Genomic DNA, 288,358 nt, shown 5'->3' with positions numbered 1-288,358 from the left:
AAAATGTCATAAACTGCTGCTTGATTCCCATGATTTGTATATTTGTATCCTGGCCACCAGCAGTTCTTCCTTATTGCCTTTCCATACGTTTCTCTAACTTGTCTATTAAGGTGCTCATCTTTATCGTACGTATTACTATATGCCTTAATGTTGGAGACAGGATGTAAGCTGACAAGGTCCTTGCATTCGAAGGGGCTAGCAAGGCTGGCCCCCTACCCACACAGTTTTCCCAGACTTGTTTGGATGGCTATCATCAGTAGAATGAGAGCAACCTTTCATGGCTTGCCAAGAAGTCTATAACTATTTACTAAGATTTACTGTACTAAGAATTTGTCCTTCTGCTCTGTCTCTCCCTTAAAGATTAAGAGGAACAAAGAATTCATACCTCTTGACAGACCTCCTATTCAGTGTTTTGTGTATAAAAAGCATTGCGCAGTTAATAAACTTGCTACAGTCGGTCAATGGCTACCCGTAGTCCTCCCAACCCCACTTTCCTGTCTCTCTTTCTTTTCTCAATTCCCACCTCCCTACCTCAGCCCTGTTCAACTGTCAGGCTGGCCCTGGCACCTTAAGATATTTCTTAGTTTGACATTTAAGGTTGGAATACAACTCATAGTTGAGATTACTGCCAGTTACCAACTTTGAAACTAGCTGGTCTGGATTAAAATCCCAGCTCTGCCCCTGAAGCTGTGTAACCTTGGACAATTAACTTATCTGTGTTTCAGTGCTCCTCGGTAAAATTAGAGCAAGGATTCCCTTATATGATGGTTGTTATGGGTACTTAATGAGTTAAAATAATGCCTAGCCATGCTAGCCCTTTTTACAATTAAGGAAGTCTATTTTAAATTTACAAATCTACAATTTTATGAGGGCATGCTTTAATTTAACATCTAAATTTACTCTTAAAAATACCCGATGTAGTCCTGGCCATTGTGGCTCAGATGGGTGGAGCGTTGTCCTGTGCACCAAAAGGTCACAGGTTTGATTCCCAGTCAAAGCACATATGGGAGGCAACCGATTAATGTTTCTCTCTCACATTAATATTTCTCTCATTCATTCTTCCTTTCACTCTCTCTAAAATCAAGAAAAAATGGGTGAGGATTAAAAAACAACAAAAAGAATGTATCTAATCATTTTTTAAAAAATCTGATGTGTTTTTAAGCACAAATAAACAAATTAAAAATATATACACAGGCTAATTCCACAGATAGACAAACAGACAGATAGATAATAGGAAAGAAACATTAAGGATGCATTAATTCAACATATGTCTACTGACTACCCACCGTGGGACAGGCACTGGAGACACAATGAAGGACAGAACAGAAATCCTTTATACTCATCCTGGGTGATGCCAACAAGAAAACTGATGCTTGCAATGCAGTGAGCCAACCTCTACATTTAGAAGTATTCTGGGCAGTTTTCATTGCACATGGAAAGGCATTTGACCTCCACCAAATGAGGGAAGGTTACATTTCTGTAAGAAATTATCAAGCTGAGATGGAGTGATTACTGAAGTACCAAGTACAAGAGAGGGAAGGGAATGTCCACAGAGGACAGCATGGTGCAAAGGCTTAGAGGCAGGTACACTGTGTGATACAAAGAGAAGATGTAAAAGATAATCACACAGATAAAGAGTTATGAGAGATGAGACTAGATCTGCAAACGGGGGTCAGATCATGGTTCAAACTCCTCTATGGGATTGATAAGGATCTTGTGCTGGGAGCCATTAGGAGCCACTGAAGAGGTTAAGGCAGAGGAGCAACCTTAGGTGTGCTCTTCAGAATGACTACAGGTACACTTAGATATGAGTCAGAGGGGAACGAGACAATGTGCACAGAAGGTTAGAACTGAAATTCATGCATAAGACCATATTCCTCAGCCCTGGAACTTGGGATTTATGTTGGGAGAGGGAAGTGGGTGTTGAAGTCAAGTGACCAGTGACTTGTCTGGGGTCTCACAGGTCTTCAGAATTGGAAAACTGGCAGGACATCTGAATTCTCTGAGCTTCCTCTCCTGGGATCATATTGATGACGTTCTATACAGACTGGTGGTATTTCACCATTTTCTAAGTGATTTCAAGAGCTTCTCTTGAAGTACGCCTCAGCCTCTCTAATGAACGGAATGGATGACTCCACAAATGGCAGCTTTTATGCTAAATAAAAAAAATTTCCAGGGCAGAAAATTCCTTGATGGTCAGAAACTACTCAACTACTTATGTAGTTAAATCGTAGAAGTGGGAAAGTTTTGATCAGTTGGTGCAGAATTGTATCCTGGACAAGGATAACATTTGCTGTATTCTTCTTTCAATCATCTGATTTCATGAAGGAAGAAGTCTCATTATATTTCAGCTTATCTACTGTCTGTCTAACATTTCATAATCTCCTGTTTATCAAAAGCAGAATAAAATTCAAGCTCACAGATTTACTCAAGCAAGGGTATTTAGGACTTCACATATCTCTGTGTGGAAATTTCCTATACTTCTATGACAAGTGACAGTCGTTATTCCATTTATGAAAGTGATATTATTCATTTTTCAATTAAACTTAAATCAATAGTTTAAACATAAATACAAATGCCAAAAGTCATGAAGATAAAACTGAATGACAAATTTGGCTAACAGTCAAATTATTCCACCATAACCATATGAGAAGAGTCTAAAGAAGTTGACTGCCTAAATTCACTGATTCAACTAGTAGACAGTGACATCAGACACCAAGAATTTAGATCTTATAAAGAGCAAGCCAATCCATATCACATGATATCAGCATAATTCACTGCCTAGTAAAAGTAAAATAATTAAATTTAGACAAGTGCATTGATAAAAGAAATTTTATGATAATCTTTCTGGCTAGGACACATTCTTTCATATAAAATGATTTACAGTGAAAATAGATCAAAATGTTTTAAATATGTACATCCTGTGACATTCAAGGTAGTGGAAAGAGCTTTTATATCATGAATTAAATGTATTTTTTATCATAACAAAACACTTTTTTAATTTACATTCTTTATTGCTTAAAGTACTGATTACAAAATACTTGTTGGACAATTTCAATTTTGAAACCATGATCCTTCCCATCTTCCTTGGCCAGTTTTCTCAGTGGTTAGAGCACTGCCTGCACACCAGAGTCAACGGGTCAATTCTTGGTCTGGGAAAGAGAAGGAAGCAACTAATCAATGTGTGTCTCTCCTTCATCTCCAACCTTTCCTTCCATTCTCTCTAAAAATCAATGTAAAAAATATCCTCAGGTGAGGATTAAAATTAATAATAAAATTAAAATAAATTTAGAAAAGAGATGGATGATGAGCACTATAAGGATCTCTACAAATAATTGGTACTGGATTCAAGGTGAAGGTAATGACCAAAAAAATGTGGAAAATCTAAAGATTCTGGATTTGTGAGATTTGAAGGGACACAGATACCCAGAGAGTAGTGGAAGAATTGAACAGGAAAGAGCTTAATGGAAAACAATTTTATGTTTCTTAAACTTAATTAAAAAGTATAGCAGAAGGCAGAACTCAAGTGCAAGGTTTAACACAAGAAACAGAATAGAATCTCTGGATAACAGGACATTAACTCTCATGAGTAAAATCTTGAGGAGATGTTTGATGAGGAATATCTCCAGAAAGCACGCCCTTCAATCAGTCTAGAAGCATGATGGAGGCGAGTTACAGCAAAGGGTTAAGGCCTGTAGGTCCCTCTTGCTTAGAAGTAGTCTAATGAGTAATATAAATATGGCCAGCAAGCCACTGTACACAGCATTTACTCAACATGAAGAAGCACATTGGAATCACTTCAGTGAGCAGTAAATGTGAAGAATGAGAAGGGTGAAAGCTGCACCCACCCTGAACTCAGTTCCCACAGGACACCTCCCCCTCAGGTTATTTCATTACTCACACGCAGAACCATGTCTGACTGTTCTCTCCCCAGCCACGCTGCCCAACTGGCTCCAAGGCCTTACAGGACATCTCAGGTGCCAGAACTCATCCTTCCCAGAGTGTCAGACACTGTCCACCAGCTGCACTTACAACCCCATTCAGGGCTTTGGATCCATCCATCATGTCAAAGAGCACAGAGCTAACCTATGACAGACAAACTCCAGTGTGCTGCGTGCATCTGCAAGCCTCAAAAACAACTTCATCAACAACTTCAGATTCCCAAGGAGCTGGCTGATGTGCTAGATAAGGGCATGCCATTGTGTCTGTGTTGGCACTGCCCTTCCACAAGCACAGGAACAGATGCAGGGTGAAGTGGAGCCACTCTGCTCTCACTGGTAAAAATCACCGAGACTCATAATTCAAAGCCTCTTCATGGTTCCACAGTCTCTACATTCCAAGGTTAATGAGGCCATCATTGTACTACCAAGCTAAGAGGCTGCTCAGAAAGCAAACAACTTCACTGTCTAAAATTGATCAGGAACAAAATAGCAGCAAAAAAAACAACATGGTTCACCAGAGAAAAATACCTAAGTATAAAAAATTACAGGGAAGAAGCCTGTAAAATATAAAATGTATTTTTAAAAAAATGGAACATGACCCTTATGTATTTAGAAAAGACTGACTCAACAAAGTAGACTTACAATGTATACTTATGATGGATTATGAGCACATACATAAACTCATAAGCATATGTAACTTAATGTGTTATAGTCACAGGGAGAGCAAAGACTCCTCACCTCTTACCAACACCTACATTGTTGGTACACTGCTAGACTACAATTCCCAGCCTCCTCCCTTCCTCTGTCGCACTTACATCTATTACAGTTGGGTCATCTTACGAGTTCCAGCCAACTGAACACAAACAAAAGTGATTGTTCCAGTTATTGGTTTTCTGTTGTTGCATAACCAATTACCATCAATGTAGCAGTGTGAAACGATAACCATCGATTAGCTCCCAGTTCTGCAGGTCAGAAGCCTGGGCCAGCTTGACTGGGTTATTTGTTTAGCATCTCACGAGGCAAAAATCAAGGTATGAGCTGGACTGGGCTTCTGTATGAAGGCTCCAGGGAAGAATTCCTTCCCATCAGGTTGCTGTCAGAATCCATTTCTTTAAGGCTGTGGGCCTTGTATCTCTGCTTCCCAGCTGGCTGTCATCCAAGAGCTATTCTCTGCTCCCAGAGGCTGAGTGCATTCCTTCCCACATGGCCCCCTCCACCTTGAAACAGCAGCGGTATGTCCAGTCTTTCTCATACTCCCAATCTCTTGGAAGTGCCCTTCTGGTACCAGCCAGAGGAGAATACTCTGCTTTTTAAGCACTCATGTGATTAGAGCAAGGCCAACAATAAAATTCTCCCTTTTGCCATAAAAGGTAACAATCTTGGGAGTGACATCCTTTCATAGGGACAGGCTGACCCACACTCAGAGGGGAGTGGATTACATAGGAGGGAGGGTCATAGAGGGCCTTAGCATTCTGCCCAGCACACGCCTCTTCCAGGCCTGGCCCATGAAAATCTCCCATTCTTGTTCCAGTATGCTCATTTGGCAACCTTAAATTCCTATGTTAAAGATAGTGGAACCCTAATCATCCTGGATCCATGAAGCAGATAGGAAATATATATAAAACAAGCATTGAGCAACAAAGACCCATTAAAATTTCTCGGTTAAACTAAAGCATTAGGTCCTCTTGCAAAGGTAATATTTACACAACCAAATCAACTGGTTGAAAATTAGATTGAAAGAAGAACTTCCATTGTAGTAACTGGCAAATGGAACTGACTAGAAGAAAACAGATCAAAGGTGTTTTAAGGTTTTGAAATAATTTTATTGCCCACATCATCCATATTCTAGAACACTTATCCTAAATTTAAAGTTGTACTAAATGTAAAATCTTCATAAATAGTAGTTATTCCTGAAGCATTAGGCTTAGATGATGTTAGTAGTATTTGAACATATTTGTTGGTAGTCTGCAAAACCATGTGACAGGTGTCAGAGCCATGATGTTTCAATAGGTAGAGTTATAGCACTCTTTTGAGTCTTTGTTACCCACTAGAGTAGGGGTGTCGAACTCAATCAGAGAAGGGGCCAAAATCTAAAATCCAGCCTAAATCGCGGGCCGAATGGTTTACTGAACAGTCATAAACTGACAATGTCATAAACTGACAGCGGAGTGCAGTGATGACAGCGCGGTGCGGGCCACATTGCAAGGCCTGGCGGGCTGGATTTGGCCCGCGGGCCTTGTGTTTGACACATGTGCACTAGAGGCTTGGTGCACAAAATTCATGTACTGTGGGGGGAGGGTCCCTCAGCCCAGCCTGTGCCCTCTTGTAGTCCAGGACCCCTCAGGAGGTATCCTGTGAGGAGTGGGCCTAAGCAGGCAGTCAGACATCCCCCTCATAGTCTGGGACACCTAGCTCCTTATTGCCCGCCTACTCCTTGCTCCTTACTGCTTGGCTCACTGCTCCTTGGTGCTGCTATGGAGGTGGGAAAGGCTCCTGCCACCACTGTCACTGTACTCGCCAGCCATGAGCCCAGCTTCTAGCTGAGCAGTGCTCCCCCTGTGGGAGTGCACTGACCTGCTTTGAGCGTCTGCCCCCTGGTGGAGAGTGTGCATCACAGTGACCACTTGTTCTGGCTGTTCCACCATTAGGGTCGCTTAGGCTTTATTATACCACTAGAAGCTCAAAGCATGAAGATTTGTGCTAGAATGGGCCTTCCTTTCTCTAGCTGCCAGCATGACCTTTCCACTCTGGCCCATCCCCAGAGGCCCCTCTTTCTGCTCTGACCCTGCCTTCCCACACTGCCCAAAGGTCCTGAGAGACTAGGGATGGGGTGGGACATCATGGCTACGATGCAGGCGCCCCACCCCCAGTCACTCTGCACCTGTGTAGGCAAATTAACCACCATTTTTGGTGGTTAATATGCATGCAAAATCTGATTGGCTGGTGAACATAGCAGAGTTACAGTCAATTTACATGTTTGTCTATTATTAGGTAAGATAAATTACAGACCTTATAAAGCCTCAAGCATTTGGGCTTCAAAATGATTAGGGAAATAAAGAAAATATAAACCCCCAAACTGAGAAAGGTTGTACTGTAATTCTTTTTTTAAATACAGTTTTATTGATTTCAAAAAAGAAGGCAGAGGGAGGGAGGGAGGGAGGGAGGGAGGGAGGGAGGGAGGAACATTATTGATGACAATCATTAATCAGCTGTCTCCAGGCTCCCTACTGGGGATTGAGCCTGCAACCAGGACATGTGCCCTGACCTGGAATCAAACTGTGACCTCCTGGTTCATAGGTCAGTGCTCAATCACTGAGTCATGCTGGCTGGGCTAATGTAAAAGTTTATATTTTGCCGACTGCTGCTTTAACATGCCCTACACAAGCTGTTAGCACCTACCCAGGTGAACAAGTACACCGTGTGATAGGTGACCCATCCCCTTTCTTGCTGCCCCTGACCATGACCTAATAACATTCAAATGAGCCAAAGAAATCCCCCTCTAGCCAGGCTTCTCTTGTGTACTCCAATCTGAACTCCAATACAGGCACTTGTCTGGGGTCCCCATGCTCTCCTGGCTCCTCACCTGCTTGGTTGAGCCTGCTCCCTTGTTCCTCTCCCCATTGGCCCTCTCTTGGTGTTCAGTGTCTCCCTCTCCCCTTTCCCTTTGGAAAAAACCACTTATGTGTGGAATCTAATGAACATAACGAACTTTTGAATCTAATGAACTTTTAGGAAAGACCCACTTTAGCACCTGTTTTCACTAACCACAAGAAATCCAAAGAGGATTTTCACTTTTATGAAAATAGGCAAAAAGTGAAATTTAGCGTTTGGTGAGCCCTGACAGAGGCAGCAGTGCCCCAGCAGCAACATGGCCCACCCAGCACCGTCCCTGGGGGGGCCCTCAGCACCTCGGCATCAAGCCGCCAGCGCTTGCCCTGCGTCTGTGAGCACCTGCACGTTATCTCGATTTATTCTGTGCTTCCATTAGCAAGAGGTGTCCCAGATTATCAGAAGAACCTAAGAGAGCTCTAAGGGTGCTAGGCTTATCATGAAATGACTCAATTAAGCCTTGGGTTGTGGTGAATGAAATGAAAAGCATGCACGCCTTGAATTGTGGGTGTGGAAACCCTCAAGCATGATTCCATATAAATCAATGGCAATGGCTTCATTGCTTTACACCATTTCTGCTTAGGAAAGTCTTCATAGGAACACTCTACTTTCAGGAAATATAGTGGGGAAACCTGTATTCACCTATCAATGGGTCTTTTTTAAAAGTATTGTTCACTGTATTACAGGTGTCCCCCGATTTCCCCCCTAAGCTCCCTCCTCCCAGCCTCTGCCCCACACTAATGTCTGTGTCAATGAATTATGCATAGATACATATAAGTTATTTGGTTAATCTTCCGATCGCCCCCTCACCCCTACCTCTGAAATCTGTCAGTCTGCTCCATGCCGCTGACCCTGTTTTGTTAATCCGTTTTATTACGTTCATTAGATTCCACATATAAGTGAGAACATGTGGTATCTGTCTATCTTTGACTGGCTTATTTCACTCAGCATAATATTCTCCAGGTCCCTCCATGCTGTTGGAAAGGGTAAGAAATTCTTTTTTTAGCTCCACAGTATTCCAGTATATAAATGTACCACAGCTTTTTTATCCACACATCTACTGATGGGCACTTGGGCTACTTCCAGGTCTTCGTCGAGGTGCATATAGTCTTTCAGATTTCTTAGGATATATTCCTAGAAGTGGGGTCACCGGGTCAAACGGCAGTTCCATATTTAATTGTTTGAGGAAACCCCATACCATTTCCCACAGTGGCTGCACCAGTCCGCATTCCCACCAGCAGGGTACCAGGATCTTGCCCTTCTCTGTCATTTTCTCAAGCTCCTCCTACCCTAAAGAAAGCCCTGGGGTTGCCTGATGCCCTGGGAATCTGTATGCAGCACAAGAGGCTTGACAGAATGGAATCTGCTCTGCAAACATAAGCTCCCTCCCTCCCCCACGCTCCCAATGACATTTCTCCGAAAAATAGAAAATTTCACCAACCAGGTCTTGCCATTTTCAATAATATTTCTAATTAATTTGGGGGATACTTTAAAATGTTACAAGTAAATTGAAACTAAAATTCATATAAACTCAATTTAAAACATTAAAGAATCACTGTGGGGGGAAGGAGGAGAAATATATAACTATGTCAACAAAAACCTTGATCAAAAAGAAGCTGTCTCAAAGGAAATTATTTCCTGTTGCAACTTTCATTTTAAACCAGGTACATGTCCACTAGCCATGTGTATGAGCAAGCTTGAGCTCATTAACAAAAATAATGGTTCAAGTTGTCCTGATGCAAGGATGGCACTCCCACAAACATTATCTAAGTCGATCCTGACACCTCTGGAAGGATTTTTAAATATTTGATCACCCCTCAGAGGTGGCTGCATTTTGAAAACACAAAATTTTAAATATGATAAAGGATGAAGAAATTATTTAAAGCAGAAAGGCACGGAATACCTGTGTAATTAAATGTTTCCCATTGAAGAAGCTGAGCAGGACAATAATCACATACCAGACTACCTCCTAATACTCAGCCCAACCAAAGGAGTTTCATCACTAAAACAAAACCAGGAGACAAAGTCTACAATTGGTACAAATCCCAACCAAACTCACTGAAAGAAGAAAGCATATTATTTACAGACTGAATTATCCTTTTAAATGTTGAATCAAATGCAATAGTTAAAGCACTTGTGAATCCTTTTATGCAAATAATGAGTGTTATAGGTTGAACTATTGCCCCCCCACCACCAAAAAAATAATAATAATAATAATTCCATGCTGAGTTTTATCCCCTGGTACCTCAGAATGTAACCTTATTTGGAAATAGTCATTGCAGATCTAATTACTTAAGATGAAGTCATGCTGAAGTAGGGCCCCCATCCAACATGACTGGTGTCCATAGAAAAAGGGGAAATCAGGACACAAAGAGACAGAGGAGAGTGCTGTGTGAACACAAAGGCAGAGATCTGGGTGAGGTGTCCATGGGCATACCTTGGTGCTACTGTGGGCTCGGTTCCAGACCACCACAAAAAGCCACCATCACAATAAAGTGAGCAGTTATGTTTTTGCATGGAGAATCTTTCCTTCAATTTATAAAAAACACAACATCTGTGAGGCTCACAAAAATAAAGCACAATGAAACGAGGAATGCCCATGCCAGCCAAGAAACACCAAATACTGCCAACCAACCATCAGAAGCCAGAAGGGAGGCCTGGAACGTATGCTTGTCCAGTGCCTTCAGAGGAAGCTTGGCCCTATCGACACCTTGACCTCAGCCTTCAAGTCTGCAGAAGTACAAGACAATACATTTCTATTGTTAAGTTTGTGGTACTTTGTTTTGTAGCTCTAGCAAACTGATATAATGACCTAATAAACTCTACTCAGTCATGTTACTATAAAGCAAGTTACATCCACATCAATGCCTGATAAAGTGAAAAAAATTATAGAGATTTTGTAAGAACAGTATGTTACTAATCTGCTACCAGTGTAAAACAAGTGAACAACAATATTGCCATTATTCTTGCTAAAATGAAATCTCAATATGAATAAAACACTAAAAGTAGAATAATACATGCTTATTTTCCTTACTAGAGACCTCATGCATGAAATTCATTGGGGGGGCGGGGTAGTCCCCCTCAGCCCAGCACCCTCTCCAATCCGGGGATGTCCTACTGCCAGTTTGGGCCCAATCCCAGGAATCATGCCTAAACTGACATTCGGACATCCCTCTCACAATCCTGGACTGCTGGCTCCTAATCTCTCACCTGCCTGCCTGTCTGGTCACCTCTAATTGCCCTCCCGCCCCCCCCCCCCCCCCCGCCAGCCCCTCACTGCCTCTGCATGCTGGCCTAACTGCCCCTAACTGCTCCCCCCCCCCCCCCGCCAGTCTGGTCACCCCAACTACCCCCCTGCTGGCCTGGTTGTTCCCAACTATCACCCTGCCAGCCTGGCTGCCCCCCTCCCCCACACATCCTGCCGGACTGGTCACACAGCCTACTTGTTCAGTCATTTGGTCATCCCTCACTAACCCCCCTATCGGCCTGGTTATAGGCAGCCATCTTGTGAGGGTGTGGTGGTCAATCTGCATATCACCTCTTTATTATATAGGATTTTACAGGAATAAATAGAGAAAGCCTTATTTATTTTAACTTCATGGTAAATTACATCTTTATAAGCAGTAAGGTAATAAAGGTTATTAAAGTAAAAAGATGATCAATTTTTGCTATTTTAACATGTTCTTCCACTCTAGTAAAATTTATTTGGCAAAAGCAGTTTTTCACCCACCTCCAAATAGCTGAGATATTGAAAAGAATTGCCAGCAACAAGGTAGAAATAGTTCTCAACCAAGAAAATAGTTATGACACATCTATTCAGGTATTTCCAACCAGTGGACAAACATCAAACATATACTGTTTTTTCATACAAATATCATCCCTCCCTCACATAAACAAATACACACACCCACACAGGAGAAACATTAGCCTCAAGAGGGATCTCCCACTTAAGAAACACAGACTATCTAATACAGCAAATCTGTTCTAAAAAGGAAATAGTTCTCGGTCCAAAGCTTCCCTTGTAGATAAGATCAGGTTTGTGAGCTGGATAGGGAACATGGAGAATGTGGCTATTTCCCCTAGCATCTTGGTCACAGGCAAACACTGGTACCGGCTTCACACACCCTTAAAAATACACATGCATGCCCGGGAAGGATAACCTTTGCCTTGGGCTCTCCAAGATTGTGCTACATTAAGCAACGGATAAGCCTCTGTGTTGCTCCACCTTTAAAATAAAAGGCTTTTCAGAAAAAAAAAAAAAAAAAGAAGCAAATGATGTGGTGATTCTGCATCTGGATTCAGTGTGATAAACACCAATTTTACCACAGGCAGACATCCTCAGAGAACCGAAGCAGCTCTTTCACATCACAATTTCAATTCTGTATTCAGAGCATTCCAAGCTACATATAACTTCAGGATTTGGCTGAAATGGAGCCTTCTGATTATTTCTGATAAAAGAAGCAAAACTAAAAAAAAAAATCTAGCTTCTATAATTTCCTCATGCTCATTCTTGCCAATAGAAGGGACAGTATTTTAACCTAATAAAATGATCCTTCATATTAACAGCATTTAGTGAACACTTTGGGTGTGTGTTCTACAAACTCACTTATGTCCACATCAATTCTAAGAAATTGATAGTGTCCTCATTTTAGCAAGGACAGATTCGGAAGTTAAAGAATTTGCCCAAGGTCATAGACAGCAGCAGAGGGGTCAAGACAGTCTTTTCCACCCTAAAGCCAAGGCTCCTAATTGCCTTTTAGGGCACCAAGATTTGCAAAAGGAAGTCCTCAGAATCAGCGTGTGGGAGAAAAGGATGTGGGGTTGGTAAGCCAGGTGCTGAGGTCTGCCCTAGAGAAGTGACAAGTACCTGAGATAAAACAGGTCAGTGACATCAAAGACGTCCAGTCTGCAACCTTACAACCCTATGAGGGGCGCCTATGCTGGGTCTGTAAATCTGAGGGTGTTTGAAGCATAAAGTTAAGAGAGGCCTTCCAAATTACACCAGCAAAACACTTATATTCACAGACATGTCTGGCAGAGGTCGCAGACAGCTCCAATGTGAAGAGCAAAAATGATGGCATTTTTACTAAAATGGTCTCTGTTTCTTTGACTTCCCAAATTGACCAAAATAACTCGCTCTATAAAGGCAAGGCAAGTCTGTGGTGACAGAGATGGCACGTGGGTGCACACCAGGGGAATTTTGTGCTGCATTTGTCAACCTAACTTATCCAAGATTCTACACAACACAACCCTCACCCTCCCTGGATGTGGTTCCTAGCAGGACTGCTACTGTAGTCGCCTGGGGAAAACCTCACTACTTTCTGTGGAATTACCAGAAAGCTCAGCATTCATTAAAGCTACTCTATAAAAACAAGGTTTAAGGCTACATTATGAGGAATATTTAATTACATCAACAAAGCCCTCAGAACAAGATCTCGTAAACTAGAACTGTTTCTGGATTGTAAAAAAAAAAAAAATAGTACTCATACTCATTATGTAAGATATAGGTCACACTATAAGCATTCTCGTATTTTCCCCTACATAAAACCCTTCTACCAAGCCCACTGAGATGTAAATCATTCGAATCTGAGCTAATGTCTTACAATAATCACAGCTTATTGAACCCACAGAGAAAGATAGCCACATCCGTCATGTAAAAGGCTCACTAAATATACATTAAATATATGATGAGCTGGTTAAGGCTGCAACCTCCTTGGGGTTTTTTAAAGACATGTTGACTGCTGGTCAAGTCTTTAGCTTGAAAGGAGTTGAACCACCAAGTTCCCCGAGGAAAAGTTGATGCATGAGCTTCCAGAAGGCAGCCTGGTCCTGGCATTCCTCTGAGCCTGAGGACACCCGTGGGAGGAGTGACTCAGAGACCAGGGAGGAGCACCGACCGCCCGCGGACATCCCCGCAGCCACGCTTGGCGCGGGCTACGGCTCGTGCCAGCACATCCCAGGACGATCGGGGGGCACCGGCACCGCAAGGTCACCGGGCACCCAGGCGCCTTTACATAACCTCCCGCCGCGAGGCACCTGCGCGCCGGGCGATGGTGCAGCCGGGTCTCCTCCCGGGCGTCCCCGCGCTGGGCTGGGCGGTGCGGAGGCGGGACGCCGGACACTCACCAGCGCCCGCAGCTCCGCACTGAGCCGGGGGCGGGGATGGAGGGCGGGCTCCCGGTCCCAGATGCGGCGGCCGGCGGGGCGGGCGATGCGGGTGCAGCCGGGGACAGTGGGGTCCCAGCTCCCGGCCCCTGGCCAGCGCCCAGCTCCGCCTGGGACCGCCCCGCCGCGCACCTGCCCGCGCCTTACCTGCGTGGCTTTATGGAACTGCTTCTTCAGCCCGGCCACCGACATGGTGCTGGGGGCGCGGGAAGCTGCCGTGGATGCAGGTGCGGGTGCCGGTGCAGGAAGGAGGGAGCGGCGGAGCGGAGCAGCAGGGCCGAGCGGGGCAGCGCGCTCCCGGCCGCCGCTCGTCGTGCAGCCGCGGGGCCGTGGGCGCGGAGCCGCGGGACGCGGGCTGGTGCGGAGAGACACACTGACGTCAGGGCGGGTGATGCGGCCTCTTAAAGGGGACGCGGGAAGCCCCGCCCCGCGCGCGGGGCAGGCGGACAGGTGCTGCTCGCCCAGCCACCTGGGCGCGGGCGCCCCACGCGCGGACCCGGTTCCGTCCGCGGGCCTGCTGCCGGGTCAGAGGGCTGGGCGTGCGGACGGTGCGTGGTCACTTTGGTGCCCAGGCACCCGCAGGACTCAGGTGTCTCGCTGGCTCCCAGGTGGTCGCTGCAGTACAGTATGCTGCCTGCTGACCTTTGAGCCTGGCCTCTGCAGCCTGGGAGGGAAGGAGTGGCGTCCTGTGGGGATAATGAATAAGTCATCGCTCCTCCTCCTCTTCCTCCTCTTCTTTCTCCTCCTCCTCCTCCTCCTCCTCCTCCTCCTCCTCCTCCTCCTCCTCCTCTTTCTCCTCCTCCTCCTCCTCCTCCTCCTCCTCTTCCTCCACCACCACCACCACCTGGCCCCTGCGTGGCTGGCTGTAGGAAACATTGGTCAGCATCCCTTAAAACCTACACACCTTGGGGAAAAAAAACACCTGCCCTTCTTTAGTATGTATTTTGGTTTGATACAACTTAACGACTTAAAAAGAACAAAATTCTTAAAAATCCTTACAGTTGGGTAAATTAAAATCGAAGTGGGCTATTACTACAGTAATAGCACTTAAACCTCTGTTTATAGCGATGAAAAGGCCCAAATGTGAACTTGGATTTCCCTTGGATAGTGGGTTTCAGTGAACTTGGATAGTGGGTTTCACATTGCCCATCTAAAACACGCACTATCTAAGGTGATCACGCGTGGTACTAAGTTGTACACATACGGCATGCATCACAAAGTATAGATGGCTGGGCTCAAGCGAAACTCTGATGAAATTCGATGGATTGGTAGTGGAACAGCCCTAGGTGGGTTCTAATTTCTGGGCATTAGCCACTCCGCCCTGGTTTTTCTAGGACCGAGGAGCACATAGGAATGAACTTGAATGCTGTCCCCACAGAGGGGTGAAAGTTACAAGGAGAGGACAGAGCGACAGAAGGCAAGGTGAGAGACATTGCCAAGGAAGAACAGGAGCGGCATGTGAGAACTAGGAATCTCTTTCATCCCTCCACCACCCCTGCTGCTTGGGCACAGGGCGAACATCTGATAGAAAGGGATCCTGTCTGCAGGCTGGGGTGCCAATCATGTCCTGGTGATGTAAACTAAAACACGTAAAAGCAGAGGCAAGCTGATAGTGATTGATAAGGAACCAGTAAGAAGAGCACGTGGGCTTGAATCAGACAAAATGAGTAAAGCTCCAATGTCCCTTCCAGGTACATACGTAGTAGAAGTGCTCTTTCCACACACCTTATGGTTAAGTGGGGACACAGGGACACGTTTTTTTCTAGTGGGTTAGGAAGGACAGTGATGGCCACTTCTTGCAGAGAATGTGACTGTTGATATGAGATGCCATAAAGCTTTCGCGTCCCTCTGCAACAGTCTCCTAAACAGCTGTGCTCCATCAACCAGAATCCAGAGTGAGGACCCAGCCGGGCAAAGTCACCAGCTGATGTGTTAACAGACGTCTAGCCTGAGTGAGAAATAAACCCTGAGTGAGGAATTTTAATGTATGGAGTCTGGAGTTGTTAACTGCGGCCACACTAGTCTACCCTGACATACGTGCCCGTTTTCCAGACGAGGAAGGGACATTCTCCAGGGCCCACAGGTATTTTTGTTTTTGTCATTAGATGAAGTTGCCTGTTTTATTCTTGCAAAAGCCTGACTGGCATTGGGGGAGACTCCACCCCAGGCAGGAAGGTCCAAGGGAATGGTGGCTCCCTGCACAGATTGTACCCTGAGCTTCTACCCTGCATTTGCCTTACCAGCTGGAGAGGGTGAAGAGTGAGCTCTGGTGATCCATTCTAAAGGAATGTGGTTCCGAGAAACATCAGCCAGGGAAAGATGCGAGTCCTGCCAATAGGTAGGTGGGTCTACTGAGCCACCAGAATCTAGAACAAACCATTAACGTCATTGTCCAAGGCCCCAGGAGGCGGTCCGCCCAAAGCTCCTCACCTGTAAGGCCCACCACGGTGAGTCCCCGATTCCTGACCTTAGAGAACTCTGCAAGCCTCAGGACTTACTGCACGGATGGGTGGGGCTCTAGGCTGGAGAAATTCAGGCTTATCACAATGACTGCCTTTGTACTCTGACAGCTTGGTGATGCCTGTGTACACACACACACACACACACACACACGCTGTAAAATGCTGATAAAGGTTGTGCAGCTGGAGCAGTTCTTAAATTCCAGTACATCCGGATCCCTGGAGGACCTGTTGAAGCACAAACTGCTGTTTCTGATGCACTGGGTCTGGGTGGGGACCGAGAATGTGCATCTCAGACAAGCCCCCAGGCGATGCTGACTCTATCCACGGCCGCACTTTGAAAACCACTGGGCTAGTGTGGAACTATTTGGAGGGAACGTTTTTCCCGATTCTCCAAATTTTTAAGATGTTTTCCCATGTCTTGCTTAATAGAAAGTTATAATAAAATTTTTCTGCCTGATTCCTGACCTGAACAATGGGACATTTTTCATAGAAGAACGGGCTTTGTTTAAAACAACTAGGAGATAGAGCGACTAATTCATGAGCTCTGGTCTCTCACTGATGGTTGTGAAATGGAGACCTGCGGAGTCTCCTCCAATCTGTGAATGCTTAGCTGAACCCTGAATTAAACACAAACAACTCTCTATCTACCCCTGGTTCTTCACTCACCAACTCAGAAGCCTTATCCTGCTATCCTTCCAAGGGAAAAAAAACCACTTAGTGACTTCAAATCCTTTGAAACCATGGCTAATTCTCCAACTGTCCCCTGGATCTCATGTAAATCCAGTCCTTCTAAGGAAGCATCATTTATACCTGTAAAGACCTTTGAGTGTTACCTTTGAAAGAGACGTGTTGATCTGGGCGACAAGGGAGACCTCAATCTGATACTGGAATACAGGTTTTTGTCACAGAACAAGAAGGAAATCCAGAGCGTGACAGAAAAATTTAGCAAAGCACAGTGAATTTATTAAAGTGACAGGATGCAAAGCACCTGAGAAGTGAGAGCGGGTGACCTCGGAGAACTAGATGCTCCCGATGGGGTCTGTGTGGAAGGTTTTTATTAAATGTGGGTCAGAGAGGGGAGTCCTAGGCTTCTGAGGCTGGTGGGGACTGCTGGAAGGCTTGTCCTTGTCTCTCCTCTCCAGATAGCAATTGCTTCTGTCCTCCCATACCTGTCACAGGGATTTGGGGGCCAGCAAAGTAATCCCAAAACCATAAGGCAATTTTATTATAAAGATATGAGAGATCCTGTGCATGAAATTTGTGCATGGGGGTGGTGGTGGTGGCATCTCCTCAGCCCAGTCTGCACTGGATGTCTGACTGCTGGTTTAGGCCGATCCCTAAAGTTGGACATTTCTTTCACAATCTGGGACAGCTGGCTCCTAACTGCTCATCTGCTTGCCTGCCTGATCATCCCTAACTGCCCCCCTCTGCCATACTGATCAGCCCTAACCACCTCTGCCTGCCAGCCTGATTGCCCCCAACTGCCCCCATGCCAGCATGGTCACCCCCAACTGCCCCCTTCTGTCCCCCTCTGCCAGTCTGGTCACCCCCAACTGCCTTTCTGCTGGCCTAGTAGCCCCCAACTGCCCCCCTCTGCCAGTCTGGTTGCCCCCAACTGCCCCTCCTGCCAACCTGGTCGCCCCACACAGCCTGCCATTCAGTTGTTTGGTCGTCCCTCACTAACACCCCTGCTGGCCTGGTCACCCACACAGCCTGTGTTCAGTCATCAGTCCGGTTGTTTCAGTTGTCACAGCCCCTGGCTTTTTATATATTAGGATTATAGTATGGCCCTGGCCAGCATTGCCCAGTGGTTAGAGGGTAGGTCTGCACACTGGAGGGTCTCGGGTTTGAATCCTGGTCAAGGGAATGTATCTGGGTTGTGGGTTTGATCCCTGCCCCCAGTTGGTGTGCCTGTGGGAAGCAACCACTTAGTATGTTTTTCTCACATCAATGTCTCTCTCTCTCTCTCTCTCTCTCTCTCTCTCTCTCTCTCTCTCTCGTTCTTCCCACCCACTCTACAAATCAATGGAAAAATAATCCTCACTCCTTGGGTGAGGATTAAAAAAATAAGTGATATTATAATATGTCTGTCGAATCTGGCTGATACTGGTTTTTTGTTCTCAACTACAGGAAATTGGGGAGGGGGAGGGAGAACAAGTGGTCAATGAAGGCCACAGCTTCCATGTTCCAGCCAAGATGGAGAAGGGGGTAGGCCTGAGGCCTCTGCCCCCCCTGTCCTGGTCACTCTTACTAGCAGGCATCACGGCAGGGGGTAAGGTGAGACATTAAGACAAGGTGGACAGGGCCTTGAGCCCCAGGTCATTTCTAGACCAGTCATCTGGAAAACACTCCTCAGAGACAGCAACTGTGACTAAAATGCAGAGGGCAGATGCCCCAGACCCTGGAAAATCACCCTCAAACTTGAGTGCCCTCCTTGGCTTCACAGAAGCTGTGAGTGAGGCTCTGTGGAGAGACCCAGAAGCACAGTGCGGGGAACCGTCAATGAGGAAGAATCTAGTTTAACCAGAGGGGGATGTCATTCAACATGCTGCCCTCTCCTCTCCTGAGACCAAGTCCATGTGAATGGTCAGTAAACCTGGATCTGCTTTAAAAAGTTCCAGTGCAGTGAAACCCCCACCCAGCACCGCCTCGCTGACTGGGCAGGGAATTTGCCATCAGGGATCATCCCATCACACCGTTCGCGCAGTTTCTCCTTGCATTTTGCCAAAGCTTCTGACAAAGCCTCTAGTTTGCAGGGTGCGTCCCTGGCGCCTTTCAGGGGCCTTGTTCCCGGGGAGCAGGGGACAAGCCGCAGCTCTCATCTTTCTGTGCTGCTGCCCCCAGCACCTCTCCCCTGGCCCACACAGTGGCCGCTCCCGACTTCATGTGTGAGCTCATGTAGCACAGCAAAACACAGCATAGCAAAGGCCTAAAACCCCAACTTCCTGTGTTACAGACAACAAGACAGAAGCAATGAAAAGAGGGGACTTACTTATTGTTCTCTTTTCGACTCCTCCTGTAGCCTCAATTCAGGGCAGAGCTTCCAGCCAATGCTAATAAGTACAGATGGGAAAGAAGAGTGGAAGATTGAGCACTTTATCACTGTCCCTGGTGCCGTGTTCTTGCCACATTGGGCCTCATATTCCACAGCCTTCACCCGAGAGCCATGGACTGGGCAGGACTCAGTTGTTCTGGTGTGACTGGGCCTTACCATGAGATTTTGTGCCTCTGGGGGCTGCCAGGAGCCTTGGGCCCACGTCCAGCATGGACAGGGCTCACAAACCCTTTTCTAAACAGAGATGGGGATCAAGGGAAAGACCATCCTCATTTCCTTGTGTCCAGGTTTGTCACCCTACGACAGATACACAGAGAAACCCTTTTTTTTGTCTCAGAGGTAGAATGTGGGGGTCTTTCTCTCTGTCTCCCCTTCTCCCCCCACCCCCTTCCACCCCTACCACCTTTCCTTCTTTCCTACACAGCCCTCCGGCCTCCAAAGGGCAGGGCCTCTTCCTGCAGAAACCACCCTTCATTTAGCTAAGCCTTATAAACCCAATCACAGGAGAGGGCCGGGGGGGGGGGGGGGGGGACACACACACTCAGGTGGGTGACTCTCATTAGGCTCTTACATCTGGGCCCCTTTCCTTATTTACATTCCAGTTTGAAAGGCTGACAACTTCCCTGGCAAAAGCCGCCATGGCCAATGCCCATCTCTAGGGCCTTTCCCTTGAAGTCTTTCTCCAACCTCCTAACCTCGTGTCCTCTCTTCCGAGGAGGAATCCCAGAGCCCCCATTGTGCCCCTGCAGTGAAGTTAGCCCAGCAGGCACTGTAGATATGGATTGATATATAGTATCAGATTCTTCTCTTTATGTGGAGGGCCTTGCGTTTACTTTTACTACCCTTAGCAGATAATATAAACACCACTAGATGTAGACTAATGGAAAGTTTAAAAGCCTGGTAATATATTTTTTTATATTTTATTGATTTTTTTTTTATAGAGAGGGAGAGAGGGATAGAGAGTTAGAAACATTGATGAGAGAGAATCATTGATCAGCTGCCTCTTGCACAACCCCTACTGGAAATGTGCCTGCAACCAAGGTACGTGCCCTTGATGGGAATCGAACCCAGAACCCTTCAGTCCGCAGGCTGATGCTCTATCCACTGAGCCAAACCAGTTTTGGCAAGCCTGGGAATATTTTAAAAGCTAGATCCAGAAGGGGTCCAGGAAGCCTGGAACCAGCCAAACCTTTCTCCATCGAGCAGAGCAGACCGTTCAGTGGTCCTTGTTGCTGCTCCCTCACTGTGTCCCTAGGCCTCCAGGACAATTCTGAGAGTTACCAACCACCATCCCATAAATTCCCCTTTGTTCGTTCAGTTAGAAATGCTTTCTGTTCCTCTCTAAATGATCTATCTTCTCCATTCCCAACCCCTGCCATAATATCCTAATCTCAGTTCCATTTCTTGTTCAGATCTAGCAACTTAAATATAGCAATTTGAGCCAGGCTAGTGTTGCTTAGTGGTTGAGAGTTGTCCTATGAACCAAGAGGTCATGGTTCAATTCCTGGTTAGGACATGTTCCAGGTTGTGGGCTCATTCCTCAGTAGGGGGCATGCAGGAGGCAGCCAATCAATGATTCTCATCACTAATTTCTCTCTCTCTCTCTCTCTCTCTCTCTCTCTCTCTCTCTCTCTCTCTCTCTCTGAAATCAATAAAAAATATTTTAAAAATATAGCAATTTCGGAAACTACAATTCCTGCTAAGCACTGCATTAGGCCCCCTTCTCAGACAAGAGTGGACAGCTTGAGTGACAAGGAATATAGTCCTTAAGCAAATGTCCATTCTCCCTGTAAGACATTGACATTCTGATTTACAAATCAGACCTTTCGTGTATGTGGTGAATATATGTCAGGCTGCTAGGCCCCAACCTTCTAATTGGCAGCAGCTGAACAAATAAAGGTCAGGCAGCTGGACTCTGAGAAAGCAGTGCCCACTCCTGGAATGAGAGCAACCTAATTAACTGTAACTGGGAGGGCATCTTCGCCATCGGTTTCCTTCTGCTATTCCTGGTGGGTATTATCATTAGAGATTCTGAAGGCATGTTGTTAACCCTGAACATGGGATCTGGCTAGTCGGCCTGTGAAAGCATGTACTAAAGAGGCCAAGTTCTATTTTAGTAGCTAGCCATGCAGAGGAAAGCTTTTCCCTGTTAAAGAATGTTAATACTGTGTCATACCAAGGGTGCATTCTATTAATTACAGGAAAGTCTAGGTGAAAAAGGAATAAATTAGTTCATAAAAAAAAAAAAAAAAACACTAAAAGTACAATCTTCCAATATTTTGTCAGTATTATAGGAAAAAAAATGTATTCTACTTTGCTAGTTTGTAATAAGACAAAGTACACTTTAAAAGAGATAAGGAAATCTATAATAATAAAAGGATACTATGCTAACTAGACCATACACCATGGACATGCTGGGGGAAGGAAGGCTTGCTCTTGCATGAATTTCATGCATGGGGCCTCTAGTGTGTGTGTGTGTGTGTGTGTGTGTGTGTATGAGATATATATATATATATATATATATATATATATATATATGTGTGTGTGTGTGTGTGAGAGATATATATATATATGTGTGTGTGTGTGTGTGTGAGATATATATATGTGTGTGTGTGTATGAGATATATATATATATGTGTGTGTGTGTGTGTGTGAGATATATATATATGTGTGTATGTGTGTGTGAGATATATATATATATATATATATATGTGTGTGTGTGTGAGAGAGATATATATATGTGTGTGTGTGTGTGTTATATATATATATATATATATACATATATATATATATGTATGTATTTCTAGAGCTGTTGTAATACATATATATACTTCTCTCTGATTGTTTGGGGCCTTTTATTCTTTGCTTTTTAAGAAATTATCGGTGGTTTTATTAAATGTGCACAACTTTTATTTTCCCTGACCCACCTATAAAAAGCTGACTTCAATGATGAGTTAAGTATAAAGCATTATTCTCAAACAGCATTCCAAACATTTAAATTAACATGAGAACACCACCTTCTCGAGGCTACAGGTTTTCTCTCAAGGCCTAGTCGCAGGAAGGTTGTCATGCAGGGAAATCCATCCTTTCAGAGCTCCCTCCATGCTGATTTTTTTACTTTCCCCACAAACCTTCCCCAAGTGACTACCAGCCCCCGGTGATGGTGCTCAAACTGTGGTCCCCAGTCCAGCGGCATCAGCACCATCTGGGAACTTGTTAAATTAGCAAATTGTAGAGGCCCCACCCCTGGCCTACTGGATGCCACCTGTGATTTAAGCCCTCCAGGCGGTTCTGGTGCATGTTTGAGTTCCAGAGCTGTTGGTTTCCAAGTTGCAGTGGCAGTGCTGGGGCCAGAGGGGGTGGAAGCCATGGAACTACCCCTCAGGCCAGAAGGCTCAGGCAGCCAATCACAAAATTTTCCTTTAAAGAAGCCCATTGGATCATTACAATGAGCTGGTATTTATTTTTTTTTTCTTACTCTACAAGAGAAGACATTGAGACAAAATTATTAAGCCATTTGAGACCTGTATCTGTTTTCTAGGGCTTCTGTAACACATTACTGTACTGTGATCTGGGTGTCTAAAGACAACAGAAGTTCATTCCCTCCCAGTTCTGGAATTCTGGGTGTCAGCAGGGTCGGCTCCTCTGAGGGCTGCGAGGGAGAAGCTGTCTGTGTCCCTACCAGGCTTCCGGGGGCAGCCCTGGGTGTTCCTTGGCTTCTGGCTGCTGCAGCCCAATCCCTGCCTCTGTCACGCCCTGGTGATCTTCAGAGTGTGCATCTGGGTCTGAACTTTCCTTTTTAAGGACACCCGTCATATCGGATTAAGGGCCCACTCTGGTCCAGTGAGACCTAAGTCATCTAAATTTAGCTAATTATATCTACAATGAACTTATTCCCAAATAAAGTCACGTTCTGAGGTACTGGGAGGTTAGGACTCCCAAAGATCTTTTGGTGGGAACAAAACTCAACCCATAACAGGGCCCTGTCTCAGGGCTCCTGTTGAAAGCAATTCTTCCGCCTCAGCATTCTTAACCCCCCTCCCTGACACCAGGGACTGAGGAATATTCACAGCTTCCCCACTGACTGCCACTCGCAGAGGAAAAGCTCCGCAGAGGGATCCGGTACTGACTCCTTTCACACAGTACGTGGCCCCAAATCAATGATGTTTATATGCAAGAACTTGGGTTCTTTTCTGGGACCCTTCTTCCCCATTCCTTCTCTGGCATATTGACACATAGTAAGTAGCTTCCTCCTATTTCTTGGATCTGTAGGTAGCTATTTAAAGACCGAGTTTAAAATGTAATGTCTGTCACCCACCCCACATGACTCTGTGCTCCCTCTGGCTATGGCCATATAGGGTAAGCCTAGAACAAGAGAACTTAAGTTCAGATATGGCTATAGATTCAGACCTACTCTCTAGTGTTGGCTAAGCCCTTTGGGGCTCACAGATCTTCCTAAAGAAAAATTGGAGAAGTTTGTCATCCACTCATGTGACTAAGTATCCTCCAGCTCACTGCTCACACCCGCCTTGAGGAACCGTTACCTGACTTTTGTTTAAGGATTTTGCTAGCCACGTAGTGATAAGAGCATGCAGACCTAGGTTTTATTATGAAATACTTTTAAATACAAGTAAATACCGAGAGGTCTCCACTGGGCAATGTATTTTTAAAAATGAAAGTTCCAGTTATTGCCATGAACGTAATTATAGGGCTTAAGAAGTTAAATGAAAGGATCAACCCCCAAATAATTACCACTTCTAATTTCCTCCATTTCATTGAACATAAACTAGCATCAAATTTTCAATTAGATTCATTGAAGCATTGAGGTCTCATGTCATCCAAGTGTCCTCTCCCATTTAGTTTCCATTTGTGTGACACTGTGAATTATGTAAAGAGCCAAATACAAGCTTTTAAATTTTCCAAATGTCTCTTAGTTCTTTGGAATTGGTTATTCTGCTTGGTTGTTCTTCAAGGGCCTTGAAATATTAATTTTTCTCAAAGTAGTTTGTAGTACTAAATTACTGGAAAACTTTCCTTTTCTATCACAGTCTATTCAAGATGAACGTTAACTATTTTAATAATTTCCAAAGCAAAGCCTAGACTCAATAGGAAAATGTACAAAGCATACAACCTCACTGAAGTTATATAAATAATTATGTAATGTTGAAAAACTTTAGTATCCCTACAAATGGGATTAAAATAAATAATTCCAACTTAACTAAAATGGCAAAGATTTTAAATGTAATATTTATTTTGATGAAAGTGTTATGAAACAAGAATTCTCTTTACTTCCAGACGGAGTAAAATTGGTATAACTAATGAAAAGCAGTTTGGCACTACACATGAACTTTAAAAATGGAGTAATTTTATATCCAAAAAGTACCGTAATTAAATAGAAGTTCAGTAATTTTATACCCAAAAAGTACCATAATTAAATAGAAATTCAGGCAATTAGCCATCAGGGACGTGTAAACCAAAGTGATAATGAGGTAACACTTCAGACCCTCTAGGATGGCTATAATTATTAAAGAAACCAGATAATACATTTTGGTGAGAATGTGGAGAACTTGAAAACTCCCTCATTGCTGGTGGGAATGTGAACTGGGACAGTCTCTTTGGAAGACAGTCTGGCAGTTCCTAAAATGGTAAAACATCGTTACCATATGACCCAGCATCCCCACTCCTGCTTACATGCCCTAGAGAAATGAAAACATATGAGCACACTAACTTACATGAATGTTCATACCAGGATTACTAAAAATATCTAAAAGTGGAAACAATCCAATGTCCATCAGCTGATAAATGGGTATAGACAAGTGGTGGCACAGTGTAATATTATTTGGCAATAAAAGACATGAAGTACACATACATGCTACAATATGGATGAACCTTGAAAATATTATGCTAAATAAAATAAGCTTATCACAAAGGACTACCTATTGTTTAATTCCACTTATGTAAAATGTCTAAAATAGGCCAATCTATAGAGATAGAAAGCAGATTAGTGGTTCCTTGGGCTGGGGGCTGGGGGACAGGGGTTAGGATAGAGGGATTGGGGCAGATGACTGAGGAGAGTGGGGTTTCACAGGGGGATACTGGAACCGTTGTAAATGGACTGTGGTGAGGGATGCACAGCTGGCTCTAACCCCCGGATTTGCCATTCTGTGGTTCTCTGGTTACCTCTGCACGTAGGGAAATGTTCTCCGAGACTATCACCAGTTGCTTCCCCAAACTCCTTTCCTTCTCTCAATCTCAACACTGAGTAACACCTTATTGACTCCAGCCTGCTGTTCTCTTCCTTCTGCCTCTATTCTGTTGTCTTCCCCAGAATGCGGTTTGTGTTCTTATGCACATTATCTGATTCTGCGGAGCAGACACCTAGGCACTGAGCCAGCACAGGCAGAAGTCACCTTTAAGAGGATGGAAAAATTCCCTCTGGCTCATCAGGACAGGGAGGCTATAGACACGCACGCGACAGTAATTCCTGTCCCGCCATCACAGGCCAGTGTTCAAAATGATCCAGAGACTCCTCTCGTTCTCCTTCCTGCATCTCCTTCTGCCCTTTTTTCCCCCTCCCTTCTTCCAGCCTGCATTTGGGAGACACCAATGCTTTCCCTCGTCAGCTCAGAGGGAAATGAGGCCAATTTCATTAGTCCAGCAAGTCTTGGTCTGAAACACTTAAGTAATTCTTGGGTTCTAAGTGTCGCCAGTGAGGAAAGAAGACAAGCTCTGAGTCAAGGTCAAAACATACATTCTAAAACAGAAGCTCGTTAAGAATCCATCATGTGAAGTACTAATAGCTTTTTTTGAGCATCATTCTGTGATCACATTTTGTAGACGTTACCTCGTTTAATTTTCTTACGCTTTGTGGATTCGTATCCCCATGTATGACGAAGACACCGACATTTGTATAAACCAAGTACTTTTGTCCAGAGCTGCAATTTGGTAAAAAGGGGAGCAGGAGTTCAAGCCCAGCTCTGTGTGTCTCTACAGACGCCTGTCCCACCAGCTCTGCTTTTTCTGTCCTACCAAGCCCTGTGCCAGGAGAAAGGCTGGTCTTTCTGAAGAGAGAAGAACACTAACTGCAACTTGGAAAAGGAATTCGTTGAAGAGCTAAACTCGTGAAGTCCAAGAATGGAACTTCCTGCCCAAGCTGTTTTGGCTCAGTGGCTAGTGAGTCAGCCTGTGGATCAAAGGGTTCTGGGTTCGATTCCGGTCAAGGGAAAAATATCCTCTGGTGAGGATTAAAATAAAAATAAAGAATGGAACTTTCTGGTGGTCCTGCATGACAAAGGTTAGAATTTGAGGTAGGTCAACTTGACAACAACCCTATGTCCTTTTGGGGACTTGCACTAGATGACAGCTCTTCAAAATAGGCTTCTGTGTGCATTTCTCCTCATCCAAGCTTATCTACACAGGAGGATGAACCACTTTCAGACTTGTTCTTCTGCCAGCCCAAGTTCCCCAGACCCTGTTATTATAGAGGGTTCTCCTGTAGGAATCTGTTTTTCTTTTCTCCTATTGGTGAATATTTGGGCTGGTTTTATTCATGGGCTATTATGAATAATGCTGCTGAGACCATCTTGAAAGCATCGCTCATGGCACACACATGCAAGCATACTTGTTGAGTTTTTACCCAGGAGTAGGATTGTTCAGTCACAGAGAGTGTGTTCAATGGTACCATATATTGCCAAGTACGTTTATAAATGGTTGCACCGATGTACGCTTTCACCAGCAATGTTTGTTACGTATCCCCACTAGAACTGGGTACTGCCAGTCTTTTTGACACCACATTCCCTAAGGATAACTAAGAATTTCACTTGTATTCCCCTAATCATTAATAAAGCAGTGAGCAACTCTTCATATTTTCATTGGCCATTTGAACACTATCTTTCATGAAATACTCATTTAAATCTATTGCTCACTAGGGATTGTCTTTTTCTTATTGATTTGTGGACAATCTCAATATATTCTAGAATCAATCTCTTTGCCAGTTCTATCTGGCACAGGTCATTTTTCTCTATTCCATTAGTCTATTTGTCTTCGTTCAAGAATGAGACTGGCCTGCTATTTCCCTTTTTCATCCTGTCTTTTTCAGGTTGAGGTATGAAGGTGATGCTGTTTTTATAAATTGTGTTGGTTATATTCCCTTTTCTCTTACTCTCTGAAAGAGTTTATGTAATATTTTATTTCTTCCTTAAGTGATTGGTAAAGTTCACTACTGAGGCCAGGGGACCCAAACCTTTGGGAAGTTTTCAATTACAGATTTAATATTTGTCAAACTGTCTGTTTCTGTATCAGATTTATTCTGTTTTTTAAGGAATTTATTGAGATCACATAAAAATTTTAGATACATTAGCATTAAGTTGTTTATTATACCCTTTTATACATTTAATGTCTGTCAGTTATGTAATGATGTTGCTTTCTTCATTCCTAACATTGGTTACTTTTGCCTTCTTTTTTGGTTTCTTTCTCTGTCTCAGGATTTATGAGTTTTATTAGTTCCTCCAAAGAAGCAATTTTGGGTTTATTTATTTTCTAAGTTTTATATTTGCTTTCTATTTAATTTCCCCTTTCTTCCTTTCCTTTAATTTGATTCCTTTTCTAACTTCCTGAAATGAATGGTGAGCTCACTGATTTTCCCTCATAGCATATACAGTTACAAGTGTCCTACAGTTGTAGTTGTAGCCCATGGATTTTAACATGCAATAATTTAATATTCAACATATTTTCTCATTCCTATTATATCTTTACCCTGACCTATGAGCTATTTAGTATTAGACTGTTTAATTTTCAAATATATGAAAATTGTATAAATATCTCTTTATCATTGATTTTTAACTTAATTCCACAGTGCATATAGAACATTATCTGTTGGATTTGAGTATTTTGAAATGTGTTGAGATTTTTGAGTATTTTGAAATGTGCTGAGATTTGCCACAGGTCCCAGAAAATGGTCAGTTTTTGTGAACATGCTGCATGTTTCTGAAAATAATGCACATTTTGCCATTGCTGAGAACAGGACTCTATGTATGCTGACAGTTGTTTGATAATTATGTTGTGAAATCTTCTATGCTATTATTGATTTTTGTCTATATATTTTGTCAATAATTAAAAATGTTGTGTTAAAATTACCCACTATGAATAGAGATTCTATTTCTTCTTGTATTTCTGATAAGTTTTGCTTTATTTACTTTAAAGTTATATTATTAGTTATATACAATTTAGATTCATTACATATTTCTGATGAGTAAAACCCTTCATTTTATTAAACATGTCCTTTACTTCAGTTGCTTTTATCAAAAAACATTTTATCTGACATTAATATCAATAAAAGATGGCTATTATACATTAGCATTCTTTTGGTTATTCTTTGTATTTCAATAATTCTGTATCCTCATGTTTTAGGTGTATCTTAAAAATCACTTAATTCATTTTATTTATTTATTTATTTATTATTGATTATATTGGGGTGACATTGTTTAAAAATTATATAGTTTTCAGATATACAATTCTATAATATATCATTTGTATATTGTACTAGGTGTATCTTTTATAAACCTTCTAAATATTTTTAATCTGAAATTTTTTCTTTTAATTTGTTAATTTCTTTTTATTTACATTTAATATAATTTCTGACATATTTGGTTTAAAACTATAATCTTACTCCATATTCTTTATTTGATCTAGCTGCTTTATCTTCCTCATTCCTAATTTTCTAAACTTTTTTGGATTGGTTCAGTATTTATTATTTAATTTTTTGGTACTATTAGCTTCAAAGCTATAAACACTTTTAAAAAATATATATTTTATTGATTTTTTACAGAGAGAAAGGGAGAGGGATAGAGAGTTAGAAACATTGATGAGAGAGAATCACCGATCAGCTGCCTCCTGCACAGCCCCCACAGGGGATGTGCCCGCAACCAAGGTACATGCCCTTGACCGGAATCGAACCTGGGACCTTTCAGTCCTCAGACCGACACTCTACCACTGAGCCAAACCGGTTTCGGCAATATAAACACTTTTTAATGGTTGTATGTGAGATTACTATATACAGGTTTTTAAATTTACCTTCTTTATTGTTGAAAGTATATATGTCTCCTTTTTCCCCCATTGTGTTCTCCCCAGTTGCTCCCACCCAAAGCACATGCCCTTACCCCACCCCCTATTGTGTGTGTCCATTGGTTATGCTCATATGCATGCATACAAATCCTTTGGCTGATGTCTTACCGCCCCCCCACCCCCACCCCTTTCCACTGTCCCCTGCCCTCCCTCTGAGGATTGATGGTCTGCACAATGTTCCTGTGTCTCTGGATCTATTTTTATTCATCAGTTTACAATGTTCATTATACAATACTCCACAAAATGTGTGATACTTATCCTTCTTTGATTGACATACCACATGCAGTCTTAACTTACTAGAACATAATGTTGGTCACTACTCTTGTCCTTCTCTTGGTCAATGTAAGGATTCTAGAATACTTCACCTCCACTTGCCTGCTTACGGACTTAAGTCTATAAGACAATTCTCATACAGCCAATATTCATTCCTGTTTATTAATAAACATTCCTTTCTCTTCTTTCTTCCTGCTTCTCCCACCTTCCACCGGGGAGCGTTTTTAAAAATATATATTTTATTGTTTTGTTTTTTTTTACAGAGATGAAGGGAGAGGGATAGAGATTCAGAAACATTGGTCAGCTGCCCACCAGGGATATGCCCACAATCAAGGCACATGCCCTTGACCAAAATTGAACCCACGATCCTTCAGTTCCCAGGCCAACGCTCTAATCACTGAGCCAAACCGGTTTGGGAGTGAGAGCATTTTTATTCTGCCTGAAAAACAGCACACTGTATTTCCTTAAGAATAGGTGTGCTGGTGGTGAATCCTTTAAGTTTTAGTTCTTCTGAAAATGTTTTAATTTCATTTGCATTCCTTAAAGGTGAAAATAAAAGTTCAGATTGGCAGTTATTTTCTTCCAGGACCTCATGTATGTGTTTTTTCATTTTCTCCTGGTTCCCTTATTTCTCATGCAAAGTCAGTCCTCCAATTTTTGTAACAGGAAGGTAATGTGTCTTCATGCCTCCTCACCCCTGGCTGCCTTTAAGATTTTCTGTTTGTCATTTGTTTTCAGCTGTTTACCTGTGATGTGCACAGGTGTTGATTTCTTTTAATTTATCCTACGTAGTCTGTAGAACTTCTTAATTTGGACATTGACGTTTTTCACCAGTTTTGTAAACTTCTTAGCCATTATATCTTCAATGACCTTCTTCTTTATACTTTTGCCCTTTTGTCTTTCAAGGCTTCATTTTTACTTATCTCTTGTTAGCTATCTTCCTAAATATGTTCCAAGTGTAATTCTTTAGTTGTTTGAGTTACTATGCAAATGTAGAATTGATTTTTTTTGTGCAATGAGTTTTTATAATGACCTTGAGAAATTCCTTTACTAATTATAATAGTTTATTTAAAGACACATTTGGATTTTTCTATGAATGCAAATATGTGATGTGTGGATGGCTTTACTTGTCCCTTTCCAAAGTTTAATCATTTCCCTTGACTTAGCTGTACTGACCAGGACCGACCAAGAGTGAATTGATGATCAGCAGTGGTAATAGAAGCATCTTTTCTTTTTCCTGATCTCATTCATTCCTTTTTGTAGGCACTTTCTATTCCATTTTAAAAATTCCTTGCTAATTACTAATGTGATAAGTTTATTATGAACATGGTTAAATTCTACCAAGTATTTTCACTGCATCTATAAATAATCATGTTTCCTTTATTTTGTGGTGAATTACATTGATTTTCAAATATCTGAATAACCTTGCATTCCTGGAAAACATTGATCTATAGTACTTTTGTATATTGGTGGAAATTAATTTGCTAATATTTGGGGAGGGGAGAGTTTGCATCTCCAGATTTCCATCTTCTCATAAGAGTACTTGACCTTTCCTTTCCTATAATATCCTTCTCGGGAGTTTTCTTCAATTCTTTCAGACATCTGAAGACACCAACCTTCTAAAAACATCTTAACACAACTTCAGGCCCAGAGAAGGTTCTAAGCTGACTGTGGTTCTTGAGGGCACTACACTGCTCCCCGTCTGCCCCTTTCCCTATGTGGACACCTTCTGCATGTCAACCCCACGCATGGATTTACACATCCCCATTGCTTTGACAGGCCTTAGACTTCAATTTTTGTCTGCCTCAACTCTGGAAACTTTAAAAAGTGTCAGTACTCAGCCTGTCAGCTGTCTTTTCTAGAATTTGCAAATCTCCCCAAGGAAAAGCAACTCCCAAAAACCATGTTCACTTCTCCAGATTCCCATCTTTTCCCAACCCCCTAGCAGGAGGATGCCCCAATTTCTTTGTTCGCCGTCACTGGTATCAGGTGTTCTGGGCTGCTTCTTACGTAGTTCAGTGATTGCGTAAAATAAGGTCCTTGAGCCACCAAAACCTCCGCTTCACAAAGCTGCCTCTCCCCAGTGTGATGCAAGAGGTAGTAGACTCAACACCAAGTTTGAAAAAAAATACAAGATGCCATGGATTCTATGGGTGAATAAAAATAGAGGTCGATTGGATAATTTTATTTAGGATGAAATGAGACTTTAACAAATCAGTTTCTTTTTCACTGAAGAGGAATCAGCAAGCATGTTTTTAGTGCTTAGCAACAGAATTGAAGAGTTAGAATTTTTTTCAATAGGAAAAAATGATAGATTGACATCAATGTAGGCAAAATACAGTTAAATATGGGAACTATTGCATAATTATGCCAGCACTATTAATAATATCATGAACATAATCAACTCCTTAACTAATTCCACAGTTATGACTCACAAATGTCCACATTTGCCTGGTGGCTATTGGCTCTCAACCCATTATTTCATAGGGAAAAAAAATAGTTAAGAGCTCAGATTCAGAGTAATAAGTCACCCCCAAGACAGGAAAAATTAGAGCAGATATGACAAATGCTCCTGATCAACCAAAAGCCCTTTTGCTTATGTTGTCTTAGTTTTACATCTTTAAACAGGTGTTTTCTTTTAAGAAGATGTTATTTTTAAAGAAAAAAAAAAGGCTTAAGAGTCCATGCAAAGGGAAGTGTTAAAATAAGCTTCAGATCAGCAGCCCGCGAAGACCTCCCATGAATGAGCTCTCGGGCACAGGGCTTCTCCCCCACCCTGAGGAGGGGCAGACAGGCTCTCGCTGAGCAATAAATCTGTCCGCAGATAACATGCCCGAACCCTTCACAACCCCAAGAGTGAAAAATGAGGCTTTAAACAACTTTATGAACAGCATAAGACATATTGAAGTAGAGCAAATAGGATCTTGGAAGGGGGAAATTCATTGACCAAATTCCTAAGACAGCAGCAAAAATATGAATTTCCACAGAGCTCTAACGCCATAGAATCAAAGGGCCTGTTCTGAGCAGCGGCCGATATAGGAAAATCGTCTTCGAAGGTAATTGGAGGGCCTAGGCCTTAATCTATTCTATACCTGCCTTGCCATTAGTGTTGGCGGATGTGGATGGAGCTCTCAGAGCGGTTAGCCATGCCTGCGAACACTTGCTGTAAAAAGCCCAGAGAAGGAACAGTTATTTTCCCTTAAGAAACTTCATTCAAAATGAGAGAGACCTACAGCTCATTCTCCTTCTGTGGGCAGATCTCATTTTCATTTTTCTTTCTGCCATGTGGGAGTCTTAGCATCTACCTTCCAAATGAAGATTAAATTGAGGGAATTTTCAATGTGTCTTTGAAGAAATGAAGAGGAAAGCAAGCTTGATGACTGTGTACATTTTTGTTCCAATTGTAGGGAGTTTAGGGAATTCTGAATTGTTGAATGAGGACTAGATGCAGCCAGGGATTATGAAATCAAGCGCCAGGGTGCAGGCCAGAGCATGCATGAAAACACAGGCTCCAATCACATGACCTCACTCATTTATGGATAATAAAGAACATTATAAACTGATGAACCAAAAGATAGATATAGAGACAGTAAAGCAACAAGCAGACTGGCAAATTACAGCGGGGAGGGTAGGGAGATCTGGGAGAGATAAGAGATCAACCCAAGGACTTATATACATGCATATAAGCATAACCAATGGACACAAAACTCTGGGGAGGGAGGGCATGTATGGGAGGGGGAGGCAATGGTAAGATATTCACACAGATAATAATTTAATAAAAAAAGAAAAGAAGAAAAAAAAAAAAAAGAAAACACAGGCTCCCTCTCCTTCTGCCTGAAGTACCAGGTTCTCTCAGTTTGTCTTTTGTCTCTATAGACCTAGAAGTTCAGAGGAATGTTTCTCTACCTTAAGAAGAACTAATGGCAAGTCTGATGATAAAACAAGGCATGAGCGATACAGGTTTCATAGAGTCTAGGAATTATACAATTGTGGAGGCCTCTTTTAAAAAGAAAAGATATATTTACGGATATCAGAGAGGAAGGGAGAGGGAGCGAGAGAGAAACATCAATGATGAAAGAGAGTCATTGTCTGGCACGCCCCACACTAGGGATCAAGCCCTGACCAGGAATCGATCTTGACCACGAAGCCATGCTAGCCGGGCTGTGGAGGCCTCTTTATGACTCAGATACAGACTCACAAATACAACATTAGGTCAGGGGCCTGGGAGCAGCAGAGTGCTCATGCTTGAGCTTCTTGCCTTTACAACATAAGACCTCCGCTCTAGTTAACAATACCCTTAGGGCCATGGACTGCAAGGTGGCAGCTCATTAGCCACATGCCGCTCTTTGGCCCCTTGAGTGTGGCTCTTCCACAAAATACCACGACCTGAGTGAGTCTATTTTGAAGAAGTGGCGTTAGAAGAAATTTAAGTTTAAAAAGTTTGGCTCTCAAAAGAAATTTCAATCGTTGTACTGCAGATATTTGGCTCTGTTGACTAATGAGTTTGCCGACCACTGCCTTAGGGAAACTGATAAGGGTGGGCAGATCTTCTGATATGTTAAGAGAGCCAGGAATTTGGATATTTTTAGGAGAAATTTCTTTTTAAAATCCACTTTTAAATGTTGACAAGCATTTTAAGTTTTAAAAACAACACTTTGTAAGGCTCAGCCTTTGGGCATCACTTTGGCACCAGTGGCAAATTAAGTTGTTCAGTAATTGAGGTCAAAGGAAGACTGTTGTCCAAATTCCTCAATGTGCCTCTCAATGGTTTGGGGTGAGGCTCTTGAGAAGATGATAAAAAACATAAAGAAAATGTTAGAACAGGGTGGCAGATGGAGATGACAGATTGAATGTAGGAGGAGAAAGAAAAACTACTTCCAGACCCCTTTCTTCGGAAATAGATTGGATTATGGCCCCCCGCACAGTGACTTGACAGCTGGGGCGCATGGAAGATTGAAGACAGCGCTTCTGAAAACGTGGTCCGCAGACGGCCCAATCCTGGAGTACGTGGTGTGATTGCAAGAATGCAGATAGCTGGGCCTGACCCCAGAGTGCTGTGTAAGTCTCTGTGAATGGGGTTCCGCAGTGTTCACTTAATACACACCATGCAGTTCTTAGACAAAATGGCATTCGAGAAACAGTTGAGAATTTTTTTTTTTTAATCCAGCAAACAGCTGTCTATGAGAATGGATACACGTGGAAGTTCCCAGACTTCCAGTTACCAGATTGGTACTTCTGGACGGTATTAGTGAGTTGGTCCTCAACCAATTACTGCCTTCTTCACTGTATGCTAGTACGCGCCTTTAGTTCTAAACCTGAAGGGCCTCCGAGCTGCCACCAGGATGAGCCACTGGCACTTTAAGGACAGCATGTCAATGAAAACAAGCCACGTCCCTGAAGCCTGGACCCTCTGACTTCCACCTTGACATTCTTGCTGACACCACACCAGCTCAGCTGTATTTTGTTGATACTTAGCAGATGAAGTGTCTGGAAAACCCGAGGTGTGCTTTATGTGAATCCCAAAACGCTTACCAAGGACAATGTCAGTACCAGAGCCTTCTAATTAACACATTTTCGATTAGACTGTCTGTTTTCAAGTCTTCCACAAAATAATAATAATAATAATAATAATTAATTAATTAATTAAAAGTCTCAGATGTTTGTGCCACAGGAAGAGGGTATGTCAAAAGGCACACTTCCAGTAAAACCCCATTCTCCACAGTGTCCCTGCCCTACCCTGTGTGGCCTGAACCTAGAGCCTTTGGTCTGCACTTCCCTCCTTTGCATGAATAGTTTAACATTTGTGTATACACGTTATTTTCCCATCAGACCTGTAACTCTTTAGGCATAGAGACCACAAGTTATTTAATAAAAAGTCAATATCAACCAATTGGGGGAAAGGTAAGCTATGAGTAAGGACTTGGAGGAGGAGAAATCGTGTGAGATTCCGGGGACCTGAAAAGCCAAGTTACACCCTGACAAAGGCCGACACTGGGAGCAGACTGTCCGTCTCATCAGGGCAGAGCCCACAGACAAAGGTAATCTAGTGGCTCACCCTCTGTTTGGTACCAGTCCTTGATGCAACCGGAGGTGGTCATTCTGCAGGGGACCAATGTGGGGACTCCTGTCCCTCAGATGCCATCCAGTTGCTTTATTTGGGTCACTGTTATGGCTGAGTTGTGCCCCCTGCTAATTCATAGGTTGAATCCTTACTCCCATTGCCCTGAATGTGACTGTACTTGGAGAAAGAACGTTTAAAGAAATACTTAAGGTAACATGGGACCATTCGGGTGGCCCTCATCCAACATGACTTGTGTCTTTATGAGAAGAGGACATTTAGACACAGAGTGACAACCAGATGAAGAGGCAGCAAGAGGGCAGCCATCTGCCAGCCAAGGAGCTAGGCCTCAGAGGGAAGCAACCTGCTGACACCTGGTCTTGGGCTTCCAGCCTCCGGAACCACGAGAAATTCGGTTTCTGTTTAAGTGCCCCAGTCTGCTATGGCAGCCCTAGCATACCAGTAGTCATGCTCGTGAGCTCTTCAAATATGGCGGGCTACAGTCCCAGTGGCTCCGGCCACTTATTTCATTGTGCTCTAAGTTTGTGATCTAATAGCAGCTCAACCAAAGGCTGACAGAGGAGGCAGTGGGCTTGAAACAGCGTAAGGGGAAGCCCGGGCCTGCTGTTGGCTGCAGTACTGCCTGGCCTCCCAGGCCCTGGGAGGGAATCAGGAACTATGATGACCAGTGAACAGTTGGTAGAGTTTTTCTCAGGCTTAGCTGCACATTAGAATCCACTGGACAGATTTAAAAACTGCCTGGGATGCCTCTACTCACCACCACACTTACCACATAAATGGAATTGGAATCTCTGAGGCTGAGGCCCAGGTGTCTGTATCTTTTTTTCTTTTTCTTTTTTTTAATTTATTATTTATTATTATTTTTTTTTTATTATTCTCCTGGTCTAGGAAGCACAGAGTTAAGGGATAAATGTCATTATCTTTTGCTGAGAATCTCTCTGACACTGAGAACCAGGGGCATTTCGCAGGTTACAAAGGCCCAATTGCTAGGCCATGGGACTTGAAAGAACATACCATTCCAGACATTTTAAAATGGCAAAAGCCAAGTGTGCCTATATGTGCATGTACATGTCTGTGCACACATGCATGTGTGTGTGTGTGTGTGTGGCCACATGCACACACAGACATAGCTTGCAAATATTACAGGTTCATTCCAGATCATTATGATAAAATGAATATCACAATAAAGTCGTAGTTTTTTTTTTTTTGCTGATGGAGACTTTGCCATTTTGTAAAAAAAAAAAAAAAAATCAACATCTGTGAAGCACAATAAAATGAAGGAAAAATTGGATGTATGCCTGTATTTATAATTAATTATCCAGTTTATGGTGTCACACAGTGATCATGGATACTTACTAGAGAGTCTTATTGACGTTGTACCCATTTCACAGATGAGGAAAGTAAACCTCTTTGACAGTGAATGGGATCATTCTCTATGGATGTGTGGATTGGGCCCTTCCTGATAACCCAGCAAAGGCACAGGGGCTGAGATAGAGCCTAGGCACTGCTTTCAAGCCCTGGCACCCCATGTACCCCACCCTGAAAATGTGTTTTAAATTCACACAAGACATTGTCTGTGCCAGTAGCAGGGGCTGGGTAAGAGAGCCTGAACTTCCTCCCCTCCTCCCTGCACTGTATCTTCTATCATTGAGCCCCTGCAGGGGCCAGCGTGGGCCGGCGTGGTGCTCAGCACTGGAGGACGGGCTCATACACCCCTCTGGCCAGCAGGCTCTCCCTCGCTGCCCCCCTCAGGCAGGGTGCAGGGGCTAGAGCATCCTGAGGCAGTGTGACTTGGTGGGGAGCCCTGGCATGTTTCTGGGCTTCAGTTTCCCCAGCTGTCCCCTCTAACATTCTATAGGTTTTAAGGTATTATTATTATTGGCTTTCTAAACCTGTGCCCATTGAATCCCCACTCCATGGGAGAAACAGTCAGGGAGACACTGTCAACAGACCTCCAGGAGACATTCAGTGTGCTGGAGAAACACATCGTCTCCTCTGCTGAAGTAAGAAATTAATCTTATTTCAGCAATCCCAGATGTGAGATACATGCTCTAAAAGGTTAAGTTCAAACTGATAGTGACAGTGCTGTCTTTTTTTCTTTTCTTCCCATTTAAAAAAAAATTGTGAAAGTAAGCCAACGTAATCAAACTCAGAGTACGGCATTTATAGCGTATGCATTATGTTATGAATTGTGTAGTGTATGTATAGAGTTAGTTATGGATCATGCCACTTAAAATCTCAAAGTTATAAAAATGAATTGTTCTTTTCCTTCCACCTTAACCACTCATGTCCACGAACCCTTCAGTTCAGAAAATATAAACTCTCACATTGTGCTTGGTCGTAAACATCAGATCCACACAGGGAGATGGGGCTGCCTGAGGACACTCAGAGCAAGATCCTGACTAAACCCTCCAGGAACAGAAACAAGGTGACTCAGCCCTCTCCCCTCCCCCAACCAAACCCCCAGTACGTTCTGAAAGAAAATCACCTTCTCAGAACCAGGAGCCACTCTTTGCACAGCTGGTGGAGGCTGAGGGTTACCTCATGCCCGAGTCCACAGAAGTAGAGCACAAGACTTTCAAAAGAGAGGGTGTGGAGAGTGAAAGACACACGTAAACCTGGCATTGCTCAGTCGGCTGGAGGAGGGAGAGTTAGCAGGAGTAGAAGTGCCCACTGTTCTGTGAGGAAGATGCAGGCTCCCACACCTTGCAGGAAGATGGGTTTGGAATGCTTTGGGACACCCAGGCAGTGACTCCAACAGTCCAACAGTCAGACATGCGAAAGTGAAGGCCGAGCTAAAGGCCAGAATTCAATTGTTGTAGGAGTGTTCTTCATCCACTTTTCTACTCATTCAGATATCCCTCTCTCTCCTGCCCCCTCGCTTTAGCCACTCTTTGGACGAATGTTTATGAGTTCCCACTGAGAGCAGTGCTGGGCTAGTTCTGGGGAGACAGAGACAAGGACAATCTCTGTCCTCTGGGATCCTACAGCCTCATGGTCCAGGACAGCCAAGTAGTCCTTGGGTCCAGGGCCCCTTTGCACCTAGTAAGAGTGATAGATTCTTATTTTATATATTAAGGTGCATGAAATTTGTGCATGGGGTGGGGGGTGTCCCTCAGCCCAGCCTGCACCCTCTCCAATCTGGTACCCCTCAAGGAATGTCTGACTGCCCGTTTAGGCCTGATCCGCCAATCTGGTACCCCTCAAGGAATGTCCAATTGCCTGTTTAGGCCTAAACGGGCAATTGGACATCCCTCTCACAATCCAAGACTGCTGGTTCCCAACTGCTCACCTGCCCGCCTTCCTGATTGCCCCTAACCACTTCTGCCTGCCAGCCTGATTACCCCCTAACCACTTCCCTGCCAGCCTGATTGATGCCTAACTGCTCCCCTGCCTCTAACTGCCATTCCCTGCAAGCCTGGTCACCCCTAACTGCCCTCCCCTGCAGGCTTGATCACCCACAACCACCCTCCCCTGCTGGCCATCTTGTGGTGGCCATCTTGTGTCCACATGAAGGCAGGATCTTTGACCACATAGGGGCAGCCAGCTTGTGTGTTGGAGTGATGGTCAATTCGCATATTACACTCTTATTAGTGAATAGGATAGTGGCTTGAAAGACTTCAGAAGTGCTTACTTTACATTCTGCAATCTGATAAATAGGCAAGAAAATTATCTCCTCTCTGTACAGATGGAAAAATAAAGGCATAAGGGACTGAGTCCGGATCTCTCAGTGGGGTAACTCTGGCTTCTTGTGTGATGTTATTTCTATGGCCACGTGAACATCAATCACCAAAGAGCAGAAACCCAGACCCCACAGCCCTACAGCACTGCGCACAGATGAGGAACCGGTTAAGAAGCACAGGAAAGGTGGTGGCAGCATCTACCAGCTTGTCCTCCTTGTGACCCCCAGGCAAGACTGTCCTGGCAGGAGCAAGGGCAAGCAGGTAGCCCAGATGCACCTGACAGCTCCACTGTTCTGACTCAGCACATTCCCCTGGAGATGAGCAGGGAGCTCCTTGGTTATTTGACTCCCACGAATTCCAGAGACAGCTGGACAGGAATCTGCTATCAAATAACACAACACTGGTCACTGGCTTGTCCAACCCGTTAAGGTCCTCTTGGTTGTGGGGTTTCCAAAGAACGCTGGGATTTGGGGGTATAAGTGCTTACCTACTTTCTCTTCCCTCCTCCCTTCTTGAATCTTGCAACTTGAGGAAAAGATCAGAACATTCATCAGCATTACTGTCCCTGATATCACTGAGCCACTGGACCAATGCTGGCAGCCACGTGCCTTCTCATGGCCTGTCCAGTCTTGTTTTAAACCACCCAAGGCAAACTCTGATATGGCAAAAATGCATTCTTGATTAACATAATGTGTGGTGTTTGGCACCAGACACATCCAATTCCTGACTAGTTAGAAAGGAAATTACCTGATTTCCTTAACCCTCAGTTTTCTCAACTGTAAAATGGGAATAATAAAACAGCTTCTTAGGGTTTCTAGAAGGCTAAAATAAGGTGATTATGAAGGTGCCTAGAATATTGCCTGGCACATAGCATTAGCTCCTTCCCCTTACGAATCCTGAATTTGTTAGTTTGATATTTGCATTACTGCTTCCTTTTCTTTTAGATTCATTCATCTAACCTGCCAAGAAACTGTCAATGATTTTCTAAAATACATTAATAATTAAGGGATATTTTAGCCTATAAAATTTTCTGTATTTCAGGAAATTTATAAAATGTGTTTTCCTGTTATGACATATAGTACAAGTACTTCTGAGGGAGTTACCTCTCTCCCATTATGAACATTCATTGAAGCCAGGTAGTATTGAATAATACAAAGCAGCTAATGAGCGTTTCTTGGACACCATCTCTTGGTTTAGGTCCCTTGCTAAATATTCCAAATGCTAAAAAGATAATAAAAGAGGCGTGATTCTTCTCTGGAGATGTTGGATTTCTATTAGAGCTATATAAAAGCTTTTTTTTTTTTTTTAAAGCTGCTGTAAGCAGGGAGTGGATTGAAAACAATTGAAATCCCATTATGAATTTTCAAATGAGAATTAAGTAGTTCATGATAAAACAGCATTACTGTTCCTGTAAGTTATAATATATGCATTCAAATGATTTCTTATAAAGACTGAAAATAAGAGTTTTCTTTCATTCCAGAGGAAAACTGCATTTTTCATTTTAAGGGTATTATGTAACATAAGGCTAAGAGTATAGCCTCTGGCACCAGCCTACCTGCGTTCAAATTCCAGCTCTGGCAGCTAAGAGCTGATATGTGTTTGGCTGAGTTATATAACGCTTCTGTGCCCGGGTCTCCATCTACACAATGTGGTGAGTTACGGCACTTTACCCCATAGGGCCATTATAACGATGAAAGGCGTTTCGAACAGTGCCTGGCTCCTGTAACCACTACACCCAGTCAACTAAACAAGAACTATTTTCCAGAATAAAACGAGTTTGTACTGATTTCCAAAACAGTATTTTAGCTCCTTGAAGACGCCTTTGTCTTCTGCACTCTGTTCAAGTACAGACAGTAGTTTTCCTTTCTCCTATTCCTGGTTGGTTTTTGGTGGCCTTCCCTGCCCCGTCCCTAAAACCTAAAGAACGAAGCCAGGAGCAGTTGGCTGAGAAAGGAAGGTGGCCGTGGCATTTGAGAGAACCCAAAAACAACCCAGGGACCAGACAGTGACAGGAAAGCCAGAGCATGGACGCAGCTGCCTGTCCTGCTGAAGCCGCCCTCGGAGCTCAGTGGCCTTCCACCTGTCCAGGAAGGTGAGCTCTGGCTCTCCATGTCTCCGCAAACCACAGGCGGCTGCAGGCCTCTCTCCCTTCCTCCCACGGTGCCCTGGTCCTCCCTGAGTCAAGGTGACTGAGCACAGCTGTGACAGCCGTCAAGCAGAAGCCCCTCCACGCCCTCCTCAGTCCCGCCTGTCACCACACCTGTGGGGGAAACAGTTTGAACACCTCCCACCCCCTGGTCCAGTCTGTGACTCCTCTTCTCACACCAGGAAAGTCTGATTCAGAACACAGACATAAGCAAAGGCAGTTTTTGGTGTTCCTACCACAATATGGGACAAAATAGTGAAAACAAATTATTTTTTTAAAGTCTGTGCTAATTTGGAGTCTGAAAAGGCAAACAATTAATTTGCAAAGCCGATCAATCATCAAGGTAACCAATTTCACAAACGGAATCAGGTCATCTGATGGACTCCAGGTCAAAATGAACAACGTTTTGGGCCACAAGTCACTGTATAATATCTCCTGAACAACAGGAACTACTGGGAAATTCATTTTCAAGGTGGAGACTTAGAAAAACCAACATTTAATTTGATTTACTGAAGAAGAAAGTTGCATATTCTGTGAGGTACTGCCCCCTGGTGTCCACAGACACTATCGACACTTGTAGTTGACTTGGAAAGAACACTCATGGTGGCTTCCCGACTTTACTTTTGATAGAAATGGTTTGGTTTGTTCGATGATCAATGAATTCTCACTGTCTTCTTAGCAATCATAATAGTGAGCCTACAAATTAAGAGAGAAAAAAACCAAAACAGAACAAAACGAACAGTGAGGATTGGGTAACTCAGAAATTGATAATATTTGAAAAAGAGGAAGTGCCCCTACTTCCCAGTGAAAACTACTCAGGCAACTTTCTGCAACAAATGACTACTTGTCCTCCCCTGGCTCTACGGCTCTTGACTATTTCTTAGCATTTTTGCCTTGAAAGTTGACAGAGTTTCACCAGTTCGCATCTCTGGTGAGCTGTCTGGTAGGGGTAAAAGGTAATGTATGTTGCATTCACCAGCTGCTCAAATAAAAATAACGGCCCTGGCTTATTTTCTCAGTGGTTAGAGCATTGGCCCATGAACTGAAGGGTTCAGGGTTCGATTCTAGGTCAAGGGCACATACCTGGGTTGCAGGCTTGATTCTCGGCCCTGGATGCAGGAGGCAACCAATCAATGTGTCTCTCTCACGTTGATGTTTCTCTCTCACATTGATGTTTCTCTCTCTTTCTCTCTCACCCTCCTCCTTCCCTTCTATTCTGTCTAAAAATCAATGGGGAAAGATCCTTGGGTGATGATTTTTTTAAAAAATTAAAAGATGGATCTAAATGAGATCTGGGTGTTATTTTCTTAGACTCCTATGAATTTTATATCAACTTTTGTCACCAGTTGCTGCTCAAAGGTCAAGGTTAGGTTTAGAAGGTGCACACGCCCCCATCAGCTATGCTGATTCACCAAGTATTCCAAACAAGCCAATGTCCTTAACTCCTTAAAAAGGAGCCCACAAGGCTGCAGAAATAAATCTGTGTGCATGGGTGATTGGGAACTTGTGATCATTAGAAATTATATGTGTCCTGCATTAAATTTAATTTTTTTCAGAGCCCCTATTCTGTTAGGCTGGTGTGGATTTCAGTCAAGCTTATTACCTGGTTTTCCTATAACCCCACCCCCATCCTCACTGCAGATTCCTTTGAGGGTCTGAGGAGCCTTATACAGGACAGAATGTTCCAGAAATGCCTGCTGACCTTTGATCCACATCTGTGGTCTCACATATGTTGTGGGACTTGGGGAGGAAACTGAGTCATAATTTGCTTCCAATTTCACAGCAACTCTTGAGGAGAATCATGGCTAAAAGCTGAGTCTTCTGAGCACTCATGGAAACTCTCATACTTTTTAGAAAATCACTATATTTTTATTCATCTTGTTGGAGTTGTAACTCACAATTCATAGTATGTTTTGTGACATTACTCACTTCACCCTTATCTCCTTCCCTCAAAATAATAATAAATAGTAATAATGCCTGTCACTTATTGAGTTGTGCTAAGTGCTTTCTATTTATGATTTGATTTGACCCTTACGTCAATACTGTGAGTGATATTATTGTCCTACTTTACAAATGAGGTTCAGAGAGATTAAGCAATATGCCCAGAGTCACATAGCCGGTAAAAGGCAGAATTAGATCTAAACTAGATTAGAACTCAATTAGGTCTTGAGTTTGTCTGGACCTCAAACCTATGTACTTAACTGCCATGCTATGTTGCCTTTCCTAGTAAATTTAGGAGAAGGGATGAAATCATATGTTTTTAAAAGACTAAATTGAATCAAAACATCGTGGGTGTTTTTTGTTTTTTCTCTTAGGAGAATCTTAGGCATTATTTTGTAAAGCCACTGGTTGGTGTTCCTAAGCTAGGCTTTTTATTTTCCGTGGCTAGCACAATGGATAAATTCATCTGCAAAGTGCCAGTGTGACATTGTTGTACATGCATGACAGTGACTTAGAACTACTATTCTAAGTATTCTTGCAATGAAAATATTACCAGCAATAATTTAGCATTTTTATAGGGCAGTGTGAGATACGTGCCTTAGACCCCATCCTCTGACGAATGACTGCAAAACCTCTTTTTCCCTGGATCTCCATGTTAGTGCTTCCAGATTCTCACAACTGACTGAATCACCTGACACTCGAGTAAAAGCTCACAGCCCTTGAAGAAACATTGAAGAAACTAAAGAAAGAAGAAACCCCGGTACAATTTAAAAAACAACAACACAGTTCAGAGTGGAAAAAGAATGTAATTTCACCTTCTAAGAGAACTTTTGAGAAGCTCAGAAGGTAAAGATGGAAATATCTTTTATGCAACCCTGCCATCTTGAGGTCAGTTAGAGAAATACTTCGGCTTTGGGGGGATCCATATCGTATAAAAAAGTGTAGTTGTTTGGAATGAGATTGATTTTTTTTTTTTAACTGTCAGAATAAGTAAAAAACATGAACTACTCTGAACACATGAATCCCAAGCTTGCCATGCTATCAGTCGATATTGCTTGTTTGATCATGGTTTTGCCAGTGCCCCCCAGCAGGGGCTGCCCCGAAACAGGTGGAGTCGGACGAGGTGGTTCTCACTTTGGCAGTGAGGGAGGGCACAGGTGACAGGACACTCAGGGTCAGAAAGGACGTGGGGTGGAATGTGAGGGTTAGGAAAACCGGCTTTGCTGTGGGTTGGATGTTCCCATCTGAGTGCACTTGTAAATAAAGCAGCACTGGTGGATTTTTATTATGTCCACATGTTCACACTTCCTTCGTTTTTACCTGTTTCCAACATCCCATCCAGGATCCCATTACACTTGGTAGTCATGTCTCCTCAGGCTGCTCTGGGTGGGACAGTTTCTCAGACTGCCCTGGTTTTCTATGACCTTGACGGTTTTGAGTACTGGCCAAGTGTTTTATAAGGTGCCATTGGCATTTGTCTAATGTTGAACTCATGACTAAACTAGGGTGATGAGTTTGGGGAAGGAAAGCCACTTTCATCACATTATATCAAGGGTTCATCATGATTGCTATTGACCTTGGTCCCTGGGTGGTGTTTCTCAGGCTTCTCTGCTGTACAATCACTCTCCCCACCCCACTCTCACGTGGTCCTCTTTGGAAAGAAGTCACTAGGCGTGACCCACACACAGGGTCAGGGATTGGCCCTCTCCCTCATTCCACCTCCCCCATTCCCTGGCAGATCATCTACATAAAGTATTTAGACTTCTCTGCACATGAGATTTGTCAATCCTCCATTTACTTATTTGATTACTTATTTGTGTCAGTCTTGACTCACAGACATTTACTTTATAAGTTATTACTTATTTGTTTCAGTCTTGACTCACAGACATTTAGTCCAATACTACTCTATTTATTTTGTTGATTAAATTACTCTAGCTTTGGCCTTTGGAAATTCTTCCATTTGGCTCCCGAGTCTCTTTGACAAACCCATTTATGTAGGGATTTTTTGTTTGTTTTGTTTTGTTTTTCTCTAAGCACTTTCTGCTTGCTGGCAGAAGAAGATGCTCCAGACTCATCTTGTGAATTTCCTGCCCCAGGTCTAGGATCAGCCATTTCTCCTTGGAGCCCAGGTCTTTTTTATTAGAAACCGAGATTTGGGTGCTGGGTGTGCTTATTGATACCCGGATGACATGGTATCTAGGCTCTCTCAGCTAACACCAAGGAAATATGCACTGAGTGGCCAGATTATTATGCATTCAGAAATCATAATAATCTGGCCACTCAGTATATACAGTGTGTGTGTGTGTGTGTGTGTGTGTGTGTGTGTGTGTGTATCTTAGAGGCCTGGTGCATGAATTCGTGTATGGGTGGGGTCCAGCCAGTGTGGCCAGTGGGAGAGAACTCTTGGTCGAGTTGACAATTTGAATATTAGCTTTTTATTATATAGGATATACACTGAGTGGCCAGATTATTATGCTTTCAGAGATCATAATAATCTGGCCACTCAGTGTATATGTGTGCATACTAGCCACATATACTGTATATGTATCTGTAAGTATTTCTATATGTAGTCATCTGTGTCTATATCAAGTTGAACATACTTCATATTGATGTCTCCAACTCTGATTCATTTCCACATGGATCATCCTAACCTCCTCCCACTGGTTACCTGTAAATTTCCATTCCAACAGGCTTCCACCATCAGCTATCCATGTGCTTAATTCTTCAGTTCCAGTATACATACACAGCAGTATCAGAATTGTTAACCTGTACTCCTACAGGAAACAACTTTATCAAGTAGAGTACAATAGAGCTTCTATTTTTAAGGATAAATTTAAGTCTTTGATAGCATAGCCTGCTTGAAAAAATGTTAGCTTTTCTTTTTAAATATGAACCGTCAACGAACAATTCAATCCAGGTTCTCCAAGGGGGTGTAGGCGTGGGAAGAAGTGCCACTTTAGATGGAGAAGGTTTCATGAGAACTAAGTGGGTTGGTCTGTAAAGATGATGCTTGTGTAGCTGTGTCCCTGGAACCAAGCCAAAGGCCAGCATTTACTGCTCAGGACTTAACCAAGCCTCCTGATAACAGGCAGATAAAGTAAACAAAGCCCTTCTCAAGAACACAAGATCTACAAAGAAGCCCTTGCTAGGCTTTGATTTGGTGACTCAGGGCAAAGTTTGTCCATAAAATATACAGGTCTCAGGGGTCCCTTCTGAACTCCTCAGCTCCCAGGATTGGCTTGAGGAGAGAGTTGAGAAATCAGAGACCTCTGTTCATCCTGTACTTAGACTTCCTCTTGTAGACAACACTCTCTAGATGGACACTCAAGACATGCCGACAGGTCATAGGGCCATGTGTTACAAAGTTGGAAAATAATTGCATTAAGGAACAATAAAAATTCAATCACGACCACAAAAAATATCCCAGGGAACTTTATTCCTAGGAATATAAAAAAGCAGCCCAATGCTGAAAGGCTTAAATGAAGTATCAGAGCTTCATTCAGTGTGGATTTCTCTCTCAGCAAAGGGCAGATAGAGACAAGGTAGAGAAGAGAGGTCACAATGTGCTCACTAGGACTGCGTTGAGGGTCCTGGTGCAAACCAGGGCCGGCTTCAGGTGAATCTCAGCAATTGTTTGTCAATGCCTTTCAATTAAGGACCAGCAGGTGTAAATCTGCAGTTAAATAACTTGTATTACTACTCATTGCAAGGAGGGAGAATGCACAGGCCAGGAACCCCAGGGCAAATGAATAAGAAGCATCAGAAAGAACTTAAAAATTTGGGGAAGTTTAAGTAGTAGGGCTTTACTTTGCATTGAACACTGTCAGGAAATGGGAGTAATTCTATAGCTGAATATCTTATCAAATCTTATATAGAAAACTAGAGGCCCGGTGCATGAACATTCATGCACTTTGGGGGGAGGATCAGCCTGGCCTGCAGTGCCCTTGGGGGATGTCCATCTGCTGGTTTAGGCCCACTCGCCGAGGGATCAGGCCTATGCTGGCAATCAGTCATCCCTCTGGCAGCCTGGGAGCCTCAGGGGGGACAACCTTAACACTGCTGAGGAGGTGGGAGAGGCTCCTGCCATCACCGCTGAGTTCATAGCCACCAGCCAAGCTTATGGTTGAGCAGAGCTCCTTTTAAGGGAGCGCACTGACCACCAGGGGGCAGATCCTGCATTGAGCATCTGCCACTTGGTGGTCAGTGCAAATCATAGCGACTGGTTGTTCCCAGTAGTTCTGCTGTTAGGGTCAATTTGCATATTACCCTTTTATTATATAGGATGGGAAGACTAGCGTGAGACTTAATCTATATTGGTAAGGGAAGTGTCAGTCACTCATATTAACCAAGATGGGAGACATTTTGGTCATGTTTATGGTTTAGACTATATTCATGGTTTTGTCTATGTTCAAACATAATTAGAGAGTGGTTTTGTTTGATTTTGATATTCTGTGAACTTATGTCCAACAGGAAAATATCTAGGCCGGCTCAGTTCCTAGCAACAAGGCCTAGAGGAGAGGATCAAGCTGGCTCTCAGATGTCCAGAGCTGCTTTTCTCTCTCTCTTAAATGTCTAGGACTGGAACTTTGAAAACACACACACACATACATACACACACACACACACACAGGGACATGCATACACACATGTGTACACACCAACGTATTATTCTTAAAAACACGCCAAGAGTGTTTTGATAGAGCTATTGAGTCATAATCAACAAAGAGCAAGGTTTGAAAATGTATAACAAATAGCTATGCTCTTAAACACCTCACTGGAAACTAAGGGTGGAAGTTTAATCTGATTAAAATCAGCAATAGGTTGTTGGGATGTTAAATTTAGTCAACCTGACTGGGCCACAGGTGCCCAGATATCTGGTCCCACCTTATTCTGGGTGAGTCTGCGAGGATGTTTCTGGGTGAGATTAACATCTGAACCAGTCAACTGAGTGAAGCAGATTGCTTTCCCTCACGTGGGTGGGCCTCGCCCAATCAGTGAAGACCTGAATAGAACAAATCCTGAGTCAGAAGAAACGGCTTTTACCCGGTTGCCCAGACCTGGAACATCAGTCTGCTCCTGCCTTTAGACTCGTCAGCTTTCCTGGGTCTCTGGCTTGCTGGCTGCAGACCTTGGGACTTCTCATCCTCCATAATCATGTGAACCAGTTACTTACAGTACATCACATAAATATTTATGTGTGATTATGTGTAAATATACATATATGTATATGTGTGCATATATAGCCATACACACAAAGCCTTATTAGTTTTGTTTCTCTGGAGAATATTGACCAACACAAATATAGAGTTGATATTAGCTGGTTAGAGTCATATACAGTCTATTTACAAATAACCACTTTTTGAACCTTCTCTATTTTAAAAAACATTTCACATACTTTAAATAAGAGTAAATGGGAAAAGCAAAGGATTTGTTAGTGAAAATTGTTCTTACTGTTCTTTAACCAAAGAAGTTTTTACAGATCCACAGGGTCACTTTAGTAGGGGAAATGTGCTCAATTGATGAGCGCTCCTTTAATTCACATTTTAACTGATTTTTCTGTCATGGACCCAGGCTTCTTTATGGGATCCCTCTTACGAGATAAAAGTGACATTAGATATTCCATTTCCTGAGACCTAAGTGTAACAGTTCGGGAAGTCTCAGAGGCACTAAGCAATTGCCAAAACATAAGTAAAAAAAGATTGTAAGAGGCCAACGATTCAGACAGCAACTCTATGCTGAATAAAGAAAACAAAGCAAACAAACAATACACAACATAGTCTTCAAACTCTTTTTCCCATTGTTAAAAATCAGGACAGAATTACACTCAGATTTATTTTAACATACTACGATTCTTTAAAGAAATGCATGTACATGTATATAAGTCCCTCAAAAGTCACCAAAAACCCCTATTCAAGTTTTAGGAACAATCTCATGGTTGTCAAGTCTATTAGAGGAAGCAGGCTCTAACTAAGGGAGTTTCTAAATGAGGCACGAGGGTATTCTTGGGGTGATTGCCTTGGAGCCTTGTAAGAGATTCTAGACATCTGCATCCTAAAATTGCCAACTCATCTACACAGCCAGTGGGGTGTTAGTACCTTCCATTCAATGATTTTGGAAATTGAGCTACCAAAATCTAGCCAGCAATTTAGAAATAGGTAAGGCCTGTTGGAAAGAGAAAAGACCTGGAAGATGGGGCCAGAATTTACTTGGACTTAGAGGAATGGACAGGAATCAAGAGGATCCGCCAGCAGGCCATACGGATGAAAGGAAAACAAGGTGGACCAGAGCAAGTTAACGGTGGTTTGTGCACCAAGTCTTAGAATAAGAGAATTACCAATATCTCTCTTTGTATTTGTTTATCCTCACGTGTGTCGTATAGAAGGCCGGATGGCCTCAGTCCCTGTGCCTGGGAGAAGGACAGGCTTGCTTCAGTGTGTGCCAGCCACGGCTGCCTTTTCTCAGTCTGTCTGAGTCTGTAGTTTAAACACTAAGTGTGGCAGAACCACAAGAATTCTTCTCCTGTAGGACTCAAAATCTGCAGGAGTGATGACGACAGGATTTCATATTTGGATTGAAGAATGAGAATCAAGATGACCTACTGGTAAAAGGTTGAAGATTCAGCTCACCCACATGAGATCTTGATCTTGGGAACATTGGTTACCTGAGCCTCATCTTCCTCACAGAATTGTTTCAGAGATAGTATCAGCTGTCACCGTGCCCAGTCCACAGCTCAACAAACGGCCAGTCCATGCCTATTGCTATCACCCGAACTAAATGTATGGAGGGAAACCAATTGGCGTGTAAATGGCATCTCCAGGGGGCAGGCAGCGTACTAGTCATTTTCATGCTTTACTTCCTCCAATCTTCACAAAGTCCCCGGAGATACTCTTCTGTGTCCCAGGAGACTGAAACTGAGACTGCATCACAGCAGCGGCAGCAGAAAATGCACTGAGCAGGGGAGGGTGCCTCAGTAGAGGGTCCCTAATTCCTCCTTCAGCTCCCAGGTCATGAGTCCAAGGCCCAATACGATGGAGTTGTTATGTATGGAGTTATGGTCAGGATTCACAGTACTGACAGGAATTTTAAAGGGGGAAAAAAATACCTTTGAGAAGCTGTCGTTGCAATGAATTAACGTGTGTAATTTTTTAGAGCAACATTTGGAAGCAACTGTCCGTAATGATTGTTTAAGAACTTGTCTAAGCAGCCCAAAATCTACTGTCCTGGAGGCTGAGGCTAATAATGTCAGAGACAGTTAAGTTGACAGCGCTCCTGGGGTCTGGAGAGTGCCTTCTCCCTTCCTGCACCTGCAGCCTGGCGAGCTGCCACCTGGTGATAGCAGAGTTCCATGCATCTGAGAGGAAAAGCCTCTCCTAGCTGTGAAATAAGCCACAAACATTTTTTTTTTTGAGGGAGGAATAGCTTTCTCTATTTAAGAAAATATCTAAAAGTAAGGTTATTAATTAAACCAGTGTTATTCACCCAGACAGACCGGAGTGAATTTGGGGAGAAATTATGCAGTGGAGCAAGTCTCCTGCTAGTCCCCATTGCTAGAATCAGCTAAACCATATTCCTGTTCTGCTCTATTCCAGACCCTGGCAGAGGGTTGCTCTCCTGGCTCCCTTATGGCTTAGCTGGTTCCAGCAGCACCCTTGCAGCCTCCCCCCACCTCTCCTATCGTTCCTCATGTCCATTTTCCTCCCTTTATCCACGCCCCCCTCTTCTGTGGCTTTTCTAAAAGGGACCTCTTTTCTGTCTTCTGGGAACAAATCCCAAATAAGTGCAGAATCTTTCATCAAAGCTTACAATTTTTATTCTTTTTAAAAAACGTATTTTGACAATTATCTCATGCTCTCTCTAGCTAGATTATTTGGAGATAAACCATTTGAAAGCTCATGTATTCCTTTTATAAATTTTCATACAAGCCAGTATTCAGTTCTAGTGCAAATAACCAAGTCCATGGAATATTTCATGCTTCAGGCTTGAGTTATATTTTAAAATAAGAAGAAGAGGGCCACTTTAATTTATTTATTACACAAGAGATCACTTGAAAGATTGCTATTATCTGACTTCCATCACCAAAGCATTAAGGCCAGGAGGCTGCCCAGCCATTAAAAGTAGGGCTTTTCTTTGTTACAAACAGATGACTAACATCTAATGGAAATAACTACAGGAAACATTTAAAATACAACAGCTTATATTTGCTCTTAACAAAAGAAAAATGTACTAAATTCAATTCCTGATTTTATCCTCCCACTAGCCTTTACCCCACTTATCAGTTAAAATACAATGCTCTGGCGGGTGTTGCTCAGTGGTTAGAGTGTTGGCTGGCACACCAAAGGGTCATTTCTGGTCAAGGGCAAGTATTGTGATCTCCAGTCACGGTCAGGACATAGATGTTTTTCTCTATATATCTTATATCTTCCCTCTCTCCCTCCCTTCTACTTTCTCTGAAAATCAATAAAAAAAATATCCTCCGGTGAGGATTAATAACAACAAAAATACACCAACCCTGTTTTCAATAAAGACGTCCTCTTTTAACTGCTTGGGATTATCAGGACATACAGGCAGGATCTCCTCTCACTTCCAAAGCAAACACTGTGTTTCCCAGGAAGCCCCTTCTGTGTGGCTCGAGGTTTGTGTTCTGCATTCAGAGGGACACGCATAGCTCAGCCATCCTTCTGGGCAGGCCGCTGTGGTTAGGGCGATGACTGCTTAGCTTCTTGCTAACTCCAGCTTTCCTCCAGGGTCCAGCTGAAACCTCCAGGGACTGTTTCTCTGGTCTTCTCCCTGTGTTCCGAGCCTCTTTCCATCATCCTACACAGCTCAATCATGTGTAAGCCCTATGTCCTGTACTACACCCCTTTGGTCCTGTCATACATGCTGTGGCTCTGTTTTCTGGATTGGACCCATTTCCATCATTAAAAGTTATACTAGTGGTTATTACAGGAGACCGAAGAAAACATTTCCCAATGTCCTGCAAAAGTTTGTCTAGTGAAAAAGGCAAACAATACTAATTAATGGAGCAAATGGGGGGAAATAATTTCTTATTTTTACAGATGGCTGAACTCACACAAGAAAAAAAAATATTTGAATGCAAGTGAGGATCCTGTGTTGGGTGCCTTTCCTGATAAAAATCACAGACTTTCACTCTGGAAAACATTGCTTTCCACTGCTTGCTCTCCTGCCATCTCTGAGAAGGACGCTGCACAGCCCAATTCCCAGGGCTTGTTTAGCAGGTTCCCAGCATGCCTTCTGCCTCACCTCAGCTATACCATAGGAACTCTACTGACACTTAATGCATTCCACTGACACTGGCTAGCAGACTTGTAATTGTCTGACCTTCTCATCCTCTCTGCATGTTAAAACTACTTAAGGAATGGATGTGCTAAAACTTCGATGCCCTGCGATTGTTGGAGGAAAAGGTCACAGAAATCCAATAAACACATACTTTTATTTTCCTCTGGTGATGAAGCCCATGATCCAGCACCATACGCCTTGCAAAGAAAGTGTGGAAAAGCCTCGGTCCTCAGAGAGTGCTGACAGCTCTCCCTAGATCCCATACATTCCCCCTCATATCAATCTATGTTTGAATTAAATTTCCCACTTAGAGCTCTGGAGCAGTGAATCTTTGTTTTATGGATGATTCAAATTTTGATGTGTCATAACAGCAGGAAGAAGTTAATCATTAAACAAGCTCAGAAAGTTATAATTCTGTTTTAAATCCTAACTGAAGTTTTTCCTTATGATGACTAGGTTAAATTAAAATCAAAATGAGAAGAGTTAATTTTATGCATCTGACTTTTTTCTTCATGCAATACTGTATTAGTCAGGACGAGATAAGTTTTTCCATAGTAACAAATAACCCCCAAACCTCAGGGACTTTTCATCGCAAAAGTTTATTGCTCACCCACAACGTGGCACACTGTGAGCTATGAGGGATCCTCTGCCTATCATACTCACGCAGGCATCCAGGTTACTGGACACTCAACCACACCTTCTATTTCCAGAAGTGCAAGGAGCAGGAAGAAAGAGGTGAATACTCATGTACTTGTTTTAAAATATATATATATATATATTTTATTTATTTCAAAGAGGAAGGGAGAGGGAGAGAGAGAAGCATCAATGATGAGAGAGAATCATTGCTTGGCCACCTCCTGCATGCCCCCTACTGGTGACTGAGCCCAAAACCCAGGCACATGCCCTGACCAGGAATCCAACCATTACCTCCTGGTTCATAGGTCAATGCTCAACCACTGAGAAACACCTGCCAGGCTCATGTGCTTGCTCTTAAAGCTTCTACTTGGAGGTGACACATGGAACTTCCATCAGCGCCCAAAGAAAGTCATATGGCCTTGATTAACTTCAGAGTGGGTGGATAATTATAATCCTACCATAGGGCAGAGGGAGAACTGAGATAAGTATTCATGAGCCAAAACTAAAGTTCTTTTTCAGATTCCAGATACATAAGTATTTCATTTACTGGCATTATAAGATTACATTACAGACCAGTGAGTGTCTGCCTTATCAATGGGAGTGTTCTCCTTGAGAGATGAAACTGGTTCTTGGGAGGAGGGGCATAACGGAGATTTACAATGGTTTGTGACTGATCAAAGGGCCAATTATATAAACAGATATACTTTTTATTAAAAGTTTATTGGGGGGTGATTGGGAAAAATGTCTAAAAAGGCTCCTTACGAGGTAATGTTGAAAATAAAATTGAGAAGCACTGGTGTAGGAAAAAGCACACTGAACTGGAGAATTGGGAAGTCTGAGTTCTAATTCTGGCATTTAAGTAGATTAATTAATTGATCACTCAATTAACTTGGACTTTGGTAACAAATTGCACAAAGGAGGCAATGTAAAAGGACAGAAATTCATTCTCACAGCTCCAGGGCTAGAGGTCCAACATCAAGGAGTCCCTGAGCTGAGCTCTGAAGGCCCCGAGGAACAGCCATCCCATGCAGCTGTCCTTGTCACTCCTTGGGCGCTGGTGGAGTACCTGCAGTCTCTGCCTCTGTCACCACATGGTCTGCTTCTCTCGGGGTGTCTGTGCATTTCCAACTCCCTCTGCTTTTAAGAACACTCACTGTTGACTGAAATGTAGCCGGCTCTAATCCAGTATGATCTCACCAGAACTGGATTACATCTGCAAAGACCCTGTTTCCAAATATGGCCACATTCACAGATACTGGCGGTTAGGACATCAGCCTATCCTTTTTGGGGACACAATTAGACTATCAATACTTGACTCATAGCTCTATGTATGTGAGTTTCTTTGTATTATTATTATTATTATTATTATTATTATTATTATTTGGTGCCCACTACATTGAGGCTCTGTGTTTGAGAGAGAAAAGAGTCCTTTACTCAAAGCATATTTCTTTAGTCCCTACTGTGTGCCAGGCATTATCCTAGGCACTAGGGTTGTAGGCATATGATAAAACAAATAAAAAACAGATGAACAATTGAATGAATTGAGATCCATACCATGGAATATTATTTGCCAATAAAAACAATAAATTGGCATACCTGGTATATTAGTTGGATACACTTATGGGGAATTATGCTGCATGAAAAAAGTTATAAATTCCAACGCCAAAGGTTACATACTATGATTCCTCTTATCAAACACTTTTGAAACGATAAATTTGAGAGCAGAGGACAGTTAAGAGTTGCCAGGAAGGTCAAAGGGAAGGTAGTGTTGCTATACAAAGGCAGCATGAGGGGTCCTTGTCATGATGGAGGGATCCACTAGCTTGAGTGTGATTGAGGATATGTGAATCTAAGCATGTGCTCAAATAGAGCATGAAACTCATAGACACACAGAATGCATACAAGTAAAACTGGGGAAACTGAATAAGATTGATGGGATTGATTCACTCTCAATATCCTGGCTTCAATATTATACACATTATACTGTTGCAATGCTATTTGGGAGAAACTGGGTAATGTGCACATGAGTTCTTCTCTATGTTGATTCTTACAACTGGGAGTGAATCTACAATTATCTCAATAAAAATCTTAATTAAAATTTTATCTGGAAAAGGAACTGTACAGTAAGAGGCTTCCAAAAATAAAAGACACACAAACGAAACACCGCTGAAGGAGATATATCTAACTAGATATCAAGAAATAATAGAAAGCCACAATAATTAAATAGAGTGCTATTAGTACAGGGAGTCAATTGCATATAATAGAGAATCCACAAACAGAACCGTGTATACTTGAGGATGTATGTTATGAAGATAATACTTTATGTAATTGGGAAAAGGAAAGATTAAGTAATGGAAAAGTTTATTATTGATTTGGAGAAAATAGATCCTTATGTCATACTACAAATATTGAATAAAATAAATTCAAGATGGATTAAAATTAATTTATAAAGAACCAAGCTATACAGCTGGTCCTCAATGGAATATAGGAGGATTTTTAAAATATATAATTTTAAGGTAGGCAAGAACTTTTGGAGAAAGGCAAAAGAAATTAACAGAAAGTGGACAAACTATTTTTAAGGAGTTAATTTAATGAATACTTTGTGATAGGACCACAATTTGAAAACTCCATTGGGAGTTGATTTGCTGTTTCGTGACACCTGGAAAACAATCACCTTGCCCAGGTAAACTAATGACTGCGCCTTCATAGGCAGATGACTCTGTCTGAGACATGATGCAACCCTAGCATGGGACTCGTGGGTCGGCAGCCCCCAGCTCATGATGGGCAGCTGTGCCCGGTCACATGGTCTCATGCTACCACAAGGTCAGGCACTCAGGAGCCAGTCTGGAGCTGCATTTTGCTGACAGTACGTTCTTTCTCCAGAAACAGAGGCTGCTCTGTGACTTTCCTGTCAGGGTTCGTCAGAAAACCCTCACAGTCCCCATGGAGCTCCTATGAGGCTAGCACCTGCTCACTAGGGAATTACTACTGTTCTAGTGAAGGGAATGGCCTCTGGGCTCACCTGGGCAGCAAAGTCAGCTGGTGAGATGGACCATTTTTATAATCAATCTAACCTAGCACAACCACTCTGGACCATTTGACCTCTTCATCAAAACATTGCTGGTATAATTATGGCACCTCTACTCAGTTTGCTATAGGCCAGTGGTTGGCAAACTCATTCATCGCAGAGCCAAATATCAACAGTACAACGATTGAAATTTCTTTTGAGAACCGAAAACCGACTTCTGCGCATGGGCCACAAAGTTTCAATCGCACTGTACATGTGCACCCGCATGTGGTATTTTGTGGAAGAGCCACACACAAGGGGCCAAAGAGCTGCATGTGGCTAGCGAGCCGCAGTTTGCCCACCAGGGGTATAGGCTATCACTTTTTTTTTCCAAGTTTCAAGGAGTCGTTTTAGCAGCCTATGAAGACCAGTCTCAGGTATTTTTGGCAAGATGTTAAATTATGACTCACAGGAGAGTGTCCCGTATCAACAAATTCTTCCATGTCCAGATTTATATTCTGTTCGGGACCCTCAAGATCTATTTCAGATACATTCTCCTGGTTCTTGCTGCTATTATTTTAGCTAGATTCCGTAGCTCTTCTGTGAAATATATCTTTACTTTTCAAGCTTGGGCACCACTTCCTCAGTTGAGCCACGCTACAACTGGACAGTAATTATTGATCTCAAAGCATTGGGGGGAGGAGTGGACGACCTTGAGGAAGGTGAGCACCAGTTTGAGAGGCATTTGTCTCAAGTGCAGTCTTTGCCTGGTCTCTAGGCAGTGGAGGGCTGCTCTCCTCCAGCAGAGGAGCGGGCCTCTCTTGTCAAGCCAGAGGGTTCAGAGGAATCGAAGGGCTCAAAATTCTCACCTGCATTTTCTCTGACATCTCCTGCCTAGTTCTCAGCACCCCACCCTTCCCTTTCACCATGTGCCGAGGACTGTGGGTGGGTGGGAGCCTTGCTGGGGACATTAGACTAAATGCAATGAGTTGCCTGGGCTATTAATTCCTGCACACATATACTTCTCTTCTTTGGCACTTACTATTATTACAGACAGATCCTTTACCTACTAGTCAGCCCCACTCTGCTGTTGTTGCAGAAGGCGAAGTCTCTTTAAATGCTGTCAAATATATTATTTTGGCTTGTTGTTAGTTGACTGACCTGAGACTGGCATTTCCATCCTTTAGTGCATCAGTAGCACTTAATAGCAGCCACCCAATTTTGGTTTCCTTTTTGTTATTGTTCCCCCAGATCTTTCAAATATTAGACACATCACAGAAGTGCATCTTTTACCATTCATATCCCCTCCCAACTCAGTGCAGTGTTAGTAATTGCAATGCTATAGCAGGTGGGCTTATCCTCCAAAATCACCACCAAAATGGGGTCTTTGCTGTCATCTGGTGTGCTGTTCCAGCATGGCCAAGAGTGAACCTCAGTGGGGGAGGTGAAGGAGTTAGAAAAGACAGACGAGAGGAGAAAACTGGGTCTGGGTGGGAAGCTGCCCTTTCTGATGGAGAGAGACAGTGCCACAGTCTGTAAGTTGTCTCTTTATTTTATAGCCAGATTCCATGAGGCAAAGTTAAGGGCGTGGTTACAACGTTCTTGTGGGTTTGGAAGCTACTCAATTACACTCATCTGAACTCTATCAAGCCCACATCACTCAGGCACGTGGGACCACGTGTTCGGACCATAGGTTCAAGCTGACAACTATAGCTGTTGGCTATAATTTGCCCTCCAAGCTGGGACTTGCACGTGACTGTCATGAGAGGACTGTGCCCTCTCATTAGGCTAAGGCTTGAAGCTGTCCAAACACTGTGACCGTTCTCCACAATCTGGTCAGTGAATGATACAATTCCAGAACTTAGTCCTGAAAATCTGCTTCCTAGGACTATTTCTGATATGTCTTCTTGGTTGGGTTCTTGCAGAAGCAGACCTCAAGACAAAGATTTGCATGCAAGGAGTTTACTGGAGAAATGACCTCAGGTAACAGCAGTAGGGAAAAGGTAGGAAAAGTCAAAGGGAGCAATAAAGTGTGCCTTACCATAGAACAGGGTTCTCAACCTTTCTAATGCCACAACCTTTTAATACCGTTCATGTTGTGGTGACCCCCAACCATAAAATTATTTTTGTTGCTACTTCATAACTGTAATTTTGCTACTGTTAACAAATCGTAATGTAAATATCTGCTCTACAGCAGCGGTTCTCAACCGCTAGCAGGGTCTCCTAAGACCATCGGAAAACACACATATTTACATTACAATTCATAACAGTAGCAAAATTACAGTTATGAAGTAGCAACAAATATAATTTTATGGTTGGGGGGATCACCACAACATGAACTGTATTAAAGGGTCGTGGCATTAGAAAGGTTGAGGACCACTGCCATAGAAGGTAGCACTGTGAAAAACTCAAGTTTAATCCTGAAGGGGAAATTATGTAAATGTGTGCCTTAGACTTTGTCACAGAAGGGGCAAAGGAAGGGACTATTTATATACCAACTTCTGCCAGGGTTAGATGAGGGTTGCTCCTGTTAGTTTTCTAGCATTTTGACTGTTAATGACCACAGGGTTTCTTTAGGGTGTGATGAAATATTCTGGAAGTGGATGATGGTGGTGATCGTTGTGTGAATATACCAAAACCTACTGAATTCTATACTTTAAAAGGGTTTTCTTATAGGTGAACTAGATTTCATATAATACTAGAGGCCAGGCACACGAATTCACGCAGAGGTGGGGTCTGGCCGGCCTGCCCAGATTGGGCCTGATCAGGGCTGGGATGGCCTGGGGAAGGAGCCATGGGCTGTTGTCGGGCCAGCCCCACCCCCCAGATCAAACTCCCAAACTCCTGATTAAGGGGGAAATTTGCATATTAAACCTTTATTATATAGGATATGCAAATGGTCACTCCACCAGATGGACCATTTGATGCATTCTATTTAAATAGTTAGCCATAGATATGATTGTTCCACAACTTATTCAACCATTTACTGATGGACAGTGAAATTGTTTATTGCCTTTTGTCTCTACAAAGTATTAATATTTGTTTATATTTATTCCTATTTGTTTATGCTTTTACTCTATAGAGCAGACTCCCAAAAGTGCCATTCCTATTCAATTTTTAGCAGACACATTAAATACCTTGCAAACATTTTAATAACTCACAACTCACCAGCAATAAACGAGATAGCTGATTTACATATTACTTTCATCAGCACTGATATTTTTTTCACTCGAGGGGTAAAAATTATTTTTATCTCTGAGATTCAGTATCTTTTTATGTCTATTGGCCTTTTTCAGTTTCTCCTTTTCTTGTCATTTGTCTGTACAATTTACAAAAGCTTTTAAATTTTACCATATGCCACAAATATGTTTCCCCTTTATTCTGTTGGCATAGTGAATTATTTTGATATATTCCTTATTCATTGTATTTGGATTGAAATCTATTTGGCCAGATAGGCTCTTATTTGAATAACTAAAATTTCTAGTTTTACTTAGAATCTTTCTATTTCTACTAGTGAGTAATATTGATCTATGGTTCTCTTTTTAGTTATATTTATCTGATTTTGTCATTTAGCCTATCTTTGCTTCATAAATATGACTTATGGGATCTCCTCATCTTTTTTCTGTGAATAAATAACAGGAATCATCTGTTCTTTGAGGATGGACAGGTTTCAATAATAAACATCAGCTTTTGGAGCCTTTAAAAAGGCAGGTTTTAGCCGTGCTCCTAATTTCTAATACAAATAACTGTCTATTGGAGTTTCCATCACTTCCTTAGTGAACCTGGCTTATTTACATTTTTCCAGAAAATCATGTATTTCCCCAAGACTGACATAGAGTATATATCCTTTTATAATTTAAAAAATGTCTCCATAGATTTTACAGTTCCTAACGTTGCATGTTTTTATCTTCCTCTCTTGTATCCTTAGATTTTCCAGGGTCAAGTAAATTATAAGTATCAGATTTGTTTTTATGTCTTCTAATTGTTTTCCTTTTTAAATTAATTTAACTTTCATGAATTCCTTCCTCCTATTTTTAGGTTTATTTTTTCCTATTTGTTAAGTTGCATGTTCAGCTTATTTTAAGTCCATTTTTTTAAATGAACAGTTTTTGAGTCATTTTCTTATAAATACAGCTGTGTCCCACAGGTTTTTTTGATTTAAAGAAAGTTTTCATATTCATTACTTTTAAGATAATTTTCCATTTGCATGTTCTTTATCTTCACTTCAGAGATGATTTAAGAGTTTATAAAAACTGTCTTTAAAGTGTAAGAGAAATACATGTCCATGGGAACATACTGGAACAGTATAAAAAGATGTACTCTAACAAGCAAGATAGTCTCCAACACAGACCTCCCAGTCCTCTCCAGAGAAAACTAATCTTGATCAGATTCTGGTGTTTCTCCAGTAATATGAATACACTGTACAAATATGTTGTGAAAGGCATTCCTTAACTTCGATGTTATTTTGTTAGAAGGCTGCCCAAGGTCATTGGTATGGTATGGTAGATGTGAGGAGCCAAAGACTCGTTCTACTCTGGTCTTGAGTCTCTAACCCTTCTAACAGTTCAAATTTGAGAAAGGGTCACAGAATGAACTCAGATGGTCTACATTTGTAGATTTCTGATATTGGTTTTATTTTGTTTGCTGTGAAAGTCCAGAGATGAGAATTTATGACCTTATTTTTTTTAATGTCTTTATTGATTTCAAGAGGGTAAGGGAGGGTAAGGAAGGGAAGGAGGGAGGGAAAGAGGGGGAGAGAGGGACAGAGAGAGGGAGAGAAAGAGAGAGAAACATCAGTGATGAGAATCATTGATTGCCTACTCCTGCAAGCCCCATACTAGAAGAAATCAAGCCCACAATCTGGGCATGTGCCCTGACCAGGAATCAAACTCTGATCTCCTGGTTTAGTTAGGCATGATCTCCTTAATCTGTAGAGAATTTTAAAGGGATGGACTCCATTTTTGGTAGGGAAGGTTCCATTTGTTTAAATCAGTGTTTCTCAAACTTCTCTCATGATGAGAATCACCTGGTGGAGTTGTTAAAACACAGATTCCTGAATCCCAACTAAGAAGTGCTAAACTAGAATTTTTGGGAACATATAGGTAAAATTGTATACTTAACTAGTGCTCTAAGACAGATTTTATATACAGAGCACTAAGTTAGGTATGCAATTTTACCTATATGTTCTCAAAAATTCTAGTTTAGCACTTCTTAGTTGGGATTCAGGAATCTGTGTTTTAACAAGTCCACCAGGTGATTCTCATCATGAGAGAAGTTTGGGAAACACTGGTTTAAATCCTATGATGATAATGCCAAGAGGTGTTTGCAACTTGGCAACCCATGAACTCTGTCTTTCTTCCCCAAACAACACAAATAAATAACCATTCTGAGTAAAATCGATGCTTACCTTGTAAAGATGGATTCAAGGAAGATTCTCCAGCAGCTCCGCTTCGTCTCAATCACTTGCCACTCCTGAAATGGTTCCTAATGGTCTCCACCCTGTTTTTCACATTCTTGTGCAATCTCCTCCATGTGTGTTAGATGAAGCAGGTTGCCATACTGAAGCTAAGGGTAGTTTCTAGCCAATAGCTAGCAAGGAACTGCAGCCCGTAGTTCAACAGCCCATGAGGCCTGAGTCCCAGCAATTATCAGAGGGAGCTAGAATGTGGGTCCCTTTGAGCTAAGCCTGGATATGATTGCAGTCTTCTGAGAGGCCCAGTGTCAGAGAATCTATTTCTTTCCTGTCCCAAAGAAACTGCTCTGAATGTTTTAAGCCACTAAGTTTTAGGATAATTTATTACCGAGTAATAGGTAATGAGTAGGCCTGTGTTTGAGAAGTTCCTTGTAAAACCTGTGATTATTGGAGTTTTTTTTTTTTGTTTTTTTTTTTCCAGATAATTGGTCTGGGGAAGAGTTATGTGCGTCAGCCAACTCCAATCACCTGTTCTCATTGGCCCATATAAATGCAGGTTTTGAAGATAGAAAAGCGAAAAATGACAAATGTGACCAAGGAGAGAACAAAACTTAAAAATAAAACATTACCATTATATGCCTATTAGAATGGCTAAATTAAAAAGTGCCAATACCAAGTCCAGAAAATGAAGATCAACTTGGCCTCTCAGACTTTGCTAGTGGGACTGTAAAATGGATAGCCATTCTAGAAAATAGTTTTGCAGTTTCTTACCAAATTGAAAACACGCTATATGACCAGCAGTCACATTCATGGGCATTTATTCTAGAAAAAGGAAAACTTCTGTTCATAAAAAAATCTATACACAAATACTCAGAGTAATTTTATAAGTGATAGCCAAAGTCTGGTATATTAGCTAGGTTCTTCAGAGAAATAACCAATAGAGTGTGTGCCTGTGTGTGTATGTGTATGTATTCATTGTGTTGATGGCAAAACTCTGTGATGATTATATTAGCTACACATATGATAAAATTTCCCAAAAACTACCCCCCCCCCTAAAAAAAAGTAAATGTAAAAACTTGTGGATATCATATATGGTCTATGTCAATTTCCTGATTTTAATAATGTAGTATGGTTATGTAATGTTTACATGCATTGAGTTCTTTTTAATATAGGTATTGTGGCACTGTATCATAAATACAATGCTTTGCCATCTAGCTCAAAAGCAAAATAATCCACACTCCACTGTGACTTAAAAGTGTGACATCTGGTCTGGCCAGTGTTGCTCAGTGGTTGAGCATCAACCTATGGACCAGGAGGTCATGGTTCATAGGGCACATGCCCAGGTTGTGGGCTCAATCCCCAGTGTGGGGCATGCAGGAGGCAGCCAATCGATGATTCTCTCATCTTTGATGTTTCTATTCCTCTCTTCCTCTCCATCCTCTCTTAAATTAATAAAAACATATTTTTAAAAAGTGTGACATCTGACATTTTTCTCTTTCTTGTTTTGACATGATGGATATACACTGGCATTAAAATAGTCACAGAACTGTGGTATTTGTGGCTCTTGAAGTGTTGTCAAGTTCTGTGCCACTGTGATCTTCGGTGTGCCAAGCAGTAGTACAAGGTGATGAGTGCACCGTACACAGTCTCTGCCATGATTCACTTTCACTACTGCAGTGTGAAAGTAGCCATAAACAATGTGTAAACAAATGAGCATCAGTGTGTTCCAATAAAACTTTATTGATGGACACTAAAATATGAATTTCATATAACTTTCACATGCTACAAAACATTATTTTCCTTAAAAAAAACAACATTTAATAATGTAAAAATCATTTTAGCTGGTAGGCCACACAAAAACAGGTGGCAAACCAGATTTGCCAATCGCGGCCTAACCTCATGGGATCTATTCTAAAGGTGGGGAGAAACAATAAGAAAATAAGTGAGCACGTAAAGTAGACAATTTTGTGTTTATAAATTAAAGTGTAAGGGACTGTGTCTCTGAAGAAATACATAAGATGAGCCTGCATCTGAAGGATGAGAAGGAGCCAGTCATGAAAAGAGCTGAGTACAGAGTATTCTAGAAAGAGAGAATAGCAAGGGTGGAAACTGGAGGCAGGCACAAGTTTGGTGGATTAAAGGAACCAAACATGGATGGCACCATTGTTAAGAATTTAACTCTAGTTAACTCCAGTAGGATCTAGCCTAATTTTATACACTGGGTTTGTGGTCCCTTGCTAATTTACATGACCAAACAAAGAATATGATTTAAAAAGAGGGAGAGAGAAGGATAAAATATTTTTATTTTTGCCAAATAGTTCTAAGAAAATACAGATGATCCAGAATATTGAGAACAAATATAGTTGGACCACACAAGTTATTTCACTAAATGCTCATCCTTGAGTTATGCTGCTTCATTTTATATTTGCTTACAATACAAATGTTGTGCTCACTAGATGATTTAAGGCCATTTATAGCAGTTTTATGTAAAAAGTCTAGTTTCTTTATAAATCTTAAAATATTAAACCCTCTTTTTACATCTTTTTGTTTTTATGTTCAGCCCAATGTGAGCATGCTAAGCTTGTTCTGATTTCTTCTAACACACTGAAGGGAAAATCATTTTTAAGTTTGCATTGATTTGTGGCAATATTTGTATTCAACAATCAAATGCTACACCATTTCCTTTTAAATGGCTATGCACTTAATTAGTTTTACTCGTGTGTTCAGCAATTAATTAGTTTTGGAGACTTCTATTTTGGTATTGAACCTGAATATTGACAGTCAGAGTAGATACTGTATCAGGATTGCAATGCATGTTTTCCAATCACACCACATAAAAAGTTTTCACATTTGAAAAAAAAAAGTTTTTCATTGTAATATCATCTAATATCTTTCATAATTGTGAAATACACTTCAACCAGTTTCTTTTTTTCATTTATTTTCTCCAATATTGCTTCTAGTAAATATGAGGCAAAAGGAAGCTGTAAGAGAAACACAGGAAAAAAATGGTTATCAAAACTCTATATTTTCTTCAGTTCAAAAATATACTAAATATCATTAAACCATTAGAACTTGGCTGTCTGCAACTGTGCACTCATATGATACTCTACTGGGTCTCTTTTCAACTGATCTTACTGGTTAGTGTGGGTAATTTTGTCTTTTACAATAAAAATGATAAAGGAGCTGAAGTAAAATGAAAAAAGATAAACGCCTTATTGAACAATTCATGGTTTACTGACCATGTTAATGATGTAATCTGCAATACAAGCAGCTAAGCCATTTATCTTCAATCAGCTGATCAATAGCAGGTTACAGTCATCTCTAGGGCCCAGAGCCCACAGAAGTGGTACTGTATGTTCATCACTCATAAAAGAATGAGAGAGAACTATCAATACACTTGTCTGTGTTAAGAGTTGAACATCTTAAGTTGTAGGGTAAAATTTCAGAGGAAAAAAATGGCAAAAGTATACCCATTGATTAAGTTGTTATAAAAAAGTTTGTTTGGCATATCAAAGTGTAATACACATGTTGCAAACTGCTGAGTTTCTGAAATGTAGAGTATATTTTTAAATTTCATAATTTGTAGAACTTTTCTAGTAAAGTTTTATTGTTCCCTCTGCTTCACTGGGTTGCCTGTAGAACTCCAACTCATACAATTTAAAACGCTCCCCAAGTACCTCCCTTAAATCCCTATCCACTTCCTTTTTTTCTTCTTCCCTCTAGTGTCACATAAAAGATTTATAATAATAAGTTAATTAAGTAATTTCTTGGGAGTTGTCCTTTTGATGAAGCAGTGAAAGGTACATGTTTTTCCCCCTGAATATATTGATGAGAATGCTTGTCATGCTGGATCCCTTCCCTACAGAGTTGTAACAGGCCCTTCTTTGTGCTAGGATGACCATGGACAATATCACTGTCAACACTGAGCAAAGATGCCCTCTGTATGAGCTGCTTAGCTGTGCTCAGCTTAGCTCTGTTCAGCTAAGGTGATTACAATTAGCTAAACCAACCAGGATGGCTCTTGTACAAATTTGAACTGGATAAAAAGAAAAGATTGGCCAGCAGCAGTGAAAATAGTCCAGAAAAAAGGATACACACAGGTGCCTGCATGCGCATGCTTGCATGCACACACACACACACACACACACACACACACACACACACACGTGTGCACAAAACCCACATTACATAGGTCCTGAAGGAGAACTAGAGACTGAAGCTGCTCCACAGAACTGCGTCAGATCTTAAATAACTTTCTAGTTTAACTTCCTTCTTATCTTTATAACAAACTGCCTTATCCTTAAGAAAGTCTGTGTCTCTATCAGGAACGACTAAATCTATAGTTTATATCAGAGCTTTACACATTGATTTTACTGGACACTTACCATTACAGAAAGCTTAAGATACCAAAATGTCATGTATATTCAGTTCTAAGATATCACTGAACATAAAAGGCACACATTGATTTTTAAGAAACAGCCTTTCCTGTGAAAAACTCTACCACTTGAATATACCCACACTGCATATGCATTCCAATTTCAGATACATAAAAATGTGGGGAAATGACATCTTAGAATCAATGAAAAAGAATAGAAATTGGGTACATTAACAACTGAAACTATACATAAAATATGACATGCCTTGAATAGTCCTTAAAAATTCACATGGTCTGTTTGTCATATTTTTTTAAAGTGCGAAATGTTATAAAAACAAAAGATCTGAACATTCTACTACTTTGGAGTTTAGTTCATACAGTCAGTCTAGAGTAAGGTGACCAGACATCCCGCTTTTGGAGGGATAGTTCCGATTTTTAACAATTTGTCCCATGTCCCTCGGCGTTTTAAAAAAGTCCAAAAGATTTAAAAGAATCTTTCAAAAAATAGGGACTTTTTAAAAATGCTGCAGGACACAGGGCCAATTGTTAAAAATCAGAACTGTCCTGCCAAAAGCGGGACATCTGGTCACCTTAGTCTAGAGTCGACTAAAGTTTCTCCCTGACTCTGGAGGGGCTAAGGCTCCTCAGAACCCCCTCAAATACAGAAAGCACAACCGATCTTGCACTGGTGGGATGTTGGAGTTGGATTGAAGTGGTAGCATGATGGGACAACAGCAAAATTTTTCTCTCACTTGCCCTATCACCTATATATATTATATCTTTATTGTTAAAAGTATTAGAGATGTCTTTCTCCCCCTCCCCCTAATTGGTTCTTGGTTAATCTCTCCACCCCTCCTTCCCTCTAACATTCCATTCCTAACAATTATGCTGCCTCAAGTTCCATTCCGATGGCATGCGCCAGGGAGTACAAAGCCCAGAAAGCCTGCCTGACTTCTTTCCTTTGCATCAAAAAGGAGAAGCAATACTGGTAATGACAATGCAGAGTTACAGAAGCTTGAACTCCTCAGCATCAGAAGAAAAATGGAAAGGTAAAGAGTTGATACTATGTGAGATTTCTTAGTTTGAAAATTCAGCTAAGGACATGTGATAGTTTTACTTGTCTACACTATAGTCTTACAGTGAATCTTTCTAGTTGGTCTGCCTGTCCCTTTTGTAAAAGGTGATTTCTATTACTGGAAGGATTTCTCCTGGCTTCACACAGATATTCAGTTTCTCTTACATGGAAACACCTGCAGATGTTTGCCTTTAGCAACTGCTAAGCCACTGATAATCTCAAATTTATCACTTACACTTACAAATAGTGGCTTCATTTTGAGGTATTTCTGTATAAAAGTAAGATATGAATGATGGTTGCAGATTTTGAGAGCCACGTGGGAAATATAACAAAGCCTAAAGACCATGATTGGAATATAGTCCTATAACTTAGAGCATCAGCACTGATTGGAATTAGTCCTTAATAATGTAAAATTAAAAATTTTTGTGCTGAAACAAAATAAAGGTAACAAAACTCTAAGGGACAAGATTAACATTTTCACTATTTTCTTTTTCTTTTTTTTTAATCAAGGAAACATGTTTATTTTTATATGAGTTTCTAGAATCCCACCTTTTATCTTTTTTGACAGAAACAGACGGAAAATGCAGAATGGGAAGAATTAATGTCCAAGGAGGAACCAAGCAATAATAAGCCCACACTGCTGAGTGACATGGCCACTCAGAACAGCTCTTTGTTCTAGTTGATCCTTGGGCAGAATGGGGTATCTTGAAGGTCTTGGGAGAAGTAAATAGATAACAATTTTAGCAACATGGTTCTAAATGTTTACACAGACAGTAGATTGTCCCAGTGCATCGGGACCAGAGTGCCCATTGTGGTATCATCAGTCAACAGCAGAGTCCTTTGAGAGACAGCACATCATCCTGGAAGGGAGGGCCATTGGGAAGCAAGGGAGCATGCGCAGGGTGCTGCTTTGGTGGAGTGTTGGCCCAGAGTGGTGCTGGTCTGGGACCCGGTGGCTCTGACTGATGGGGAAGCTGAAAAGCTGGGAACATTAGTGTTGTTGTTTTTCCTGAGCCAGAGCACGCAAGCAGCCAAGAAACCACACTTCTCTCGTCTTTTTAGCCAAACCACGCTTTGGTTCATTTGGTCACTCCCATCTCCCAACTAGACACCCAGAATCCCTCTACCACCTGCCACTCTGCAGGACATGCCCAGCTGCCTGGTTGTGGGAGAGGGAGAGTGCACACTGAGCTCTCCCAGCCTGGAAGAAGGTGGGAAAGCAGCTGAACCCCCTAAAGGGGAGCAGAATTAACAGGGATCTCTGCCTCCATCAGAGAGGTGGAGGGCTGATAAAGGGTCATCATCCGTCATTACTGTTGAGGTCATTCATTTGGGGAACTCTTAATAAAAGCTGCAGAAACTTCAGATGTGGAAGTGGGCTGAAAATTCCTACCTGTGTTGGTTTAAAGATTGAATGAGAAAATGAGGGAAGTTAGACTAATAGTACCTGGTATTTAATAAATGCTTGTTACCATTTCACCATTTTCATTCTTGTTTTTTGTTTGAAAACTATTATCGTAAAGATATTGCTTAAAAGTATGAATTGAGCCAAAACTGGTTTGGCTCAGTGGGCAGAGTGTTAGCCTGCGGACTGAAAGGTCCCAGGTTCAATTCCAGTCAAGGGCATGTACATTGGTTGTGGGCACATCCCCAGTGGGGAGTGTGCAGGAGGCAGCTAATCAATGTTTCTCTCTCATTGGTATCCAGGTCACACAGGATGCCCAAAAATAATATATATTTTTATTGATTCCAGAGAGAAAGGGAGGAGAGAGAGATAGAAACATCAATGATGAGAGAGACTCATTGATCGGCTGCCTCCTGCATGCCCCACATAACACAAGGGATCAAGTCTGCAACCCAGGCATGTGCCCTGGCTTGGAATTGAATAGTGATAGTTCATAGATTGATGCTCAACTACTGATCCCCGCCATAAATAATAAGTTTTAAAAAGCATATTAATGTAAAAAAAAGAAATTAAGACAAGAAAACATGTTCAAAAATTATAAGGCAGTTGTGTCATAAAAAAATAAAAGTAGATATTAGAAATATTTTTTCAGTGAGATTCTTATTAGAAATCTGTGGGGATCGAGGGTCGGTGCTGATAAAGATCAAATATCTAACGGTACCAACTGCATCAGAAGCACTTGAAGTAAAGAGGACATATATTTGCATTCTGTATTAAATGTAGGTATGTTAAGGTTTTAGACCTTTTAATTCTCATGCACTTTTGGCTAACAGTAGCAATAAGTATTATTATTATGTAGTCCCATATTGCCACATGGCAGAACAGCTTTTTATTTTGTGGTTAATATTTTATCAATATAAATTTTCAACAAAGGAATGCAGAGAAGTTTCTTTAACAGGAAACAATTCTGTGGCTTAACCCATACACAAAAGAGAAAACCACAAGGCCAGATCAGCTCCTATGATCTCAGAATTCTATTACACAATGCAGCAATTTTCAACCTTTTTCATCTCATGGGACACATGAACTAATTACTAAAATTCTGGGACACACCAAAAAATATATTTTTTGCCAATCAGACCAAAGGCCAAAAATAGATATAATTTTGATTGATTTACCAAAAAAAAAAAAAAAAAAAAAAGAAAGAAAGAAAAGAAAAGTGAGTATCCTTTTTGCTCTAAAATGACTTTAAAAAAAAAATCATGTGCCTATACTTTTATATAAGGATTTCTGGTACCAAAAATTAACCAATCTGATGCAACCTTATTATGTGACATGACCAATAAGATGCAACTCTATTATATGAGATATATTTATGGTTCAAAACAGGGCATTCACACCAAAGGGTTATTGTGTTGGCTGTGATCATTTTTCCATTTCAGAATCTAAGGGAAAAGAGCTCAGTGCCCCTGAATAAATAGTCAGGTATTGCATGTTTTATAAAATCTTGCAGCAAACCTGTTGAAAATTGCTGATATAAAGCGATAAAGTGCCCAACCTAGAGGAAGGTCATAAAAGGAAATGTTTTCTATAATTTTATTTTCAAACTATTTTAATAATAAAATAACAAAACTGAATTATTTAGTATTTATTTTAGGGAATGTACACAATTATCCTACAGCTTAAAGATCATGTAACCTCAGATACGCGAAGCCGTATGTCATAAACAAAATAAATTGTATGAATGAACATATCTACATTTTGCCCATACAATCCCATTAGTATCACTGAGACTCTAAAACACTGGTGAATAAAGAAAACCTTTTCTAAAACTCAGGACAAATGTAATTGCTGGAATTGAGAGAGAAGAAAAGTAGGCTAGAAAAAAAAAAGAGATGTTTTCCATTTTATAGATTTTTCTCTTGGGCATAATTAGAATAAAGTGACATTCGAGTGCAACCAATGAAGTTTCTATTTTTTTTCTCACAAAATTCAAAGACATCAGCAAAACCACCTATGTCAGTAATAAAAATAAAAAGCCTTTGACTTTTTAAATGTTATCATGCTGTCACAGTGGAATAAAATTAGCTTGAAAAATGATCTAAAGGCACACGCTGCAGTTCATTACATGTAGCAGCAACAGCAGCGGTTTCCCAGTGTTCATAAAGGCTGCTCAATTAAATTTACCTCAGTCAATAATGAGGATCCACAAATAAACCTGGGCAATTAAATCAATACTGCCAGGCAATTACATTCCAGAGTGGCACAAAAAGGCGCTCTATCAAACTACAGTATTAAGCAGTCTAACGCCATTTTCAACGGGATTTTTTTTACACTAACTGGCCAGAATAAGCATATACCCAGATCACGTAGAATGTGTGTGTGTGTGAGTGTGTACATCTCCATGTGTGAGTCAAAAAACCCAGGCCTGGTGTCAATATAGCTTTTGTAAAATGTAATAAAGATTTATACATATGGATTTTTTATTTTTATGTTCATAAATGATGATAAAAATTTCCATATTGAAGGGTCATTTTTACAAGTTGAGCATTAAAAATCATTAAAACGTTTATTTTTATTATTTTCAGCTGGGAAAAAAACCAGCAGGCCATAAGAATCATTACTAAACTCCTTTGATCTGCCAGGCACTGGGCTGGGTGCTGGTGCCGGGCATGTGATATGATTAACAAATCATATCTCTTCTCAATAGCAAGTGACACAGTAGAAAGCTATGTTTAGTGCCTGCATGCCTGTACTTAAATAACTTTAAGAAAAGATTGCCAATCACCTCCTATTACTATTGAGTATGGTTTCAAAATATATAAAACTGATACTAAAAATATAAATAGTTCATATATCCTTTACTTACTCTTGGCTTTTTCTAAAGCATGGACAACTCCCTTTGTTAATATAAATGTAAAATAAGTTTTATTTAATAGCCTTTATTTTTAATCTTCATACAGAAACATTTACGACTTTCCAAAACTCACAGGACAATAATTTTTTTTTCTATTTTGAGAAATGTGTCTTAGCTGTTTTTTATTCCAGATCGTTTTTAAAATAAACAATTAGGTTGAATAACAACAAAAAAACTGTAATGAAAAAGTTTTAGAATACATGACATGCTGTCAGTGATGTGGAAACAAAAGCTGGCTCTGACTAGAAAAGCAAGGCTCTCACCTGCCAATAAACTGCCCTTGATCACTTACAAGAGGGGCACCTCCCAGCAGACTCTATGTGTATTAAAAAATACTTGAAAGGCAAGAAAAAGTATCACACAGGTCACAGCAGCAGTCTCAATAGACCCCTCCGGGACTTCCACTCGCCTTGGCCTTGTCATCGTCTATGCAGCTTTCCACTCGGCCCAGAAAATGTCGATAGGAAAATGTTTGAGGGGCCTCTGGTGGAAATTTTTTCATTCTTTCTGCATTGACAGGATGCCAAATCAATATTTACTTCCCACTAACAAGCTGCTCGAGGTCTCAGTAGAAAATATTGTAGGGAATGCAGGAAGACACAGTAATAAACAGCTGTCTGGCTGTGAGGAAAACATGAATTGACTGGAAGCAGGTCCATAGTAAAAGGTCACTGAAACCCATGAACTCCTCGGGTGTCCATATCAACTACTAACTTTAAAGACACATAATAAAAAATCTCTTTTCCTAAGAGGGCTGAGAGAATGGATCCTTTTCAGTCTATCAAGCATGGAGGTTGACTCAATAATTTAATTAATGCATTTGCTAAGACCCACGTTGGCTGTTTCCCAAGGCATCTACTTCATTTGTTAAGTCCAGGAGTACAAATAGAGTTAACTTTTGGTCTACCTATTGGAATACTTCAATACCTAACAGAAGCAAATAATGCATAAGCAAAAAGTTAGGCCCTTGGTAAATATATAAGGCTTGAATTTCTTATCTAGTTTTCATATATGAAGTAGAAAATGAAATACCTGTCCTTCAAGAAGTTTCTGGATATACAACAGCCACTCCCTGTCATTTTCAGCATCTATCGTTGTCCTTTTGAGTTCCTAAAGGAGGAAAGTAAAAACACTGGTGTTAACTGTATGTAAATGAAGTTGCTCAAACTATTAAATATTGAATAAATCTAGAAAGATATCAGTAAAACTGGATTCACTTGCAAAAGTGGAGAATATTCAAATCCATTCTCTTTAATATTTCATTTCTAAATATTTACATACATATGGAAGATAAAGCTGTAATTCTATATTCACCATATAATTCAGGGATATTATTTTTTTCTGTTTTCATAGTGGAGCTCAAGGTAGGAACAGAGGTAGAGGTGAAAGCAATTAAAATAAGATGAAAAATAAGATGCAGCTATATAAAAGAATCAATTATTTACAAGTGACCCTCATAAGATAACATAAAAAAAATCTGACTTGTCAATAGATAACTAAACAGTAATTGCTATAGTTACAATCAAAATATGGTATGGCTCTGATGTATGCTTGTTTATTTAAAATATCCAATAATAGCCGAAACCCGTTTGGCTCAGTGGTAGAACGTCAGTCTGTGGACTGAAAGGTCCCAGGTTCCATTCCGGTCAAGGGCTGTACTTTGGTTGCAGACACATCCCCAGTACGGGTTGTGCAAGAGGCAGCTGGTCGATGTTTCTCTCTCATCGACGTTTCTGGCTCTCTATCTCTCTCCATTTCTCTCTGTAAAAAATCAATAAAATATATTTTAAATATATATATATATAATATCCAATAATAACTGATAGGCAAGGAACAGACACTCCAACTTTGTATTGCAAGTCACTAAGTATTTTAATCCATTAATTATCAAGTTAAATATTCCAAAAAGTAAAATATATTCACATGTGCAGCTGATTATTTCCTAAACTCATAATTTGTTTTTAAAAAATGGACTTTTCACAAAGGGAAGGGATTTGGAAGCTAGCATTTGTTGAAATTTATTGTATGCCAGGTATCAGGCTAGACACTTCACAATTTTTTACATGAATTTACTAGGGTTTGATGGATAGCTTAAGGAATATGTTAGGTGGTTTGAACTCTGCTTGGTTAGATAAGTCAGTCAATCCTTCTGACCTCTGAAAGATGCAGGGATCAGTCTAAACCAGCTTTGATCTATAGTTATATCTAGTAAATACATTGGGATGTGCACATCCTTCTCAGAACAGTGTGTTTTCACTAGAGTCCTCTTGCTTCCTGTAGGACTTCCACCCAAGCTGTGTGAGATGCACACTGCAGTGCTGTGTCCTCTGGCTCCAGACTGCATGTGCCCAGAGGCAGAGGAGCCACAGGAGGGTATCATTGATTCTTTGGGACTATAGTCTGATCCTTTTTTATTTGTCCAACCAGAAGGGATGCTTTTTTCTAATTTGTAAGCCCAGAGATGGCATTTTTTTTTTTTTTGAGATGAGACCACACAAAGGTAGAGGACAGAAGGGGGTTGAGGGATCCCATCTTCCAAAATATATAACTGTGTTCACACATGCACACAGAAACACACTAGGGATTTTGCTAAATCGGCTTGTTTCAAAACTCTTAGGCAAGAGTGGAGGCCTTAAACTTAATTTTCGTTAGGTTTCTCATTATGAATAAACAAATTTTTTATTAAGTCTATAATAAGATATATTTCACACCCTTGCTAGAGATAGTATTATTTCCTGGATGTCTTACATTTGATATTATCTCTTATAATGCTCTATACTTCAAAATTCAATATTCTGTAGAAAGGTATGGAGAGTGTGGATTAGATGATGAAAAGAGGAAAGTGATAATTCACTCTCTTACCCACAGGATGAAAATAATCTCTGTAGGATTCTTTGGACTTCTTTTCTAAGAATTATTGGCAGACGAATTTCAGAGGGAAAGGGGCAAGGGCGGGAGGAGAGTAACCAAAAAACTTACATGCATTTATGCATAACCTATGGAAAGATAATGGTTTGGGAGGGGGCAGGAGCTGGGCGGAGGGAGTCAATGGGGGGTGAAAGTGGGACATCTCTATTACCTTCAACAATAAAGATAAATTTTAAAAAGATAATATGTAAAGCAAATTAACAAATAAAATAACTGGCCAGCAAAAAAAAAAAAAAAAATTAGCAGAATACTTGGCATAGATAGCTATTCACTAAATATTAGCTGAACTAAACTGAGGAGCCATTTCCTCTATTATAATGGGTGGAATGCCACAGAAATGTGTTTGTGTTTTATTTAAATTATCTCAAACTTTAAACAAACCTTTTTGAATATTTAGTAAGAAAAACAAAAACAAAACACCAAACAAACAAAAAACCCTTTGCAAGTTGCAGCTCTTCTCTACTCCAGAAGTCCTTTGAGAAGCTGATGGAGGATTAGAGGATGTTCTCACATAAACATCTTAGTCTAACTTTTTCTTTATTCACGGAGCAAATATTTATTGGGAGACTGCTGGGGTTATCATCTCTTTAATCTTTCCAAACAACGAAAAAAGTGAATATTAATGTATTAAATTTCAGAGACTTAACAGTGAAATGGAGTTGAGAATCCTCCAAGGTTTCACAGATCATATACAGCAGGGTGGGAACCTTTTCCCTGCAAGGGCCATGTGAATATTTATAGCATCATTAGTGGGCCATACAAAATTATCAAGTTAAAAATTAGCCTGCTATATTTAGTCCAATTTAATGAACTCATCCCTAATGCCTTGGCAGTGCCAGACCAAAGGATTTCTCAGGCCTTATAGGGCCCAGGGGCCAGAAGCTCCCCACCTTTGGTGTACAGGATAGGATTCTGCTGCTTATGAGGTAACAACTATGTCAAAAGTGCAGTGCCTTTCCCAGGAGGTACTGAAGACCTATACTTATATGCACATAAATTCACCTGGACAGAAATACATAATTTAAAGGAGTAAATACATTTTTATCTTCATCAACAAAAAGTTATCTAAGAAATCTACTAGGTTTATTACTTTTTCAAATCTCACACAGGTGAGCCCTAGCTGGTTTGGTTCAATAGATAGAGCATCAACCTGCAGACTGAAAGGGCCTAGGTTCGATTCTGGCCAAGCACACATGCCTGGGTTGTGGGCACATCCCCAGAAGGGGGCGTGAAGGAGGCAGCTAATCAATTATTCTCTCTCATTATTGATGTTTCTATCTCTCTCTCCCTCTCCCTTCCTCTCTAAAATCAATATATATAAATCTCACGCAGGAGGAAGGAATCCCCAAATCTATGGTGACCCAGCTACACTAAATCCATTCAAATTGGCTTACCAGTAACTAAAAATATTAGCTTACAAAATATATGATTAATTAAGTTAAAGAAAACAGATAGGAAAGGATAATTGACTTAAATAACAAACAAGCAATTCTAGAGGTTATATGTATTTGCTTTTTCCCATATTACAATTAAATTTTTCTAAAGGTTTTTGAGTTGGTCAATACTGTAGGATTAATGTATCTTTCATCATGTATCTTGATGTATCTTCATTGGTGCATTAATAATCATACCTTATAATTATTATCTTAAAGATAAATTCTAAGAATTTGGAAATAAAACTATGTACTTAAATTCAATGTGCAAAGTCCCTTTGTTAATAAACTAGAGGCCTGATGTACAAAATTTGTGTGAGGGGCTCAGCCCTCGCAGCCCCGGCTTCGTCTGGAAGGTCATTCGGCCGTCCAGTCTAATTAACATATTACTCTTTTATTATTATAGATGTTTAAATGATCTTACCACTTCATCTTCTGTGTCCAATATTTCCTCTAGATCTGATCGTGAAATGTTGAGGATAGAAGCTGCCAAGGTCTGGGCTTTATGAGTTGAGGTTTTATGAGCATCCTTCTTTCTCTGCATTCTTTTAAGCTCTCTGATTTGTCGCCTTATTGTATGGACATCAACTTGTAACTCTTTGACCAAAGCCTGAAACATATTGGAAAGAATGCAGGCTCATATGGAAGTAATAAAATGCAGATAGAGCTCTCATAACATAAAAATGTGAAGATACTAGCAAACCTTTTTTTTTATTAGGATCACTCTGATTTTATTTATTTTGGAACATAATGGATAGTTATTTGTCAGTATGCAGTAAAAGCTCTCTTAAATGACTATTTAACCAACTTGCTGGGTTAACCCAAGCTCCCCAACCCCTCTTTCAGATTCACCAACTGCTCTCCTGGCTGGTGAACATTCGCAGCAGACAGACCCACTCTCCCTGATGCCAGAGCATCACTGCTCCCACAGGAACCTTATTTCTGAACATGGGTATACTAGTGGTAACAGTTTAGTTACATAATTCATTTCATTATTACATAAACTGATGAATCATGACTGCAGAAAGAGAGTTGTTTCTATTTTATTAAAACTGGGTTAGAAATGCTTTGGAAGAACGTGATAAAGACAAGTTGGGTAAAAGTGCAATTAAATTATGTATGGGCAAAACAATACAGGATTTAAAAAGTCATAAAAATCTTAGGATTGCTTCACAAGAGTCTTTAAGTCCTCCTTTTGAGAAATAAATGCTAGCTCATGCCATGCCTATGTGTGCATAAGGAAAAGGCAGCCTAGCTTTGTGAGCTGAGAGCAGACTAGCTAAAAGTTTGGGATGTTTTCAATTTTTTTGCAAGTTCAAGCAATACTGCAATAAATAATGGTGCTCATATATACTTTTTTTTAGTGATTTATAAAAATCTCTTTCTATATTAGGGATATTATACATATTTTATATATATCTGTTGTATATCTCTACATTTTTTATACTTTGTATTTTTCTTTTGACAGTAATTATAATGTCTTATGCCAAAGGAAAAAAATATATATTTTTACTGATTTCCAAGAGAAAGGAAGAGGGAAAGAGAAATATCAATGATGAGAGAGAATCATTAATCAGCTATCTCCTGCACTCCCCACATTGGGGATCGATCTTGCAACCTGAGCATGTGCCCTGACTGGGAATCCCACCATGATATTCTGGTTCTTAGATCAAGGTTCAATCACTGAGCTACGCTGGCCAGGCAAAGAAAAAAATATTTTTTATTTTTTTATGTGCTCAACGAACCTTATTCCTTTCCTATCTTTTAAATTAGTGATATACTTTAAAAAGCATTATCCATGAGATATAAACACATTTTCTAGCCATGCTTTTCTCTGCTACCTTTAAGATTTTATTTTTCAGTTTTAATATTTTTATCTATTAATAATCATTTACAAAATCCTACCTGAAAAAGTAACATGCAAATTAACCATCACTCCGCTACACCCACCAGCCACTCCCACCAGCCAATCAGAGCAAGTATGCAAAGAAACCCAATCAAGATGGCTACAGCCACAGAGAGCAGGATGGAGGCTTGGGTTTCCCAGGCAATGAAAGAAGCCAAGCTTTCTGCCTGCCCTAGCTGGCCTAAGCCTCCACTAAAGGCTACAAAATTTCAATTATAGAAGGAAAACAAATTCCAACAGAAATGGCGGTAGCCACGGAGCAAGCAGAAGGCTTGGCTCTGCTCCAGACTACAAAGTTTAAATTGTAGAAAGTAAATAAATTCCAGATATCAGGGCCTCCTTTGGGTTGCCAGTGGGTGTGGCTGGCCTGCAAACCACCACAGGTCCCTCACTCAGGCTGCCCCATGCCCCAAAGGAACCCCTACCCTGATCTGGGACACCCTTCAGGGCAAACCAGCTGATCCCCACCCATGCACCAGGCCTCTATCCTATCTAATAAAAGAGTAATATGCAGATTGACCATCATTCCAACACACAAGATCAAGATAGCTGCCCCCATGTAGTCAAAGATCCTGATCCCAGGTGGACACAAGATGGCCACCACAAGATGGCCAGCAGGGGAGGGTAGTTGGGAGGAACCAGGCCTGCAAGGGAGGGTAGTTGGATGCGATCAACCATGCAGGGGAGGGCAGTTAGGAATGGCCAGGCTGGCAGAGGACGGAAGTTGGGGGCAAACAGGCTGGCAGGGTTCAATTAGACATCAATCAGTTGGCATAGGAGTGGTTAGAGGCAATCAGAAAGGCAGGCAGGCAAGCAGTTGGGAGTCAGCAGTCCTGGATTAGAGAGGGATGTTTGACTGCCCACTGGGATCGGGCCTAGATGGGCAGTTGGACATTCCTCGAGGGGCTCCAGATTGGAGAGGGTGCAGGCTGGGCTGAGGGACACACACCCCCATCCCCATGCACAAATTTCTTGCACTGGGCCTCTAGTTATTATATAAACTCAAACTCAGTAATCCCACCACCAGCTAGTAAAAGGTTCATCCTTCCCTAACTGATCTCACGTATGTCTAGGCCAGTTTCTGGACTTCTGATTCCATTCTATCTCTCCTTTTATTAGTGAAGCTTTATAATATATTTTTACTAGTGAGGTTTTATAATTAACCAGAGGCTGGGTGCAATAAATTTGTGCACTATGGGGGGGGGTGGGGCTGTCCCTCAGCCCAACTTGCACCCTTCCAATCTGGGCCCCCTCAGGGGATGTCCGACTGCCAGTTTAGACCCAATCCCAGGATTAGACTTAAACTGGCAGTAGTTCATCCTTCTCACAATCCAGGACTGCTGGCTCCCAACCGCTTACCTGCCTGCCTGCCTGCCTAACTGCCCCTAACCACTTCTGTCTGCTAGTTTGATCATCCCCTAACCACTCCCCTGCCAGCCTAATTAACGCTTAACTGCTCCCCTGCCGGCCCAATTGCCCCCAACTGCCATCCTCTGCTGGCCCGATCGCTCCCAAGTGTCCTCCCCTGCCAGCCTGGTTGCCCCCAACTTCCCCCCCTGCTGGCCCAGTGGCCCTAACTGTCCCCCCCTGCCAGCCCGGTCATCCTGAAATTCCCTCCCCTGCTGGCCTGGTTGCCCTCCAATTGCCCTTCCTTGACAGCCCAGTCACCCCCAACTTCGGCCCCACCCCCCGCCCAGTCCCCCCCATTGCCCTCCCCTGTCGACCTGGATACTGCTAACTGCCCTCTCCTGCTGGCCTGGTCGCCCCCAACTGCCCTCCCCTACAGGCCCAGTAGCCCCCAACTTCCCTCCCCTGGTGGCCTGATCGCCCACGACTGCCCTGCTGGCTATCTTGTGACCACATGGGGGTGGCCATCTTGTGTGAGGATGTGACAATTTGCATATTACCTCTTTATTATATAGTATATTAACATCTGGTGGGGCTATCAACCTCATATTACCCTCCTTTTAAAGATTATTTTCTTGGTAAGTTTTGCATGTTTGGTTTTCCACATGAAATTTGGTTCAGCTTGTCTATGTTATATCCTCCTAAAAATTATTATTGGTAATGTTACTTGAATCATGTTAAATTTTATTTGGATCATGTTAACATATTAGGATATTCATTCTTCTAATGAAAGACCATGGTATTCTCTTCCAGTTGTTTATATTTTTGTTTCTGAGGATAATTTTTAGTTTTTCTCTTTCTAGTTCTAATTTATTCCTAGGAGTTTTACTTTTTGGGGAGGTGCTACTAATCATGTTTATTGTTGTAGATATAAAGACTGTTAATATATATTTGGCTTACTGAATATAAATTTCTGGAAGCTGAGCAATATCAGCAAAAATTGATAATATTCCCTCATATCCAAAGTTTATACCTTGTATTCCTTACTTTTCTTATTGTATCACTTAAGTTCTTCCCGAATAATATTAAATAGTAATATTATTGGTCATATTTTACTTATTTCTTACTTTTATTAAATCTGTCTACTTTCTAGGAAATGCTTTTTAGATGAGAGCCTTATTTTAATATATGAAGAAATGTATTTTAATATATTAATATATATACAATATAGCTTAATATAGTTACCTACTCATTTTACTTTTATTTCTTATAAAAATTGAATATCAAGTTGTCTTAAATCCATTTTAACATCCATATAAACATGAGTTTTTCATCATAAATATATTAACATGATTACTAGTAATTATCTTAGTATTGAATTATCCTTGCATTTCTGGAATAAACTCTACTTGCTGTAATAGATTATCTTTTATTGTGCTGAATTCTATTTGCTAATATTTTATCTATGGTAGTATTTCTACACTAACATGAGATTTATTGGTTTTAATTTTGTGTAATCTTCAAAAAATTTGGAAGGCTCTTTCTCTTTCCATGCTCTGTAGTAGTTTTAATGAGACTGAATTTATCTGCTCTTTATTGATGGGGTAGCAATTATCTGAATTTGGCTCAGTATCTATCACACATTTAAGTATTTAGTTTTACAAGCTTTGACAGTTGTCTACATCTATGTAGCCACCACCCTAGGCAAGATACAGAACATCTTCACACTCTAGAAATTTCCCTGGTACCCTTTCCCAGGCAGTTCCTCCCACACACTGACATCAACTGTTCTGATTTATATCATCTTATTTTAATTGTGCTTGTTCTAGATGACATATAAATGGAATTATATTCTAATACTCTTTTATGTCTGACTGCTTTTTTTTCCTGATGTTTTAGAGATTCATTCATATTGTTTTCTGGATCTGTAATTTGTTTTTCTTTTAATTAAATACAATAATTTCAACATATTTATATACATACTAGAGGCCCAGCTGATGAAATTCATGCTCAGGGAGGATCCCTAGGCCTGACCTGCATCCAGGCCAATCATTCCCAGCTGCAGGCAACCCACCCAGCCCCCTGCTGCACCACCATCTGTCTACAGGGGCTATCGGGGCCCCAGCACCGCCCATGTCTGCTGCCACCCACCCCCAGTTCCTGGTTCCCCATTGGGTGATTGGAGCCTGCTGGCCAGGGGGAGGAACCAAGAGGTTAGCCATTCCTGCCCACTCATTGGCCTTACCCTCTGCTGCTACAGGTTGCATGTGTGTGTGTGGGGTGACTGGCGGGGAGATCAGGGCCCTGGCACTGCCTGTGTCTGCTGCCACCCACCTCCTGTTCCCCATTCCCCAATGGGTGATTGGGGCCTGCAGGTTGGGGGCAGCTCCTGCTTTGAGCATGTGCCCCCAATTGGTCAGTGTATGTCAATTTGTATATTAGCCTTTTATTATCCTATCTAATAAAATAATAATATGCAAATTAACCATTACCCACCATCCACGCCCATCAGCCAATCAGAGCGGGTATGCAAATTAGCCCTAACCAAGATGGCTGTGGCCACAGAGAGCAGGAGGGAGGCTTGGGTTTCCCTGGCAATGGAGGAAGCCAATCTTTCCACACACCCTGTCAGGCCCAAGCCTCACCCAAGGCTACAAAGTTTCAATTATAGAAGGTAAATAAATTCCAACTAAAATGATGGCAGCCACTGAGCTGAAAGAGCAGGAGGATAGGGTTGCCCCTGGCGGTGAAGGAAGCCAAGCTTCTGCACCCTGGCCAGCTCAGGCCTTCACTCCAGGCCACAAAGTTTCAATTAGAGAAGATATACAAATTCCAACAGAAATGGCTGTCGCCATGAAGTGAGCAGGAGGCTTGGCTCTGCTCAAGGCTACAAAGTTTCAGTTGTAGAAGATAAATAAACCCCAGATACCAGGGCCTCTGCTTGGGTCACTGGGGGGCGTGGCTGGCCTGCAAACCACTACAGGACCTTCGCCCAGGCCCCTCCACACCCCATGGGAATCCCCACCCTGATCCGGGACATCCTTCAGGGCAAACCAGCTGGCCCCTACCCTTGCACCAGGCCTCTATCCTATCTAATAAAAGAGTAATATGAAGACTGACCATCACTCCAACACACAAGATGGCTGCCCCAAGGGGTCAAAGATCCTGCCCCCATGTGGGCATAAGATGGCCACCACAAGGTGGCCATCAGGGAAGGGTAGTTGGGAGTGATCAACCCTGCAGGGGAGGACTTTAAGGGGTGACCAGGCCGGCAGAGGAGGGAAATTGGGGGCAAACAGGCTGGCAGGGGAGCAGTTAGACATCAATCAGGTTGGCATGGGAGTGGTTAGTGGGTGATCAGGCTGGCAGGAAGAAGCAGTTGGGAGCAATCAGGAAGGCAGGCAGGCAAGTAGTTGGGAGCTAGAAGTCCTGGATTGTGAGAGGGATGTCCCACTGCCCTGTGGAATCAGGTCTAAACAGGCAGTCAGACAGACCTCGAGGGGTCCCAGGTTGGAGAGGGTACAGGCTGGGCTGAGGGACCCCCCCACTCCCCCTGGCACAAATTTCATGCAGCAAGCCTCTAGTATAGGATAATGTGTTATTATGGGCAAGGCCTCTAATTCAATTTTTTTTAGGTAAAGGGAGGGGCAGAATTTTCACTTGATCTGAAGCTAAAATTGCCCTTAGCTCAAAAATCTGCATACCACTAAGACACATCTTGATGAGGCTCATTCTGAAAGCCCACAGTGTTTCTTCAATTAGGTGTTTAAGTATTGGGAACCTCTTATCTCTTTAGTAAAAGGAACCTTTTGTTATGTTATAATGACTAACTTTATCTCATGAGTTGTGTTTTGGCTTCAAGCCTGTATCCAGTATTCATGCAGCAACTTCAGCTCTTCTGTTCAATATTTACCTAGCATATCTTTTATTTTATTTTCTCTAAATATTTCTAGATTTTTATGTATTAGATAGGAATAGCTGGACACAGAAAATAGTCTGGTGAAGGCCTAAAAGGGGTGGGTATAGGGTGGAGGAGATCAATGAGGGGGAGGAGGGGAGACACTTAAAACAAAGGAACATCTGTAATACTTTCAACAATAAAGATATATTTTAAATAAAGAAAAATATCTTAGTTGAAAAGAGTTTTATGGGAAATAATATAATTGTTCTACACTGTACTTTATATTCTCAACTCTTCTCAAAGAGATATTAATTGATCCTATGTTCACTTAATGTTAATTGACTGCAGGACTGAATTCTGCCATGCAGGCCTAGCACTGACTGCTACACGGGCTGCAATCAGACCCTGCTTTTCTCTCCTGGCCTCTGTCCAGGCCTGATCACAGCCCCCTCAGCAGTCTGCTAGGTTGCCTCAGCTGAGGCGCCTGCAACCCAGCAGCCAGTTCTTGGTCGCCACGGCAACCCAGGGCTAACTGCAGAACTGACTTCCAGTTGGTCAAGCCTCTGGTCATTGTGGATGTGATGGACCCAGGGTTTTTATATGTTAGGATATATATAGAAGATATAAGAAACCAGCAATATACATATTTTTTTCTGAGATAGTTTTATTTTCTCTTATTTCTTTCTTTGTCTGCTAATTGCTTACATCTGTTCCTATGTCTCACCATCTTTAACCTAAATTCTACATTTATTTCCACCTTAAACATGTACTTTTAAGAGGAAATTATTTCATTTATATTTTTAATTCATACTAAGTATGAATATGCTTTATGGCAACTTATCAGTGGTGAAATTTCTTTTCCTGCCATTCACTTTCCTGTTTATTTACTCTATTCATACTCTAATATCTTTTTATAGAAATTGTGTAGCTCCATTTAGCAGGTCTCAGTTTTGAAGAAGAAAAGGTCATCTATCTGAAAAAAAGTTATGTGGCATAGGGGTCTGTGCTATGTTCCAGGCAGATGAAATTTTACACCTGAATTTAATTGTTTTCTGATAAATTCTATTAAAGAGGTCATTTTTTAATGGTTTGTTGGTATGTTTGTTTGTTTGTTTTACAATGTAAGGACTGTCTTTTCTTGGCTGCTATGAAAAAAGCGTCCTCCTATGTATTTGCCTTGTCTGTGTAATTATTCCTTAAACCCTGCCTTTTCTTCTCCTTGAAAACAAACCACTTTTAGGAAACTCCTAGTAAGAACCATAGCAGATCATTCTACTGTTGCAAGCACAGGATTTAAAGTCTGTACCTCATGTGAGCATCTTTGAAGACTACATTTTTTGCTTGGTCTTTCAAAGGTCTGCAGCACCTAAGTTGACCTAGGTTTGCTATAAAAAGGAGTTGAATTTTTGTTTCTAATTCTCCTTATCTGTTGTATGATTCCAAGGGAGAGAAAGGGAGAGATGATCTTACCTCTCTATAATCAAGTCAAAATTCTCCAAAGTACATTTTCCTTGAATCATTGTGAAAATTTTCAAACATGCAGAAAAGTTTAAAGAAATGCATAGCTCCCCCAAACACATTATTAATTAAAGATCAATCTTTATATATAATTATCTTTACTACTTCTTGAGAAAATAATTATATGCAGTGAGATGCATAAGTCTTATTGTATAGTTTTATGAGCTTCTGACAAATGAAAACACTGTGTTCTCATACCCAGATCAAAGTACATTTCCATCACTACAGAAAGTTCACCATGTCCCTTTCTAGTCAACCTCAAAACCTAGCCTCAAGAGGCAACCACTCTGGGGTATTTTTTTCTCCATATAGTTTAGTTTGGCCTGTTCTATAATTCATATAAGCATAATCACACAGTATATATTATTTTGTGTTTAATTCTTTTATTTACAATATTTTTGAGATTCATCCATATTATTATATGTATAAGTAGTTCATTTCTTTTTGTTGCCAAGTTATATTTCATTATGTAATTACTATTGGCCCAGTGCATGAAGTTCGTGCATGGGGCAGGTGTCCCTCAGCCCAGCCTGCACCCTCTCCAATCTTAGACCCCGCAGGGGTGTCTGCCTGCCAGTTGAGGCCACAGGGATCGGGCCTAAATGGGCAGTTGGACATCCCTTGAGGGGTCCCAGATTGGAGAGGGTGCAGACTGGGCTGAGGAACCCCCGGCCCCATGCACGAATTTTGTACACCAGGCCTCTAGTATTTCAATAAAACTGGGGGGAAAATAACAGAAAAAATTGTAAGAGACTAGATCAGTGCACCAAAGTATTAATTAACTGTATGTGTAAAAATAAAATTATAACGTTCCACAAATGTTCTCACTAAAGAAGCAGTAAATATATATGCCCAAAACATCTTAATAAATCTGACTAAAGAAAGTACATATTGATAATTAAATGATTTAAACTTCAGGCTAAATGTTGTTCTTTGGCTGATATTTCACAGCTAACACAAACGATTGAGAAGATGGAATTTGGCATATGACTCTCACATACAAGCCCATTAACAAGCCTATATCAGGGCTCAATCAAACTGAGCAAATACTTCTAGAAATTTCCCTTGTGTGTTTTATTCAGTTATTAGGAGAATTCAAAGCCTCAACTCTGCCACATATATTCAGCCCAGATGCTCAAAGCACTTGATTTTACCCCAGGGCAAAATTCCATATTCAAGACTAGATCTAGAGCAGATGGCCACTCCACCTCTATAATCTTGCTATGCCCTATGAATAAATGAAAGGACTAAGGGAAACACATATTCCACAACAGGGCCAGAATAAACATTATTACCATTAATACTACTAATAATATTTATTAAGTACTTTTGTGTACATGTTATCCTAATAGCTCTGCACAGAATGAGTCCTGGTGATGACAGTGTTCCATGTAGAAGCTATGTGCATTCTTTATGCTCATTAAAGAATGAAGCTTTGGCCTTCACAGAGTTTTCCATCTCAGCAGGGATTAAGTGTCTAGTACCATTCCTAAAGCAGATATAAAATCAATTCCTCAAGAAATTAGTGAACCCTATTATAGGTCAGTTTTGGGGGGATAATGAATGATAACACCCTCTTCTCACTTTGGCTATAACCTACTTGACGCAAGAAGAAAAATAGAAGAGTTCACAGTTACATGTTAATTTATGTGGTACATACAATAAATATTTAGGAGATAAATGAGCGTACTACTATTACTACTAGCTGGCACTTAGATAGCATTTCTGGTATATTGGGCAAGGCTTTATCTGTGTTAACTTATTTAAATGCTCATCTCAGGTATATTTCATTATTACACTCATTCCATAAGTGGGGACATTGAGGTGCAAAGGATTAAGTCACTTGCCTGTAATAACTGACAGAGTAGGGCTCTTACTTCTTAACCACAAAATTAAAGAAAGGACTCATGAAAGAGGGAGGCATTGAACTAAATATGTAGAATTTAGCAAAGAGGAAAAGGTATGTCAAGAGAGAGGCAGACTTGAGCAAAGGCAGCAATGAGCACAATATGAGTGGAAGATGGAGTGCAGTGGGAAGGAAGATTCAATTCTGAGCAGGATAGGGTCAAATTATAAAAAGTCTTAAATTAAAAAAAAAAAAAGTTTAAACTTAGATGTAATGCAGTAGAATTTAGAAAGCCATTGATGGTATGTTGCTTCAGATGGTTACTCCTTAGCATGTCTATGGTCCTAGGGGTATATGTGCAAGGAAGAGAAGAATGATGTAATCTCATTCCTCCAAACCAATGATCCAGCCTTTGCCAATGTTTCTAGTTTTGACATGAATTTTCTGGTGGCTCTTTATTATAAAAACTTTAGGCCCAGGAGGAGAAACCAGGATGGCGGCATAGGTAAACACCTAAACTGCTGCCTCGCACAACAATTTCAAAACTACAACTAAAAGACAAAACAACATCATCCAGAACCACAAGAAGGCTGGCTGAGTGGAAATTCTACAACTAGAAGGAAAGAGAAAAGCACACTGAGACTCAGAGGAGCTGCAGAAAGCAGAGTTATGGAGACATGCGCATGGAGAAGGCTGGCAACTGAGTATGTACGTGGCTGGCTTTATCAACCAGGAAGGAGACAAAGGCTCCCAACTACTCTGAACTCCAGTTCTGGGTGAAATTCTGGGGACCCAGACTCATTTGGGAAGAAACTACTGTCAGGAAAGAGAAAAGCATACTGAGACTCGAAGAAGCTGCAGAAGGCAGAAATATGGAGACTCGTGTGCAGAGATAGTTGGTAACTGAGTATGGGCTGGCTTTCTCAATCAGGAGGGAGACAGAAACTTCCTACTGCTCTGAACTCCAGTTCCGGGTGAGACTCTGGGGATCCATACTTAGCTGGGGAGAAACTGGACTGTCAGGAAGTGGGATAAACTTAAGGGCGGCTTTCTCTCTGAGGTGCTTGCAGCAATTACCATGGGACACTGAGACCTCAGGGGCCTCTTAAGGCAGGGCTGATGGGAAACCATGCTGTCTGCTCAGCCCTGAGACTCTGCCCCATTAAAGGGCACGGTTTAACTTCATTTTATAAAGATTACATAAATTAAGTATTTTATATATTTAAGTAAATTTCTACTGATATGATATGCTAGTTTTTAATACTGTAAGCCATCAGAAGAAAAAAAGTGGTATGAGAAACTTAATCTTTTCCAAGATTGCTTAAAAAAAGAACACTGTAATTTCAGAAGAAAAGAGTTTCTCTCCCACTATAGTCAAACTTATTTTTAAATGCCAAAAGATAATTATTACATTTTCACATTCCTAATGGAAATTTAATTTCATTAGCTAGTGATCATTATTGCATGCGATTCTGGAAGGTGCTATGTTAAACTTTGTGGAAGCAGAGATTAGTAAAATGTGTCCTTCACTTTAAGAAACTGAATCTATCTAGTGGTAATATATCCGTTTGCAAAATATAAGTTAGAATAAATGATACTAAATGGGGGTGTAAACAATTTGCAGTGAGATTAAAAGGGGCAGAGCAATCACAGATCCCTGGCTCTCAGTACCTTGTTTCTCTGAACACAGAGCTGCTCCTGCTTGGTTTTTCCAGAGGGGATAAGGGAGGAAGACTTCCTGACTATATGGGCTATAAGCACAGACCAGAGGTCTGAAAGCTCCTTATAAACACTTTCAGACAAACCACCTGTTTAGCTCTGTATCTGCCCTTCCTGCATCGCCCTCTGCTCTGGTGGTTCCTTGTAGAGTCAACTCTTGAGCGTTTCTTCAGCTTCAGATAACTTTCGGACTGGCACCCTTTGCAGGCACATGGGCTTGTCCTCCTTTCGTTCTGCTTAAGTCATTTGCCAATCCTCTATGGATTACATGTGGAACTGGGGTTCAGGTGTCGTTTTGCTTGGATGATTTTTCAAAAAGGCAGTACAATGGAAATTAGTTAATTATTTCATCTTACTACCAACCTTGATTATGAGATTTCTGCAATTTCACAGCTAAACTGGCATTAAGAAAAGAGTACTAATAATAGAAGGGAAATTTTAAACTCAAGCTATCAAAGTAACTCTTTTATAAAGAAAATTTTCAACAATGTGGCAAGTAAGCCGAAACCGGTTTGGCTCAGCAGTAGAGCGTCGGTCTGCGGACTGAAAGGTCCCAGGTTCGATTCCGGTCAAGGGCATGTACCTTGGTTGCGGGCACATCCCCAGTAGGGGGTGTGCAAGAGGCAGCTGGTCGATGTTTCTCTCTCATCGACGTTTCTAGCTCTCTATCTCTCCCCTCCTCTCTGTAAGAAAAATCAATAAAATATATTTTTAAAAAAACAAAAAACAAAAAAACAAACAAACAAAAAAAAACAATGTGGCAAGTAAGGTAGGAGAGGATGCTCTGTGGGTTAGGAAAGCTGAAAGAAACTTCAAAATATTGCCCACATTATCTGAGGCAGGCCACTGCCCACTCTGTCAGAAGAAAGGTACTAGTTAGTAATGCACAAATAATCCAAACCTTCACAAATAAGATGAACTCTTCCACTTTCTCACTGGCTATCTGCAGTTTCTTCTGTGCACCTTCCAGGGCCTGCTCACTTTGCAATGCCAATCCTTGAAGCTGCTTAGAAGCTGCTATTTCAATTTCTGCCATTGCAGATTCAGTCTCGTTTATTTTTGATAGTAGGAGAGAAAGCTTGAGATCCTGCAAAATACAGTAGTCATAGGATAAAGATATTTCATAAACAGATTTGGAAGAGATAGTTACCCATGTCAGATAAAGGATTTCATGCCTCTCTATATGTGTATTTGTTTTATTTGGGTAAAACTGATGGTTATATTTATTTATTTTCAACAAAATAGCCTGACCACACAATCTTTTACGTTGTTAATCCTCACCCGAGATTATTTTTCCATTGATTTTTAGGGAGAGTGGAAATGAGAGGAAAAGACAGAGAAACATTGATGCGAGAAAAATACATCGATTGGTTGCCTCATGTAAGCACCCCAACTAGGGCCTGGGCCAGGGAGGAGCCTGCAACCAATGTGCCCTTGACCATAATTGAACCCAGAACCCTTTGGTCCACAGGCTAACAATCCACCCACTGAGATAAAATGGCTAGAATGTGAGTATATATCCTTATATATTCACCATCAAAATTAACTTATGCTTTCTAAAATCATAAATCTCACATAGCAAATGGAAATACTAAATTAGTTTGTAAGTTTAGGTGGACTTAATTTATATCTACTTGTTATTAACAATAGTTATTAACAATAGTTTTCACTTATGAGGAATTATCAATCTGTTTCTCTAATATAGCAGTACCTTTAATGTTAAACAGATTCTTAGTGTTTCATGTGGAGATAAAAGTGTTCTTTACATTTATCTGAAACATTTAGTAGCTCATAATAGTTTGAGGGAGAAAAAGTGACAATTTAAAAAATTAAAAAGGCATTGTTATATTCCATTTCTAAGCTAAAATATCCTAAAAGCATACCTTTTTTTCTAATTCCTCTTTAGTTTTCTGATACATCTCTTCATACTGTGACTTCTCTTTAACGGCGACACTAAGTCTTTGCTTTAGTGAATCAATTGATACCTTCTTGTTGGAACACTCTTCAGTCAATGTCTTTACCTAGGAATAAAAGCATCAAGGCAATTATTATTGGTAAAGGCATCCTAATAGTACACTTTTTGTTTCAACAGAAACCAAATGAACACATGAATAAGTCTAATTTCATTTGGTTTCTCATAAGCAATATCTATTTCAAGTATAAGATTTGTAGAACTAATATTATTGATGAGAATAATAGTCTTTAAATCAATAGCAAAACTAAACATTGCACCAAAGAAGTATAAATGCTGGCATGTAGTCTTCCACCTAATAATACAATGTTAGTTTGAACTATATTTCCTTTAATTACTAATCTAAACCTCCTTAAACAGGAATGGTTGTTTTTGCTTCTTAAATAAGCTAAGTTATGGATAATTAATCATTAGAGAATTCTAATATGACATGTACTTTAAAGAATAAAAGTAAATAAGTGATGTAGCATATTTATTACACATATGAAAGAATAGAGGACATAATTTTTCCTTTTCCACTGAATGCCATTAAAGATATATCATTACTACATTTAAAATAATTATTAAAATTAAAAAATAAGGAGATTTAAAGGATAACATTGAAAAACTATAAGGAAGTAATTATAATTTATGTGGTGTGTGGAAGAAAAAGAAAGAAATCCATATACACTTTGTCTTGCTGGTATGAAATTTTCTTCCTTAAATCCATTTGAGCTAATAGATGCTTATATTTTTATCTCCAACAAGTAAAAGTAAGGGAGATGCTTTCTCTGGAGTTGATAACACTGAATGAGTGCCAAAGCATAAGCTCATTTATGAGTTATGCAAATAGCACCTTTAATACACACACACACACACACACACACACACACACACCTCTTAGTTTGAAAACTGTTGATTTCTACTTTGGGGTTAGATATTATATAACTATTTTAAATACAACTCTCTTCCTAAGTACACTTAAAGTGTATACAAGGAAAAGTATACTTTAAAAAATAATCTTTATCTGAGGACATGCTTAGAGAGAGGAGGTAAATGTGTGTGTGTGTGTGTGTGTGTGTGTATTTAAAAATATATTGTATATTTTTACTGATTTCAGAGAGGAAGGGAGAGGGAAAGAGATAGAAACATCAATGAGAATCACTGACTGGCTGCCTCCTGCACACCCCACACTGGGGGTCAAGCCTGCAACCTGGGCATGTGCCCTGACTGGGAATCGAACCATGATCTCCTGGTTCATAGGTCAATACTCAATCACTGAGACAGGCAGAAAAGTATATTTTTAAAAATTGTGGTAATATACTTTTAAAAACTTTTGATATTCTTTGGTTACTACTTTTTTCATTTAAAGATATATGCTTAGTTTTATCCTTAAAATTAGCTTAAATAAAACAAAATGCTGGAAAAAAAATGTAATTATGTATCCCAGAAATATTCAAACCTTTATAAATTAAACTTGATTATATTCCCATATAAAAATATCATGCTATATCATATATGAGGTTTTATATGTAAGCACCCCAACTAGGGCCTGGGCCAGTTGGGGTGCTTACATATGAATTTTAAAACAAATAGTGTACTTACAGAGCAAATAATGTAATTATGTACTATGGATATGTTCTATGGATATTTCCTATAAATTTCATTAAGGTGAATATTTGAGTTAAGCAGATAAATACAAAGGAGAATAATTTTTTTGTGTTGGGAAACATATAAAGATTCATACCTTTTTTTCAAGATTTTCTACCATTTCATTAATGCTCTCATTACTTTCCAAATTTACTTTCTGTCGAAATTTCAAGTCCTCTATTAAATGTCTTTTCATGGTTATATCCCTTTCCATTCGAGACAGCCTTAAAAAGAAAAAAAAAGGGCATTTTATCAAAAGTGATATAAAATACTTTAAACAGTGATAATATCTTATCCAATGTTACACATACTGTTAATTGTTAAATACTGTTTGATATTGGTGAAACTGCAAATTAATAAAATAATTTGCAAGTAATAAATATTGCTCTACTGATAAGCAAAATCTATAATCCAATTGTCACTTGTTAATGATAATATTACACATACATTAAAACAAAAAAGTGACTGAAAAAGATAACTAAAATTTATGAAAAGTAAAAATTATTATAATTAAATTAACTGTTGCTCGGGCAAAAATGTCAGTGATATTCAGAAATCATCAAAAAGCATAACACTGGTAAGAAATAATTCAATACTAAAATAAATATTAAATTTTATAAGCAAAACTGTTTTATAAATTTCAAGATAGTCTGTTTAAAAATTAATCAACTTTTTGTGTCTAATAGTTTTATCTACTGATATCACTTTTAAGTGATCTTCGCATATAATGTAGATTATACATGTATGTGTGTAAAATATATGTATTAAATTACTAATGACAGATTGGAATTATATCTAAACAGGTTTTCACGTCTAAGCTCTAGTATATCTATAAAAGATATAGAAATAAAAACACTGTGAGACAGAACATTTCAAACCTTTGTTAATAAACATCTAAATTATAAACTTTCATAATCTTCCAGTGATTTTAAATACAAACAAAGCTGTACCTTTTTTTTCCAAATTAGTTTTGTAAGTTTAGGCATTATATCCAATATGAGAATCAATCTACACCTATATCTTTGGTTGAATAATTAGCACATGCTAAAGTTTTTTTGTTCATAATCTCTTTTCATTGATATTTATTCAAAAGTAAATGTTTACTCTAAGAAGGAAAATCTAACTTTAGATATTCTTACTCAAATTAAAAAATAGCAAATATATTGCCATCAACCATGCTATATGTAATATTACTTACATTTTCATTTTAAGTATGCTTAAAATGAACTAAGAAAGGAAAACAATTTTTGACATGTTGCTATTGTTTCTTGGAGTGCATTTCATAGAGTTAACTGCCACTAGGTGGCACCAAATACAATAGATACAAATATGAAAAACATACTTTTCATGCATTTCCTTTATGTGTTCTTCTTTTGCTAGGAGTTCAAATTTCAGAGACTTCATGCTTGATGACTGCTTAGTGAGTTCATTAGTTGCATTCTAGATTTAAAATACACATAAATTTAAATAGTCCTTTCAATCTTGTTCTAAAGTAGCATAAAAATAAATGTCATTCTCATGAAGAGAAATTTTCAATTATAGTTATAAATTATATATTTTAAGTGTTTATTTTATATTTTATATTAATAATACTACAATATACTAAACATTTTAGATGACATGCCCAAACCATAGAGATACACATCATAAAACAACTGCAAAGAGTACATTCCCAAAATACATTTATGGGAGATGATGGATTATTTTTGTGTGATTAAGTATTTTAATGGTTTAATGAGATAACTTAAAACTAATGCTGGATTTTACTAGTAACTTGTAATAGACTCAATATGGTCACAAATGCTTTGCTGCTCTTCCCATTGAGAGGTGGAATCTGTCTCCCAACCTTTTGAATCTGGACTGGCCGGTCATTTGCTTTGACCAAAAGAATGAGGCAGAAATAAAACTGTAGAAGTATCAGTCCTGGGCCTAAATTCCTGTAGGATGCACCTGTGCCCTCTTTGAAATGCTGCCCTGTCATTTCCTTCCAAAGAATACAGAGGAGCCGAAACTGGTTTGGCTCAGTGGATAGAGCATCAGCCTGCAGACTGAAGGGTCCCGGGTTCGATTCAGATCAAGGGCATGTACCTTGGTTGCGGACACATCCCCAGTAGGGGGCATGAAAGAGGCAGCTGATCAATGACTCTCTTTCATCAATATTTCTAACTCTCTCTCTCTACCTCCCTCTCTGTAAAAAATAAAATATGTATTTTTAAAAAGAACACAGAGGAAATACCATTTTTAAAAATTGATTAAATTTTATTATTATTATTATCATTTTAGTAAATTTATTGAGGTGACATTGGTCAACATGAACATAAAGGTTTGGGTATGGGTTTCTATGTTACAAGTCTGTATATTGTACCCTGTGCCCACCACCCAAAGTTAAATCTGTCACCATATATTAGAACCCACTTCTTCCCTCTGGCAGCCACTACACTGCTGTTTTGTATTCACACATTTCAGTTTTACATCCCACATGAGTAAGTCATATAGATTTGATTTCACCATTTGGAGAAGTACTCAGTTACCCAGCTTAAAACCAACCAACCAATTGCCAGGCCCTTAAGTGAGGAACTTCCAAGCCTGGTAGTTCCACTTATTTAGAAAGAATGCAGGCATATTAGGGAACCCAAAAGATTATAAGAAATAATAAATTGCTGTTGTTTAAGCTTTGACATGTTAGGATTACTTGTTAGATAGTAATAGGTAATTGATAAAGAATCTTATGAATACTGAATACTTCTTTACTTGAACATATTAATAATACAACTTATTATTAATGCATTTATACATAGTTACTAGTTTTTCAATGTAGAACAGTTTTGGGATAATTATTGTCTGCATAGCCTAGGAGCCAGAGATAGCAACTAGAGTGTTAGGAGCCCTAACTTTAAATTCTGACTCAAATTCCAAGTAAGCATGTAATCTGAGACATCTTTAATATTTTGTTTTTTCCACTTACAAAACAATATTAACATACAGTAAGTAATTTCCTAAATTTAGAAGTATTAAACTAATATAAATATGAGAGCTTTAAAAATATTTGTAGTAAGTTTGCTAATCTTTTTAGTAACTACAATCAATTTTTTCTATTAGAACTATTACCAGATTTGACTGACTCATGCTAAAAAACATGTAAATGTGACAAGATGAAACCATTAATCACATAATGTAAATATAAGTCAAATTCATTAGACAGACTTTAAAATTCTTACTGGTATACTATATGTAAATAAAAAACTTGAAATAATTTTCCAGCCAACCTCCTGGATCACAAGAAATAATAAACTGCTGTTGTATTAATTTTTATATTATATATATTAATTTTCTTTAAAAAACCAGGGCTACCTCAACAAGGCAACTGTCCTGAATATTAGAAGTTTTAATTAAATATTTGTGTAATGCAACATAAATATCCATATTTCAGATGTTTACTGTCTTATTTCTAGCACTGATAGATGTTCTACACTAGTAATTTACCAGATAATTGAAGCTTTTGCTTTAATTATTAATCTTAAATTCTCTTTGGAATGACTGCTTATTCATTTAGAAATATGTGCATCTATGATTACATTAAACTAATGACAATACTTTATTATAGTAATATATTATAAATATCATTATATGAATTATGTCATATTATTATATCTATTATATTGTCACTAAATCATTATGTAGTGTTGCCTTTAAAAGCTATTATGATGACATAAAGGGCTACTTACCCTTACTCTAAATGGTCCCAGACTGCTGCTTTTTAAATTTTATATTTTTACCTTAATTTATTTATATTTCCTTTTTCTCTGTGTCATAATCTCTTGCTTCTGTCAATATTCCTGACTAAAAACAATCATTCAGCCCTTTTATATGCATACCTCTAGACTGCTTCTTCTGAGGTATTTTTTTTTTCCTGAAAAATTGGACAAATGAATGTGCTAGAGCTGCATTCAAAATAAAAGGCAACCAGCAGTAAATGAAGCCTGACAATATCTTCAGTGGAATAAATTAAGTGGATTTTAAGATAGTTTTTTTATTCTTTTCTCTTTTTAGACTTAAGGCTGCTATTTAGGTGGCTCACATGCTGTACCTCTGACTTCTGGAAAATTGAGGGATTACTGAATTATAACAAATGAAAGAATGCCAGCTTGATATGTACTTTTACCAAGATTTTTAAATCACACAGGTACTCTATTTGATCCTCAAGAGTCCTTATTAAGCATATAGAAAGGTATCCTGGCTTTAAACCTCTGGAGGAGTGAAATAATTTCCTCAGTCAGGTCCTACAAGAAGTTAATGGACAAAGAGTGATCAACCCAGGTCCCCTGACCCTTTCCCAGTTCTTACTATATTATACTTATCTGCAGCATGACTTAAAATCTGGAGTGAAATACATACTTCAAAAATGTCACAGAAGAGAGAATCCGTCCTGGTTAGAGTTTTCCTATTTAAGTTTATTAAATATGTATTTTTATATTTTCATAGTGAAAGAGTAAGAAAAAGCATAGACTCTGGAGCCAGATAGCTTGAGTCTGAATCTCAGCCCTATCACTTAGAAGCTGTATGCCTTGGACAAGTGAGTTATTCTCTCTGTGTCTCAGTTTTTTTGAATTGTAAAATAGAAATATTAAAACTTTTCACATAGGGTTCAAATGACAATTAAATGAGTTGATATTTGTAGAGGACTTAGAACTAGCCTGGAAATAAATCATATATAATGGAGTAATAGTTGAAAAAACTATTCTTCATTATTAACATACTGGGAAACTGGAAGATAGCATAGCATGTACAAAAAGGAATGTTTTCAACAATTATAAAGTCAAAGAATCACAAGTATAAAGTGGAGTACTATTTAACCCAGACTGCATAAAGAAGTTCAAAATAAACTAAATATAACTACTATAACCAGAAGGAATTTATAGGTCTCTAAATACTTTATTACCTCAATATGAAGTTGGGTATCTTGGAGAAACATGTCTAATATGGGTAAACCAAAATGCACATGAGCACTCCAATTACTGAATGAACCACATATATCTAAGAAGTACACCTAAGAATTTGCATAGAAAAGCCTAAAATTAATAAAATTTTTAAAAGATGTATATACTAGTAGACCTTTAAGATATTCAAATCCAACCAGTTTTTCTTAATTAAGCATTAAACTATCGGCTAGAAAATAAGTTATTTCTTGGAAAATTTTGTTAGCAATTTGATACCTAGTATGAGCTGAACAAAGTTCATATGTTGAAGTCCTAACACCTACTGCCTGAGAATGTGACTGTACTTGGATAGGATCTTTAAAGAGGTAATTAAGGCCGAGACCGGTTTGGCTCAGTGGATAGAGCATAGGCTTGGGGACTGAAGGGTCCCGGGTTCGATTATGATCAAGGGCATGTGCCTTGGTTGTGGGCATATCCCCAGTAGGGGGTGTGCAGGAGGCAGCTGATCGATGACTCTCTCTCATCGATGTTTCTAACTCTCTATCTCTCTCCATTCCTCTCTGTACAAAATCAATAAAATATATTTAAAAAAAAAAAAAAAGAGGTAATTAAGGTAAAATGAGCTCATATGGGTGGGCCTTAATCCAATATGTCTGATGACCTTATAAGAAGAGATTGGGACACAGACCACACACACTGAGATACAACCACGTGAGGACACAACAAAAAAATCGCCATACAAGCAAAGAATAAAGGCCTCAGAAGAAACCAGTTTATACCTTGATCTTGAGCTTCTATAGTCTAGAATCTAGACTATGAGAAAATAAATTTATATTATGTAAGCCACCTCATCTGTGGTATTTTGTTATGGCGGCCATAGCAAATTGAATACCATATTGAAACAAAAAGTTGTAGTAGCAGGAAATATTATGTATTGTATTTAGAGGAAACTGATATTGTAGAGTATTTCCAGATTGAAACATAAAACAAGACCAAAGCAAAGATTTATCTGTTTTGTCCCTATGCAGCCTGATTAGTGTTCTAGGACTCCAGGGTAGATATAGACAATGTCACTTCAAACTTACATCAAGCATGATCTATTGCTTTAGGCATTCTCATTAGTGCCACCTTTGTGACTCACATATTCCTCCAAAGTGAGAGATAATTTGTAGGTGGGTAAAAACTTACACCATGAGAGACTTAATGTAAATAACATAGATTTTCATATGGACCTATTATTACCAAAACTAGGTTAGACCAGCGGTCGGCAAACCGAGGCTCTCGAGCCACAAAGACCCTTGGATAGGATGAACAGTTAATATTGTTCATCAGGTTTTTTAATTTCCTTGGGTTCTTTTTTTAATTAATAAATTTTTATATTTTTAAGAATAAATTTTAAAATCTAATAATTTTAAACCTTGTTTTTTCTGCCCTGGGAACTGAGAAGCAAACTTGTTTACATGTAAACTTGCCCTTAGGCTATCAAAAGGCATAGCCATTCAAATGTAAATGAACACATTGTTTAAAGATAGCTGCTGGCTGGAATTGTATTACCTGTTCTGGGTGGGAAGGGCTTGTCCTCCCCTTTCTCCATTAAAATTAAGGTGTTAGCTTTAAAACCTCTTTTTGGCAAGAGACCTTAAACTTTCAGAACTTTAAATTTTTCAGGTAGCAAATCAAATACTTAGCATTTTCTCAAATCAATAATACCTCCACATTCCCAAGGATACACTTCAAACAAAAGACACATTCAAAATAGATCAACCAACCTCATCCAGACCCCACACAAGGCACTCACAGATCAACACCCCAGCACTACAACAACTCAACACATCCAGATCTAAGCCTTCATGACTTGATTCAGCAGACCCTCAAGTTCCCCCAAAAGTTTCCAGCCATGTTTGAGAGGCAGCCCTGGGGCATGGGCAGGAGAGGAGCAAGCTGTTCCAGGCCCAGCTGCTGCCATTCCGGGCCTGGATGCTGCTGCTCCTGGCCTGGCTGCTCCCGACCCGGCTGCTCTGGGCCCGGCAACTCTGGGCCTGGCCGCTCCCGATCCGGCTGCTCCAGGCCTGGCTACCAACGCTCCGCGCCCAGCTGCTCCAGGGCTGGCCACTGCTGCTCCGAGCCCCAGAAATACATTTTAGAAAAGACACATGCACCAAAGCCTAAAACTATTTTTCTCACATTTCTATTATGTAAGATATTTAAACTTATAAAATGTAGTGGTTGAGGCAAGTTCTGTACATAAATACTGTCTAAGGAATATTGTATTTAACAAGCATCTAAAATAACTCATGTGTATATCTGATTATTTAAAAAGCAAAATATTTTCAAGCAATGATATATTCATTTACTTTAAACTCAATCATATTTTATCTTATTAGTAATTGCTCATTTGAAGATATTATTGAAGAGAACACACATATTTTAATTGACAATGACTGAGATATTTGACAATTCAGTATTTAATAACCTCTTAATAGTCATAGTTATTTCCAATCAGAATTTTCTTTCCATCACTTCTCATTATAGTAATGGTACCATATACATTGCCCCTTTAGCTTCCAGCTAGCAATCTCCACTGAAGAAAATATTTGATAAATAAATGAGTATTATTAAACAGCAAGGTAATTCTTATTAAATTAAGGTCAGCCTTACTTTTAAGTTGTTGACAGTTTCACCTGGACTTAACTCCTATTTTTTAAAAGTATATTTTATTAATTTTTTACAGAAAGGAAGGGAGAGGGATAGAGTTAGAAATAGTGATAAGAGGGAAACATCAATCAGGTGCCTCCTGCACACCCCCTACTAAGGATGTGCCCGAAACCAAGGTACATGCCCTTGATCGGGATCAGTCCTCAGACCAACACTCTCTCTATCCACTGAGCCAAACCAGTTAGAGCAACTACTATTTGTTATAAACAGAAGGAACACTGCTTTTTATTCTTATTCTCAGGTTTAACTTTCTGAAATCTATTAAACCCACCCACCTCTGCTCTGTACTTCTCCCTCCCCTCACTTGCCTCCAGCTCCCTCACCTGCAACCAACAACAACCAAAGAAAAATAATAGCAAGTGTGTAAAGGGAAGCATTCTACTTATGTTGCTAATTACATATCTGAAAGGAATTCTGTTCAGTGTAGGGAGGAATGGGGTGGGGGGCAGAGAGAAGTTGAGCAATAGAATAGAATGATAATGTTCAGTTTTCATTATCTCTCAAGTTAGGATGATATCATGGCGTGTTGCCTTTTTTTTTTTTTCCAGAGAATAGAATTATGAATTACTAGATAAGAATCTACCTGGCTAAAATAGGAAGATGAGATCAAACAGTTTTAATAATTTTTTGATTATTTGTACCATAATTTACCTTTGTTACTAGAAATAAATTAGAATACAAGTGTCTTTAAAATTCAGTAAATGATTATGTTTTCATCTTTAATAAAAATTATAGTCACCTTTAGTTTGCACTGTAATTGCTTCATTTCCAAATCCATGCTCCTTGAAGGACCAAGTGATGTAACTTGTATCCGTGGAATTGTTACCTGGGAAACTTCTGCCGAACTTGTGATTTCAGATGAGGACTCCAATTTCTTTAATAAGTCTTCTTTTTCTTTCCGAAGATCAGCCAAATCCAAATTTAGCTTCTTTAAAAAAAAAAAATGAAAGTAAGTTACATTTGGTCTAACACTTATCAGCATAATTCTACAAGCAGAAAAATGCTAAGGAAAAGAAATAAAATGAATTATAAAATAGCTATTATAAAATTTATAAGCTCTATGAGTTTTTTTTCTTAAGGTTGTAGGGCTTGTAAAGGTTAAAACAAAAATGGACCAGCTGTACTCAATAGCTTTTGGCTGGCTGGCCTTCACTCATGATGTGCTATTTCTATGGCTTCACATATATATGGATGAGCCAGAGATTCACATATGTGATAACCTTGACTTCAGGGCTGATGTACTTAACTGGTAAAAGCCAAGCTGGAGCAGGACGAGATAACAGATGTTAGTTGTTTATTCCACAGGGTAGGTCTTACCATTCTATATAGCAGCCAAAATGCTTCTCATTTAGCAGCATAAATGTTAAGTCCAATTAGCAGAAGAGGCTTATTAGAGATTTAGATCAAATAAATAGCATATAAACAAATTTGCTCACTCTTATGAACTTGATTGATAGTTGACAAGTCCTCTTTGTAATGTTGAGGTAGACTGCACTAAACTCCTTACATCTGAATTTTTAATAGCAAGCATTTTACTAAATGACTTACTGGCGATGTTTTTATGAAACCATGTAGAAGAAACTGTTTTAATGTTATCCCTGCTCACACCAATCTGTAGTCAGCAGAATGCCACCAAGCTTAATGGCATAGCAACCCAGAGCTCCTGAAGAGGATAACTGCACTATTTTATTATTCCAAAGAAACTTATAATATGGCAGTTTAGCATAAGGAACAATTAGACAAAATGGTACTGAAATCTCTCAGAGGGGGGAAATCTGTCTTTGTTAAGAATTCTAATTTAGAAACAGCAAAAGATATAGCTAATGTGCAGAGTAATATAAGACATAATAATTTAAGTATGAACACTATATTTAAAAACTTCTAGAAACTATACAAATAAATCTGTAATTGCATACTTATCTATGTATGCATGTGTATACTGTTAAATATGAGTATTTCAGATCATTGATTTAAAACTAGGGCTTGATATAGTTGATATTATACTAGGTTTTCATGAAATAAAAAGTATGCTTGCTAAAAAAAAATTTCTTTGGTTATATTTTAACTTATGATCTAAAAGTATGTTTCTATGGAATCTCAAGAAGAATTCATTCATGAGTCTTCCCAAAGGTACATAATAATTAATATCTAAAAGCAAACTCATAATATCCCTAAAACTGGAAATCTTACTGGTTACCATCCAAGCTTGTATCTATCTCCCTCCCTACTTATTGATTTTCTATGTCCAATCAATTGTTAGGTTCTACAAGTTATGTAATGTTACTTATATTCATTCCCCACTGCCACTTTTTAATGGAGACTCTCAATCGAGGACTGCTGGCTCCCAACTTCTTGTCTGCCTTCCTTCCGGATAGCCCCTAACCACTTCTGCCAGCCAGTCTGATCACCCCCTAACTACTCCCATGCCAGCCTAATTGATGTCTAACTGCTCCCCTGCCAGCCTGTTTGCTCCCAACTTCCCTCCTCTGCTGGCCTGGTCACCCCTAACTACCCTCCCCTACAGGGTTGATTGCCTCCAACTGCCCTCCCATGCTGGCTTGATTGCCCCCAACTGCCCTCCCTTGCAGGCCTGGTCCCTCCCAACTGCCTTCCCCTGCTGGCCATCTTGAGGTGGCCACCTTCTGTCCACATAAGGGCAAAATCTTTGACCAGATGGGGGCAGCTATCTTGATCCTGTGTATTGGAGTGATGGTCAATCTGCATATTACTTTTTTGTTAGATAGGATAGAGGCCCGATGCATGGGTGGGGGCCAGCTGGTTTGCCTTGAAGGGTGTCCCAGATCAGGGTGGGGGTTCCCTTGAGGTGTGGGACGGCCTGAGCAAGGATCATGTGCTGGTTTGCAGGCCAGCCATGCCCCCTGGCGACCCAAGCTGAGGCCCTGGTATCTGAGATATATTTATCTTCTACAACTGAAACTTTGTAGCCTGGAGCAAAGCCAAGACTTCTGCTCGCTCTATGGCAGCAGCCATTTCTGTTGAAATTTATGTATCTTCTATAATTGAAACTTTGTAGCCGTAAGCAGAGGCCTGGGCTGGCCAGCACAAGTGGAAAACCTGGCTTCCTCTGTCACCAGGGGCAACCCTAGCCTGCTCTCTCCAGCTCCTGTGGCTGCTGCCATTTTTCATGGGATTTGTCTTCTATAATTGAAACTTTATATCTTTGAGTGGAGGCCTGGGCCAGCCAGAGTGTGTGGAAAACTTGGCTTCCTCCATTGCTGGGGAACCCCCAGTCTCCTGCTTGCTCTGTGGCTGTAGTCATCTTGGTTGAGTTAATTTGCATCCTTGCTCCTGATTCGCTGCTGGGCGTGGCTTGTGGGTGTAGTAGGGGTATGGTCAATTTGCATATTACTCTTTTATTAGATAGGAGGATATAGATTGTTGACAGTATTAGAGACATTTCCTATTTCTCCCCCCTATCTCTCTCTTCAACTAGCCTTATCCTTCACTCTTTTTATACTTACGATGTAGTAGGAAAGGTACTAACTCTGTTTTCAATGATAAAAACTAAACCTATTCTTGCCTTTAGGTAGTTATCAGTCTATAACCTAGAAATATATAAAGAAATAAAACAGAGACTAAGGGAACTGCTGCTGCCTTTAACATTTGTCTGGTAAGTGCTTGTTATAGCCAGTTTCCTTCCATTTATCTCTCTTATTTCTTTTGTCAAATGTCTCCTCGATGCTAGATAGAACATTAAAGACCACAGCTACAAAAACCACTCCTATGCTTTCCAAAGGGGAAGGATCACCAATAAACTGAGGGCAGTCCTGAGAATATCAAGGGTCTCTCCTCCAGGCTTGGTAAACATTTTATTTATTTATATTTTTTATTTTTTATTTTTATTATTTTTTTAATTTTATTTTTTTATTAAATTATTATCTGTGTACATATTTTAACATGTACACAGATAATTTAATAATGTTCAAGAATAAATTATCAGAAAAAAATCAAACAATGCCTACAAAAAACATTTTATTCTACAGTGCAAGTGAAAAGAAGTAAAAGAAATGGAAGGCTTTTGTGAAAAGTAAAGGACTTAAAAATTAAAAATTGTTCCATTTTAGATACTCTCAGATCTTCATGCCTCCAAAGAAGAAAATACTCAATATTTGCCTATTCAAGAACATGCTACTAGTTGTGACACATGTAATTAAAATGCTTTTGAGTATTCAACTAGTTTAGGAGCAGTGTTCCAAGGGAAAGAAATAGGATGTGGTATAGCTCTTTACTTCTAATAAGAGGCAGATTCTGACCTAACATTTTTTTTGAACAGTGGCCACACTATAGCACTGAAAGACACTGTTCAGTTCTCCCCATATGTTTTTTACCACTGGATTAGAAACAATGAAATGAGCCATTTAAAAAATTTGGAAAGCATTTTTAGTTTGGATAGTGTGGACTTAAAAGCAGACACCTGGAAATTCTAAAAAAATCCATCTAAGTGTGAGGTTGAATGTCAGGGTCATAGGAGCTGCATTTCTGGGAAGTCTACAGAGGAAATCGTTAGTGGCAGAAGGATTCCTTCTAGTCCATGCTGGGGCAAAAATTAGATGTCAAATGTTGGAAAAGATCAATAAGTAACCAGAATTAAAAATGAGGGTCAGTTCTCATCTATGATATAAGAATGTTGGCATCTGTTATTATCTTTCGCCTTTTGAAACCCAAATACCTTGACATTCAAAGTAGGAAAAGCAATCATTAAGTGGAAATAATCTGTTTCCAATTTTTTACCAAAATCTTTAATCTTGAATTCTGCATACGACTGAGAACATTAAATGAAGGTATTTCATGTTAAATACATAAATAAATTCATTTAAATCTCACAATAAGATTATTCTGATACATACTTGAGTAGAAGCAGTAATTTTAATTAATTATTTATTTTTTATTTCATAGAGGAAGGGAGAGGAAGAGAGATAGAAACATCAATGATGTCAGAGAATCATTGATTGGCTGCCTCCTCCTGCACATCCCCTACTGGGGATCAAACCTGGACCCTTTAGTCCACAGATCAATGCTCTATTTATTCAATCAAACCAGCTACAGATAGAGCAGCAATTTTAAAATCTTATTATTGTGATTTTTAAAATTTATAAGATCATAATTTTGTTACCAGAATCAAAATAAAAGAGACTGAGAAAACAATATCTATGTAAATCCTATGGGCAAGAATCTCCTAGAAAGTAGTCATAATATTAATGATCTTTCTCCTTCTGTGAATAGAATCAATATTCTTTCATTGGGAATATTATTCTTTTTAAAGCAGGGGTCCTCAAACTTTTTAAAGTGGGGGCCAGATCACGGTCCCTCAGAGAGCTGGAGGGCCGGACTATATGAACTACTAATTCCTACTGTAACACCTCGGCTGCGCTCACTGCCCAAAAAACCTGGCGGGCCGGATCAGACTCCTCTGCGGGCCGCATGTGGCCCGCGGGCCGTAGTTTGAAGACCCCTGTTTTAAAGGAACAAAACTAAAAAAAAAAAAAAAAAAAAGTAAAGTCACTTAATTAAAGCATTATATGAGATACAAAGAAAATTACATGGGTTTTGAGGTCGCTAGGAGAATATTTTCCATACAAGTACTTATCTACAAAAATAAATGGCTCAGATTAATAACTCTTTCAAATTAGTAACAAGTGTTTTATACTTAAAACATGAATTTTCCTTTGTTATGATACTTGAGATCTTTCAGAAAAGGAATTAAAATTTTAAACCACCAACCAAAAAGAGGAAAAAGAACAAAAATCTTAGGCAGATATGAGATTATTTATTTAAAAATTTCTTATAAAAAATATACTGAATTACTACATCACCCATTTATAAACCATTTTCTGACAAATGCAGTTATTAAAAGCCTACAAGATGTTTCACAAAATGTCAAGCAAATGAAGGTAAGCTAGAGGACTTTTTACCAATGCTTTTGCTAGTAGTTAGACTTCAGTAGCCTTTAGAGACCATTAAGTACCCTTTGGCTAATTGGCCAATGGTAGATTAATCCTCTTTTTATTCTAGCAGCACTATTTAACACCCTTTACACTGTCAGAATAGTGTTTGAATGACAAAATAATATTGTGCATGAATAATAAGCAGAAAAGATAAATTAACATTTCATGTTTCATATGCCATACCTATGTGTCAGAAGAACTTTCTTTATAAGTCACTGACATTCAACTTTTTAAAACAATCTCATGTTGACATCTTATTGAGGTGAATCTTCCTAATTACTGCTAATTTCCTATCAAGAAAAAAACTCTATTCATGAAGTGCAGTTGTCTAGTACAGATGAACCCAGCTCCAGTGTGCACATTAAAGACAAAGCTTGACACTTATGGTGCTACTTTGTTATAAGGTCATACTAAATATGGTTAGCAATTAACAAACCAGTTTTTTATGGTACTGAAAATGCCAATCTGTCTTGATGTGTTCAAATTAGATTCTGTCAGAGAAATATGGATATCTGCATATGGATAAGAGAGAGAAGTGTACTCTCAGTAACATTTACAAAAAGTAAATTAATTCAATGCTCCTATACTTTGTCATGTAAGTTCCAGGTAATGCCCAATTAAATAATTATTTTGTCAATATGTTTGAGTATGATTTCTCAAAGTGAAAATCACTATTATCTCAAGGGTTAAATTATTTTTAAAAGTTTACTAATACTTTAAATTCTCAAAACAACCCTCGATACTGAAAACATTTAAGATGTATTTTTAATAGTCTTGACATTATAGGCATTTATAATAAATATTATTCTGTGATACTAGCAATATAGTATGCTTCAAAACAATTTGAATAACTAAATTAATGAGCCGAAACCGGTTTGGCTCAGTGGATAGAGCGTTGGCCTACAGACTGAAAGGTCCCAGGTTCCATTCCAGTCAAGGGCATGTACCTTGGTTGTTGGCACATACCCAGTAAGGGATGTGCAAGAGGTAGCTGATAAATGTTTCTCTATCATCAATGTTTCTAACTCCCTATCTCTCTCTCTTTCTCTCTGTAAAAAATCAATAAAATATTTTTTAAAAATAACCAAATTAATGAATATTAACTGAACTGAAGTTAAACCACATCACTGAAACTTCTATCCATACAACTATGGAAAAATTATCAGTAAAAATATATTTAAAAATATATTTAAAAATTAACTAATACAACTGTCTTTCAAGTATTCATAAAAAATCATGATATATTTATAACAACAAGAGCTGAGTTGCAGGTTGGTTATTTCAATTCTCTATTTTAGTTAACAAAAATAAAAGTCTCTGTGAAATTTAGATACCAAATGTAAATACAGATACAGACATTCAGAATGGAAAGTATATTCAGAATAATTCATCATCATTACTAGCATAAGAATTTCTCAATGTTCTATAGTAATAGTACCAGTTTAGTTTTAGCCCTCTTAGCCATTTGATCTACACATGGTATCCTTCATAATGACTATCAAGTTGCAATGTTTTCCCATTCTGAGTCCCTTCATCAATAGGATGAGAGAGAATAGCAGTGGCATCCAATGTCTCAAAGGATAAACTGAGCAATTCTTTCTAAAGCCCTCTTTTTCACTCTCTTTCCCCTACTTTATATAAATTCAGCAAGTCATATAGAAATATCTACTATTCATATGTATTGTATACACATATCCTTTTTGATTCTATTCTCCCTGATCCCTTTGTCAATATTTTTCTCAGTAATTTTAGTTTTGTGGGAGCAAGAAGAAAAAATCCACCCCAATTAAAATACTCAAACAATGAAAATATACCGTATTTTCCGGCGTATAAGACGACTTTTGAAACGAAAAAAAGCCTGTTCAGATTGGCCAGAGTCAGAGAGGCTGTATATTAAAAAAAGAACTGGTGTTGCCTCGGAAGTGGGGGGTAGTCTTATACAGCGAATATAGGCCTAAACCTATGTTTTAACTGTAAAATTAGGGGGGTCGTCTTATACACCGGAAAAATGGATAAATAAATAAATAAGTAAATTTGCTAAATCATCAAAAAAAATATTACTTGGTGCTTCAGTGTGATATTAATTCTGTATCTAAGTAAAAAAACAGTCATAATATTTCAAGTGAAGTTATAGAGAATGATTGAGTTATCAGGAACAAAGACTATCAAATTACAGAATATCTGCAGAAGTCTCAGGAAGTCTGTCTCATCCTCCTCTAATTTAACTTGGTTTTCCTAAGTAACAGATTTTAATACTTTTATTTGACTGTTTTACCATCCTCTTATGATGATACGCTTCTTATTGTACTGTATTTTATTGTACAAAAAGGTCGTTATGGACTGGCCTGAGGAAACTAATGCTCACATACAGTATTGTTACTCAGTGGAAGTGAGAGTCTACACAAAAATTGGTCATAATGCTTGATGCATATATAGATTTCAAAAGATATTGATATTCCTTAAAAGAATTTTTGAAGACACAGGTTAGCTGAGTGGATAAGAAATCATGACCCATATATCTGTTGTCTATAGGAAACCCAAGTCAGAAAAATGGTCTCACACATACTGAGAGTGAAAGGATGGAAAAGGTTTATCAGGTGAATGAAAATGAAAAAAAAAAAGCCAGTGTAGCAATACTTACATCTGGCAAATTAGATCTCAAAGTGAATGACATAACAAGAGATAAGGAAAGCTACTTCATAATATTACAGGGAGCAATCCAACAAGAACATATATCAACCAATATAGGAGCACCCAAATACACTAAAAAAAAAAAAAACTTCTGGAGGATGTTAAGGGAGAGATTGACAGCAATATATAATAGTCATAATAGGTAACTTTAATAACCCACTAACATCACTGGACAAATCTTCTTAAACAAAAAATCAGCAAAGAAACAGCAATCCTAAGTGACTTGATAGATTAGATGGAATTAATTGATATCTACAAACCCCCAAAGCCACAGAATATACATTTTTGTCAAGTGCACATGGGCCATTTTCAAAGACATACCATATATTGGGTCATGGGCAAAGTCTCTTCAAATTCAAGAGTATAGAAATCATATCAAGCAACTTCTCAGATCACAATGGCATAAAACTAGAAATCAAATACAATAAAAATAATAAAAAAATCAAACACATAGAGACTAAACAACATACTATTAAACAATGACTGGGTTACCACAGAGATCAAAAAAGAAATAAAAAGCATCATGGAAACAAACTACAACGAAAACACAATAATCAAAATCTATGGGACACAGTGAAAGCAGTCTTGTGAGGGAAGTTCATAGCTCTACAATCCTACTGCAAAAATAAGAAACAATGGTAATAAATTATCTAACTCTACAACTCAAAGAGTTAGAAAGAGAGCAACAAGAAAAGCTCGGTGTAAGCAGAAGGAAAGGGAATAATAAAGATCAGAGCAGAGCAGAGATAATTGAAATATTTGAGAAAGGAGACAAAAGCTTACAATGGAGTCAAAACAGTCTCATTAATAAATGGTGCTGGGAAATTTGGTCAGATAGATGCAAAAAATGAAACTAACCCACCAACTTAACACCATACACAAAAACAAATTCAAAATGGCTAAAGGACTTGAATGTTTGTCAGGAAACCATAAAAATCCTACAAGACTCCATAGGTAGCAAAATTGCAGACATATGTTCTAGCGATATCTTTACAGACACAGCTCCTAGGGCAAGAGAGAATAAGGAGAAAATAAACAAATGGGACTACATAAAATAAAAAGCTTCTGCAAAGCAAAAGAAACCATCAACAAAACATCAAGAAAGCCCACTGCATGGAGAATATATTTACCTATGTTATCTCCGATAAGGGTTTAATATCCAACATTTACAGGGGATTTCTACAACTTAATAAAAGGAAGATAAACAGACCAATCAAAAAATGAGCAAAGAATCTAAATAGACACTTTTCAAAATAGGATTCAGAAATCCAAGAGACACATGAAAACATGCTCAAAGTCACTAATGTTCCGAGAAATGCAAATCAAAGCAATAATGAGGCACCACCTCTCACCTGTCAGAATGGCTATCATTAACAAATCAACAAACAGGTGCTGGAGAGGATTCAGAGAAAAAGGAACCCTCCTTAACTGTTGGTGGAAATATAGACTGGTGCAGCCATTGTGGAAAACACTATGGCATTTCCTCAAAAATTTAAAAATGGAACTGCCATTTGACCCAGTAATACCACTTCTAGGAATATATATCCCAAGAAAACAGAAACACCAATCAGAAAGAATATATGCACCCCTATGTTCATAGCAGCACAATTTACAATAACTAAGATTTAGAAACAGCCTAAATGCCCATCAGCAGATGAATGGATCATAAAACTATGGTATATCTATACAATGGAATACTACACTGCTATAAAAAAAAGAAGGAATTCTTACCATTTGCAGTAGCATGGGTGGAACTGGAGAGCATCATGCTAAGTGAAATAAGCCAGGCAATGAAAGAAAAATGCCACATGACCTCACTCATTTATGGATAATAAATAACATTATAACTTGATGAACAAAAAGATAGATACAGAGAAGCATTGAACAGACTGTCAAATTACAGTGGGAAGGCTGGGGAGGTATAGGGGGTGGAGAGGTAAGAGATCAACTTAAGACTTGTATGCATGCATATAAGCATAACCAATGGAAACAAGACACTGGGGGGAAGGTGTATGTGTCAGGGGGTAGGAGAAGCCGGGGGAAGGTCAATGGGGTGAGGGGAAAGAGGCATATGTACTACTATTTGTAATACTTTAAACAATAAAATAAAAGAATTTTTGACTTGTAAAAATGTATGTGAGACTATGATATATTTCTATAATTCATATTTTATAAGATAAAGCATTTTCAATAAATATGCCTCTAAAGAGCATGTATATATGAACATTAAATTTATTTAAATTATTCTGGAATCAATTCATAAGGATAATATCATGCTAATATAAAATATTCAACTTTTGGAATAATAAACCCAAAGGCTTAGGATTGTAATTTCTAGCTCCAACTTTATATATTAAAACTAGTATAATAATATACATTGATAAGTATGCCCTAAATATAAATAGCATGTTACTATTTAGAAATTGAAATATTTTACTGATAGGGTCAATAGTTAACTATCTTTCCTCAGATGTAATACATCTAAGCTTTGCAAACAAATTACTTGGATGAAACCCAGTTGGGAAATTTTAAAACTCCTACAACTCATTACAAGTTTAACAGCGGCATTACTAAGTCTTCATATGATTTTGATTAAATTTATAAATATACCCTACTAAAATTCTCAAGGAAGCAACTCAATGTTTGTCTCTATTTCCTGTGTTCATTTCAAGAAAGTAAAAAAATGAAAATTTCTTTAAAAGAATATGTTTTGCAGTGTTTGAATCTGATAAAAAAAAAAAGTTTTTGATATCACCTTAAAAATGAGATTCTTGTCATTAAAAACTAATACGTATGAAAATTACTAAAAAAATTACCTTCTGTGGTATAGAGTAAAAAATTATTTTAAAAAAAGTAAATAAGAGATTTATAAGATATTTGTCATGTTTCATATTTAAAAGTTCCTTATATAACACAAAAATTTCACATAGGAACTTCTTCCATTATCCGTCACTTCATTTTCTATTTCAAATTACTATCTTCTGTTTATCACTTTCTTTCAAGTAGTAAGGTTTGACATAACAGAATAGCCACTCAATAAACTATCTGAATCTCAGTCCGTTGTACTATGTGATTCATATAGAACTTTAGGAAGAAAGTAGTCTGGAGTTCTTTTTATTTTTATTAATGGAGCTTGTTTCTCTGTGTTTTCCTGTATCAGAGATTCTCAAAGAATACATACTGCATAGATATGTATTTTGGAAATAAGTGGGAGCACTTCTGAATACCACAATGATTGACACTGAAATGGATGAGAGCCAGGAACATTAGAAGTACTGCTGTGTAGTACAGAAATTGTCCTTATCCCACATGACTTCTAAATTTCCTCGTTACACATTTAGATGAAAAAAATAAAAATAAAAACAAACAAACAAACAAACAAACAAACAAAAATATATATATATATATATATATATATATATATATATATATATATATATATATATATATATATATAAAGGGAAGACTAAAATGAGAAAAAGAAATCCCTTTTGGGCTATAAGGATATTAGCACATGGCCAGTATCCATAACCATGGAGAAAGCTAGTCTGAGAGGAGGATATGTGAGATAAAGAGAAACATCAAAGATATTAGAATGTCTGGTTCTGGTTATCACTACTCTTCCCAAGTCTATTCTCTTCAGTTCATCATTTGACTTTTGTAAGCTTTCTTTTCTTATATTAGTTTGAGTTCAATTTCTATTACTTGCTATCAAGAGAAGTCTGCTAATAAAGCATTCTGAGAGAAGTCCCACAATCTTTTCTCAGTCACTTTATTTTCGATTCCTCTATGGCCTCTGACACTGTTGACCAATTATTCTCTTTTTCTTGTTAAAAAATTTCCCTCTTGTTCTGATTATAGCACTCTCCTACCTTCTCCTTCTCTAACTCCTCTTCTGTCCATATATCAGATACTCCCCACCCAAAATTTAACTTGCTGCAAAGATTTGCTCCAACTCCAGCATTCTTTCTCTGAAATAATGACATCAATAGATTTCTTTCTTAATTTTTTTAAATATTTCAAATATGTAATAGATAAATAAAGGAAAATATAATGAATGCCCTAAATCAGTGGTTTGCCATTGTGTTGACTAATGAGTTTGCCAGTCACTGCCCTACATAAACCACTCAGCAAAGGCACTGAATTACCAATACATTTAAAGGCCATTAATCTTCCGAAACCGGTTTGGCTCAATGGATGGAGCGTTGGCCTGCAGACTGAAAGGTCCCAGGTTCGATTCTGGTCAAGGGCATGTACCTTGGTTGCGGGCACATCCCCAGTAGGAGGTGTGCAGGAGGTAGCTGTTCGATGTTCCTCTCTCATCGATGTTTCTGGCTCTCTATCCCTCTCCCTTCCTCTCTGTAAGAAATCAATAAAATATATATTTTTTTAAAGAGTTAAAGTCCATTAGCCTTTCTCATCTGACTCACCAGAAATAATCACTACCATGAATATTTTTTATATTTATAATTCCTTTACATTTCTATACACAATATATGTGTGTGTGTGTGTATGTATTTTTTTTTTTGCAAAAATCTTATAGCAATTTAAAGACATTCCTTTTTCTACATTGTCACACCTCTAAATTTTACACTCAAATATTCACTTGATAGCTTCACTTCAGTGACAAATTGCACCTGTAATGATAAGTTTTCATTTATTTCAGCCCCTAGTTATTTATATTTTTTTGGCAAGTTCTAATGTTCATTTATAAGGATATTTGCTATATTTTATCCAATTTTCTTGGTATGCTTTCATATGAGTATTTTCACAAATATACTATATCATCAACTTTCCAGTTGCTTTAATTAGAATCCTGACAGGAATCTTAAATATTTCACTTTTTTTTTTAAACTTCCCATGTATAATTGGTCAACAAACTCTGTTATACTACTGTGAAATATCTTTTTTTCTAAATCTTTCTATTTCTATTACTATTGTTTAGATATTTATCTTTTGCTTTGATAGTTAAACAGTTCCTTGCCTGTTTACATTTAATCTCTATTCTCTCAAACTTGAGTCTCCATTCTAACTGGACATCAGAACCACCTTAGAGCTTTTAAAAACTAGCAAAGTTCAGAGGCTATCTCCCCCCCCCCCCCCCCAAGATGTTGATTTCCTTGGTCTAGGGTAGGACCTTGGCATAAATTTTTTTAAAGCTACCCAAGTGAGGTAGCATGCAGTTAGGGTAGAGAACCACAACTCTACCAGATTAATGGCTATTCTCAACAAACTGCATCTTAACTTACTGCCTTTTAAAGCTTCCCATCTTCTCTAATGGCTTTGTTCCACACATGTAACTTTTAAAATCAACCAAATTTTAAGTGTAATAGTAAAGCCAAATGATATTTTTACTAAATAATGACAGCAGTAAATGACTGTATATTCCATCTACTACATGTACACACATTTTATGTGTAGATGCATGCACACACACACACACACACACACACACTCACACACGCAACCATGCTAAATATATCACAATTTATATTATGATACTCCCCTTAGTACCTTTTATAGGACAAGGACCATATTTAATTTGTGGTTATACATCCCATTATTACAGTGCTTTACCTATGTTAGATGCATTAAACTGAATTGTAGCAAACATAAACACATATATCTATCTATGTGCAAACCAAACTCTACAATATATGCATATTTAAGTATAATAATCCCCCAGTGAGAAAAATTTGTCATTTATAGGCATGTTGCTTTTTAATGAGATGTACTTACCTGAAAGTATATTGATGCAAAGAATGAAAACACTACACTACTAAGAATATATTACATAGGAATACAGAAAAATGCTACTGTGCATTATATTATAACACTGTTCATTATAAACAGTTTTTCAGGTTACATTTTCTTAATATTCTCTGTGATAAGATTGCAAGTGCATCTGAAAATAGAGTATAAGTATGATTTTATAGCACAGAGTATAATAAATAATATTTCCTTACAAAGACTAATATAGGACACAGATATTCTGTTAATAAATATCAGTTGGTTCATCTACAAGATAAGATGTAGGAATAAGATAGTCATGTCCAATTCCACCTGGATTCTCAGCTCAGATCCTGGTTTTTGCACAGTTTACCTTGCGAACATGATCCGAGTGACATTTCACAAATTCCTGGATAAATGTTGCTATACTCTGCTAGGAGAGGGACAGGCTATGCCATGTACAGATCAATAATAGCACAGTGTTTCATCAGCCTCAAAATCAAAAGTGCTTCATCTGGCAAAAGCCATGGCGCTGGAGAATCTGATATATATAAACTGAATACTCTACAAGAAATGTATGCAATACAAGCTATCTGGGTAAAATAAAAGAAAACTCTTGAAAGAGTTCTCTAGGCCATATTTTATAATCCCTTCTCTAACTTTTAGAAATACTGTCATATATCTTTTTGTTACACAAAACAATGGGAGTTATATAGAGAGGAAGAAATAGCCTGGGGGGGGATAAAAGAGTATCCTCTTCTTTTAGAAAACATATAGGACCAATCAGGATTCAGAAAATTAAATACCTATAGTAACTAGAAAGGTAATGTAACGTAAGTTATATAGGCCTATCTGAAAATAAAGTATAATAAATGACTGTATATTCCATCTACTACATGTAATATACATGTATACAATAAAATAATTTAATAAATATGTATACAATTTAACATATATACAATAAAAAATTAGGATTTGCCACAAACAGATAGTACACCCCATTCTCACGAAAAGCACCATACCACTACATTACTAACTTTCATATTAAATCATACCTTCCAGCACTTTCATGACACTATTAATCTATTAGCTGGTTTGTCCACTTTTTAAAAAAATATATATTTTATTGATTTTCCACAGAGAGGAAGGAAGAGGGATAGAAAGCTAGAAACGTCGATGAGAGAGAAACATCAACCAGCTGCCTCCTGCACACCCCTGCCGGGGATGTGCCGGCAACCAATGTACATGCCCTTGACCAGAATCGAACCCGGGACCTTTCAGTCCGCAGCTCTATCCACTGAGCCAAACCGGTTTCGGCGGGTTTGTCCACTTTTTAGTCAGCTCCTTCAATATTGTCAATGCCTTCACTTCCTTAATGGATATTCATTCTTGATCTATGCATATCTGGCTCTTCCACTCCTAACTTTCAGATTCATTCTCCAGTTCCTAATAACAAAAGCCTATAGTATACTACATTTACATGTCAAATTATTACATCAGACTTATTAGATTACAACAGATTCTTGCTTTATTTTATGCTAAACTTAAAAAAAGAAAAACTCTGGGAAATGTTACATTTAGGAAATGATACATGAGCCAGGCTTTGAGTGATGAGCTGGATTTAGAATGATGTAAAGAAAAGAGGAAGGTTCTTGAAGCAGAAAATAATTTTTTTTAATTCTTGATAAAAATATATGCATTATAATATAAGTGACTTGATAAAAACTCCATTCTTTTATTGAGAATATACTATGCTCTGCAAAAGACAATATTGAGAGAAAGAGAAGACTCATTCTGCCACAGACTGGGAGAAAATATTTGCAAAAGACATATCTGATAAAGGACTATTATCCAAACTATACAAAGAACACTTAAAACTCAGCAGTAAGAAAACAAGCAATCCAATTAAAAAATGGGTGCGAAGCCCAAGCAAATACCTTACCGAAGAAGATAAACAGATGACAAATCAACATAAAAATGATGTGCTATATCATATGTCATCAGAGACATGTAAAGTAAAACAACAATAGGATATCACTACACACCTATTAGTATGGCAAAAATCCAGAATACTGACCACACCAAGTGCTGGTGAGAATGTAAAGCAATAGGATTCTCACTCATTGCAGGTAAGAATTCAAAATGGTACAGACTTTGAAAGACAGTTGGTGGTTTCTTACAAAACTAAACAGATCTTACAATATGATCCAGCAATTACATTCCTTAGTATTTGTCCAAAAGCACTGAAAACTTATGTGCACACAAAAACCTGCAGATAGATGTTTATAGCACTTTATTCTTAATTTCCAAAGCATGGAAATAGGAGAATAAATAAACTATGAATATCCAAGCAATGTACTATTATTCAGCATTAAAAAAAAAAAAATTTAACTACTGTCCAGCTGGTGTGGCTCAGTAGTCAACCACTGACCCATGAACTGGGAGGTCACAGTTTGATTCCTGGTCACGGCACATGCCCAGGCTGGAGTCTCGATCCCCAGTAAGGGGTATGCAGGAGGCAGCTGATCAATTATTCTCTCTCATCATTGATGTTTCTACCTCTCCCTTCCTCTCTCTGATATCAATAAAAAAATTTTATAAGAAATAAATTATTGAGCTATGAAAAAGACATGGAGGAGCCTTAAGTGCTTATTACTAAGAGAAGGAAACCAATCTGAAAAGCATCCATACTGTATGATTCCAACTATAGCAGTATCTCATTTTATTGCACTTTGCTTTATTGTGCTTCACAGATATTGAATTTTTTACAAATTAAGGAAGACCCTTCACCAGCAAGAAAAGTATGATTTTCTTTATTGTATTATTTGTTTTCGCATGGTGGTCTGGAACCCAACCCCAATATTTGTAAGGTATGCCTGCATATAACATTCCTGAAAAGGCAAAACTATGGTTATAGTTGCCAAGAATTGGAGAGGGGGGTAAACAAGCAAAGAACAGAGGATTTTTAGGGCAGTGAAATGAATACATGTCATTATACATTTGTTCAAATCCAAAGAATATACAGCAGCAAAAGTGTGCCTTAAAGTAAGGTAGACTATGGATTTTATGTGATGATGATGTATTAATGTAGATTTGTCAATTATATAATAATAAACTAGTGGCCCAGTGCATGAAATTTGTGCACGGGGGCAGGAGGTTCCTCAGCCCAGCCTGCACTCTCTTCAATCGGGACATCCCTCTCACAATCTGGGACCGCTGGCTTTTAACTGCTCACCTGACTGCTTGCCTGATCACCCCTAACTTCCTCTGCCTTCCTGTTGGATTGCCCCTCACTGCCTTTGCCTGCCTGCCTGATCGGGCCTAACTGCCCTCCCCTGCCCCTAATCTTGTCCCCAACTGCCTCCCCTGAAGCCTGGTTGCCCCCAACTGCCCTCCCCTGCCAGCCTGATCTTACCCAGTCTCTGTCTCTCTTTTTCTCAGCATTCCTCCAGGCCTCCCTGCATCCCTCTTCCTCTTTTCCAGCTGGGAGGAGACAAGGCCAGTGGAGGCCGCTCCACCCACTAACACCCTCCCATCCTTCCAGGCCTTTTCAGTCCCAGTCTGTTTTGTTTCCTTATTCTGAGAGAGGCTCTGAGAGCAAGCTGGACAGGAGGGAAAGAAAGGGAGAAAAGGCTGTGAGCTGGTGGGCGCTGTGTGTGTCTGTGCGTGTGTGTGGTTGTGAGTGAGAGTGAGTGCAGCCCCCCTGCATTCCCCGTCCCCATCTCTGCTGCCACAAGTCCCTACCCACCATAGCACACTGTGCGTGCAATCTGGGCATTAGGTCGAGTCTCAGGTCATTGCAGATGTGATGGACTCAGGGTTTTCATATATTAGGATGTACCTTTCTGGGAGGAATATTCATGATCGAGGAATTTATGCATGTATAGGGACTGGAGATATATGGGAAACCCTGGTAGCTTCCCCTCAATATTTCTGTAAACCTAGAGCAGCTCCAAAAGATTATGGTCTTAATAAAAATATACAAATTCATTGCTTACAAGTTCTACCTTCTGAAAAACACTAGAACACAGTTTGGGCAAGAAAAGAATTCCCTTTCTTCTATTCTTTTAATAATATGTCCCTCATTTCCATCTGATACCTCTCCGGAATGCCCTTAATGTTCAAATCTCCAGTATGCAATTCAAACTCTTCCAGAAGCTACCCATTATCCAAGGTTGCTTCCAAAATTTAGGTATGTTAAAATGCCACTCAATTCCCAGTACTAAAATCGGTCTTAATCTATCCAGGTTGCTATAATCTATACTAATAAAAGAGTACTATGCTAATTAGACCAGATGTCTTCTGGGCAAAGCCAAGGTGGCAGGGGCCAAGGCAGAGGCAGTTAGGGGCTATTAGGCCAGCAGGGGAGGGCAGATAGGGGCAATCAGACTGGCAGAGGAGAGCAGTTAGGGATAATCAGGCAAACATTTGTAACTTCGAGTCATCAATTAATTGCCTTAACTATTACATTAACACTTAGAAGATTAGATTCTGTACCTAATGTTCTGAAAATATTGATTCTATTTTTGCCTGTTTTTATTGCTTTTATGGAAGAGTAAATTTTCAAATTCCTACATTCTATAACATGGAAAACTTAGAAAATATAATGCTAAATGAATGAAGCCAGACAAAAAACTCATATAGTGCATGACTCCATGTATATGAAATGTCTAAAATAGGTAAAACCACATAGACAGAATATAGATTAGTGGTTGCTCAGGGCTAGGAGAGATGATGGAATAAAAAAATGATAGATAATGAGTACGGGGTCTATATTTGAAGTTATAAAAATGTTCAAAATTGATTTTGGTGATTGTCACACAAATTTTTCAATATTGTAATAACCACTGAATACTGTTTTCTGACTGATGAACCCCTTCTGACATGTAAATTATGTCTCACTAAAGTTATTACAAGAAATAAAGTTATTACAAGAAAAAAGTAGTGATTTCACTACTTTTAACAATAGATTATATAAAAGCAGCAAGGATATGAATGAGTTGAACATCATTATTGACTAACATAGATCAAGTTAGGGTATAAGGCTACTTTGAAATAAAGCCAAAACACCTATTATTGGTATAACAAGTATAATATTAAGTCCTTTATAATAAAAAACATTTCTGAGTATTGCTTGAATTAAAGCATTAGATATTAGAAGTAGAGAATCTAAGTATAATTTAAACATCTTGTGATTGTGATTTAAAAATTATTTTCTAAAATGTATAAAAGAATTCTTCTGTCTAAAACAACAAATTTCCAAAATTCATTCCTTATACAAACAAATACCTTTAGGAATGGAGACTTAAGAAAATTTTCTTCTTCATTTGCTCTAAAATTAAATTATGATAACCAACAATAATGTATAATACATCTAAAAATTGTTACAGAAAACTCAATTAACCTGAATAAAAGAATCACAAATAAGTTATAAGAACATATTAATATAGATATTTATATTAAAACCATCAGATCTTAAACTAGTTTTTGAAAATAGGAACTGAGGCAATTGTCAGTTAACAATGTAATTTATAATGATAAATTCAAACTTTTAGACATGGGCAAATGGGCAAGCTATATGAATTTATGTAGCCTGCATTTAAAATATAAGGTATAATGCAAAAAAAAAAAAAAAATATATATATATATATATATATATATATATATATATATATATATATATATATCTTTTTTTAATTTGGAGTTGTCTTCCTAATAAAGGTGGTTCCTTAATATGAACTTATTAAAGAAATCTAGGTATTAAACTAATTATATTAGTTAGTAGTGCCTGGAAAAAACTTTTAACTCATAGATATGTCTAACACAAATATGAACCAAACAAAACATGTAAAAGAAAATATATACTTTTATAATATAGTCTATTATAATTTATTTCCTTTTACCTTTATTGTCTGTCTGCTTGTCTGAAATCGTTGATCAGATAGTTGCTGCTGATGAAGGAGCTTTTCATTGACTTCTTTATATTCTTTAATAGACAATTCTGCTGTTTTTTTGGCATTCTGAAGTACACTGTTTTGTTGCTGCAAGGATATAATTCTTTCTCGTAATAAAATAACATTGCTACTTGATTTCTGAGCAGATACATATTTTAATTTTTCTCTGTTAACTGAGAAAATATAACTGTTACATAAATAATGCTGTTCATAATATTTTTAAAATCACATTAAATCACAAAGACACTATTAATTACATAAGAATTCTTACCTCTGTTAGGACCTGTTGTATATGAACTCTTTTGAATATTACCATTCTTCTTTTGAAAAGTTGGCTTTCTGGCATTCTTGTAATGAAAATAATCCTAAATTTGAAGGTTTCATAAAAATTAGATTGTTACTCAAAAACGTCAAGTGAGCTAACATGATAAATAATATTTATTTACTTGAAATATATTTGATTATGCAGTTAAAAGCCTAGAAAATAAAATTCTATAATTGATACCAGAACTCATAAATGAACATAATGTGTACACTAAGCCTGACCTAGAGGGCAGAAGATACAAATACAAGAGTCAACCACAAAGTAGTACTAATAATTTAACCTATGGACCATTTTATAAACCTAGGGGGAAATATAGTAAAAGCAACAAAAATAAAATATTTAATAATAAAATATTTAATAACTTATTCTCTGGGAATCTAGGTTCCTTTTCTCATATACTGTTTTCTGACTGATGAACCCCTTCTGGCAAAGGATGCTAAAATAATGTTGATGATCATAAAGCAAGTTTTCTTGAAGCTGCATGTTTTCCTCATGACATTTCAATACACTAAAGGTATATATAAAATAAAGCAATGTTGACTTTTGTTCCAAAATATTTCATCAGTTTAAAAAAGCTTCCCCAAAGCAAAAATTTAAATAGACTATTTCAAATATTATAAATCCTAATAATAAAATATGTGGTCTTGTTTAAGACTTTATTGGCTTATTGGCTATGTGAAACAATATTGCTCTAGACTAATCTAAACTACTTTAATTTTTTTTTTTTTCAAAGATCCCAACTCAGGAACAAATACATAAAAATTAAAGGAAAAAGTAAATTTGGCCCAATGTTACTTTGACAATGAGCCCTATATTTTATGTTGATGGATTCATAAATTATATACAAATCATGGTTCTAAAGTAATAAAACTGATTTGTTAACACAAATACCAGAAACCCCTATCTAAGGGTTACTTTTTTTGAAGTAATTATTTTCCTTTAAACTATATGTCATCTCTCAAAATATTTTTGAAATGTCTTATTTGAACTTGTCCTCATAAACAGTATATAAGATGTATTTTTAAAATATATTTTATTGATTTTTCACAGAGAGGAAGGGAGAGGGATAGCTAGCTAGAAACATCGATGAGAGAATCATCGACCAGCTGCCTCCTGCACACCCCCCACCGGGGATGTGCCTGCAACCAATGTACATGCCCTTGACTGGAATCGAACCTGGGACCTTTCAGTCCACAGACCGACGCTCTATCCACTGAGCCAAACCAGTTTCGGCAAGATGTATTTTTTAAAAGTTTCATTGCTTTACTAAGATTCAATTAGTATTTAAGTGCTATTACTGAGCACTGTAAAAAGATCCAAAACATTATTAACAAATTTAACTATTAGTCACTAGACTTAGCATCAAGTTAACTAGAACTAAAATAAAAAAAGGACTTTAGAAAAAAATTCATACTTTGAAACAAACACAGTTAAAGTATCTTTGTAACATGGTAAATAATTAGGGAAATTCTAAGGCCAAAAATGAAGTAAAGCAGGAATCAAGAAACAACAAAATATAGAACTGATAATCCCTTTTGACCTTGAAATTCTATTTAAATATCAACACAGACAGGTAAAAAAGCCTAGGTCCAAACTCAAACTGATAAATTTGAGGCAACAAAGCTAAGACATTGTGTCAACAATTTGTACTTTTTAGTGCTGAGCAGCATTCTATGGTATGGATGTATCACAGTTTAACAATTCAGCTAATGAAGAAAGTTTTAGTTGTTGCCAGTTTTGGGCTTTTACAAATAAAACTGTTATGATCATTCATGTATAGGTTTTTGTTTTTTTTTTGTAAACATAAACTTTCATTTTTGTGGAATAAATGGTCCAAGTGTGAGATGGCTGGTTTGTATAATATAAGTGTATGATTACTTTTTTTGAAGAAACTGCCCACTATTTCTCAGAATGATGTACCACTGTATATCACACAGAAATGTATGAGAGGTCCAGTTTCACTACATCCTTGCCAGTATTTGGTATATTCACTATTCTTTATTTTAGCTATTCTAGTAGATGTGTATCCTCACCTGCGAACATGCTTTATTGATCATATTTTTTAAAATTTTTACTGTTGAAAGTATTACGGATGTCACCCCTTTTTTCCCCATGGAACCCTTCTAGCTCATACCCACTTAGCAAAATACTCTCCAGGTCCCTCCATGCTGTCTCAAAGGGTAAGAGAACCTTCTTTTTTACTGCTGCATAGTATTCTATGGTGTAAATGCACCACAGATTTTTTATCACTCATGTACACATGGGTACTTTTTTTACTGGCTTTAGAGGGAGGGAGGGAGGGAGGGAGGGAGGGAGGGAGGGAGGGAGGGAGGGAGGAAGGGAGGGAGGGGAGAGGGGAGGGAAACATTTAGACTGGTTTCCTCTTGTACCAGCCATGTCCTAAGAGCCAACCTTTAACCTAGGTATATGACCTGACCAGGAATCAAACCCACAACTTTTGGTGTATGGGACAATGCTCCAACCAACTGAGCCATACAGCAAGGATTCATCAGGGTTTTAGTCTGCATTTCCCTAATTGCTAATAATGTTGAACATCTTTATATATATGCACATACATATACACACACACACACACATATATGTATACATACGTCCTATCTAATAAAAGGGTAATATGCAAATTAACCATCACTCAATCACAAAGATGGCAGCGCCCAGTCCCCTCGGCCTCGCTGGAGTCCGCCAGTCCTGAGAGCAGGCAGTGTGAGCCGCCTGGCGGAATGCTTGCTTCCTTGCTGGAGGGCCTCTGGGCAGCAGGTGTGGAGCAGCTGGGGCGGGATGCTTGCTTTGTCACCACAGCAAGGTCCTGCAGAGGGCTTCTAGGGGTTGGGGGGTGGGGGGAGGGGTGCAGCCCCGCAGCCTCCACTGCGGCCCAGCACAGGCCCAGAAGCAGTGCAACTCCCACCTGCGCCCTGAGATTCCCGCAAACTCTCATGGAAGTGACAGGCGGCCTACTGAGCACAATATTGTGCAATGGGCTACTAATATATGTATAAAATTCAAAAACAGGTTAAATTAACCATAATTTTAATGATAAAATAAAGGAGTTGGGGATTGATGGTTATCTTTGGGGTTATAGAGAAGATCTATTGGGTCGGCAGCTAAGTAATTGCGGGTTTCACACATATATGGCTTCAGTTGAATTTTTAGGTTTGCAGACGTAGTACAAATGTAAAACACATTTTGTTATTTGATAGTTGGCTATTCAGCTGTTAATCAGTAAAAAAAGTTTTTTGATCTGTTTTGTAGTTTTCGTTTGGCGTTCGTTGAAAAATGGAAAATCAAAAGGAACATTTTCGTCATATTTTGCTTTTTTATTTCTGCAAAGGGAAAAACGCATCGCAAGCTCATAAAAAGTTATGTGCTGTTTATGGTGACGAAGCCTTAAAAGAACGGCAGTGTCAAAATTGGTTTGCCAAATTTCGTTCTGGTGATTTTTCACTCAAAGATGAAAAACGCTCTGGTCGTCCAGTTGAAGTTGATGACGCCCTAATCAAAGCAATAATCAATTCGGACTGTCACAGTACAACACGTGAGATTGCAGAGAAGCTTCATGTATTACATACATGCATTGAAAATCACTTAAAACAACTTGGCTATGTTCAAAAACTCGATACATGGGTTCCTCACGAACTGAAAGAATCACAGTTAACGCAACGCATTAGCAGCTGCGATTTGCTAAAGAAACGTAATGAAAATGATCCATTTTTAAAACGACTGATAACTGGCGATGAAAAATGCGTTGTTTACAACAATATCAAGTGGAAAAGATCGTGGAGCAGGCCAGGTGAACCAACTCAAACAACATCAAAAGCTGATATTCATCAAAAGAAGGTTTTGTTATCAGTTTGGTGGGATTACAAAGGAATTGTCTACTTTGAACTCTCACCACCCAACCGAACGATCAATTCTGATGTCTACATTGAACAACTAACGAAATTAAACAATGCAGTTGAAGAAAAGTGGCCCGAATTGACAAATCGAAAAGGTGTTGTATTCCATCATGACAATGCAAGGCCACACACATCTTTGGTCACTCGGCAAAAATTAATGGAGCTTGGTTGGGATGTTTTGCCACATCCACCATATAGTCCTGACCTTGCACCATCTGATTACTTTTTTTTTCGATCTTTACAAAACTCCTTGAATGGTAAAAATTTCAATAATGATGATGATGTCAAATCGTACCTGATTCAGTTTTTTGCTAATAAAAACCAGAAGTTTTTTGAACGTGGGATTATGATGCTGCCTGAAAGATGGCAAAAGGTCATTGATCAAAATGGGCAATACATTACAGAATAAAGTTATTTAGTTCCATGAAAAAACTGTCTTTGATTTTTTAAAAATCCGCAATTACTTAGTTGCCGACCCAATAATATTCTCAAAACACAATTGCTACGATTTGGTTAACATTTGTTTTCTGACTACAAACAATGTGTATAATATTATTCAAAATAGTTCATACAATATTATTATTATATGAATGGATTATGAGTTACTTTTATTTACAAATGCATTGTGCTATACATACATGACTGCAACTAAACAAAATTCCCACTCAAATAATATGTGGCAAAATAGATTTTATAGAGATTTCTATAAAATTTATCTATTTACCAGTCAATCAATGAATCAGCAGACACTTAGCATATAATGCTTCATCTGAACTTTATTCTCATGGTAACTAAAAGAAACTTTTGTCATCCTTGAACTTTTTCTTCCAAAGTTCTTATAAGACCTCAAAAAATAAACACTTTTGGATCTGATTTTAAAAGAACCCTATAGGTTAAAAGATTATTTTTTTACAGCAAAATTATTTTTCCTGTTTTTTTCACTGATTTATGCTGAACACATAAACCTTTTGGTGGCATGTTGTATCCATAGTAACAACTAATAAGTTGTTTGAAATACTAATTTTTTGGAAGATTAAGATTTTAAGATTTAAAACACTTTGGGAAATTAGGTAAATTCTAAAAATTTATATATTTAGTTAAACTAAGTAACTTTATCCTCACAAAGGCTAATAAAATACATAATTTTTCCACATGTGGAAAGTGATAATAAGCTCATTATTATTTTCAAGTATGCTTGAAAATAATAATGAGCTTATTATCACTTTTAATTTTGGGCTAAGATATAAATACCTTAAGATTTACATTTAGAAGGATACTACTTATTTCTATTTTATCTACACAAAAACATAGTAACAAACTGGAGTTGAAAATATTTTTTATTTTTTATTTTATTTATTTATTTTTTTTGGAGTTGAAAATATTAAGAAGTGTTTATCTACACTGAGTATTTCCAAGATAAGTTAATTTTTAAGAATTCACCTTAAATCACTGGCAACAAAATTTGATTTAAATAATGACATAAAGTAAAATTAAAAACATAGCTTATAATTAAGAAAAATGTGTATATACCTTTGTGGTCTTGCCATTTGTTTTTGAATATGTTTGTACTATTCTTTTTCCTTGCATGTGACTGTCTTCTATTTGATCGCTTTCTTTCTGGTCTCTTCCATCTTCTATAGGACTTATTTTCTGGGATGTTTCTACAATAATTGTTCCCAAATTTTGAGAGCTCTGTGTTTCAGAATCACTGCTTTTGGAGAATAAAAGGGAAACATAAAATCCAAGATGAATTGTTAAACGTACCTCTTTTAAGTTCAAGACCAAACAATATTATAGCACAAACTGCATTTAAACTGGAAGTTTAATTTGAGCACTTACTGGTTTTCAGTGGTAAGAAAGAAAATTAGTCTAAATATATTTTAGAAAATTATAAAATCTCATCAAGAAATTAGATTATCTAGGATCAAATACAAACTTTCAAGAAATTAGATTATCTAGGATCAAATACAAACTAGCATCACTTCTATAGTATTTCTACTAAGTGTTTCTCAGGCAGCAGCAGTTTGATCACTTCCAGGATTGGAGTAATCACTGCTTACTTGAGCCAGAGCAGAAAGCTTTAACATTTCTACCAATGTTTCCCCTAACTCTAGAACAAAATGTGAACCCCTGAAGCTTTCTCCCATTTCTCCGTTTCATCTCTTAGGGCCATTCATCATTCAGTAAAATACTTATTAGGTATCAACTATGTGCCAGGTACTTTTCTGGGCATTAGTAAGTGAATAAAGTAGACAAATATCCTACTCTCATCCTAGTGGGACGAGGGAGGTGGATGGGAGACAGGTAACAAATAAAAATAAGTAAAATATATAGTATGTTAATAGAGTATGTTAAAGAGAAAACATAAAGCAAGGAAGATTTAGAAGTGCTGAGGTTGAGCAGAACATAGTAGTAAGTCCAATCTCTTTTCCACATGGATGATCTTATAACTTTTTAAATAGTTATATGATGTTCTAGCTTTTTCATATTTTTCCAATATGAATGCTTCTGAGATTCTTTCTCACCCTGGTCACTCTTGAATGTACTCCAACTTATTTTGATGCAGCTTTATGTGCAGAATTAATTTCATAATCAAAGTGTACTATGAGAAATACTTAGAAAACTCCTGGTAAGTGCACACTAAAATTGTGTAAGCTTCTCTGGCATGAATATTGTACTGAAGACTCATATAGGATTTAACAAAGCCTCATAAAATATTTTTATGTACACTGTTGCCAATACCCATATTTTCCCCATTGTATAGTTGAGCAAATAGCATTTTATAGTTCAATGCCTATAGTCTTGTGCATAATTGTATTTTCCTAGATGATTGAGATATTGGAGATTTTTATTCTGTTTTATAAAACAGTCTCCAACCCTTTCAATGTCATATTATCCACAAATTAGATTAATATACTTGCTGAACTAGTTTTTCTTATTTAAGGTATTAACAACTCCTGATTATCACCCATTATTGAATGGATATTGATAAAGGAAATTAGTATATTGGGACCCACAAAATGCAGGATGCCCCAGTGGCAGGGCCCATGTCAGAAATCTAAACCTAAGTCAGCCACACTTATGGGCAATGCCTCCTAGGGAAACGGAGTTTTTCATCCCAAAATATGCCTTTTGGAATACTGATTATTTTAAACTGGTCATTTTCAAAGAAAAAAAAATCAGGAAAAACCTTACTGCCTAAAAGAATTTACACAGAGAACCTCCTCCAGTAAGAAAGATATGATCATAGATAACTATAGTTTAATATGAATTAGTGTGTGATACATAGGGAACAACCTAGGAAGGTCTGTTTGATCAAAGCCCTCACTGTGTCCTGTTGTTAAAGATGGCCCAGCAAGCATTTATTTACCAACATTTGCTTTTCAATCTCCATGTGAACTACCTTTCCCCCCTTTGAAGTCCCAAACTTCAACACCCAAATTCATATGGAACCCCAGTATATACGTATGTAACATATTTAGACATTTTCTCTTGGTAATTTGTCTCCTGTCAATCTGATTACTACTCCAGCTGGAAGAATTTCAAATGGTAGAAGGAAAATTAATTTTTCCACCCCACACTTCACTGTCAAGGAAATCTAACCTACCCCAATCACAATCCTCCAACTCAGCTTTAATTAACTTAACTTACCCTGGAAAATAAGATGTGCTAGCCATATTAGGAAATACTCAGCCTCCTAGCCAAGCATTCCCTGTTCCTTTCTTGCCTCTTCTAATGCTCTATAAAACTCTCTCTTATCAAAATTCCCTCAAGAATAGTGTTCCACTGCTTGTTAGGCTCTGTAATCCACTAATCCATGGGTGTTGTCGCCTGAATAAAGGACTTTAAACTCATTAGTAAATTGTATTATTTTTGTCATTTGACAGAATACTCTTATAATACTAAGCAGCTACAGGAAATAAATACTAATAAGGTGCTAATTATATATATTTATATATAAAGGATAAAGTTCTATTTTTCTAAGTATCCAAGAATTTTTTATATTCCAGATTATGAAAAGCTAAAATAAACAGAATGTTCTGAAGTCCTTAGGCTCCACTGTGGGATTTCTAATTGTTGAAGAATTCTTTGCAGCTCAATTATTCCTAAGGATTTTCTGTCAGGCAAGAAATGGAACACTAATCCTCACCGTATAAAATTGAGTTTCACTGTTCAATAACTTAAATGACAACCCTATATTTTAAGAGACAGTGTGTGATATATCTCCCCAAATGTGACTTCTGCACATGCATTAATATGATAAAATTAGAATTGAGTGTATTATGTAACTTTCATATACTTATTCATACACACACATACTCACACATGAGTAAAGTGGATCACAATATTATAAAGAGTGTGGTAGTACCAACTGGATGAGATATAATTAGTAGCTGAAACTAGAATTTCCTTGAAGACATAAATAAATGCTTAGTGGGTTTTAAGCTAAATGGTATTTTATTTCTAACTGCTTTTGAGAACAGGGTGGGGGGAAATCTTAGAAGAGGTCACAAAGAATAGAAATGCAAATTTGGTCCTTCTTCCCTATCTTCATAACGTGCCTGTTGACAAGTGGCTTGACGATCATTTAAAAAAGTGGTTTCAAAACTTCTCTACATATTAGAATTGGCTGGAGAGTTTTAAAAATACTGAAGTTTGTATCCCACTCCAAAAGTTAAGAATGAATTGTCCTGGGGTGTGACATGAGCTTTTGGAATTTTTATAAGATCCCCACGTGATTCTAATATGCACACAAGTTTGAAAACTACATTTTAAGGTAAGTTTCAGTTCTAGAGACATCCTGAGGGGACCAAATTTTTGTCTTCCCAAAATGTGACTTTTATGGTATTGATTTTAAGCCAGTTGTTAAGAAACAAGACTCAGAAAGAACCTGTGATCCTCCACCGTTATGCTTTTAGGAATTCAGATAGAAAAACCTTCTTCAGGAAGAGAACCTTAGCATATTCACCTTAGCACATATGTGACAGACAGAAAGAAATCTAGCAGAGTCTGTTTCCTTCTGTGTCCCACTATTTCTGGATAGCCCAGCAAGAATTTTCTGACCATATGTTTGTTTTTTCTCCTACCTGTTAATCACCTATTTCCTTTGGAATCACAGACCCCTCCCCCACTTCTTTGCCCAAAATGGCACATAAGCTTCACTTGTTCAATGCCTTTTAGGTCTCATATCCTCCGATATGCCCAGCATGTACAACCATAGTAATAAATCTTGAATGTGTACTCCTTTTAACCTGTCTATATTAATTTGATTGTTAGCCCAGATAGAAGAACTTAAAAGGTAGAAATAAAGTTATATTTTTTGTACCCCTCTGTTCCCCCAATCCTAAATCTAAAACATACCACTATTAAAGATTTAAAAAAAAAATACTACTTAGGAAAATTAAAGGAAATATATGCCATTATAAAACAAGACAGAATTGATGCCATTGTAATTAGCCAGTTATTAATAACAAGAAAGGAGCAAAGGGAAGGCCAGATATTATAAGCATGTCATTCAGACAGTTTCATCAGAAAGCTCCAAGTTTACATTCCACAGGGGTCCAACAAAGGGATGATTGACACATGCCTAGTAAAGCTGGGATGACTAGGAAAGGTACCTGCTGTAAGTCACACTTGGGACTTGTATGGCTTTGGGCTTATGGGGCTCTTTTGTTCCTGCTTCCCTCCATTCACCCATGGCCATATGGATCAATGGACTGCAACTAGTCTGATGCTAAACTGGAAAGGAAACTCTGGGTGCTGGCTTTGATTTTAGCTTTCCTGAAACCCCAGGTATACTTCTTCTATGACTGGACAAAGAAAGGAAAATGGGACTCTAGAAGCCCATGGAATTAGTTAATTAAAAATCACTCGTTCTCCCATGTGAGTTTCAGAAAATTCTTTTTCTCTGGATATCATAAGAACTTCACCCCCAGCAACACCCAGTGGGGAAGAGGACCCCACTTTACCTGGAATCAGAATTATGGAAAATTGTTTAATTTGTCTGTTAACAATTTTGACAATCTTAACTTCTATGTAAGTCTCAAAGAGGTGTCTATTATCCATTTGTCTTTGTGGTCACTGATGTGCTTCAAGTGCACATATGAATATATAGCCAAAGATGAGGGGAACATTTTATAGATTTTTAGTATTCTCCTGTTGCTACTCAGTAGGAGTTGTATAATTTAAGACTAGGAATCTGCAGAGCTATAACTTTAAAGAACTAAATTTTAACCATCATTCAATTAAAGTTAGTACAATGACTTTGCATAATACATACATGAAATAATTAGTGAAGATGGTTCTTAATTTAAAGGATGTTAAACAGCTTGTAGACATCTGGTAACAAGCTGAAATGGGTCATTCAAAATTTATCTAACTAAATTAAGGGGGAAAATGTTTCTCCTCCCAGGTTGGCATGTCACAAGATAACTAAACCGACTTAGTAGGCTTGCCTGGGATTCCTTAGCTGTCAGTGTGAATATGCAAAGGGCCAGCAAATTAAATCAACCTGCCAAACTGTCAATTTCAAGCCTCATGACTGCATGAAAATAGCATCACTGGAAGAAATCAAGCATTGCCTTTTGGGTTTCCTGGCACCTATTCAAATACTCATGCAGTTGTGGCTAATTTTGCATGCAAATTTCAGTCAATAAGCTCAGAACAAGACCTCCCAAGATATTTCAAAGGATCTGACAGTATTTTTTCTGAATACCAAATCGACAGTAGTTTAAATTCAATCTCCATTTGCTGGTGCTTTACATATGCAGTGTCCCCACCACAGAGCTAAGTTAATGAGAGTCTTACCTGCTTTCACTCACATCCTCCCAGTCCTTGTCCTTGCTGAGGTTCTCAAACACATTGCTCATAACCTTGATGGAGTGATTGAGAACAGTGTGGTAACGACCCACAGGGCACTTTTTCTTGGCGGCTTTAAATTTAACCTTGGTAGTGGTTGTTTTACAATCAGATTGCCCAGATCTTACTTCTGTGGTGGCCATCTCAGAATTAGCTTTATCTACTGAGTGCTGAAATTTCTCCACTGAATTCATCAGCTCTTCGTTTTTCAAACCATTAGTTTCTGCCACTTGTCTCCTTAGGAAAGTGACATCTCTCTCGAGCTCACTGATTTTTACTTGAAGTTCAGCTTTGTTTTTTACTACATCTTTACTCTCTTTTTGTAGTTGTTCTAACTCTTTTTCTCTGTTCTTTGCCTCTTCTTGGTGCCGTTTTAAGAGGGATTTCAGGAAATCATTTTCTTTTATTAACTTTTTATTCGTTTCTTTTAATTTTCTCGACCTTTTCTCAAAAGATTTTAGCCGATTTTCCAATTCAATGACCTAAACAGAAGAATTTCATTTATTCTTTTAAAAGTCCAAAAACATAATCCATTGTATTTTATTACCATATCTTAGGTAAGTAAATAAAATTACATTAAACACAAGGACAATATAAATCTAAATTACTTAATTTCTCAGGTACATTCTAAAATGTAACATAGTCTAAAATGTAATAATACATCTGTGGAATAAAGGACAGTTGGTAAAAAGAAGTTACAATTCTATACAAAGTGACACAAAAATAAGTGTGCTAATAAACTTAGCAGAGTTTTCTGATATCCTAATTTCTTTGCCAATATACAGTGGTGCCTCACACAACGAACTTAATTCGTTCCAGGAGCAAGCTTGTTATGCGGAAAGTTCGTTATGTGAAACGCGTTTTCCCATAACAATACATGTTAAAAAAAATAATTCGTTCTGTAGCATAAAATATGCTAAGATGACATAAAAAAAAATATGCTAAGATGACATATTTTTATTTAGATACATCTAAAAACATAATTTTTTTTAAAAAAAACACACATTTTTTTAATTTTAAGACAGACTAAGTAGAGTCTACCGAATCTTGCACATCTTCATCCATTTTCTGCTTTTTGGCCGATGGTTTCATGAAAAACCTGTCCAAAGTTCGTTGTGCGAGGCGTTCGTTATGCGAGGTACCACTGTAATCTGCTCATTGTGAATGTTTTGTTTTGTTTTTTCAGAGAAAAACAATTTATACAAAACAGGTACATAGAGAAATTTTATTAATAAAATAACATATTCTTCAATATTTAACAATCATATGAATAACTGATGGCCTATTTATGAAATTATTATGAAGGATGTTTATTGCTAAATTATAAAAATATAATTTTCATAATCATAAGGTCCTTAGTTTACACAATAAAAGAACATTTTACAAAAAATAAAAATAAAAAGCCTGACAACTTTAAAGTATAATTATTTAAAGGTTGCATATGAATCAAATTTTTTCATGTTTCAATAGACAATGTTCATTGAACGACACAAAAATGACAACATCCTGACATTCTGGCCGAAGCTTTAGGCCTGGGCAGGGGCCCTCCGGCTCCCTCATATCACCGGCTCCACCCCTGCCCAGGCCTGCCCAGGCCAGCCCAGGGCATAGGCAAGCCTCAGATGTTGGCTTCCCAGCCACCGAGGGCTGCCTGAGGATCAGGTAACCAGGGCCGGCCAAGGCTTGTGCTGCCGGCAGTGGCAGCAGCAGTGTAATGGGGATGTTGCCTTCCCCTGATTTCCGGGTTGCCTCCGGCCCTGGAGGGCTCCTGAACTATGAGAAGGGGCAGGACAGGTTGAGGGACCCCCCCCTCCAGTGCATGAATTTTCATGCACTGGACTCTCTAGTAATTAGTAATCTTACCTAATAATAGACAAACATGTAAATTGACTGTACCTTCACTATGCCCATAGCCAATCAGAGTGACTATGCAAATTAACCAAAACAAAATGGCAGATAATTTGCATACATAGGCACCCAGCGCCTGTGTCCCAGGAACATCCTGGCACCCAGGTCATCGTGAGGTAAGAGTGGGTTTATAAGTATCCTATATAATAAAATTCTAATATGCTAAGTGTCCAGTTGTCCAGTCATCCGTTCAACCAATCAAAGTGTAGTATGCTAATGATATGCTAAGGACACTCAACCACTCACTATGACATTCACTGTCCACCAGGGGGCAAACAGTTGACCAGTTGACCAGTTATAATGATGTGCACTGACCACCAGGGTGGCAGATTCTCTGACAAGTAGGTTAGCTTGCTACTGGGGTCCAGTGATCAGGACTGAGTGAGGTGGGCTGCACATGCCCTGTAGCCCTCCTGTGGTTCCTCCCCGGTTGGCCAATGCCCCCGCATCCCTCCCAGCCCCAATTGTGCACCAGTAGCGTCCCTTGGCCTGGCCTGCACCCTCTCGCAATCTGGGACCCCTTGGGGGACGTTGGAGAGCCAGTTTCTGCCTGATCCCTCAGGCTAACACAAGGGACCCCTCTGGTGTACAAATGTGTGCATAATTATTGTATGACCATATACCACAATTTTTGGCAGACAGTAAATTTTATAGTTTATCACATCATCATCATCATCGTTATCTCAATTATTCATTCTTATAGTTATTTTAGAAAATTACTTGAGTTGAAATAAAATTACTTCTATTGAATATTGCTGAATTAGCCATTAAATCAATTTTATACTTTTGATTAAAATATAATGTAACAAATAACCATCTTTATTTTGAGATTGCAATTCTGAAGATTAGCATAATTTTTTTTCTTTTAACTAAAATCCATTTAAGTGGGAGTACAACTCATAAAAATTTTATATACTGATGGTAAAATGTCTGTCAAAGTCTATTATGTATAAAGTGTGTTAACTATTTCCAAAGACTTTGAAAGGGAAAGTCCATAGCATGCTTATGTTATTCAAGGTATACTCTCAAAAATTGTTCTACAACTTATATTAAAACCTGCAAAAATGGAAAAGAAAAATTTCAATATATTTTTGAGAATGGAAGTCTGAGGAATTTTTAAAGGCATTTGGTTTGTGTGCTATAAATCAACTCAACTCCATACTTTTTCTCCTATTCCGAAAAATTTTTAAAATTTACCATAATGATGGCCCGGTTTAAAACAACAACAACAAAAAAACACATCACTTTTTAATGTGTATGTATTATATACTTGCTAGGAGTGCCATGACAAAGTACTACAGACTCGATAGCTTAAACCCTAATAACCTTCTTTTGACTTAACTCATTGAAGACCCCCACTCCAAATTCAGTCATTTTCTGAGATACTGGGAATTAGGACTTTTACATACAGATGTGGGGTTTAGGGAGGGTGGAGACACAATTCATTCCATAACAGTATGTAATGTTAATATATTATTTTAACATAATCTACTTAGTGTTTCATTTCTATTGTGCACAAATATTGTTTTCATGTTGTTACAATTTTTTTTAAATCAATTTTGAATAAGTTTCACATAGATTGTGAGGGCATTAAAAAATAATTTCCCTCCCACTTCCTAAGTGCTTCTAGCTGGGCTAATAATCAAATTAACAGACATATATTAACAGAAGAAAATAAAATTTTAATACGTGTGCATGTGAAATTCACATAAATGTAAAAATTATAAAGATTGTGGCAAAATGAACTATATGTGTCATTTTGGATAAAGGAGAAAGGGGAGGAGCTTGAGATTTCAAAGGAGAAATAGGCAAACTCACAGGTAGCTGAGATAGTGACAAAAAATTATTGATAGGCAACTCAGAAAAAATGGGACAGAGGGAAATTTAATGAACAGATATTTGCATGGTTCCCTCCTGACCATCATAATTCATATGTGCTAAAGTGAATATGCTCAGGTGACTGATTATGCTAAGGTTCCCTACCTGAGGAAGCTTTTTCTATCTGAATCTCCAAGAAGAAAAGAGGGAGATAAAAGAAAAACAAAACAAAACAAAACAAAACAACAAAAACACTCTTTGTAAGCTTGTTGGGCTTTAATTGATTTCAGTTTGAAACAATTTGAGACCACCCACAAAGAACATCCTTTTAAAATAAGGTAATTCAACTAAAAGGGGTTAAATCATGACTTAGACAATTACATTAGTTTAATATAGAAAAAAAGTGACAAATTAGTATGTGAATTTGACATATGGTCCAATGAAAATAATTCCTGTTGGCATTTTAGTACTTAAATGGATTTCTACGTCCACAACATTAGTAGTCATTTATAATAGTTGAAATGAAATTATGGATTTCTTTAGGGTTTCTACCCCAAAGCAGTAAGAAGTAGCATAATATTATATATCCATATAGATAAAAATTATACAAAGCCTGGCAAACAAAAATATTATTTTGAAAGAAAGAAGGTAAGCTAGGATAAAGTGTAAGCTAGCATTCTAACTGATAGTATATACATTATTTCAATTACTCATTTTACCTTAAAGTAAATGAATGTGAGCACTTCCTGTTCTTTATTATTATGTTAACCTGGTAATGATCATTCAGTAAAAATGAAATGACCGCCTTTGTTACCTGATCATATGGCAAGTATTAGAAGTACAATATAATAAATCCATCATCTGCTGTAAATCACTAGGTTTCCTACAAGTTAATTCACAGTAAGAAATGTAAGTAGCCACATTAATATTTCTGTTGATAGGTTAGTTTTATCTAAGTATTATGTAGCCAAGTGACAATCAGTTATAACAATAAACCTATTTAAATTACATTTTCTTTGTAACAATAAAACTGCAACCGCAACCGACCCCACTTAATTTAACTTGATAAAAAATGTATTTATACACAAACATATAAATTAAATGAAAAACTATAAAGATAAATGTTAAGATGTTTAAGTAACATTTTATTATTAATGATAGGTACTATGTAAAGTAACTATAGGGTTTATTTACACGGATGGTTCTATTAAAATAGGAATAACTATACTAAATGATATGGGTATAAATTTTCATCTAAAATGAGCTGAGTCATTATATTTCCAAGTTTATAATTATAAATATATTATCTTTTTACTGTGCTGAAGCTAACTGTCTCATATTTTTAGTACAAATATTATAAATTTCTATGCTTGCTGGAGTGAATAACATAGAGTCTCATAGTCCCATTTTAAAGTAAAATTCTTAGTTATAACTAATAAACACATAATGAAAAATTTTATAATTTCTATGGTTGTAATTCTCTTCATTTCACCTTCACAAATATTTTTAATCTATGTCAACAGAAGCACAAGTGTTTCCACATTTATTTCACTAACATTGATTTTTTTTACCCCATTTTGGCAAGTCAATAATTTTGCATTATGAATTTAAATTAAGGATTCACACAAGGTTTGAGTTCATGCACCCTCGTTTTAAAATATAATCCTTTATGTTAAAATTCAGATTTAACGTGCTCAGTTCAATATCTTAAAGATTAGACTACCTTCTGTAATGTCTGCTCCGACATTTCTTTCCCATTCTTCTCTGGAGGACTCTTCTTGACCCCATCATCTTCTCCATGTCTAAAGAGTTGTTCTGGTAGACAATAAATAATATATTATAGCACCTTATTCACTACTAAAACACTGTCCTGTAATTTTAAGGAAAAGAGTTCTACAGTTTTTCAATTAGGAACAGTCTAGTTTATTGTCAACTATATGGCCAATAAATAAATGCTGACCTTAAGATTTTCAGTCACATAATTATGGATCTTTCTAGTGTCAAAAAAAAAATTTTTTTTGCAGTGTAAGATTTTCAAAGGTACAACAGATCTGCAGGTTAACAATGCTGTACTTTTATTCCGATTTTCATTCTTTTGTAGACTATTCCCCCTTTGCCTTAAAAGCGGAATTCATGGCCTTTTTATCTACACAAGTCACTACTGTTTTGTTCTCTGGATCTTGTTCCCTGCCAGGAGGATCAGAGTGATTGCTGAACAAAGCAAACAGTAACAGAATTAGGGTGGACTCAAACTGTAACATGACCTACCACCCCTTTTTTCCCAAATAAAAGATCATACATTTGGCAGAGTAAATTATAAATACACATTTACAGAAAACCTATAACTTTATAACAAATAAAAATCCAGGTAATAGATTAAGTTATTTCTATAAATCATTCCTATACTTGCCATGCATTTGACTGTGAAACGTTTTCAATCAGCAAAAATATATAAGCAACATGGTAACTTTAATAAAAATCATAAAACTTCAGTTGATAATATTAAGATTAAATGCATTAAAACCTATAAATACATTTTTTGTTATCAGATAAATTACTATAACACATTTAACTAACATCTACTTACTGAACTATTTTTGGGATAAAATATTTCTCAAAGAATAAAAACGGGGACAGAAAAAGAATACATAAACCTAAAAGAAAATACGTATCTGTGTTAGATGGAAATGATTTTGCTTTAAAGTCTGCATGGCTGCTACAGGTCAGTGTAAAACTTTGATTTATCAACAAAGGAAAAAGAAAACAATATCATTCTCTATAGAGTAGAAATCCTCTTGGTATAAACAGTGACTAACAAGTTTGTTAGAGTGAATTAGGCATTTCTTTTGTCTTTGAAACATGACATATCCAATTAAAACTTCTGTACTTATGAAATAAATAGAACACTATCCTAAGGAAAATAAAAGCTAGAATAGGTAGAATTTGCCATCTGGGGAATATGTACCTTTACCTTGATAATAATCTATTGGTTCCCAAGTTTCTTTTTCTAGTCCCTTAGCACCATGTTGCTGAATTTATTTGCAACACTCTTTCAGGAATATAAAAATAATATGCAAATATTATTCATCTGTTATAGTCATTTAAATATCTGCTAGAGTTCTAAGTGTGACATTTACTGTCAAGAATATCAAGAAAATAGTCCTATACTAAAAGAACATAGAGTGCTAACAATGATTAAATAACTCCATTAAAATAAAGGCTGAAGATTGACTTAGAAATAAATTTGGTTGCTCCTATGTGCTCCTGGGTATGAGCAAGCCCACTGGGGGTCTGGCTGACCATGTTCACTTATTGTTGTTTGCTAAAAAGTTTCTCGCATTCATGGGTTTTATAGAGAATATTCGAGTAGCTAAGCCCAGGCATGGAGAAATGCAAGAAACCAACACCGTGCTCCTTGATTCTTTTGCCTGTCAAGGATCTCATGATTTGGAAAATGAACAAAGAGGAGTAGTTAGAAATATATACTTCAATTTTTTCTCCTAAAGTGGAAATCACCTTACTGGAGACTTATTTTTTTAAAAAATATATATTTTATTGAGTTTTTATAGAGAGGAAGAGAGAGGGATAGAGAGCCAAAAACATTAATGAGAGAGAAACATCAATCAGCTGCCTCCTGCATACCCCCTACTGGGGATGTGCCCTCAACCAAGGTACATGCCCTTGACTGGAATCGAACCTGGGACCTTTCAGTCCACAAGCCGCCAATCTATCCACTGAGCCAAACTGTTTCAGTTGGAGACTTATATTTCAAATTTTATTCTATATGTTTTCCTTTTATTATTACTACTATAAAAATACGTTCTACCACTGAGCCAAACCGGCTTCTGATTTATATTATTTTTTAAGGCTATCCATCTTGCTCCACTTTCTTTATTTTTAACTTTTAGATTTGCTTATTCATAGTTGTTTACAATTATTTTATTCTAGCTTGTATGTTTTTGCTTTTCTCTTAATTCTTTTGGATTACATTAAAAATTAATCTAAATTGATCTGGTCAAGATGGTAGTAAATGTGTTACATCCTCCCACAACCACATCAAAATTACAACTCAACTATAGACCAACCATCATTCAGAACTGCCTCAAGTCTAGCTAAACAGAATTTCTAAACTAAATATATAAAGAAGTTACATCGAGATTCATAGGAGGGGCTCAGAAGATTCTGAATAGGCTGGTCCCACACCATGTGTGGTGATTAAAAATGAGGAGGGATATCACAGCTGCAGACGTTCTACTGAGAAGTAAGGGGTCAGAGCCCTGCACCAAACCCCCAACCCAGGGATCCAGTGCCAGAAGAGAAGTCCCCATAACCTCTGACTGTGAAAATCAGTGGGGATTGTGGCTGAGAATGAGGAAGAGCTGCTCAAGTCCCAGCAATTGCTCTTAAAAGGCCCATGAACAGACGTACTGGGACTCAATTGCTCTGAGCTCCAGTGCTGGGGCAGCAGCTCAAAAGGTGCAAGGGATATACTGGGAGGAACTGAATTGTCTGGCTTTGGGGCAACAGTTGAAGGGGCAGCTTTCTCCCAGACAGAAGTGCTGGCAGAGGCAATTGTTCCTCTCTAAGCCCTCCCCACACAGAGCTGGCTAAAGAGCACTATATCAGTTTCCAACAACCAGGTGAACACTGTTCGCTCTGCCCTGGTGATTTCCTAAAATACCTGTCTCCTCCCCAACCTTCATGCCAGGCCCACCCAGTCTGTTTCTAGTAGCTTTTCCATATAAATGGCCTGTCTTGGCTCATGCTGCAGCTGTCCTAAAATTTCTGAAAGGTTCACAAAGCCCCAAACAAGCAACATCTGGCTTTGACATGCTCCATACTTCTTGCTAAGTGGTACTAGGAGCAGTATTAGTGGCAGCAATCCTTGATTTACAGGTTGGCTTTGAAAGCTTAGCCCAAGTAGAAACCCTCTGCAGACAGCTCTGTAGCACATGCTGGCTGGTCCTGGGCAGGGCACAGAGAGTAGCTGACCTTTACCTGCACCTCCTCAAAGTGCACCCAGCGATTAGTTTCAGACCACATCAAGGTACCACCCAACTATTTCCACAAGCGACACACTCAAGGGGCAAACTCATCAGACACCGGAGCCCCATTGACTCTATGGGTTGACCCCTGCAGAGCAGCTCCTCCACTGTAGTCAAGCCTGTCCTCATAGCCCATCAGACTGGGATATATCCCTCCCACTGGTGTGTCAACAGCAATCAAGGCTCAACTACAACAGGAAGATGTACACAGCCCTCACAAGAGGCACATCTGAAACACCCAGCTCAGGTTACCAAGGAGGCCCTTCAAAACACCTACTACATAAGGCCACTCGACCAAGGCTGAGAGACATAACAGTTTTACTCTCTACATAGCAATAAATACAGGGAAGCAGACAAAGTGAGGAGACAAAGAAGCATGTCCCAAATAAAGAACAGAATAAAATTCCAGAAAAAGAACTAATAAGATAGAGACAGGCAATCTCCCAGATGCAGAGTTCAAATCACTGGTTACAAAGATGCTTAATAAACTTATGGGAAATGTAGAGAAACTAGGTAAGAACTTCAACAAAAAAGATAGAAAATATAAAATTAACATAGAAAACATAAAAAAGAATCAGTCAGAAATCAAGAATACAATAAATAAAATGAAGAATACATTACAGGAAATCAATAGTAGATGAAGCAGAAAATCAAATCTGTAATATGGAAGTAAGGAAGCAAAAAGACCAGCAAAAGAAAAGAATCCAAAAAATAAGGATAGTACCTCCTGGGACAACTTCAAGTGAACTAACATTCACATCTTGGGGTACCAGAAGAGAAAAGAGAGACCAAGGGATTGAAAACCTATTTAAAAAAATAATGATGGAAAACTTCTCTAGCCTGGTGAATGAAATAGACATATAACTTCAGGAAGGTCAAAGAGTCCTATAAAAGATGAAGCCACACAAAGACACATTATAATTAAAATGTCAAAGGTTAAAGACAAAGACAGAATCTTAAAAACAGCAAGAGAAAAAATATTAGTTACCTACAAGGGAACTCCCATAAGACTGTCAGATGACTTCTCAGTAGAAACTTTGCAGGCAAGAAGAAATTGGCATGAAATATTCAAAATGATAAAAAGCAAGCACCTAAAACCAAGACTACTCTATCCAGCAAGAATACAATTTTCAATTGAAGATTAAAGAGTTTCCCAGACAAAAAATAGCTAAAGGATTTTATCACTACCAAACTGGTATTACAAGAAATGTTAAAGGGTCTTTTTTAAGAAAAAGAAGAAAAACAAAAAATCAAAATTATGAATAAAAAATGGTAATGAATACATATTGATCAATAATTACTTTAAATGAAAATGGATTACATGTTCCAATCAAAAACACACAGGGGCTGAATGGATAATATAACAAGACCTTCATATGCTGTATGCAAGAGACTCATTTCAGATCAAAAGACACACACAGATTGATAGGAATTGGAAAAATATATTTCATGAGTCTCTGTTAATTCTGGGAAGAACAGAATAGAATTGAACTAAAATGTAGGATATTGAGTTGGTGTTCAGAAAATCAGAGAAATGGTTGTTCAGTAGAAGAAAACATTCACACATTCTCTATCAGAAGAGTTGTAAATAAAAACTCATAGTACTGTTTTGATAAATAAATTGGGATATATATGCATATATATAAAATAAAATAGCAATATGCAAATTAACCATCACTCCGGCTACACCCTCGTGCCACACCCACCAGCCAATCAAAAGCAAGCATGCACATTAACCTACCCAAGATGGCTGTGGCCACGGAGTGAGCAGGAGGCTTGGGTTTCCCCAGCAATGGAGGAAGCCAGCTCTCCACATACCCTGGCCAGCCCAGGCCTCCACTCAAGGCAACAAAGCTTCAATTATAAAAGATAAATAAATCCCAATAAAAATGGCTGTGGCCAAGGAGCAAGCAGGAGGCTTGGCTTCTCTCAAGGCTACAAAGTTTCAATTATAAAAGGTAAATAAATCCCAGGTATCAGGGCCTCTGCTTGGGTCACTGGGGGGCGTGGCTGGCCTGCAAACCACACCAGTCCCCTTGCTCAGGCCACCCTATACCCCAATGTAACCCCCACCCTGATTGGGGACACCCTTCAGGGCAAACCAGCTGGCCCCCACCTGTATATCAGGCCTCTATTCTATCTAATAAAAGAGTAATATGCAAATTGATTGTCACTCCAACACACAAGATGGCTGCCCCCATGTGGTCAAAGATCCTGCCTCCATGTGGACACAAGATGGCCACTACAAGATGGCCAACTAGGGAGGGCAGTGTGGATGATCAGGCCAGCAGGGGAGGGCAATTGGGAGGATCCAGGCCTGCAAGGGAGGGCAGCTGGGGGCTTTCAAGCCTACAGGAGAGGGCAGTTAGGGGTGAGCAGGCTGGCAGAGGAGAGAAGTTGTTGGCAACTGGGCCTGCAGGGAAGGGCAATTGGGGACCCAGGCCTGCAGGAGAGAGCAGTTGGGGAGAACCAGGCCTTCAGGGGAGGGCAGTTAGGGGCAAACAGGCTGGCAGAGGAGCAGTAGGCATCTATCAGGCTGGCAGGGGAGTGGTTAGAGGGTGATTGGGCTGGCAGGCAGAAGCGATTAGGGACAATCAGGAATGCAGGAAGGCGATCAGTTGGGAGTGAGCAGACCTGGATTGTGAGAGGAATTTCTGACTGCCTGTTTAGGCCCAATCCTACCGGGCCTAAATGGGCTGAGGGACACACACCTCTGTGCACAAATTTTGTGCACTGGGCCTCTAGTATCTATACTAATAAAAGAAGAAAATGCTAAGTGATCTTACCTTCACTGCGCCCACAGCCAATCAGAGTATGCAAATTAACACAACAAAGATGGTGGTTAATTTGCATACACTGAGGGAGGGAGGAGTGAAGACTGAAGATAGTATAGAAGGAAGAGGGAGGGAAAGCAGAAAGCAAGGCAGTTATGGGAGGGAAAGTGCGGGTGGTGAAGGTGTGTGGCGGCAGGTGGCAGAAAAGTGTGGGGCAGCAGTGTAAGGAAAAGCATAGGGCAGTGGTGATGGGATGAAAAGCACAGGGTGGGGATGCGGCTGCAGGAGGGAAAGTGTGGGGCGGGGGCAGAGATGGTGGGAGGGAAGGGAATGCACCAGGCGGCAGCGGGAGGGAAAGTGCAGGGCAGTGGTGGTGGTGGGAGTGAAAACGAGGGCGGCTGCAGGAGGAAAGCATAGGGTGGGGGGTGGGGGTGGGAGGTAGAGGCAGCAGGGAAAGCACGAGGGGGGTGGGGGTAGAGGTGGCAGTGGCAGGCGGGAAGTCCGCCGGAAGCCCTTGTAGGAATCTTCCTGCAATGGGCCTCTAGTATATATATAAAATATTCAGCAAGATCTGCCATGAAAAATTTTTTTTAATTAAACATTATTTCCTAAGCAAGATAAACGTAGATCAGACCAATATTTAGAACCCATAATCTCTGAGCAGTAACCCTAAGCTAATGAAAAAAAACGTCCAATTACTAATGGAGAAGTTGGAAGAGCAAGAAATAACTCCTGTTACTGATGGACAGGAGAGAATCTCATTCATTAGATGACTGTGGTACTTGGCATATCTTTCTTGAGTACAAATCCACCCTCTTTTACTTTATCTGGACAGGAGCCTTGGAGGGAATCAATGTAATCAGTTAACTTTGAAAAAGAAGTAGGCCATTATTGCTACAAGCCATAACTATTCTGCAAGGACAATGAAAGCATAGATGATTCATCAATTACAATAATGGTTTCACTTGATTTTTCAGCTTTTGATTTGCTGAAGCCACATGCATTCAGCAGAAATTGGACTTCAAATTTTTAATTTTGATCTTTTCCTGGGCTAGTGATATGCAGTATGATATTCTCTTCTGATTCTAGAATAATAAGAGTAAGCAGTTGCCCCCAGGAAGGCACACATTCATAAGGGTAAACAACTGGTACTCTGTACTGCATTGTGTTGCTAATGTTTTTTGAATATTGTGTTCTAAGAACATTTTAGGCAGATTAGGCCAAGCCATGATGTCTGCTAGGTTAGGTGCATTTTCAACTTAATTTTCAACATGTCTTAATACTTTCAACTTCTTTTTCTAAAAAGAGAGCTAAGAGAATAGGAGAATCGGTAGCAGTTTTGTGTGTAGGAGTTGTTGATCTTTTGTTTTGCTTTTTCTTCACTGTAAACTACATCCGATAAAGAAGCTTCTTTGCCTTAAAAATAAAATGTATTTAATCAAGGCTCCTCAATTCTATTTATTTAGGGGGGTGGGTTAGGAAGATTTGAATATACTACTCTAATTCCTCTTATTACTTTTATGCTACTCCTTCAACTCATCATTTTTAAATATTTTAAATAATGTATTTTCCATACTCAAGTGTTTTATTACATCTTAATTATTATTTTACATTTAAATTAATTAGCTTAAGAAGTTTAAGATTTTTCAAATGTTTATCTAAAGTTCAACAATTCCTTTACTTTTGCATGTTTGTTTTTATTTGATTGATTCAAAGTAAAATATATGCAAATATATTTTCCTAAAAAGAGCATATATTATTCATTTTATTTAATTTCTCTAACTAGACTTATCTCTATATTAGTATGAAGAGATTTTCTGATTTGATTATATATATAAAACCCAGAGACCAGAAGAGCAGAATGACCAGAAGGACTGCAATGACCAGTGGCTATCACGTGCACTGCAGCAGCCAACCAGACTGATCTGGGCCCCAATTACCCATTGCCCTCTGGCCTAGCCACCCATCGGCCCTCAATAGCCTGATTGGGGGAGGGGTCAGCTGCCAACCACCCGCCAGTCCAGCCCAATGGGCCCCGATCAGGGTGGACAGCCGAACCCCACCCAGGCACAAATTTGTGCACTGGGCCCTAGTTATTTAATACTGGAATTCTAATTTTTAAGTGTTTGTAAATTAGTTTCTTTCTTTGTTATTTTTTTTCCTTTTTATACTTTCTCATTGTTTGCTTTTAAATATGTATAATTAAAAAATATGTCTAATTTTTCCAAAAACTACAGAGGTATTATTTTTAGGAAGTAAAACAAGGTTAAAGTATTAGAGCACGCCAATAGTTAAGGGGAAAAAAATAGGAATAAGTTCTAGTAGAAGACTGAAAAGGTACAGGAAAGAAAAGTAGAAGGTAAAACAGGGGGAAAAAACAATGTTTCAGAAATCAATTAAAGAGTAAGCTTGAAATATGATATAAATCAATGGTGTAAAATAAAGGGGTTAAAATATTGAGCTTGCCAAGTCACTGGTGAGAGCAATTGGAACAACAATAATTGGTGCAATAGGCAGAGAAATGGCATATGAAAATTTAATTATTAAGTATAAATTAGTAAGTATACACTGTCAATCCTAAAACATATACTGGTAACAATTAAGTTGTAGCAAGGTTAAATAAAAAGAAATCCTGTAAAATCAACTTATTTACTTTTTTTCTAACAAGGTACTAAAGCATGGATTGAAGTCTTTAGTAAATATAGTTGTCTTGATTTTAACAAAGGAACAAATTTGCATTGGAAAGAATACATTCCTTCTTACAAAATATATTTAGGCTATTCGGCAGGCTGGTTGCAAAATTGCAGATACCCCAGTTTCATTTTAACCCTAAAATTTTGATTCTAGACAATTTCCAAAAAAAAAGTATGTCAAACAAAAATAATGATATTGAGTAGAGTAACTCTACATTATCTATAGAACTTTAAACAAAAGATAACTAATAAAATTTTATCAATGACTAATAAAAACAAATTGTGTTTTCTCCTTATAAAAGTCTTACTTGAACTTTTAATAAGTTAAAAGCTTACTGACTTTTAGATGTTCTATTTCATTTTCTCACGAGAAGTGATGTTAATGAGATGCCAACCAGTAAAGCCATGGGAAAGGGGGGAAATGTAAGATTCTTAGACGAAATTGAAAATAGAACATCACAAACTAGAAATTTTAAAATGCCTACTTATTTATTCTCACAAAAATTTTACCTTCTTTTTTCTCTGCTATCCATGTATTCAATTCTTGTATTGTTGCTTTGTCAATAGATATATGCACTTTAAGTTTATCCAATTCTTCCTGAAGATTCATCCTATGAAAATTAACAAAAGTAATTATTTAAATGAATAATGTAACAAACAAATAAAGGCAGCAGGTTATTTAAAAAATATATGAACTAAACAATACTAAAATAAAAGCAAAAATATATTAGCATTAACAAATCCTAACAATTATAATAGTATTTTAATGAGGACCTGAACATTTAAAAATTGTAAGTTATTTTTAACTTAACCTAAATCAATATATTAAATACGTTAAAAATAGACTATCTGGTTTTTAAAAATCATATATTGAGTTGTCTGACCACTTCCTAACACTCGATATGCTATGTATAACATAATAAAAATGTTAGTTTATACCACTGAAAGCAAAGATAGTAAATCTCTAGATGCCAAGACAAAGAACTCTTACTAGTAAAATGGAATTGACATTCCCTCATGAGAGAGCTGGATCAAATACTGCCCACGGAGACCTCACACCTTGAGACCTGAGTGGGGATAGAAGCTTATGCACAAGGCCCTTCATGACTGATAGATTAGTCTGGGCTAACTGTAGAAAGCTGGGAGACATAATATTGCTGAATAAAAACCTGAATACCAGAACTTGTCTGGTTAGAATTCTATAAAAAAGAGACTTCCTGTTCCAGTCTGAGGGTAGGACAGAGTGAATTATGTGAGATCAGAATGCTAAGTCTCAAATTTGGGCCATATATATTTGCAGAGACCTGACAAATTAATAATAGTGTAAAAATGGGTTTATGGACAGTGTATACTGGAAAGTTCACACTCATCTAATAAGACAAGCTTCCATAATTGAAAGAAAGGATAGGAGAAACACCACCACAAAAAATAATTGTCAAAGAAGTAAGTTTGCAGATAAGAATAAACATATAAATAACTTCAAAGCCATGAATGACAGTCTTCATGAATGACTGTTAAAATCGGTGAAGACACAACAAGAAAATATATAATAGAACAATTAAAACTAATTTTTTATTTAAATTAGAGTTTTTAAAATGTTGAAAAAAAGAAAAAGAGGTGACAAACATATTAAAAAGATCAGGGATTTATGGAACAAAAGAAGACAAATAAAAATAATTATATAAACCTTTATATATAGAAATGCTAAATAAATTAAATTTATTAATAATAATAACATAATTGAAATTTAAAACTTAGTGGGTGAATTAAATATAGACAAAGCTAATGAAAATTGGTAAAATCAAAAACCACACAAAGAAACAAAGAAAAGAAAAACAGTAACCATATAAAGTATGTTGGAATGAGATGTCCAGAAAACACCTAATAAAAATTATTCTAAGAAATATCTGAGAAGATTTGAGGGTGGGGAAACAATATTCCAAAATATGACCACTAAAAATTGAGAAGTGAGGAAAAGTATGAATAGATAGATTAAGAAAAGATAAAAAGAATGCAAACAGGATAAATAAAACTAATCACACTTAGAAACAGTGAAACTGAAAAAGATAATTTTAAAACCCACCAAATTGTAAACAAAAATCAATTAACAACTAAAGAATTTTGGAACGAAAACAGACTTCTCATAAACAAAAAAAAAGCTAAAAGAAAAATAAGTAATATTTTCCACATTCCAAGGTTTACTATTCATGCATCATAGATGAAAGAGCTATTAACAATATAATTTAAGAAAAGAACTCGAAACCATGGAAAGAAACAAAATAGGCAATGATGATGAAATACATTAGTAAATGTATACATGTAACTAAACAGCATTATTATTCAAAGCAATCATAACAGTGAAGTGAAGGTAGATATAAAATAAGTTAGAACTGAAGTTCTGAACAACAAAATGATATAAGAACATGGAAAGGATCCGAGTTAAAACATTTAAAAAATCTTTGCATTCATTGTTGTACCAGGATAGAGGTAGTTATGAACTTCAGACTTTGTCAAGTAAATGGTGTATGCTATAATTTCAAGAAAAAGCATTTCAAGAATGAAAAACAAATATAAAATTTTCAAATGAGAAGAGGTAAAAAAGAGAAATACAGAAAATGTAATCAAACTGAGTTTGGATTAGGTTCCTACTTTGTTTAGCTAACGACATGGAACAAACTGAAGCAAGATGGCCACACAAAGAAAAAGCAGATGTAGCTCATCTCAATTTAGTTTTCCTTGGCTCTCAAATCACTAACCCAGCAGAACAAAGGGCTATAGTTGCTGGTAATGTTATTTCTTGCTTCTTTATTTTATACTTATAGCTTATTCTTTTTTTCACAAATAACTCACACAATCCCTACTTCTAATAAGAAGTATTTATAAACATCAGGGGCCACTTACTCTTAAGTCAAACTAAGTTTCAAGAAACCACATCTTACTGGGTGTTTGGAGGAGGGGCTGACAGAGTCAGTGCCCAGGCATTCCTGAGCCAGATGAATATTGCCCATCTACAAACAACCCACTTAATCTGAGGTTTCAATTTTATATTCTGTTGAGTCTGAGGACCACAATTCAGAGTCTACTACTTACTGAACAAATTATATAAAATGACTATATTTAAATGCTGGACAATAAGCAGCAGAGAACTATGATCTCTGAAAGTTACAAAATCAACAAAGAGTGAAACTGAGGGTCCTTATAACTGATTAAATTTTAAATCCTAGCTCTAGAAATTATCCCCCATCCACTCAGTCTTTTGCCCAGATAATCAGCAACTCTGAGGCAGCAGGAGAGAGTAAACCCAGACATGACTAAGGGTCACATGGTCCAGACCTCTAGGAGGCTAGAATGAACATCTTGACTTAAATTATGTTTCAGTTCCTGAGCCCTAAGGTGGAATGACCCCCTGTTTACTTCCCATAAGACTGTTAGCATAGGTAGCAAGCTAGGTATCAACAAAAAAGAATGGAGCTAGACATCTAATTAAATGGGATTCACTAGGAAGAGACAGCTTCACAGACACCCCAGGGGACAACCACATCCTAAGCCAAAGGGACTAAAGTCCCTGAGTATGCAGAAGCAGGCAGGAGTGAACAGCTTTCCAATCTCCCCAGGAAACAACCAATCTGGTCCTGCAAACCAGGAGGCTGGAGTGGAACCAGCCCAGGGGGGAAATTCCTTTGCTGGGCACATGCACAGTAGAAGCCATGATGGGCAGGGGGAGGTCCTTCCACTAAGCTTATGTGCAGTACAAGTCAGATGACAAAACAGAACTGTGAGGCATGCACATTAGAAGCCAAAATTGGGATCAAAAAGGGGAGAAGGTTAGCCTGAAAAAAAAAAAAAAAAAATCAAATAGGATAATGGCATGGAACCCCAGAAGATCCAGAAAAGAGACTGGGTAGGGGGAGGGGCCAGCACAAGCCTGGGAAGAAAAAGGACAGAGATAGTTTGAAAGAAAACCAACTCTCCCCTAAGGCCAATGTAATATAATCAAAGCTTAACAAAGGCTTTAGGGACTCTTCATAGCAGCCACAGGGGCCTGGTTGTGGCAAGCAAGTAGGAGGAGGATGCGCAGCACCAAAAGCTGGACAGATGGGAACAGAGACTGTGCTGAACTACTAGAGTAGGGGTGTCGAACTCAATCAGAGAAGGGGCCAAAATCTAAAATCCAGCCTAAATCGCGGGCCGAATGGTTTACTGAACAGTCATAAACTGACCGTGTCATAAACTGACAGCGGAGTGCAGTGATGACGGCGCGGTGCGGGCCGCATTGCAAGGCCTGGCGGGCTGGATTTGGCCCGCGGGCCTTGTGTTTGACACATGTGCACTAGAGCCTTGGATGTGAGGCTAATGGCAAGGCAGCTCTGGCTTCTGGTCTCTTCCTGGTTTTGTTGCAGCCCCAGAGGCTGGACTTCTTCTGCAGCAAGACTGAGCTGAGCCACCTGGCCATGGATGAAACATCAGGAACCTGGGGGCAGTCCTCTGTTTCTGCTCCCATAAATCTTGTCACTACATCTCATCCTCCTCTGCATGTATCTTCGAAATGCATTTGCCCCAGTAACAGCTAGGCAGAGGGATGTTGGCAAAGACATGAAGAAATGATTTATTGTATACATCCAACCCAGTGTCTCGAGATATTTGCCCTATATAACCTATAATTTACATGCCTTTGGGGAGGAGGAAGCTACAAGGAAAAAGAGCTAAGGAAATCTACATAAGAATTCTTCTGATGATTATTTGTGGTGTCAAACTAAAGCCCTGCGAAGCCTACCTGGAGCTATGTGTTTTGCTCAATATTTTAGTTCCAGGTCCCAGCATATTTAGAATTAGTGAATGAAAGCACAAACAATACAAAGGGTCATACAGATTTGGTTATATGTAACTAATTTGATAAATCTCCATAGTTTAAAGGCCTATTTATCGATAACATATTGTTTACTTAGCTAAAATTATTTACTTGCTTCCAGGCCCCAATATCTTGAGTGAATTCTAAAAGCCTATCTATAAGTCTTAATTTGCACCATATTCTGAAGCCTTCTACAGATAGATAAAAGGATTATAAAGGACTCTAGCTCAGCAACGAATTAGGTTTTGTGGTAATCTTGTTCTAAAACTCCCTACACTCTTAGTTAAAAATACTTTACAGATGAATTTAGTTTTGAAGACTTCAATCTCACTGGACGAATTTCTTGTCCCTATTTCTGAATCATAAAGTAACAGAGTCAAAGCCTGTTGCCACATAGCCTTGAAATCTATTGTCTGTTAACGAACCCTGATAACTTGTACAACCCTTGATAACTCAGAAATTCTTTGCATTTGGCTTATGATAACCTGTGATGTTACATGGCAGACTGATTTCTCAAGGACAGACATATTTAAATTTTCAACTTATTAGTTCATTTCATTAACTCTTATCTGTGATATTATAGACTGTTTGCCAAAGCCATAAAAATAGTACCTGGGACAACTGGATATTCACAAGCAGAAGAATAAAGTTGGGCCCCTACTTCACACCAAATTTAAAAAAAATAACTAAAAAATAAACTGAAGATATAAATATGAGTTAAATCTACAAAACAAAAAAACATGGGTAAAAATTTTCATAATCTTTGATTTGGTGATGGCTATATAGATATAATGCCCAAACCTTAAGCATAAAAAGAAAGAATAAACTGGACTTCATCCAAATTAAAAACTTTTGTGCATAAAAGGACTATATTAAGAAAGAAAAAAAAAAACTACTGAATGGAAAATAATATTCACAAATGTCTAAGAAAAAGAATATGCAAATAACACTACAAAAAGATATCATTTCATACTCAATAAGATGGCTGTAATTTAAGAGAAAGAAAAAGAAAATAACAAGTATTAACAAAGATGTGGAGAAAGTGGAGTCTTCCCTTAATAGACTGCTGGTGGAAATGTAACACAATATAGCTACTATGAAAACAGTTTGGCAGTTCCTCAAAAAGTAATTATTTGCACATATTTTGGATACTCACACTTATTTTCAGGTAAGAACCAAAAGTGAAGTAGGAAAGAGAGAAAAATAATAAATTATGTTTGAAAATTAAAGCAAAAATTGTAAAATCTAAATAGTTTTCCAATGTATTTAGAGAAAATATTTGAGACAAGTATATAATAAAGGGTGGAGCACACAGGGACAAATATAAAATTAAGGTTTCTACATTCCACCTAAAATCGTAAAATGTTGATACCAGCAGACTGTAATGTTATGTATATATTACACTTTGAGCAAACATTGAAAAACTAACTTAAAGGGATATATTCAAAAACTCTATAGATAAATACAATAAAAAGGAAGAAAAAGAGAAACAGAGGAAACAAAATAACAACATGGCAAAGTTAGTTCTAATATATTAACAATTACATATAATAAAAGGCTAATATGCAAATTGTACCCTAGACTAGGGGTTTGGGCCGGCCCATCAACCACCCGTGGCCCCTCCCCCTCACTGGTCCCACCTTATTGGCCCCTATGGGGGTGAGCTAGCTAGACTTGATCTGTGCATGAATTCATGCACCAGGTCTCTAGTATAGGTATATCAGCATGCAAAAATGTAAGCTACTCTATATACTAGCAAATAATACCATTTAGAATAGCTCCAAAATGAAAATACTGTTTTTTCTACTTTAAAAAAAATTATTAAATTTATTGGGGTGACATTAATTAATAAAATTATATAGGTTTCAAGTATGCAATTCTATAATGCATCATTTCTATATTGTACTGTGTTGTGTTCACCACCCAAAGTCAAGTCTCCTTCTGTCACCCTTTATCCCTCTCTTCCTTTTTCTACCTACCCCAATCCCCTTTCCCTCATAATCACCATACTGCTGTCTGTGTCTATGAATTGTGTTGTTTTTATTTTGTTTAATCCCTTCACCATTTTTAACAAATATCTAACAAAAGTATTAAACATATAGAATCTACATGATAAAACTATAAAACATTGATAAAAGAAATTATAGTAAATTAAGAAATATGCCATATTCATGAAATAGAAGACTCAACATAGTTAATACATCAATTCTCTACAAGCTGGTCAATAGATTTAGCACAATTTAAACTAAGATTCCAACATTATTTTGGTAGCCACAGCTATTTTCCTTACCTATTTTTGTAGTTAAAACTTATATGGGAAAGGAAAGAAAAGCCATAATAATTTTGAAAAAGAATGAAACTACTTGACTCACACTAAGTTTATGACTCCTCAGAAAGCTACAGTAATCAAGACAATGTGGTGTTCACTAAAGTTTAGTGATTAAGATTAATGGAAATAAATAAAATCTGCAGTAGGCTGACAAAAAATATATTCAGTTAATATTTGACAGTTACAAAGGCAATTCATTAGAGAAAAAGCAGTCTTTTCAAAAGTGATGTTCATATTACTGGACAAAAATTTGCAAAAAATATAAAATAAACTTCAACCTATAATTTAACACCTATACAAATATTAACTCAAAATGGAACACAGAGGTAAATATAAAACTTTCAAAGAAAACGTGGGAGAAAAATACTTATTACCTCAAGTCAGAAAAATAGTTAGAGATAACATCAAAACTATGATCCATAAAAGAAAAAAAATTATTAAGTTGAGCATTAAAATGAAAACTTTTGTCATGTAAAAGACACTGTTAAGAGAATGAAAAGGTAATCTAAAGAGTGGGAGAAAATATTTACAAATCACATATTTGATTAAGGACTTATATTAAGACTATATAAAAAAACAAAGATTATTTAATTGATTTAATAATTATCAGCTCTTAATGGGCAAACATTTTGAATAGAAACTCAAATATATATATATATATATATATATATATATATATATATATATATATATATATAGACAGCACATAAGCATGTGAAAAATTATCAATACCATTAGCCATTCAGGAAATGCAAATTAATATCACAATGAGATACCAACGCATTAAAAAAAAAATAATGACAACACTAAATGCTGATGAGAATTAGAGCAACTTGATCCATATGCATCCTGGTGGGAATGAAAAATGGTATAGCCACTCTGGAAAACAATTTGGAAATTTTTTATCCTATGTAATAAAAGAGTAATATGACAATCACTCCAAAACACAAGATGGCTGCGCTCATGTGGTCAAAGATGGCTGCCCCCATGTGGACATAAGATGGCCGCCACAAGATGGCTTGCAGGGGAGGGCAGTTGTGGGCAGTTAGGAGTGACCAGGCCAGGAGAGGAGAGTAGTTGGGGGTGACCAGGATGGCAGAGGAGGGCAGTTGAGGGAGACTAGGCCAGCAAGGGAAGGGAGTTGGGGGCAACCCAGGCCTGTAAGGGAGGGCAGTTGGGAGAAACCACGTCAGCGGGGAAGGGCCGTTGGGGGTGGGGGAGGACCAGGACTACAGGGTAGGATAGTTGGGGGGGACCCAGACCTGCAGAGGAGGAAAGTTGTGGGACAACAGGCCTGCAGTGGAGGAAAGTTGTGGGGGACCCAGGCTGCAGGGGAGGGCAATTGTGGGTGATCAGCCAGCAGAGAGGGCAATTATGGGTGACTGGGCCAGCAGAAAAGGGAAGTTGGGGGAAAGCAGGCCAGCAGGGTAGGGCAGTTTGGGGGGACCAGGCCAGCAGGGGACGGCAGTTTGGGGGGACCAGGCTTTCAGGGGAGGACAGTTGGGGGGATAAGACCTGAAGGGAAGGGCAGTTAGGGGTGACCAGGCTATCAGGGGAGGGCAGTTAGGATTGACTGGACCAACAGGGGAAGGTAGTTGGGGTTGACCAGGCCTGCAGGGGAGGGCAGTATGGGGCAATCGGGCTGACTGGGGAGCAATTAGCCATTGATTAGGCTGGCAGGTAGAATCGGTTAGAGGCAATCAGGCAGAGGCAGGAGAGCAGTTGGGAGCCAACAGTCCTGGATTATGAGCAGGGTGTCCAACAGACCATTTAGGCCCGATCCCTAAACAGGCGGTCAGACATCCCTCAAGGGGTTCCAGATTGGATAGGGTGCTGGTTGGGCTGAGGGATACTCCACTCCCATGCACAAATTTCATGCACCAGACCTCCAGTAGTTATATATGCACTTACCATATATCAGTAATGCAACTAAGAGTATTTCCCTTAAAAAGTCAAAAAGTTATTCTCATGCAAAAACCCATATATAGCACTATTCATAATTAAAATACAAAACAAAACAAAACAAAACAAAACAAAGCAAAACAAAACAAAAAAAACACAGGAAAATATCCAAATGTTCTCCACGATAGAAATAAATTCACTTTGAAACATCCATACAATAGCAATAAAAAGGAACAAGCTGGATGAACCAATATGAATGAATCTCAAAAGCATTTTGCTAAGTGAAAGAAGCCAGTCTCAAAAAGGTGAAGCTTATATAATCCATGCATATGGCATTCTGAAAAAAAGCAAAGCCATTGTGAGGAAGAATAATTCAGTGGTTGCCAGGAGTTAGGGATTTGACTATGACTACAAAAAGGCAGAAAAAAGAAATTTTTTTGAAGTAAAGGAACTAGTTCATATCCTAATAGTGGTTTTACTCAAATCTATTGTATAAATATAAATATAGACATAAATATAAACATAAATATAAATTTATACACTATTTGTTATAACTCATAACACTATATGCTAAAAAAATTCACCTATTATATATAAAATTTTAAAAAGCAAATAAATTATTTCCTCATTATAAACAAAATTTAATGAATAAAATATTTACATTTGTAAGACTTGTTCCACTATAATACTTTTAGTTTTATTTTAACACTAGAGGCCCGGTGCATGAAATTCATGCATGAGGACAGGGGTAGGTCCCTCAGCCTGACCTGGGCCCTCCAATCTGGGAGCCCTCAGGGGATGTCCTACTGACGGCTTAAGCCCTTTCCCCAGAGTTCTCTGCTCTCTGCAGACTTGCCTGCTTGATGCCACTGCAGGCTCTAGTGTAGGGGTGTCGAACTCAATCAGAGAAGGGGCCAAAATCTAAAATCCAGCCTAAATCGTGGGCCAAATGGTTTACTGAACAGTCATAAACTGACAATGTCATAAACTGACAGCGGAGTACAGTGATGACAGCGCGGTGCGGGCCACATTGCAAAGCCTGGCGGGCTGGATTTGGCCCGCGGGCCTTGTGTTTGACACATGTGCTCTAGTGTCTGCTCTCTGCGGGGGCCTGCTTGCCTCTGGCTGCCACAGCCAGGGACAAGCAGGGCCCTGCTGTCTGCTCACTGTGGGGGCCCTTGTGTCTGCTCTTGACGGGGACTTGCTTGCTCCTGGCTGCTACAGCCAGGGGCAAACAGGGCCCTGCTGTCTGCTGTCAGAGAGGGGCCGATTTGTCCCTCACTGCAGGGAGGACTAAAAAGACTGGGGGACTCCAGCAGGGCTGAGAGGACTGGGAACCACCATCTCATGGCTATGGGCATCTCCATATTTGTGACTGAGTGACGGTCAACATGCATATCCATCTTTGTTAGATAGGGTCATATTTCATTTGAACATTTAATACTGAACTTGATTCCAAGGACATTCCTTGAGATTACAAAAGTGTCTAATACTCTTATTTTATTCACCTAGCAGAATACCTGTCACAGAGCAGTAGCTCAAATATACTCATTAACTAAAATAAATGTTTCACAAAATAACTCAACCCTCCCCCCACAAAGCACTACTATATGATTTAAAGTTTATATCAGCTATTTATCATTCTTTAAAGTTTATTAACCCAAGTTTCACTACATTTAACTAAGTTAATACTTACATTTACAAATGGCTATCACAAATGAATTTAAACAGATTTCAGGAAACAAAAATTCCACACTTTTTGTAATGACTCTTAACATTTAATTCAAAGAGCTACCTGTAACATACACACATTGCTGAATGAATAGAATGTTCTAACAGTTCTCTAGCTTTCTTAAACAGGCCTCATTATTTTTTCTTTAGTTCTATTTCATTGATGAATAAACCCCAAATAATAATCCCCACTTATAACTAAACTCTGTCTGGAGTCTTCTTGAATAGACTAGATTTTGCAACTAAGTAAATCAGTTTTCTCACCTAATTCACTTCGTCCAAAATTAACTTTCATTTATGTAGACAAAAATAACACTGAAGATTACCAGAGAATGAATTGGTATGTACTACAATATGGATAAACATTAGGAAAACATTACGCGGAGTGAAAAGAGGTTAGTCACAAAGGAACAAAAGTTATGTAATTTCATTCATATGAAATGTCCAACATAGGAAAATCTATAGACAAAGAAAGTAGATTAGTGGTTACTATTGCTGGTAGGCGGAGGGAATGGTGAGTGGAAGAATTGGGGAGATCACAACTAAATGATGTTGAGATTTTAGGGGGGTGCTTAATGAAAATTTTCTAAAATTTATTGTGATGCACAACTGTTCAAATATACTAAAAGCTATTGAACTATTCACGTTATATAGTGAATTATATGCCTTATGAATTATAACTCAATAGAGCCATTGAAATTATCAGAGAATGTTTCTGGGACAAATTTATAAAATTATTTTCAAGATAAGAGACTACTATTAGCATTGAGAAATTAGCACTAATAGAGTGTAGTACACTTTAAGAGGTAATTGGAAGTATACATTTAAATCCAATATGATCATTTGCTCAAATGTTTACAATTACACAGAAAAAATAGTAATCTAAAGTTAAATGTGGTATTATATAGTATATAAGATTTTTTACTTATAGCTAAGAAAATTCAATATTTAATTATATTATGCCACACATAATGCTATATTCTAGTAATCTAAAAAATATCCAGGCTTTCCCCAAAACTGCATGCTCTGGATATCAAAAATTAACTCTAAATGAGAAAATAGTTAAGTAGCAAAAGAACTAATTATGTTTTTCTATCTCCTTTTTGTTTAAAAAAAAGTACTCTTTTTTTTTCTAAGCTGAATATAATAGCCTGTGAATTATAAGATCAATGAATAAAACTGTATGTTTTCTAAAATATGAGAATCCTTCATCAAGTTTTATACTTACAGCAGCTAAAAGACCTGTGTGAGGGATCAGCATTAAGCCCTAAGGACAGGCAGTGCACAACAAGAAAGAAAGCAATTCCCTAGTGTCTTTTGCAGGTCACTACCAAGGACCATGTTAGCAGATACATACCAGACCCTTAACAGGCAGTTCTGCTGCTACCAGTAATTAGCTTGGACAGCTCTGGCTCCAAGAGTAGCAGCAAGGCTACACCATAATGAGCTCAACTGGGATTAGCAGGACAGGGCAGGGAACCAAGAGAGCTCAGGCATTCTGCACTGCGTATGTATCTAGGAGATCAAACAAGGATGGCTGGCTAGGTTATCCCCTCTCCACCTCATTCCAAAAATGAAGCACGGCAGTGTCTAAAATACAGGCTAATGAAGAGCGACACCTCCAACAGATGAGAGCCACTTTAATTAACACAATCCCTAGATCATATTATATAGTTGCAGCTAGAGCTAGCTAATGTGCAACATGTTATTGCATTATACATATATATTTTACAAACTAGTCCTTTTTAACATTTTTACTGGCCTGAAAAAACATGATTTTATTTCCAAATTTTCTAAGCATTTCTCTCAGGGCCTTTAATTCAAAAAAACTTTCTCCCAAATGTTTATTCTAAGCCCATATTGTAGAAGAAAAAAAAAAGAAGAAGAAGAAAAGAAACTTACTTTTGAATCTTTAGTTCCTGGTTTTCCCTTTTGAAATAGGCCAGTTCATTCCATACAGCATCAGAATCTTCTTGTCGAAGTTGTTGGGGATCTGCTCTCTTTATTTTAAAAATAGGACTGAAATCAGAAAAATAAAGTTGCTTTCTTCCTTAACATATTCAAAATGCAATAAAAATCCATATAAATATTCCCTAAATTTTAAAAATATCTCTTGACCAAACATCTAATTCAAGCTCACTATTTATGGAATGAATTCCCTAAAACCTAAGTACATAGAAATTAAAATCCTGTATCATAATTTCCTAAAACGTTAAACTGTTATTGTGGAAAGCAAACTTTCAAGCAGACACATGATATTACATTTTTCTCATTCATTCTACTAGTAATAAAACATACATTGTAAGATTGTCACAGTTTCTAAAAAAGGCTATAGTCAATCAAGCTATTATCAGTGAATATAAGTAGAAAGTAGTTTTCATACTTCTAGTGACTACTAAAAAGTTAGGTGAGCATCTAAATTATTATATCACTGCTTTACTGACAAGCAATATGAAACATTTTCCATTCTTCAAAAAAAGAAAATTAGATGTGACAATTAGATCTACAAAGCATGCCAAATGCCCTTTATGTTTTCATTTTCTGTACATAAACTCTTCATTTTTATTTTGTAAAAGTGCTGTACTGGCCAATTTAGAAATAGTATTTCTCTATAGAATAGACCAATGTGTACCATCAACACTGCCCTAAAGGAACCTTCTCAAAAAATGAGAGGGAAGTAGATTTTCTGTACTCATTCAGTTCTTTGCCCTTTGTTGATACTGTTAACAGGGGAGTCACTTATGACTAACCAACATCTGAACACCTGTTCAAGAGCAATTGAACTGAGACCTCCAATTCATTCAGCTAAGCTACAGAACAAACTAATGGATAGTAAAGATTTTCAAATTACATACTAAGTTTAATTAGTTTTAAGGTAGTTAACTATATATGTGTGAACTTCACATTTCTCTGTCTTTCAATGAAAACTTACTTTTTGAGTCATAAACATGTAACACCAATATTTTATTTATTTAAAATAGTTTTCAATCAGATAAATATGAACAATGAACAATTTTTGCCTTTATAGCATTTATTAAGCTACACGAATGAAGTAAAAAAATATATATAAGAATTCGTAATTACTTATGCTAATAATTTCTGCAAATGGTAGAAAAACCTGTAATTGCTAGCAAATTTCTGTTTCCATTTATTGTATTCTCTATTTAAAAATTCACAATAAAGATTTAACTAACAAATAATTTCTTTAAAATCAAACAAAAGCCATTAAAACACTTATATGATGCTACTCCATTCCATTTAATATTTAGGGAAATGCCTTTACGAGCTATGTAACTCACATGCCACTGCCTTCTTCCCACTGTTTTAATTGCTCTTTTACTGCCCTGTAGTTGGTCTGTAACATCTGTAGCCTTTCCTTGCGTTTTTCATGGGCATCTCTTAGCTCATCATTTTCTTGGCTCTATAGAACACAAAAAAAACAAGCACACAAGTCTGAAGTAAGTATTAGCATAATGTTACATGTAAAAGGTTTCCTATCAAAATATGAAATTTAGAATAATTTATAAATATGAATGAATTTATACTACTTATGTAATTTAAGAAAAAAGAGTATTCCTAAAGTCACAGGATTGCTTGATAAATTTGACTTTCATTGATTTTTTTTTAAAGCTGATTAAGTAATTTCAAATATTTATTATCAAATTAGTTTTCTCTCCCTGTTGTTAATACATACAAATGTTTATTAAGCCCATATTATAGATGTTTTATTTTTATTTTTCACAAAAGGATTTGTCTATATATTAACCTGATTAGTTTGTTAATTATAAGTGCACATATAAATTATGTAAGTGGCTTTAATATTCTTCAGCCCATGTATTCATGATTAGTCTGTTGCAAGACACAATAATTACACATGAGGAAGAAAATCAGTTTGACCCTATGCTAGGAGTTAGCCTTTTGGGTTGTACCATGAAGAACTAAAATGGAAAAGTTGGATGTACTACTCTTGAAGAGGTCATGAAATGGACAAACAAGCATTACTCAGTTAAACAGTTGTCTTAAATAAAGCACATACGATAAATCTTTATTTTTAGATATAACCACAAAATGAACTTATAAAGGCCAAATTTTCAATTCAGAGGATATATTTATAATACTTATGAACTACGTTTCTCAAAGTAAAGTAAGTAAATTCTTGAGTTTTTTTTACCCTTGAGAATTTCAAATTTGTTTTTTAAGTTCTCATATTTCTGTATGAAGGAACTTATATACTTATTTAGTGAGGTCAAGAGGTACTGTCTAATAGCATAGTGAGGTTAGATAGTAGGCACATGGCAGTCAGAAAGATCTGAATTCCATTCCTGAAGCTTCCTCCTGTTAGCTGCATGCATAATCTTAAGAACAGTATATAAATTAATTCCATTTCTTTTTCTGTAAAATATACAAGGACAGAGATTTAAACTATGATGACTAAATTAAATGAGCACTGTGATTGCTCTACAGGGGCACAAAGCATAACTCAGCTTCCTTATGGCTCTTATCATTTGGAAGCCAAATTCACTGTTTTCCTTGACTATCTATTTCTCTTATCAATAGTAAGATAATATCTAGTTTGCATTATTTTATTGCAATTCTACCTTTTTCATTCTACTCTAAATAAATGTCTAGGAGGATAACTTCAGTAATTCTATTAAATAGTTATTAGAAGTATTTGAATCATTTGTGTACCAAGTGCTAAAAAGTAACATGGTTCATATCATAGTTAAAAATCCCAGCTTCTGAATTCATTTTTGTTCATTTCAACCTAAGACCAATATTTTAAGAGCCTAAATACAGGGTGTTAAGTGCTGATAGGAGTTGAAGTCCTTTAGCCTCCCATCACTCTGCCTGTCCCCTTTGGGGCTTCACCACATTATTCTCTTTGTCCAGTTACTATGGATATATGAATATACCATACATTCTTTGGTTGCTCTCTTCTAGTCCTTCCCAAACTCCTTCCCTCTGAGATCTGTCAGTCTGTACCATTTATCCATGACTCTAGTCCTATTTTGTTTGTCAGTTTATTTTGTTCTTTAGATTCCACATATAAGTGAGATCATGTGATAGCTGTCTTTCTCTGACTAGCTTATTTTGCTTAGCATAATAATCTCCAGGTCTACTCAGGCTGTCGAGACCAATAAAAACTTCTTTTTTATAGCCAAGTAGTATTCCATTATGTAAATGTACCACAGCTTTTTTATCCTAGAATGTTTATATAATTCTTATAAAATTATTAAAATCTAAACTATTTAAAATGAAATCAAGTTAGAGATCTGATCAATTAATTTCATGGACATAATATATAATAATTATTTTAACTAAAGGTTCATCCATTAATTTGTGCTTTGATAATGCTAATATTCAACTGTAATACATGGGTTAAATTAATCCTACAGACTATTGTTCCTTTATCCTACTTCAAAACAGACAGTAAAGTCCTGGCCAGGTAGTTCAGTCGGTTGGAGCATCATCCGGTACAGCAAAAGGTTGCAGGTTCAATTCCCAGTCAGGGCACATACCTAGGTTGCAGGTTCAATCCCGGGTCAGGGAGCATATGGGAAGCAACCAATCAATGTTTCTTTCACACACTGATTGTTTTTTTCTTGCTTTCTCTCTCAAAAATCAATAAACACATCCTCAGGTAAGGATTAAAAAATGTTATATAAATATAGCCTAGTTAGCTAGATAGATTATATAGAGTTCAAATAAAAGTTTTTCTTATTTTGCTGTAAGAACAGATATATATCAGTCAAAAGTTTTATATATCTCAAAATAAATGTTTATAAAGAATCATCAAAAATTTTTATAATATTCTAAAAATATAAGTTAAGTGTAGTTTGAATTATGATTATTTAGGTCCCATTTTTACTTATAATAGCTTACGTCAAAACAACTGCAGTTCAGTTGGGAATTATTACCCCCAAAGTTTTTTGTTTTGTTTTTTTAACAAAATCAAGTATAAGGAATAAAAAATGTATGTAACATCACTAATTACTACATTTTCCTAAGAGAACACACAAAAACATGAAATGGACAGTCAATGAATTAGATCCACTTATTAGATCATTCAATAAAACATTTGCTGAGTACCTTTTATGTATTTTGCAATTAAACTAGCTAAACTAGAGGCTCCAACTTCTATTTTTAACTTCTATGTACAAACAAGTCTAAACAACATTCAAAAATAGGAAAGTTGTATCAACTGACTTTCTTCAATGATATATGCAATTCTACTTTGAGTTCATAAGAACAGGATTCTTAATCTAATCTTCCAGTTGAAGAAAGGCTCCTTGACAGGCATAAGACAAACTGGGAGTATAAACACTGTTAATGAAACATTGGCTCAATCTTCAGGGAAAGAGAGTAAGATTTATAAAATGCAAGTACTCCATGGATTTTTAATTTCAGCAGAATATATAAAGTTATAAATATGAAAGCATTAAAAGAATAAAACATAAACTATAATCAGAAGACATATTGATGTTATTAAATGGCATAAAAAAGTACTAAAGGAATCAAGTTGCCAAATGCATGAAAGTTAGTAGAGCAGAGATTCATGGCGTTAGTGATCTCAAGGATAGTATGAATTTCATACAGCTCTAATGCATTGCTTTCCAAATTATAGTTTGTAAGTTGTCAGTTCACTACATTCATGAAGTCAGGATTTGAAACTGGATGGGGTTTTTGTAATAGGTTTCATTGCTTCTATTACTGTTGGCTTTTTTATGATATTACATCACTGGTTACCTATCTTGAAAACTTGTACAACTAGCCACAAAAGAAAACTGAGCAAGAGAGTGTGTTAATATTTTTACAAAACTCAAAATTAGTATTAAAATAATATTCATGATTTAGGGCTGATCTAATAAAGACAATCATTTCAATGTATCAAAGTGTATATACGTAAATTAAAAAGCACCCTGGGCCCAATCATTCTCCTTAGAATTGCTTTACAATATAGGTTTTGTTTACCCACTTCTTTTGTTATATGCACTTGAATTACAGAACCCATTTTTTGCAACTCCTTTACTTCTTTAAAATAAGAAATTTTTCCCTACTAAATGATGACATGCAAAAAAAAATTATTGCTCCCATTTTTGCCTTATCTTGCTAATGTGTGACAGAAAACATACATTTAAAATTCATGATTATCATAAACTTGAAAAAGGAATATAGAAAAAGTATAGATGAAAAATAAATGGTCTGAAAATCAATGTTACTTTGAAAAATAAACTTGAGACTTCATGCAAGAGACCTGTTATTAGATAAAAGAAATGAGGAAATAAATTAGTAGAATGCTACTGAGACTTTCTGAAATAAGAAATTAAAGAGGTAGAGGAAGATAGCTTTAAAAATATCCCAAAGGCAAGGGTTACAGAATACTGGGGGCAAATGAGTGGATATCTGCTACAACTAAAGGGGATATTTTATGGTTCATTTTATATGGCAACTTCATTGCCTAGATATTTAGTTAGTTAATAATTATTTTGGGGTGTATCTGTGAGGATGTTTATGCATGAAATTAAAATTTAAACTAGCAAAGTAAAAAAGCAGATTGCTCTGCCCGGCCGATATTGCCTAATGGTTGAGCATCAACCTATGAACCAAGAGATCACGGTTCCATTCCGGCTCAGGGCACATGCCTGGGTTGTGGGCTTGATCCCCAGTGTGGGGCATGCAGGAGGCAGCCAATCAATGATTCTCTCTCATCATTTATGTTTCTGTCTCTGTGTGTCTCTCTGAAATCAATTAATATATATATATATATATATATATATATATATATATATATATATATATATGTATTTTTTTTTTTTTAATTGCCCTTTGTAATGTGATGGGCTTCATCCAATCCATAGAATAAGATGCTGAGTAAGAAAGATTTCTTTCTCTCTGGGTGGGGACTGGAACTTATACCATCATCTCTCCTGATTCTTAGGACTTTGGATAAGACCAGACCCCATTGGCTTTCCTGGATCTCCAGCTTAATGACTGTAGATCTTGGACTTCTCAGACTTCAGAATAACATGAGCCAACTCTTTATAGTAAATCAATGTCTCTCTCTTCATACATAACATCTCTATCTTTTAGAATAATGATGTCTCATTCAAGAAGATTAAAGGGTTATAACCTATTGGTTTTGTTTCTCTGAAGAATCCAGAATAATATAGGATAGAAGCCGTGGTATGTGAATTTCAAGAACTATGCAAGAGGAAAATGATAAACTGACTTCCTAAACATGCCCATATGCTGGAAACCAATCACTGTTAAACTAATAGAGAGATGTGGACAGGAAGCCCTGAAGGCTGGTCAACAACCTTAATTGCTTTAACCACTCACTGTTGAGCAGAGCAGCCTCTACCTGTTTGTCTTATGTAAATTTCTATTATTTCCTGCCTAAGGACTATGGGTGTTTCCCATAGTTTCAATTAAAGGGATAGCAAGGCCAGAGCAGAGAGTAGTCCTCCCACTAGAGGTGGGCTCCCTCCTGGCTCCCAATATCGCCAAATTAATACTTTTCTAGTCTCTTTTCATTTGTGTGTGGCCTTCTCCAGAACCTGATTCAGAACCCGAACCCTGAACCGCACATGATGTGAAAGGGGTTCCTACACCCATATATCCTCTAATACCCAAATGTCGACACTAAAACAGTAGATTTATCTAATCATTCAGCATGTTCTTATCTAGAGAAAGGATCTTAGTGATTGAAAGTCATCTTTTCTCCTATTGTACAAGTGACTAGCACTTTGCTTGGCTAACTGTATTTTTTATTAAGTTCTGGAGTAAACAGATAAATAGGCAAATAACTCCAGGCAAACAAAATTAAGTAGGCTAACTGCTAACAAACTGAGGTCATAATCATATTATTTTATTTTGGGCAGAAAAAAATAGATAATAATTTTCCTTTATTTGAGAATAGTTTAACTCTGAATAAATAGAAATTAATACAATGTTTAGTGAAAAGGTAAAAAAATTACTAATTGTACCTCTAAACCACATTTTGTTCTAGGCCAGTGGTAGCAAACCGTGGCTCGTGAGCCACATGCGGCTCTTTGAGTGTGGCTCTTCCAAAAATACCACGTGCGGGCACACACATACAGTGTGATTGAAACTTCATGGGCCATGCACAGAAGTCGGCTTTCGGCTCTCAAAAAGAAATTTCAATTGTTGTACTGTTGATATTTGGCTCTGTTGACTAATGAGTTTGTCAACCATTGTTCTAGATTATACATAATGTAAATCAAACTTTTTTCTCCCTAAGAGTAATCTATATTATATGCAAAGTATCTAAGCTTTAAATGTGTTAGACTAATCATGTGTAAATTGGGCTCGTCACAGAATATCATAAAACTATTTGAGAATCAATTAAGTGGCAAAATCTCAAATAGAGCAGGCCTTCAGGTAGTTGTAAATGAAAATGACAAGATTAGCCATATTAAAATCTCAGAAAAATAAAAGTCCTCAATTAACATTGGTTCAATATGCACAACCAACTTCTCTGAGAAATAGAATTCAGAGTATAACTTAGAAAATACAAACTTGCAAAGATAAACTGAAAGGTATATACTTCTTAAACATTGGTAGAATGCCAATTCTAATGTCAAATATTCTAAAACAAATTCAATTGAAATGGAAAAATAGTGTATATTTATTTACCATTTTGACTATGTAATGTTTCTATAAAAGATACTAAGTGGCCTGAGCTAGGTTGTATAGTTTCTAACTCACTTGTCTTTTTGTTTATCTTATATAAAAAAGCACAAGAAATTGATTTTTAGTTGCTATAGTTCTATTTTTTCCTCTGAGAAACTATAATAAATGTATTTCCAATATTAAGCCAAAATATTCCCAAATAATTTTAAAGTGATAGTTTTCAAATAGCATTTTTTATTACTTTATGATCCTCAGAAATCTTAAAACAAGACCAACTGATCACACATTTTTATACATATATTTAAATTCAGGGAAGATAAATGATAAGCAGTAATTTGTGAAATGAATGTTTACTTTCTATATCTTTACCTTTGTAAGGTTATTACTAAAGGAATGATTTAATGTTCACCTTTAGTTGTAGTGCCTTCTCTAAGTTTTCAATCTTTCTTTCAGCTTTTCTCAGTTTCCTTAGCTCCTCTGAGTCTGTGAAAGATCTCTTTGGGGACAAAGACCTTGAACGTTTCACAGGTGGTTCCTGGAGAATAAAACAAGGACATGGTTGAACTAGTTGGAACACTGGATTATGAAAGACATGCAAAATTCAAGAACATGTAATTTTGAATACTAATAATGAATTATAAAAAAAAAAAATCCTGCATGGAATACCGGAGAAATAACAAGCAGAATTACCACAGTGCTACTGCTAAAGGTTTCTCTGTGACTCGTTAATGAGAATATTCATTTACATTTACATTGTTTCTTTCAGAATAATGATGTCCCATTAGGGAAGACTAAAGGGTTATAGACTCAGAAATGCAAGAAACCTCATTACAAAGGAGGGGATAGAGGCTGGTCTAATTGCTCTACAAGGGTCCAAGGTTACACTTGATAGGACAACCAGAAACAAGAGGGAAAAGATTTTTTTCCCCTTTGAAATAGTTTAACACACTGTGAAGTTGAAGGAACAATATGCTTGAGGAATATAAATACAACAGACAGTAGATCTTATACCGTAATGACCATATGGTCATTAACTATAATGTGGCTAACTAGAGACATGAATGTGTGTTTATATTATGTACAGCTTCATATACCAATCTGGAGAAGGAATGTGTAAAAGCAACTATTAAGCTGAGCAACATATTGTTCAAACTTACTGAATATCCTTATGAAAGAAAAAAAATTTGTTAAAAATATGCCTCTTATTTTCTTGACTTTTGTTAAAAGCAATGAAACAGCAAGTCAATGCATTTTTAAACTTCAGCAATAAAGCAAGTAACCAAATTAGGTCCTATAATGTTTTCTTTCAATTTTAGGAATATCTCATTTCACTTAAATAATGCTCACTGCCATGAAAGCACTCGAAATTGCAAGAAACATAAAATACAGTTATGCTTAAATAAAAAAAGTACATAATCATACATATATACATAAAGTTCATTTTTTCTAAAAATTACTAACATTAGAGGGAATAAATAAAAGTACCACAAAAACCTGGATCTAATTTTAAATGCTTTCTTTATTCAGATAATTTGTTCTACTCAGGAAAAACTGAAAAGAACAAAAAACAATTATCTTAAAATCATGGCTTACTACTTAATAAAAACATTATTTTCTATTGCTGAACTAACAAGTATGAGAGAGATATGTCTAAAACTTATTTTTAGGGAAATGTTATTTCAATTTTGTCTAGAAGTAACATATTTACAATGTGATATTATGAAGTTTTAATATTAGTCAATGTTCAAAGAATTTTTTGCAGCATAACAGGAATATATAATGAATATTACAAAAAGGGAAACCTGAGACATTAATAGAGAACAAATATGCAACAAAATTGTTTATTTTTCACTATTACTATGCCTTTAAATCTCAGTATTTATAACTGTACATATTAATGTTAAATTCCATTTAATATTTTATATTCCACATGAGCAGTATTTAAATATCATTGAGTGAAAAAATTAAGATATCTATTTCTTATAATTAAAATTAGAATATTGAATTAGTGACTATACCACTTTAAAATTATTATGTAGATTAATGTTTCCAATTAATGCATTTATCTAATCTATAGATAAATTAATATATGAACATTACTGCAAAACAGGTATAGTAACACTAACATATTTCATTAATTAAAGTAGGAATATATATTCAGTCTCTAAAAAGGGAAAACATTCTTCTCCCAGTTATTTTAATGAATGTTTGGCACACAGCATTTTTTAAAAGTGGAGAAGTAAATGTGGCTGTTTGTTTTTTAAGTTTATTGCTTGCACTGCCAGCTTCGTTCTGACAAATTCACAAAAATTATAAAAATGTCCCTACCTTTTGTTTCCCTTCAACACTTGTCCAGATGTTCTTTTCTGAGGAACCCTGGCTGATCAATCTGTTCTCTGACAGTTTTTCATTTGCTTTTTTCAGTCTCTCCTGTAAATACTCAATTTCAGATTTCTGTGACACCATTAAGGTTTCTAAACTCGATAAAGATGGCCGTTGAGATACCTATTTTAAAAAGCATATTTGCAAATACAATTACAGCTTATATTATTCACATATATGCAAATATTTAAATATAACCTGTCATAATTACTCAGAGAATGAAAATTTCATTTCAATAATAAACTGTAAGTCAGCACTAGCTTAACTTCTATCATTCTACAAAGCAACCAAAAGTCTGTATAAACATATTCATAAATAATATTGTCATACAGACTTGCAAGAGAACAAGTTTAAAGCGTGATTAATAATTGAATAATACACACCACTGACTTAAAAATTATTTCAAATTTATGATTATACGCATATGTATTTCCTCATGAAATACTCAATCCATCATCTGATCATCAAGAGTTATGCAATACCATGGGATCTAAAACTGAAAAAGGAAACTAACAGTACTATAGGCCTAATTAGCTTTTAATGCATTATAATTTAATAATAACAATTCAAAGAACTCTGAATTGTTAATATAATTTACAGTATTCTCTTTTGAAATTTATTCTTATGTCTGTCAGACAAACTGCTAATGGTAAGCACCACATTTAAAAATATATATATTTTATTGATTTTTCACAGAGAGGAAGAGAGAGGGACAGAGAGTTAGAAACATCGATGAGAGAGAATCATCAATCAGCTACCTCTTGCACACCCCCTACTGGGGATGTGCCCACAATCAAGGCACATGCCCTTGACCAGAATCGAACCCTTCAGTCTGCAGGCCAATGCCCTATCCACTGAGCCAAACTGATTTGGGGAAGCACCACATTTTAACAACAGAAATCACAGAAACTTTAAGCTTGAAGAAACCTGTTCATAAAAACTAGCATTCTGCAAAATTCTATTGCCATCCTAACTGAATATGCTTGAAACATTAAAATCTATGTATATTTGCTATTTAAAATTAACAACTTCATTTACAAAAATAAAATATACTAAACTCTTAGTTAAAACAGTTTTTGTTGATTTCAAGCAAAATCAAATCTTATGATTCTAATATTAATATGGATCAAGTAGCCCTGAAAATAATTAAAAATATATATATATATATATATATATATATTAATATTAAAAAAATATATATATATATATATATATATATATATATATATATATATATATATATATATATATAGAGGGAGAGAGAGAGAGAGAGAGAGAGAGAGAGAGAGAGAGCGCTCCATATTTCCTAAACGATATTCTTTTCTTTTTGTAAATATATTTTATTGATTTTTACAGAGTGTAAGGGAGAAGGCTAGAGAGTTAGAAACATCTATGAGAGAGAAACATCAATCAGCTGCCTCCCTCACACTGCCTACTGGGGATGTGCCCACAACCAAGGTACATGCCCTTGACTGGAATCGAACCTGGGACCCTTCAGTCCGCAGGCCAACACTCTATCCACTGAACCAAACCAGTCAGGGCTTAAACAATATTCTTAAAGACTATGATAAAAATTTGTCTAACTTTTCTGAACTAAGAATGCGAAATAGTATCCTTTTCTGATTTTTGACTACTTTTTTCTTTTTTTATGGGATTGGCAACATTTTCCTAATTCTGAACTGTAATTTTTATAATTAGTGAGAGCACCTATCTGTGATTTATACTATTATATTTCCTTCATATATAAATTACCTGATTTGTTTCCTAAACTTTATTCTATCATACTATTAAGCTTTTCCTCAGTGTTGTTCATATATTGTACCATTACCACACTTAAAGTATAATAAAAACTTACTCTATTACCTTGCTTTGAACATCAAAATAAAATACTTTAAGGTTTTCCTTCCAAATTCTAAAGGACTTTGCCCAATTTTTTCATGGCCCTTTTAATAAGTGTATAACTTTGACTTCTTTTATTATTCTTCCTATTATGTAACCCAATATATAATGTCTATAAACTATATCATTTTTAGATTATTTTAAATGTTTTCCTTTATTTAAAATTATTGGGATGACACAGGTTAACAAAATTATAAAGGCTTCAGGTGCACATTTCCACAACACATCATCAGTACAATGTATGTTCACCACTCCAAGTCAAATCTCTTTCCATCACCATTTGTCCCCCCTATAGCCTCCTCTACCTCCCAACCCCGTTTCCTCCCCCCCCCCCCCCCCCCCAGTAATCATATCCTTTTCTTGGGATGCCAATCTAAACAATATTCAAAGACTGCCAACTCTTGTCCAGATTTCATTTTTTTAAAAACTATGAAAAATATATGAAATATTCCATCATTTCCAAATAAATTTTAATGGTTCAAGATCAAATAAAAATTTAGAATAAAGGAGGAAAATATAACTTAATTTATTGGTATATCCAATACACAGTCCTGTGTTGTTTAATAAATGAGTTTTGTAAGTCATCATTAAATTAAAATGCAATTGATAAAAATGCAAAAACATAAATATTGTTAGGAAGCTGCAATAATAAATAATTCAAATATTCATGAAGACATTAAAAATGGTCCACCAGTAGATATTGTCACTATAACAGTAAAAAATTTCATACTTAGGAAGGATTCCTTCAAAAGACCTCAATAATCAATAACATAACTTTAAAATTAAAAATAATAATTTTATATATATATATAATTTACTCCTATAAGGACACACACATCCCAGTGTATTTTTTAATGTGATCTTCTCTCCTCTCTCTAGCAGCACACCTTTTATCACTTTCCTAGATATATATACACAAGAAGTATTTCAGATTTCTCTTAACACAACCGTTTTTTAAAGCATAAGAGAAATGTCAGATGACACTCAGCCTTATTTTGAGAGAAGGCAATTTGTGTCAGTAGTTATTCTGCTCTGGCTAACTTTGCATAGAGGAATGTGAACTATTACTCCCAGGTCTACTAATTTTCCAAAAGAAGTGAGGAATTTGGATTTCTAAGTGAAATGTCATAATTTTAAAATATTTGCCAGATTTAATTTATGATTACTGTATTTGAAGAACATGGTGGTGAGAGTATAAACTGCTAACAAATTTCAAGGGAAATTTTAAAATATGTATCAACACAAATGAAAATGTATCAAGTATTTAGTTTAGCATTCTAATCATGCTGAGGACTGATACAGAAAAATATAAATGATAAATAGTTAAGTGAAATAAGCAAATCACCAAAGATTATATATAGTGTATAGAAATAGATTTCTGCAAATATGCATTGGAAAAAATGTTATAGTGTTATTTCTGAGAGAAGGGATTATATGTGAATTATTTGTTTCATATTTATCTGAATTTCCTTAAATTCTTTACAGTGAACATGTCACTAAATGTTTTTAAAATGTATATTTTTCTTTAAATAAAAGGAATTAAAGTTCCATATTAAAAAAATAAATATATGACCTGACTGGTGTGACTCAATTGGTTGAGGGCTTTCCCATACACCAAAAGGTTGCCGGTTCGATTTCCAGTCAGGTTGTGGATTCAATCCCCAGTTGGTATATGTATAAGAGGCAATTAATTGTTTCTCTCTCACATGGATGTTTCTCTCTTTCTCTCTCCCTTCCTATCTCTCCAAAATCAATAAAATATTTAAAAATAAAGAATAAGTAAAGATAGGAAAAATATAAATGAAAGTTGCTCCATAATCTCTTCATCTCTCAGAGTACACTAATGATAAATTTGGGATTGTTACTTAGACTTAAAAAAAAAAAAAGAACAACCATTGTACTTATGCTTTTAACATGCTTTTTAAAAAATATATAATTTATTTTTTAAATATATTTTATAATTTATTTTTAGATTAATTTTTATAATTACAGAAAAACTTAGTTCTCCTAAACCTCCCACTCTCACACAACTAGTTTCCCCTATTATGCACCACTAAAATTAATATGGTACATTAATAAACCAATATTCATACATTATTTTTAACTTAAGTCAAGAGTTTATTATTTTTCTAATTTACTTTTCTGTTCCAGGATCTGATCCATACCATAATACATTTAGTGTCAAGTCAGCACCTCTTGGCTGTGATAATACTTATTTTTACATCAGTGACAGTATTGAGTATTATTATTCAGGCATAATTTAAGATGCCCCAGCTATTACAATTTGTGTATATATTTCTCATGATTAGAATGAGCTTATAAGTTTGAGGTAGGAAGATCACAGAAGTAAAGTGCCATTTTCATCATATCATATAAAAGGTGCATACTATTAACATTTGGCTGTTGATACTGACTTTGATCACCTGGTTAAAGTAATGTCTGTCAGGTTACTCCATTGTTTAAGTAACTCTTTCTTCCTTTATCCATAGAATACTCTATAAACCTGTTTTTTTAAACTTAATAATTATATGTATAATTATATAAGTATAATAATATATTTAAGTACCCTGTTTTCCCGAAAATAAGACAGTGTCTTATATTAATTTTTTCTCCCAAAATTGCGCTAGGTCTTATTTTCAGGGGATGTCTTATCTTTCCATGTGCTAGGTCTTACTTTCGGAGGATGTCTTATTTTCAGGGAAACACGGTATATATATATATATATATATATATATATATATATATATATATATATATATATATGTGTGTGTGTGTGTGTGTGTGTGTGTGTGTGTGTGTGTATGCATGTATGTATACCGCCATATATCCTTACTTATCCTTATCTTTTTTAAGTGCTATTTTTACAGGCTTAGTAAAATCAAGACAACCAATCCCCTCTGTCTGTGGAACTTTATTCTATCTGTTGCCCTTAAAATCTTATCAAGACAACCAATCCCCCTGACTATGGAAGTTTATTGTTATCTGTTGCCCTTAAAATCATAGACTCTTTGAAAAGTTAACTCTTCTTGCTAAGAATTATTAGTATTTTATAAGTTATTTTTCTCTATTATCAAAAATCCTGTGCACTTTTCAGTTACAGTATTGAAAAATAATGGTGTGGTGCTAGCCCATACTTAATCAGATGAGAAATGATCAGTGAAGGAGGTATTAAAATACCTCAAATTGGAACTAGTCTCTTTAAACTGACCATTATTAAGGCATAAGTACTTTTTCACATTGATCCACATAAGTTTGATCAAAAAGTCCTGTAGAAGATACAGAGTAGAAGGAGAGGAAACAAAAGACTTGAAGGGGTATGCCAATTACTATATATAAAAATTAAATATCCAGTCATGTTGCATTAAGTTCAAACAACATTGTATGGCATTAATACACTAGAGGCTGAGGAAATACTGCTTAATAGAAAAAAATCAAAGCTATAACAGTTGCAAATAATTGTAAATTCAATTGTTTTGTCTTACTAGTAATTTTTAATTAACTATATTAATTTATTCCCTACAATAGTAAAATAATAACTAACATTTAGCAAAAATGTATTGAGTTCCTAGCAGTAGGTAAGCATTTTACATATATCATCTCACTTATTTAGGAAATGTATAGATTTCAAACCTGTCAAGACATTATATATTCATTTCAAAACAAAAATATTTTAAAAAAACATGCTACCTCAAAAAACAAGTTTCTCCCAAAATAATATCTCACTGAAAATTCAGAGGTTAAACATATGTGTATGTTTAAAATATCTAATGTGTGTATACATAAAATATCTAACTTATACACTTTATAGCCACACTTTAATTACATCAGATTTATTGACATCTTAAATGTTCTCTGAAAAATCAACTGAAATCCTCTTGGAAGAAGACAGAATATTAAATATGTTAAAATATACATATATTTTATTAAAGAGTTTATAAATATAAAATTTTCTTCCCATATAGTGTCTGAATTTCTGTAAAAACTTGAAATTTTATTTTAAATTGATTTTAGAAATAAAGAAATATATTGCCAATTTATAAAACAAACATTATCAGCTGAATTATCCATAACCTGAAAATGGTTGACTTTAAAAATAATCATATATTCTTTCTTTAAAAAGAAATGAAATAATATAGAATCAACATGATGTTATATATCAAAATAGTCTTATCACAGAAGTTCATAAATGGAATTATACATACTAACATCTCACTAATAGAAAGAGTAATAAATGTCTAATTGAGTAATAAATGTCTAATGTCAACCAAGTCAGCTCACATTCTTTAAAAAATATATTTGCATTTCTTCTATACAATTACTTTTAATCCAAATATCCTCAGATTGCATTTAGAGATGACAAAATATACGGAAATTATTTACTAAATTTATAAAATTTAAACTATCATCATCTCCTCTAGTCCTAATGTCACATTATAGCAAAATTCAGTACTATAGTCAGTCAAACTAAACTTTCCTTTACTATAAAGACTTGTGTAGTACAGCCAAATTACTAAATAGCAAAATTGAAGGCAAAAAATTTATTTCCTAAATTTAATTACTTCCATACACCATATAAAGCTTAATAGTGAATGAGTTATAAATGGATATTTTATTGGCTTACAGTAACATCTAGATGACAACAGTATATTTGTTACAACCACAAGCTAATTTTTTCTTCTATGACATAAATATCAAACTGCTTTGAAAAAAAAAAATCATGACATATACATGTCACAGAAGAGTGTTTAGAGTATTAACTCTGAAACATTCATACTGACTGTTGATTCTAATCCCAAGACTATACTAATCCTGGACTGACTAAAAAATTAGGACGAAAAGACTAACTATTTTTCTTTAGATTTCGGTATGTGTTTTTTTTGCCTTACATAGTAATACTGAACACAATTCGTTTTTACCAAAATATGTTATATGCCTTATACTCTTCCAGAATTCTGAATATTTAAAAAATGTCTGTTAAAATATCCTAAAACAAATTACTAAATTAAAAAAATTAAATGTCCTATTCAATATATCTCTAAATATGTAACTTTTAGGTACAATCCATTACTTATCATAATGTACAATCTCAGTTTTATAAATATTTGACACTTATGTCACCAGTAAAAAAAAAAATAATCAAAATGTGTGCACTAATGGTATAAGCAAGGGACTATGCTTGTTATGCATTATCATCTCTATACATTAAAACCTCAATCATACTCAAACAAATTCACTAAAGTGTGGTTTTCAATCTGCTAACTATGCATTCCATAATAGCCTGTAATTATTAAAAACTGACAAGAAAGCTACGCCACCTGTGTTTATGTGAAGCCAGGTAATGAAAAAAACAACAACGCTGTCATCACCTCTCAATTCCTGATTGCATTATCAAAACTGTAGCCGAGTTTGGCATCTGGGTGTGACCTTGTTAACTGCTAGGGTAATTAAATTTATTCTATTGGGAAAAAGGATGATAAATTATTAGCAAGAAGATTTTGTTCACATTTTATTAAATTGGCCTGTCAAAGGGTTGGCCAAATTATCAAGGGCCTCATTTATTGGAGGCCAGCCATATTGCCACATCTGTTACAATTATTTATAATTTCAGCAGTTGAAAACCAACTGAGTTAGGCATCCGCCATGTAAAGTAATTTACAAATTATCTGATGAGGGAGTGTTTTAGCTTCTCCCTCATTTCTAGCCAGCAGAAAGCCGCGCTGTAATTACAGAACACGATTAGGTTCTTTGGGGAACTTATCTTGCACTCATAGCCATAGTAAGATGCAGCAAGAACATATGGAGGAGCTTGTGCTTCTACTCCCTGAAGCTCGTGACCCGCCTGCCGCTGAGCCCTTGAGTTGAATTTGAATGAGAGTGCCATGGCTAATGTTCTACACATGCACCATTTATGCCACAAAACAAATCGGATCACTGTTAATTATGAAGCAGCTATAATCAGGCCTTCACATCTGTGTAATGTGAAGCGCAGTAGGCTGTATTCCAATAATGTATGACTACCTTTGGGTCGCAAATTGCGAGCCATATTGCCTCAGTAGTAGTTACTGAATTCAAAGTAACTCCTTTGATAAAAGCCCATCACATGGATATTTTTATCCAGCTTTATAAAAAAAAAAAAAAAAAAAAAAAAGTTAAGAAAAAGAAAACCACAAGCTTCTCTTTATCAGCTATTGACCAGAACAGTTAAAGCATATGGCACAAGTTCATTAATGAACAACACAGAGCTCTCTAATTTAATGAAACCACTTGAGCCATAAAAATCAGATTTAGTTAATTCCCTCTTCATTTTTTTTCACATCTAGCCTAAACCTAGGAACTGCTTAATATTACAAACTATCAAGACACAAAATATATCTTTTACAAATTTATAAAAAATATTTAAAAAGCTTGTGTTTTACTACTATGACCTTTAAAAAGAAAGGCTCTAGGGCTTTACATTTTACAAGTTGAGTTTCATCACATGTCTCATGTAAGAAAGCATAAACTATTTGTTTTTTAGAAAGTAAGCATAGCAGCTGTATTCTAACAAAAAAATAGACTTTATTCCAGAAGAAATCTTTCCATGGGAAGGCAGCTAAACAAGCTGCACCCAGATGGCAAACCAGCTACAGTTTAATTAATCCGCTAAAAGCCATTCAGATTTCAGTAAGGGTAATGTAATTTTGAATAATAGTAGGGAAAAAAATCACTAAAACATTCTTGAGTTTTATTACAGCAGCAAGAGGAGTGCCACTATAGAGTAGTTAAAGTTGAGTTTCATTTTCCATTATGTATGCTAACTTTCTAGGTTTTTAATCTTTGGCTGTTTCATTCTGCTTGAACTTTTAAAGCAGGCTTAAAATATCAAAATGTTTATTAGTTTATTTTCATGCATGGTAGTAAAGTCACATGACTCTAATGAGTTCAAATTTTGTAAATATAATGCTTCAGAAAAGTTTATAGTTAACACTTACATAAAGACTTCAAATTTTTCATTTATATAAAAAAGTTCTTCATCAAGTTTAAAAATCCTGTCATAACATTATTTTATCATTAAATTGCTTTCTCCTGATATTTGACTAAACATGAAACTGTCAAGAGATAACTTTCCATATAATTCTATGGCCATGTCTATCTATACAATGAATTAAAAATATAAACTAGTTGAATATAATTAAATCAAGCAATAAATTACAGAGCAGTTTTCACTTAAAATAATGCTGCCAAATAAATCAACTTTTCAAAATGAATTTTTATATATAAATTAAAATTTAGTTGTGTGAAATATGATGGTGATATGCATAATTTAAAAGTATATATGACAGCTTGTCTTAATTAAAAAATTATTTTGATGCTGTAATAATAAAATATCTAGCAAAAGTATAAGATTGATATCTTCCATGTTGATATGCAAAGAAAGTATAATTAAAATGATAATAAAGTAGCCGGGACCGGTTTGGCTCAGTGGATAGAGCATCGGCCTGCGGACTGAAGGGTCCCGGGTTCGATTCCGGGCAAGGGCATGTACCTGGTTGCGGGCACATCCCCAGTAGGGGGTGTGCAAGAGGCAGCTGATGGATGATTCTCTCTCATCAATGTTTCTAACTCTCTATCTGTCTCTCTTCCTCTCTGTGAATAAATCAATAAAATATATATTTTTTAAAAATGATAATAAAGTAAAATGATAATAAAAGCAAACCAATGATGAACTATGACATAATTATTTCCCAAGTATAGTATGACAAGTTTAACAGCATTCTGAGCTTAAGTTGAGGTACTATAATCTGATCTCCCTATCAACTGATAAAATACTGTCATTTATGCCAAATAACCACTATCAATACTAAACTCTCTGAGTGGCCAGAAAACAAAGCTAACTAATACTAAACATTTTTTTTCTCCCTTATTTTCTTAGAAAATTGTACAAAATCAATTCAGCACTGCTAAAGAAAAGACAACAGAATTTTTTTAGTCCACATCACAACTAGATAATCCCTTGTAAAAGTTGACTCATTACAACTCTACCTTACTGGAATTGTTGTGGCAAAGAAAAATTAATCATTGTGGGGTTGGCTAAATGGGTATTAAACCAGGGTATACATATTTTCATGTGTTTATTCAATGAACATTCATTGAAATTAAAATCTCAATCACTAAAAAAACAAAACAAAACAAAAAACAGTGTGGGTAAAAAACATCCTTACCTTCACTAAGCATCCTTACCTTTAAGGAGCTCACAGTCTAGAAAGGAGTCAGACAAGAAAAACAGTGCCGAAACTGGCTTGGCTCAATGGATAGAGCATCGGCCTGCGGACTGAAGGGTCCAAGGTTTGATTCCAGCCGGGGGGCATGTGCCTTGGTTGTGGGCACATTTCCAGTGGGGAGTGTGCAGGAGGCAGCTGATTGATATTTCTCTTTCTCTCATCAATGTTTCTAACTATCCCTCTCTCTTCCTCTCTGTAAAAAAATCAGTAAGATATATATATATATATATATATATATTTTTTTTTTAAGTAAAGTTTAATACCGGGTAATACACAAAAGAGGTACACATTTCAATCTCAAGAAAAAACTTTCAGGAAAAAGTTCTCAACAATTATCTTAGAACTGAGTCTAGAAAGTTTAGATAGTATCAACAAGGAAGACAAACAATAAACTGTAAAAATACCTGTGATAAATATTATACAGAGCTCATTTCCTTAATATATATTTAAGAGGTCATGTATATCAATAAACAAAACAAAGGAAAAACAAAATACAAATGGATAGAACATATACAAAAGAAAACCAAGTGGAAAGTAAAAATGAAAAAAAAAAATCACTAGTTCCCAGAGTTGAAAAACAAAAAGATTAAATTAGCAAAGCTGTTTTTAAATGCTAAGAAGTTTCCAAGTTTATTAAAAGTGGGCACTCTCATATACAATGGGGAAATAATTTGGTTTAATCTTTCTGAAATGTAGTTTGGCATGGTATATGCAAAAGCCTTAGGCTCATAATCTTCAACGTAGGAATTTTACTTTTAAGAATTCATCTGACAGGAATATCCAGAGATGAGAATAAAGATATAGAAATGAAAATATTAATTATAGCATCAAAATAAGAGGAAATAAAATATATGTTTAGAATAAGTTAAATGTCCTAGAGTAAGTAAGAAAGTATTGAGGTAAAAATGATACATTTCTATGTTAAACCATTAGCAGTCAAAAATGTTTTCAAATGCTTAATTATATCATAATGAAATAGTACTTATATAAGCAGGCTATAAATTCATATACTATATGACTCCAATTATCTAGAATATATATTTGCTCTTTATTTTGTATACTCATTATGCACACAGAGCCACATTCAGGGCTCAAGAGTGAAAGCACACTCAGGGTCTATGCCCATGCCGTCTCGGAGGAAGGAGAGGCCAACCACTGGGCGAAGACCTACTTACCTTATCTTCTTCACTTCAGTTTACAGAAATCAAGAAGGAACTGGGCATAGTTCTCTTTATCCCCAAGTACATTACCTGACACCATGAATTCTATCTGCCTTGAATTCACTAGAACTAATCTCATTATGCCTTTAGTCATGATTTATATGAGATAGAAACCTAAATGAAGCTTGAAGATTTAAAGTGAACCTGACCAGATTTGAAAAAGAATTATAGTATAGCTTAAAATTAAAAAAATAATAATGATAGCAAAGAAACAGCAATCTTAAATGACTCACTAGATCAGATGAACATAATTGACATTTTCAGAATATTTCACCCCAAAATTACAGAATATACATTCTTCTCAAGTGCACATGGGACATTTCAAAGATAGACCACATACTGGGTCATAGGCAAAGTCTCTCAAATTCACAGACCACAATGGTATAATACTAGAAATCAACTATAATAAAAACAATAAAAAATAAAACAATTGGAGGCTGAATAGCATGCTATTAAACAATGACTGGGTTACCAAAAAGATCAAAGAAGAAATTAAAAACATCCAGGAAATGAATGACAATAAAAACACAACAACCCAAAACCTATGGGACACAGTGAAAGTAGTCCTAAGAGGAAAATTCATAGCATTACAGGCCTACCTCAAAAAAACAAAAAACAAAAATGGTAATAAATTATCTAACTCTCCAACTTAAAGAATTAGAAAGGGAGCAACAAGAAAAGCCCACAGTGAGCAGAAGGAAAAAATAATAAAGATCAGAGCAGGAATAAATGAAATAGTGATCAAAATAATAATACAAAAGATCAATGAAACCAAGAGCTGGTTGTTTTAAAGGATAAACAAGATTGATGAACCTCTAGCCAGGCTCACCAAGAAGCAAAGAGAGAGAACCCAAATAAACAAAATCAGAAATGAAAGAGGCGAACTAAGAATAGACCCCACAGAAATACAAAAGATTGTAAAAAATAAAAATAAAAAAATACTATGAATAACTCTACTCCAATAAACTAAATAACCTCAAGGAAATGGATATATTTTTAGAAAAATACAACCTTTCAAAACTTAATCAAGAAGAATAAAAATACTCAATAGGCTTATAATGCAGGAGGAAATTGAACCAGTCATCAAAAAGCTTCTAGCAAACAAAAGCCCTGGGCCAGATGGCTTCACAGGAGAGTTTTACCAAACATTCAAAGAAGAACTAAAATCTATCCTTCTTAGACTATTCCAAAAATTCAAGAGGTATGCACATTTCTAAGCTCTTTCTATGAAGCTAGCATTATGCAAATCCCAGATACAAATCACTACAAAGAAAGAGAATTACAGGTCAATATCCTTGATGAACATAGATGCTAATATCTCCAACAAAATTCTAGCAAATCATATCCAGCATTATACTGAAAGATCATACACCATGATCAAGTGAGATTTATTCCGGGATGCAAGGTTGGTACAATATCCACAAATCAATAAACGTGATACATCACATAAATAAATTGAAAGACACAAATCACATAACCATAACAATTGATGCAGAAATGGCATTTGACAAAATCCAACATGATAAAAACTCTCAGCAAAGTGAGAATAGAGTGATCATACTTCAATATAATAAAAGCATTATGTTACAAATCTAATGCCTATATCATACTCAATGGACAAAAACTAAAACCATTTACCCTAAGAACAGGAACAAGATAGGGATGCCCACTGTCACCACTCCTGTTCAACATAGTATTGGAAGTACTGCCATAGTCATCATACAAAAATAATAAATAACAGGCATCAAAATTGCAAAAGAACCACTAAAATTGTCATTATTCGCAGATGACATGATATTGTACATAGAAAACCCTAAAGACTCCATCAAAAAGCTACTAGAACTAATAAATGAATTCTGCAATGTAGCAGGATACAAAATTAACACCCAGAAATCTATGGCTCTTTTATGCACCAATAATGAACTAACAGAAAAAGAAACTGAAAAAACAATCCCATTTAACATTTCAAAAAACTAACATATCTAGGAATAAATGTAATCAATGAGGTAAAAGACCTGTACTCAAAAAATTACAGGACACTGAAAAAAGAGATAGAGGAAGACATAAAGAAACGGAAGAATATACCAAGTTCATGGATTGATAGAATTCACATCACTAAAATGCCCATACTACTCAAAGCAATCAATAGAATCAATGCAATTCCCATTAAAATACCCATGGCATATTTCACAGACCTAGAACAAACTCTCCAAAAATTCATCTGGAATAAAATAAAAATAAAAATACCCTGAATAGCTGCAACAATCCTGAGAAAGAAGAACAAAGTTGGAGGGATCACAATACCAGATCAAGTTATAATACATAGCCAATGTTCTCAAAAGTGCCTTGTACTGGCACAAGGACAAACATATACTAGTAGATCAAGGGAACAAAACAGAGAACCCAGAAATTCACCAAAGCAACTATGCTCAACTAATATTTAACAAACGAGGCAAGAACATGCAATGGAGTCAAGACAGACTCTTCAATAAATGGTATTGGGGAAATTGGAAAGATACATGCAAAAAAAAAAAAAAAATGAAACTACACCATAAAATTACACCATACACTAAAATAAACTCAAAATGGATAATGACTTAAATGTAAGATGGGAAACCATAAAAATCCTACAAGATGCCATAAGTAGCAAAATAGCAGACATTTGTTGTAGCAATATCTTTACTGATACAGCTCCTAGGGCAATGAAAATAAGGAGAAAATAAATGAGACTACATCAAAATAAAAAGCTTCTGCACAATGAGCTCCTCCACCGCTGCCGCCTCCTTCTTCTGCCGCTCCTGGTGCCGCCTGTGTGCTCGTTTGGTGCGGACCTGGTGCCTCTTTTGTGAAGCGGCAGCTGCGGAGACCCCGGCGCTCGCCATGGCCGACGAAAAGCCCAAGGAAGGAGTCAAGACTGAGAACAACGATCATATTAATTTGAAGGTGGCGGGGCAGGATGGTTCTGTGGTGCAGTTTAAGATTAAGAGGCATACACCACTTAGTAAACTAATGAAAGCCTATTGTGAACGACAGGGTTTGTCAATGAGGCAGATCAGATTCCGATTTGACAGGCAGCCAATCAATGAAACAGACACACCTGCACAGTTGGAAATGGAGGATGAAGATACAATTGATGTGTTCCAGCAGCAGACAGGAGGTGTCTACTAAAAAGGGAACCTGCTACTTTACTCCAGAACTCTGTTCCTCCAGACCAAGAAGACATTCTCAATTAGAAAACTGCAATTTGGTTTCAACACATCTGACTACTACAGTATAGTTTTCTCTATTCTTTCATTTCCCCTTCCCTATTCCTTTATTGTACATAAAGTAACTGGTGTATGTGCACAAGCATTTGCATTTTTTTTTTAACTAAATGGCCAATGGTGTGTTTTGATCTACATCAAATGGAGATGGGACGGGGAAAATACTGGTTCTGTGAAAACACCCCCTTTCTCCATTAGTGGCATGCTCATTCAGCTCTATCTTTATATTCCAGTAAGTTACTTTGCTCTCACTGTTTAACAAAAAAAGAACAACATAAAAATTCTTGCATACCTTGTTTGATTGGAGAATTTTAATGTTTTTCATTTATCATTGTAAAACCAAGGACAATTTTATAACTTTTTTGTACGTAGCTGTTACATGTAGGGCAATCTGTCTTTAAGTAGGGATAAATTACTCTAAAAAATGAATCCTAGATAGTTTTCCCTTCAAGTCAAGTGTCTTGTTGTTTAAATAAACTTCTTGTTTAAAATGAAAAAAAAAAAAAAAAAAAGCTTCTGCACAATGAAAGAAAACAACAAAGCAACAAGAAAGCCCACTGCATGGGAGAACATATTTGCCAATGTTATCTCTGATAAGGGTTTACTCTCCAAACTTTATAGGCAACTCATACAACTTAACAAAATAAAAATAAAAAAATAAAAATGGGCAAAGGATACTTTTTGAAAGAGGAAATACAGAAGGCAAAGAGACATATGAAAACATGCTCAAAGTATTAATCATTTGAGATATACCAATCAAAATGATAATGCGGTACCATCTCACACCTGTCAGAATGACTATCATCAACAAATCATTAATGACAAGTGTGGAGAGAATGAGGAGAAAAAGGAACCCTCTTGCACTGCTGGTGGGAATGCAGACTGGTGCAGCCACTGTGGAAAACAGTATGGAGTTTCCTCAAAAAACTGAAAATGGAACTCCCATTTGACCCAGTAATTCTACTTCCAGGAATATATCCCAAGAAAACAGAATCACCAATCAGAAAGGATATATGCACTCCTATGTTCATAGTAGCATAATTTACAACAGCTAAGATTTAGAAACAGCCTAAGTGCCCATCAACAGATGAGTGGATTAGAAAACTGGAATATCTACACAATGGAATATTACACTGCTGTCAAAAAAGAAGGAACTTTTACCATTTGCAACAGCATGGATGGAACTGATGAGCATTATACTAAGCAAAATAAGCCAATCAGAGAAACATATCACATAATCTCACTCATTTGTGGAATATAATGAACAACATAAACTGATGAACAAAAATAGAACCAGAGTCATAGAAGCACTGTCCAACCTATGAGGGAAGGCAGGAGGATGGGGGGATTAAGAGATAACCAAAGGTCTTGTATACACTGTCAAAAGTTAATAGCAATAAGAGGATGTTAAAAGCAGCAGGAGAAAACTTGTTACATACAAGGGAAAAACCATTAGACCATCATCAGATTTTTCAGCAGAAACTTTACAGGTCAGACTGGAGTGGCATGATTTTTGAAAGTGCTGAAAGAAAAAAACTTCATTTTTTTTATGAGCTTAACCAATGGAGGACACAGACGGGGGAGGGTGGGAGCATGTGCTGGGGATTGGGGGCAGTCGGGAGAGGTCAATGGAAAATAAAGGAAACATAATATGTTACACAATAAAGAACTTAAAAAACAAACAAACAAACAAAACAAAAAAAAACAAGCACCTGCTCAATTTCTATTTAGTCACCTAAGCTCTCTTCTTGGGTGTACGTAAGTGTCACAGTACAAAAAAAAAAAAAAAAAGTATATTTGAATTATCCTGTTAGGATTTTTCTCATGACCGTATTATAAATACTATGTTTGATTTCTGTAAAATTGGCCCTTCAAATTCAAGGCCAGCATTTTTAAATGTTCTGGGTTATTTTTTTAACTTAGAATGACTACATTTACACATACACATTTAAGAAGTAGAAAAATGTTGCACAAACTTCCAGTTATAAGATATAGTTCTGAGATGCTATATACACAGCATGGTAACTATATTTAAAAATATCATATTGCATGTTTGAAAGTTGCTAAGAGAGATCTTAAAAGTTCTCATCAAAAGAAAAATGCTGTAACTATGTAATAGGAATTAACTGAACTTTGTGTGGTAATGATTTTTTTTGAAATATACATATATGAAATCATTATCTTTCTCTATAATAGAAGTATCAGAAATGAAAGAAAATTAATAAAATGTATATGAAAATTTCCCTCCTGCCAGAGTCTGGGGTGCACCGTAGGTCAAGTCCCCACCCACCCACCAGTGTGCAACTCGAAATTGCACAAGACCCAGACCCACCTGACTCCACTCCCATCAACCACCACAGGGTGGCGGGGGGGGGGGCAGCCTCAGGTCCCCAGTCAAGCCCTGCCAAGCAGGGGGCATGGCTTCAGGTCCCCCAGCCCCAACTTGAGGGTGCAAGGGCATGAGGGCATGACGACCATTTACATATTAGCTCTTTATTATGTAGGATATACACCTAACCAAAAATCTAAAATATGTGAAGCAAAAATATACAGAATCAAAAAGAGAATTTAACAGTAATAACTAATAGAACAATTAGAAAGAAGATCTACAAGGACATAAAAAAAAACCCTTAAGAATCACTACAAGACAATTAGGCCTAACAGATAATTAGAACACACCACCCAAATAAAGTAGAATACATACTATAATCAAGAATATAGTATATTAGCACATCATCAGACTACCTACAACAGAATGGAGAATGAGTGAACTGAAGAAAGCATTAAGGTTGAAGCAAAGAGAGAAAAACTTTGAAAATATAAATCAAAGTACAAACATGGAACATATGGAACATAGTACAAACATCTAACGTGTATAAGTGAAATATCACAAGGGCAAAAGAGAAAAAAAATGTGCAGAAGTCATCCTTGAAGAAATTTTTAACAAGAATTTCGCAAGGATGAAGAAAACCAAAGTTATAGCTAGGAAAAAAAGAAAAAACCTTTATAAACTCAACAGTACAAAAATCATATACTAACTGCTGAAAACAAAAAATAAAAATATAAAAAGAAATCAGAGAAAGGTAAATTATCTTCGAAGAAATAAGAAAAATAGATGATTTCTCAACTCAAAATATAAAAGTCAGCCTTAGATGGTTTGGTTCAGTAGATAGACCATCAGCCTGCAGACTGAAGAGTCCCAGGTTTGATTCCAGTCAAGGCCACATGCCCAGGTTGTGGGCTCGATCCCCAGTAGGGGGTGTGCAGAAAGCAGCCAATCAGTGGTTCTCTCTCATCACTGATGTTTCTAACTCTCTCTTTCCCTTCATCTCTAAAATTAAATATATGCACAATGTATATCATCTTTAAAAGAAGAAAGAAAAAATTACCAATCTGTAATTCTAACCTATTGGAAAATTCCATTCAGAAATGAAGGCAGAAAGACACTTTTCAACAGATATAAAATGAGGAATTTCATTGTGAACAGATGTTCACTAACAAAAATACTATACTAAAACGAGTAATTAATGCAAACGGCAAACGATCCTAGAGGGAAACAAAGAAATTTAGAAAAGAATAAAGAGCACTCAAAAGGATAAAATTTTTCAATGAATAAGGACTTTTTAAATAACATTAACAATAATATCTTACAGGATAAAAACATATGTAGGATTAACATGTAAACAATGATAGCAAAACAGTTGGGGTAGATATAGGAGTTAGAGTCTTATGAAATTCCTTACATTGTATATTAGCGATTGAAAAAAAAAAAAATAAGTTAGACTGGCCGGACATGACTCAGTGGTTGAGCTTAGACCTATGAACCAGGAAATCTAGGTTCAATTCCTGGTCTGGGCATATGTCTAGATTGCAGACTTGGTCCCCGCTGTGGGGCATGCAGGAGGCAGCAGATCAAATGATTCTCTCTCATCAATGATCTTTCTCTCTCTCTCTCTCTCCCTATTCCTTCCTCTCTGAAATCAACAAAAAATACATTTGAAAAAGAAAAGTAAGTCAAATTACACTCTAAAAAGTCAAAGATTGGGTAGTTCTACTTAAATAATGGCTAAGTAGATCCTATTAGATTAAGTATGTTTCTTGCATTTCACTATTTAAACTCTTAGTAAAATATGAAATCATTTACTGGAAGGTAACACAGAATGACCAAGCACAGGAAGAATCTGATCTTTGAGACAACACTGAAAAGTCTTGGGAACCTCAGAAGGAGAAGAAAAGAAACAAGACAAATATTGAGGCAATAATGTCAAAATGTTCTCCAATTTAATAAATAAATAAATAAATAAATAAATAAATAAATAAGGATTTACAGAAACAAGAAGCTCCTCAAATGGCAAGAAGATGACTATAGGGAAAATCATACTTGGAAACATCATACTTAAAATGCTTAAACCAAAGGTAAAATATTGGGGAGAAAAGGTAAGAGAAAATTGACACCTTGTACATAAATTAACAATAAAAGCAAATTCCCCCTGACTTATCAACAGAAACAGTGAAATCCAAAGACAGAAAAGTGAAGCTTTAAAATTGCTTTTAAAAATATATATGAAGTTAATTAATCCAAAAGGAGGAAGGAAAAAAAGGGACAGAAGAATAAAAACAGGACATACAGAAAACAAATGGTAAGATGATACACCTAAACCAAACAGTATAAATAATTATATGAGATGTAAATGGATTAATACTTCAATGAAAAGGAAGAAATTGTCAGAATGAATAAAAATAGAACCAACTTATGTACACCTTAAATAAAAAGACACAAATAGGTGATAATTAAAAGAATTGGTGAAGATATGCCACGGGGAATGTAACTATTAGAGAGACTGATTAGCTATATTAATTATTATTATCAGAAAACTGGATTCAAGTATTTTAGTTCCTTTTTAATGACTTTATTGGGGTGACACTGGTTAACAAAATTCTACAACACATCACCTGTACACTGTATTGTGTTCATCACATAACAGTCAATCTCTGTCCATTACCATTTATTCCCTCCTCTACCATGCAATCACCACAATGTTGTCCATGTCGCTGAGTTTTTTCTGTTCAATCCTTCCACCCATACACCATCCCAGAATATTATTAAAATTAATAGGGGCATTTTATAATGAAAAAGATTTTGATTAATCAAAATAACATAAAAATCCTAAGTATGCATGCCCATAATAAGCCAGATGTATTGTATATGAAGCAAAAATTGAAAAAACTAAAGAGAGAAACAGAAAGATATCCAATCAAACTGGAATATTTTAACACCTCTCCTTAGCAACTGATAGAAAAATTAATTAAAATAACTAAACACAAAAATCATGAAAAACAGAAGATCTCAATACCATCAACAACAATGATAATCAATGTTGATATTTAAGGAACACTCAACCCAATAGCTGCAGAATACAAATTATTTTCAGGTACACATAGTACATTCACCAAAACCATATGCTGGGTCATATAAGTCTCATTAAATTTTAAAGTACAGTAATCTACGCACTACCATCTCTGACCACAACAGAAGTACTAGTATATTAGTACTAGTGAATAAAAATAAGATACATGCCGAGACCGGTTTGGCTCAATGGATAGAGCGTCGGCTTGGGGACTGAAGGGACCCGGGTTCGATTCCGGTCAAGGGCATGTACCTTGGTTGTGGGCATATCCCCAGTAGGGGGTGTGCAAGAGGCAGCTGATCGATGACTCTCTCTCATCGATGTTTCTAACTATCTCTCTCCCTTCCTCTCTGTACAAAATCAATAAAATATATTTTAAAAATATATATATATATTTTTTGATCAATAAAATATATTTAAAAAATAAATCAATAAAATATATTTAAAATATATATATATTGATCAATAAAATATATTTTAAAAATAAATCAATAAAATATATTTTAAAAAATATATATATATTTTTTTTTGATTTTGTACAGAGAGGAAGGGAGAGAGATAGAGAGTTAGAAACATCGATGAGAGAGAGTCATCGATCAGCTGCCTCTTGCACACCCCCTACTGGGGATATGCCCGCAACCAAGGTACATGCCCTTGACCGGAATCGAACCCGGGTCCCTTCAGTCCCCAAGCCGACGCTCTATCCATTGAGCCAAACCGGTTTCGGCTAAATATATTTTTTTTAAAAATAAGATACACAAGAAGAAAATAACCAAATATTTCCAAAGTAAACAATACATTTCCAAATAACTAAAGGGACAAAATAAAAATCACAAAGGAAATTATTATAGAAAGATTTCTAGCTAAATGCTTATTTGTAAAATTAACAACCTGATACTAAAATTTCTATGAAAATAAAACAATGAAGCAAGAATATACAAAGCATTGTTGAAAAATGAGTGACTTACACTACTGTCATTTCAAAAGTTACTATAAAGTGACATATATGAGTGAATAATTTTCTGGACCTCATCAGTCCTAATTATTTTGTTAGTCGTTATGCCAAAACTACACTACCTTGATTTTTTAGGTTTGACAAATGTCTCAAAATGAGGTAAGTCCTCCAACACTTTTTTTTTTTTTAATGAAACTTGATTTTGCTTTTTTAGATCCCTTGTATTTTCCTATGCATTTTTGAATTGGATTGTAAAAACAAAACAGACTCCTGGAATTTTAATTGGGAATACATGATAGATCAATTTTGGGAGACTTGACATGTTAAGAATATTGCATTATCTGATTCATGAATTTGGCAAGGCTGTCTATTTTTGTATGCTTTTGAATTTTACTCTGCTATGTTTTGTTTTTGTTAGTATATAGCTGTGGTGTATATTTTGTCAAATTCATCCTTGATGATGACATGGGTTTTGATGTTATTATAAATTGTATTCTTCATTTAATTTCTTGTTATTTGTTACTAGTATTTGGAAACACAACTGACTTGTAAATTGATGTTGTATCTTGTAACATTGCTAAATTTCATACTATTTCTAGGGGCTTTATTATAGAATTAGTCTTTTTCTTTAAGTTGGGTTTCTATACACATGATTACGTTGTCTGTGAACAAAAAAGTCTTACTTCTTTATTTCTAATTGTTATGCTTTTGTTTCTTTTTCCCATTGATTTGTGTTTTTTTTAGAGAGATTAGAAGAGAGAAAGGGGAAGGAGACAGGTGAAAGAGAGAGAGGGAGAAAGAGAAGGGAGAGAGAGAGAAAAAAATAGAGAGAAATGAAGAGAGAGAAAGAAGGATTGATATTTGTGTGTTTAATTATTTTAATCAGTTGTCAAGGAGATGTGTTATAATATTAGGTATGTACCCTTGATCGAATCCTCAACCACACATTCTGCAGGCCAACATTTTAACCATTAAACCACACCCACCAGGGCTGTTTCTTGCCTTATTGTACTAGTTAGAATCACCATACAATATTGAGTAGAACTGACCTGTTCCTTATCTTAGAAGGAAAGCACTCAGTGTTTATTATCAAACAAAAATTATGTTTTAGACTCTTTATTGAAGTAAAAGAGAATACTTTGCAATTCATGTTAGGACTCCAGCATCACCTTGACATCAAAATCTAACAAGCAACAGTCCAGAAAGAAAAGGCATAACCCATTATTCCTCATCAATATAGATGCAAAAATCCTATGCAAAATATTAGTAAATTGCTTGGCAATATCTCTCTGTATATATAAGCCTAAGCGACCATTACAACAGAATGACAGGAATGACCAGTCAACCAGTCGCTATGATGCAAACTCAATGCAGGAGCTGCCCCTGGTGTTCAGTGCACTCCCATAGGGGGAGCGCCGCTCAGCCGGAAGCTGGACTCAAGGCTGGCAAGTGTAGCTGTGGGCGGTGAGAGCCCCTTGCTACTCTGCAGCAGCACTACCCAGTGGGGAGCTGCAACAGCAGGTATAGTGGGCCAAGATGAGCATGAGTGGCAGGGCACCTGGCCCCGGTTCGGGCTCCTCCCTGGCCGCCTGCCACTTGGTGCACTGCTACATCCCCCGAGGGGTCCTAGATTGAGAGTGACTGTGCCATAGCTTATAAACTGCTACATCCCACACACAGTTCAATAAGGAAGTTGGCTTCTGTAGAATTTGAAAAAGAGATCCATGGCTACTTAATCCTAATTCATCAGAACAATCTCCAAACTGTCCACATCCTGTTTATTCTACATGGGGATGAACATGCATTCCTAAATATTATATTAGGAATAGTCTCTGAGATTTAAAAATTTAAAAATTGGCAAGACTACTTTAACGCTGAAAAAAAAAAACAGGATGATTCAGCGATAACATGCATGGACTCTGGCTTGCACATTTTGTGGTCAGCCCTGATTCTGACACTTACAACTGGGTGACAAAGCCAATTGTAAGTCTCCTTAACGTCTCCTCTGCTTCAGTTTTTCCACCAATAAGTTGGGGAAAATGTACTATTGCCTCAGAAGAATCATGCTCTGTACTACTTTTTATAATCAGGGCAAAAAAAATATAGCTGCCCATACAACAGCAAGATGCCATCCATCTGTATGAAAAGTATGGTCATTGGTGCATACAGTGCCCCGGATTGCGAGAGGGATGTCCAACTGCTGGCTTAGGCCCAATCCCCATGGGTTTAAACCATCAGTCAGACATCTCCCGGAGTGGCCCTGGATTGCAAGGTGTTGTAAGCAAGGCTTACAGACACCCACCCTCCCAGTGCACAAATTTCATGCACCAGGCCTCTAGTATAAAAATAAAAAAATAAAAATAAATTAAAAAAACATCACAATGAAGTTAGGTTTATTTGAGAAACACAAAATTTAATAATTGAAAATCAACCAATGTAATTCACCATGTTAACAGAATAAATAAGAAAAGCTTAAATATTACCTTAAAAGATGCATTGAATATACCCAATACCTCTCCATGAAAAAGCTTTTATCAAACTTTGAATAGCCCTAGCTGATTTGACTAGTGAATAGAGCATCAGCCTGCAGACTGAAAGGTCCTGGGTTCCATTATGTTCAAGGGCATGTATCTCAGTTGCAGGCTCCTCGTGGCCCAGGTCCTTTGTCGGGGCATGTGCAGGAGGCAACCAATCGATATGTTTCTCTCACATAGATATTTCTCTTGTCTTTCCCTCTCTCTTCCACTCTCTTTAAAAAAAAATCAATGGAAAAATATTCTTAGGTGAAGATTAAAAACAAACACACAAAAAACTTGGAATAGATAAGGAACTTTCTGAATGTAATAAAGGGTATATATTTTTAAAATCATACAACAAACACAGTGTTTAAAGATGTAATAGTGTAAGGTTCAAAAATAAGCAAAAAATTTAATAAGAGGAATCAAAATAGTGCTTATATTTGTGGGGGTAGCTAATAATTAGGAACATCAGGAAAGTTTATTAGACCCTGGTAATATTCTATATCTTGATCTGAGTGGTATTTATATGGATGTGTGCACTTTGTCAAATGTCACAGAGTTATGCATTTTAAGATGTGTACAGTTTATTTGTACACTACACTTCAGTAAAATGATTTATAAAATTTTTCATCAGTTCTTTTTCATGAAACCTTATAAATACCCTAAAAGTTATATTTAAGTGCTAAGTCCCAACATAGCCAAAACACTTTAGAGAAAAAAAGTAGGCGTAGACTACCAAATATAAAGACTTATTATGAAGCTATACTAATTAAGACACTATAACATTGCATATGAATACAGAGAATATAGAACCTAGAAATAAATTGACAAATATGCTCAATTTGGATAAATGAGAGAGACAGCCTAACACTAAACAAGAAAAAATGAGAATCATTCAATAAATTGAACTGGAAAAACGGGTTACTGTTTAGAGAAACATAAATAAAAATGGGTCCTTACCTTACACTATAGACAAAAGACAATCCCAACTTAATTATGAATGCAAATGACATAAGCAAAGCTTTAAAACTCTGAGCAAAATAGAAGTGCAACAATTTCTGTCTTTGGGGTTGAGAAGGATTTTTAAATGAGATACCAGAGCAGAAACTATAAAATATTAATTTGTCTAAATTAAAATTAAGAATTTCTGTTCATCAAATGACACTTTAATGAAAATGAAAAGATACGAACTGAGATATCTACTGCACATTTATCATACTACAAATTGATTTCAATAACATATAATAACTTTCAAATTCCATTTTAAAAATCCAACAAAAGAAGGTTTAAAAGACATAGACATCTTGCATAGGAGGGCACACACTTGGCTACTAATCATCTAAAGTTATGCTTTATCAGTGATATGAATATGAAGATAAAAATAAAATAACTTTATACTAATCACTTGTCAACAAACTAAGAAATCTGATAGTACCAAGTGTTGAGGAGGATGAGAATCAATCTTATCTTGTAAATGTTGTTTGGAGTAAGACTGAGAAAAATCACTTTGAAAAATAAGTTATCAGTATTTTCTGAAAGTAACTTTTCACACCCTAGCTCTAGAATTTTCATTTCTAGATATGATCTATGTCTTTATATTATCAGTACTACAGAATCATAAAAATGCATGTACATGTATACCAAGTGCTGGAAACCAAATCAGTTTCACTGAAAAAGAGATACTGACAGGAAGCCAGGAAGGCTGGTCAAAAACCTTAATTGCCCTAACCTTTAGTTGAGATTTTGTTAGCTGAAGCAGAATCTACCTTGTCTGTGAAATTTTCTGTTATTTCCTGCCTAAGGGCTACATGTAAATTTCTGTTTATGTTGCTTAAGATGTGTTCCCCAAAGCCTCAATAAAAGGGGATGGCAGGGCCAGAGCAGTCGTAGTTCTCCCACTAGAGTTGGACTACCGCCTGGCCCCCCAAATTGCCAAATTGAACTTCTTCAAGTCTCTTTTCATTTGTGTGCGGCCCTTCTCCAGAACCTGAACCCTGAATTGGAACTCTTTCTACGCGGGCCGTGAAAGAGACTCCAATATCTGGCGCTCAAAGCGGGGCTCCTGGAGGAGAAGGTATTTTTCGCCTAGAGCGAAGGAGGAAAAATACACCGAGAAAAGGTGTGGAAAATTCACCAGAAAAAGGTGAGGGAAGATTCACCAGAAAAAAGGTGAGGGAAATTCACCGCACTCAAAGCCCACGGCCAGCTGCAGCGTCGCGAACTGTAAGTAGGGTGGGAACATCTTTTTCAACCAGGCTAATGGGGAAGAATTAGGTTATAAAGATAAAGTAAATTTTATTATAGAATTTTTGATTTGTATGCTTAAAGAATTAAAAGTTTCAGAAGGTATTCTTTTATAGTTTTGTTTGATGTTATAGAATATAACCCTTTGTTTCCTGAAGAAGGTACATTAGATCTTGAGTATTTAGCAAAAGGTGGTAAAAAAAAAATTTTTGAAAAAAGGGGGCTTAGCAGCAGGAAAAAAGGTACCTCAGAAAAACTTTTTCCATGGGGAACGCAGTATCTAGATTATTGGAGCCTTTTAGAGAGGCTGAGGAGGAAGCTCCTGGCCTGCTTCCCTCTGCTCCTCCTAGAGAGGAGGAGGAAGAAAACTTGAAGGAATGGCCTTTACGGCCCCCTTCACCTACACGTCCTAATCCTGGACCATTTAATTCACCACCAATAGAATCATCTATCCAGAGAGCCATCAGAAAGGGAATGAAGGACATGTCTGTGGAAGAAAGGCTTGCTTTTCCTGTTGTACAAGTAGCTGTCCCACAGGTCCAAAATCAGATAATAAGATACCATGAGAAAATTGACTTTAAAATGATAAAGGCTTTGCGAGAAAGCGTTGTTCAAAATGGTCCAACGGCTCCTTTTACAAGAGAAATTGTGAATAGTATTTCTGAAGCATTCTTAGCTCCTTATGATTGGTATTCTCTGGCTCGTGCAACTCTGGATGGGGGAGATTATTTACTATGGAAAGGAGAATTTTTGGAAAAATGTCAAGAGCAAGCCCGCGCAAACGGAGGGCCAAATGCTCAAATAACTTATGAAATGCTGGCAGGACTGGGACAGTATATGGATATACAAAATCAGCTACATTATGTGCAACAGGCGTATGAGCAAATTAGACTTTGTGGTAGGAAAGCCTGGTATGCTTTACCAACAAAAGGAGATCCACAGGGATCTTTTAGTAAATGTATGCAGGGACCTACAGAGACATTTTCTGATTTTGTGGCTCGTCTCACTCTAGCAGTGAAACGACAGATTCAACATGAGGCAGCAGGAGATATTTTAATTCAACAATTAGCTTATGAAAATGCCAATGCTGATTGTAAGAAATGCCTGATGCCTTTGAGAAAAAATAGTACCATTACAGAAATGATCCAAGCATGTCAGAATGTAGGATCAAGCACTTTTCAAGCGAATTTACTTGCTGCTGCAGTAACAAGTGGAAATAAGAGGTGTTATAAATGTGGAAAAGGAGGACATTTTCAGAAGGAATGTAGGCAACCGAGAAGGCTTGGGAGAGGCATAAACACTCAGCCTCCAGATTCAGTCTCTCGGTGTCCTAGATGTCAGAAAGGGAACCACTGGGCCAGTCAGTGTAGATCAAAATTTCATAGAAACGGGCAACCTCTAGATCAAGATAGAGGGCATGGTCAGTTACCGGGAAACGGCCAGAGGGGCGACCCCCAGCCCCGTCATCAATAGGGGAAATCTGCCCTGCAAGGCCCACAGTGGATTCCCTCATCCGAGCAACCCCAGGAAGCCCGAGCCTGGATCTTAACAGCACTATAGCAGTCACCTTGACCCCCGACATGGCTCGGCAAGCTATTCCTACAGGAATTTGGGGACCTGTACCACTGGGAACTTTAGGATTAATCTTAGGGAGGAGTGGAAACACTCTAAAAGGACTAACTGTCCTGCCTGGAGTCATTGATTCAGAGTATGAAGGAGAAGTTAAAGTTATACTAGAATGTAATCATGTTATGCAAATTACTGTAGGACAAAGAATTGCTCAGATATTACTTCTACCTTATGTTCGGCAAGGTGAGGCTTTAAATAGGAAAAGAGGAATGCAAGGATTGGCAAGTTCAGACATCTATTGGATACATGAAATTAGCAAAAACCGTCCTATGATTAATTTAAGGATAGAGGAAAAACAATTTAAGGGTCTAGTGGACACTGGAGCTGATGTAAGTGTTATCAGCAAAGAGTTCTGGCCTCCAAGTTGGTCCACGGTAGAAGCTATGGGCTCAGTTAAGGGGGTAGGAATTCCTAAAGACACACAACGTAGTGCTGCAGTGTTAAGGTGGCAAGATGAGGAAGGACAGACAGGATGGTTTCAGCCCTATGTCATCTCTGGAATTGCAGTCAACTTATGGGGCCGAGATATTTTAGAAGGTTTACAAGCATGTATTGTTACTGGCAAAGGAAAGACGTTCGTAACTCAAATAGGATATCAACCTTTTTAGGAGCGGTCACTGCTCAGTCTCCTCACCCTCATGCTGATCCTATACAATGGAAAGATGATAGACCTGTATGGGTGGATCAGTGGCCATTAACCAAGGAGAAATTAAGTAAAATTCATGAATTAATACAAGAACAAATAGAGGCTGGCCACATAGAACCTTCCAATAGTCCCTGGAATATGCCTGTATTTACAATCCCTAAAAAGGCGACAGGAAAATGGCGATTGTTACATGATCTTAGAGCTGTTAATGCTACTATGCATACCATGGGAGCCTTACAACCTGGACTTCCAGCGCCTTCACAAATCCCTTTAAACTGGTCCCTCATAGTAGTAGATCTTAAGGATTGTTTTTTCACAATTCCCTTGGCGCCTCAAGATAAAAAGAGATTTGCATTTTCAGTGCCATCAATTAATAATATAGAGCCTATGAAAAGATATCAATGGAAGGTTTTACCTCAAGGAATGGCCAATAGCCCTACTTTGTGTCAAAAATATGTGGCTCAAGCTGTTCAGCCTTTAAGGGACAAATGTTCCCAATGTTACATTATTCATTACATGGATGACTTGCTCTTAGCAAGCCCACGGGAAGAACAGACCTTGGCCATGTTCTCCCAATTAGAAGAGGAGCTCCCTAAATGGGGCTTAAGAATTGCTCCAGAGAAGGTACAAAAGGAAATGCCTTTCCAATATCTGGGAACCATAATTGAAAACCAAAGCATTAGGCCTCAGAAGATGGAGATAAGAAAAGATTGTCTTAAAACTTTAAATGACTTTCAGAAATTATTAGGAGACATTAACTGGTTAAGACCTTATCTGAAGATATCTACAGGAGAAATGACAAATTTATTTAGTTTACTTAGAGGTAATTCTAATCTTTCTTCTCCCCGAACTTTAACTGATGAAGCTAGGAATGAGTTGCTAAGAGTTGAGCAGGCTATTTCCTCAGCCCAAGTAGCACGGGTACAGCCTGAATTGCCTTTATTGGGACAAATTAACCCTACTGCAAATAGTCCCACTGGAGTCATCTTTCAAAATAAAAATTCTCCTGCCATTATTGAATGGGTCCACCTAGGACATCAATCCTCTAAAACTGCAGTTACATATGTAGAATTATTAGCCCAATTATTATTTCAAATTAGGAAACGTTGTAAACAGCTTAGAGGGGAAGAGCCCCAGTGTATCTACCTCCCCCTCACTGGGAAGCAATTAGAAATGTTATTTCAGACTGATATAAATTGGCAAATTGGGTTAAGTGGATATTCAGGGGAACTTAGCTGTCATCTATTAAAAGATAAATTATTACAATTTTTATATAATACCTCCATCATACCAAAAAATACTAGGCAGGAACCTATTCCTGGAGCTTTAACTGTTTTTACTGATGGATCATCAAATGGGAAAGCTGCCTATCATACAATAGATTCAGACCGAGTCATACTGACCAATCATACTTCTGTACAAAGAATTGAACTAGAAGCTATTAAGGCTGCATTGCAGGATTTCCAAGAGCCTCTTAATATTGTCTCTGATTCCTTTTATGCTGCAAACTTAGTGAATAGAATTGAAACTGCCAGGTTGAAATGGCTTAGTGACCAAAGTTTATTTTTACTCTTCAAACAAGTTCAGCAGATTGTACAACAGAGACAATATCCTTTTTATATCACTCATATCAGGGCTCATAGTGTCTTACCTGGTCCTTTAACAAAAGGAAATGCACAGGCTGATCAACTGGTTGCTTTATTGAAAGAAGCCTTAGAATCTCATCAGCTTTTACATCAGCCTGCCAAAATGTTGTCTAAACAATTCTCAATCACTCGACAACAGGCAAAACAGATTATTAAGGAGTGTCCAACTTGCATGTTACATCTACCTCAAGGGCCTAACACAGGAGTCAACCCCAGAGGTTTGCTAAAAGACCATATCTGGCAAATGGATGTAACACATTATAATTCCTTTGGACGCTTTGGGGCATTACATGTCTCCGTAGATACCTTTTCAAAAGTCCTATGGGCTACTGCATCTACAAGAGAAACGGCAAAACAAGTTATTAATCATTGCCTAGCTGCTTTTGCCGTCATGGGAATTCCAAAAATTATTAAAACTGATAATGGGCCTGCTTACACAAGCTGCCAATTCCAGGAATTTTGTAAAAGGTGGAAAATTCAGCATATTACAGGAATACCATATAATTCCCAAGGACAGGCCATTATTGAACGACAGCATCAGCGGCTAAAATCCCAACTTGAAAAACAAAAAGGTGGGATGATGGAGAAATCACCCGCAGGTAGGTTGCACCAAGCCTTAATTACTTTAAACTTTTTCACTTGTGATGATGAAGGAAGGACGCCTATGGAAATACATTGGCATCAGAGTAAAACAAAAGAAAATGGTCTAGTTAAATGGAAGGATCCCGAATCTGGTTTATGGAAGGGACCTGATCCATTAACCTTTGGCAGAGGGTATGCTTGTATATTCCCAGAAAATTTTTCCAAACCAGTGTGGATTCCTGCTAGAAATATTAAACTGCAACAGGGATACAGGAGAGAAACTAGCCAGACTAATGAGGACCTTGCGTCTGGAGCTACACCATGCAGCTGCAGACAATCAACTACTCCAGCTACAGAGGGCAGTGACTCCAAGCAGTCCACTGAAGATGAGCAGGAGGACGAGCTGGTGAAGAAGACGGTACAGACGCCTGACACCTGAGAATGTCTTTCTTGCCATGTTAGCAGTAATCATCTGTACGGTAATATTACCTGGGACAAATGTGGAAGTGTTCAGGACTTATGTTCCTGACCCTTCATGGGTAAAAGCCCTTATGTGGGCTGATCCCTTGCCAAATGTAGTCACCAATAATACTAAGCACCTTGGTCATCCAGGAAGAAAATGGGTGGGGCAAGGAAGTATAATTACACAGGTGTTGTCACCCAGCTTCCCTTTTTGTATGACACAAAATCAAACCAATGCTCCTTTGTGTGTAAAGAGAGGTTTCTGGTTTGCACCAAAGTAGAGGAATATCACTACTTGCTCCTGGGAGAGGTGCAGAGAATGTAACTAAGACCCTGTCTATACAAAAAGAAATTGACAGCCAGTTTGAATTTGAATTGCCATTGGCTTAGAACAAAGAATATCCTTGCATGGTATTATTCTACAATGTCATTTATAATTTTTGATATTTTACAACAGCATATTGTACAATTATTCCAAACAAAATTAAAAATCTAATTTTCGAATGTTTGGCAGCAATTTAAAAGGACATGAAAGGATTTAATCCCTTCCACTGTGTGGAAAGCCTCACTGGGAAGGCACTTGAACATTCTATATTGGCCTTTCTTGCCTTATTTGCAAAGAGGGACCCTCTCGTCACAATAATTGCCCACAGCTGTTGCTTGAGTTTTCAGTTCATGCTGAGGTTAAAACCTCATGGTGGCTGGTACCATGGATCCGTCTCTCACAGAAACCTGGGTTCCCTAATATCTGTGATCAATGCCAGGGCCCCGCCAGCAGGCGAAGGGATCCCAAGACAGGTACTGGGCATGGAGGCCATAGGGGCATAGTCTACCAAGGAGACAGAACTGAACCTCACATCACCCTGCTTGGCCCCAGAGGATGGCTGGTTAGCCAATGACGGGTAAGATTCCTCAAGGGAGGGACAACCTAAGACAGGCACAGCCGCAGAGGGCCATCAGGAGAGGACCTGGGGGCCAACAGAGGTGGGGCACAGATCCTCACCCCCCCAACGCTGCAGAGGCTTGAACACTCGCCCTTTTGAGGGATGTCTCCTGCCCCATGGCTGCTTCACGCTTCCCATACCCAGCTCAGATTAGGACTCAGGCAACAAACAGATTTGGCCCAGCTCAGATTGAGACCCAGCTACAAACAAGAGACTTGGCACAGCTCTTATTGAGACCCGAGCAACAGAGAAGTGGCTGATGGCGACTGTCCTACATCTAAATCCAGCCTAAATCTACGAGTGCTCAGGGCTTTCTCAAGGATGCATATAATCTTTTCCATTAATATTTACAGAGTAAACTAAAATTGTTGTTAAAGTATTAAATTTGACAGTAAAATAGTCAAGTTTTCAGATTAATTTAAATTGGCTAAATAAAATGAGTCAATATTCAAGAAAATTTAATTGTACAACAGGCTGTTCCTAAAGTATTAACCAAAATTTCTATTGGTAGTCCATTTCATGGTAAAATTATTTCACATACAATAAACCCTAAAGCAGTCATAGTTTTTGTACAAAAAACTAAAATTTAAAAGTTATCAAAACAGCATTATAAAATTTTTTTTCAAAAAACCTCCTAATAATTAAATAGAAAAAAGGGGGATAGTGGAAAATACCATGTAAGAAAAAATGTCCTGTAAGTAAATTACATCTAGAAAAAATTTTTTTCTTTTGAAAACCAATTTTCATTTGTAATGATAACAGTAAGACAGCCATGAAAAACACACATAGTATCAAAATAAGTCAAAGAAAAATTGTTTGGGAAAAAAAAAATTAATTAAAAGTATCCCAAGTAAAATTTATAGAAAAGATTCCTTTATTAATTTTGGTCGAGATATGTTTGTATATTTTCAGAAAACAACTCCAAGACCATGTGGATTCCTGCAACAGAGAAGAATTGACAGAAATACTCCAGCCATAAAGACAGGAGGAAAAACAGACCAGAGATGGAAGATGCTGACGACGCCTTGCCATACTAGCAGTCAGCAGATGTGCGTCGCTGCAGGTTGTCCAGGACCAAACCAGAGGTCGGACCTGCATTGCCACCATTTTTCCACCATTGCTGACATGGACTCAGAACTGTTGGACATTAAAATTTGGACTTGAAACTTTTGGAAACTGAAATTTGGACTCAAAAAACTGTTGGACATTGAATCTGGGATTCAAAACTGTTGGCCCAGAAAGAAACATACTGCAGACTGATTTCATTTGACTCAGCATAGCCATTGTTGCTTGTTTCATTTTTTTTTTGTTTGTTTGTTTATTTCTAGTCTGCATATGCGAAATTTTTTAAGGAAAGAAAACGGGGGAGATGCTGGAAACCAAATCAGTTTCACTGAAAAAGAGATATTGACAGGAAGCCAGGAAGGCTGGTCAAAAACCTTAATTGCCCTAACCTTTAGTTGAGATTTTGTTAGCTGAAGCAGAATCTACCTTGTCTGTGAAATTTTCTGTTATTTCCTGCCTAAGGGCTACATGTAAATTTCTGTTTATGTTGCTTAAGATGTGTTCCCCAAAGCCTCAATAAAAGGGGATGGCAGGGCCAGAGCAGTCGTAGTTCTCCCACTAGAGTTGGACTACCGCCTGGCCCCCCAAATCGCCAAATTGAACTTCAAGTCTCTTTTCATTTGTGTGCGGCCCTTCTCCAGAACCTGAACCCTGAATTGGAACTCTTTCTACGCGGGCCGTGAAAGAGACTCCAATACCAAGGATCATGCACATACAGAAATGTCAATTGCAGCATTATTTATAAATAGAGGCCCAGTGCACGAAAATCTGGCATGTGCCCACTGGGACCCTTCAGTCCGCGCAAGCTGATGCTCTATACACTGAGCCAATTCGGCCTATGCCCACTCGAAGTCTGGATGCCTCGGGGGATGTCCACCTGCCTGCTTAGGCCTGCTCCCCAAAGAATGGTTCCTAAACTGGCAATCAGATATCCCTCTGGCAACCCATGAGCCCTCAAGGGATATCCACCTGCCAGCTTACTAGCAGGCCTGCTCCCTGGGGGAGTGGATCTAAGCCATCAGTTAGACATCCTTAGAGCTGCCAAGGAGGCAGGAGAGACTCCCTCCCCCCACCGCTGCTCTCACAGGCGTCAGCCCAGCTTGTGGCTGGGCAGAACTCCCCCTATGGGAAAGCACTGACCACCAGGGGGCAGCTCCTATGTTGAGTGTCTGTCCTCTGGTGGTCAGTGCACATCATAGCAACTGGTCATTCCTGGTCGTTCTGTCCTTAGGGTCAATATGCATAGTATTACACTTTTATTATATAGGATAGCCAAAAAATAGAAATAACCCATCTACAAATAACTCATCTACAAATGAATGTACAAATAGTTAAAATATAATCACATATAATAAAACTAGAGGCCAGATGCACGAATTTGGTCATGGGTGGGGTCCCACAGCCTGGCTGGTGATCAGGGCCATCTCCAAAAGTCCCTATGGGGATGATTGGGGCCGGCAGACTGGGGGTGGGGGGAGGGACTGTGGGAGGTTGGTCTGCTGTGAGAAGTGCACTGACCACCAGGGGGAGCTCCTAAAAATAATTGATCAAGTCCTAGCCAGTGTGGCTCAGTGGATAGAGCATCAGCCTGCAGACTGAAGGGTCCCAGGTTCGATTCCGGCCAAGGGCACATGCCCGGGTTGTGGGCTTGATCCCCAATAGGGGTTGTGAAGGAGGCAGCTAATCAATGATTCTCTCTCATCATTGATGTTTCTATCTCCCTCTCCCTTCCTTTCTGAAATCAATCAATAAATATATATATATATATTTTTAAAAGTGATCAATTATACCAAACAACATGGATGACTCTTAATAACATAATGAGCCAAAATTGCCCAACACCAAGTCACAATACAATATGATACATTTTTAGAAATGACAAAATAAACAATATACAATTTACACATAAATGTATATGTGCTAAAAATTTTTTTAAATAATCAAAATGGCCCTAGCTGGTTTGGCTCAGTGGATAGAGCATCAGCCTGTGGACTAAAGGGTCCTGGGTTCAATTCCGGTCAAGGGCACATGCCTGGGTTGCAGACTCGATCCCCAGTGTGGAGGCAGTCAATCAATGATTCTCTCCCATCATTGATGTTTCTCTCTCTCTTCCTTTCTGAAATCAATAAAAATTTATTTTAAAAAATCTAAATGATAAACAGTTTAATAGTCATGTCTGGTGAGAGAGTCAGAGTACCAGATAAGCAAGGAGCATACAAGTAAATACCAGTCATTAGTAATATTATAGTCCTTGGATTAGTTGGTGAGACCAAGGGTGTTTAATATGATAGACAAACAAATTAACTAAATAAAATAGGCCTATGCGTATAACATAATACTGTGTCATAATACAAATTTTATGATTAATGAAATTCTGTGAATCTGATGTCCAAAATATACAACCTAAAAAAATACAAATTTGAAATGTATTAGTAAGACAAAATATGCTAAGTTCAAAAGTTACTGTTCTTCAATAATTAATAAACATTAAAGCACCCAATTACCTGTTAGTGTTCATTCCATTTCTGATTTAAATTTATAAATAGTAAAATTTATAAAATTATATAGGATAGCCAAAAAATAGAAATAACCCAAATACCCATCTACAAATGAATGTACAAATAGTTAAGATATAATCACATATAATAAAACTAGAGGCCAGATGCATGAATTAACATTAAAATTTATAGAATTATATAGGGTAGCCAAAAAATAGAAATAACCCAATGGTGGGTGCTTAAAAACATAAATAAATGTATAGGTGTAAGATATTTTTTACAATATATATTTAGAGATGAAACTTATCTTAAAGATTATCTAAAAGAAGTACCAATGAATATTTGCTATATGTCAAACTCTACACTTCTCACCCTATCTAATAATACTACACTTGATCTTAGCCAAAAGGCCGAGAAGCGATTCACCCTATCTAATAAAAGAGTAATATGCAGATTGATTATAACCCCAAACACAAGTTGGCTGCCCTCATGTGGACACAAGATGGCCACCACAAGGTGAACAGCAGGAGAGGAACCAGGCCTGCAAGGGAGGACAGTTGTGGGCAATGAGGCCAGCAGGGGAGGGCAGTTGGGAGGGACCAGGCCTGCAAGGAATCACAGTTTTGGGGGACAGAGGCCTGCAGGGAAGAGCAGTTGGGGGGAGGGGGTCAAGCCTGCAGGGTAAGGCACTTAGGGACAATCAGGCTGGCAGGGGAGTGGTTAGGGGGTCATCAGGCTGGCAGGTAGAAGCGGTTAGGGGCAATCAGGAAGGCAGGTAGGCAAGCAGTTGGGAACCAGCAGTCCTGGGTTGTGAGAGGGATGTCCGACTGCCCGTTTCAGTGGGATTGTGCCTAAACAGGCAGCTGGCCATCCCTCGAGGGGTCCCAGGTTGGAGAGGGTGCAGGCTGGGCTGACAGACACCCCCCACCTCCATGCACAAATTTTGTGTACTGGGCCTCTAGTTAATTATAATACTGAACCTCAAAAACTCTAATACGTGGATACTATTAATATCAACATTTTTTTTGTGAGGAAACTCTGGCTGAAAGGGTTAAAAGACATTTGTTCAAGTACACAAAGCTCATAGGCAGAGCTGTAATTTGATCCCAGGTTTATTTGCATTCTGAACCTACATATTTATCTATACATTTGTACTGCCTCATTTAATAGCACAGGATATAGATAGAAAGCTCAACTGAACTGTCTAAAATCATACATCAAGGCACTGCAGAACTGGGACTAAAAGGTATTAAGTACCATATACCATTATAATAAGCACTTTATGACACTTCCCATCCAATACCCTTCCCATTCTATTAACTCATTCAGTTAAAAAGTCTCAAAATGGCCATGACCTAGTTACACTAATTTCACTTCACTAGTGTAAATTATCAAAATGTATAGTCACAATAACTATTCTAGACTTAACGTGTACATGCATTTCTATATGAATCCATGTTATGTATAACATGTATACAAAGATTATAAAAAATAGTACAATAAAAACGATCTGCCACAACTTATTATTTAATACTTACAAAATTATTTAAAGTTTTAGTCAATTGTAGGAAATGATTTAATATGATACTGCAATGGGCAGCATTTTTAGAAAATGTCTCTCACCTGTTCTGAGTGGTCTGAATCGCATTCTTGAGGTAAAGAATAAGGTGCTCCTAATGATTCCTGAAGCTTTTCTTTTAACTTTGCATTTTCTTGCTCTTTTTGAAATAGCTGATCCTGAAGGTTAACAACACTTTGCCGGAGCATAGCTTCACTTGATTTTGTGGTTTCAAAACAAATATGTAACTCATTGTAAAGCTGTTTCAAAAAATACATCCAAATCTATTAATAATCAATTAAAAATATATATTTATGATAGCCCTGCACTCAAATTATTTTAATGGTCTAAGAGAGAAAACAAGATATAAACGTATGGAAAACTAAATGGTATCAAACATCAAAACCACAACTGATATTTAAAAAAGCAATATATATTATTGGTCAGCATAATATAGGAAAATGTACTAAATTTCTAAGGAGGATGGAAGCACTTTTAGCTAGCTTTTATTAATCTTGGACGGCTCCATAAAAAAAGAATTTGAACTGAGCCATTGGTGGTATTATAGAAATGGAATGAAAACAAAAAGTCATTGTATGGTGGCAGAAATGTGAGAAAATAATGTACAGTGACAGGAAAGGACAGAAAGGGAGCATAAGATATATCAACCTAATTGGACTTAATATGCACATTTAAAAAAACAACACAAAAAACAAGAGTCTTTCATTGAGAGTTCATTAAGATTGACCTTAACTGATATATTCCCATTTAGGATAAATTAGCATCTACTGTGCAAATAGGAGAGAAGGGATAGAAGAAATAATATGAGACAAAGTCAGGCAATAAGACTATAGACAGAAGGTAAAGATACCCTGTAGACTTATTAAAGACTGAACAAAGTTTTATAAAATAGAAGCAATGTTCTGAAGGGCATGATATATAACTTTAATTTTTTAACACAAGGCAACATGCATTAAATTTAAAATTAGAATTTATTAAAACTGTGAGATAGCACATGGTACATAAGTGGCATCAAGCAGAGTCATATATGATTAACAATGGTAGTCTCCAAATACTCATGAACTTATTTCTGATGAAAATCCTAATTTTTATTGTGATTTAATTCATTTTGTGATAACCGATTTAAATAAAGAATCTATATGTGTATCTGTTGATGAAACTGAGAAACTGATCTAAGAGCAAAGATTTGTGATGTTGTTATACAGATATATGTGTGGCTGATAGTGAGATATCTCTCTCTCTCTCTCTCTCTCTCTCTCTCTCTCTCTCTTTTCTTTCTTTCTTTATATATATATATATATATATATATATATATATATATATATATATATATATTTGCTAACAGTAAGATCTTGTAACAACAGTAAAATCCCCAATGGGAGAATATCAAAATTATGTAGCTAATACAGTAGGTTCTTAGATGGTGAGAATCTTCCATTAGTTAGCCTTGCTTTATGGAAAGAAACCTAACTATACAAAAGATGGCAGAGTACTTTTATGTATGTATGTTATACTTTAATTTCTAAAAGTTTACCATCAAAAAAGTCTTGTGAAATCTAGTGCTCTTTCTCAGACATATACTTTGCCATAAAAATAAGATTCTCCAAACCATTCCTCTGGCATGTAATTAGCTCATTAGACTCTGTAAGGCACTGTACCTCTATATTATTATACTTTAAATAATCCATTTCACTTAACAGCCAAAGTCTAAGCAATTTTTATAAAGGACGGGTTGTCAATATCGTCTATAAAGAATTTCAGGACATAAATTTGTACTTTCCTTTCCAATTACCTTTATACCAGGAAGTATGTCCAATGTCCTTTCCACAGCTGATACCTTCAGATATTCTAGGAGGGAAGTTCAAGTAGAAACCTGACAGCTTTGAGGAACAATGAAGGGATCAGAGTGGGCCCTACAGTGACCTACCTGTGCTATGTTGCTGCTTTCATGATTGAGTTCAAGGCAGGAAAAGAAATGCACAAAATCTGGAGACAAGAGCTAAGCTGACTTTAAAGATTTGAAACTATGATGAGTAAAGGTCTTCTGCCCAAGAACATATAGAATCAAACATTCCATTGAAAGGTTATTTAACCACTTTCTCTTGTTTGTATGCCTTATTAGTACTAACCAGTCTTACCCAATCAGTAAAAATTAACATCTTTGAAGGGAAATGATAGAAAATAGTATTAAAGTAATTATAGATTTCAAGTTAAACATCAGTAAAAATATATTTGAAAAAAGAATTTACTCCCGGGCCAGTGCACTCAGTGGTTAGAGTGACAGCCTGCACACCGATTCCTGGTCAAGGGTATGTACTTGAGTTACAGGTTTGATTCCTGGCCTGGTCAGGGAGTGTGCAGGAGGCAACCAATCTATGTGTCTCTCTCTCCGATGTTTCTCTTTCTCCCCAAACCCTCCTTCCCTTCCACTCTCTCTAAAAATCAATGGAAAAAAATATCCTTAGGTGAGGATTAACAAAAAAATAAAATATATAAATACATAAATAAGAATTTACAGATTTTGAATATTTGAGAATATCACGAACAATGATAAGTATTGACAAAGAAAGAACTCCTCATTTTCCTCCATTTTCCTAAGGTGCAGGCATGATGATAATGTATGATCAGGACTGAGAATCAATTTACTTCCATTGGTGCCAAAGATAAGGTATATGTTTCTCTCTCTCTCTCTTTTTTTTTTTAAATATATTTTTATTGATTTTAGAGAGGAAAGAAGAGGGAGAGAGAGAGAGAGAAACATCCATGATGAGAGAGAATCATGGATTGGCTACCTCCTGCAAGTTCCTCCTGGGGATAGAGCCCACAACCTGGGCATGTGCCCTTGACCAGAATTGAACATGGGACCTTTCAGTTCGCAGGCCAAAGCTCTATGTTTCTCTTGAGTATCATGTCTTGAGATCTTCCTTCACAGATATAAGGCTCTGTGCCTAATCATTTATGGAAGAAGTCTCTATCTTAATGTTTTTCCCCCCTCTCTTCTCTCTTCTGTCTTGTTTCCATAAAAATGAAGATTAACAGCAATCTTCTTGTGTTCTCTACTTGGCTCTCTCTGCCATGCAGCTTATTCTGTTGTACTCTTTCCTATTCAGAAGTTGCTCTGGCTTGATTTAATATCACTGAATAGGCAACTCTAGACACAGGCAAGCTCTGTCTTTCTCTGAAAATATCCATCCTTCCAAGTAACAGGTAAAAATGAAGTGAGAAAGCCTAGAATAGATGATCTAGACCTAGAGCAACCCTGCTCCAGGAATTTCCTTATTCATATTCCAATGTACATCTCATACTTGCATATTTTCTTTGATAGCTGCATGGGCTTCACTTATGTAATAGGACCACTCAGTTTTGAACTTAAAGAATGTAAAGACAGCCTTTAGCGATTTTTAATTCTAGACACACACTACCAGTAAACTTGGCTGGGGGAAAAAAAAAGCCTTCAAGGAAGTTAAGATTATTTTTTTCATTTCTAATATGTTTTATGGTGATAAACTCTTAGGAAAATAGAATATTTATTTTTCTAGATCTTGCAAGGGGCAAAGGTTAGGATGTTACAGTCCCCTGATTAAGTAGCATCTATTCTCATCTCATTAATAATAGCAGAGTGGGTAAAAACAAAAGTTCTCAAGTGAGTAAATTAGATAATATAGTAAATTCATTCATGTGGTTTAGATGCAATGGTTTAGGCATCTTGGGTTAATAACTTTTTCCATATTAACAATCACAACTGCTTACAGCAGTTTTCAGAGACTTTTTTCTCCAATTTATTTTCTCTAATAGTTGATAAATATGGAATGTATCAGCATCTTTTACAAGATTCTGGTCTATGCAAACATTTAGTCATATATTTTCCTATATACTTTAGAATTAGCATCCTCATAATTCCTGAGTAATTATTATGCTTATTATTCTTCAAGCTATAGTTTGTTGAAGAAATTAAAAAATGAAAAAAGATTAAGAGGATTTCCAAGATACAGAAAGCAAATTATTTCCAGAAATAGGGCCCCAAAACTCAAGTCCTTTAATTTTCAGGAGCTCATGTCATATAATTATCATTAAATAGAACAAAAGGTGATAAAATATATATTTAGAACTCAAAACATGTTAGATGATCTAGAAATGATGATACAATTCCCATCTTTATTTAAAGGTACACATATAAACACCAACAAAGATAGGAAAATTATTAGAACTTATATAAATGGCTACATACATATTCAGAGGAAGAAAACACACTAGCTTACTTTTATTTCTCCTGGGTGCTTTTCTTCCAGAGGAGCCATGAACATTATTTGTTGGGTAGTTTTATTTATAGGACTAATGGTCTATTATACAGATCTGTGGGAAAATATGACACAACTCTATCTTGTGCTCAAAATTCTTTTCAGTTTTCTCTCTTCACCTTTGTCTTTCTTCCTTATACCCCTCATCCTGCTACTGTGGGGTTTTTTGTTTGTTTTGTTTTTAAGTATACTTTACTTATTTCAGAGAGGAAGAGAGAGAAATAGAGAGAGAGAAACATTAATGATGAGAGGGAATCATCGATCAGCTGCCTCCTGCACATTGGATCAAGCCCAGAGCCCAGGCATGTAACCTTGACTGGAATTGAACCTGAGACCCCTGGGTCTGGAGGCCGACACTCTATCCACCAAGCCAAACCAGCTAGGGCTAGGCAACAGCATTTTTTATCTCTTCACATACTGAAATGGATACTATGATATAAATCAACTTAATAAGTGAGAGAAAAGAGGAGAAATGGGAGAGAAACAAACAAACAGAAAAAGTAAAGAGAGGAAACAGATAAACTAATTAGAAACAATAACTTAAGAATACCTAACTCATAAAGAAGCAAGCTTAGTAAGAACTGGAAGTAAACTATTAACATAATATTTTATTTATTTTTTATTCACCTGAGTCTTACAGCTAGGCCAAAATTATTATTTGAAAAAACTAAAATTTATTTATATAAAAATATATTGGAAAATCTTAATGTTTAAGTAAACAATTTTAACTCATTGTTGAATAGACTATTAAATTACTCTATTTTATTGGGGGAAATTGTATAAAAATACATGTGGAAGAGGAATAGAGACAAGTATTAAGTAAATTGCTCTAGGATTAGAATGAATAATTTAATATAAATGAACAATGGAAGTCTGAAGAGTAGCACACTCTTTACTTATGATAAATAAAACAGTGTGATCATTCCCAAATTAAAAAATCCTGAACTTCAAAGTGAATACATTTTTAATGAAAAAAGAAAAATAAGACCTGCAGAAAATGAAAAATCTAAAGGAGGTCAAAAATTTAAAAACTGCAATGTTAGAGCAAAATGTAAAAACCAAAAACAAAACAGATTTGGACAATCAGTGGCTGAAAAATAATGATGGGGCTTTTTTCACAGAGAATAGCATGCTACATTTGAATATAAATTACCATGGGTATGGGGTCTTTGAAGCAAAAATTAAAGATAAATACTTGAATTAAATAAGCAAGTGAAAGAGAGAAAATTTTAAGTTATTAACAAGGTCCAATTTTTCACGTCATTTTAGCAATGGAGACTGGTTTAGAAACAAAAGCATAATGGGCAATCTCACATAAAACAAAAAGGTGGAGCTGGTTCTATATGAAGTGGAGAGGATAGGACTACTCTTTCACTTGTTATCATCCACATCCTGATGGAAACCCAAAGGGAACAAATAATATAGATGAGAAAGCATGGTTCCAAAGCATCATTTAAAAGTATGTTTTTAAAGTTTACGTAATGATTAATTTTATATTAATTACAGATATTGACTTTTCATGATGCATATTTTAGAAGAGGAAGTTTAAACAAAACAAGAACAAAGTAACACAGACTGCTCAATTTAACCTCTCTATATTTTGGTTGTTCAACTACTATGATGGAATAACATCAATCTCAGAAGGCTGGCCTAAATAGGAACTAACATAGTCATATAAATAACTCAATACATGATACCAAATATGCAGAATTCAAAAAAGATGTGTATTTTAAGTACTAGCTATAATTATTTCTGCTGAGTCAGAAAACCTAAACAGTTGGGTAAGCATTCTTAAGGAAATCCTTAAACAACTGAAAAGTAGAATGACTTTTCAAAAGAAACACACAAAATAGAGAGAAAAACATTTTGGTAATATTGTTCCTGAAGATCTCTTCACCATAAACACAGTGTGCAGATTTGCCAATAAAATAACAAACAAATTCTATAATGAAAGACTGCTTTAGGTCATAAACTAGAATCCCATGAATAATTTCTCATAATAGAAAAGTAATTCCATTAACCAAATCCATTATGATTTGAGGTCTATAGTCCTGGTACATTTCATAGTGGTTATCAAAATTCAAACAAAAAATATCCTACAGAATAAATTTACATCTATATTTTAAATGTTTCTGCTTTTACAGCCGGAAAAAAACTCAAAATTTAAAATATTACCAAATTGAATCATATTTCATTTTTAATTTTGAAGAATCACATATAAAGGGGAATAATAAATGTTGAAATCTGAAAAAATTAAATTTGACATATTTTTATAAGTTCATACATGTAAATTTACATTTTTATGACAGAATAAAAGCATACTTTTTGATAAGATATACTTTCCGCTGTATGAACATCTTCCTGATTTCTCAGTACTTTTTGTGTGTCCATATTCAGAACCTGAAGCTGTTGGATCAACTCTGCTTGCTGAGCTGTATGTGCACTGTTCTGTTTGTAAAGATTCTGCAGTTCCTGCAGCTCCTTCCTGTGAAAAGCAAGCAATAAATAGAGAGAAGCATGAATGAAAATTACCTCAGTTAAATAACTATGTTCCTCTAGGTTATAAATTGGCTTCTAATTTTTTCATCTATTATTTTTTACTGCAGGCAAACATATTAATAAAAGAAATCATGTATAAAGTATTTACTATTTATCACATATACCTAGGAAGTATTGATAGAACTACTATGACTTTCAAAGCCAAATACTTATCAATTTTCTTATATAGCTTGACAGTAATAAAAACCCTGTATATACAGACATAGTACCACCTTCTTACTGAAATCAACTTACAATTCAGTTCCAGAAATTGATAAGTATAGATTCCAATGACAGTTACCAGATAGTTTTTAATACAGGGTAAATCAACCTTTCATTATATATTATACAAAACTTTAAATATATTAAAAAGAATCCCAAAAGACAAACAAAGTTTTCAAACCAAATTTCCTTACAGCACCATAAGTTTGCAACCTCAAAGCCTGAGCTGATGAGCTGAATTCCTGTGACTCCTAATCTAGCTTGAAGGAAATGACAAGGAAAAAAATCAGAAGGAAGAAGAGTGACATAAGGTAAAGCCAGTCCTTCCAACCCAAAAAGGGTGAAATTGGTAAGTAGGGGATCAAATGAAGTGGGATAGTAGTAATGATGACACTAAAGGTCCAGGAAAACCACACCTCTGAGAAAGATTCCTGTGCCAGTGAATCCTGTGTGATACAAATCATATAAAAATAAAATATATTTTGCATATTCAATTTGAAGGGAAATATTTATAAATATGTATTTCACAGAAATACCCTTAATGGTAGATATTTTGGAAACTTTTCTTTACCTGTAACCTCAAATTGGTGATTTATTCATATAAGATATATCTTACAAAAAAAAAGAAAAAAGAACAAAAAAGATATGCACAGTTATTAAAGATGAATGAATATTAATATGGGAGGAATAAGCCTTGCTTTTTAGAGGTTTAGAATATGAATGTTCTCCAGATCCAACAACCCCTAGACCCATATAAATTTTGGGTGGACACAAACATTCATAAACATGTACATTGCACCATCTTTCTTAGTTCTTTGAGGCTGCTATAACAAAATATCATATCGGGGTGATTTGCAAACAATATAAATTTGGTTTTTTCTTTTCCTATTTATCCCCTCTATGCCCTCTTCCACCTCCACTCACCCACACCCCGCAATCATCATACTGTCATCCATGTCCATGAGTTCTTTTTTTCTTTTTTGCTCAATACTGTCCACATCCCTCCATCTACCCCAAACCCAACTAGAGCTGTCTGCCTGCTCTTTATCCAGGAGTCTGTCTCTACTCTGCTTGGTAATTCAGTTTGTTCATTAAATTCCTCATATGAGTGAATTCATATGGTACTTGTTTTTTTCTGGCTTATTTTCCTTAGCATAATGCCCTTCGGTTCCATTCATGCCGTCACAAAGGGTAAAACTTACTTCCTTTTTCCAACAGAGTAGTATTTCATTGTGTAAATGTACCTGTTGGCAAGGATATAGAGAATCAGTGCACTGGGCCTCTAGTATGCATTATATGATCTTTGGTTAATCTCCTTGCCCTCCCCCCTCCTTCCTTCCTTCTGAGATTCAATAGTCTGTTCCATGTTTCCATGCCTGTGCGTTGAGCATCTGCCCCCTGGTGGTTGGTGCGCATCAGAGCTACCAGTTAAATGGTCAAACAGTTGCTTAGGCTTTTATATATCTAGAATAGCCAAAATTTGGAAGCAGCTCAAGTGTCCATCATTATGTAAGTAAAAAAAGAAGCTCTGGTACAGAAAGTTATTTTTCTAGTTCTGTATGCTGGAAGTCAGAGGGTTAAGTGTGGACCCTCTTCAGGGTCAGAGGCTTATTGTGTGGAAGGCACAAGGCCGCCCAGGGAGGTCTCTTACGTAAAAAACTTTAATCTCTTTCAGGAGGTCTCTACCCTAATGACCTAAGTACTGTCCAAAGAATCCACTTCCTAATGCCATCACATCAAGCACTAGGATTTCAATATATGTATTTTGGGTGGGCACAAACATTCAGACTCTACCACTATCTGTATACGAAAAATTGAAAATTGCAAAAAATAAAAGTCCAAAACTGGGAGGGGGAGAGAAGGGAATAATAGTGTAATGCCTCTAAGAAATGTAATATTCACAAGAGGAAGGTTGATGTGACCCACAGTAATAAGGCTTGCAGCATATTGTCATTTTTCAAGAACACCATTGGCAATAATTATTAAAGGAGATAGGCAACAAATGTAGGATAAAATTCCATCAGATTATATAGTTGAGACATATGTTAGGCAGGAGAATTAGGTAAATGTTGCATTTAGAAAGGAAATATGGTGGAGTTAAAAACATGTAATCTTTCTGAAATACTGCTATTTGCAAAAACATGAATGGGTCTTAAAAATGTCATGCTGCCATAACCAGTTTGGCTCAGTGGATAGAGTATCAGCCTACAGACTGAAAGGTCCAAGGTTCAATTCCCGTCAAGGGCATATACCTTGGTTGCGAGCACATCCCCAGTAGGAGGTGTGTAGGAGGCAACTGATCGATGTTTCTCTCTCATCAATGTTTCTACCTTTCTATTCCTCTCTATAAAAAATAAATAAAAAAATATATATTTTTTAAAATGTCATGCTAAGTGAAATAATTCAGATGGAAAAAGTCTGAACCATATGATTTCAGTCATATGTGCAATATAAAACTAAAATAACCAAAAACTCATAGACACAGATAATAGTATGGTGGTTATCAGAGGAAAGAGGAGTGGGAGAAGGCAAAAAAGGTTAAAGGAGAGTCAAATATATGGTCACAGAAGACTTTACTGTTGAGTGGTGAACACACTGTGCAATATACAGATGACACATTACAGATTTATACACTTGAAATCTATAATTTAATCTATATAACAGCTCACACACACACACGAAAAAAAAAAAAAAACCCACACATATCTTTTAATCCAGTGCAAAACACAGCAAATTTATCTCTCCTCCAATGCTAGGAGACATTTGTTATTTCTTTATATATAAAAATACATACATATGTATGCATCTTTTATTAATGGATTTTTACACTGCCAAAGACTCAACTTTCAATCTTATTTTTTAAAATAAATCTTTATTGGAACCAAGATGATGGCATAGGTAAACACCTATATTTGCTGCCTCTCACAACCACACCAAAATTACAACTAAAAGGCAAAACAACTTACCACCCAGAACCATGGGAAAGCTGGCTGAGTGGAAGTTCCACAACTAGAGAGGTGAAGAAAGTGCACTGTGCACTGAGACTGGTAAGAGGTGCAGAGGTGCAGAAAGTGCTGGCACCTGGATGTGCTGCTGTTTTAATAGGGAGGGAGATACAAGCTCCCACTTGCTCAGAACTCCAGTTCTGGGCAAGACTCTGGGCGACCCAGGCACATATGGGGAGAAACTGGACTGTCTAGCATTGGGACAGGAATGTGAGGGCGGCTTTTTCTCAGCGTGCTCACAGTGATCATTGTTCCTTCACAGGGGAATGGGACTCGGAAACCCAGAGACCTCTCCAGTGCAGGGCTGACTGGCAGCCATTGCTGTTTGCTCTGTCCTGGTGAATTTCAGAGACCCCACCCCACCCAATTTACAACCCCACCCATGTTGTGTGCATTGGCTTTTGCATATGAGTGGCCTGTCCTTTCTCCCCTAAAATGTGTCAAACTGCAGCTGGGTCAGAGAGCCCCAGAGCTCCCAAAAGAAGGTCCAAGGCCTGGCAGCAGCATCCAGCTTTCCTTCACAGCTGGGCCTCTTCTGTGCACTTCTAAACCTCATACAAAGAGGAGGAATCTGCAGATGTCTCTGTAGCCCCAGACAGTGGCTGACCTTGCACCTCCTTGGAGATTCAAGAGCCAGTGTACCCAGTGGTCAGCGTGAGATCATACTGGATTAGAACCCTTCATATCCATAAGAGACTCATCCAAGGGGCAGATTCAGTGAGCACCAAAGCCCCAATGAAGCAATTCCTGCCCCATAAGGGTGTTTCCTGCTCAACAGATCTTCCAGTGTAGATACAGCTGATCAACACAACCAATTAGCCTGGAGGTCATTCCTCCAAATGATACCAACAGCAATCAAGAGATAACTACATCAAGACTGTGCACACAGCCCACAAAAAGGTGCACCAAGAGTGTCCACCTCAGGTGGCTGGGGAGGCTGAGCCACTGGGCCCTATAGGACATCTACCACTCAAAGCCATTCTATCAACTCAAGGAGACTTAGAAGTTATCCAGTACATAGAAACAAACACAGGGAAGCATCCAAAACATATAGACAAAGAAACAAGTCACAAAGGAAAGAAATGGAGGAAAGCAAAATACTGAATAGAGTTCAAAACCACGGTTATAAGGTTACTCAAGAATCTTCTAAAAAACCTCCAAGAAATTTAGTGAGACCTCAAGGATTGGAGGGACCAATCAAAAATTAAGCATACACTGATTGAAATAAAGAATAATAACCAGAGATTCTACAGCAGACTAGAGGATCCCAAGAATCAAGTCAAAGATTTAAAATATGAAGAGAAAAATCCAATTGGAAAAGCAAAAAGCAAAAAGAATCTAGAAATATGAAGATAGTGTAAGGAACCTCTGGGACAACTTGAATCGTACCAACATCCAAATTATGGGGGTGCCAGAAGATTGTGAACAAGATATTGAAAACCTATTTGAAGAAATAATGACAGAAAACTTCCCCTACCTAGTGAAAGGAATAAGACTTACAAGTCCAGGAAGTGCAGAGAACCCCAAACAAGAGAAATGCAAAGAGAACCACACCAAGATACATCACAATTAAAATGCCAAGGGCAAAAGACAAAGATAGAATCTTAAAAGCAGCAAGAGAAAAACAGTTAGTTACCTACCCAAAGGACTATAAGCTTATTTCTCAACAGAAACTATGAAGGCCAGAAGGGAGTGACAAGAAATATACAAAGTGATGAATAGCAAGAACCTACAATCAAGATTACTCTAACCAGAAAAGCTTTAATTTAGAATTGAAGGTCAGATAAAGAGTTTCACAGACAAGAAAAATCTAAAGGAGTTCATCACCATCATACCAGTATTAAATGAAACTAGAGGCCCAATGCACGAATTAATGCACAGGTGGGGTCCAGGCAGCCCACCCAAATTGGGGCCAATTGGGCAGGGCTGCCAGAAGGAGGGACCATGGGCAGTTGGCTGGCCAGCTCCGTCCATGATCAGGGTGGAGGGGCCAATCGGGGGTGGGTTCAGCCAAAGGGAGAGGCCACAGACAGTTGGCCAGATGGCCCTGTCCCCTGGTCAAACTCTTGATCAAACTCCCTGTTGAGGGGCAATTTGCATATTAGCCTTTTATTATATAGGGTATTCTCTAAGAAGAGAAAGAAGAAAAAGGAAAAGATAAAAAAATTATGAACAACAAAATGACAACAAATACTTATCTATCAACAAGTGAATCTAAAAATCAAATGAATAAAAACCTGATGAACAGAACCAACTGGTGAATGTAACAGAATCAGGGACATGGAAAGAAAGCAGACTGACAATTCTCGGGGGGAAGAGGTTGTGAGGGGTGCAGGAAGAGATTGGACATAGAGCTTACACCTATGGACGAGGTCATTGAAGTGGGGGGAAAGCCTGGAGTGAGGTGGGAATCAGGTGGAGGAGTGCTATAAAGGGGGGTGGGGAGAAGAGGAGCATCTGTATTAATTTGAATAAAGATTTAAACTAAAATAAAAATCTTTATCTTTGAAAGTATTATATATGTCACTTCCCCCCACCCATTGTCCTCTCTAATCCCCCTCCTCCACAAGCCCTCATCACCCTACCAGATGTGTCCATGGGTTATGTACATGCACATGTGAGTTCATTGGTTAATCTCTCCCCGGCCCTACCCTTCCCTACATTCCTCTGAGTTTGACAGTCTGATAGATGTCTCTGTGTCTCTGGGCCTATTTTTGTTCATTAGTTTATGTTGTTCATTAAATTCCACATATGAGTGAAATCAAGTGATATTTATTTTTCTCTGAATGGCTTATTTCATTTAGCATTATGCACTCTAGTTCGATTCATGCTGTTGCAAATGGTAAGAGTTCTTTCTTTTTTACAGTGGCATAATGTTCCATGGCATAGATATACCACAGTTTTTTAATCCATTCATCTGCTGACGGGCTCTTAGGCTGTTTCCAAATCTTAACTATTGTAAATTGTGCTTCTCTGAACATAGGGGTGCATATATTCTTTCTGATGGGTGTTTCTGAATTCTTGGGATATATTCTAGAAGTGAATGACTGGGTCAAATAAGAGTTCCATTTTTAATTTTTTGAGGGAACTCCATACTGTTTTCCTCAAAGGCTGAGCCAGTCTGCATTCCCAACAGCAGTGTATGAGGTTTCCCTTTTCTCCACATTTTCGCCAACATTTGTCGTTTGTTGATGACAGCCATTCTAACAGGTATAAGGAGGTATCTCATTGTCATTTTTGATTTGCATCTCTCAGATCAGTAGTGACTTTGAGAATATCTCCATATGTCTCTTGGCCTTTTGTATGTCCATTTTGGAGAAATGTCTATTTAGGTTCTTTGCCCATTTTTTAATTGGGTTGTTTGTCTTCCTTTTGTTAAGTTGTATGAGTTCCCTGTAAATTATGGAAGTAATCCCTTACCAGATGTATCACTGGCAAATATGTTCTCCCATGCAGTGGGCTTCCTTGTTGTTTTGTTGATGGTGTATTTTGTTTTGTGTGTGTGTGTGTGTGTGTGTGTGTGTGCGCGCGCGCGCACGCGCACAGAACCATAAAAACAAATAAAATGAAGGAGCAAAAATGGGTATACAAAGAAATAACCTCCAAAGGAAAGAAAAGGAGGAGTAGCCAGAAAAGGAACTAAATGAAATGGAGGCAAATAATTTTTGTCAGAGAAGGAATTCAGAGTAGGAGATAAGAATGCTCAAACATCTAGATGACAAATACACTTAACTAAATGAGAATTATAAGGAAATGAATGAGGATTTCACCAACATTTGTTATTTCTTATAGATAAGGCCAAAATCAGTAGTTAGCTTGCATTTAAGGGTCATGTGGAACAAAATATATGTATCTTTAATCAGAAGAAACACAATAATATCAAAATAATGTATAATGTAAGTGCTCAGGCATTAAAAGTTAACTAAGGAAATAGTATATTCTCCATTCTCATCTCATGCTATCTTCTGGGCATAATATAAGTGCAATGGAAGCATAATTTTACACTACACTGGGTGGCCAGATTATTATGAACTCTGAACGCATAATAATTTGGCCATTCAGTGTGTTTCTCTTGTGTACCTCATTTATTTGATATCAAAGATACTATAAATCCTGCACCTGATCCATTTTCCCCTTTGCACTGGCTGATAGAAAGCTCAAGGCAAATAGGTAGTTAATCTCCAGCAAAAGTCTAGAATACTTTTGGTACCCATTTGAAATACAAATACACTGAGTGGCCAGATTATTATGTGTTCAGAGAGCATAATAATCTGGCCATTCAGTGTATATAGGTATGTGTATTTCTCTATGTCTCCCCACACCAATCTCTGAAAAGTAGATGGAATGGGATGGAATGTTGAAAAAAAAATCAGAACATGATTAGTATAAAAATAATTAACAAAAAAACTTACAAAATTCACACATCTGGACCACTGGAAAATAGTACATTTGTCTAGATTTTTCCTCATTTGAAAACAAGTAAAGCTTATTAAAAAGGGGGAGTAGTTAGAATTAAAGTAAAAAATTTACTGTGCATAATCAATAGAAATAAATACCTCTGAGTAGGAGTTACTGAAGGAATTAGAGAAAAGGTCTAGAAAAAGTATGAACAAAAAAAAAATCACAGCTCTCTGAATTATTAATAGAAAACCAAGATGTGAAAATTATCTTAATAAAATCTCTGTGAAGGGAGGGACATTTTTATTCACTGCTATAAACAGAGCACCTAGAACAATTCCATTATCTTACTAAATATTTGTTGTTGAATTTAGGAACATCTTATGTAACTTTTCAGAATCAGCCTCAACTGCCTCCTAGATTCAGTCCTTGGCTCTACCTCAGCTTATTAACTACCACTTCAGCCTATGAAATCCATATTGTTCATGTGGCTCCATTACTCAGGATCAACCAGTCTAGCACATTCATATCACTTCCAGATTATGATAAAATGCTAAAACACAGCCATATAAGCAATACACTTATACCAATGGAAGACAAACACAAGAGAAAACCAGACAGATTTTTTTTTCTTTTGTCTATCTGAGGGATTGCTATAGGGCATGATTTCTCGTCAGCAATTCCAAAAACAACCTGGTTGGCTAATTTAGTGCACATGCTGTTCTTCATGGCTCATCATGAAGCAGTACCAGCACAATAACGCATTTCCTTGAATTATTTTTTATGCTTCCTTGCCTCTGATTCTTCTTCCCTCACTCACTTTGCCTTGGAATTGAATCTCCCAAGTAAGTAATCAGTGTGTAATCCTTCACTCAGGCTCTGTTTTCTGGAATATATTGGATAAAACAGGTGTTGAATAGATAAAATAAAAAGGATAACATGAAGAACTGTTAAAAAAAGATGCCATAATAGCATTAAAATTCATAACAAAGGCACTTATAAGGAAAATCAATGCTATGGAAAATAAAGTTAATTGGTAGGTTCAAACTTGAGAATTTGTGGGTTGAGCTGAGAAGATGCTGAGAATGAACAATGCTTCTGCCCATCTCAAGAAGAATTTTAAGTTCTGTTAACAAGTATTATATTGTGAAAGAGAAATCAATGATCTGCTTACAGTAATGCTATTTAAGGCATCCCTGTAGAGATCAAGTTTGATAACAAAGACTGACAGAGAGTTCCAGACAGTTTCTCTAGGTTATTCCCCAGCTTAAAAAATCTTCATGGTGACAAAAACAAAGTCTTACTGTTTACTCACATTACATGTGGCTTTTCTCTATTCTAAGACTCAAATTGGAGCAACAAATTATATTAGGAATAAGCCACTCTAATGACAGAGTGAAAAGCAAAGGCAAATCAAAGCAATGAGTCTTAGACATTTACCTGGATGTGGTATATGTCACTTTCACTTTCATTCCACAGGCCAAAATAAGTCTCATGGCTAAGTCAATGTCGGAGAAAGCATACTTCTGTCTACATAATCTTCAATCTATAAATACGGATTAAGAAGAATCTATAGAGATTCTCACAAAATTTTAATGGCTATTATTTCTCTAGTGTAATTTTTCCCTCTATCTTTTTTGTACTTTTCTGTACTGTAGTAATTTTTTATAATTCACATATATCATTATACTAAAATAATTATTTGTTATCATATAAATGCAAACAAAAATAAAGAATAGTGCCCTAGCTGGTGTTCTTAGCTGGGGCACAGAAGGATCTTGGGTTTGATTCCTAGTCAAGTGCATGTACCTGGGTTGCAGGTTCGATTCCCAGTTCATGTCTCTCTCACATCAATGTCTCTCTCTGTCTCTCCCTCCCTCCCTTCTACTCTCTGTAAAAATCAATGAAAAAAAATAACCTTGGGTAAGGATTAACAAAGAAAAAAATAAAAGTAGAAACGAAGGAAGGAAAGGAGGGAGGGAGGGGAAGAAAAGGAAGGGAGGAGAGAAAGAAGGAAATATTAATTTCAGAGGAATTAAAACTCAAGGCAAAAATTTACACAGAAAATAATTAAAAAGTACAATTTACAATAAGTAAAAACAAAAACAAAACAAAAAAATTGAATACTTTACCCTCCAATTTATAGCACATCAAAACATGTAGAGCAAAAACAATAAATAAAAGGAAAATCAGTTGGGAATTATATGGGAAAGAAAGACTCCATTTAAAATAGTAACAAAAAACATAAAATTGCTAGGAATAAATTTTAACATGAAATGTCAAAATCCATATTATAAACAACATAAAACATTTTGTAAGGATACCAAGGTACTGAAACAAATGGAATGGCATATCATACTATAAGACATGAAGACTGACATAAAGATGTCAATTTTCCTTAGGTTTATTTGTAAATTTGATGCTGCGATGAAATAAGAACAAAAAATAAGCAAGTTTACTCCAAAGTTTATACACTAAATAATAAGTTGTGATAGGTTGAGAACCGCTAGCAGGGTCACCTAAGACCATCGGAAAACACATATATTTACATTACAATTCATTAACAGTAGCAAAATTACAGTTATGAAATAGCAATGAAAATAATTTTATGGTTGGGGGTCACCACAACATGAGGAACTGTATTAAAGGGTCGTGGCATTAGAAAGGTTGAGAACCACCGCTAACGATTCTACCATTGGTCAATCTCTGTCCAAGAGCTGGGCTTCTCAGAGAGACTTGATAACAAGCTTGTCTCCTTGCCCCTTCTGGTCTACAGATAGTAATGATTTCCTGTTGTTGATAATGTGAATCTCGATATTTGAAGAGAATTGATATCTTTAACATATTGAGTCTTCCAAACCATGAACTTTGTACAAAGCTTGCACATATTAGACATTTTATTTCTTTCAATGTTTAATAGTTCTCTGTATAAAGGTAATATACATTTTTCATTACATTTTTCATAATTTTAGTCATATTATAAATTACATTATTTTAAAATCCATTTCCTAACATTTTTGGTAGCAAGAAGAGTACAATTGAATTTTATACACTAACTTGTATCTACCAAGTGTGCTAAACACACTTATTAAACAATGTTTCTACCATTTATTTTTAATTTTCTATGGCTTAAAAAATAATTACACCATGAGTAAATAAGTAAACCAAAGTATCATCTATAAAGTCTATACTTTTCCTATGAAGATTAAAAATGTGACAAAATGTATTTTTCCTTGTATAACAGATTAATGTATATACATTAACTATTACCCAAGAAAAAATCCTGCCCTCATGTTTATAAATCTTGCAATATTCTAATTATATATAAACAAGAAGCCCAGTGCATGAAATTCATGCATGGATAGAGTCCCTAGGCCTTGCCAGCAATCAGGGCCAATTGGGGCCTTCTGGCTGCTGGCCAGGGCCTTCCTTATTTCTATACCTCCCCCTGTTGGTCAGGGCACATCATAGCAAGTTATAGAACTCCTGGTCTCCTGGTTGAACCCCCAGGGGTAACACTTTTAGATTAGTCTTTTATATAGAGAGAGATATATGTTTGTATAGTAATTACATATGATTATATATATTAATTATAATTATGTATGTATATAATAAGTGTATTATATACATACTATATATACTGGTAGCACCAGAGAAATTATAAACTTTGTATGATTTTATTGTAATTAAGTAAAAATGTACAAATGCATGACATATGGATATATGTGTATATATAAGTTTATACTTTATGCTAACACTATTTTTTGATAAAACTAATTATGAATTAAATTAATAGATAGTTTAAAATCTTTCAAAATGCTTAAAAACAAGTTTTTCAGGTAATACTACTTTATAGTTAGTATTATAAAATTGACTATTTTGATACATAATTAATATTTCACAAACTAAAACTATTTAGAATATAATTTTAAAAATGGGTTAATCATTATCTTTCATTACAACAATAATTATTGTATTATATACTAGAGGCCCGATGCATAAAATTAGTGCATGGGGGCAGTGGGGGGGGGGAGGTCCCTCAACCCAGACTTCACCCTCTCCAATCTGGGGCTCCTTGAGGGATGTCCAACCACCTGTTGAACATCCCTCTCACAATCCAGGACTGCTGGCTCCCAACCACTCACCTGCCTCTGCCTGATTGCCCCTAACCGCCTCTGCCTTCAAGCCTGATCACCCCCTAACCACTCCCATGCCAGCCTGATCATTGGCTAACTGTTCCCCTGCCTGCCCAATTGCCCCTAACTGCCCTCCCCTACCAGTCTGGTTGCCCCTATCCTCCCCTGCAGGCCTGGTCGCCCCCACCTTCCCTCCCCTGCTGGCCCAGTCACCCTTAACCGCCCTTTCCTGTTGGCCTGGTCACCCTAACTGCCCTCCCCTGCAGGCCTAGCCCCCCACCCCAACTACCCTTCCCTGCATGCCTGGTCCACCCCAACTGCCCTGTCCTGCAGGCCTGCCCCCAACAACTGCTCTTCCCTGCAGGCCTGTTTCCTCCCCCCTCCCCCAACTGCCCTATTCTGCTCGTCTGGTCTCCCCCACCTGCCCTCCTCTGGAAACCTGGTTTCCACCAACTGCCTTCCCCTGTGGCCTGGGTCCCCCCTCTCCCAACTATCCTCCCCTGCAGGCCTGGTCCCCCTCAACTGCCCTCCCTGCAGGCCTGGTCCCCCAAACTGCCCTCCCCTGTAGCCCTGGTCCCCCCAAACTGCCCTCCCCTGTAGCCCTGGTCCCCCCAACTGCCCTCCTCTGCTGGCCTGGTCACTCCTAACTGCCCACAACTGTCCTCCCCTATTGGACATCTTGTATCCACATAGGGGCAGTGTTGGGAGCCGAGTCCCCTGCCGACCTGAGAATCGGGGGATGGAGCAAGGGTAGGTAGCCCTGCCTGCTCTCCCCCAGGTGTCGGGTCACTTGGGGACGTGGCAAGCAACAGTGTCCTTCGTTCTGCTGTGCGTGCAAAATTGGAATCTGTAAACATGTCCTTGAATTAACATAGCAGAGTACAGCTAGACGAAATATCCCAGACAGCTATCTCCCTGTGTAGGTCTTAAGGAACTGGCACGTAGCCATCATGCCGAGAGAAGGCCATTTGGAGGAATGCCCAGCTTCAGGGTATAAAAGAGTTTGCACCTTTAATAAACTTGCTGCTGCAGTGCCATCGAGCATTCCAGCCCTCCTGAACCCCCGCTGTTCTTATCCTTTTCTTTTTTCTTTTCTTTTTTTTCCTGAGCCACCTAGCCCGATCTTCAGGACCTGTAGTACTGGCTGGTTCCGGTAGGGCAGCATCTTTGATCACATGGAGGCGGCCATCTTATGTCTTGGAGTGATGGTCAATTTGAATATTACTCTTTTATTAGATAGGATGGCTAGGAACTTTTAAAGAAGATAAATGAATGTATTGTCTTTATTTAAAAACTGAAACAAGGCTACTCTTGGAGCATGCTTTTGCCAATCCTAAGAAACCACTCATTCTCTCCAAACAACTATTCTCAATTTGGTGTATATAATTTCAGACAGCTTCAATGCACAAACATATGTACCCAAAGAAGACATATTTTTGTAATTTTGTGGTATTAAAAATAAGCAGAAATGCCACCATTCTGAATAACTAATGACATTATATAATGTTAAATTAAAAACTGAATGTACTTGCCTAACCAGGGTAATATTCATATCCTTCTGGATAAGTTCAGTCTGTTTATTAGTCAACTGTAATGAGAGAGCATTGTATTTACTCTGTGAAACTTCAATTTCTTTCCTTGCTTCCATTAAATTGTTTTCAAAGGTCTGAAATTAGAACACATATAAAAGTCTAATATAATAAATGTTAAATAAGAAAAAATAAAATGTCTGGTACACTTGACTAATTAGTTTACAAAATTACAGTGAAAATAACTAGTGTCTTAGATTTTTTTTGTTTGTTTTCACTTTAAAACACTTAGTAGAAGCATTCCCTTTTATAGTAGTCACAGACACTTTTTTCAGAAACTGAAAAAGTATCCTGGCTTTCTTGTATAAAAGTTAATGATTTGAGCCGAAACCGGTTTGGCTCAATGGTAGAGCATCGGTCTGCGGACTGAAAGGTCCCAGGTTCGATTCTGGTCAAGGGCATGTACATTGGTTGTGGGCACATCCCTGGTAGGGGGTGTGCAAGAGGCAGTTGGTCGATGTTTCTCTCTCATCGACGTTTCTAGCTCTCTATCCCTCTCTCCTCCTCTCTGTAAAAAATCAATAAAATATATATTTTTTAAAAAGTTAATGATTTGAAACAAATAAACTTGAAATTCTATGTAGGAATTTATTCATTAAACTTAAAATAAATTATCATGCAATAAAAAATTTAATTATATGAACAAAAAATGAACTAATTTATTTAAATATTAACTAGGAAAAAATGACAGATATTTCATTATTTACTCTATGTTCACTACACACATATCACTTTACTCAGAGAAGAAAAGACAGTACTGCAAACAAGGATATCAAAATAATTCTATAATGTTTGAAATTGAGATCATTTTAAGTTCTCTTGACTGCAGTGAAATTTCACCTATAGTTCTTTAAAGTTGGCCTTTTCATGCTGATAGTGCTCTAAATTGTCTCCCATTTTGAAACAATTTAAAACCTAATGTTATCTTTTCAAAAATAATTTTCTCAAAAATATATTATGAAATTTTAATTATTTTCACAAAGTATTAAATGAATTTTATATCTAATAATACAGTATGCCCATATAAACAATATACTATCATTATTTCTAAAGTGAACAACAGGCTTTAGAAATCTACCCTAGCCATGCTCCCTAATCTCAAAGATTCACCCTAGAGTAGCTAGAATAATTTTTTTTTTAATCCTCATCTAAGAACACATTTTTTAATTTTTTTTTTTTAGAGAGAGGGGAAGGGAGGGGCAGAGAGGGAAAAAGAAAGAGAGGGAGGGAGGGATGGAGGGAGGGAAGGACGGAGGGAGGGAGGGAGAAAGAGAGAGAGAGAGAGAAAGAGAGAGAGACCGACCTGCTGTACACACCCCAATCAGGATGGAACCCACAACCTTGGTATGTGCCCTGAATGAAATTAAACCCACATTCTTTTTAGTATACTGAACAATGCTTCAGCCAACTGAGTAATGCAACCAGAGCTACAGTAATCTTTAAATATATATATATTGGCAGAGGTCAATGGGGGAAAAGAAAGACATATGTAATACTTTCAACAATAAAGATATTTATAAAAAATAATCTACACCAAAGCTATAGAATATACGTTTTTCTCAAGTTCACAAGGAATATTTTCAAAGACAGACCACATATTAGGACACGGGCAAAATCTCTTCAAATTCAAGAAGATTGAAATCGTATCAAGCATCTTCTCAGTTCACATAGGCATAATATTAGAAATCAACTACAATAAAAACAATTTAAAAAATTGAACCACTTTTGAGGCTAAATAGCAAGCTATTAAACAATGATTGGCTTACCAAGAAAATCAAAGAAGAAATTAAAAGCATCATGGAAAAAAAATGACAATTAAAATGCAACAATCCAAAATCTATGGGACACAGTGAAAGCAGTCCTGAGAGGGAAGTTCATAGCTCTACAGGCCTACCTCAAAAAAACAAAAAAAAATAGTAATAAATTATTTATCCTTGCAACTTAAAAGAATTAGAAAGAGAACAATAAGAAAAGCTCAGAGAAAGCAGAAAGAGAGAAATAATAAAAACCAGAAAGGAAATAAACAACATGGAGACAAAAACAAACAAAAAACAATACAAAAGGTCAACAAAACCAAGAGCTGGTTCTCTGAAAGGATAAACAAGATTGATGAACCTCTAGCCAGGCTCACCAAGAAACAAAGAGAGAGGACCCAGGTAAACAAAATCAGAAATCAAAGAGGTGAAATAACAACTGATCCCACAGAAATACAAAGGATTATTTAAAAAATACTACAAACAATTCTGCTCCAATAAAAGAGACAACCTAGACGAAATAGACATTCTTAAAAAATACAAGCTTCCAAAACTCAATCAAGAAGAATAAAAAAACCTGATGAAACTATCAAAAAAAATTTTGAGCAAACAAAAGCCTGGTCCAGATGGCTTTACAAGAGAGTGCTACCTATCTTCCTCAGACTACTCCAAGGCACACTTCCAAGCTCTTTCTATGAAAACAGCATTATCCTAATTACAAAACCAGATAAAGACAACACAAAGAAATACAACTACAGGCCAATATCCTTGATGAACATAGATGCTAAAATCCTCAATAAAATTCTAGCAAATCGGGTCCAGCATTACATTAGAAAGATCATACACCATGACCAAGCAGGATTTTTTTCTGGGATATAAAGATAGTGCTATATCCCCAAATCAATAAACATCATACATCACATAAACAAATTGAGAGACAAAATAACATAATCTTATCAATTGATGCACAAAAAGCATTTGATAAAATTCAAGACTTTTCTGATTAAAACTCTCAGCAAAGAGGGAATAGAGTGATCATACCTCAACATAATAAAAGCCTTATATGACAAATCTACAGCCAACATCATACTCAATGGCTAAAACTAAAACAATTCCCCCTACAAACAAGAAAAAGACAAGGATGCCCACTCGTACCCCTCCTGTTAGATACAATACTGAAAGTGCTAGCCATAGCTATCAGACAAGAAGAATAAATAAAAGGCATTAAAATTGGAAAATAAGAAATAAAATTATCATTATTCACCCATATGATATTGTACATAGAAAATCCTAAAAACTCAATAAAAAAAAAAACTACTAGACTTAATAAATGAATTTGGCAATGTAGCAGGATACAAAATTAACACCCAGAAATCTACGGCTCTTTTATACAACAATAATAAACTCACAGAAAGTGTAAGCAAAAAGAAATTCCCATTTATAATTGCAACAAAAAAAATTAAGATACCTAAGAATAATTTTAACCAAGGAGGTAAAGGATCTGTATTCAAAAACTATAGGAATATGAAAAAAGAGATAAAGGAAAACATAAAGAAATGGAAGAACATACTGTGTTCATGGATTGGAAGAATCAACATCATTAAAATGTCCATACCCCAAAGCAATCTATGGATTCAATGCAATCCCCATTAAAATACCAATGGCATATTTCACAGACCTAGAATAAACTCTCCAAAAATTTAGCTGGAATATAAAAAGACCCTGAATAGCCACAGCAATCATGAGAAAGAAAACAAAGTTGGAGGGATCACAATACCAGATATCAAGCTATAATACAAAGCCATGGTTCTCAAAACTGCATGGTACTAGCACAAGAACATACATATAGAACAATGCGACAGAACAGAGAACCCAGAAATAGACCCAAGCCAATATGCTCAATTAATATTTGACAAAGGAGGCAGGAGCATACAATGGAGTCAAGACAGTCTATTCAATAAATGGTGTTGGGAAAATTGGACAGATACATGCAAAAAAAAAATGAAACTAGATCACCAAATTACACCATACACAAAAATAAATTCAAAATGGATAAAGGATTTGAATATAAGATAGGAAACCATAAAAATTTTAGAAGAATCCATAGGCAGCAAAATAGCAGACATATGCCATAACAATATATTTACCAACACAACTACAGGACCTTGGAAATTAAGGAGAAAATAAACAAATGGGCTACGTCAAAATAAAAAGCTTCTGCACAGCAAAGGAAACCATCAACAAAACAAAAAGAAAGCCCACTGCATGGGAGAACATATTTGCCAATGCTATTTCAGATAAAGGTTTCAACTCCACAAAATTTATAGAGAACTCATACAACTTAATAAAAGGAACATAAATAATCCAATCAAAAAATGAGCATAGGACCTCAATAGACACTTTTCAAAAGAGGACATACAGAATGCCAAGAGACATAAGAAAATATGGTCAAAGTCATTAATCATCTGAGAGATAAAAATCAAAATGACATTGAGGTACCATGTCACACCTGTCAGAATGGCTATCATCAACAAGTCAACAAATGACAAGTGCTAGTGATGATGCAGAGAAAAGGAACCCTCATGCACTGTTAGTGGGAATGCAGACTGGTGCAGCCTTTGTGGAAAACAGTATGGAGTTTCCTCAAAAAATTAAAAATGGAAATCCCATTTGACCTAGTAATCCCACTTCTAGGAATATATCCCAAGAAACTAGAAACACCAATCAGAAAGGATATATGCTCCCTATGTTCATAGCAGCACAATTTACCATAGCTAAGATTTGGAAACAGCCTAAATGCCCATCAGCAGATGAGTGTATTAGAAAACTGTGGCAAATCTACATAATAGAATACTATGCTACTTGGGAGAGGTCAATGGGGGGAGGGGGGGGGGGGAAGGAGACTTATGTAATACTTTAAACAATAAATAATTTTAAAAATTGAATCAAATTGTTGTTGTTAAAATATAAAATAAGAAAATGTGAACAATACACCAGAGGGTTCAACAACAAATATAAGTAGACAGAAGAAAGAATCAGTAAAGTAGAGATATAACATGTGAAATTATTGATTCTGAGCAAAAGAACAAACGAATAATAAAAAATGAATACAGTCTATGGGGTCAAATCAACATACACATTATAGGAGTCCCAAAAGATGATACAGAATACAGAAAAAAATAAGATTTGAAAAAATAATGACCAAAAACGTCCCAACTTTGAAAAGAGATATGCACCTAAAAATCTACTAATCCTTTGTGGAGCTAAGGATAAATGAGTAGTGATTGCTTAAGGTTACAGGATTTATTTTGGGGATGATGAAAACGATTTCAAATTAATTGTGGCGATAGTTGCTCAACTATGCATAAACTAAAACTACTGAACTGTACACTTAAATGGATTAAATACAAGATATGTAAATTACATGTCAGTTAATACATTAGAGTGGAAAGAAGCAGTATATAATTATATGACTTAGAAAATTTCAGAAAATGTACAAATTTTTAGAAATGAGACAGTTGGGGAAAATGCTGAAAAAAATAAATATATGTGTGTTTTTATATATTCGTTTTTATCTGTGTATACATAAAGAAACTATCATATTTCCTAGCACTAAAATACATTCCTGGTCTTTCCAATAAAATCTGTAGAAAAGAAAAACCTAAAATTTGATGGGAAAAAATGAATATAACATTCCCATGACCAAGAAAGCCACAAAAACATATTATTTTGAAAATGCTGATCAAAATAGTGTAAGAATATTATAAAGATCGATTGCACCAATATATTGTATAAAATAAGATTGTATTATCAGGCCCTCTTAAGTCAAAGAAAGACCATCTTCACAACTCCTGAGTATTTTTTTAACTGTCTTGTGCTTTTTAAACTTTTTTTAAAGACCTTGAAAAGTTTTAAATCTAAATTCCAATGAATTCTAGCCTTTATCTATAAATTTAAGCCCTAACTGAGAAAAGTAAAAATTCATGATACTAATTTTTCTAAAACATGTTTTCCTTCAAAATCATTTATTTTTTAGTGATTACATTATAAATAAATATTTGAAGTCAGTTTCCTGCTTTGCAACATCTATTTTTAAAAAGCTATGGGTCTTAAGTGAAGGAATATAAATTAATACTAGTCCCATTGGTGGATTTGACTATATAACTTGTTATTTAAAGAAAATAACATATAATAAACTTCCTATGAGAAGTTAGATCCAAAATCACAGGGTGAATTCCATTCTCACTGCATACCTTGATTTTTGCATCAATGCTATATTTTTCTTTTTTCCAATGGGCTTCCTGCTTCCTCAGTCTCTCCAGGTCATTTAGCAGGTCAACACAGCGGGTACTTAATTTCTGGTTTTCCTCTTCCAGGTCTTTTATAATCAGTCTGTTTTGCTCTTCCTTATTCTGTATACACTCTTTACTGTCCTACACAACAGTGCCACAGGGCCGATAAACAAACAAACAAAAAAATGGTGAGCACTAATCAGCAAATATAAATTGTGCAGTTTTACCCTCACAGCAACTTCTTCAATATTTGATAGCCAAGGTCACCTATATACTTTTATTGGCCTCTTTTCATGCAGGTGGATAGATCATATTTTTTTCACTGGATGACAGCTTTGATGAGTACACATTTGCAAAGAGACCATTAATTGATCAAGCTGCCTTTGATGCTGTCCCCAGCTATTTTTGAGACTCACGCAGACATATACTCCCAGGGTTTTATCAATTAATAATGCCAGTCCCATCAGAATCTAATTACAAGAAGCCACATATTCACACTCCTGCTTTCTTAGCTCCAGTTCCATCATTAACTATTTATCTGAAAGTTATCAAGCTTGGAGTCTTAGCTTTAAAGCATCTTTCTTAGAGTTTTTGAATGTGAGAAAACTGTGGTACATCAGAGCCTCAGGCAATTTTTCTTCCAAGGTTGTCACTTTCTGTGCCACAAAAGCTGATAAAGCTTAAAGTAGGACTTTAAAATAATAGTACTATAAAACTATGTACAAGTCAATACACCTTAACTTCTTGTCTTTTATCTTTAAATTTCTTCTGCAAGTCACTGAATTCTTTCCTTAAGAGAGCATTTTCTTCATCTACTGCAATCTTCCGCTTTATAAGGTCATTTATGTCCCGTTTTAGTCCTGATTCTCTCTTTGAAAAAAAGAAAAAAGCAGTTATTAGTAAGCTGGTTATTTCTAAGAAAAATTTGTCATCTAAAATGATTTAGATCTTAATTAAAATGTAAGGATTAACTAGCTTTCATAATAACAATGCTCATTTCCTTCTGTGATATGCCCACAGGTGTTTGTTTTTTTAATTTTGTCTGATGAAAGATTCAGCTGCTTTTATTTTTTTTTCAAATATATTTTATTGATTTTTTTACAGAGAGGAAGAGAGAGGAATAGAGAGTTGGAAACATCGATGAGAGAGAAACATAGATCAGCTATGTTTCTCCTGCACACCTCCTATTGTGGATGTGCCCCCAACCAAGGTACATGACCTTGACCACAATCGAACCTGAGACCTTTCAGTCTGCAGGCCGACGCTCTATCCACTGAGCCAAATCAAACCGGTTAGGGCTGCCAAAAGCTTTTCAAGTAAACTGTGCAAATACAGTATCTATTTATTAGTTTAAAACATAGACCACATAAAAACTAGATACTGAATATTAAGCTACAATCAGAAAGCAAACTTTTGGGATTTAAGTGTGTAAGAAGAGAAAAACAAAATTTCATAAAACAATCTAAGGAAAATACATATTAACTAAAGTAAATATTATACTTTTGAGTATCATTTGAAAGAAAATGTTTTTAAATGAAATAATTACAGTTTTTTTGAAGGGGTAAGTAATTTAAAAGAATAAAAATGGCATGTTTGATTTGGTACCAAAAATATCCTGCTCCATAGAAAGAATATTCAGAATATTTAAACATTCACAATTTTAATTGAATATTCTTCTTACCTGCCAGAGATATCAAAATGATAGTGAATTAAAGAATGTATCCATGACTCAATTCTTAGTTTCCCACTTTTTTCTTTATAGCTTTTGTCTCAGAAAATGTAACCACTCTTGTAGTTTATGGTCTCATCGATGTTTGAAAGGACTACATAATTTATAATCCAGCCCTGACTCTATCCCAATCACCAAACCACATTTTCAACTTTCTATATAATATCTCCACTTGGATTATCTGCTGTCACCTAAAACTAATATGATAAAACTGAAATCCATATTCTGATACTATCTCTTTCTTAAACTTCTTCAACTTTTGTCAATCTATTCATTTTTTCAATTAATAGTTATTAAATCCTATTATCTGGCTATACCCATTTTTTAAAGCCTCCAAGTCACTCTTAACACCATCCTTCCTTCAAGCTCCATCTGTCTGTCAACCAAGATATCAGCACATTGTTTTCTTATTAATTAATATATTCAGTAGAAACCTCTAACCTTAATTCCATCACTGATCTATCACTGATGGTCATATGATCCCTAATTCTCAATTTATTTTGTACTTCCATATTTACTTATAATAAACACTCTCTAAAGGACTTGAGAATGAACTTAAAGTATGATTTAGGGGTAGGATGAAAAATGTGGTAAGTCTAAGGAATAAAACGAGGGTATCTCCTATATTCTAATTTCTTAACACTACTAGTGACCCAGTGCATGAAATTCGTGCACATTAAAAGGAGATTAACTAGAGGAAATCATTTAATATTGCTATTTGCCCTTTCTCTATAATAGAAGTGTCAGAGATGAGAGAAAATTAGTAAAAAGTATATGAAAACCTTCCTCCTATCAGAGTCTAGGGCACATCACAGGACCCAGAGTCAAGTTCCCACCCACCCACATGCACCTCAGAATCACATAAGATCCAGACCTGGCTGCCCCCTATTGGGCTAGTTTCAGACCTGGCCAGTCCCACCCTGTCAAGTCCTGCAGGGCAGGGGGCACAGCCTCAGATCCCCCAACCCAGCACCAGGAGGCGCAGCCTGAGGTCTCCTGTCAAGCCCTGCTGGGCAGGGGGTATGGTCTGAGGTGCCCCAGCCTGGTGCTGGGGGGGGGGGGGGGGAGGGCGTGGCCTCAAGTCCCCTGTCAAGCCCCACCTGGTGAGGGGCAAAGCCTGAGGTCCCCTGGCCTGGCACTGGGGCAAGGGGAGCAGCCTGAGGGCCTCTAGGCAAGCACCAGGACAGGAAGCGCACCTTGAGGCCCCTGTCAAGCCCCACAGGGCGGGGTGGGGGGCGGGGGGAATGGCCTCAGATCCCATGGCCTGACACTGGGGCAGGGGGTGCGGCCTGAGGTCCCTAATCAAGCCATGCTGGGGGGAGGGGGAGCCACACACATACAGTCTGAGGTCCCTTGTCAAGCCCTGCTGGGTGGGAGGTGCGGCCTGAAGTCCCCTGTCAAGTGGAGGGAAGAGCATAGCCTCAGGTCCCTGCTGATTGTCCGTTAAGGCTCCTTATGGGAACTTGACCTCAGCTGTGGGTGCAGCCATCTTTGTGACAGAGTGATGGTCAATTAGCATATTCCCTCTTTGATAGGATAATGTTACTTGATTTTATTTTACTTCTACTTAAAAGTATTTTAAATACTAAATACAGTAATAGACAACAATAGAAATATGTTCTGAAAAATGCACCATTAGGTGATTTTATTTTTGCATGAATATCATAGAATGCACTTACACAAATTTAGCTGGTATGGCCTACCACTGTAATTGTATTTGCTATACTCTTATATGAATCTCAGTGCAGTAGGTTTGTTAACCTGAGCATGACCAGAAACACACAATGCGCTGTGCTACCACATTATGATGACTATGATAAAATTTCTAGGCAATAGGAATTTTTAGCTCCATTAAAATCATATGGAACCACTGTAGTATATACACTGAGTAGTCAAATTATTATGATCTCTGAACGCATAATAATCTGGCTACTCAGTGTATATGGGCTCCACTGACCTAAAGGTTATTATGTGATCCATAACTGTACACAGAGAAATAATCTATGGTAAGTGTGTAAGGTATTAAGAAACAATAAAAAGAGCATCCCTGTAACCATAACAGCCAATTAAAAAACACAACTTTATCATTATATTTGAAGGCTCATGTTCCCTGATCCTCTTACGGGGGTAAGCATTGTCCTAAAACTTTGGTTCTCACTCTTCTCTTGCTTTTCCATATATAATAGTTTGAAGACATATACACGGTATTCCCCCAAAAATGTATACATACTTTAACAGCTGATAGCTCAATTTTTAAAATGAAATGTATTTTAGTAATCACTGTCTTTATAAATTAGTCAATATGTGTTTGTACATTTCTTAGGGACACCTTATGTATTCCTATTTAATGTATTGTACAGTTTACCTTATTTTAAAACTTTATATAAATTAAATCATACCACATATATTCTGTGGCATGCTATTTTTGCTCAATTTACATTACAGATTGTCATCTAGTAATGGTTCATTAAATCAATTTAGTCATCATAATCAGCATTTTTAAGTGGAATAGAATACAATAGAATACAAAAGAGATATGCTCAAATTCTTACCAAAAAATAAACTATGCCCATAAAAATATACTTATGAAAGAAGCAGGATGTGAGGGCAATCTGGCTGTGACATTTGTCACCCCATTGATCGCCAGGGTTGAAAGAAGCAGACACACTATAGTAAATGAAATATCTATTTTTTTCAGTATATAATTTAGAATTTCTATTTTGTGAAAATATAAAAGTAATATTTAATATCAACTTTGCTATATTTTTACTTTGAATAGGCATAGAAAGATAACTATTATTATATAAAACATTATTTTATGTGTGTATACTTGACTCATGAATTAAGATATACTTTTTTCTGTGTGGGGGTCATATTAATAAAAAGTTGAAAAGCATTGATCTAGATCAGTGTTTCCCAAACTTTTGACATATGTGTACCCCTTCTATAATTTTCGTAACACAGGGTACCCCTTATCAAAAAAAAAAAAAGTGGATGTATTAGGCACAGCTAAGCACAGTGCAGTGCATATCCCCACCGAACTCCAGTGCAACCCGTACCCCTACCAAACTCTTCCCGTACCCCTGGGGGTACGTGTACCACACTTTGGGAAACACTGCTCTAGATTATATATGTTCAGAGGTGAAAGTGCTAGGTCATAAGCTAGATGCACTTCAAGAGTTCTCAACAGCTCCACATTTGCAACAACACTTGATTCAGTTTGTTAATTTTTATAAATCCAGTAGATATGACACCTCAACATGGTTTTCATTTCTATTTCCTATTTATCAAAATGAGTCTAACATCAGTCAAGCAGTATAAAAAGAGATCCATAAATACAGCCTATCCACAATTCATAACCCATATTTCTATTCTCATCTAAAACTTATCCTCCATCATCTAAATTAATTTCCATCTCCTCCATAAGTCTTTCCCAACTATCACAGAAAGTTAGCCATTTCTAAATTTCTGTATTGCCTTACATTATTCACGTGACACTTAACATATTATCTAGTCTTGCTAATTTTTCCTCTATGTATTCATACTGTCTCCCAAATCAAATTATTAAATGTTTATGAATAAGATTAAAACTGACCTATAAATTCAATCATGTTACCTTTTGAATAAAAAAGAATACAGTGGGAAATTAGTTAACCAAAACTATCACATTGTGGTAAGTAGTTTGATAAATTTGATATTATCCTATATAACAAAGAGGTAATATGCAAATTAACTCTCACAAGATTGCTGCCCATGACCAGGCCAGCAGGGGGTTAGTGAGGAACGACCAAATAACTGAACAAGCAGGCTGTGTGGAGCGACCAGGCAGGCAGGGGGGTTAGTGAGGGATGACCAAATGACTGAAGAAGCTCTACTTTAAATTATGAATGCATAGGTATATACAATCACAGTTCATTTTATAATTTAGTTTTATGAAACTTTTCAATTAACTTTTCTAGATAGAGTACATTCTTAATGGTCTGGCTTGGGTTAATATTAAAATAGTAAACAGAACTCAGAGGAACCATAAAGTAAAAAGGGTGACAAGAGAAAGTATGTCTGGAACAAATAATTTATTATGAATAAGCCATGAAATTAATAATTCACATCATGGTCAAGAGAAGTCTATAGGGTAAGGAGAAATGATAGTGAATATGAAGCAGGAAAAGAGGTGGAGCAGCAGTATAAAACTTAAAACTCTATCAGGCAATACTTGAGCAAAGTTAATATATTATTTATATAACCTACTTTTAAATGGATATGAAAGTTTTAATTTTTAAAAAAAAAGATAAGTAATGAAATCACAAGTAAAAAAAAAAAATGGTGAGTGGAAAAAGAGAAAGGGGTACGAAAACTAATTATAATTGAGAACCTAAACTTTTGAGCTTCCAAGAAGGTAAGAAAATAGGAACATATAATGTTAACGAGCAATCATCATCTAATTAAATGCAATATATAGGTTATTAGCAGAGTCATATTATTTAATACAATATTAGGAGGGGGATTTATTATATGTCAGTTATTATTTTATAAATGACAATGAAAAGGCTAAAGCATACTCTTACCAAAAGAAGTTATATGGCCGAGGCCGGTTTGGCTCAGTGGTAGAGCGTCGGCCTGCAGACTGAAAGGTCCCAGGTTCGATTCCTGTCAAGGGCATGTACATTGGTTGCGGGCACATCCCCGGTAGGGGGTGTGCAAGAGGCGGCTGGTCGATGTTTCTCTCTCATCGACGTTTCTAGCTCTCTATCTCTCTCCTTTCCTCCTCTCTGTGAAATATCAATAAAATATATTTTTTTTAAAAAAGAAGTTATATGACAATTTTTACACTACTACCAATTAACTGTTATATTAGACTGCACTTCTTTTTTCTTTTTCTTTTTGTTTTCTTTTTTTAAATACATTTTATTGATTTTTTATAGAGAGGAAGAGAGAGGGATAGAGAGTTAGAAACATTGATGAGAGAGAATCATCGATCAGCTGCCTCTTGCACACCCTCTTCTGGGGATGTGCTTGCCACCAAGGTACATGCCCTTGACTGGAATTTAACCCGGGACCCTTCAGTCCGCAGGTTGATGCTCTATCCACCGAGTCAAACCGGTTTTGGCTAGACTCCACTTCTATAAAAGTTTTTGCACAACCAGCTAAAAACATACTGTGTGTGTTCTGTGTAACTTTCTAATAATTTACGTATTTATCCATTTATATTTTATTGGCTAGTATATATTTAATTTTTTAAGTTATTAAATTGACTGGGGTGAACTTTCTAATAATTTGAGTTACATAAGCTAAAGGGGTTGTCATTTTTAACTTTTACTCTATTCCAAGAGCTACAAGTTTTGAAAATTAATAGCTAGTTAATATTATTCAGTAAAACAACAAAAGACAATGAAGGACTTCCTGGTTTCTAACCCAGCATGTAAGGATCTTGGAAGTTGTCTCTCCTATTGAACACATGAAAAAGCCAAACAACTGAAAATCAACAACTCTTTTTAGATCCATCAGGTAACTGAAGTCATAGGGCAAACTATTGTTCCCAAAACTGGGTAGTTAGACAGACAGATACAGAAAATCACAAGTTACCAGAGCAGAAATCCAGGAGAAGAAAACTTCATGGGAACCAGTACCAGAGTAGGAAAAAACCTAATCTATAATTAATGAATTGTTGGAGGATCTGTGTACATATGTTTCCGAGTTAAAAAGTCCAGGAGGGCCAGTACTAGGGGAGCTCCAATCTTTCATAAGTTTTATATACTTGAGCCTGGTTGTCACAGGGAAGATTGGAGAAAAATACCTTTCTACTTTCTACAGGGAGAAGTGAAAAGTAGCCATCCTATATAATAAAAGCCTATTATGCAAACTGACCAAACAAAGTAGGTGGGATCTCAACCCCAGATATGAAGCAGTATTACAAAGCCACTGTTCTCATCTGTCTGGTACTGGCACAAGAAAAGACATACATACCAACGCAATAGAATAGAGAACCCAGAAATCAACCCAAACCACTATGCTCAATTGATATTTGACAAAGGAGGCATGAACATAAAATGGGAGTCAAGACAGTCTCTTCAATAAATGGTGTTGGGAAAATTGGACAGATACATGCAAAAACATTAAACTAGATCACCATACATAAAAATAAACTCAAAATGGATACAGGACTTAAACATAAGATGGGAAACCATAAAATACTGGAGGAATCCATAGGCAGCAAAATCTCAGACATAATGCCGAAGCAATTTCTTCACTGATACCACCCCTAGGGCAATGGAAGCTAAGGAGAAAATAAACAAATGGGTTTCCATCAAAATAAAAGGATTTTTTACAGCAAAAGAAACCATAAAAAAACAAAAAAACAACAACAAGAAAGCCCACTGTATGGGAGAATATATTTGCAAATGTTATCATTGATAAAGGTTTAATCTCCAACATCTACAAGGAACTTATACAACTTAATAAAAGGAAGATAAATAATCCAATAAAAAAAAATGGGCAATAGACCTAAATAGGATATTTTTGAAAGAAGACAGAAGGAAGGCCAAGAGACATATGAAAACATGCTTAAAGTCACTAATTATCAAAGAGATGCAAATCAAAACGGCAATTCGGTACCATCTCACACCTGTCAGAATGGCAATCATCAACAAATCAACAAACAACAAGTGCTGGTGAGGATGCTGAGAAAAAGGAACCCTTGTCCACTGCTGGTGGGAATACAGACTGGTACAACCACTGTGGAGAACAGTATGGAGTCTCCTCAAAAAACTAAAAATGGAATTCCCATTTGACCCAGTAATCCCACTTCCAGGAATATATCCCAAGAAACTAGAAACACCAATCAGAAAGGATATATGCACCCCTATGTTCGTAGCAGCACAATTTACCATAGCTAAGATTTGGAAATAGCCTAAATGCCCATCAGCAGATGAGTGGATAAGAAAACTATGGTACATCTACACAATAGAATACTACGCTTCTATAAAAAAGAAGGAACTCTTACCATCTGCAGCAGCATGGACGGACCTGGAGAGCTTTATGTTAAGTGAAATACAATGAAAGAAAAATAGCACATGATCTCATTCATTTATGGAAAATAAAGAACATTAAAACCTGATGAACAAAAAGATAGATACAGATGCAATAAAGCTGTCAAATTATAGTGGGAAGGCTGGGAATGGAGGGAAAAAGATAAACTGAAGGACTTGTATGCATGCATATAAGCACAACCAATGGACATAAGACAGGGGGTAGGGAAGTTGGAGGAAGGTCAATGGGGGGAAAAGGGAGATATGTACTATTTACTATATGTAATACTTTAAACAATAAAAAATAAAGTTAAAAAATATAAAATAAAAAAGATGAAAAATTAGAATGAATGTACTGAATCTTATTATCTTCTTAGTCTCATGGTCTCCACCTTTATATAGGTCTGCTAACTCAATCAAATCCTTTTGCATTGTGTAATTTTTTTCTCCATTACTTTCAAATATTTTGGCAAATATTTTAAGTACAGAACCTTCTTTCTCTTTACTATACAATCCCTCATTCTTTTCTATTTGTTAGAATTAAGGGATCTCTTAAAATGTCATATACCAATTATCCTTGTATTGCTTTATAAAACCACTAAACACATCACTATTGCTAAATTTAATCTTCTTCACAAACCCCACTTTTGCAGCATTTTACAATAAAATTTTGCTTTTTAAAACTCCTTTTTTTTTAATTCATAAGATACTAAAGTATATAAACTTCCCTCTCTTCTTCCCTGTCATTTCATCTTTTTTTCTGAAATTTTCTCTTCCTCTCACCAATTAACAATATCAGCAAATACCTTGTTCTTAGAATTCTCACTGTTTAAACCCTTCCCTCTAACTATAACTTTAAATATCTACATCTTAAAGAGAAAACAGAAGTGAATGATAACTGCTATAAATAAAAGACAAAATTCAATAAAACAATAACTTGCTAGATACTACTATAAAACTATAATACAATCTTAAGAGTTTAATATATAAATAACACAGCCTAGTAATTCAGAAAATAAGAGGCTATAAGCTAAGTATAACTATAAAGAATAATCCAACTATAATAGTTTCAAAATAGTAATGGTTTAACATAATGACCCTTGTATTCTTAATGCACATTATGGCAAAAAATAATTTAAAATAATACAAACATCTACTAAAACAATTATAGTGGTTATAGTATTTCCTATTGTAACACCAACCTGTTCCAATTCTTGTATTTTAGCATCCTTGACTTGTAGAATTTCTAAAACTTTTCTGTCTTTAGCTTCAGTTTTCTGTTTTTCTCTAGAAATAATAATAAATAAATTTAAAAATATGCACACACACACACACACACATTGAGAGTTTATTAGTCATAACTGGTAACTAATCCTTTAGAATTTCACATCCTGATAATAAGTGTCACTTTGAAATATAGAAAATTAAGTTATCTGGGGTTGACAGCCCAGTCAGAAACCATATGGCAAGTGTCAAAACTTAGAACTGCTCACAACTAAAACAACTTCATTTTAAATAATTTAATTCCAGATTTAGTTACATAAGAATATTTAAAACACGTGTAACATTACCCATTGTATTACAAATTTAAAATAATATACAAATATATCTTAACAAACATTTTATATAGGAAGTTATATTAAAAATAAAATATTGGACATTTCAAAGATGGCAGCAAAATAGGTGGATCTTTCTTGCACCTCCTTCCAGAACCAAACTGGAAATAAAACTAAAGTGGGGACCATTCACCTTGACTTACCAACTGAAGATTAGCTGAAGAGGAGACTTTCAACAAGGAAGGGCACAGACCACCTCGAGATAGGTAGGAGGAATTTGGTCCCGAGAAGGGCAGGGCCAGCTCCCACAAGAGGCAAGCCGCAGCCCATAGCAACAGAGCCAAGAACAGCAGCCCATATAACATACAGCTGTGAAAGACAGTGGAGCTTCTATCTACCAGGGAGAATCAGCGCTGTTTGTTTGTTTTGTTTTGTTTCTTTAAACAAAAAAACAAAGCACAGGGTTTTCGTTTGCAGGCTCTTACCAAGGCTTCTGTGGAAACTGAAATCACCTGAAAAGAGTCTGAAGTGTCATTGGGGGAGAGATTGAAGAGCAAATCAGTATGACTGAGCTTGATCATCACCCCAATACATACCACAGCAGGTGAGTTTTACCAAACATTCAAAGAACTAACACCTATCCTCAAACTAATCCAAAAAATTCAAGAGCAAGGAAGACTTCCAAGCTTTTGCAAAGCCAGATAAAGACACTACCAAGAAAGAATATTATAAACCAATATCTCTGATGAACAAAGATGCTAAAATCCTCCACAAAAATACTAACAAATCTATACCTTAAAAAGATCATACATTCTAGATCAAGAGAAACACACGGAAAATAAACAATTGGAACTATACCAAACTAAAAAGCTCTGCACAGCAAAGGAAACCACCAGCACAATGTAAAGAGAACCGACTGTATGAGAGAACATATTTGCCAATGATATATCTGATAAGGGGTTAGTTTTCAAAATATACAAGAACTCATACAGCTCAACACTATGAAAACAATTCAATTCAAAAACTGGGCAGAGGACTTGAATAGACACTGCTCCAAAGTGGATATACAAATAGCCAAAAAAACCATTTTTTTAAAAAATATGCTTAATGTCATTAGTCATCAGAGAAATGAAAATTAAAACAACAATGTGGTTTCCCTAGCCACACAATGGATAGAGTGTCTGCCTACAGACTGAAGGGACCCAGGTTCAATTCCAGTCAAGGACACATGCCAGAGTTGTGAGCTCGATCCCTAGTAAGGGGCATGCAGGAGGCAGCCAATCAATGATTATCTCTCATCATCGATGTTTCTATCTCCTTCTACCTCTCCCTTCTGCTCTGAAGTCAATAAAGATATATTTTTTTTAAAAAAATAACATCTCTTTTTAAAGAAACCAACAATACCAACAACAATCAGGTATCATCTCACACCAGAAAGGCTATTATCAACAAATCAACCGATTGACAAGAGCTGGTGATGATTTGGAGAAAAGGGAACCCTAGTTCACTACTATTGGGAATGCAAGCTGGTACAGTCACTATGGAAAACAATATAGAGTTTCCTCAAAAATTTTAAAATGGAATTGCCATTTGACCCAGCAATCCCACTTCTGGGAATATATCCTAAGAATCCTGAAAGACCAATCAAAAAGAATAATCCCTATGTTCATATAAGAATTATTTACAACTAGAGGCCCCTGGCCTTCAGGAGAGGGCCAAAACTGGTTCTCTGACATCCCCCAAGGGGTCCCGGATTGCAAGAGAACGCAGGCCAGGCAGAGGGATCATACTGGTGCACAATCGGAGCCAGGGAAGGACACAGGAGGCTGGTCAGCTTGGGAGGGACTACAGGAGGGCTCCAGGGCATGTCCAGCCTATCTTGTTCAGTCCCAATCAGCAGGACCTATTGGTCGGAGCGTCTGCCCCCTGGTGGTCAGTGTACATCATAGTGACTGGTCAACTGCCCCGTGGTGGTCGGTACATATCATAGCAAGCGGTTGGGTGGTCTTAGCATATCATTAGCATGTTACACTTTATATGATGAGTGGATGACAGGACACTTAGTATATTGAGCTTTTATTATATAGGACTAGAGGCCCGGTGCCTGAAATTCGTGCATGGGGAGGGGGGTCCCTCAGCCCAGGCTGCACCCTCTCCAATCTGGGACCCCTCGGTGGATGTCTGACTGCCGATTTAGGACCACTGGCTCCTGACCACTCACCTGCCTGCCTGCCTAATGTCCCCAACTGCCCTTCCCTGCCAGCCTGGTTGTCCCATGCCAGGCTGTCACCCCCAACTGCCCTCCCCTGCCAGCCTGGTCACCCCTAACTCCCTGCGGGCCTGATCTTGCCACTAACTACTCACCCCTGCTAACCTAATCACCTCTAACTGCCTATGCCTCAGCCCCCACCACCATGGCTTTGTTCGGAAAAAAGTAAGACACCGGAAAAAGGCCAGTCTACCTAGTCTAATTAGCATATTACCCTTTTATTAGTTTAGATAGATTATATAGAATTGCTTAAATGGGGTGTGGAAAGGCCTTTTTCAGCAGGCGGAGATGGTTTTGGCAGCAAAAGTACATAATCCCTATATCTGGACTGATAGCCAGCCATATGCACTATACACTGCCAAAACAGTCATTAAAATTGAACAGCTTGCCAAAACCAGTTTGTCTCAATGGATAGAGTGTCAGCCTGTGGGCTGCAAGGATCCAGTTTGATTCTGGTCAAGGGTATGTACCCTGGTTGCTAGCACATCCCCAATAGGTGATGTGCAAGAGGCAGCTGGTCGATGTTTCTCTCTCATCAATGTTTCTAACTCTCTATCCCTCTCTCTTCCTCTCTATGAAAAAATCAATATAGCCGAAACCGGTTTGGCTCAGTGGTAGAGCGTCGGTCTGCAGACTGAAGGGTCCCAGGTTCGATTCCGGTCAAGGGCATGTACATTGGTTGCGGGCACATCCCTGGTAGGGGGTGTGCAAGAGGCAGCTGGTCGATGATTCTCTCTCATCGACGTTTCTAGCTCTCTATCTCTCTCTCCTCCTCTCTGTAAAAAATCAATAAAATATAAATAAATAAAATAAAAAAGCCCTCTTTAATATATATATATATATATATATATATATATATTTTTTTTAATTGAACAGCTTTCTCACACCTTACACCAAACAGCTGTTGCCCTTATAACCTCTCCTCAGCCCCCACCTTAGGTTCTGCCTTCGCAGTTCATCCAGATTAGGTTCAGTTTCCATGCCAGTCAACATCAAAATCTCCAACTCCTAGACAGCCATTGGCTCCTCGCAGTTCACCCAGATTTGGTTCTGATTGATTGGTTTCTATGCCAGTTAGTGTCAAAAGCCCCACTTCCTAAGCAGCCACTGGCTCCTCTGAGAAATCCAGAACGGCCCTACCTTCATGGTGGCACCACCCACAGTCCAATACTGGGTGTATCTCTGGCCGCTCTGAGAAGCGGCACCTCAGGTCTGTGCTGGTGGGAATTTTGAATTATCATCCCTGACCTAACCTTCTTACAGTGTGAGCTCCGTGAAGACAAGCATTTGTCTTGTTCCTTCTTAGTTCACTCATAGACTTTTTTTGTCTCCTTGACCAGGAGTTGGACCAGCAGGCAGGCCGGCCAACTGCCCATGTCCCCTCCCCCTGGCCAGGTTGGCCAGACCCCATCCATGCACAAATTCATGCACCAGGCACGCGCGCACAAACACACACACACAAACACACACACACACACACACACACACACACACACACACTGAGTGGCCAGATTATTATGTGTTCAGAGATCATGTTAATCTGGTCACTCAGTGAATATAGATAGCTAAAATCTGGAAACAACTCAAAGGCCCATCAGAAGATAAATGGAAAAAAAAAAGCTATGGTACATTTACACAATGGAATATTATTCAGCTACAAAAAAGGATAAAGAAAAAAAAAAATAAGGACCTCTTAACCACCCTACCCTTCTCTCTTACAAATCAATAAATTTTTTTAAAAAATTAAGGAGAAAAAGCCACATCTCTGAAAATCATAAACTAAACAGAAATATAATGCTATGGATGTGGATGTTGCATTCTAAGGTGAAAAAGAGCTTGGCTCCTGGGAATAGTAAGAAATACTTGTCCTGCTCAACATGTAGAATCATAGCCAGGCTCATTGTTTGAAACCAGAGAGTGGGGAGGGGCTCCCAACTCCTGAAAGAAAGCCGCTGCTCGCACCCACAGCTGGCCCTGGAGGCACGGCTCGCACACGCTACTGGCCCCCAGTGCCAGTCCCAACTGCCCCTGAGGATTTCTCCACCTCCCCTTGCTCCTGCAGGACAATTTCGGCAGCAGCTGACGTTTGCTTCCACTGATGCCGCCAGTCCTACTCGCACCCGCTGCTGGCTCTAGCCCCAATGGCTCCGCACTGTCGGCGGGTGCAAGCGGAGCCAGTGCCATCAACATGTTGGAGCAGTGATGGTGGGAACGGGGCTGCTGGCAGACAGGGGGCTGGGGGCCACAACAGGAAGGGCTGGGCGAGCACGAGGATGGGTCAAGACCCACCCCTATGCCCACTGCAGCCTCTTGGCCCACAATTCCTTTTAAGGTGCACGAATTCATGCACTGGGCCCCTTTATAGTACATTTATATAAGCCCATCATCATGGTTCACAGTTTTACTCTAGTCATCTACAGTCCTCTGGGTGTAAGCACAAATAGCGGAAAGTTGAAATAAACCACATTTGACATTTTTTTCAAACACAGTATGACTACTATGGTTACTGTTTGTACTTTATCCTGCTTTATTATTTTATTTTCTATTTACCAAACATTACCAGCACATTTAATGCATATCACTGTTTTCAACTAGGTTTTCTTTTTGTTTTTTTTTTATTAATAGTAAAATTAAGTGTACTATACTTTCAGAAATTGAAATTCCTTTTTCTTCTAATTTGCCATTGCCTAGCAATGTATCTACCATATTTTATCTGTTTTTTATATATTAAATAAATATATGCCCTTTGCTTATCATTTGTCACTAACATATAACCTCAAATCATTACTTGATTTTTTAAATATACCATTATGAAATCATGAGAATTACAAAAAGAATAGTAGATCCATTCAAGGAGAAATATGACTTCAAATCCTAAAGAACAAGGCATGATAGGTTTACCCTGGAACAAAGACCCAAGTTGAGACAGCCAAGACATTAATTCCAGTAAGAAACTCCCTCTGTAAGTTCCTTTCTAGATATACTATCAATCTATTTTTAACTTACCAGGGATTAGTGTAATTACAGGGATAAAGTCTTTCTAATACACCCTTCTGCAATAAGAGTAAAATCCCCACTAATGTCAAAATAAATTCTGGTGGTCCTTTTCAATGTGATTTTATGTAACAAAATCCAAACAAAAAAAAATTAACAGCTTCCAAATGAGCTTGCTACCAGGCTATTCATCTCCTATGACGCAGTACGTACACAATTCAATCCCGGGCTAACCCAGTGGTTCTCATAGTGTGGGTAACCAGAAAAGCTGCATCAGCATCACCTAGGAATTTGTTATTAAGGCACCACCTTCCACCCAGCAGAGAGCAAAATCACTGAGTGTAGGGCTCAGCAATCTGTGTTTAACAACAAGATGCTATGGACTGAATGTTTCTTTCATATTCATATGCTGAAGCCCTAACCCCCAATGTGATGGTATTTGAAGGTGGAGCCTTTGGGAGGTCATGAAGGTGCGTGCAGTCCTCAAGAATGGAATTAGTATCCTTATATGAAGAAACATTAGAAAGATGATATATCTACCTATCTCTATCTCTATCTCTATCTCTATCTCTATCTCTATCTCTATCTCTATCTCTATCTCTCCCTCTCTCTGCCCTGGAAGATACAGCAAGAAATCAGCTATATGCAATGAACTCTCCAAGGAATGAAATTGGCAGGTATCTTGGTATTAGACTTCCTAGCCTCCAGAAAAATAAATGTTTGTTGTTTTAAGCCACCCATTCTATGGTATTCTGTTATAAAAGCCCAAATTAAAGACACAAAGCCTCAAGTGATTCTGATATGCACTCAAGTCTGTGAGTCACTCAAATAATAACTGACATATTTCTCAATAGATTAAGCTGAGTAATACGATATTGAAAGTATATAAAAAATGAAATGTAGAACTTCAAATAGAATATAAACTTCAAAAATGCACATAAATTATATATTTTATAACCAAAAACATCAAAAATTGGATATTATATTATAGTTTCAATTTTTTTAAAAAAACACAATTCGAAAATTTATTTAGAGATTTGTGCAGCAGCTCCTCCTGGTGGTATAGTAAATCTAATATTTTCATAACTCCCAAGAGTTAACAGAGCTACACTATGAATATAATATTTTTAATTAAAATTATATAATAAAAAAGGTTATTTCAAGTTTAAAATATCACCAAACTATTTGGTCAATTCAATTAATATATATTTATGGACTTACAAAACATGAAAAAGGGTTCCTAAAAAAAGAGATACTGTCAAGAAGTTGATGATGATCAATGACTGAGACAAACTCTTGTTTAGCTAATTAGAACCACTGATGTGCAATAATGATGGGAGCAAAGAATATCTGCAGACTTCTTTAGGATGAAAAATGAAGTGAAGAAAGGCTGTCAGATCTGTACAAGTTTAAAGCACCAATCACTTTTCCCAAGAGTATTACCCATTTAAACTTTTAACATTGCTGTATTTACCCACATGATTTACCATGTTAATATTTTGCCATTTTTCTAAATTCAAAAATCTGAGATATTATTCTGAACCATTAAGAATCAAAATTTTATTGCGTGATAGACCATGGCATATATTATACAATATGTCAAGATTTTATTTTCTGGGTTTGAGCCTATTTTTAATGAGATGTCAAAAATGAAATATTAGAGTCTAAATGAGACAATGATATTGGTTTGAATTAGAAAAAAAGAAAAAAAAACAAACTTATTGACATTGATTATTCTTAATTAACAAATAGATAATAACGCACAAAATAAATGTAGTTGGACTAATGTCTTTTTCTTTTGAATACAGAATCTATTAAAATGAAGATTTTATCATTAGTAATGGTTTTCCATTTAAATGCATTCTCAATTTCTAGTAAACATCAAAATTCTAAAACAGTAAGATTGATATAATGCAAGTTTAGGGAAATGAAAATCATACCATTATCAAATAATTTATTTATTCTTTTATTCACAAACTGTTTTATAATTGTTTTCCTATTTTAAATATGCATAATAAATTACTAGAACTGTATGTGTGAATAACATAAAAACTTGCAGAAGAAAAAAACCTGAAAACTTTACTCTCCAGTAAAAAAAGAGCTATTGAAACATATTCTGAATAAAAATAAGTTATTGTATCAAAAGTTCCTAATACATATAAAACTTTAGTATAAAATATTGTGAAAGTCCAAGTATAGTTAAAATATGTTTTGCTTTAGGATCAGCACATAATTGTAATATAATACAGAATTTCTAACTATTACATTTATTTTTCAATAATATATTGAAACTATACTCCAACCATATGTGAAAGCCAAAACTTGTGCTGAAAAGGTCAACCTGAAATATGAAAAATAACTGATTTTCCCCCCTATTCAATTAAGTAATTCAAAATCAGAACAAAGAATAGAATTAGGCTACAGTTGAATCTGAATTTGTAAATTATGGTGCAGAGATTAACTCTTTAAACAGAGAAGTAATCATTTAATAGAACATAACTTTAGATTTACTATACCACTGAATAATGTACCTTAGTTTTAGTATCATAACTCATTCAGTGTCATTTCTAAAAATACAATGCTTAACTCAAAATAAAACCTCTTCTGTTTTATATTTTGAAATTAAATGGCTTTAGTTGCTGATTTCCTTGTTTTTTCTCTTTTAACTACATATCTAGAAACTACTGCATACACTCAACATTATCTAAAACATCCATTAAAAAGTTGGAATTATTATACGTCTTTAATAATGGTGCAAATATTTTTCACCCAGAATCTGGAAGTCTCTTACAGTGTTCAAAAATATCAGCACTTCAGAACAGACTGTTTTAACATCTGCACATCACCAGGGTTGCCCCCAAGGATTTTTAAATGATGCCTGCCTGTGCTGAATAAAGTGCTAACTTGCACCTTGCATTTCAAACTGTGTCCTGCGCAGCCATCCAGTTGGTACAACACCAGCTGAATTCCCACAGGCCACTGTTCACTCAGGCTTGACTGCAATTATCATGTCAATATTTTGTGCTCCAATATGCAGATATGCACACATGCAAACTGCATAATACTTCCTTCTCTATGGAATGTTGACTTATGTTCAATGTTCAGGGAATTTTTAATGAAACAAGAAATAAACTTTCAACAAATGAAGACCATCACAATTATTTTACTTCAAAAACAAAAACTGTATTTCTGTGTTAACTTTTGCAATGCATATAAATACTAATTTTTTAAAACTGCAATTAGCTTCTTGTATCTTTAGAGTAAGAGTTAGCATGTGTTTCTTCATACTTTATTGCATGATCTTTCACCTTAAACAGTAGAGGGGTTCCAATTAAACACTATTAGTTCCTTTGACCATATTCCCATTCATCCACATTTCTCGTAGGTATTTATGGCTGTTGCAACAGGAAGAGTGCTCAACTGCAAAATAATATTTATGTCCTGTGTTGAGCTACCTAGTAGCACTGCTACCAGATGGAAGAATTCTGGCAGCTACACTTCTGGGGTCTCCAACGAGCCATGCTACTATCATGCTCCAAAATGCAACCCTTTTTCAGGCTGTGTTGGCTTAATACACATGGGACCGTGTACAGCCATATAGCAGCTGTGCAACCCATGTGTTTAGAAGTTGAATGGAGCAGTAGGGAGGTTTTCCCAGTGACGAGAATATATAATATAACCTTATAACAACAGTCTGCTTACTAAGCATCTAAACTTAAAATATAAACATAAACATGAGATAATCTCTTATCCTTTATGACATTTAATCTTGAACAACAAGTATTTCAAGGGTGTAGCATGTGTGTCCTAAACAAACATGTAATAATTAATAAAAACCATCTTGCTTTTCTTTTTATTCCTTTTTATCATATTTTCCAAAATTAAATTGTCATGTCCAGACTGGAGAGAGAGAGAGAGGGAGAGAGTTAGAGAAGGAAGGACCACTGAAAATAGGAAAGCAGGCCATGAGAAAAAAAAGTATGAAGAATCCTGTCAGATAGTAAACATAGAATATTCAAAAAGAAATCAAAGCAAGCCTTCAAGATTTATACAAAGATAAGGTGTTTAAAACTAAAAGAAAATAAGAAAGTAATTTATGTGTATAAATAAATATAAACAAATGTGTATGCTTTATTTAAAATTATACATATGAAAAAGTAAAAGATATTACCATTGTTAAAATCTGAACAACTTTAATTTGAGATTTAGATAAATTTCTTTTTTTTTTTATTTACTGCTGACACTATTACAGATGTCCTCTCAATCCCCACCCCCCAGCCTTCCATTTAACCACCTCCACCCAGCCTTTCACTCTCTCTCTCTCTCTCTAGCCAGCACCACACAAATTGTTTTCTTCTAAATTTAAATAATCAAACTTAATACAATATACATTGTTTTAAGGATTAGTAAGCTGCTAATAAAAATAACGTCAAAAAGGCTAAGAACTACTCTTGGAAGTCTATTACAGTGTTTCCCAACCTTCTCTCATGATGAGAATCACCTGGTGGAGTTGTTAAACCACAGATTCCTGAATCCCAACTAAGAAGTGCTAAACTAGAATTTTTGAGAACATATAGGTAAAATTGCATACCTAACTTAGTGCTCTGTATATAAAATCTGTCTTAGAGCACTAGTTAAGTATACAATTTTACCTATATGTTCCCAAAAATTCTAGTTTAGCACTTCTTAGTTGGGATTCGGGAATCTGTGTTTTAACAACTCCACCAGGTGATTCTCATCATGAGAGAAGGTTGGGAAACACTGATGTAGAAGACTAGAGGCCTGATGTATGAAAATCATGCAAGGGTAGGCCTTCACAGCCCCAGCTGCCTCCCAGCCCAGCTGCCTCTCGGCCCAGCCCCTGCCAGCACCTTAGCCTGGCAGCCTTAGTCTGATGCTGCCTCCATCTGCCACCACAGCCTGCTCCCCCCTCCAGTTCCCCAGTTCCATGAAGCCCCCCGATTGATCACCCTGCAGAGGGTGGTCTGGGCCTCCTTCTTTGGGGGAACCGTGGAGCCCCCTGATTGATCGCCCACCTGCTAGTGGCCTGGACCTCCCTCTGAGGGGCGGTCATGGGGTGTTGGTGAGGCCCCCTGACCAATCACATTACAGCAGCCTTGACTGGTCTGGCACCAGTGGGTGTCATAGCGTGATTGTCCAGATGGCTCTTTTGCTATTAGGCCGTTTGGTCGATTTGCATATTACACTTTTATTATTATAGACTAGTGGCCCAGTGCATGAAATTCATGCACACTAAAAGGGAATTAGAGGAAATATTTTGATATTGCTATTTGCCCTTTCTCTATAAGTGTCAGAAGTGGAAGAAAATTAGTAAAATGTACATGAAAATCTTCCTCCTGTCAGAGTCTGGGGTGCACCACAGTATCCAGAGTTAGGTCCCCACCCACCTGTGTGCACCTCAAAATTGCGTGAGACCCAGACTCGGCTGGCCCCACCCCCAATGGGCGAGATCCAGACCTGGCCAGCACACTGAGGAGGGGGGAGCACACCTTCAGGTCCCCTGGCCCAGCACTGGGTGAGGGGTACAGCCTCAGGTCCCCCTTCAAGCCCTGCCAAGTGGGGGACACAGCCTCAGGGCCCCATCAAGCCTTGCTGAGCAGGGGGACGCACCTTAAAATCCCCCATCAAACCACACTGAGCTGAGGGAGCAGCCTCAGGTCCCGGGGCCTGGCACTGGGGAAGGAGGCATGGCCTGAGATCCCCTGGCCAAGGGTGGGGTAGGAGGGGGCACCTTGAGGTCCCTCTTCAAGCCCTGCCAAGTGGGGGGTACAGCCTCAGTTCCCCCGCCCCGGCCTGGCACCATGTAGCCTCAGGTCTCTGCTGATTGTTCACATGGCTCCTTACAGAAATCATGTCTCCGCTATAGGCGCAGCCATCTTATGTTATGAGAACCCCGCCTCTGCTATGGGTACAGCCATCTTGTGTTATGGGAACCCCACCTCCACTGTGGGCACAGCCATCTTGTGACAGCATAAGGATTAATTTGCATATTACCTCTTTATTATATAAGACTAGAGGCCCGGAGCACAAAATTCATGCATGGGGGGGTTCCCCTCAGCCCGATCTGCACCCTCTCCAATCCAGGAGCCCTTAGGGCAGGGGTCCTCAAACTTTTTAAAGTGGGGGCCAGATCACAGTCCCTCAGAGAGCTGGAGGGCCGGACTATATGAACTACTAATTCCTACTGTAACACCTCGGCTGCGCTCACTGCCCAAAAAACCTGGCAGGCCGGATCAGACTCCTCTGCGGGCCGCATGTGGCCCTCGGGCCGTAGTTTGAAGACCCCTGCCTTAGGGGATATCCCTCTCATAATCCAGGACCCCTGGCTCCTAACCACTCACCTGCCTGCCTGCTCTAACCACTCTGATGCCTGCCTGATCCTCCTAACTGTCCTCCCCTGCTGGTCTGGCCACCTCAAACTGCCCTTCCCTGCTTGTCTGGTTACCCCTATTAACTTTTTTTTTTTCAATCTTATCCCCTTCACACACAATTGTATTTGACTTCCTCATTGGCTTCTCCTTCTCACACAATTTTTCTCTCTCCTTCATGTAACACTTTTTCCTACTGACTCTGTGTATGACCCATAATAAAAGCTGATGATTATAATAAGCTATTATAATTATGGATGTTCTATGATATATTAAACCATCAACACATGGAGTTACAAATATGTCCTTATCATAACATTACACAAAAATAATATTTCCCATATACTTTTTAAAATATACATTCTTATAAAATATAAATTTAAAAATAAAAATTTAAAGTCATAGTACAGTTTAGTATAGTTCAGTGGGCAGATGTCTTTAAGGAGCAATCAGGAATATCCTCAGTCCATTACAAGACAAATCCAATAACAGCACAGATTGTCGTAATTATTTTCTCTTTTACATCCCACTAATGAAATTCATCCTTTTCTTTTCTGTTTATTCACACTACCTTGTACTTCATTCTTATCTGATTTAATATTATTTTTTAATATTTTATTCATTCATGATTTCTGTGTTCCAGGTTATTTGTAAACATGGTACACAAACCAATTTATTCAGTTAACTAGAGGCCCGGTGCACAAAATTCGTGCACTGGGGTGAGGGGTTGTCCTTCAGCCCAATCTGCACCCTCTCCAATCTGGTACCCCTTGAGGGATATCTGACTCACAATTCAGCAGTTTCCCACTGCTCACTTGCCTGCCTTCCTGATTGCCCCTAACCACTTCTGCCTGCCAGCCTGATCACCCCTAACCACTCCCATGCCAGCCCAATTGATATCTAACTGCTCCCCTGCCAGCCTGTTTGCCCCCAACTTCCCTCCTATGCTGGCCTGGTCACCCCTAACTGCCCTCCCCTGCAGGCTTGAATGCCCCCAACTGCTCTTCCTTGCAGGTCTGGTCCCTGCCCAACTGCCCTTCCCTGCTGGCCATCTTGTGGTGGTCATCTTGTGTCCACATGTGGGCAGGACCTTTGACCACATGGGGGCAGCCATGTTGTGTGTTGAAGTGATGGTCAATCTGTATATTACTCTTTTATTAGGTAAGATTTTCCATGAAGTCTCTGCTATAAACACTTCTTCATCAAGAAATAGTCAAGTCAAAACTGGTTTGGCTCAGTGGATAGAGTGTTGGTCTGTGGACTGAAGGGTCCCAGGTTTGATTGTGATCAAGGGCATGTACCTTGGTTGCGAGCACATCCCCAGTAGGGAGTGTACAGGAGGCAGCTGGTCTATGTTTCTCTCTCATTGATGTTTCTGGCTCTTTATTCCTCTCCCTTCCTTTCTGTAAAAAATCAATAAAATATATTTAAAAAAAGAAAGAAAAAGAAAGAAAGAAAGAAAGAAAGAAAGAAAGAAAGAAAGAAAGAAAGAAAGAGAAAGAAAGAAACAAAGAAACAAAGAAACAAAGAAAAAAAAAAGAAAGAAAGAAAGAAAGAAAGAAAGAAAGAAAGAAAGAAAGAAAGAAAGAGTCAAGCCGAAACCGGTTTGGCTCAGTGGATAGAGCGTCTGTGGACTGAAAGGTCCCGGGTTCGATTCGGGTCAAGGGCATGTACCTTCGTTGTGGGCACGTCCCACAGTAGGGCGTGTGCAAGAGGCAGCTGATCGATGATTCTCTCTCATCGATGTTTCTAAGTCTCTATCCGTCTCTCTTTCTCTCTGTAAAAAATCAATAAAATACATTTTAAAAAAAGAAAAGAAATAGTCAAATATTCCTTTATTTCACCATTGTAAAATCAGTAATTTTGCTAATCAATGAAAATTTTAAAAGATTATATATCTTGAAGTGCAAAAATTAGTTAGGATACTAAACAAGTCATAATTCCCCCATAAAATTCCAGTGAAAGTTAGAAGAGAATGACTTAATTCAAGCACCCAGAATGTGTACCAAGGCTCCCCAAAAGTGGTAAAGTGAACATTCAGAGGTGCTGTGGGATATTTTAAATGTTTGAAGGAAACACAGCAATAGCTTACATATGTTGGACACTGCACAGACGATAGCTAGAGGAAGTTCAGAGTTTCAACATTAGATTGTACTACATTCATTTCAGCATAGATTTATAAAATTGGGTTTTTTACTACTGCTGTGAAAAAAGTCAAGTTGAAAGCAAAAAAAGCCATATGGGGAAAAAAATGAGGGTGGCACTGTCAAATCTCACTGTAAACTTTCAGAATTTGTCCAGTACCTACGTAGCAATCTCAAATACCTTATTAGCAAAATTATGGTAATGAAAGAATAAAATTAAAATATTTTCCTTTTAACTTATATGTGTTTTTTAATGGCCATTAAGTTGTTAAAACAAATGCTTAACCAATAAAACACACATGTAATTCTCTTTAAATTGAAGTACCATGGGAAAATACTACTGAGATACTCAGGGCACTACAAATTGAGAACATTTGGAAACCTATATGCTAATCTTTAGAGAAAGCAAATCCATTATTTAAATGACTAAATATTATAATGTGTGACTAGTTATTAATTATAACCATAGAATAACAGAGATCTTTACTAAAAAGTCTCTCAACAACCTGTAGTAGTTCTTAATTGGTATAATTACAACTCTACTCAGTCTCACTCAACTGTAATCTCACTTATACCCTCCTCAGTATTTCATCATATACTATTCCTCAAGTCTAAAACTGAAGGAGTGTAAGATATATAACTTGGGTAATGAGAAATAAGTCACATATTCTCAAGTTTAAATACAGATGCTTTGGCAAAATTTATAACACTAAGAATTTCCAGATACAAACATCATTACCTATATCCATAGATTTACTTTATTATGAGAGGTCTATTTAAAACTCTGATTATAACAACTACAAAATATGTTGAATATTTATATCTGGTACTTTAATGAAAAAAATAATTTCCATTTAAATAACATAGATTCGGATATTCTTTTCTTGGCATAATTTCAATTTAATATTAAGTTACTACTTTTCAAAATGCATGATATGGTTTAAACTATCTGAAAGATCTGAGTCATTTCTCAGCATATAAAGCTGAATTAATTTCTACTTCCAGATACAGAAAGGAACTGGGTCAGATTACTATGCTGCCTCAAACAACTTGAAAACTATACAAAACTTTTTCAGATACTGGATACAAGTAGCAAAGGACCAAGGTCCCTAAAGGAAGAAAACCAATGAGTTAAGCTATATGATTTGTACAGCTTACTATCGAAAGGCAGTCTTCAAGCTACAATAAAGGAAGACAAACTACGAAGAGAGTGCAGGATCTTATTAAGTTGAGAAGATATAGACTGACGTTCAGGAAAGCCATGGTACATAAAATTTGTGAGGCACGGTACTGAAAGTGGAGTACACTGACAGGGAGATCCAGAGGTTCCTCTTTGTTTGGGAATTGATCTGTCCATGCCTGAGAGGAAAATACTCCATGCAAGGAAGAGAAACATTATAAAGCAATAAACTGAACAATTTCTAGAGGTCATGGGGGGGTGAAAATAGTTCATATTCTCATCAAAGTGGAAAAAACACATAATATACAGACATTAGGTAGAGTCCTCAAAAGGGTCGTGCCTTAATAGTTGGGACTAAATTCACTCTACAGAGAAAAAAAGGCTACCCTGGATCTATGCTAACAAAATCTCAGAAACATCAAACCAATCCACAAGTAACTTAACTGCATGCAAGATAGTCTCAATATTAACCTTATAGGAGTATAACAATAATCAACACTAAAAAGCATAAAATTCACAATGTTTAGAATCCAATAAAAAATTACCAGGCATGCAAAGAAGTAGAAACATGTGATCCATGACATGGAGAAATATCAATGATTCAGATAATAAAAGTAGGGAATTCAAGGACCTTAAATGGCTTTTATAAATATTGAAAATGTAATTAAAATTTTAAAGGAAAACATTAATATAATGTAGAGAAATGGAAGACTTTTTCTAAAAAGTAAAAGAATCTCTAGTGTAAAAGAAAATACATTATCTGAAATGAAAAACCCACTAGAAGGGATTAAAAGCAGATTAAATAGTGCTTAAGAAAATAATATAAAACTTGAACCACAGGAATAGAAATTATTCAATACTGAAAATACAAAAGTATTTTCTTTTTTTTTATTGACTAGAGAGAGAGAGAGAGATATCAACGTGACAGAAAAACATCAATCAATTGCCTTCTGCATGCACCCAAAATGGGATCAACCTTCAACCTGTGTATTTGCCCTGACTGGTTATCAAACCCATCACATTTTGGTGTACAGGACATTCTAACCAACTGAGCCACATCAGAAAGGTCAGAGCAGAAATGTTGTCTTACCATTGTCTAAGATTCTTTAGTTTTATTTATGAGTATCATAATATTTTTTTCCAAACAATATTGTATTCACCTGGGTAATTAACAATTCTCATCATTGAAAAAAAGTCATTTAAATGGAATATCAAATAAAAATGACTGTGGATTTTCTAGAGAGTACAGATGCATTCTCAGTAAACATATGTCACAATTTTTAAAAATTAATCACTGTTTTCAGTTCAATAGGAAAAAATATGCTCTCTAACACATGCCCTCATGGTAGAACCAAATTAATCGTCAAAACTGTTCAAAGAAAAACAAATAAGAAACCGACTCATATGATAATTGTCTTGATGTCTTTTTCTTTCTGACAATCACCTATGGGACTTTTGTATTTTAACATAACAATTTTTCAGTACTCCTTTTAAAAAGCAAGCAAATACTTTAAAATTGGCATTAGGTAACATTAGCAGGATGATGGAATAAAGGATTTCAGTCCTCATCTGCCAACAGATTTTGACAACCACCCAGAGTTGAAAATATCTTTGTGGGAGGTCAGGAGTCCAACAAAGAGGCCCAACACCCTGTTGAAGCAAAAAAATCTGAGAACAGACACAATGAAGAGAGTAAGGAGAATATTTTCACTTTATAAGTGTCACCTCTCCCTCAATGTGGTACAGTTAAGTGACAAGAGAGACTTGTTTGGCCTGTGATTTCTCCCAGAGAAGAAAGTGAGAGCATACTGAGTGTCAGGTTTCCCCAATCATGTGGGATGCTGCCTAAGTAGCCCATTTCTTTCTCACCGAACCCAGGACAATCTGAAGATAAACATAATCGAGGAGAGCTAGGAGTAGCCAGAAAGGTGGGAGTTCACATTAACTGGGTGTGAGACTCAATAAAGGACCATAGATTTGACCAATGACCCCACAGACTCCACAAAGAGACCCACCTATGAACTTCTACAGGGGTATCACTTGTGAAACTCCTCAACTAGTCTATGAGACTCCAGCACTCTGTGCCTCTCTAAACCCAAAGATGGCACTCTACAAGATCCTTCCCAAATGTCACACACACCTCTGTAGATCATTCATGAATACACTCAGATAGCCAGCTCAACCATGCTGAATTACAAAAGGGTGCATGTCCTTGAACACTTCAGGACACTGACCTAGAAAAAATAAAGAGGCTCTTACTAAACCATCTTTACATGTTCAAAATAAAACATGCAATTCTAATAATTCTCCCTTAAGATGGACTTAAGTGAGGACATCCATAAAAAAGTTCTATAAGATTCCCAGAATCCCTAACTAGGCTAATTGGAAAAGATTTTTCCCTTGAAGAGCCCATCAATAAAGACTGAAAAAGCTGCCGAAACTGGTTTGGCTCAATGGATAGAGCATCGGCCTGCAGGTTCGACTCCGGTCAAGAGCATGTACCTTGGTTGTGGGCACATCCCCAGTAGAGGGTGTGCAAGAGGGAGCTGATGGCTGTTTCTCTCTCATAGATGTTTCTAACTCTCTATCCCTCTCTCTTCCTCCATTTGGTCAATTTGCATATTCAAAGTACTGAAAAAGAAAAACTGACAACCAAGATACTATATCCAGCAAAGCTGTCCTAAAGCAATAAAGAACTTCTCAAAACACAAACAAAACACAAACAAAGCAGGGAACTTATTACCACTAGATCTTCCTTACAAGAAATACTGAAAGTAGTTCTTCAACCTGAAATAAAAGAATGCTAACAAGAAAACATAAAATTAGGGATTGCTATCATGAGATTTAGCAATCCCATCTTCTGGGTATATATACAAAGGCAGTGAAATCTGTATCTTGAAGAGATTATCTATCTACACTCCATGTTCATTGCAGCATTATTCACAATTGCCATTATATAGAAACAATCTTAATGTCCCTCAAAGGATAAATGGAAAAGAAATTTTGATACATGTACAGTGATGTGCCACATAAAAGCATCATGGTCAAGGAAAGGCCACATATATTACAGTGGTCCTATAAGATTCTAATGAAGATGAAAAATTCCTATCCTAGGATGATGCCATCCTAGCCATCATCACATCATTATTCATCTATTTGGGGTGATGGTGGTATAAACAACCTACTGCATTGCTAGACACATCAAAGTCCTGCATGTAACACATAATAATAAACATCTATGATACTGATTTATGTATTTACTCAAGGCCTGGTACACAAAATTTGTGCATGGGGGGAGTGAAGGACCCTCAGCCCAGCCTACACCTCTCACAATCCAGAAACGTTCGGGGATGTTGGACTACCAGTTTAGGCCCGATCCCACTAAGCCAGCAGTTGGACATCCCTCTCACAATCTGGGACCACTGACTCCTAATCACTTGACTGAATGCCTGATCACCCCTAACCACCTCTGCATCCTGATCACCCTTAACCACTCTGCCTGACTGCCTGATGCCCTTAACCGTTCGCCTGCCTGCTTCATCTTCACTAACCGCCTCTACCTGCCAGCCTCATGGATTTACCATTGTTCCCCATTTGCCATGCTGTGATTGGAGCCTTCAGGTCAGGGTAGAGGGGCAGGGGAGGGACCGAAAGGTGGTCAATGCACTTCGTGGTGACTGGTTGAGTGGTCATTCTGGTCATTCCGCTTATGGTCGCTGGCCTTTTATTATATGGGATTTTGTTACTAGAGACCCAATGCACCAAATTCATGCATTCAAGGAGGTTCCCTTAGCCTGACCTGCACCCTCTCACAGTCTGGGAGCCCTCAAGTGATGTCTGACTGATGGCTTAGGCCCACTCCCTGGACATCCTTAGTGCTGCTGTGGAGGCGAGAGAGGCTCCGCCACAGCTGCTGCGTTCACCATCAGTGAGCCTGGCTCAGGGCTTCTGGCTAAGCGGTACTGACCACCAGGGGCAGCTTCTACAATACATTGAGCATCTGCCCCCTAGTGGTCAGTGCACATCATAGCAACTACCTGTTCCACCGTTTGATCAATTTGCATATTAGCCTTTTATTTTATAGGATACTTTTATCTTTAGAGTGTATTCCTTCTACTCATTAAAGAAAGTTTGCTATAAAACAGTAAGCCAGCCTTACCCAGTTCTGATCAGTGGATAGAGTGTCTTGCCTGTGAACTCAAGTGTCCCGGGTTCGACTCAGGTCAAGGGCACATACATGGGTTGTGGGCTTGATCCCCATTGTGGGGCATGCAGGAGGCAGCCAATCAATGATTCTCTCCATCACTAATGTTTCTATCTCTATCTCTTTCCCTCTCCCTTCCTCTCTGAAATCAATAAAAATATATTAACAAAACAGTAAACCATGTTATGTCAGCAATATAAATTTTGTGTTTATCACATGTCATAAATGTACAGTTTAATATCAAGTTGTTTTATAAATTTAGTGTAGCCTAAGTGTACAGTGTTTATAAAGTTCACAGTCATGTAATGTCCTAGGCCAGTGGTTGGCAAATTCATTAGTCAACAGAGCCAAATATCAACAGTACAATGATTGAAATTTCTTTTGAGAGCCAATTCTTTAAACTTAAACTTATTCTAATGCCACTTCTTCAAAACAGACTCACCCAGGCTGTGGCCTTTTGTGGAAGAGCCACGCTCAAGGAGCCAAAGAGTTGCATGTGGCTCGCAAGCCGCAATTTGCTGACCACGGTCCTAGGCTTTCATAATCATTCACCACTCACTCACTGATTCACCCAGAACAACTTCCAGTCTCATAAGCTCCATTTATCCTAAGTGTCCTATATAGATATATCATTTTTTTATCTTTATAGCATATTTTTACTGTTCCTTCTATGTTTCAGTATGTTTAGATACACAAATATAATTGGATTGCAATAGCCTACAGTAACTGTTGTACTGGTCTGTAGCCTAGAAGCAAAAGACTATAACATATAGGTATAGTAGGTTTTACCATTTAGGTTTATGTAAATTCACTATATAATGTTTGCACAATGGTAAAATTTCCTAATGACACATTTCTCATACATATCCTCATTGTTAAGAGCACTTGACCATATAGAATTAAATACTCAGCCTAAAAATAGAATGGAAACCTTGTATTTATAACAATGTGCATGAACTTGGAGGGCAGTGTAAGAGGTGAAAAAAGTCAGACATAGGCAGACAAATACTTCATGATCTCACTTATATGTAGAAAACCAAAAAATCAAATTCATAAAAGCAGAGAGTAGAATAGTGCATATCAGGCGCTGGAGCAGTGGGAGAAATAGGGGAATATTGGCTAAATGGGTACAATATTTCAGTTATACAAGTTGAGTAAGTTCTAAAGGTAAATAGCATTGTGATTATAGTTGTCAACACAATATAATATTCCTAAAATTGGGCGAGAGAGTATATCTGAAGTGATTTAACCACAAAAACGGGTAACTATGAGAAGTAATGGATATTTTAACTAGATTGCTTAGCCATTTTACAATGAATAATATATAACAACACAATATTAAATGTATACTATTTTTAAATTTGTTATATAAACCTCAAAGATATTATAATTTGTTGAGAAAAGTATAGTATATTTAGTAGTTAATTCATTTTTGCTGGAGAAGGAATTACAAAAGAAATTAAAATTACATATATGATGTTTTAATCTTAAGCCAAGTAGAGAATATAAGAGTGTCATTAAATTATTCTTTATACATTTGGGCACAGAAATTATTTCATGATAAAAATCACAAAAGCTGAAGAGAATGCCATGAAATGGATACTCTTGTATACTGTTGCTGGCTACATATTATATATGTTCCTTAAATTTTAAATATTGAATCCAAGATCTTTAAGCAAAGATTTTTTATTGACTTTTTTTTAAAGAGAGAGGAAGAGAGGCAGACTAGAGAAACATTCATGTGAGAGCAGAACATCAAGCCCCCTACCAGGAATCATGAGCCCTGACCAAGAAACATGAGCCCTCACCAGGAAAGGAATCAGCAACCTTTCCATGCACAGGATGATACCCAACCAATTGAGCCACACCAGCCAGCACTCAAGCAAAAATTTTTATTTAAATATGTTCGTAACTACAGTAATTTGAACAGTGAAAAGTTCATTATCTCTATATATTAAATACTAGGTAATGGATTGGAAGAAGTTATAGCAAATTAATAAAGTGGAATATTATACAAGCAGTATATAATAAAAGCCTAATATGCTGTGTCAGGTTGACTGGTCAGCCGTTCAACCAATCAAAGCATAATATGCTAATGATATGCTAAGACTGCTCAACCACTTGCTATGATGTGCACTGATAACCAGGGGACAGACAGTTAACCAGTGAACCAGTCACTATGACATGCATTGACCACCAGGGGAAACCCTCCTATGGGTAGGTTAGCTTGCTGCTGCTGGGGTCTGGCTGATCAAGACTGAGTGAGTTGGGCCAGACACGCCCTGGAGCCTTCCCATGATCCCTCTCAAGCTAGCCAGCTTCCCATATCTCTCTCTCTGGCCCCAATCATGCACTGGTGGGGTCCCTGGGCCTGGCCTGTGCCCTCTAGCAATCTAGCAACCCTCAGGGGATGTTGGAGAGCCAGTTTCAGCCCAATCCCAAAGGCCAGGCAGAGGGACCCCACTGGTGCACAAATTCGTGCATTGGGCCTCTAGTTTAAAATAAACGTTTTCAAAGCAAAGAAATAATAATTAAAAAAAATTGCTATTGTATCAATAGCATAATATAAAAACAACCCATTTTTGCAACAAAAAAAAAATTTCTAACTTGTGCAAGAATACTGGGAAAAATATGGCAAATATTAAAAAATATTTCAATAGATGGTATGTCTATGAATGATTGTTATTTTCACTTTCTTTCTCAAATTTTTTACAACACCATATTACTTCATATAAAAAATTTAAACTCTCCTTGACCTCTCATTTTTTTATCTTTAAGAGCATGTAAGTACAAGAATGAACAATTATCAAATGAACTAAAAAGAATACCAGCAACCATTTAAACTTCATTGTGTGCAATAACTTACCAAAAGTTTGAAATTTTCAAATTAACTCCTATTAATAACACACAAAATAGGCAAAGTAGATACTGTCTTTGAGATTAGAAAATTTAAGAGAAACTATGTAATTTACCAAAAAGCAAAGCTAATAGGTAACAAAGTAAAAACTTAAACACATGTTTCTAATTCCATATCTGAGCTCTTTTCTACTTTGTGATACAACTATACTGCAAGTGCAGATAAAATACTAGGGATCAGAAGAAAAACAAATACCAGGGGTAGAAATTATGTCACTTGTTAATATAAAGTATTTTGTCCAAAACCAAACAAAGACATTAAAGACACATCCTAGAAGTAAAGCAACTTTCAACTCCATAAAAGCCTTATTTATGAATTCTGTTCAATTAAATTTGGGTTTGCAAAGAAAAGAGTAAGTAGATAATCAGGTTAGAGCAGAGAATGTATAAATAAAAAATACTGTGGAAAGAATGACAATGTTTATATTAAACATGCATAAAAACAATCAATCAGGATTACCCATATATGGAGAACCAATTGATGTTTAGAAACATTTTAGACAATTATGTATCTATATTAGATAAGGTAATACTTGCTTAATATGTCTTACACAATACAACTCAAATAGATCCATACTAGGGGCCCAGTGCACAAATTCGTGTACCTTGAAAGGCACTGTGGACCACGAGGCTGTGATGGGCACAGGGGTAGGTTTTGGCCCATCCTTTGCACCCCTGCCTGGCCCCTCCCACTGCAGCCCTGTCTGCCAGCAGCCCTGTTCCTGACACCACCGCTCCCATGCACTGACAGCAATGGCCCATCCACTGACTGAGCAGAGCGATTGGGGCTGGCGCCAGCAGTGGGTGTGAGCAGGGCCTGGGCTGGCACTGTCAGTGGGTGGGAGTGGCAGCTACTGCCCCGATTGCCCCTCAGGAGCAGGAGAGGTGGAGAAGCCCTCACGGGTAATTGAGGCCAGCAGCCATTGCTGATGGTGCTGAGCAATCACGACCAGGCACAAGGCACTGGCAGTCGGTGTGAGAGGCAGCTGCTAGCCCAGATCATCCCTCAGGAGCAGGGGAAGATGGAGAAGCTCTGAGGGGCGATTGCGGCCAGCGCCTGGCACCAGCAGTGGGTGGGAGTGGCAGCTATAGCGCTGGCAGCAGATGCAAGCACCTGGCGGGACTATGGTGGAAGCAAAGAATTTTCAATAACCACCAGAGGCTTGCCCCAATGACAGCGACCAGCACCTCTCCTTGGTCTGGGGCCCCACTCAAATGCTCCAACATCCCTATATGGCCAACATCCTCCATGTTCCATGCTCTGCATGACATCTGCCTTATTTTTAAAAAGATGAGTTGTAAGCAACTCTTTTAGAGAATCACTTACAGATGCTATCCTATATAATAAAAAGCTAATATGCAAATTGTCCCCTTGACCCAGAATTCAACCGGGAGTTCGACCAGGGGGCAATGCCAGCCTACCAACCACCTGTGACCCCTCCCCCAACCAGCCATGGCCCTCCCACCGGCCAACCCCACCTCTGGACAGACCCCACCCATGCACAAATTCATGCACCAGGCCTCTAGTGTATTATTAATGATTTATTATGTATAATCATTAATTCATAGGTTAAGATCCTTCTCAAGGAGTTTATAGTCTACACACAGGGCATTTACACATAGCAGAATATGGTAAATCCTATAAGAAAATTATAAACAGGGTCCAAGATGAAAGAAATTATTCCCAGTTGGTAGCCATAAAAAAGTTTCACTTACTCTGAGAACAAAATAAATAATTTTCAAAAAACAAAGATAAAATATGTAAAAAGCTCTCCAGGGTGGTGAGAGATGCAAGGCTTAGGAAAGATCTTCCTATGTGTTTTGCATCATCCTTACCTCCTTTACTGCTGAAACCTCTCCCTGATCTTGCATATCATCCACACCTGAAGCAAATCCCACAACCCTGGAGCCTTACTTAACTGGGAAAAGTCAAAGGAAAGAAAAAGAAAAAGAACAACACTGATCACATACTAAAAAACAATTTTAATAGGAAGACCTGAGCCAGATGACAATTAAAAAGGAAATATCGTTTGCTCTGGCAATTATGAATATTATAAACAATGATGTGCCATCAATGTTAGTTAATAATTAAATATTTTAAGTAACCTTTCAAGGCAAAAATCACATTTTGTTTGTAAATATCTGGTTTTTAATATAATAATGAACAAGTAACAGAAGTTAATAGACTTCTGATTTCCTTTTGATGTGTCCATGTCCTGACTATTGCAATAAAATTTGATAAACTCCTTGGATAATTAAATAATTTATATTTTACCTTGGAATATAAATGGTAAATATTTTTTAACTTTTTGCAAGAAGACAAATCTTAACAAGAAATTCTACCAGAATAGCAACACTCAAATCCACTTACTTTAAGGATCCACAATTTTAAAAAATTGGCTAGAATATTTTACTTGGATTTCAAGAGCAAGTAAATTTAATATAATTTAGACAAAGCTTTCATAAAATTCTCAGATTAAACTAGAGGATAGAAAAAATATTAACACTGTGTGTTGAGTTTTAATATATAATTTATATCTACCAGGAATTTTTAAAACTCTTTAGTTAGTTTATTAATTATACATTCATTACTACCTAAAAAAAAAAGTGAATGATAATTCCCAATAGCAGGATTTGAAGGCCTACACTTAACTTCTAGAATTCTGGGATATTACTGTCCACATATATGATACTTTGAAGACAAAGACACTCCAGTAACATCAATAACCTTTCACTTGACTTTATGAGTAACTACATAGATTTTATAGATGTCAGATTTAACCTAACTGGGACCTTCCCATTGTAATTCACATAATTATATTCAACTGAATAAAGCTCTAAGTCAGATATGACAGATAGGATTTCTCAGCTGCATGAAATCCTATAAGATGGCTGACTGGAAAGCTGTTTTAATCTAGGACTCAACAGGAAAGAGCATTGTGAATAATCAGTAAAAATTACTATGGCATAGAAGAGAAAGAATGTTCACAGATCGGCCAGGTTATTCCAAATTGTTTAAACCATACTCTGAATAATGGATTCCAAAAAAGTTACATTACTCAATTCAATTAACTCTCAAAATACAGTGTGAAAATAAAGTTGTTATTTTAAAAAAAGATCATCTTCCACTCTTACAAAAAAGATTCTTTTCTCTCTCTATCTCCCTCAAACCACAACTAAAAACCATGGACATTGTATATAAAACAAACTCAAGAAAACTTTGAAGGTATAGAAAAAAGGCAGACTAGCTAGGACTCTTAGAACCCAAGAAATAACAGTGATAAGTTGTCAGGATTTTCTTTTTGCCTCATATATCCCAGACTTAAAGCCAAAAAGTCGGTAAGTGTAATAAGTGCAATAATAATAAATATATATATATATATATATATATATATATCAGGAAAACCTATTCTCTAGCCAAAGTACCAGAAAATGGGAACCTAACAAGAAAAAAAATGTGGACCCATTCCACCCACACCGGAAAGACTATAATAAAGCTTTCCACCTCCCCTTCACTGCGGCAGTGTTAAATGTGGCTGGTGGAAAGACAGAACTTTCACTACTACCCAGTAGTAATAAGATTCCACTCTCTCCATGCTGTCATTGGAGGTCACTTGAAGAGGCACTCCTTCCTACAATCAGGGTGTATCAATGGAGGCCTAGTAGAAGTTAATAATGCCATATCTGAAATTAAGAATACAGTAGGCAGAATCAATAGCAGGTTAGATGAAGTAGAGCAGTGAGGTCTGAAAGATTGGTGACCACTTAAGTAGAAGATTGAATTAGAAATTTGGAATAAAGGTAATAATCACAGCAAAGAAGAAAGAAGAATTTTTTTAAATGAAGATAGTTTAAGGGACCTGCAGGACACATGAAGCATAACAACATCCTCATCAAGCATAACAACATCCTCATCATAAAAGTAACAGGAGAAGAGAGAGAGCAAGGGATCGAGAACCTATCTGAAGAAATAATGACTTGAAATTTCCCTAACATGGTGAAGAAAACAGACAAGTTCAGGAAGCAAAAAGAGTCCCAAACAAGAAGATCCCAAAGACATATCACAATGGAAATGGCAAAGATTAAGAACAAAGAAAGGATCTTAAAGTTCAACAAAAAAGACATTTAGTTTTACCTATAAGGGAGCTACCATAAACTGTCAGCTGATTTCTCAACAGAAACATTTCAGGTCAGAGGGACTGACATGAAATATTCAAAGTAATAAAAATCAAGAACCTACCCCCAAGACTACTTTACCCACAAGGCTATCATTTAAAATTGAAGAAGAAATAAAGATTTTCACAAACAAGAAAAAGCTAAACAGTTCACTATCACCAAACTAGTATTACAAGAAATGTTAAAGGGAATTATTTTATAATTATAAAGAATAAAATGGTAGCAAATACATACCTATGAATAATCATTTTAAATACAAATGGTAAATGCTCCAATCAAAAGACATGTAGGAGCCGAATAGATAGTAAATATATATATATATATATATATATATATATATATATATATATATGGAGATATATATATATATATATATATATATATATATATATATATATATATATGTTGTCTACAAGAAACCCACCTCAGAGCAAAAGATATACACAGACTCAAAATGTGCTTTTGGTAGCAGCAGTTCAAAATAAACTCATAATAACAGTTAAACTCAAATATCTATAAATCATAAAAAATAATTTTCTATGAACAAATTCATAAGGAAAATACATATAAACAATGTTTCTATTTGTATGGTATTCTTCTATTAGAGAAATAAAAATTTTTAATATATTTTTATTGATTTCATAGAGGAAGTGAGGAGAAAGAGAAACATCAATGCTGAGAGAGAATCATATATCAGCTGCTTCCTGCACACCTCACTATGGGGATGTATCCCACAAACTGAGCATGTGCCCTGACCAGGAATTGAACCATGACCTCCTGATTCATAGGTTGAGACTCAACCACTAAGCAATATTGGCCGGGCTCAAATCTTATTTTTAATAATATAAACTTCTACTTAGAATTATTGGAAACTCTTTTTACATCTTTTTTTTTTCTTCAGAAATCAAGAAAATAAATAATTACATTAATATGAATATACTTATCATAATGCTTATCAAACTCCATTATAAATTGTCTCTTTCTGCAAATGTTTTTTGACCAGACAATATTCTTTAATAGCTAAGCACAGAGCTATCTTTCGCTAACTTTTAGCAGTGTCAGACACTCAAATGATACTCAACTGAGATTTTTAAATGAGCAAATGTCATAGGGATATCTGTTTTAACAATGACCATGCATTTCTAATATCACACTCTGGCTTTCCTTGCAACATTTGGTTTCTATCTCCTAGGCATCCACTCTAAAAGGTAATAACTTTCCCCTCAATATCCATTTAAAAGGTCTTAACAACTTCCATTGGTTGCCTTTATACTAAATTTTATAAATTATTTTCTTTGGTGACTTATGTCTTGTTTTACCTTAAAGTGAAGATGTAAAACAGAATTGATGTTTGAAAAATAAATCAATAAGATATTCAGAGCTAAGAAACTAAGAGCCTTGATAGAAGGTATGGAAGTTAAGGACACAGAGGAATTACTTAAAGTGACACTGAGAAAGAGACAGTAACTGAACTTGGGAATTGATTTTCTGTTCAAAAACAGACCAAAAGGTATAGAAGATTACCCTCTAGATGTGAAATTTTACGAAAAGTAAGAAAATGGCAAGCTTGTGGAAGTGAAAAAGTTATATAGTGAAAAAACTCAAAGGAGAAGCCAATAATTTCTAAAAATGAAATATTAAACTTGTAGGGCACCATTTGATATGAAATAGAAATGCCATAGGCAATGAATAAAGTATTTTTTTTAAAGGATATAAAATGGCTCTTAGACTATTTATACATAAATTTTTTAAGAGTTCAGGTGGAGAACTTTTTTGTTTATTTTTTAAATCCTTACCTGAGGCTATGATTTTATTGGAGAGAGAGAGAGAGAGAGAGAGAGAGAGAGAGAGAGGGAGGGAGAGAGAGAGAGGGAGGGAGGGAGGGAGGGAGGGAGGGAGGGAGGGAGGGAGGGAGGGAGAGAGAGAGAGAGAGAGAGAGAGAGAGAGAGAGAGAGAGAGAGAGAGGACATTGATTAGTTGTCTCTCACAGGCATCCCAACCAGAGCTCAAACCCAAAACTTGGATATGTGCCCTGACTTAGAATTGAACCCACAACCTTTCAGTGCACAGGATGACACTCCAGTCAACTGAGTCACACCAGTTAGGGCAAAATAATTCTCTTTCCATATATGTTCTCATAAACATCCTTTTGGTTCTGTTACTCTTTAGAATCCTGACTAATATACCCACTTTCAATAATGAATAGAGCAACTAGACAGAAGATCAACAAGGAAATAGAAGACCTGAACAACACTATTAACAAATTAGAACTAATTAACATTATAATACTCTCCTCCAAAGGTATACTGGTTTATATAAACTAGAGGCCTGGAGAATGAAATTCGTGCATGGGGGAGGGGTGACCCTCAGACCAATCTGCACCTTCTCCAATCTGGGAGCCCTTGGCTCCTAACCGCTCACCTGCCTGCCTTCCTGGTCACCCCCAACTGCCCTACCCTGCCAGCCTGGTCGCCCCTATTAACTTTTTTTCTTAAAATGTTATCCCCTTCACACACAATTGTATTTGACTTCCTCATTGGCTTCTCCCTCTCACACAATTTTTCTCTCTCCTTTATGTAACACTTTTCCCTATTGACTCATCATTTATAAACTTTTCTTTCCCCCTTATTTCCTACTCTGTTCCATCATCCTTCTTCCCATCTTTTTCCAACCCTCCCTCCTTCCCCACATTCCTTCTTTCCTTTATCTTTACCCCTCCACTCCCTCCCCTTTTCCTTTCTTCAAACTTAATTTTTTTCTTCACTTCCTCCCTCAGACCTGCTTTGCTCCCTCCCCCATTCTCCTTTTAAGCTCTACCAGCTCCCCTTTAAAACTTTTCTTCCCTTCCCTCCCTCTTTCTCTCTCATCCTACCTTTCTCATACATTCTTCTCTACTTACTTCCACTGTTTTAATATTTATATCTATCTACCTATCTAATTATTCACTATCATTTCTTTTTTCTTTTCTGACTCCTACTTTTAAAATCTGTCCCCAGTACACAACTATACTTGATTTTCATTATAACTCCTATAGTTCACTCTACATCCTCTTTCCTTAACTCTGCTCTCTACTAAATTCTGAGCAGAGGGCAGGGACGTAGTTTGCTGATCTGGTGATGATGTGTCACTGTAATGGATAATTCGCATATTTCTCTATTATTAATATAGATACTTTTTAAGTGCACATAGAATTTTCCAAATATAGACCATATACTAGGTCGTTAAAAAAAGAAACCTCAATAAATGTAAAAAGATAGAAATAACACAAAGGATATTCTCTGAACAAAATGGAATAAATTTGGAAATAAAATAGAAAATTGGAAAACTCACAAATATTGAACACCCTTCTATATAAACAATGGATCAAAGAGGAAATCAAAAGAAAAATCAGAAAATATTTTGAAATAAGGGAAAATAAAGACAGAATATTAAAACATATGTGATTCAACTAACCAGTGCTTAGATTAAAATATATAGCTCTAAAATATATAGCTCTAAATACCTATATATTAAGGAAAAAGAAAGGACTGAAGTCAATAACCTAATGTTCCACCATAAGACAGAAAAAAAGAACAAACTGAGCCTAAAGCAAGCAAAAAGAAAGAATTATAAAAATTAGAGAAGTTGATGAAATAGAGAATAGAAAAACAATAGATAAAATTAATGAAACCAAAAGCTGGTACTTTGAAAGACCAAAAGAAAGCAAAAAACCAACGAACAAATCTTTAGCTAAATTGACATGGTACAAAACAAAGAAGCCTCTTATCAATACAACTGGAAATTTAAAAGTGACCTGACTGGTATGGCTCAGTTGACTGGGTGTCATCTCCGAACTAAGGAAGTGGTGGTTTGATTCCTAGCAGGAGCATGTGCTCAGGTTGCAGACGTGGTCCCAGGTGGGGGTCGTGCAGGAGGCATCTGATCTATGTTCTGCTCTCACACTGATGTGTCCCTCTCCCTCTCCCTCTCCCTCTCCCTCTCCCTCTCCCTCTCCCTCTCCCTCTCCCTCTCCCTCTCCCTCTCCCTCTCCCTCTCCCTCTCCCTCTCCCTCTCCCTCTCCCTCTCCCTCTCCCTCTCCCTCTCCCTCTCCCTCTCCCTCTCCCTCTCCCTCTCCCTCTCCCTCTCCCTCTCCCTCTCCCTCTCCCTCTCCCTCTCCCTCTCCCTCTCCCTCTCCCTCTCCCTCTCCCTCTCCCTCTCCCTCTCCCTCTCCCTCTCCCTCTCCCTCTCCCTCTCCCTCTCCCTCTCCCTCTCCCTCTCCCTCTCCCTCTCCCTCTCCCTCTCCCTCTCCCTCTCCCTCTCCCTCTCCCTCTCCCTCTCCCTCTCCCTCTCCCTCTCCCTCTCCCTCTCCTTCTCCTTCTCCTTCTCTCTCTTTCTCTCTAAAAATCAAGGGAGGATTAAAAAATAACTTTTTAGAGGTAATTGCTGTTACCATTCTTTTAAATAAGAAATTTAGGCTGTCTTGCATGGCTTAGTGGTTGAGCCTTGACCTATGAACCAGGAGAGCATGGTTCAATTCCTAGTCAGGGCACTTGCCCGGGTTGAGGGCTTGATCTCCAGTGTGGGATGTGCAGGAGGCAGCCAATCAATGATTCTCTGTCATCATTGATGTTTCTACCTCTCTTTCTCTCCCTTCATCTCTGAAATCAATAAAAATATATTTAAGAAAAAGAAATGTTAAAGTGTATATTACTAACAACTTAATAGAAGCCAAAGGGACTACAAAGAAATATATAAAAAATGTATATTAGCAAGTTAGGTAACCTAGAATAAATGGACGAATTCCTAGAAAAACCTAACTGACTCATAAAAAAATAGAAAACCTGAATCCACAAGTGATTTCAATTAGTAATAAGAAAATAATTATCCACAAAGGAAGCCCAGGACTGGTTAGGATCATCACCGAAATCTACTGAACACTTAAAGAAGAATTAATACCAATACTTCAGACATTTTCCCTCTTCCAAAATATAGAATAAAGGGAATACATCCTAATCCATTTTATAAAGCTAATATAAACTCTGATCGAAAAGAAAAAAAGAAAAACAGACAAAGACATCACAAAGAAAAGAACTACAAAGTAATTTCTCTTATAAATACAGTTAAATCTTGATCAGTTCACAAATATTTAGTGCCCACAGGCTCACAGGAACCTAACAGTTAATTTACCATAGGAACAATAGTTCAGTGTGTGCTAATTCAGTGTTTGCAATTACTTTATAGAAAACAACTGCTGTGAATAATAATAATTGACTGTAAACATTAATTTTACTGGATAAAATAACATGTCTGGAATTTGCTTCAAAATAATTCATTGGTTATAGAGGGAGCAGAGTAGCAGAAGGGAATAGAAGTTTATAGATGAAACAATATTTCTCATGTGTTGATAACTGTTCAAGCTGGATGATGATAAACATGGGAGTAAATTAATGTATTATCTCTGCCTTTGCAACTAATTAAAATTTTCCACAATAAAAAAGTAAAACATTTCCTACAAATGCAAATATAAAGACATCTCACCAAAAACCTAAGGACATATAATAAAGTACCAAAATACTAAAAAATAAAGAATAATAAATAAGGCCAGCATTTTTCCAAAATGGTACTAATGGCATTTGGAGTAGTATAATTCTTTAATTGAGCGGGATTATCCTATTCATATAGGATGTTTGGCAATCCCAGCCTTCTTCCACTATGTCAGTAGCACCACTGATTGAAACCAAGGATGAGGCAAAGCTTTGTCCACAAGGCCATTGTTCACAGTATCTCTATAAAACTTCTTAAAAATAAAATAACCTTAATGTACAATAGGAAGACACCAGTTAAATATAAATATGGTTTATCAAAATAATGGAATACATTATAACACCTAAGAATATTATACTTCCTTTTAAAGAAAAGCCACCCCGGAAAGACATTTTTCAAAAACCTTCCTTATCCTGGCTGCCGGCAGCTGGCCCAGCCCCCCCACCCACACCCACGTTGGCCTGACACCACCAGCATCCACCAACACCCACCCCAGTTCCCCGTTCCCCATTAGGCAATCAGCGCCTGCCAGCTGTGGGGGAGGACCAGGAGGTTGGCTGGTAGGCCCTGTTCAGGTGATCAGGGTGGTCAATGTGCGTCATAGTGACTGGTTGTACTGGTCGTTCTGCTGTAAGAATCGCTGTACTTTTATATAAATAGGCGAAAAATAGAAATATTAAATGATGAGAACAATGACCTAAAAATATTTTAATATTTGCTTCTGTCACAACCAAGAGTAAAGTGAAAAATTAAAGAATAGCTTTGAAAAGTTAAAAAATATAACATATTAGCAAGTTTAAAATATATATAAAAATAAAAGAAGAGGAGAATAAAGAAAGAAAAACAAAAATGACAACTGAAGTCCCAAGAACATATCTTCTCAACGGTTTATTCTGCTAAAAAACAGAGTGGGCAGAGTGATCACATTTTATCCCAAGGATGACTGAGGAAGTTACAAGGGTATGTTAACAAAAGACTTTATTCTGATTATCATAAGGGAAATCTGATTGATGAATTAGACATACAAGCAACATGAGGAGAAACTAATTACACTATTTTAAGACTTCACAATAATCAAGGACAGTGAAATTAAACATATATATATATATATATATATATATATATATATATATATATATTATCACAGATTTTAAAAAGCTGAATGCCAGCAATAACTGAATTATCCCAGGGCAAGAGACTCCAAATGTAAATGCAGTTCAGAGTATCAAAAATAATATTCAGGTTACATAATCATGACTCCAATAAAGAAAAAGAAAAATGCATCTATATGCTTAGCTTCTCATTTAGGAAATGAAATGGAATTCATTTAATAGGAAAGCAAGTTTTTTATTGCTCTTCTAAGTATCATGGGAGTACTATTTATCAAATGTTTGATAAGGAGTACCTAACATCACTCCACTGTTTCTAATGACCAAGTAAAGGCCTAATAATCTACAGTTGAATAATGGCATTTCACACTGGATAATACAATATTAAGTGAAATCCCTCAACCTACTACAGAATATTTACTATACTCTGGCAAGGTCATCTCAGGCTTTAAAGTAAATACTGCAATTATCTTAGGGGAAAATGGAGCATGTCTAGGAAGATGCCAACAAGAGCAATCTAAGAGTAAGAAACCAAACAACAGAAACTTCTACAATTTTTAATGTTGAGCTATAACAACTAATCAATCTCCCCCCTATCTCTCTCTCTCTTTCTCCCTCCCTCCCTCCCCCCCTCCCTCCATCCCTCTTTCTCTCTCTCTCCATGTTACAGTTTACCTCTTTCTTGCAAGCTTCCCAAATATGTCAGAATATGAGCAAAAGATAAGGCTTACTTATATGTACTACCTGGTGAACTGGCACCCTTGAAATAAATCCAATACTTTTATCATTTGGAAATCAAATACATCTCCTTCAGTTAGCAATTTTCAACTGGTGTGCTATAAGAATTTTGAAAACATGCGATACCTGACTAGTCAGAGGCACTGACCTCTTTTCCTTTAAGTTTTTAAATAAAAAATGACAACAGTCAACACAGTGATAGCCCTCTGGTGTGAATGAATCAAACTTATACATATTTTTTGACAGATGGGCAAAAGATGTATATTTTGGTATGCCGCAGAAGTTTAGTAATTAGTTGATGTGTGCCATGAGGTAAAAAAGATTGAAAATTGCCACTTTAGGGGATTAACACCAAGTCTTAATTTTCATAATGAAAAACAAATTCGACAAGCAAAATACTCATGAAAAAATAACCCGGGCACTTACCTTTCCACAATCAAACTGACTGTGTGTGTGATATCTGGGTTTGTCACCTGGAGACGTTTCCACAAAGTCCATACAAATTCTTTATCAGCCTTAAAAAAAAAAAAAAAAAAAGACATTTTAAATGTATTGCTTTGTGGCTGTAATGGAGAAGACAATACACTACATAAAGTTAAAAATGAAAACACCTAGTTACTTGATTACTAGTACTATAACTATAAAATAGATCCTTAATATAGTGGGAAGCTTTATTTTAAAAAGATCTTGCACTGATAATCCATATACACTTTCATTATTTCTACCCTTCACATTTTAGAGCATAAACATTGAAATGCTGGAAACAAGGTAAATTTGCTCTAAAAGGAAATGGCCCTCTAGCTATTGCTCTCTTCTCAGCAAAATTCCTTGAGCCTTCTGTCTCCATTTCTTTACTTCCCATTTACTCGAACCTCCTCCAGTAATATTCCCCTTGACACTGTTATTCTAAAATCACTTTTAAAGATCATTTATATACCTAAATCCAAATGGACAATAAACAGTCCATAAGGCCTTGATCAGTTATTATCAACTATTGACTGTTAGGAATCACTTTTTTATTTACTATATTTTATTGATTTTTTTTACAGAGAGGAAGGGAGAGGGATAGACAGCTAGAAACATTCATGAGAGAGAAACATCAACCAGCTGCCTCCTGCACACCCCCTACCGAGGATGTGCCTGCAACCAAGGTACATGCCCTTGACTGGAATGGAACATGGGACCTTTCAGTCCACAGGCCGACGCTCTATCCTAGGGGTGTGGAACTCAATCAGAGAAGGGGCCAAAATCTAAAATCCAGCCTAAATTGCGGGCCGAATGGTTTACTGAACAGTCATAAACTGACAATGTCATAAACTGACAGCGGAGTGCAGTGATGACAGCGCGGTGCGGGCCACATTGCAAGGCCTGGCGGGCTGGATTTGGCCCGCGGGCCTTGTGTTTGACACATTCGGCAGAAATCACTTTTTTTTTTTAAATAAGTTTTTATTGTTCATATTATTACAAATGTTCCTTCCCCCACCCCCCACCCCCACCATTGCTCTCCTCCACCAGGTTCCCACTCCACCCTCTGCCCTTTCCCCACCCCCCATTGTCCTCATCCATAGGTGCAGTTTATGTTCAGTCTCTTCCCACATCCCTCTCCCCCCCTTTCCCCAAGAATCATCAGTTCACTCCCCTTCCATACCTCTGATTCTATTATACTCAACAGTTAATATTCTTCATCAGATTTTTTTTTTATTTCCTTGGTTTTTAGATTCACTTGTTGATAGTTACGTATTTGTTGTTCATAATTTTTATCTTTATTTACTTTCTCTTCTGAAAGAACCCCCTTCAGCAATTCATATAATTCTGGTATGGTGGTGATGAACTCCTTTAGCTTTTTTTATTAGTGAAGCTCTTTATCTGGCCTTCGATTCTGAGTGATAGCTTTGCTGGATAGATTATCTTTGGCTGTAGGTTCTTACTACTCATCACCTTGAATATTTCTTGCCATTCCCGTCTGGCCTGCATGGTTTCTGTTGAGAAATCAGCTGACAATCATATAGGTACTCCTTTATAGGTAACTACCTGCTTTGCTCTTGCTGCTTTTAATATTTTCTGTCTTTTGCTCTTGGAATTTTAATTATGATGTGTCTTGGTATGGTCCTCTTTGGATTCCTTTTGTTTAAGAGTTCTGTGCGCTTCCTGGACTTGTAAGTCTAATTCTTTCACCAGGTGGGGGAAGTTTTCTGTCACTATTTCTTTCAGTATGTTTTCGATATCTTGCTCTCTCTCATCTTCTGGGATCCCCATAATTCTGATGTTGGTTCCCTTGAAGATGTCCCAGAGGTTTCTTACATTATCTTCAATTTTTCTGGATTCTCTTGCCTTCTTGCTTCTGCGGAGGAGTGTCTTCGGACTCTTTATGTTCCAAATCTTTGACTGATTCTTGCGATCTTCCATTCTGTCTTTAGGACTCTATATAATATTTTTTATTTCAGACAATGTATTCTTTATTTCTTGTTGATCCCTTATCATTTCTTGTTGATTCTTTATTAATTCTAGTTGATCCCTTTTCATATCCTCATAGGTCTTATCGACCTCTTCTAGGAAATTCTTGAAAAATCTTATAAGCATAGATTTGAACTCTATATCCAGTCACTTTTTGTCCTCCGTTTCTTTCGTTTGTGATCTATTTTGATGTCTCGGCATTTTCGCAGCTTCCCTCATGGGGCAGGGTTTCAGGGTGGAACCTATGGCCTTGGCTTCCATCAGCCCCGCCCTATGCGGCTCCTGTGTCTCAGGGTCCTTTAGTACTCACGGCAAGCACCTCTGAGAGAAAGGTGCCCTCGATTTTCGCCTGCTACCAAACAGTCTAGGCTCTCCCCCAATGAGCCCGGAACTGGGGTTCAGTTCAGTTGGAAGTGGAGTTGGAGGTGGCGTTCAGAGCAGTCCAGAGTTTTTGTCTCCTTCCCGCCAGGGCAATCCCGCGGCACAGCAAACCGTCCCTTCTCTGCACGCAATGTGCGTGCCTCTGGGACCTCCTTTCTCCGCTCCCCCGGGGTTCCGCCTTACAGCCCAGCTCCCTATGAATGAGCCTGGGTCCCCTGGGTCTGGCCTAGAACTGGGGTTCAGAGCAGTAGGAACTGGGGCCCAGCACAGTTGGAGCTTTTATCTCCTTCCCCTAGGGAATGCCAGCCAGGCACTCAGCCGCCCCGCCCTTCCTCTCAGGCTCTGTCCACTCTGCGTGGCTTTTACAGCTCCTCCACTCTTCCTTCTGGTTTTCTCCTTGCTTCTCGTTGTAGAATTTCCAGTCAGTTGACTTTCCTGTAGTTCTGGGTAATGTCCATTTTATATTTTAGTTGTATTTTATTGAAATTGTTGTGTGCGGCTGCGGCTAGGTGTTTACCTGTGCAGCCATCTTGGATTCTCGGCAGGAATCACTTTTGAGGAGTTTGTATTTTCTTTAAATAGTTATGCTCTAGAGCAGGGGTCCTCAAACTTTTTAAAGTGGGGGCCAGATCACGGTCCCTCAGAGAGCTGGAGGGCCGGACTATATGAACTACTAATTCCTACTGTACCACCTCGGCTGCGCTCACTGCCCAAAAAACCTGGCGGGCCGGATCAGACTCCTCTGCGGGCCGCATGTGGCCCGCGGGCCGTAGTTTGAAGACCCCTGCTCTAGAGATTCTGATTTGTTTCAGGTAAGGTTCAAGTATTTTTTTAAAGCTCCTGAGGTAATTGTGTGCACACAATTTTGAGAACCACTGCTCTAAGTGAACTCATTTAATCCCATGGTTTTTTACATATCAACTTTACACTGATGACTTCCACCCATATCTTGAATCTCCAACTGCTTAACAATTCTTCTTGAATGTCTAATAGGTATCTCAAATTTAACTTACCCAAAATAAAATGTTTGATTTCCTACCCTTCCCAAAACCTACACCTCTGTGTCTCAGAAACTGACACCATCTACTCATTTGTCCAAAGGCCTAGGATTCAATCTGAGTTGCTCTCTTTTTCCCACATTTCATATTAAAACCATCAGTAAATCCTACTGGTTTTAGCTATAAAATATACCCAATTCTAAGCACTTTTCAACTCTTCCATAACTATCACCCTTGTCCAAGTCAAGTCCATCTCTTGCCCAGTTCTCCACAATGGTCCCCGCCTAGCCTTTTAACAAGTTACCCACAAAGCATTCCCCATCAGATTAGCGACTATTTTCTCAAAAGAAACACATCAGGCCAGAAGGGAATGGAATGAAATATACAAAGTCATGCAAAAGAAGCATCTGAATCTAAGAATACTATACCCAGCAAGGCTATCAATAAAAATTGAGAGTGAAATCAGGAGCTTCACAGACAAAAAAGGACTAAGGGAGTTTATCACCACCAAACAAGCAAGAAATGCTAAAGAGTCTGCTATAAAAAGAAGAAATAGGAAGTGAAGAAGGAACATAGGCATAAAAAATAAAAATGGTGACAAACAAGTACCTATCAATAACTTTAAATGTAAATGGATTAAATGCCCCAATCAAAAGACATAGGGTAACTGAGGGGATAAGAAAATATGAACCATGTATCTGCTGACTACAGGAAACCCACCTCAGAAAAAAGGACTCATACAGACTGATGGGAAAGGGATGGAAAAAGGTATTTCAGGTGAATGGAAATAAAAAAAAAGCTGGGGTAGCAATAATTACATCTGACAAATTAGATCTCAAAGTGGAGGATATTAATAAGAGATAAGGAAAGCCACTGCACAATACTAAAGGAAGCAATCCAACAAGAAAAAATAACTCTGGTAAACATATACACACCCAGCCCTAACTTATTTGGCTCACTGGATAGAGCATCAGCTTGTGGACTGAAAGGTCCCAGGTTCAATTCCGGTCAAAGGCATGTTCCTTGAATGTGGGCATATGCCAGAAGGAGGTGTGCAGGAGGCAGCTGATAGATGTTTCTCTCTCATCAATATTTTTAACTCTCTATTCCTAGCCCTTCCTCTCTGTAAAAAATAAATATATTTAAAAAAAAAAAAAAAACAAACATAGCCGAGTCTGGTTTGGCTCAATGGATAGAGCATCGGCTTGGGGACTGAAGGGTCCTGCGTTCGATTCCGGCCAAGGGCAAGTACCTTGGTTGCGGGCATATCCCCAGTAGGGGGTGTACAAGAGGCAGCTGATCGATGACACTCTCATCGATGTTTCTTACTCTCTATCTCTCTCCCTTCCTCTCTGTACAAAATCAATAAAATATATTAAAAAAAAAAAAAAAAAACATATACGCACCCAATACAGAAACACCCACACACATTTAAAAACAACAACAACAACATCATAGGCCACCAATTGGCCTGTACTGGAGGAACAAATTCAACAAACATATAAAATATATTTCCCATATTTAAACAAAATTGGATGGAGTTTAATTACAAAGAATAATACAAAGTAGCCACTCAATAAATTATGAAAATTAACTACATGAAAATATTCACCTCTTAGAATAAAGTTACTATCAATGATAAGGATGCTAATGATTTAATACAGTATGTGTTTTTTTGTTTTGTTTTGTTTGCTTTTGAGTGACTGGACAGCACAGCTGAATATATAACAAAAGATAATAACTGGCTGAATGCTCTGGTTATATATTCTTAATTCCAATATTGCATGCTTCATGAAAGTTGGTTTCATCATTAAAGTTGAAATAGTGAATATATATTTCATTTCAATGCCCTACATAATACCTGAAACTGGTTTACACCTTTTTGACTGCTACTAAAAAAGGAACTAAGCTTTGAGATATACATACACATACATATATATGTTACACATACTTTTTCTCATCTGATATCACAAAAGGAGTAATAAATGAGCACATACATGTACCCACATCATCCTTTGTCACAAATAGAGCATATTTTTGAATAATTAAAATATGGTGGTGTTAGGTTCTACACAATGGACAAAGCATCAATGTCATGGACTTAAATTTACCATATGAAACATCATTGAACATTCCTCAGGAAAAAGCTACATTTGGAAGCTCATGTCCTATCCTTAATAAACCCAAGACAGACAGCTTTTCTCTCATCTTGTAATTGGCCATGTTTTCTTAAACTAAGCACTATGAGTATGTTGCTTACTAATCTGAGACCATATGAAAAAAGTTTTAATTAAATATAAAATCACATCGTATAGGATAAGATGTTCCTATTCAAGGAAACACTTGGAACTGAGATTGTTTTCTGTTACATGCTTTTTCTGAGTCATTCCCATAGAGGGGAGATATGGAATCACTCAAACTTCATATTTCTCCAAGTACATATAATTAAATTCCTGTAAGTTAAATGTGGGGGGAAAAAACAACTAACCTAAATGAAGCTACTGCTTATGACCAGAGACTAATTATCAAATTTCTTTCTCCCAAACTGTACATTTGACCCATTAATAGGTTGTGAAATGAATTTAAATCTGAGCTGCATTTTCTTAAATAAGAAATTTTAAAAGAAAATAGCAGTTAATAACATAGTAAATATTCTTTCTGAAATTATATGTATATGTATGATGTGTATACGTACTAGATTGAGATGTAAAATGAATTTCCTATTTTTGGAAATTGCGATTTTGTAAAGATTTGAAAAATATAGGAGTAATACTATGTATCCTTGGGTAGTGTGATTTCTAGCTGAATAAGTGGAAGAACAAGTAAAAAAAAAAAAATATATATATATATATATATATTTATATATATATATACACACATGAATGTTTAATTCCTTAAATAACTGTTTACAAAACAAGTGGAAGTTCATTATTACTTTCCAAGAGCAGGAATATGCTTTATGATAGTTTTATGACATTGGGGAAACTATCCATCTTGTCTCACATTACTGGAATGCCTATGATCATCCAAGAGTCAATATTTCAAGAATCTCAGGTACCATTGCTCTAAGCTAATTATGACCATCTCTATTCTTACATCTGCATAGAATACTTCATTCATCTTCCAAGTCCCTTCTATGTCCAAGATCACAAAGGCCAACATCCTGTTTAAAGCCAATTTTTTAAAGAATTTAAGAGTGGATGGATTTAGAGGAAGCGGTCAGTCACTGGGCTGTTTCTAACAGATTTTCTTAATCAAATCAATCATAAAAATATTTTAGCTCCTTAGCCACTAAAGGCATAACTATGGGAAATAGAGAATGAGGAAGGGGATCTGGAGAAAAGTGTAGAAGACATGGGCAAATAGTACCTTAGGACCCCAGCGGTTACAATGAAACAATGGTTTCATATATTTAAACTACCCAAGGGTGAGGTGTGCAGATGACACCATGCTTTACTTCTCTAGTATCTTTTCTTTATCTCTCTGGTACTTATCCACTGAAGAGCAGAAAATGGGAAAATAAAAAGGAGGCAGCCACCTAACACCCACCCACTTGTTTAAACAAAGGCATATTCAATGTCAACAAGAGTTTCCTGTTTTTATAGCCTTGACTCAATCAGCAAGGACCTACACAAAAAGGGGCAAAATAATCCAATAGAACAAACTGAGAGAATTAATTTCATGAATTTCTATTCAACTAAACTGATGGTACTCATAAAGATACCTTGGTGTGTTGAAGCTCCTAACTGGTTCTACCTCGAAGACAGTGATTCAAAGACCTACTAGGAACCCCCAACCTTTAATGACCCAACCCTGTCTAATGGTGTGCCAAGAAGTGTGGCAAGGATGCAAAATGAAAGGGCAATCAAATCTCTCTGCACGCGATCCAGCCATCTCTGGTATACGCCAACTCTACAAATCACTGGGAAGTAATGTTATGGAAACTGACCTAGCAAATACCTGAGAGTGAAACTTATTGGGATTCCTAAGGCGGGTTAATAAGTACCAAGTATCACCTATTTGTGTGTTCAAGCACCTGCCCCAAGGCTCCCTGAAAATGACTGGTCTGTGTTTACAACTTAAGTTGGACTTAAGTTGACTTACAAGGGAAGATGTGGGTCTTAAACTTAACAACAGGCTCCTCCCTCGGTGGATTTTTTTTACTTGAACAAGTGTTTTTAAACTTTACTGTTCAACATGTCAACGCGTGCCCTGCACGCCTCGCCTGCGGCGCCCAGAACCTCTGCAGTCAGGCGGGGAGCCTGGGCTTGGGGAGGGGGTGCGGGGAGGGTGCGGTATCCGAGCGAAGAAAGCCAAATCCCTGGAACCCAGACCTCAGTCCAGCGGGGTGTCCAGGGAGGGGCGGGAGCCCCGAGTCGCCCGGAGGGAGCGCCGCGGGCGGGCGGGGCGGGGCTGGGTGGCTCCCCAACCCGCGCGGCGGCCGAGCAGCCCCAGGCGGAGGCAGAGGGTCGCGCCTCCCCACAGGCCCCGGCCCCGGCCCCGGCCTCGATACCTGACACAGGGCCAGCTCCTCCTTTAGGCTGCTCAGCTCTTCCTCCAGCAGCTGCATCCGGGTCGCCACGACCTCCTCTACGGAGAGGCCCTCTAGCCGCTCGGCCCCCGCGGGCGCACTGAGGAGGGGAGCCGGAGCGGACCCCCCCGGCCCTCGCTGGGCCCCCGACCCCTCTCCACCCGGCCAGGGGATGTAGCCTGGGTCCAGGACGCCCTCCCGCGCCGCGCCGCCGAGGCCCGCGGCCTCGCTGCTCACTGCGTGGACCGCGGCTCCCCGCCCAGCACGCGAGGACCGGGTCCCCGAAAGCCGCGCTGGCGGCGGAGAGGGCGGCGGCGGGCGCGCCGCCATGGCCTCGGCTGCTAACGGGTCAAGTTCCTTCTGGGAGACTCCACCTCCCTTTCCCCCATCCTGGAGAGCCTGGAGCGCATGCGCCGGCCTTTTCCCGCCCGGGCGCGCGGGGTCCGGGGGGGGCGTCCCGCGGCGGCCCGACTGCGCACGCGCCGCGGCCAGCCCCGCCGGAGGCTCCCCCTGCGCGCCTGGGCTTGCCGCTCCTCTAACGCCCTACCCCGCAGGCCAGTCCAGCTGGCATCCCCCCTCTTAAAGCCTTTCTTGGGAGCCCCCCTGCCCCTAGTGACCCTAACTGTGATTCCTGGCCCTCCAGGCCCCCGCCAGCTCGTTTGTCACGTCCCACTGGCCGCCCCGGAGTGTTGGTGACACGGCTAAGCTCCCCTGCGCTGGTGCAGGCGCCGCGAGGATGGGGAGCGAGTTGCACGCGGGCGTTTTCTTCGCGCCCCTTCGCCAAACCGCTTCATGTGCATTTGACATCCTGCTGACGGATGCCCAGGAGAGGTGCAAAGCCTTGTGCTGAGCTGGGACTCTCTCTCAAGGCACGCTTCCCATTTGAATTATATGATCTACTCATACCCTTTGTCTTTTGTTCTGCAAGAGTCATGATTTCCTTTGCTTTTAATTCTTTTTTCTTTTTTCTTTTTTTTTTGTCAGCTGCTTCATGGGCTGGGTGACGACACTGCCTGACAGTTTGGGTCTTTGGAACAATTTGAAGCCAATAATTCGGAGTGCAGTTAAACAAGACCAGCACCCCCGCATTGGTCAAGGGTCATCTGTACATGGAAAATTCCAGAAATTACACACACACACACACACACCCAAAAAAAATCATAAGTTTAAAAGAAACAAGACCTGCCGAAACTGGTTTGGCTCAGTGGATAGAGCGTCGGCCTGCGGACTGAAAGGTCCCAGATTCGATTCCGGTCAAGGGCATGTGCCTTGGTTGCCAGCACATCCCCAGTAGGGGGTGTGCAAGAAGCAGCTGATCGATACTTCTCTCTCATTGATGTTTCTAACTCTCTATTCCTCTTTCTCTTCCTCTCTGTAAAAAAGTCAATAAAATATATTTTTTTAAAAAAAAGAAAGAAAAGAAACAAGACCAGCTTTCTTATTTTAAAAAATATATATATATTATTGATTTTTTTTTACAGAAAGGAAGGGAGAGGAATAGAGAGCTAGAAACATCAATAAAAGAGAACATCAACCAGCTGCCTCCTGCACACCCCCACTGAGGATATACCCGCAACCAATGTACATGCCCTTGACCGAAATCGAACCTGGGACCTTTCAATCCGCAGACCTACGCTCTGGTCACTGAGCCAAACCGGTTTTGGCAAGACCAGCTTTCTTTATCCTTTTTAAAAGAATTCCTTTTCTTCCTCCCTGCTATCTCTTTCTTTATAAATTTCGAATAGGAAACATTCTCTTTGCCATCATAACACATCCTACTTTTAGTAAAAGGATGCATATTGAACTAGCAATAGAGTCCCACCTAAAGCTAGATCTGCTCTCTCCGAAAGAAAGGGTGCCAGAATATTGCAGAGCTTGGTGGGGAGGAGAGGACTGGGAGTAGGGGGGCTGTCTGCTGTAACTGATGACCTCTTCATGTAACCAAACCTATGGCTCTGTGGCCGAATTTAGTCCATACTCAAAAGCAGCCCCCTCCCCAAATTAGAAGCCGGTAAAGGCAAGTTGAGTGAGCTTCCTTCCCACTAAAGGTGAATGAACACCTCTCATTTAGGAAGGATGACACTTAAAAAGCACGTGTAAGCCTGTGTTACAAATCACTGCCACATTGAACGTTCGCTATAGGCTGAGTCACTTTTCCTGTAAGTACTTATTCCATTTTTACAACATCACAGTAAAATAGACACTCCCATTTCAATAGTGAGGCTCACGAGATTGTTGCTCCTTGCCTGAAGTCCCACATCTGGTATTAGAAAAGCTAGGATAGGAATCCACTTAACTCTAAAACCTGTGCCTTTGATCTCTACCCTTACTCCATACCAGTCACTTGAAATACAGCATTAGGTCTGAGAGCATGTAAGATTTCACTGGGCTTCAGATTCACATGTTTGGCACAAAATCAATAAGAATGCATTTTTAATAGCTACTTGTTATTCACTCAAAAGTGCATCATTTCATCTGATTATAGAAAGATTCTTTTGGAAAGCAGTGAAAATTCTGAAGTACAATGGATAAATATACATATTTGACTCAAGGATAAAAATCCTGAATCTATACCTAGGTAGACAATTTATTAACTTTCTTTTTATTGTGGTAAAATATATATTCCATAAAATTTACCATTTATTTTAAAGTGGGTGAAAATAAAGAAAAAAAAATCAATGTCATTAAGTACATTCACAATGTTAGGCAACCATTACCACCAGTTCCAGAATATTTTCACCACCCAAAGCCAAACCCTATACTCATTAAACAGTCACTCCCCATTTAAACCGCCCACTCACCCAAGCTCAAGATAACCACAAACCTGCTTTCTGTCTCTATGGGTTAAACTATTCCATTTCATGTAAATGAAACCATATAGTACATAGCATAATGTTTCCAAGCTCCTTTCTTTTTTTCTTTTTTTTTTTAATATATTTTATTGATTTTGTACAGAGAGGAAGGGAGATAGCGAGCTAGAAACATCGACGAGAGAGAATCATCGATCAGCTGCCTCTTGCACACCCCCCACTGGAGATGTGCCCGCAACCAAGGAATCGAACCCGGGACCCTTCAGTCCCCAAGCCGACGCTCTATCCATTGAGCCAAACCGGCTTCGGCTCCAAGCTCCTTTCACTAGGCATAGTGTTTTCAGGCTTCATCCAATTTGAGGATGTATTAATACTTCATTTTTTTTAATAGCTGAATAGTATTCCACTGTATGGATATATTACAATTTGTTTTTCCATTCATCATTGATAGGCATTTGGCTTGATTCCACCTTCCTCCTATTGTGAGTAGAGCCGCTATCAACATTCACATAGAGGTTATTTTTTGAACAGCTATTTTCAGTTATTCTGTGTATATACCTAGGAGTGTAACTGCCCGGTAATGTGGTAATCTTATGTTTAACTTACTGAGGAATCTCCAAACTGTTTTTCACAGTCCACGGTGGTTTCACGACTTTACATTCCTACCAACCATGTTATAGAATTCCAATTTCTCTGCATTCTCACCGTTATTTGTTTTCCTTTTTTAAAAAACATTTTCTCTTTATGGTCATACTTGTAGAAGTGAAGTGATGGCTCATTGTAGTTTTGATTTGCATTTCTCCAATGACTAATGACATTAATCATCTTTTCATGTATTTGTTAGACATTTGTTTATCTTCTTTGGAGAAATGTCTAAGTTCTTTGTCCATTTTTTATTTGGGTTATTGTTGTCTTTTTGTTGTTGAGTTCTATGGAAGTGTATATAGGTAGTTCTTTCATGTATTAGTTATTTTCTGAAATGACAGAAATGTGTAAAACATTGAATATTAACATATGTAACTCAGGAAGATAAGTTAAAAATCTATAATACTACTTGAATAAAAATGTACAAAACAAAAGTGTTTCTCATGTGCAATTCTTTGTTCAAACATTTAAAAGTGATGATGTCTGTTCTGCAGATATTTGTAATAAAGTCTGCTGAAAATGAAATAAGTTAAAATATAGAAACACATAATTATATCCATATCATTGTATAGTTGAAATACGGGGAGAAATGTACAAATTAATAAGGTATTGAAATCACACCTATCACTTTCATTTTAAAAATGTATTTCTAACTTCTGTTTAAAAGAAAAAAAAATGTGTTAAGAATTTTTTAGCCCATATGCTTCTTTGTCTCCAGAAAAAATGCCAATTTTTAAAAAATATTTTTATTGATTTTTTTACAGAGAGAAAGGGAGAGGGCTAAAAAATTAGAAACAATGATGAGAAGCATCAATCAGCTGCCTCCTGCACGCCCCCTTCTGGGGATGTGCTTACAACCAAGGTACATGCCCTTGATCAGAATCAAACCTGGGACCCTTCAGTCCTCAGGCTGACCCTCTATCCACTGAGCCAAACCAATTAGGGCAAAAATGCCAAATTTTAAAAAGCGTCTATGTCTTTACCAATTTGGCATAAGTTTTATTTGGTCAGCAGAATATACTTATTACATCTGAAACTGCTGTTAGGTATCGGTAAAATCATAAATATCATAGATTTCTTTTATATCATTTGAAATTTATCTTATGTTTAAGGTTTTGCCATATACTAAGAATTTAAAAATAGCCTGCTGCCTGCACCTTTAACACTGAAAAGAATCCCACAACCAGGGGTCCTCAAACTTTTTAAAGTGGGGGCCAGATCACGGTCCCTCAGAGAGCTGGAGGGCCGGACTATATGAACTACTAATTCCTACTGTAACACCTCGGCTGCGCTCACTGCCCAAAAAACCTGGCGGGCCGGATCAGACTCCTCTGCGGGCCGCATGTGGCCCACGGGCCGTAGTTTGAAGACCCCTGATAGACTATGACAAGGTGACACGTGAATCAGCAGCAGACATACCATGTCAGTCTAGTGTGGACAAAGTGCACTATAGGAATTAGTCTGTTGGCTAGCAAAGCTGACTGGGAGTTTCCCTTATGTAATCTTGAACTGCCCCATCTGCTGAAGGCAGGGGAAGACCCAAGAAAAAAGACAGACTAC

At 37.6% G+C, this 288,358-nt stretch overlaps 3 protein-coding genes across 7 annotated transcripts in view; 1 reads left to right on the top strand and 2 right to left on the bottom strand.

Moving 5' to 3' along the window:
* SH3GL2 (SH3 domain containing GRB2 like 2, endophilin A1) overlaps positions 1 to 14,257 on the bottom strand; it is a 173,426-nt gene extending 159,169 nt beyond the window's left edge. The window contains exon 1 of one of the 2 annotated variants that reach the window (XM_084898086.1): positions 13,863 to 14,257. In XM_084898086.1, coding sequence (XP_084754212.1) covers positions 13,863 to 13,907 — 45 coding nt within the window. In that variant the 5' untranslated portion in view covers positions 13,908 to 14,257. The remainder of the gene's footprint in view (positions 1 to 13,862) is intronic. The other variant, XM_084898087.1, reaches the window with a different exon arrangement.
* Positions 14,258 to 63,546: 49,289 nt separating this feature from the next.
* CNTLN (centlein) lies at positions 63,547 to 283,745 on the bottom strand. Of its 4 annotated transcripts, none has more exons than XM_084898075.1 (26): positions 283,326 to 283,745; positions 275,406 to 275,494; positions 240,984 to 241,068; positions 231,763 to 231,897; positions 230,989 to 231,168; positions 224,921 to 225,058; positions 211,416 to 211,574; positions 204,840 to 205,034; positions 167,922 to 168,098; positions 166,003 to 166,128; positions 159,239 to 159,360; positions 157,842 to 157,958; positions 145,639 to 145,739; positions 136,340 to 136,431; positions 130,840 to 131,372; positions 125,563 to 125,743; positions 120,065 to 120,158; positions 119,743 to 119,966; positions 100,192 to 100,380; positions 93,143 to 93,240; positions 91,898 to 92,024; positions 90,083 to 90,220; positions 89,101 to 89,286; positions 76,387 to 76,572; positions 72,634 to 72,711; positions 63,547 to 64,810 (listed from the first exon to the last, which is right to left on the bottom strand). In XM_084898075.1, the coding sequence occupies exons 1-26, from the start codon at positions 283,671 to 283,673 to the stop codon at positions 64,709 to 64,711; spliced, it is 4,200 nt and encodes a 1,399-aa protein (XP_084754201.1). In that variant the 5' UTR covers positions 283,674 to 283,745; the 3' UTR covers positions 63,547 to 64,708. The 4 variants fall into 4 exon arrangements, with proteins under 4 accessions (XP_084754201.1, XP_084754203.1, XP_084754202.1 ...); XM_084898077.1 differs by having other exon boundaries at positions 125,563 to 125,740; XM_084898076.1 differs by having other exon boundaries at positions 211,416 to 211,578; positions 224,925 to 225,058.
* Positions 182,124 to 182,577, top strand: LOC311629725 (small ubiquitin-related modifier 2-like). The gene has a single exon (XM_084898093.1). The coding sequence runs from the start codon at positions 182,236 to 182,238 to the stop codon at positions 182,521 to 182,523; it is 288 nt and encodes a 95-aa protein (XP_084754219.1). The 5' UTR covers positions 182,124 to 182,235; the 3' UTR covers positions 182,524 to 182,577.
* Positions 283,746 to 288,358: the final 4,613 nt, after the last annotated feature.

This window comes from Pipistrellus hanaki, assembly GCF_964339955.1.
Source record: "Pipistrellus hanaki genome assembly, chromosome: 11".
Taxonomy (NCBI): domain Eukaryota; kingdom Metazoa; phylum Chordata; class Mammalia; order Chiroptera; family Vespertilionidae; genus Pipistrellus; species Pipistrellus hanaki.
The sequence above is the reverse complement of the archived record's forward strand: the minus strand, read 5'-3'. Positions and strand labels throughout refer to the sequence as shown.

Excerpts from the sequence above, each read along its gene's own strand:
- LOC311629725 (XM_084898093.1), top strand. The coding sequence starts at position 182,236 with ATGGCCGACGAAAAGCCCAAGGAAGGAGTCAAGACTGAGAACAACGAT.
- CNTLN (XM_084898075.1), bottom strand. The coding sequence starts at position 283,673 with ATGGCGGCGCGCCCGCCGCCGCCCTCTCCGCCGCCAGCGCGGCTTTCG. Across the intron at positions 225,059-230,988 it reads GCATTGATGCAAAAATCAAG|ACCTTTGAAAACAATTTAAT; the intron begins GTATGCAGTGAG and ends TTCTAATTTCAG. Across the intron at positions 125,744-130,839 it reads GAGGATGTGAGTGAAAGCAG|CAGTGATTCTGAAACACAGA; the intron begins GTAAGACTCTCA and ends ATTCTCCAAAAG.